Source organism: Puntigrus tetrazona, chromosome 12 (assembly GCF_018831695.1).
Source record: "Puntigrus tetrazona isolate hp1 chromosome 12, ASM1883169v1, whole genome shotgun sequence".
NCBI lineage: Eukaryota > Metazoa > Chordata > Actinopteri > Cypriniformes > Cyprinidae > Puntigrus > Puntigrus tetrazona.
In genome coordinates, this window is record NC_056710.1 from 14,892,261 (window position 1) to 15,141,433 (window position 249,173).

General features: G+C 37.0%; 12 protein-coding genes and 2 long non-coding RNA genes across 18 annotated transcripts; 7 read left to right on the plus strand and 7 right to left on the minus strand.

Annotated features, from left to right (window-relative positions):
• Positions 1 to 156: 156 nt before the first annotated feature.
• On the plus strand, positions 157 to 9,273 carry mfsd13a (major facilitator superfamily domain containing 13A). Its single transcript, XM_043254144.1, has 9 exons — positions 157 to 309; positions 3,069 to 3,323; positions 3,809 to 3,888; positions 3,972 to 4,421; positions 6,150 to 6,270; positions 6,379 to 6,475; positions 6,618 to 6,789; positions 7,455 to 7,648; positions 7,878 to 9,273. The coding sequence occupies exons 2-9, from the start codon at positions 3,159 to 3,161 to the stop codon at positions 8,111 to 8,113; spliced, it is 1,515 nt and encodes a 504-aa protein (XP_043110079.1). The 5' UTR covers positions 157 to 309; positions 3,069 to 3,158; the 3' UTR covers positions 8,114 to 9,273.
• Positions 9,274 to 10,818: 1,545 nt separating this feature from the next.
• On the plus strand, positions 10,819 to 21,095 carry trim8b (tripartite motif containing 8b). Its single transcript, XM_043253790.1, has 6 exons — positions 10,819 to 12,663; positions 16,715 to 16,810; positions 17,144 to 17,377; positions 18,637 to 18,668; positions 18,789 to 18,904; positions 19,036 to 21,095. The coding sequence occupies exons 1-6, from the start codon at positions 12,088 to 12,090 to the stop codon at positions 19,677 to 19,679; spliced, it is 1,698 nt and encodes a 565-aa protein (XP_043109725.1). The 5' UTR covers positions 10,819 to 12,087; the 3' UTR covers positions 19,680 to 21,095.
• Positions 21,096 to 25,501: 4,406 nt separating this feature from the next.
• LOC122355815 lies at positions 25,502 to 26,779 on the plus strand. The gene is made up of 3 exons (XR_006252245.1): positions 25,502 to 25,769; positions 25,906 to 26,107; positions 26,293 to 26,779. It is a non-coding gene; the product is annotated as an uncharacterized LOC122355815 (long non-coding RNA).
• Positions 26,780 to 34,332: 7,553 nt separating this feature from the next.
• On the minus strand, positions 34,333 to 36,796 carry arl3b (ADP ribosylation factor like GTPase 3b). The gene is made up of 6 exons (XM_043253165.1): positions 36,739 to 36,796; positions 36,155 to 36,298; positions 35,643 to 35,759; positions 35,509 to 35,559; positions 35,244 to 35,429; positions 34,333 to 35,166 (listed from the first exon to the last, which is right to left on the minus strand). Exons 1-6 carry the CDS (start codon positions 36,739 to 36,741, stop codon positions 35,119 to 35,121), a joined length of 549 nt encoding a protein of 182 aa, XP_043109100.1. The 5' UTR covers positions 36,742 to 36,796; the 3' UTR covers positions 34,333 to 35,118.
• A 1,022-nt stretch (positions 36,797 to 37,818) lies between these two features.
• Positions 37,819 to 45,308, plus strand: sfxn2 (sideroflexin 2). Of its 2 annotated transcripts, XM_043253894.1 has the most exons (13): positions 37,839 to 37,975; positions 38,363 to 38,386; positions 39,224 to 39,406; positions 39,489 to 39,659; positions 40,170 to 40,268; positions 40,488 to 40,563; positions 41,539 to 41,624; positions 41,730 to 41,790; positions 42,140 to 42,206; positions 42,321 to 42,370; positions 42,757 to 42,806; positions 42,932 to 42,979; positions 43,643 to 45,308. In XM_043253894.1, exons 3-13 carry the CDS (start codon positions 39,249 to 39,251, stop codon positions 43,740 to 43,742), a joined length of 966 nt encoding a protein of 321 aa, XP_043109829.1. In that variant the 5' UTR covers positions 37,839 to 37,975; positions 38,363 to 38,386; positions 39,224 to 39,248; the 3' UTR covers positions 43,743 to 45,308. The 2 variants fall into 2 exon arrangements, with proteins under 2 accessions (XP_043109828.1, XP_043109829.1); XM_043253893.1 differs by lacking the exon at positions 38,363 to 38,386 and having other exon boundaries at positions 37,819 to 37,975.
• On the minus strand, positions 44,773 to 63,530 carry timp2a (TIMP metallopeptidase inhibitor 2a). The gene is made up of 5 exons (XM_043253895.1): positions 63,070 to 63,530; positions 49,033 to 49,133; positions 48,832 to 48,943; positions 47,801 to 47,925; positions 44,773 to 47,126 (listed from the first exon to the last, which is right to left on the minus strand). The coding sequence occupies exons 1-5, from the start codon at positions 63,194 to 63,196 to the stop codon at positions 46,929 to 46,931; spliced, it is 663 nt and encodes a 220-aa protein (XP_043109830.1). The 5' UTR covers positions 63,197 to 63,530; the 3' UTR covers positions 44,773 to 46,928.
• Positions 63,531 to 66,098: 2,568 nt separating this feature from the next.
• Positions 66,099 to 124,251, plus strand: cyth1b (cytohesin 1b). 4 transcript variants are annotated; one of them, XM_043253890.1, is made up of 13 exons: positions 66,099 to 66,228; positions 105,795 to 105,877; positions 112,360 to 112,424; positions 114,415 to 114,481; positions 114,865 to 114,983; positions 116,758 to 116,838; positions 116,955 to 117,067; positions 117,933 to 118,081; positions 118,734 to 118,846; positions 120,638 to 120,716; positions 120,826 to 120,897; positions 121,601 to 121,755; positions 123,082 to 124,251. In XM_043253890.1, exons 1-13 carry the CDS (start codon positions 66,192 to 66,194, stop codon positions 123,158 to 123,160), a joined length of 1,212 nt encoding a protein of 403 aa, XP_043109825.1. In that variant the 5' UTR covers positions 66,099 to 66,191; the 3' UTR covers positions 123,161 to 124,251. The 4 variants fall into 4 exon arrangements, with proteins under 4 accessions (XP_043109825.1, XP_043109824.1, XP_043109826.1 ...); XM_043253889.1 differs by lacking the exon at positions 66,099 to 66,228 and adding an exon at positions 76,684 to 77,138 and having other exon boundaries at positions 118,734 to 118,845; positions 120,640 to 120,716; XM_043253891.1 differs by lacking the exon at positions 66,099 to 66,228 and adding an exon at positions 94,942 to 95,172.
• A 118-nt stretch (positions 124,252 to 124,369) lies between these two features.
• LOC122355486 (CDP-diacylglycerol--glycerol-3-phosphate 3-phosphatidyltransferase, mitochondrial) lies at positions 124,370 to 143,004 on the minus strand. The gene is made up of 11 exons (XM_043253888.1): positions 142,854 to 143,004; positions 140,657 to 140,858; positions 139,937 to 140,014; positions 139,429 to 139,525; positions 137,184 to 137,373; positions 136,797 to 136,975; positions 132,771 to 133,186; positions 131,638 to 131,713; positions 129,331 to 129,479; positions 128,408 to 128,572; positions 124,370 to 125,330 (listed from the first exon to the last, which is right to left on the minus strand). The coding sequence occupies exons 1-10, from the start codon at positions 142,967 to 142,969 to the stop codon at positions 128,453 to 128,455; spliced, it is 1,623 nt and encodes a 540-aa protein (XP_043109823.1). The 5' UTR covers positions 142,970 to 143,004; the 3' UTR covers positions 124,370 to 125,330; positions 128,408 to 128,452.
• A 1,067-nt stretch (positions 143,005 to 144,071) lies between these two features.
• socs3b (suppressor of cytokine signaling 3b) lies at positions 144,072 to 147,692 on the plus strand. Its single transcript, XM_043254102.1, has 2 exons — positions 144,072 to 144,280; positions 145,622 to 147,692. Exon 2 carries the CDS (start codon positions 145,796 to 145,798, stop codon positions 146,453 to 146,455), a length of 660 nt encoding a protein of 219 aa, XP_043110037.1. The 5' UTR covers positions 144,072 to 144,280; positions 145,622 to 145,795; the 3' UTR covers positions 146,456 to 147,692.
• A 31,050-nt stretch (positions 147,693 to 178,742) lies between these two features.
• tha1 (threonine aldolase 1) lies at positions 178,743 to 189,183 on the plus strand. Its single transcript, XM_043254193.1, has 7 exons — positions 178,743 to 179,255; positions 181,457 to 181,540; positions 181,856 to 181,944; positions 182,789 to 182,974; positions 183,263 to 183,400; positions 185,493 to 185,685; positions 187,140 to 189,183. The coding sequence occupies exons 1-7, from the start codon at positions 179,018 to 179,020 to the stop codon at positions 187,445 to 187,447; spliced, it is 1,236 nt and encodes a 411-aa protein (XP_043110128.1). The 5' UTR covers positions 178,743 to 179,017; the 3' UTR covers positions 187,448 to 189,183.
• Positions 189,184 to 191,281: 2,098 nt separating this feature from the next.
• tmem235b (transmembrane protein 235b) lies at positions 191,282 to 197,719 on the minus strand. The gene is made up of 4 exons (XM_043254195.1): positions 197,079 to 197,719; positions 196,444 to 196,500; positions 196,121 to 196,258; positions 191,282 to 192,646 (listed from the first exon to the last, which is right to left on the minus strand). Exons 1-4 carry the CDS (start codon positions 197,248 to 197,250, stop codon positions 192,411 to 192,413), a joined length of 603 nt encoding a protein of 200 aa, XP_043110130.1. The 5' UTR covers positions 197,251 to 197,719; the 3' UTR covers positions 191,282 to 192,410.
• A 153-nt stretch (positions 197,720 to 197,872) lies between these two features.
• Positions 197,873 to 199,888, minus strand: birc5a (baculoviral IAP repeat containing 5a). Its single transcript, XM_043254196.1, has 4 exons — positions 199,706 to 199,888; positions 199,506 to 199,615; positions 199,204 to 199,321; positions 197,873 to 198,260 (listed from the first exon to the last, which is right to left on the minus strand). Exons 1-4 carry the CDS (start codon positions 199,811 to 199,813, stop codon positions 198,168 to 198,170), a joined length of 429 nt encoding a protein of 142 aa, XP_043110131.1. The 5' UTR covers positions 199,814 to 199,888; the 3' UTR covers positions 197,873 to 198,167.
• Positions 199,889 to 200,820: 932 nt separating this feature from the next.
• fscn2b (fascin actin-bundling protein 2b, retinal) lies at positions 200,821 to 211,115 on the minus strand. Its single transcript, XM_043254189.1, has 5 exons — positions 209,757 to 211,115; positions 202,990 to 203,146; positions 202,650 to 202,771; positions 202,370 to 202,537; positions 200,821 to 201,772 (listed from the first exon to the last, which is right to left on the minus strand). The coding sequence occupies exons 1-5, from the start codon at positions 210,574 to 210,576 to the stop codon at positions 201,567 to 201,569; spliced, it is 1,473 nt and encodes a 490-aa protein (XP_043110124.1). The 5' UTR covers positions 210,577 to 211,115; the 3' UTR covers positions 200,821 to 201,566.
• A 10,703-nt stretch (positions 211,116 to 221,818) lies between these two features.
• On the minus strand, positions 221,819 to 225,047 carry LOC122355054. Its single transcript, XR_006252161.1, has 3 exons — positions 224,904 to 225,047; positions 224,672 to 224,812; positions 221,819 to 221,880 (listed from the first exon to the last, which is right to left on the minus strand). It is a non-coding gene; the product is annotated as an uncharacterized LOC122355054 (long non-coding RNA).
• Between the last annotated feature and the right edge of the window lie 24,126 nt (positions 225,048 to 249,173).

The window sequence follows — 249,173 nt, forward strand, 5'->3', positions numbered from 1 at the left end:
CTCTTTAGTACTTCGCAATGCTGCATTCATTCATTTCCTCCTCATTTATTTTACCGCCAAAATGATGTGCAATTTAAACGACGTAGTATACAGTATTATCAGGTTACTAAATAAGCTTGTGCCTGTTTGTACGTGTACAGATGGAGTGATGATGATGATGATGATGGAAGGAGGAGGGAAGACTCGTGACGTCACGGGCTTCCTCGTCCAACACATGACATGTTTCCATACAACTGTGAGTCCTAGAAAACGTTTACAGCGCCCGACCTGATCCTCAGGCGACTGCAGCTTTGACACCGGCTCCCAATGGTAAGCGTCTAACAGACGAACATCTAAAATCTCAGAATCGACCGGTCAGCCGGTGGAGCGGGTCCGTCTGCGGGCTGAGACTCGGTACACGTCGCGTCGCTCGACGTGAAAGCGGGTAGCCTGCTAGCGAGCTCAACTCAGAGCGGAATTAGTAGTTTAAAGGTTATTTTAGGCTTTAAAGCGCCGCGTCGCGGCTCGAAGTCGTAGTTTGGTCAGACGCGAGCGATTTTTTCCCCCTTCGGCTGTGATGCGACTCTGCGGTCGAATTTAAACGCTGTCGGTTAAGCGTGGTGAATTACTACGAGTAAAGTCGCTAACGTCAGCTGCTAGCGCTGATCTGCTAGTCGAGTGTTGTGTCGTTATGGTAGTGAACACGTAACGTAATCAAGGCGGAAACATTCGGTTGTGGAATGTGTTTTTAAACAATTATGTTCAGGAAAATTAAATGAAATATCGAAGTATAATTGTCGAGTTGAAGCAACCATTCCAACGTTTTCAGCTTAAACATCTATGTGTTGTGTTTTGAATCGGTGACATATTTATGTATTATTGAATATTGACTTGGAGCTGTCAGGAGTCTGATCAATGTGATCAATAGCTCTTTATGTATTAAAAAAGAGGAGAAAGCAGAGTACATGCGATATGAGTTGCGTCCATATACGATACATTAATGTTATATTTGTCGCTAATGTAAAGTAATAAAACGCTTAGTTTGGTGAGCAACTTAAAATAGATATTATATAATTTATATTACTGTGGTCTTTAGTGTCTAGTTAGAAATTAGAAAAGGCCTCATTATGGTCAATTATAGATTTTGACAATTAAAAAAATGACTTTATATATTGCAATGTAAAATAATTGTGTTATTCTTGTAAAAATATTATTTAATATAATATAATTTTTTTAAAAAGAAGAGGCATCATTCAATAGCTTATGACAAATAATATGTGTGTTATCTCAAGAAATTGCATGATTCTAAATTAATTGTTCCCTTCAACATTCCGATCACATTTAAAAAAGGCCTCATTATACTCAATTAAGTTTTTGTTTTTTTAATATAAGAACATTAAATTACATTTATATTTTTATTTATATGTAAATGATATATATCCTACGTGGCCCTAATGGTTATTCTATTCTTTTTTTCAGACTGAAAACAGACACAGAAACACAGTTCCGTGAAAGCTGTTTAGCTATTGTTTTTACAGTGTATTTGTTAAAGCACTTGTTTAAAAAGGGTGCGAATGTTTGATGTTTTAGTCAAGAAAAAGACTCTTCCGTCTACGTGAGAATAATTCCCACGCATCCTGTTGCTCTGGAGAATAGACACAGGTGGACAACCTGTCACTGTAACACAGCGCTGCCAAAACGCTGGTCTTTTGCTCCGTGCCACTTGATCTCTTGTTGGATCAAAGATTGCTGAATCGTATCGGCTGGGAAGCAGCCACCTGTCCTTTAGAAACGAGATGAGATGAGAAGAGAATCGCTGCATGCAACGCGATCCAGTGAAGTGTGTTTTGATTCACTGCTTAGATCAGACGGAAATCTGGCCTGGAGTAACAACTTCACTCGTACGTCGAGGGTAGTTTAACTGTTCAGAACTCTGATTCGTTGTTCTCTCAAAGAGCTGGGGGGCAAGGTTATTTTAAAGTTGTTTTAAGTATAAAAAGGGGGTGTTTTCAAAGAATCCCATGACTTGTGTGAGCTTGCGAAGTATGCGAACATCAGGTGTGCTACCCAGAAAACATTGTCATTTGCTTTTTGCCGTGCCATGTGTGCCAGGTTGAGGTTGGTGATATTTGCGAAAGGTTGTCACGGATGTCCAACGCTAAAGAAATAAAGGATTTGCTGTGCGTGAGGAAATTCACATGACTCTGGCACAATACAGCCTGCTCCACCCTAGTATTGGAAAGTGTTCAATATTTGATAGGAATCGCAGGCCTCGGCCTACACTAATTCTGCTCAGGTTACATCTCTCATCAGACCCCAGAGAAATCTCTGGACTGAATAACAGTGTTTGTTATTGTCGCCATTGAAGCTGGGATGAGATCATCCGGCTCATTAAAATCTAAAGTTCATGTGCAATTACACTTCTCTGCGAGATTTATGATGATTTTCTGCTAGAAATGGTTTTACAGGCACAATATGGAGGTGTGACCGGAAAGTACTGAAGAACTGCTCACATGACACTCTATAAAGAAGTCCAGACTGTTTTTGTTATTATGAATATGGAAAATGGGCTGCCTTCTTCCCAAATTCCCCATAACACTCTCAATGGAAATATAAGGAAACCATTTAAAGAGATTTTTCTTTCTGATTCATTTTTGATTTAGAAAAGGATTCATCTTATTTTGAAACAAATGAAATATGTTTTAGAATTTCATACCCAAAAAAATACAATTTACTTGTAAAAGTTGTGATTAAGCATCTTTGGTGACGTTTTTCCCCTAACTTTCCCCGACGTTATTATTATGTAAGCTCAGAAGGTTTCCGTCTTGTCTGGCTTTAGCTTGTTTTTCCAGATTCATATCAAGCAAAGTGCTGAATCATTAAAACATAGCATAAGCTGCTTGATAATGTAATACAGATGCTCGGTTTTCTCATTGGCTTGGCTGTTACGGTCCCTGAATCTAATTCAAGTAGTGGTAATTTTCGGTCTAAAAACGGCCGACAGACATTAAGCAGACTCAGTTTTTACAGAATAAGAGACTGCATGGTTTTGAACTGGTTGGTTTGTGTTGGTGTGTGTCTGTTTGCAGGGGTGGATAAAGCGATGACCCCACCCTGCCCGGCCTGTGGGACGTGTAGAGCGCTGCGTGGGCAGGAAGAGCGGAGAGAAGTAGCAAAGGATGGGAAAGAGGGTATGGGGCCTCTGCCAGGGCGTCTCGACGGCTGTGCTTTATGGCTCCCTGGCTCTGTTCGTCTCCATTCTTCACAATGTCTTCTTACTATATTACGTGGAGACCTTTGTGTCTGTTTACAAGATTGACAAGTTGTCGTTTTGGGTGGGAGAGGTGAGTTCAGTTACTTAAGATTCCGAAATTATTATTTGTAAAGGAAAAAAAGAAGATTCATAATGCATAATTGTGCCTATGATTAAAAATGTTTTAATAAAAAAAAATATATTGAATTTTTCCATTTTTTTTATATAGGCTTCTATTGAGCTATGACTAATTAATTAAATTCATCAAAAGTCAAAAATGGTTTTCAAACGTTTTTAACAATTGCTTTTAACATGAGTAGTAATAAATGTTACTTGAGCACCGTTGGTGTAACAATGCTGAAAGTTCAGCTTTTGCCATCACAGGAATAAGGTACATTTTAAAATGTGTAAAAATTGAAAGATGTTATTTCAAATTGTAAAAAAATAACAGACCCTAAATGTTGGAATTGTACAGTGTTTTGTGATCATTTGAAAATGCTTATTCATTATATTTGGCTAAAATGCTGATGTTTTAACGTTTTCTTTTCTGTTTGTTATGTCGTTTCTTTCTCATAGACTGTGTTTCTTATATGGAATAGCTTGAACGACCCTCTTTTTGGCTGGCTGAGTGACCGCTCATTCCTGAGCTCCCCTCAGTGAGAATATTCACTTTCTTCAAATCGGCAATCCATATTTCAGCAGGTACATGTCTCATGTAAATCTTTGTCTGACTCTTCAGGTCTGGGTCCCAGATCACGTCCCCCGAGGTGGTCCTTAAGCGTCTTCAGGCACTGTCCCGAAGCGGACCTCTCTTTGCCCTCTCATTCCTGGCCTTCTGGGTTGCCTGGACCTGGCCTGGACTGCAGTTCCTCATCTGCCTGTGCCTTTACGATGGTTTCCTCACGGTGGTCGACCTCAACCACAACGCCCTCCTGGCCGACCTGGCCGTGTCAGCACACGATCGCACGCGCCTCAACTTCCACAGTTCCTTGTTCAGTGCGATGGGCTCGCTGTCCGTCTTCCTCTCTTACTCCTTCTGGAACAAGGAAAACTTCTACTCCTTCAGACTCTTTTGCGTGGCTCTAGCCACTCTCTCAATGTTAGGTTTTTTTGTGGTTTCACGTCTCCTGCGGCACCGGTTTCAGAATGAAGTCCAGCTACGCAAGAACGAGAGCCAAGCACTCGCTGAGTAAGAGCGTTATTGTTTTGCAGAGCTAAATGTTACTCATCTTTAGCAGTTACTTTTCATCTGAAGCAATTTACACCATACTAATTGCAGAGCCGGTCCCCATGGAGCAACCTGGGGTTAACTGCCTCGCTCATGGGAGGAATGTTGATAGCGCTGGATGTGAACATTCAGTATTTGTGTTACCAGCACAGGAATGTTTCACCCAAAAATTTTCATTTTGCCATAATTTACTTAACCATGTATTTTTTCAACTTAGATTATTTTCTACTAAGTCGCTTTGATTTAGTGTTTTCTTTTTATCAGTTGGCATTTGATAGAATCCATGACGCCATGTGTCTAAACAAGATTTCCAGCAGAAATATAGGCCCACAACATCAAAAATGCAGCAGTATATTTCATTGTTTATCCTTGTGTTTGCCAAACCTATCTTGAGTGATTGCTTATAAAACTCTCTTTTTTAGTGTCATCTGACCATAGAAGCCAGGATTAAGTATTTATTATATAATTTTTTATAGAAATTCTTAATCATTGATCTGATGGTGGAAATGGGGATTTTTACTGCAATAGCTCTTTTCTTAAAGCCACTTCTTTAATTTGTGGAGCTCAATTATCTTTTGCTGCACATAAATATATTCTTTGGGTTTCCTTATTGTGATGGATGATTAAGGGAAATTGGTCTTTGTTTTTCCTCTTATTTATATTTCTCTGAAACAAGAAGCCATGGCTGGATAATTTCATGTTCATAATCACCCCAGAGTGCTCAAAATTGTGAATATGAATAAGAATGTACTTTAGAGATACTATACTCAGAGAATTTTTAAGGGTGCCAATAATTGTGTCCAACATTTATTTGAGAAAAACATTTGTTTTTCTAAATTCTTATTATCCAATGAAAGGTTAGATTTTTTTTTTTTTAATAAATGTTCAAAAGGATTAACAGTGCAATTGATTTTCACAGCCACCTTTGGTCATATTTACCAAGGGTGCTGATATGTACACATATAAACATATATGTGTAAATATTTTCAAAATATATGCTGTATGTGTGTATATTTACATATGAACAGTTTGTTTGCAAAAACGGGTAACAATTTTCAGAAATTATGTTTTTTTTTTCATTCATTGTGCATTCCAATTAATCTCAATTAAACTGCAGTTGACTAGATAAAAAAAATGCTAAATTAATTAGCTAACTAGCAATAAACAAATAAAACACAGTAAAAACATGATAGCATAATAAAAAACAAAGGGGTTTTGCAAATAAACTTCATATACATACTAAATATGCATAGTACACACGTACATATTATGTAAACAAAAACTTTTATTTTGGAAGTGATTAATCGCAGTCAATCATATGACAGTGCAAGTTGAGATACTTTGGTGCTAAAAAATTTCTAAATATAATAATTGCCTTTTAAAGCTGACAATTGAAGTCCTTAGTAATGCATATTACAAATTAAAAATGACATTTGAATATATTTACAGTAAGAAATATTGACTAAATATCTTTATGGAACATGATTTTTACTTTATAACCTAATGATTTTTGGCATACAAGAAAAGTCAGTAATGACCCATACAATATATTTTTTGGCTATTGCTAGAAATATAACAGTGTTACTTGAGACTGCTTTTGTGGTCCTGGGTCACATGTAAGTTTTCCACTCACCTTTTTTTTTTATCTCTTTTGTTGCCTCCCATTCTTCCTCCTTGACGTCCTCATAGACTGAGCGTCGGCCAGGCTCCTTTTACCTCACCTGAGAAGCCAGTCACTCTTGGGGAATATCTAAAGCAGCTGTCACGCCACAAGAACTTCATGTGGTTTGTTTCTATGAACCTTGTACAGGTAAATATGAGCCAGCATGCACAAAAGACAAAGCTAAAGCGGTGTTTTCTGTAATCATCCGGTTAGAGAACCAATTATGTGTTTTATCCTGTACCCCACCATCTCCAGGTATTCCACTGCCATTTCAACAGCAATTTCTTTCCTCTGTTTTTGGAGCACCTCCTGTCAGACCATATTTCTGCCTCGACCGGATCTTTCCTGTTGGGTAAGATGCAAAGAAATCATTCACATAAACCCAGCACATCAACAACGCAAGCTACGTCATTTTTTTGAGAGTTTCTTGCGCGTACCAAGGTATAAGATGTTTTGTGATTTGTATTTTTTTTTCCCTCCCTGTGACATTACAGGCATTTCTTACATTGCACCTCATCTGAACAATCTCTACTTTTTGACGCTGTGCCGGAGACTGGGTGTCTATCAGGTTGTCCGCTGGCTCTTCCTCCTGAAGTTGAGCCTCAGCGTGGTCATGCTTTTAGCCGGAGCGGACCACGTCTACCTGCTCTGCATCTTTATTGCTAGGTGAGAAATGAACTTTCCCTTCTGCTTTCAGACTACAGGTGTTCTGCCTCTATTTGTGATATGAAATTCAAAACATTATCAATGTTTCAGTTATTAGTTTTTGTTTAAAAGGAGCAGGTGTTCTTTTGTTTGCTGGCAAAACCATGTTGGTTCAAGTGACTTGAAACAAAGAACTTTTATCCATGCTAACAGACCAAGGGCACGTGCGGAGAGAAAACACACGTGTCCTCTCTGTATTGTTACTGTGAACTGTATGACATTGAAAAAACAGGGAGAATAGATCATCTTGAATGTTGCATAATATTGATAAAAAATCTTTATCTTCTTAAATGTACTGCATATATCGTCATGTCATATTCATTCATGTTAAACCATTTTAAACTAATTGTTGTAAAAATGACTTTTGAAGGTTTTGAAGAAATAATTTGTGGTGATAATGTGCAAAATGATTTACAATTTAAGTAAAATGTCTTAATTATTATGATTATGTACATTTCTTCATGTGCTAAACTTCTAACTTTGATGAAAAACACATCATATTTTAATTTATGTTGACGCTAGTTGATTAATAAAAGGATGCTTGTTAGACTGAACAGATTTAGACCATCTTTCCTCAGCATTGTCTTTTATCTGTGTTTATTATTTTGCATTGAATCTTCCCACAGTAATCGCGTCTTCACAGAGGGCACATGTAAACTTCTGAACCTGGTGATCACAGACTTAGTGGATGAGGACTTTGTGTTGAACCACCGTCAACAAGCAGCTTCTGCCCTGCTCTTTGGTATGGTTGCCTTGGTAACCAAGCCTGGCCAGACCTTTGCCCCTCTTATTGGTACCTGGCTGCTGTGTCTCTACACAGGTGTGTGCGCAGTCAATTAATATATTAATTACATTTAATTATTTAGCAGGTGTGTGTGTGTGTGTATTCAGTATTCAGTGTCACATAATCCTTCAGAAATTATTTTAATATGCTGATTTGTCACTCAATAAAACTCTGTTGCGCTGCCTAGTATTTTTCTGTGCAAACCACGATAATATTTGTTTCAGGATTCTAAAAGCGCATTTGTGTCTCATCCCTTATTTTCCAGGATATGACATCTTTGAGAGAAACTCGATGGCAGAAGCACCAATTGCTGCTCCTGTGGTCCCCGTGCCACTTCGTCAGGGTTGTTTTTACCTGCTGGTGTTCGTGCCCATTTCCTGTGCCCTTCTGCAGCTGCTGGCGTGGTCTCGCTTCACTCTACACGGGCGAAGACTACAAAACATCAAGACCCTAAGGCAAGGTGCCCAACACAGCCACCTCATTGATGTCAAGGCTATCTAATGTTCTTGTATTCATAGAAAGAGGAAAGAAAGATGAGTCGTGGACATTCCCCAAGACCAGGCGTGCTGCCAACAGACCCTGAATGGAGAATGGTGACGCCAAATACTGCAAAAGACACTCAAGACAGAATGTATGGTCCCGTATAATCAAAACCTGCCTTAATTTGCTATTTTTGCTAAATGTTAGGTATGTATATTGAGTATATGACCAAAAATGAATGGACCATTTAAACAATCTAGCGGTTTGGGACTACGTTGAACTGTACTGCCCCCAAGCCTCCTGTTCTGAAGTCTCAATGTATAGTTATATGGGTTTATAATCAAGCCAAATCGAATCACATCTCCCTTGCCTGTATGTTTTAACTTTATGTGAAAAAATACACTGTGTTCTGAGAAAGGGCATGTTTACAGTAAGTTCAGCAGCATTCCAGGGATACGTGATGCGGAATTGCATGGATATTCTGTGGTGTTTTCTTTTATACTGTCAGGACTTATACATTGTCTTTGTAATTCGGCCAGATGTTGAAGTTGTTTCGTGGCCAGTAACATCTGTTTTATATAGCTTTTTGAAATTCATTCAGTTACTCATTGCTATCAATGATTTTTATTACAAAATATTATAGTTCACATGAACTTAAATGCAGACTGTGCGTTGTACTAGCATGTATAACTAACTTATTTTTGTACCAATTGTCCAATTTCACTTTATTTTTGTGTTTTTAGAGGCAGAGTTGTCAAGATGGTAATTCATTCCTTGGCCAGTCTGAAATACAAATTGACAAATTACAGAAATAGTTTTATAAAAGAGTTTTCCAAATTAAAATTTGTATTGCCAAATTTATATTATTAACTTTTAGTAAAAAATATTTTCGAGGCATTCGTGAAATTGCATTTCCTGTATGATCATTGCAAAAAAAAATTATAATATTTTAGGCCTTAGATGATTCGTTTTTGTCCATCAGCTACTGGTTGGGGCACAATAAGCACATCTGATATTTTATTATTTCATGGTTATTTATTGTAGGAAACATTGCAGTTATTTTAAATGTTCGCATTTTTACACAAATGTGTCAGAGTATGAGCTGTGGCTTTTAGTTATTTCAGTGCTTTTGCCCATTGTTTCAATAATTTTGCTTGCAAATAAATGTTTTACAATAGTAATGTCGTGTTCTTGTTCTTGTTCTTGCTAAATGCATGCTTTGAAACAGTTTTTAGTGACTGGTTCAGCATCAACCCATTTTAAACTCAAAAATACTTCAATCCATTCATCCAAAACCAATGTGCAAGTACATGCTGGTCATCAGGTTTCACTTGGTACTTAGATTTTGACACTTAAGCACTGATGTTGTGTATGTCACAAATATAAATACGTATAATCCTGGTGTATGCATATAAATACCTGAATGATCCAACAAAATGAGGCACCACATGACTAGGTTAGCTAGGTGCAGGTTTCGAGTTACTTTGTATAATTGGTTCCCATGAGGACAGAGCAAGCAGAAGAAAAAAAAAGCCTCGAGAGCTTTCTGTCCTTTTGTCTAGCAGATTGTGAGATAATTGGGATTGTTTATGATGTGTAATAACATTTACAGTACGAGGACTGCTTGTCAACTTAAAAAACACTTGTTAGAGATCTTGAATGTGACATTTTTTCCTGTACTGTCTATGTCACCTGTCGGATATTTGAGTAGTTTCCTATGTGGGAAGGACTGGATTATGTCAGCGAATTTAACAACTTCATGTCATTACAGCTCGAGGAAGAAATCCCCGTAATCCCCCCATCTCACCCATTCCCTGAACTGATCATGTTTTTGGTAATGACGAAGCTCCTCTTAAAAGGGCAACAACAACTCATTACTCAAAGAAACCTATTCACTCCTTGCAATGGGAAATTAGAGCTGTGTATGTGTTGACATTCTTGATCTTTCGGTGATAAGGATAATGAAACCAGCCAGGTAACAAATTTAAATTAGCAAAATAACACTTTTATTTTTTTTAAAAAAATAAATATGGCCCATAAATAAAAGTGGGTCCATTTGTGTATATAAAAAAACTACTTTCACATCACTGTGATCAGCTCTAGTTTTTTTCATGAACAAGCCATTGTATTTTAACTAATGTTTAGTGAACATTGTCATTCACTTCTAAGCACTGAATCATATTTTTTGCTCACTGTGTGAATCTACCATTTGAAGCCTTTCTTTTTTCCCTACTTTTATAGACTGTAAAACCAGCCAATAATTTGGCAGACACACAAATGTTAATAAAAAAATAATAATAAAACTTGTGAATGATCTGCACAAAATGATATACACAGCTGGCCGAGTTAGATCACTAACACTAGGTACTAACAGTAAAATAAAAAAACTAATAATTATTAATTTTAAAATAAAAGTGAAATGCCAAAAGCACAAAACAGAACGACTAAAAATTCAAATAAAGTTATAAAAAAATATAAAGCTCGATAAAAAGTTCAGTTTTATATAGATAATAATTCAAAAATGATCAATGTACGAGTCATTGAATGGTTAATTCGAACGAACGATTCAAAGGATTCGAGTCATTGGGATGATTCAAAATCCCCACTAATCTTCGCGTTATTCCCCGGCTGTGAATGCCCTTTTAAACAAAGCCCCGCCCCGCTGCGCGAAGCCCCTCCTTTTGGCATGTCAAAACTGTGATGAGTCACGTGATTGGCGGAGTGGTCGCTGGGAGGGGAGGAGCGAGTGTGAAGCTCTGTGTGTATTGAAACTCTCTTTTCTGTCCCTGCATTCCAACCCTCATCAAAGCCCGAACGAGAGAAGAGGAAAAAACCATAAATAATACCATGGTGAGATCGGCCCGGTTTGAGGATCGACCCATGGACGCGCGCTCTCAGGAATCGGCCACGATAGGACTCGGAAGCAGCGAAGAAACACACGCCTGTAATCCACTTTTGATTTCTTTCAAGCACTAAAGCGAGAGAGGCTTGATGGGGGCCAAACAGAGACGTTTTCTTTTTCATTTTTAAAGAGGGACGCAAGATGGCAGATGACAGACTCCAGTAGCGAGAAGCGCTCCGTTTCGCTTTAAAAATCTGAAGGGCTGTGTGTTTATTTTTGGAGGTGTATCGGAATAAGACTTCGTTATTTTTTTCTCGCCCGAAGAGATCAAAGTGAAGGCACTCGGCAGTCCAGTTTTCTCTAGACTTGGTTACATACCAGTGTATGTTCTCTCTATGTTCCTTTGTTATAATGAGGGGAAGTGTCGTATGCGCGTAGTCTACACATATGTATTACAATTGACCGATTGGTCTAGTTACGATCGTTGTTTTCTATGAAATCCGAATTCATAACGCCGCGGGGATGTGCGATGTGAATATTTTAACGTAAAGCGTAACGTACGTCTGTAGAACCATTATAATCCTCTTTGGGAGTAAAATCCATGTCAGTGTGATGCTATGTCAAAATAGCAGCGCTCAAAAACAACAAAAGCCTTGTCGTGAGGATAATAATTTACTTTTAGCAGCTTTTATTAGTCTCTCACTCGAAGCTGCTCTCGAAAAACGGCCTATCAACGTGTCTTTACCTAGTGAACGAGGAGCTGTCAGGCTGGTCGTCGGCAGACTGGATTATTCATAGTCGTCGTACATAACTAGTGGGCGCAGGAACTGGCCATACATGTAGAATATGAACTAGTGTGTTGGCATTTAAAGTCACAAGACAGAAAAGTCCACTTTAGTGCTGTGGCAACAAAATTCTCGCCGACGCCTACAGTTGACACGAACGAATGAAGAAGTGGGTGGTGTAATGATGTTGCCTTGAGCTAAAGTGTGCTCAAAGTATACTCTCCTAGAGTATTCGCACTCTCGTTGGCACAAAAAGTTGAGGTTTGTGGGAAAAAGCAAGGTCCTTGTGGTTCCCACACCACCCCATTTCAGGTACCGACAGAGGAAAACCTATTTTATGCAGTTTTTGCCTTGACTTGTGAGCATTAATGATGGCTGAGAACTGGAAGAACTGTCTGGAAGAGGAGCTCATATGCCCTATTTGCTTGAACGTGTTCTCGGAGCCGGTTCAGCTCCCTTGCAAACACAACTTTTGCCGCATGTGTATAAACGAGGCCTGGTCTAAAGATACAGGAATGGTTCGCTGTCCCGAATGCAACCATGCCTACAGCCAAAAGCCGGCTCTGGAGAAGAACCACAAACTGTCCAACATCGTGGAGAAGTTTAACGCGTTAAACGTTGAGAAGACGCCGGCGGTTTTGCACTGCATTCTGTGCCGACGCGGCCCTCCGCTTCAAGCCCAAAAGGTTTGCCTCAGGTGCAATGCGCCCTGCTGCCATTCACACGTGCAGACCCATCTCCAGCAGCCCTCTTCCAACGCTGGACACTTGCTGGTGGACGCGGAGGACGTGCGGGCCTGGAGCTGTCCACAGCACGACGAGTACAGACTTTATCATTGTGAAACCGAGCATGTGGCCGTCTGCCAGTACTGCTGCTTCTCCAGATGTGCTACCAACCACGGCCACGCGGTGTGCGATATAGAAGTCAGACGTAACGATATCAGAGTAAGTGGTTTCAAGTTCTTGTGTTATGTTCTACATTGTGTTGTTTTACTTCCAGCTAAAGGTCGTCGTTCACTTCTGGGTTTGGCAGAGATGACGACGAGGTTTATCGATGCAGTTGCTAACTATTCTGTCCCCTTCCCCCCCTTTTTTTTTCTTCCATTTGAATGATAAACAATTGGGTAGAGCTGCAAACAATACCGAAGCTCTCCTTTGGGCTTATCTTCCCAGCACAGGTGCATCCTTGCGTGGCGTTTTGGGGAGGGGGAGGACTGCGACTGGAGAATTTAATGATGAGTCTTATTTTCTGTGGCACAGATGAGGGGAAAAGGCCAGATTTGGATTTAATTTACCTTTAACATCCTCTTGCGTTTTCCTGGTTTGCTGCAACAAAACAACCTGAATTGTCTTGTTTTAATTAATCGACATTGCACACTGCTCTAGATGTTTTTATAGCCTTTTCATAAACCTAAAACCAAACAAAATTCACAGACAGAATGGAAACCGCTCAGATATTGTATCTGCATCAAATATCCCTTGGGTTAGTGGTGGATTTTTCCCCTTTGCAGTAGCTTTATATGTGTAAGAAGTAAAGCCTCTGATTTGATTCATGCGTATGCTGTCAGCATAATTTCCATTCATGTTGATTATATAAATCATATGCCATCAGTTATCCCAGACATTTCCGTGACAGGACATGTTGGCAATGACCAATCAATCTACAAAATGAACCTTTGTTGTGTCGTAACCCAAGCTATTTGAAACCATGCCTGTTTGGGATGTTTCGGGATTTTCAGACCTCTATTTCACAGGTAGTCCTTGTTTGTGGATGCTAAGTTTACCGTCTTTTGATGGACACCATTTGTCCTTCCATGTTCATCTGCTACAAGGCAAAATGGCTCTGTCTGGGGCTGTAGCTCAGGGCAAGGTTGCAATTGCCTCTTTCACTCTGACCTTGGCGGAAGAGACGCTGGTTTGAAATGACAGTGATTTTGAGCACCCTACCCCCATTCCCCCTTGAGAGAGGTCCGTCCTGGATGGCAAGCCAGCACCGCTGCCATGAGGTATTAGGTTCCACCCTCCAGGCTTCTGCCGGCAGCCCGAGCTCATCAGTCACTACAATTAGGCCATGGTCTTAGATCCTAAAGCTTCAAAGACATTCTCTGTCTCCATGCGGTTTTCTGCTTCTTGACCTTTCTTCTGTTCCTGATTGTTGATGTAGATAAACACCAATTTAATCTGTAAAGGAGTAGATGGTACAGAACTTGTTTTCAGAAACCAAACGCATACTGTTGGCTATTGTGAAGCACGTCGCAAAATTCACCACAGATTGAAGAGAGAGTTCAACCAGAATTAAAATTGTCATAAATTATTCATCCTCGTCCATGTTATTTTGTTCCTCTGCAGAACCAAAAAAGATGATATTCTAAAAGAACATTTTGCCTCTATAATAAAAGTCAGTGGGGTCCAAAAACAAAACTGGACCCAACTGACTTTGTGTGTGGACAAAAACCCATTAAGATGTTATTCAGGATGCAGGTTTTTACCAGATTTCTATTTTTGGTTAACTATCCCTTTAAATTACCGCAGTAAGTGACTTAATAGGGAGAAAATGGCTCCATATGGCTTTAAATTATGCGCTCTAAAAATGTATGCAAGATAGATCTCCTGCTGTGCTAAGATGAATATTGCACATCATACTGTAAATATGTGTCATTTTTGGTAACGTAGATGTTAGTCTAGCCTGATTCACTGCCAAATCCAATTCCTTGGATGCAAATCTTGGTAATGGATTTACGCCACAAGAAAATCGGTTGATGCACAAGCGCGATACACTAAAACAAGTCCGTTTACCCAGTATCATGTGATTGTGGATCCAATTTGTCATACGCTCAACAAACAAAATCTGTTGAAAGGAAAAGGTTTGGCTGCGCGTATCATCGGCAGTGATTGATGTAGTTCATTTGGCACAGAGGGTACAGTCAGCTGTTATAAGCGTCTGTCAGACGGTGTGATTGAAGATCATTAGTTTGCAGCGCATCCCTCTCTGGGTCTTGCGTTTGTCCTGTACTGCTGCATTCTGAAGACTGACATTGATTCCCTTTGTTTTTTACTCTTTGTAGCCGAGATGAATCAGAATTATATAACAGCATTACTCTTGAGCGTGAAGAAAAATACCAAAATTGACTTCTCCTGCTTGTACGGGAATACCTGTTTTGTTTAATCTTTCATCCCGCATGTGAGGTTATTAAAATTTGACGTCACGCTACTGAATTAGATGTGCCCTCAGTCAACTTTGGCAGCGCAAGCCCTGTTTTTTGCCTGTTAGCTTTTGAGCATAAAGTGGCTTGATGTGGTTGAGGTTTGTCCTCTTTCTACAGGAAGCAGTTTTATCTGTGAGCTAGCCTGCATTCATTACGGAGCCTTGCTCCAAAATACACACTCACAGGGTCAACACGATTTGTCTCTGCCTTGGACGCAGACAAAGACAAAATGGGGAAAGACGGTGTGAAATGAGCCTTCCTTCTATCTCGTTGCTCTCCTCTATGCTGTCTTTCCTTTTCCTCCTCCTTTTTCCTCCCTCATATTCCCCTCTGAATATACAGATATGAAAAAAAGAGCTTTGTTGCCATGACAGCACCCCCACCTTCTTTTTGGTGACTGCCTCTTGCACGAGGCGTTTGTTTAATTAAAACTAATTTGGTTTGTTCCTTAGGTACCACTGAACTTCTGTTAGGCGTCGCAAGTCGTTTGTTGATTGTGTTTTTTTTCCCCCTTTGTTTGCCATTGAATATGAAAGGAAAATAATTGAAATTCCTCTTCAGCCACCAGTCCTTCTCCGAGGGGCCTTGACAATTGCATTCATTGAAAAGAAAGGAACAGGAAGTTAGCAAAGTTACATTTGTGCCATTACAACAGAAGTGACTTTGTATCTTTTTGTCTCAGTGCTGCGTATTCTTTATGTAGTTTTTAAAAGACAAGAATATGCTAGTTAACCAGAATACTAGATTCTTCAATCATTGTCTTGGCAATAAAATAAGACTTGAATTGATTTTCTGGTATCCAGAATTCTTACAGCATTAGACATGTAGAATACTGATTCTTTCATGAGTATTCTCTTTGCTGCTTATTGTTTATATATGATCTTTGAGCTGAACTAAATATTGTAGATTTATTCTTTGTACTGGTGATATATAATTAAGCAACATAGTGAATATTGTGATTTATTAAATGCCCATCAAGTTTCCCCCGGAAACGTCATTACAGTAGTTTTGTGATTCTTCCTTGCATTTTCAGAATGATATTAAGACATGTTTTTAAAAGTAAATGATTAAACGTCTAGAATAGCATAATACGTTTTTTTATTTTTTTTATGTCTGTGACTGAAAACTCTGAAAGATTAATTTGCTTTACCACTTGGTAAATATTGCTGTTTGAAACTGTGTTGTTGATGTGAAGTATGCAAATGAAACCGATTAAATATCATTCTTCTTAGCATTCAGTTCTCATGAAACGCACATTTCATGCACTAATTTGTTATTATACAGTGCCATGCATACAGAGGAAATTCCTTTGTCCTGAAAACCACGAACATTTTTACCAAATTGCCATTTCCATTCTACCTCAGGTCATGTCATTTCATAATATTTTGGAAATGGCAGTGGTGGAAATGGCATTTTTATAGTGAGGAATGAATTTGGCTCGGGTAATTTCATAGCCAGCATTTTGTGTGTCCAAAATACACAAATAATGTTTACACATTTTGCATATTTTTTGCATAATTGCATACAAATTGCATTGCAGATTGGAAAAGACATAGAAAAATGTTCTCATCACAAGCGACGTTTACAAGCATGGTCTTCACGCACAATATTCTTTTAAAGTTTTGGAGCAGTTTGTTGCAAAATGGTTGATTGTGGTGGAAGATGGTTTATGATTGATGTTTGTTTTTTTATGTAATTTTTTATATATGGATAATGGATTACAGTTACCATCCGAACATGGCCAAATATTCTGATTCAGCCAAATCAAATCTTCTCTTCTTGTATTCTAGCAAATGCTGATCAAACAGCAGGATCGTATCGAGGACCGGGTTCAGGACATAGAAGAACAGCTCTACAAATTAGAATCTGACAAATGTCTCATGGAAGTAAGTGCGAAACGTTGTACATTGACGAGCTAAATCACGTTATTATTATTAACAGAACAACTGCATCCTTTGCTTTGCGAGCTTTGGAACGAAACACTTAGCTTTTTAATACCAGACACTCTTCCTATTACTGTGATTAATGACCACATTAGTACATTCGTACAGGTCTGAGATAAAGGTTATGCCTAGTTCTTGTACCATAACGAATCCGGTACCTCAGTGGCTCTTCCTAATCATCCATATCAGATGCAGTCTCTGCTTAGCCCCTATTGTTAAGACAGAACAAGACTTGCATAATAAGTTCTGGTTTTGTGCTGATCTGTGGAACCTCAGGACAAAGTGCAGCACCTGAAGGAGGAGGTGCAGTTGCAGTATCAGAAAATGCAGCAGCTCTTGGAGGAGGATCTGGGGAAGACCCTGGAGGTTCTGGATAAGGCCCATTCCAAGTTCTGCCAGGAGAACTCTGCACAGGCCCTGCAGCTTCACCAGAAACAGCAAGAGGCTAAGAAACTGCTCAGCTCCATCCAGATGGTTTTCGATAAGGCAGAGGACATCGGTTTTATGAAGGTGACCTGACTTTTATTGCTGTTGTCAATACTACACAGCCTGTTTTTGTTATAAATGGTGACATTTAGCCGTGTTTTAAAGTGCCTTTGCCTTTTGTCGTGGTGAGGATGATGAAGAGCATTTTCCTGCCAGGCTGTTATGAGTGGACTCAGATTTATTGTGAACTGTAACAGTGTAATAGATGCTAGAAAATGATTATTTTTGGCTCCGTGTATAATAGGCATCCATTTTTCATGTGCTGGATACACAGTTCACCTCTCTGCAATCTAGGATATATTAAGCATGAATATCATTTTTAGGTTGGGTTTTGCTGTTTAGATTTATGGATATAAAGTCAGAATTGACTATATGTTAGTATTAAGGAAAACTATGCGATTTTAAAAATGTTCATGAAATATAGAGTACATACAAATTTTATAGGGGAGGGAAAGATGCAGTAAACCAAAAGGGATACCAAAACAAAGAGATGCTATAAATTTGGCATTTTAATCTCCAAAGAAACTCCTTTTGTTATTGTAATGAAGCAAAAAAGAACCAGAATAGATTTTTTTTTTCCCCCACCTGTCAACAGTCTGCTGCAGACATGCATGTTCCAGATGCGTTTATTATCATCTTGTCCTCGAATTGCTTGTGTTCACTGCAGTCTTATTTTAGCTTCTCGCATTCAGTTGACTTGCAAAAAAATCAGTTCTGGAATTGTTTCGCTTTATTTGAAGTGCCAAAACCCACACAACAATTTTGTTTTGCAAAAACCCACACACAACACTGGTGGGTGGGGCCTGCTTATTGTCTAAATCTATATTTGTCATTTTTCATTACCACTATAAAGCTTAAAATAAAGTTCTGGTGCTGATACACAGACAATTTCCATATATAGTATTTTATATAGTATATATATAGTCCTTTTTACAAAATGCAAATTATGACATACTATTGGCACATAATATAATATAATGCAATTCAAGAACATAATTTAATCACATACTATACGTATGAAAAAAAAAAGAAACATTATTTGCATTTTGTCTAGTACAATGTACTATTAAAATAGCATACATTTTTTTTACGTTTTACCTTTTACAAATAGAGACTGTGAGAATGGTATACTAAACAATGGGGAGAAAATATCTGTGCAAAAAAATTTCTAAAATACAGGAAATTTTTTTTAATATAGCTGTTGTTTTATCTTGTGTATTATTTTATGTGCCTGAACCGTGTTATTGAAAAAAATACACATAAATGGTTTTTTGTCTCTTTAGAACACAAAATCTGTGAAAATACTAATGGACAGGTGAGTCACTGCAAAGTTTTCATGCATGTATCATTATCATAAGATTCATTAGTCTTAATTCCCATCCTATCATTGTGTTAAGTATAAACATTAACTGGCATGGTTAATTTTTTACTCTAGGTCTCAGTCATACGTGGGCAGCACATTGTCACCGTACAAAGTGGGCAGCCTCAACTCCAAACTCTTTCTGTCTGAAATCTCTAAAAGAGAGAAGAACCTCTGCAAGATGCTGGAAGGTATGCATGAAAAAAAATACATATGTTCAAGTATTAATTATATAAAACCTTCTGAAGTTGTATCCAGCTGCTCTTATTTTTTTAATAATTAACCGTTTCTCTAACTATTTTATCATTCGTCTCATTTCCAGCTCCGTTCAGCGCTCCCGCAAACTTTTTTCAGAGTATTCCGGCGTACCTGTGCGAGAAGCGCAGGCACTCGGTGGCGTTCCCTGAAGGCAGTGGCAGCAGCCGAGCAGGCGCTAGCTTCATGGACTCTTCCTCCTCATCAGGCCCTGCGGCTGCCAAGCAGCCGTGCCTGAGTCTCACTCAGGGCTCTGCTCCAGGCGAAGGTCAGTCCTCCCAGCAAGCTCTAGGGCCGTGTGGCTCCACCCAACACGTAGGAAGCAGCAGCTCAGCCTCGGGCTCTCAACCCTTACCGCACTCTGCCTCTGTGTTCCCGCACTCCCATTACCCGAACGGCAGCTCCTCCCAGCTGCCCCAGTACGGAGCGCGGAAGATCCTGATGTGCACGGTCGATAACTGTTACTGCTCAGGGGTGCCCTCCGTGTCCAACCACCGTGGACATCCGCCCTACCCTCGCTCCAGCTCTTTCCCCTGGCCGGTGAGCTCACAGGAGTACTCCCACGCCCCTCTGCCCTCAGCCCCAGCCATGTCCCAGTCTCTCCAGAGCCTGTCCATGCGCGACTGGATCGACGCCTCTCAGTCGCACAGGCACACTGACTTCTACAGCCTCTACGGCCAGTCTTCCACCAAGCATTACGTCACCAGTTAACCCCTGCTCCAGTGACTGCTGCCAGTCACCAGATGGGGCATCTTTTTCCGCTGAGAGATGTCTTAAAGAGATGCATGTGGGGCATTTTTATACGCAGACCTTATCAATCATTTAGAACGGAGTCGCTGCCGAAGTCCGAGAGCAGTGAAAAAGAAAGTTAATATCACAAAGTCAAGCATAGCTTTGCACATTATTTAGGCACTAATGGTGTTGTGATTATGTACCATGAACGCAAGTTGCTCTTCTAAAAATAACACTCAATGTTTGTAAGAGATGCGGAAATGACGGAGGACACTGTCGTTTGTCGAATCATCAATAATGTTGCACTTTCTTTGTAAGACCCAAATTTCGCAATTACCGTTGACTCATCAGGCGAAACGATGGAAGTCAGCAGTAAAACCATTAAGTCAGCTCTTAATGAAATGGTTTAAGGCGATTTACTGTTGAGAGAATTGTAGCCCACGACGTTTTATTAACCTCACATGGTTGTCGTTTGTTAGAACACCCATGTGCAAAAACTCTGTATAGTTGCCCAGCCTTCCATATTTCAGCTTTGTTTAAATTGGAGTCTGTGGTCTTTTTATTCGTCACAAATAGCACAAGCACATGTTAATTTGAAACGTTTATTAACCAACCCGGAAACTGGAACAGCACAGCATTGTCATCGCCGCCACTGCCGCTTGACCTTCCCTACTGAATGCAGCTTTTTAATGGAAATGCCCTTCACCTTGGTTCGCAGCCCTCCCCTTAGGCTTCCAAAGTAACCGAGAACTCGCCTCCACCCACACCCTTCAATCTGGTCCCCATCCAGACGGTGCTGTGTCTCTCTCTCACGCCCTTCAAAGCCACAGAAACACTCCCCTTTACATCCTGTATGTTAAACGCAGGATGCATTGGTTTCGCATTCTTTCGTTTACCCATGGCCTCTCATTATATCTGACTCAACAGCGGCTTCAGCGCAAACGTGTCAGCCGAAGATGAAATGGCCTGTGTTCAGAGGGTCATGGTGCACTTGATGCCTCTGCATTTACTGTCAATGCTGTAATTGTTCTTCCTTGTGTTTCATGCCGTTTCCGGCTCCAAGCAGCGGAGCCTCTGGCTTCCTGTTTGTTACTGAGTGCATGTGGAAAAGAGTTTATGAGCACTCTTAGAAAAATAATAAAACTGCTAGCAGTTATAAAATGACTTTTGAAACAGGGAATGAAGTTTTTGGTTTCGTTAATTTTTTTTTTTTTTATTTCGTTTTGTTTTTTAGATCTACTTAAGAGAAACATTGACCAATGAACGTTATGAAATTAACTGAATTCTTGGGATAAAATGGAGGGATTTTCTGTTGTAAATATTTTGTGAAATGAAAAAGAAAGACTTGTAATTTGGAAAGATCCTTGTTCAAATAAATGCTAATTTCAACTTTAAGAAGTCCTTTTTTTTCACAGTTTCTTTGTTTTTGTGCTGTATAATCAATCTTAACCCGAAGTTCTTTATGCAGACTTAAAATAGACCATATTGCTATGGTAACACTTACATTTGACACTTAATTTATATCTGTGTAAACCAAATTATTCACATAAATGCTTTCAGCCTAGACCAGATGCGTATGAATGCATGAGAAATGTGCACTGTATTTTATTTTATTTTTCCGATTAAGACTGTGAAGCCATTTTTAAAGTGTTGGAAAAGATCTACTTGTTTAAATCTAAAACCCATCAAACAAAATGAAAGCAAAAACGTGCAAATGATTCAAAGTCAAAATGCCCTTTGCCACAGTTTATTGATTTCTAGACAAGAAATTTAGGTCAGCGTTGGTTAGATTCCCATTGTTTTCATCTCTCAACTGACAGTGACCCACTCACTCTTGATATGACTAACATATGAGAACTACAGCGCTTCCAGTATTAAATGCATGTTTCTCTACAGCTTTGAAAGCTCAGTGTGAGGTTTTGTGCATATAGGCATGCATTTACTAGCTTTAGCATAATGTAGACACAGCCACCTGTCAGTGTGTTTACAATGGCGTGTGAAAAATTGGAGGCAAATAGTGCAAAAAAAAAAACTGGGTGTGATCTGCATATGCTGACATTTGCGGTTTCTGCTAAATCAATGGGAAAAAATGTATGTATATCTTGTAACTGACAAAAATGAAGGCCTGTATAGTTATTTTGTGAGTGTAAACGTGAAGAAAACCAAAAGATTTATTAACAATCTGCGTGACTAAAGCAGAGCGAACTGAATTGGATGCCTGCCCCTCACATGTGGCTACATGTGGAACAAGGTGCTGTGAGTGTGTGTGTGTGTGTCTGCAAGAGTGAGTCTTCGGTGATGTTTGTATAACCTGAGAGTGAGCGGGGTTTCGTCTCCCCCTCCTCAGTTTTTTCTTGAAAGAATGTCAGATGCCTGACTCTAAATAGCAGCTCAGCATTTTTAGTGCATCACAAGGCAAACAGAAAAGAAAGGCAGAGATATTTGTAGGCTGAAGCACAGAATAGACCAACAAAAAAGGAATAAGAAAACATCTGGCTTCTCTGAAGGCTGCACAATTTATCAGTGCACTGCACAAAAACAGCTTCTGTATGGCCAATTTCCCCGTTTGGAAAACTGTATATAACACTGTTTGCCAGTGAGTGCTCCTGCTAGCGAAGAGCGCAGCTGTCATACTGATAAAGAACTTCTGAATATGATGCAAGGTGAAATAAAGGCTAATGCCTGAGTGTTAATATGAGCATATGAATTGCATGACATTTGATTAGTTTAGGGGAGTAACTGGCAAAAAGTAACATCATTATTCTAACTTAGCTGCATGTTTTTTTTTTTATTAGCATGACAGCAGTACAGCTGTTTTCCAATTATTTATCGAGTAAGTTATTTTCTTTCCCCCAACAGAACAATGCAGCTTGAAAAAACTACTACTTGGGGTTTTATATTCTGTAGACAATCAAAATGGGGCTTTATAGCTGTGGTAGCTAAGCTAGCAGGCTAACTCGTAAGCCATATAGTTGGGCTCAAATACATGATACGGCCTATATTGTATATATACTTAAACTACACAGTGATCTACTGTGTAGTGTGTGAATTTTATAAGTTATTTACATATGTCATCCACCATCAGTCTTCTGCTAAGTAATTAAAGCTCAGACTGTTAATTGCATGAAGTGTGCAACATTCTGAAATTGTTAAGTGCAATTTTTTGTTCCGTGTGAATGGGAATATTATTATAGTATTGTAGGTGCACTTTTTTTAATGTGAATGGGAATGTTAAATGTGAACACGGTACTTTCACTATACTACAACGTGGCATAATGTAAGCATGTAACTTGACATCAATGGCAGGATAACAGGCAGGTGGTATGTAAAGCTGGTATAACTGGTTAATGGGTTAGCAAATGAAAAAAGGAAAAAAGAAACTAGCTAATTTATTTAACTGCATTCTTGCTTCTCCAACCATACCTTTATATACAGTGGTGTGAAAAAGTGTCGGCCCCCTTCCTGTGATTTTTTGCATGATTGTCACACTTTAATATTTTAGATCAAATTCATTTAAATATCAATCAAAGATAACACAAGTAAAGACTACATGCAATGAAATGAAGTTTTTATTATGAAGTGAAAAAGTGTTTGCCCCCATCCAGTTAAAACGTAACTGTGGTTTATCACACCTTTTTTCAATTTCTTTAGCCACGCCCATGTCTGATAACTGCCACACCTGTTCGCAATCAAGAAATCACTTAAATAGGACCTGCCAGACAACGTGAAGCAGACCAAAAGATACTCAAAAGCGACACGACAAGTTGCGATCCAAAGAAATTCAGTCTAGAAAAAGGTAATAAAGTAATTTCTAAAGCTTTGGGAATCCATCGATCCACATTTAGAGCCTTTATCCACAAATGGTGAAAACATGGAACAGTGGTAAACCTTCCAGGAGTGGCCGGCTGACCAAAATTACCTCAAGAGCACAGCAACAACTCATCCAAAAGGTCACAAAAGACCCCATAACAACACCCAAAGAACTGCAGGCCTCACTTGCTTCAGTTAAGGTCAGTGTTCATGACTCCACCATAAGAAAGAGACCGGGCAAAAATGAACTGCATGGCAGAGTTCTAAGATGAAAACATCTTGATGATCCCCAAGACTTTTGGGGAAATAGCATTATACCAACAGTAAAATGTGATGGTTTGAGGCTATTTTGCTGCTTCAGGACCTGGAAGACTAGCTGTGATAAATGCAGCCATGAATTCTGCTGTCTACCAAAAAATCCTGAATGACAATGTCTGGCCATCTGTTCATGACCTCAAGCTCAAGAGAACTTCAGTTCTGCAGAAGGACAATGATCCAAAACACACCAGCAGGTCCACCTCTGAATGAAGAAAAACCAAATAAACACTTTGGAGTGGCCTAGTCTGCATGCTGTTTACTTGTCTTATCTTTGATTAATTTTTACATTTTGTTAGATCTGAAACAAGTGACAAACATGCACAAAAAAAAAAAAAAAATAGGAAGGGGATCAATACTTTTTCACATCGCTGTATAAAAGGAAAACCTAGAGTGGTGTGTGATTCCAGTGTCAGCAGTTTGACCATGTATATCATAAGTTATGATTTAAAAGACCGTAATTGCCATATTTACACAATTAAGATGACATTCATCAAACAGCGTTATTTAATTTGGTAGTATTGCATTAAATGGCTTCATGGTGGTTGGCTTTTCTTTAGTAGCTTGTAGCTAACTGCTTTTTCAAATAGTTTGTATCTTCAGACACTAGTTATTTAATTTTCTAAATAAATATGTACACTTTTCTTACACAAATGTTTCTTCACCTCAGAAGGCCTCTATTAAAATCTTTAACTATGTGGAGCATATGACTGATTGTATTCATTTGAAATATAATAATTTTTTCTTTCATTTTAATTTTTGGTAGTATATATTCCACACCAAGAATGATAACTCTAACAATAATTATATTATTTCCTACATCATACTAAATCTGTGTGGATTACGATCAGCTGTAAATGTTTTATTGTATATTTGCAGGAAAAAATAAAAACATTCTGATAGTGTCTCCAACATCGTTCCTTTGTAACTGTAGTATGGGCTTCCTATTCTCAAGCTATTCTCTTAACCGTTTCAGTTATCATTAGGGCCAGTTCACACCAGTTTTGTCATCTTCTGCTTTAAATTTTAAAGTCAGGTAGATTCTGATTGGCTCTGTGTTTTTTATGGTTCCTCAGCTGGAATAAATCACTCTGAAAGTAATCCTAACAATATGGTTCCTCTATATCATGTCGGTATCGTTAAGCTGTGGAATGGACTTCACAAAGAATTAGAATTATTTAAACTTTATCATTATCATCTGTCTTTGAGTGTTTGTAGCAGTGATCTATCATAGGCTACAGTTGTTGGTTTTTTTTTCCACCTGGGTGTGGCACTCTGAAATATTTCACAAACGGTTTTAATGCCACTTACGCTTTTGCCGTTCTCATATGGTTTTTATGGCTTTATATGCAGTAGCTGTTTTTGGGGCTTATTGTAACCAGACCTTCTATTTAGAAGGTCTCAGAGAAAGCTGAATGTCTATTAGATTAATGGAAAGTTTTGCTCTTAGGCAATAATGCCCTCTTTTCTCTCTAAACCGTTTTTCACAGTCCAAAATACCTCAGCAGTCCACTGCCACTGTGATTTGTGTGTGCATGTGTGTGTGTTTGTTGGCTCTCACGGTTATTGTGAGCTCCCTTAGCCGTGCTTACGAGAAAGAAACAATCCGTAGTGAAACTATTTTACAGGAGGAAACTTTGCCCACAAAGCCCAGAATATCTTTGTGCGCTGGGCTATTTTAACTGTGTCTCAGAGTGCAGGCACAGGTTGTTTTCCTGAAAGTCCAGCTGAGCTCAGGTTTACTTGTGGACCCTGGCCTCCAGCGTGCACCTTTTTTTGCTGATGCCTGCCTGAAGACAGTCTTCTTCATCGTGTGCCCTTTTTCAGCCCCTCAACGGCGCTGAAGGAGGGAGTGTGTGTCATATCTTGTTGAAATGCCTTTGGTCATATTTCAGAGGAATCTGTCTCTGCTGGCACCATGAAATTATTCGCCTAGCCCCTGCGGTGAGTTGCTTGCAGTGTGTGTGTGTGTGTGTGTGTGTGTGCAAGGGCATTAGCGAAAGAGATTTTTATGACCTCAGGGCGTTTCTCCATATGAATGAATCTATGTTTATGTCAATGAGGCAATTTTTGTCTCCAGCAAGAAAAAATGCTAGTTAGAGGCCGACCGCTTGCTTCTGAACGATCAGACTTGTCATGCCACTACGTCTGCCATCGGCCCACTTATGCTGGGAATGTGTTGTTGGAGTCTGGAAGAATGACGGGGAAGTTGGTCGTCATGACGGGAGAGGCTGAGAAAGCCGTTCTGATGTCTCACGGACGTGACAGCGGATCTGATGAAAGTGAGTTTGCCAGATGTCTTAACTGGCGATTTGCTAGCTCCAGGACAGATGTCTGAGCCATTGAAGCTAATGATTTAAGACGTGATTTAATAGAAGTGGTAATGACATTAATCAAAGAGATGCTTTTGGTTCAGAAGAAATGTGCAGTGATGATAGTGCAATGTTAAGACCGAACATTTCTGCAGGGAGGGGGCCACCGGCTGCAAGGAATGGAAGACACCATTTTGACTGTTTTGTGAACAAGAAATGTTATTCCCATTTTATTAACTGAATATTATTTAATATAAAAATAAGTTATATAAAAAAAATAACTTGCAACAAAATGTAATGATTATGAAATTGCTTCTATTATGCTGTAAAATTATTTCCGTATTATGAAATTACAATTTTTTTTGTGCTTATGTGCTTGTCATTTTTTTCAATTTAGCTTTATAATCAGTTTTATTTTGAATAATTTTATTACTTCAGCTATTTTTTTACAGTTAGTCACTAAAAAGATTGTTTGCCATCTGATATTTACATTTCATTACATGTAAAAAATGTTTAATGTTTGTTAACATTGACTGAAAAATAATTTTATTAATATTATATTTACACTTTGTAATGTTGTTTTTTCACAACCCATAGGCAAAATTGTTTTTATCACTGTCACTCTAGGTGCAATTAATTTCATGTTTTTTGACCAGAAGGAGAAATGCATAGTTCTATTATTCATTCTGATGAATGCGAAAAACATTAAACATGCTGCATTAAGTGTATACGAAAATGTTCTTTTTCGTTTTTTTTGTGCTTGTATAAGGGCGGCACCACAACAGACTTCTAACCCACAATACATGTGTCAAATAGGCCTCAAAATAGTCCTTTTTTTGTGTGGACTCAAAGGACCACAGGGCTGAGGGCAACATTTGTGACGCAGCCAAGGAAAGTCATTTCTGTGGTGGAGCAAGTTAATAGATTTTGATGAAAGATAACATGCACCAATGAATCGTGCAAAATAAGACTAAGAATGTGCATTGATAAAAAAAATTTTGATTTCAGATTGACTGAAAGGCTCATTTGATGCCACCCTTTTAAAAGAAGAATGCAAGTTGTTTTTTCTCATTTTGCATTTGAGAAGAAGAGATTTGGCAATGCTCAGCCTGTCATTAATACTTAATAGTTTTGTTTTTGTCGTGACCCCAGCTGGATTAATGTCCTGGCTACTGCTCACAGAGGCCGTCTTCCCTCTCAGATGGTAATAAATGTTACTGTTGTTTGATGTGAACGGACAGGGATTAGTCATTTCCAGCACAGGAAGGGGTTACGCTATTTTTACAGATTTCCAGAAGAGAATGGACGTTTGCTTTTTAGCCTATTAGTGACTGTACTGCATCTGTTCCATATAATTTAGCAATTAAATTTATTTATGGCGTTAATATCGTACCTGTGTGCCATCGCTGTTTTGTCTATTTTCTCCTGTATTTCTGTGTGCCGACAGAATGAACAGCAGGATGGTGGTGATGAGCTCCACTCCCTTGTGTGTGTCAGTGGAGATGCTGGGAACCCTGTGACCCAGATCATCCCTCCACACAGGCCCACTGTAATTTAACACCAGCCCCATCTCCCCCCTCCTCTCTTCTGCCAACCCTCACTGGGCCCAATGATCTGACACAGACACCTGTGTGTCTCTCCTGGCGTTGCTTTTATTTCTTTCTCTCTCCCGCCTCTCCTTCCCCCTCATCTCTTTCATCATTCCTCTCCCTCTGTCTGTTTGACAGCCTCAGTGATGCTAAAGGGGGTGAACTAGCCAGAAAACTAAGAGAAAGAAAAAGTGAGCTCAAACACATTCACGTGTTGTGCAAGTCGAAGACACATGGTGTGTATAATACCTAAAGCTGCAGTCTGTAAGTATTGTGTGTTCATAATGTATATGAGTAAGTAAGCCTATGGGCGGTTCATTAGCTGATATAAAGAAAACACTAGAACGGTAGTAAACGGTATGCACTAGAAACCAATATGCTCATGTTTGAGATGATGATAATAATAGATTAAAATAATATAGCAAGACAAACCAATCTGCAATATCAAGCAGCAAAACTAGTATTTTTATACAGATTAACGTACTGGATGCCGATGAGACCGGAAGCCAGACCCATAAAATTTGTACTTAATCTCACCCAGTCTTACGGGAAAAATAAGGTACGTTTGGATTTTTGGAAAAGTCTTAATTACATCATTCTAAGCAGGGGAACACATCAATGGTGCGCAGGTGGGAATGTGTGACCGAAATAAAAAATGCACTGGGTTCAGACCCCTCATCTGAATACCAACGTGGTTGACAGCTATTAATGCACAATTGCCCTTTTAGATAGACTAGCTGAAACACTGTATACCATTCGAACTAAAAGCATAAACCTAGTCTATGTGTTACTGGTTTAAAAGCAAAATGCAAAAATCTGACATTTCATTCATTCGCCTCTCGGCAGTCCATATACTTACTCGCCGGCCACCCACCAAAATAAAAGCATTGTTTCCTGTAAAAAAAAACCCCAAAAACGATAATTAAACTGTAAATGATAGCATTGTTTTTTTTTTTATGTACTAAAATATATATTGTTTTAATTTGAAAATATAATAGTATTATTACACCTTTGTCATAATTTTTTTATTATTACTATTCTAAATTATTTTATTAGTTATATTTAATGGGTTACTTGCACCATGTGTAGTTAGAGCACCAAAATCTCCAGGTTGAAAAACTTACAGTATGTAAACCCCTTAGCTATGAACCAAGCCAAACATTACAAACCTTCATATGAAGCTTTTTTTTTTTTTTTTTTTTTTTTTTTTTTAAAAAAAAAAAATCTCATAAACCATTGCAAGTGACATAGGCCTGAATTAAAGTTGTTTATTATATTTATTGAAGTTATATCATGGTGTTTCTTGGGAGTGAGCAATTCCTCCAAGCTCTTTTGCATGATTTGATCACCACCACTTTCTGATTGGGGGAATTTTCTGTACAGCATCATGGGTAAGGTAGACTTCGTCAAAAGCATGCACAATTTTATTGTCAAAAAGATATATTGTAAATATCCATATGGAGGAAATGACATTTTACTTTTAGCACCTGACTATTGCACTCTATAATCAATGCTAAGGACAAATAAAATATACACAGCTACTTATTGATTTTCAATGCATGAAAGTCAATGTCTACCATCAAGTGTTACCAACTCTCTTAAAAAAAAAATATTTTTTTTTAACACGAAGAAAAAATGAGGACAAATTTAGAACAACTAGAGGGTGAATAAATCTTCAGACCTCTGCGTTCGATCCACTTCTGCTGCATCTAGCTGTTTTTGAATGAGAGAACGTGCTCTGTGTGAACGGCTCCAAAGGCCTCGGGGTGGTTCTATTCATGCAGCAGCTGCAAAACAGCTGCCCGATTCCCATCAAAATGCACAGTAAAAAAAGGAACAAGAAATTTACTGTGCTGACTCCTCCCCCTCACCACACACACACACACACACACACACTCGCACACTTATGTATGGTGGCACGCAGTCAGGAAAAACAGCTATCGACCCTCTTAGACCCCGCATCCAGAACAGCGTGCGGACCCAAAGAACATTCCATGTGTTTCCAGAATGATAACGCTGTCATTAGGTGCACATCTGAATCTGCCGAGATGATCCCGATGATCTACCGTACCACGTCCCGTGTGGAAAAGCTTGACTGCTCTGTGCAGGAAGAGGAGATCTGTGTGGGTGTTGGGCCTTTTGTGTCTGGATGAGGTGCATAATTATGTCTCCTTCACTGCACCCCTCTGACAGCCAGTATTTTAATGGCACTCAATAACAGAGGTGCTACTGCCTGAACTGACGATTAAACCGCTGTGAGTGTTTGAGTCTGCGAGTGTGCTGATAAGGCCATGCAACAAATCTCCGTCCACAAATCCATAATATATTAATATGAATACAGATGGAGATATAAATAGATAGTAATACACTGAAATGTATGCTCATTTTGTACATTTAGAGGTGTAACAGGCAATCTGTTTGTGAAACTACAATGGAATGAACCCAAGTCTTTCACTGACGAGATTATATCTGAGTGTGTTTAAATCTAGCATGGTCAGAATAGACATAAATGAAGCCAAATGAGAAGACTATATCCCATCAAGGAGATGAAAATCAATGTTGCCCTTTTATTTGTGCAACTTTACAGGCACATTCAAGTCCCTCTGAGTTGCTATGGTTACGTAGACTGCAGGATGTTATTGCAAGAAAGCTGGTCTGAGCCTCTTGATCTTAGATAAGGTGTGATCGACCACTAATCCAACCCTGGACTATTGCATTTCTGTCATAGGAATGCAGATGCTGAGGAGCATCAGCTAACCGGGGAGTTTAGAACAGGCATGCGGTCTCGTGTGGTTTAAGTTTTGGGAAATATCAAGGTCAGTCTGTCATTATAACAAAAGGAGTGATCAGGACCAATAATGAGATATTTTGTGACAATGGTACATTATTCCAATAGCTGCATTAAATAACATCACAGTTGGTGAAACATTTCTATGGTTATTTTTTAAATTATTTTCTGAGCTTATTTGTAGAAGCTTTAGAGGTCATTACCATCAAATGCTGTTATTGACAATCATAATCACAATTCCTGAGGTCACATGAAAAAGAATGCTATTGACAAGAATCCAAGAATAATTCAATATTTAAGACAAGGAGAGGCCACACTGTTTAACCCTTCAATATAATTTAATTAAATTTTTAAATAAATTATTTTAGAACAATAGACATTAGACATTATATTCTTAAACTAGACACAACTGTTCATTCTTGAATTACTTTTGAACTTTAACATTTAAATTATTATTATTTTATAATTATTTTAAGTGTAAAATATTGAAAATGTAAAAATACTATCAGAATTAAAATGAAATAAAAAAGAAAGTTAAATAAAGAGAAATAATACCTAAAAATAATCAAGGTCAATTACATAAAAATACATAATTTTGGAGTGAGCATTTATTACATATGTTGCACAGGAAAATCCTCCCACTTTCAGATGGCAAGATCGCTGCAGTTATGCATCACCCTGGTTCTCTCAAAAAATACAAATTTTTTCGTATTAATTTAATGTTGTCATCATGTTTACAACAACTCTTTCAGTATTTATTTTAAAAAGCACAGGGCAGTATTACTGTATTTTATGTTATGCAATAAAATGTTTAAAAAATATATTGCGCTTTGTTAGCCATTTAACACAAAACACATATGAAAAACTCACTGACTTCAGGACACTGGAACTGGAAGTGCTAAAATGCTAACTCATTTGGCCTACAAAAAAACAAAAACCATCTCTGCAAGATTATGGTGTGAGCTGGTGCCAATAAGATTATAATAAAGCATATAAAACTAAACTCTAGCTACTATTCTTAAACTAATTGCAGCTAATTAGTTTTTAAATGTAACAAATTTGAATGTGTTAAAAATTCAAAAACTAACCAATTCCTGCTCAAACCTAAAAATGACACACCTGAACTAAAAGGCTTGAATTTCACGAGCTCTTTGGATTACAGGCGCAACTGCGGTTTCTTTTGAAAGAAGACACTCGGAATGGCTGCGGATTTCATTTCTGCTTCTATCTGGAGTCGAATATAATTAAAAGGAACCAAACAGACCAGCGTAATGCTAATTACGCCCCTTTCCCTGACATTGCGCTTTGCTCCCCGCGATAATCCATTCTCCCAGAACTTTGTTACCCATCACGAAGATATCTGGCTGCCTCCATCAAAAACGCCCACACTTCAAGACTACCAATTTAAATCAGAGAGAAATGGGCCTCTCACTTCAATAAGCAGAATTCAAAAAGGCACTGTCTTTCTACTCTGGCTTGTCTAAGGGCCAGATGGAAGGAAAAGCCTGTGGATAAGAATGCTGGATGAAGGCTGGGTCCTTCACACTAGGATGCAGAGGGAGGTATAGAGGCCTGTCTAATTGCCTGTCTCAAAGAGCTGGCTGGTGGAGGATTTATTCAGGCTTAATAGAGCCTGCCCGTTTCACTGTGGGCGCACGTGTCAGCTTGCGGATGTCACTCAAAGATGCCGAGAGCAGGAACCGGAGGGAGTGGTTGGGTGTGTTCTCATTCAAGCACACAAGCTGTTAGCTATTCAGCTAGCATGCTCGCCACTCACGGCTCTTACTGAAGAAATACGCTCCGAATTAAGCAAAGGACAAAGGAGGAGGAGGGAAAGGGCTGCTACGAATGTTTCGGCTTGTCATTGGCTGCTTTACACAAACATTAGAGACAAAATGAGATTCTTCTTTTTTAAGGCACGGATTCTGTTTTGCTCATTAAAGATCAAACGCACTCAGGCCAGCTCGTTTTGATTTAATTAACTGGAATCGATTCAATTAAGATTAAGGCTTGCTTTTGGGCCATTAAAAATGTAAATGCAAAAGAAAATCTACTGATTGTGGGCAGCTTTGTAATCACGGTTTGTTCGAAGTTTTTAATTAATACATACTTTTGTGTCTGTGGCAGCCAACACAATTAGCATTACATTGATTAATAATGAGAAAAACAGAGTGTAGCGTGTATATTACTAGCGCATTTAAGGGTTAGTTCACCCAAAAAAGAAAATTAGTCTTTTATTTACCCTCGAAGCACCCTAGGTGTATGTGACCTTCTTTTTTTAGACAAATCCAGTTGGAGTGATGTTCAAAATTGTCCTGGCACTTCTAAGCTCTATCATTGCAGTTGGAGAGCAGTTCCCTTTAACAGTCTAAAACATTTTCAATAAATGCAATAATGGCTCTGGGGGTAAATTAAGGCCTCCTGTAGTGAATCCATGAGTTTGTGTAAATATCCATGTTTCTAAAGTGACGATTAGTGACAAGCTTCAACAAAACAAAACGCCAGTCGTAAATTGGAAGCACAAACCGAGCATTTGTAAAGAAAAATGTCAGAGGACTTCGATATAAGCCCAGATGAGACTGGTTTTCCTTTGCTAAAATATGGAAATGTTGTTTCCTTTGCTCCTACATTTCCCAGAGGCATGAGTGTGACGCATATGTCATCAAGCCAGCATGTCTTCTGGTTACTTCAGTCAGTAGAAGTGAGAGAATAGTGTTTATTACATTTGAAATATAGATCTTTGTCTTATAAAAACACATAGATTTGCCACAGGAGGCCTTAATTCATCCCGAGCCATATGAGAGACATTTTATTATGATTATGTGCACTTTATTTAACCTGTTTTAGACTGTTAAAGGGAACCACCTGCCCACTGCAGCTTAGAAGTGCCAGGACAATTTTCAATATAACTCCAACTGGAGTAACATACACATAGGATGCTTCAAAGGTGAGTTCATTTTTGGGTGAACTAACCCTTAAAGCGCATCTTGCTTTTTTCTGTATGGCCGTATGATCCCTTAACCCTACAGTACTGCCTAAATTTAACACCTCACTAAAAATGAAAAAAAAAAAAAAAAAACCCAGCTAATTAGGAGTTTAGTGAGGGGAAACTCTTAGTTACCAGTGAATATGTGAATATATGTTGGCATTGGTTGTTTAAAAGCAACTTGTGTTCATGTGATTTGGAGCTCAGACACATTTGTACTTTCAATGGTGTTGAAGTATATTCTACTTACATATATTTTAAATTGTAATTCTATAGTCAGTATTTTATTTGTTCTGCAAGATAAATTATAGAAATTAAAACTTTTAAGTAGCAAGGATGCTTTAAATGGATCAAGAGTGATGATTAAGACAAAATATTTTTATTTCAGGCTGTTCTGAACACACACACACACACACACAGAGCAGTGCAGTGCAGTGAGATAATAAGAGTATGAAGAACTAGCAAAAAAAATAATGCTGAATTTTAAACATGGACAATAGTGCCACCTATATACACGTATGTATTCTGAAGAAATAATCTCAGTTTTTATTAAAAATGTGTCTTTATATTTAATGGCATACAAAATACACCATGTGGTTTCGGAATGGCATTGGATAATGAGCAACATCACGTGAGTGTAGGTGTATGTGAAGTGTGTCTCACCGAGTCGCTGTGCCTGTCAACACCATATGCCGTGAGAGTGTGCGTCTGACAGATATCCTAACGTAGCGCGAACGCACTGATGTGAAATGAAGTCATTGCACCAAACAAAGAAATGTACGGTTCCTTACTTTAAATGAATTATCGGCCAATAAATCATCACACTTGAACATGTTTTCAGGATGATTTTTACTTCAGCAGTTTCACACACATCACAAAATTTAGAGAAGCTACAGAAATAATCTTGATGTGATGACGGCAGACGTCCTCTTGTACTCTTCAATGTATAGATTACAGCTGTACAGGCCACTTACATTATCGAGCTCTAAGAAATCCTTAAATTATGGATTTGTAAAATTTGACAGTATTTATATATGCAGAAAATAATCTGATATTTGGACATTATTTACATTTAATTATCAAAAACATCATATTGGTGGTGCCCTTTTATTTTGTATATACTGACGTCTGTTGTATGTTGCATTTGGGTACCGTAATTCTTTTCTCTGTTACTCTCAGTAAACCTATAAAAATATGACCTTAGATGGAGTAACGAGAGTGTTATATCAGTGAATGATGCCAGTAAGGAAGGACAACAGTTGAACTGAATGATGAAGGCTGTCACTTTTTAAATGTCCCAGTAACAAAATCCTCTAAATAACTATAACATTCAATATAAAAGCACAAGTCATTCATCTCAAGAAATGAAGGCAGAAATTAATTAAGATTTGAAGTGTACTAAAGGATACAAGTCAAATCTGAAATCACTCGGATGTACATTCTTAATTTTGGGTTTAAAAGACTAGTGATAGGATCGTATGGATACTGGACCGAAGCAGGCCCAAAAGGAGAGGCAAAAGTGAAATTAAATGGTTTTGAAGGGATGCCTCCATTTCTTATACCTACTGACAGTGTTTGTTTAAGTCATGGTTTTATTCCTCCCGCTTGGAAACCAGCTCTATTTCCTCTTAGCGTTCACACTCTTGCAGACCCAGTTCATGCCATCCTGAAACAACATTTGAGTCAGTTAGTCCGAATACTGTTTCTGAGGTCAGATTTGACTAAATGTAATTCCGAACCGACCTGGACTCCTTCTCCTGTGAGGGCAGAACAGGACTGGATCTGCCACACGCGGTCTCTGATAGTGTGCAAATTCAAACCCTCGGCTATCTCGGACGCGGGGGCCGCCGTGAGCAGGTCCTGCTTATTTGCGAACACTAGAACCGGGACACCGCTGAGCTTTTCTTCGTCAAGTAACTCAGCCAGCTCCTGCGTGCAGATCAATTCACTAGTTTAAAAAGCATCAATTGCTTGAAATGGTGAAGAAATAATAGCGCCGAAGCATCACCTGTCCGGTTTCCTCAAATCTTTTGCGGTCTGCGCTATCAATTACGTAAATCTGAAATCAAAAAGACTGTCCGAATTAACATGTTTGGAATCAAAGTGGTTTCAATATTAATTAACATTAACAAATGATCTTACCAGCACGTCTGTGTTCTCAAAGTAGTTCCTCCAGTAAGGTCTAATTTTTCGCTGGCCACCGATATCCCACACATTTAATTTGAATCCTTGCGACTGGACGCTCTTGATATTAAAACCCTACAGAGGAAGGAAAATAGTTACCAAACTTGCTTTGGTAATAAAATGCAGCTGATCCAGTAAATGACTTTGCACATGCATTAACCCTAATTGGCTTTATGTAACCTCAGGGTGACCATACGCCTCTTTTGTCCTGACCAAGGCTTCTAAATTGCCTAAAATGCCTGGGTTTTTCCCGTTGTTTTCCTACTGAGATGCTCTCTACAGTCCTCATACAATTATATATGACAGCAAGCCACGATTTGACATTTATAGACAAGACCTATTGGTCAGTTCACTCATGAAAACAACGGGAAAACAAAGCCAAACTTACAACATTTTAAGCAATTTAGAAATCCAGGCCTGGATATATCCAGAAAAAGAGGACTTATGTTCACCTTAAGTTATTATATCACCTGTGTTGGAGTAATATGAGTAATATCCTCAGATGCCAGCTGTTTTAGTAAAGTGGTCTTGCCACCGTTGTCCAACCCCAGAAGCAATATCCGCACCTCCTGGTCAGGGGTACTTTTGAGTTTCCGCAAAATTGATAACAAACCCTGAAAACCAAGTAAAATCGAAGATTATACAATGCTCCGAGTTTATGCAATTGCATGCAGCATGACGTCATAAGCACGAGCATCAACAAACAAACAGGTTTCAAGAGGAGCCATGAATGTTCAGGGGATGTGTAGTTAAAGAAAAACGGATCTTAAGATAGTTTCCCCATAAAACAGGCACAGGGAGAGACTTAAGATGCTATACCTAAGCGATTGCCGAACAGTCGTGACACCTAAACAGTCCCGCAAGCTAATCTCATTCACTACGGAGAACCGCTGCTCATCTTTAATAACACTTGATTACAACAAATCCACAATTCTCCTCAGGCATCGCAGCTAACAGGATTCAATTTTGCAGTGTGACGGAGATGAGAACGTTGGATCTTAAACAAAAAGCGTCTACAGTTAAGAAAATGTTTATTGTAAGCGCTTTAACTCACCATCTTGTGATTCTGCCTCCGAGACGCCGCTGAGGGTTACTAAGGGGAAGAGGGGATGACGTAGTACGCAAAAAAATACGTGCATTCCAAGAAGGGCTAAAAAGTGACGTAGTACACGAAAAACATTTAGCTCTGATTTTAACCGATTTTAAACTAATGCTATCTAATGTTTAATGCCGCTTTGAATTATACATTTTAACACAGAAATGAATATATTTATTTTTTAAATTAATTATGTTAAACCTACCGATTTCGCGGATGTTTTTATGTTGCTGATAGTCTTCCGTACACACATATCAAATAGTATGTGTGCAACTGAAAGAGAACTTCATGTTAATATATTATAAGTTATTAAATATTAAAATTTAATATAAGTTGCATCAAATGTAAATGTATCCGAACGAATCGGTTCTAACATTTTTATTAATAAAATACAAATACAATTTAGAAATTGAGGAATATAACACAAATATTTGTACAATATGGGGATCTTAATGTCCGCATACAATTATTTAAAAATAAGTTTGCCATTGCCTTATGTTTAATAAAAAAAATCGACATATTCAGTCATGTTTTTAAAGACTACAAAGTAGCATTTTTGCAGGAAAATGTACATTTGTTTACATAAAAATCGCTAGTAAATGAATTTACCATCACTGTAAGACCGATCCCTTCTCGAATCGTACTGAATCGTTCCGAGCAGTTCTCGAGTCAGCATGACTGAACTGAATCACTGAAAATTGTATACAAACAACAAACATACCGTTACAATTTCTGCCATATATAAATATGTCATAAATGATAAGCGTGGTATGCTATTCCGAATTTAGTTTAGGAGTCGTCCCTTTTCGACAACATTTGAAGTGAACTGTGGACGTGCCTTTTTGTTTTTTATGCGCTGAACAGAACTGTGGAGTTATCGGTTATGTTTAGCTGAAAACATTTTTCACAGTTTTGTATTAATTTCACGGCACACAACAATAGCTGAATCGGTTGTTATAGAATCTCTTCTTTGAACTGTTCGAGAGAACCGATTCGCAGAAACGAGTCAGTGTATACTTGGTGTAAAAGGGGAGGGAGGTTGTTCTCTTCGGGGATTGGAAGGTAGAAGGCCACGTGCTTCTCCACAGTCGCAAGCCCACATCATCACAGTGTGTCACCCGCTTCAGTTTTTTTACTACTTTTACTGCAGCAGCGCCACGAGACATAAACAACAGTGTCACGTCATTTCATAAAGGTATTTTCAAGCGACACATTTGAGATTTTGTCTGATTTGTTTTGATCGCGTACATCCGGGTGCTTGTGCGCAGTGAACATGAACTGATGCAAGCTGCTGGACAACTTGGTCGTTCTGATTCAGCCTGCGTTTAAATAAGCTGCTACTTTATATAATGTGATTACAGTGGGTTGTTGGGTTTATTACAATTCAAGTTTAATGTTTGAGAAATCCAGACGTTTTAAAAGCGAATGCATACTTTGTTTGGTCATTGCACGTCGATGTCTGTTTCCTTAAACTTCTTGGTAACATACTAACCTAGTTGGTGTAGTTACCTGTACATATTTGTATTAGTTTCATGATGTTTTACTTTACTCACAGTATATATTTTACACATTTTCTGTTAAGCTTCCAGCAGATCAGGTTGAACCGGTAAGGAAACAAATTAACTAAATAGTCTTGACAAGTTGGAACCCATTGAAAGTCATTCTTTGTTTGCTTGTTTTTTTATTGCCTTTGTGTACATGTGAATTCAGTTCACTGCAGTGACATTTCAAATGTCAAATCTGGTCCACGTTCATGTGCTTTAATCATGTATTGCTTTCATTCTGATGTTGGTAACACATTGCATTAAAATGTGACATATGCATACTGTGAAGTACACTTGATGCTGCAGTGTACTGATATTTATAGCATCCTCTATACGTCATTTCTTTCTAACAATATGGGTTAAAAATGTTTTTTAACCCATATTGTTTCAGAGATATTACTTGTTAAGGATTAGTGGAAAGTTAATTGATTTTTAACTTAGGAAAATGAACTGGCTATATGTAGGTCAGACTCTCAGGACTCCATTTCTCACTTTCACTAGTCAAGGCCCTGGTCTGTGTTTTTCCTGATATCCATACGTGTTTGCATAGCTGGGCTCACTGTAAGAGCCTTGGCTTTGACTTCCTTATCATTGCATTTGGAAATATGCTGCTTTGATAGATGAGAAACCTGTTAGTAGTAAAATTGCAATATAGAGAGCAAATGAGCACCTATTGGACTGACGCTTTAAATAAATTCAATTCACCATTTGTGAATCAGAAATTGCATTTAATTTGTGCCAAAACTTTTAGACTACTTTTAATCTCATCAGAATATGAATTGGTTTGCACATTGGTTTGCTCTGTGTCATAGCATAATCTGTTCTCTGTATAGATTAGATTAAATTATTAGATGATCAATGCATTGAATACGTCTTGTTTTCTCTTGTTTGTCACTCAGGCTCTTTGGAAGCAGAGAAAGAACCATGGAGGCTCCGAAGGGCTTTGATATCGACGCCCCACGCTGGGATCAATCCACATTCATGGGTCGCCTCAAACACTTTTTCAACATCACTGACTGTCGCACCGCTCTGCTGCCTGACTCCAGACTAGATGAAGCCAAAGCTTTAGTGGAGAGCTGCAGGTGAGAAATGAATTGATTTGATGAGGTGAGCTATCTCTCATCTTCCTGTTTCTTACTTTCTGTCACTTCCTCTCTCCCCCAGAGCTGGCTCTATTCCTCCTGGCACTACAGAGGAGCAGTTACACTATGCCAAGAAGCTGTATGACTCTGCATTTCATCCTGACACAGGTGACAGGATGAACCTGATAGGAAGAATGTCATTTCAGGTGCCTGGGGGTATGGCCATCACGGGGTTCATGCTTCAGTTTTACAGGTCAGCTCTATATATATATATATATATATATATATATATATATATATATATATATATATATATATATATATATATATATATATATATACAGAAATAACTTTAATCTGACAAAGTAATAATAAATAAAATTCTATAAATGTTAACCAATGAAAGTCAGACATTGTTTTTCAACCATGCTTCAACAGAATTATTAAAAAAAATAAACTCATATATATATATATATATATATATAGTCCACTTTATCTGACACTGATGTTCCTTGAGCATGAAGTTCACCTTGAATCTCTTTAGAAGTATATCAATTTTCCTCCTGCGTGCCACGTCCAGGAGGTTGGCTATGTATATATATATATGTCTATAATTTTCTTTCTGATCTCTTGAGACAACTCTTTCCTTTGCTTCCTCTGGTCCATGTATTTATATATATATTTTCAGTGTTTTCTATACCATACATTTTTATATTATTGCACTATATGCTTTCACAAAGAACCATTTTTTTATGGCGTGTAGGACAGTTCCTGCTGTAGTGTTCTGGCAGTGGGTTAACCAGTCTTTCAACGCTCTGGTCAACTACACCAATCGCAATGCTGCCTCCCCCATCACGCCAAAGTAAGCTCCTCTGACTTCTTCCTTTGAACTTTACTCACTTGCAAGATACTGTAGGTTTGCAGAGGGTATACCTCTTAAAATGTGACTGTCCCGTGACACCTAGCGATTTATTAACAGATGTCTGGGAAGGAGCTTGAAATAACAGATAAGCTTCAGTAACAGATACTGTTTTTTTTTTTTTTTTTTTTTTGTTGCGTTGTGTGTATCTTCTTTGCTCAGGCAGATCGGAGTAGCTTATGCGACGGCAACAAGCACAGCGCTGGCCACTGCGGTCGGGCTGAACCTTTACACAAAGGTATTACTCAGCCTCTTTTAAATAATTAAGGGAAAAGTATAGTAATGTACTTACAGTGGTATTTCAGGATACATTTTGAAACTACTAGTTGTTTTAAAACTACAGCCACAAGACTTATAAAGTTATACATTATAATAAGCATGACAATCTAAATGTATATGATTATTTACACTGCCATCCAAATGTTTCGGATTCGTAAAAGTTTTAGTATCTTTTAAAGAAGTTTCTTATGCTCTTCTTCTTTGTCTGTATCTATAAAAAAATAAAGCAAAACTTTAATTTTGTGAAATATAATAAAAAAAAAAAAAGCAATTTAAAATAAGGGTTTTCTATTTTAATATACTTCAAAAATATACTTTATCCTGTGAAGCAAAGATGAATTTTCAGCATCATTATTATAACGTCGCATGATCCTTTAGAAATTTACTTACTAAATTCACTTTAATATGATGATTTATAATCTGTCTATATCTGCCTGCCTACCTACCTACAGGGTTTGAACAATGAAACTGGAACACCTGGTTTTAGACCTCAATAATGTATTAGCATGGTGTAGGGTCTTCTTTTGTAGCTAATACAGCGCCAATTTGTCTTAAAAATTAAAGTTCTGCACGGTGACCAGAGAGATTTTAAGCCATTCCTTTTGCAGTTAACGGTTTCTTGACTCACTCCTCCAAAACACCCCAAAGTGTCTCAATAATATTTAAATCTATCTCGTATATTTCACACACATTTACATACAAGTACATACACATGCTGTACATACAAACACATATGAAACTAATTCTATATAACAGACGTTACATTTTATCAATATGTTTACTTCAAAATAAATGTATATATTTACTTGTTGCAGGCATATATAATTATTATAGTAGTTTTTATGAACAGTTAAAGCCATCTTCAGTCCCGTCCGGCCATCGTATCTGCTGTGGTTACACGTCCCTGTGTGATTTGGTGTCTTTGTCTCCTCAGAAAGCTCCTCCGCTGGTGGCTCGCTGGGTGCCGTTCGCTGCTGTGGCTGCGGCTAACTGTGTGAACATTCCAATGATGAGACAACAGTGAGACCTCTCCCGTTTCCTGACATCTTTTATTTTGGTGGGTCTTACTATGTTGGCATGTCTATATATTAGTATATTAATTCCGGTTTATTCTTTCCTATAAAGGGAGATTTTGAACGGCATCGCTGTGACAGATGAAGATGGAAATAAACTGGGCCACTCGAGGGTGAGGAGCATCTCGCCTCACTCTGAAGTTTACGCTCTCCTTTCAAAACTGTAAAATGTGTATCGGTTTAGAAAATGATGTAATTTAAAACATTTATTCTGTATTTAGCACAGCCCTGAAGGTACTGTGTATATTCCACATGACAAATCAATAACAGAAATTAAACGCCTACGTACTGTATATTGTATCTTTATCTTAATTTATTGTAATTTACCCAAGTATGTAAACTTATGAGCACCACCATTAGATTTGAATGTGTTCATTGCTTAAAATAATGTTTAATGATAATACGCCTTTTACATTATAGGCGTTCTCTGTTCTCAAGTAATACTGTCTGTGTTTGTCATAGAAAGCAGCTGTCAAGGGCATCACACAGGTGGTCATCTCTCGAGTTACCATGGCAGCGCCAGGCATGAGTAAGTGCAAAGAGTTTGGCCGGTGTTATCAGATCTCAGTGCTAAAATAAAGCAGCCCTCACCTCGCTCGCCAGTCAATATTGAATCCTGATCTGCTTTCTTTGTTCTTTCCAGTCATACTCCCGATTATTATGCAGAGGCTTGAAAAATACAAATTCATGCAGGTGAGCCCGATTGGTTGTTCTGCATCCAAGGAGCACGCAATGGAAAACAGAAGTGATAAAATAGCCAGTTTATGATCTGCAGGTGTTTCTGTTATAAATTCACTCAGACCTCAGAGCTGACATTTGTTGAGTCATTCTCTTAACAGTCAGTTATTATCAATGCATACAGGTTTCTAATGGTTTAATGTGCTTTGTGTAGCATAATAATGTTTCAAACAGTCAAGTTTTACAAAGATAATCTTAATTATCATTATACAATCTCTAATTGCTCATTATATTAAATTCAGATTCCTGGGTCTGTAAAGGCTATAAACCCTTTGTTGTAATTTTTTTTTTAATATATATTAACATATTTGTATTTGTTTGTTGCTTTCAATCTGTTGCAGAAAATCACATTTCTTCATGGGCCACTGCAGGTCATGATGGTTGGCGGATTGTAAGAGATCACATTTCTTCATTTTGAAAATAGCAAGGATTGATACATCTCATATATTATATATAATATATATATGAGATATTGTTTCAGTAGAAGAAATGACAACATGCCCTTCTGCTTCACAGTCTGATCTTCATGGTGCCTGCAGCATGTTCACTCTTTCCTCAAAGATGGTAAAGTTTGCATATATTGTATATGCCATTCAACATCTTTTTTTTTTTTTAAGTGATAGTATCTCTTCAAAGGAATAGTTCAGTAAACATACTCGCCCTCAGGTCATTCAAGATGTAGATAAGTTGGTTTCTTCATTGAAATGTAGCATTACATCCTCTGCAGTGAATAGATGCCGCTAGAATGAGAGTTAAAACATTTTAAACATTTCATTAAGCCACTAACTTAACATTTTTAACTTGGACTCTATGTGGTCATTAAAAATCCCATGACATTCATTGTAAAGAGTAGGGGTGTAACCCAGTGTCCTGGCCGTTGTCACTTATGGCCTTCCAGTTAACCCCTATCCACCAGATTGGCTCCATTCCTTTCTCTATATAGACTTTAAAGCTCTTTTGGTGTATGGCAATACACAATAAAGCACTATATAAATGCCTCATTCATTCATTAAATTCTTCAAATCTATTTTAATGAAGAAACATACACATCAGTAGTGTCTAGAGCAAATATGGCACATTTTCAATATGGCATTAAACTTATTCATGCAACTTTATGCAGCTGCTTCTTCCATTGACTCTTTAAAATGCTTAATTCAGATGTTTTAACGACAGCTGTTGTCTCGGAGCCATACCAAACTAATCAATCATTTGCACTTTGATTTGCAGTTCTATGGCTGTTTCCAAACTGGAACCTGAGCTCAGGGAATCAATCATTTCTCAGTATGGGGACCATGTCCGCTATGTGTACTTCAACAAGGGACTGTGAGTGCTGACAAATCACAGACTGGATGCACAGGTCATCTGCCAACTAGAGGCTCTTTTTAACAATTTTTGTTAAAGAATTTGCTAAAAAGATGTTTCATAACTTAGAAAGGTTTTTATGCACGAAAGCATAATTTATGAATAGTTTTTTTTACATTTGGCCCTGACTGCTGCAAAGAATTACTTTGATTTGTGAATCAAAATTCTCTGTAAAAATACATTTTACAGAGTATAGGCATTAGATAAACCTGGCACAGTTGCCCTGTCATCTGTTCCTGTTGATCTACCCTGAATAATCTGGAACAGATAGAAAAATCTGAGATCTGTTTCCCTCTGATGCCAAACGCTGTCATTTACCACGTACATCTCTCAGGAAGAGTTTATTTTAAAGGTCTAATGCTTTAAAAGCTTCTGAAGCCATCAGTGAAATCATTTTATCAGGTTTTTCTTAATATGTCAGACACTTAGGAATATACAGTCAGATCATAAATAAATGTTTACATTTGAAATACCAGTTACAAGCATAAGTACAGTCTAATAAACGTCAGTCTAATAAGAGTATTTTACAGTTAGAGTGTGCCTTAAAAACATGAATGGCGCCCGTTGGGTCCACAGCCTGCCCTCACTGTGAACTATCTGAGTTATGTACTTGTTTTCATGATTACAAGATGATGAAATAAACAGACAGCTGTCGAAATAAACCCCTGGTCTGTGATAACTCATGGGAGTTGAACTAAAGTGGACCTTGTGTTTATTTTATCAACAACTGTGCACTAGTTTTTCATTCCTGCCACATGAGGGCAGTATCTGATTATCGAAGTTTTGCGAAGGTAAATACGCAGCACTTCTGTCAAATATTCACACCGATTGGCTATAAAGCCACCAGAAACCACTTTTTAAGGCAATCTGAAATAAATGGATCAATACTTGAAAGTCTATACATACACACAGTATATGATGAAATATACGTGAACATTACTTCATGCAAAAATTTACATATTTATAGACTTAAAAATACTAATTGGACGAGCTGATGTCGTTTAATGTTTTATTTGGTAATACTGTATATTTATCCGTCAAGTGAACGTCCACATGGGAATTACACAAAGCATCAAAGACATGCATAGTCTGGTTCTTCTACCACAACTTTTATCATGTGGTTCAGACATTAGGTCTCACATTCCTGCTCTTTTCAGCAAATCATAAAAGAGAAAGACAAAGACTGGTAAAAATAACACAATGATCATATAAATCAAAGGTAATAACACATTAAAAAAGTAGAAACGTGAAAACAAAATCATTTAACTTACGCCATTAAAGTTCAATAACAATTCATACAAAGCAGTTTAAGTAGTTATAGCTCGATGCATATTAAACATTAACCTTGAAGATTTATATAGACTATTCGTAAAAGTTCAAGCTCGTTTATGACAATGATTCTGGTATGAAGAAAGATGTGAGGATATTGAAACAAAAATCTTAATTTAAATCACACTTAAGCAAAAAAAACAAAAAAAAAAAAACAGCTTCGTACATTTATGCTGGAACACTGATAGCCAAAATAGAAAGGCATGAATCGAACGATTACCCATAAGAATGCTCCCTTTGTCGATAGAAATTATTTTGGTGTTGATTTTATACAATGGTTATGATGCATTCAAATCGATCAACACTGTTATTGTTGCTTTCGTCAGTTCAACCTCAGTCTGTCTTCTCCCTCTTTCTCTCAATCACTATGACCACATCGGGCCACATGGTTCACCCTGATGAAGCGCCTAGCAACTAGTATTCTAACGCCTCACCCTCAGTCAATCACGTGACTTGGCAACGCCCAATCAGGGGACAGCTGCAACAACCCAACTCTCTGTGCCTTCCTCTGAAGCTGCCAATAAACTCCTGAGTTTATTGACATCACAGGAGGAAGGAACCTCGCTCATTGTTTCCTCTTTCTCAGTGCATGCTATAGGCCTGTGTCTTTGCATGCCAATCCAATCAGCCTTGTTTTACTCTAGGGCAAAACGAAGGGTCTTCCCATTACCATGGCAACTAAAGTCTTTCGTACCTCTTCGGGTACATAATCTAATAAGAACAATATGGAAAATAAAACAGCTCACTAGGACCTTAGATAACTGATGCTGTATTTCTTAAAGATGAAGCATTTGCAAATCAATAACAAAAGCACTGAAAATGAGAATTACAAAAAAAGAGGAGACAGTCCTCTTGGTTTTGTCTTTAAAAAGTGCAACAAGTTCAAATAGTATCATCATCAAACTATTAACAGAGGAATAAATGCATAAATCGAACTCATCGTGGGCGTTTGAGACAAGGTTCAGAAAGGTAAACAGACATATTGACAAAACAAATTAGGGATGTTCGATTTGTAAATGTGCATAAAAAATCGAATTAGAGAGGACTTTATAACTAATTATGTACTGTCGTCAGAATAATAGATGCCTGCATTGTTATTCCTTCATTTTTTTCGTATATATGTGAAGGATACGCCATGAAGCAATGAAGAAAAACTGTGGAAGTGAAATGAAGAACAGCTTCATATACAACAGTTCAACATTCTGAAATTTGGTCAGCAGCACAATTTTGTTTCTGTCACAAATTCATGCCTAGCGACATTGACTTTGGTCTTTAATTTTCCTGTTTTTTTTCCCCAAAATCCCAGCTGTCTTTCCAGGTCCCCGCACATCTTTGAACTATCTGGGAAGTCCTGCCTCACCATTTATCTGAGTAGACCAATTGGCATGGCTTTGGGAAATTACACTACCTTCAAAAGTAATACTTTCACTACCACCCCGTGTGGGTTTGGACCAGAATACCAGAAACTGAATAAGCGTAAAGAACTGAGAGACTGCAGTTTTTGGGAGATTGTAGAGATCATTCAGTCTTTATGCAGATATATCTAAGCGCTGTTTTGGGGGGCAGAAAGTGCTCTTGTTTTTAAGATTGTCCCTCACAGGATGGGGAGTGTTTTCTGGGTGCCAGCCTTAGGTGGGGTCGTTACTTTCGCTCCATTCTGTCTCGTTGCGATATCTAATGAAGACTGTACACTAATCTAGCCTTAAGACGTTTCAATTTCAATTTGGTAGAGTTTTGTCTTTATGTCGATATTAACTTACACCTTATCTATGATATTTGTAAGAATCTCAGATTGGGTGATGTGGAGAGGGCGAGAGATACTTTAAGGGTCTTCCACATCCAGAAACTCTTTCTTGGGCGGTGCGACTCCACGGTACCAGGCGCAGGAGCCATCTCCTCTCTTGATGCAGGCGTAGTGGTCAGACTGGCGCCCGTGAATTATCTTCTCCGTCACCCAATCTGTCCACAGACACTCCTCCGGGGCGCTAATCTCACATGGGAAGGTCGCACAGCGTGTAATCTGGGTGCAGCAAAAACAAAATTTGTTAAAAGGTTGTCATGATGTATATTTTTTATTATCAAATATAAGCTAAGTAGATGCTTGCTGACTCAAATTGAAAACAGTATACCCCAAAGTTTCTTAAGTGTGTTTTTGAATACTTCTGCTGTATTAAACATAGTGTAGTACTAGTAATAGTGCAGTAAGTGCATTGACAATTAAAAATGCAGCAAAATGTTCAATTTATAAGCCTGATGGATGGATGCATGGAAAGAAAGAAAGACACCTGTATAGATAGATAGACAGACAGACAGACATGGATGTTTACATAGACAGGATTATGAATGGATGGATGAATAAATGGATGCAAGATAGATAGATAGACATGGACATATGGATAGAACTCTTAATAGACATCATTTGATGGATGAATAAATGGATGCATGATGGATATAGATAGACATGGACGTATGCATAGATAGAATTAAGAATAGAAATAATTTGATGGGTGGATGGATAAATAAATGCATGTATGTATGATAGATAGATAGATAGATAGGTACAGTATGAAATAACAGATTGAAAGAAAGCAAGCAAGAAAGAAAGGAACAGCCCATTCTTCAGTTTCTGAATTGTGCACAGCTCAGGTTGACAACATGTTCTACAATAATGATTATTATGTATCCAGCACTCACCTTGCAGTCACACCCCATCTGGTAGCGCTGACTGAGGCTCTTCTTTTGGGTGGCACTCATGGATTCCCAGGGCATGATGAGATCACACAGAGTCACGTGCATCTTGCCGTTGGCCTCCGCCTTGCCTGGAAACACAATGTGCAGACAAAACAATCTGAAGCATCTGCGAACATCTGATAGTCGCAGGCATAGCGTGGTCCAACAGACAAAATAACAGCACGCAAGAACACGATAACAAGTCGCCACGTTTATAAACCGAACCCTTCTGTTAGTCATCTATTGTTCTGTATTATGACTGAACCACACTGAGGTCACTGCAGAGTCAAAGAGCAGATTTGGGGAAAAACACTACATGTGAAAGCTTGTGAACCCTGATGGTGGAGAGCGGGAGTAGCTAACCACAATTCGGGACTTCACAAAATGTGAGGGAACATACAAATACAATGACATAAACAACCTCAAGATGGTTTCTAATTTTGCCCCGGAGCGAAGGTTTCTGAAGGTCTGCTCTGCTTACGATCTGAAACCTGGGTAGTTTCTACTCGCTGTGGAGAAGGGAATGTGTGCCTTGAAAACACAACCTCAGCAGTTACTCCGCACTACAGGATCAGCTCTCTCATTATTTTACCTCCCCTCCTCCTCTAAAACTTCGGCTTTAAAGGCAATTGCTACCCTCCACAGACCTCTGCCTTGTCAACTCTGTAATTTGGGCTCTGCTGGAATGATCTGAGATGGGGAAACCAGAAGCTGTCTGTGTTCATCTTTTGACGTTCTTTTATATTCTGTGTTTTTTCCCTTCAGAGTTGCCTACTCAGCAAGTTCATTAGAGAGAAGAGAAGAATATTGAAACCCAACAGTAAATTCAGCACATTGTACATCAATAAGTCACGGTTTGTAAACTTCTGTCGTGTCTGAAAACAGATCGCTCTGAGTGAAGTATGTGCCAACTGGCAAGTGCTTTGCTGTGAAGGCAGTAACCAATAGCATTGTGTGGTTAGACTGATCAAAAACAACAGCTGACACTCTTTTACCTGAGATGAGGTACTCCTTCTTTCCGTTAGTGTCCAAATTTGTCACCCCACACACCGCAGACGAGGGTGCGGTGAAGACCACGTCAATGTGGCGATCTGGGCCTTTGAACATCTGAGAGAGGACAACAATATATTGTTTTATTGCAAGACGTTTTCATTGTAGGTTAGATTCAAATAACAGCTGTCAACTTCATCCCTTACCTTGATCTGCTTAATCTCGTATTGGATCCTCTTGATAGGGTTCCCATAAATATCATTCCCAGAGTCCACTTCTTTTTTTCCAACCACCTTGGCCCTGATTACTGCAAAGAAAAGATTAAGAACAGTTTTATTTCATGAACAAAAGAGTTTTGGCAGTGGTATTAATTTAGTATTAGTTTTAATATTAAATAAAATAACTGAATCAAATCTATATATTTATATATATATATATATATATATATATATATATATATATATATATATATATATATATATATATATACACACATTAGTGCTGTCAAATTTTGTTTACATAATATTTAATGTCTGTACTTTGAGCATTTATGTATATATAAATACACATGCATGTATATATTTAAGAAAACGTCATGTTTATATATTAAATAATTCAATATATACAATATAAATTATATTCATATATATACATGTAAATATTTTCAAAACACAGCACACACACATATGTAAACAAAAACTTTTATTTTTGATTGTGATTAACTGTGATTGCTCATTTGACAGCACTAACATACGCACACATTTGTAAAATTTAGAATACATTTTAGATACACTTAAGAGATTAAGTTGTTGAAATTCAGTCTGATGTGTCATTTGATTGTTTAACTCAATTTAGTTATGTTTCCAGTCCAGTTTCAGTTTACAGTTTAATTCAATGTTAAGAAAACCCATTTCCAAAGTTTAAAAACCACTGTCAACAACTAAATGAAGTTCAGCCAAAGAATAATTTTTTGAGTGTGGAATCTTCTCAACGTTTTTCCACCACTACTTGGACTCTGTAAAATATACAAGCTACAGCGCAAGGCCTGCAGAGATTCTGTCACGTCATCATAAAAAGATGAAAAGGCACATGACTTGTACCATACTTTTCTCCATGCCACCTCTCATCTGAGGCCTTGTCTAAACACCAGCGAGAGGTCTCTCTCATATAAAGAGAGTCATGCCCCCAAACCCAAATCCCATTTCCTGCAAGTTGAGCGTTTGCAGCTGTCCAGCATTTCTTTAGCTCTCTTTGTCAGGTCAGCCAACATGCGGCAGAGACGCCTCCTCTAGAGAAGCTGACACATGACAACCTTGCGCTGACTCATTCATTCTCTTGCCTTTTATACTCTCTCTTATTTTCCTAAATCATTTTTAAATGGCTGTTATTTTTTCACTGAAGTACTGCACGGAAACATAGAATGGAACTTAAGGAGACGAAAAGAAACCTATCACACAACAAAACCCCTCAGCCTCCACAACCCTAAACTTCAGCCGTGTCGACCTCATACAGTCAGCTTTACCTTGACAGAAGAGTAAACCTCTGCAAACCTTCAAATATAAACTGTGTATTACATTTATACACACTCTTCTGCTTAAATTAGCAGAGCAGAAGTCAAACAATGATTTCATGCTTTACTGTTCGAGCTCTAATTTCTATTTTACAGTGCAAGTATTTTAAGATCTACAATAATACATTTATGTCCTTCATGAAGTTAAGTGGAATATATTGTATATGTTATTGACTGACAAGGAAAAAAGCTAAATGGGAAGTTGAGAATTCGTCAAAAGTCATATGAGTTGTGTGACAAAATGCTTAGTCAAAGGGTCCAAAACAATACTAAACATTTATCAAAATGTCTTCTGTGTTCCACAAAAGACAGGTTTGAAAGCTATTGACAGAATTCGCATTTGTGGGTGACAGCCCAAAAAAACAGAAGTGTACACATTACGGTATATGGTATGTGTATGGCAACAAAGCCATTATTGTAAAATCAGGGTGATTAGGTAATTCTGAATGGGTGTATTTTGCAATAATGACAAGAGGAACATGCATTTGCCAATTGCTTACCAAACAAGTACACAAACAGACATGCAATATTGATATTAATGAGTATATCAGTAAAATACAAAGGTCACATGGTGGGACAAAGAAAAATATATGACTATGAATGTTGTGATTGATCAATCAGTATCAAGTATTCCAGAAAGTTATGTAATGCATGCAACTATAAAACCAAGTGGCATTAATTTCAATTAATATAGCACATATTTAAAGCAAAACAATTGTTTTTGTTGTTTTTTTACATTGTAGACATATAACATTGTGTTTATGCATTTATACGCTTTATAGCTGTCAAAGGCTAATGGAAATCATTATATGTTCAATATTTGATGCAAATGTCGGGATAATATTCATAATTACGAATTCTTCTAGATCAATGAATATATGAATCATACTTCACCACTGTGCTGTGAAATTTACAGTTCATAAGGCATCAGTGTAAAATGTTGTTGTTTACCTGTTGGTCTTGTCTACATTTGCCTAGTAAACCAACGAGGAAACAATTACAGGCTAATGTTGCCCTCAAGGCTAAACTTGTCTCAGTAAATGGGTGGATCTTGTCGCTGCTTGGCAAACTGTTTGCTGAACTGTCCAGATATATACTGGAAGTCACACTTTTGCAACAAATTCACCTAAAAATAACCAGACCTTCCCATGTCCACTGTGTACTCAGCCATTTGGTGACCTAAAATGATGAGCAGTGTCAATATGCAACATGTATTTGTGTTGGCAGTGCCTCTGGCAAGAACAAGAAAGGGGAACAGATATTTTAAGTTTCTGGGGTATTTCATGGTAATGTCAGATGCGCACTGCACAAAGTGAACCATCTTCACAGCACCAATGACAAAGTTTTGCTGTCCCTTATTAAAGCATCGTTTGCTGTAGTTTATCCCTGCTGGTTTGTACAGTACATTAAGTGACTAAGTGCAGTTCCATAACCATATTTATTCTGCGTTTTGTAATGTCATTTGTATTTTCTTTTGTTTACAGCTTTCTTGGACCAGGGTTTGATTTAAAACCTGTCCATTTTGGCCTTTGCCTAATTCCACTGGCTGATCAGGGATGGTTGCATACTGACACCAATATTAACTGGCTGTTATGCAGGTTAGTGCAGGTTTGGTACTGGTCTGACTGGTGGATGAACATAACCATGATGTTGTTTACCATTGAAACTCAATAACTCAATAACTCTTTAACAACTCAATAACAACTCTTAAGTCAGCATTAATGATTAAGAGAGTTAAGAAGCATGGGGGAATGCAAAATACAAGTGATGTAAGACACTTTTTTAAAAAAGATTTATCCTTTTTAAGTATTCAAACTAAATAAAGTAATTTTTATATGGTGTTCCCTACCGTTCAAAGGTTGGAGGTCATTACGATTTTTTTTCTTTTATCTAGCATGGATGCATTAAATTGATCAAAAGTGAGAAAAACGTCTTGCATGCCAATACATGCTATTATTTCGATATTTATATTAAATTACAGTTTTAACAAAAATATTAATCAGCACAACTGTTTTCAAAACTGATAATAGTAAGAAATATTTCTTGAACAGCAAATCGGTGTATTGGAATGATTTCTGAAGGATCATGTGAAACTAAGACTGGAAAATTCAGCATTTTCATCACAGGAATAAATTACATTTTACAGTATATTTAAAAAGAAAGCATTTATTTGAAAATGTAGTAATATTTCACAATCTTACAGTTTTTGCTGCATTTTTGATTGTTTACAACTAAATAAAGTTTTAATTCCTACAGCAAACTACATTCACTTAATTAAATCCTATTGTAAAGATTTGTAAAAATATAAATTTATGCAAGGAATTGTTTAAAGAGGTTGGTTGGATGTATAACCTCTAGCATCAGCAACAAGATACAGTAGAAAAGTAAGCATTTTTTTTTCACATCTCCTTCAGAAGATTTTTGACCCATTTTTGAGCGAATGACATTCCTACTCCTGATCAGCGATTGGAAATACACCCAAAGAGAGCTTATGAATGTCTGCAAGCTGTCTCGTCGACTGAACCCAGAAAAAACCAAAACCGCTCTAAAAAAGGAGAAGATTTACTGCGCACAGTCTCGTGTTAATCAACTGCAGATGAAAATGAATCAAGACAACTTCTCAAGTAGGCCTTCATCAGCAGAAGCTGTCTTGTAAATCCGGCTTCCAATTACAGCTGCTGAAGTTACGGCCTACCCACACCTCTTATGTTTGAGTCAGAAAAACATATTCAAAAACTGACCTGAGGTCAGTTCGAAGAGCTCATAATATCACCATATTAGCCCGACTGCTCCTCCTTAAACCCACCCTGTCCTTTCATAAACAGACAGTCTTTCCGCAGCATTGATTTGCTCTGCCAGCTGTTTGGATCGGCTGTGTATTTTGTTAGGACAGCTTGTTTTAATCGAGGTATGCTCAGGAACATTTCTGCAAAACTACTTAAGCAAACGCCGCAATGAATCGGAGATACAAATGGAGCACAGTTTATGAGACAAACTGGATTTTACAAGTTGAATTAGACCCGCTACTTAAACTCTCAGCGCTAATTGAGGTTAAAGGGATAGTCAAATTCACGCAAAATTGAAAATTCTGTCATCATTTCCTCACCCTCATGTCATTACCAAACATTATTTACTCTGAGAAACACAAAAGGAAATGTTTTGATTGATGTTACCAATGCTCTCTTCCTACTAATGAAAGTGGATAGGGACCAAAAAAAAAAAAAAACATGATAAAAGCGGCATAAAGTAAAAATATTGTTAGACCACAGTGGTCACCACTCACGGAAAATCAAACGCGTTTGTAAAGACATTAGGGTGAGTAAATGATGACAGAACTATTCCTTCAAATGTGAGAATGAGAAATAGATGAATGATATCACAGGAGAATCGGAGATAGAAATGGAAACACAAAGTGTAACGGTTGCAGTTTTTCAGGCACTTGCTCACCATGGAAAATATGAGCCTGGGGATATAGGATGCAGGGACATAAAATAACTAGAAAAAGGAAAACACACGCACACGTATGCACACTCACAGCCATTATTATACACCCGTGGGCTCACTTTATGGGCTGGAAAAGACGCAAATATGAAGGGTTCGCTGCTCTTAAAGTTAACGATAGCCCCCCTTCTCCTCCTATCCAAGCTGCATGCTTTTCTGTGTATGTCAAGCCTTTCTGGGTTCTGAGCTATAGGGCACGATAACACTGTGGCAGAATGAAAGATCAATATAGTCTTTTCTAAAACCAATTTATTGTGCTTCCAGTGTTAAAAGTAGGTCAAGCTACAACGCAAGTTGTTTTGCACCTAAAATTCCAGATGCCTAATGCTAGGCTAAAATCGTTTTGAGGGCAAGGAGGCCTCGCTTCTCCTGGTGAAGTAATCAAGCAATTCTCTGAAGGATTCTGAGAGCATCACGCAGTGAGCGGCAGAGAGTAGCAGAAACAGTGGCTGCTGCCTGACTCTGTAGACGTCACTCATTAGTTTGAGAGTGTTCTGTTACCAACATCCTCACACCTGTGAGTACATCCCAGGGATGGATTTGTCTGGTCAGATGACCCAGAAGAAAGTCTGTCAAATGTACATTTTAGCTGCTTGGATGATATATTTTCTACCTGGTCTCATGGCATAAAAACTACCATGGTACATATATGTACCAATAAGTAGATATCACCGCAGTTTCTAAAAGAAATTAAAGCAGTTTTATTTCTTTTCACACAAATTTGCAGAGTTTCGATTAATAAAGAATATCATATTATGACTTGAATATGACTTGATGCTTTTCAATGGTAGCCTCCAAGCTTCATATCTATGGGTTTTCATAGACAGTAGGTTCGTTCGGAGTACAGAGATGTACTTGAGAGGCGAAGGGCTCCAGTTCAAATCCCGTGTTAATATGGTTCGACAAAACAGTTCAGATCTGTGTAAAAAGAAGTTGAAATGACACGGTTGCATCAACAAATGCCTTTTTATATCAGTTTTGCATTTGTTAACACTATCAGGTAAATTTAAGGTTGGATTTGGTGTAGGGAATATTTCCAACATGATAGAGCATTAACTTTTAGTGACATTTTAGTGATATTTAAATTCTGAACCCCCACAATACATACCTATATCAATGTAATAAGTGTGCTTTATATGTGCTGTATATTCTATATATTCTATGGTAATTATACAATAATATATTTTGAATCTGTAACTTAAATAGCTTTATTGTAATATAATAATATATAATAATTATAATAATTTTATTAATTACAACAAATATAGCATCAATAAAGATGCTGGATATCTATAGTCTTTGTTTGCTTCCATTGCATCCAGCATGTTTTTCACTGACCTGCCCTCAATCTCAGAAATTCATGGCATATAGAAAATTGCATAAAGAAAGTTTCCTATTTGTAATAACAGTAGTGTGGTGGCATTCATGTGCGTTCAACTCATAAATATGATGTAACGCACCATGAGGCTAGAGAGGAAAGGAAAGGCTATATTGCCGCTGTTCGATAAGCGCCACCTACTGTCAGATATCGAATCTGAGTACTCATTCAGCCTGCCTGTCAATTTTTTATTATATGTAGATGTAGATTTTTTTTTTGTAGCATAATTTCGCACGACTAAAGTAATCATAGCTAAAAATCATTATTTAAAGGACAATATAAACTTAACTTAAAATAAACTTATTTTAGGGCAATAAATATTGGTCAATAGAAACCTAAATCGGTCATGAGAATATTGTGAATCACTACATAGGATGCCACTTTATAAAAAGGTTCTCCAGTATTTTATTTTATTTATTTATTTGCATTAATAGAGAATCAGTAGAGTCCAATGTTTTATCCTCTTTGACTTTCAGTGAATAGACAACCATTTTTAACCTACCTGTGCATTGATCTGAACTTGATCGATTTTGCAATGTGACTATAAGTTTATTCACGTAGAAATATATATTTCGTGTGATTTGTTTCCCGACATCCCCAGCCTCGTCTAAACTTCTAAGTTTGCCCAGATCTTTTATATCGGGTCATTCGATGTTTTCAAGCCAAGAAAATGTTTTGCCAATATTTCTTGAGCAAACTTTACAAATGTAAGAAAGGTTTCTGTGACAGCTTTGGGGTCGCAATATTAATCAAAATGTTATTTTTCTACGAGGACTAATAATTAAAGAATCAGAGGGTAATTATATCTCACGGTTCTGCAGTTCAAATGGAGTGATGTTCTGCAGTGTCTGTCTTCAGCTTCATTCCCACTGCTTCATTTTTCCTGCCTGACCCACATTCCTGTTGCCCGATAATCATGCATATCCCACAACGCCTGCTCCCTCCACGGATGACTTACACACTCTCTTACATATGCACGTATCATAATCAGAATGTCATAGTTTCCATGAAAATATACCCACCACAAATACTAGCCACATCCTGAGTTTCCGTATGCCTGCACAGCTTTTAGCAATCATGACCAGCGCGGAGCCCAAGCAGACTACTGCACCCAAAAGTCCCCAAACTCCTCTTCCACTCCTACCTTCACAGATACACACTCACGGGCCACCACAACCAAAATATATTCCACCTCACAGGTATCAAATACAATATAATGTTTAGTATTTCAAAGGCGTTTGACTAGTCATCTTTAACTAAAATAATTTAATATGAAGAAACCAAATGTTTTAACATAGCATATAACGATCATCGATCGGTATTATTTTTTTCCTTGCATGATAAAGTTCTTCCATGCACATGAAAGAAATGTAAATAATTTGATAGCGATATGTGTGAGATTCTTACCAAGCATTGAATTACTGAACAAAATATCCGTTGAGAAGGAAAATGCATACTTTAAAAATAAACATGAAACAACCACATGGCAAGTAATTGTGTAAAGTGGCTCTCCTACACCACAGGAGTAAAAACTGAACAGGAGAACAGAGCTGTTTTGCTTCCACTCTGGATACTCTGCCTGCGGTTTCTTTGAACTCATTTCTTTCTTTTTGAACTCCTGACACAATTCATCACTGTAATTGAGCACAACAGCCGGATTACGGAAGTAAAAATCCCATTTGTTTTCTCCATAAATTAACTGCTTTTTAATGATATAACGAAGCATAAATGTTCCAAGAGGTTAAGCAACAGCATATGCTTCTCTAGAGGATCTTTTTGCCTTTTTTAAATAGTGTACTTTCAGATTTGTTGTAAATTTTCTTTATATCTAATTTTTTCTCAAGAAATATTGTTTCGCAATAGGTTTATATTTTAGCGTCATTTCTGATTTCTTCTAATCGCATCATTCACAGATGCAACAAGTATTCTGTTCTTTCTAAAATAATTGAAATACATAAAAATGTATTCAAATCATAAAATATCATTGTCGTGTTAATTTGGTGTTGCGATATACTGGTATTGTTGATATTTAAAAATTAATAGTATACACTAACAATAATAGGCACAAGCGCCATTTTGGAGTGATACATTTTCAAGTGTGATTTGTTTCATTCATACTTGACATCGGAGAGGAAGTCCACAAGCTAGACTCATAAAAGCAATGAAACAACTACTTTTCAGGAAGTCCCTTATGTGGACAAAGGCTGCATTTCAGCACATTTTTATGTATTTCACTTGCTAATATCCCTATATTTCATGAGAACCCTAGTATCACTTAGTATGAGCAATGCAGTTAGTGTACTGTTTACATTTTTCCCATTATGAAATTGTTTAGTGCAGCATCCTTTATGTATATAGACATGCTTGGGCTCCTTCAGTTAAAATCGAGGGTCCTGTGTCACTTCAAAATGGCAAGTGAAAATATTGTGACCCCCATAGTTGATATTAATCTTAGTACTGGTTGAAGTACTGATTAATTGAAATGAATGGAAAAATGATAGATAGTTTACCCAAAATAAACATTCTCTGATTATTTAATGACTTTCTAATTTAAACCCATATGGGTGAACTTCACCATTATGGATAATGCCAATGTAGATAGTCTATTTTAGCTATTATTTTGTGTATCTCTCTCTTTTTTCAGTAAACTCTCCTCAGGGGGCTGAGCATCGCTTCAAAGAAAAAAAAAGTGTGAAAATCTTCATTTTGTGTTCAGAGGCACATGAGGGTGAGTTTATAATGCTGCTATTTTTTTTATTTGTTCCATATGAGAGCATAGCACGGTAATGAAATAATATGTGTAATGTTTTTGTTTGATATTTTTTCACATTTCATACTGTTAAAAAGAAAAGATGCACAAAAGACAGAATTTGCTGGATTTATATGCATTATCATCATCATCGTTGCTTGTACAAGAAAGCCGGTGCAAATGTTCTAAGACTTTGAGGTTTACCAACATGGAAAAGGTCAAAGCTGGACAACTGACGGTTGGATGCTGCCCACTGCTTCAAGCCTGGGTATATAAACACCCAGAGCGGACACGGCAGGATGTGGAGAAAGAAAGGTTTGTGTGAGGTTTGCTGACTGCATTTAAATGTCATTTATTTCCCATTTTCATCAAAATACGTGTAGAGAAAGATTTGAAGATCACATTTGGATGTTTGTTTTTCCGAAATGTCTAGCATTTCCTGTGAGGTGGAGATCCAACAAATCGCCCGACATGCAGCGTTCAAAAGTCACTTCCTTACGACAATCTGACGTAAACTGCAGCATGCTGTGTTGTGTGACCCAAAAGATAGGGCAAAACAGACATCCTTGAGAATTAATCATGTGATGCACAAGGTGATTGCAACGAGCATATCATGCATGTGGGAGGTTGAAGATTTCCTGGAACCGACTTACATTTTTAAGTATTTTTAGAAACTTTCCAGCTAACAATCTGTTCTTGATAACTGCTTTTCTCTTTCTTTATAACCAAGAGAAACCAAGTGCTTGGCTTGGACCTGCAAACAATGCTCAAGCGTGGTTTCACCTTCAGCAGACACGAAGAAAAGCAGTGTGAGTTCTTCTTCTGTGTTTATTGGTACTGTCTGGGGCTATTAAATGTGGCAATGAGCTCTGTCATATGTCACTGAGCCAGAGAAAATGACAGATTTCCACAAGATCTTTATACTGTGAAACAGGTGGAACTGATTGAGTTGAAAACGATGTATGTTTGAATAACCAAAATAACACTGTTCTCTTGGGACACATCATTGAATCAGGTCACATTGTATAAAGCAACACATGGTACACTGAAAATAATGCTCGGAATTTTAACATCAAAAGCTTACAAAGGCTTAATCTTAAAAATAAAGGTTGTTAATTGTCATTTGAGGAATATTTACATTGCACAAAAGGTTCTTTATTCTTTACATTATTACAATTTTCTTCGCACTAAGAATAAAGTTGTTTTTCGTGACGTTGTGGAAATCCACAATGTTTTTTCTATGGCATCACTGCAAAAATTTTTTTTAAATAATATATATATATATATATATATATATATATATATATATTTAAAATATTTAAAAGCAAAAATTGTTTACTGTAAAAATGGTTAATTGAAGTTGCCATACAGTGAAAATACAGTTGTATTATTACATTACTGTAAATTATATGGTTTGTGGAAGTATGAATTGTATTTACACTTTTAATTTATTTTCTAAAAAACACAACAAAAACTACTGTGAAAACTGTATTTTTAAATAATAATAAAATGTATTTAGGGTGCTTTATGTTACTATTTATGTTATTTAATTAATGTTACACCACCAAAACCACCCACTGAACCTTTTAATAACAAATATATGTGTGGCCAAACAACTTAGGCTGTCTGAACCGCAGTTTATCAGCATGACTTGACACAACGCAAAGATCTGTCTGCTTCTTTACATTAGTGTTCCCTTGTTAGTCTACATGAATGACCGGCATTGTTTTAGTGCGTCCAAGTACTGCAGTCAAAAACCTCTGGTCCCGCTACAAGGCTTTTGGGTACACTAAACCTTTTCAAAGGGCTACCTGTGAGAAATGTTTGTACATTTGGCATCCTCCACTGGTAATTCCTCCTTTTTCCAGTTTATAACTTCCTCAACCTCCACCAAAGGAATCCTCATCACTTCTGTATGCAGGAATGTTCTTCACCACACCCCAAGCCCGATTTCTGACCTTTGTGACCCTTACTGTCTATAAACCTCTGACATGAAACCTGGCTTGTCACTAGACAGTTTGCCAAAAGGGATCAGGCCAGAATGTGATTAAAGCCCGAGTACATTCGAACAGATAAATATTTTGAGCAAATGACCATTAGGCCTTTACTTGGGCAGTTTATACAGTATAAACAATCCTGGGTACACCAAAGAAAATTAGAAAACGAGGCAGTTTAAATCCTTATGGCCAAACATGAATTATAACCCATTTAATTTGTACAGTTTAATTTGTTCCATCTAACACAGAATATACAATATCTCTGTCCCATTTGGGCTATCAGCTGATTTCTGTGTTTATATTTTTAATAATGCATCCCTAATATTTAGTGTAGGCTTGATGAGACTTGACATCATTGATCAGGAACATGACAACGTTTTATTACATGCACAAGTGAATTATTAACAGTAAGAATGTGTTTTAAGAATGTGATAAGGTTAATAGAATAAAAAATGAAAATATAACTGTGACTTTCCAATTATTGTACAGCTGCAAGAAATAATGTAAGAATTGCAGGATATAAACTCGCAGATGCGATTACGATTTTTTTTTTCTCACAACTATAAAACCTTTTCTATTCAATGGCAGAAAACAAGTTCGCAAGGTTTCCACTGGCTGCTTAAGAAAATAGATTAATTCAAATTTTGATCAACATTTCCCAGCCATCCTCTCTTATTGTATGATGAATGAATGATTTTTTCAGTGGTTTTGCATACAAATAATCATTCTGAGCTTTGGAATGCATTTAGAACAACAGACTTTAAAACTCAAGGGGAAAAAATCCTAGTGGCACAGCTCATGTTACAGTTTTCAATCTTGAGACAATCATGTCACTGTTCAGACTCTCTAAAAGCATGTTGTGCTCGTCTATGACTCAATAACAGTCAACTGCGAGGTAAATAATGGGGCTGTGTCATTCCCATTGGGAACGGAAGACTGGATCCACTTGACTGCGATTTTTAAGTATGACACGTAGAAACCTTATTAATGGCAAGTACAGATTCAAAAAGCTAGCAAAACACTGACAGACAGACCTCAAAGGGCAAATGACCGCATTTTGGGTGGTTACTTTATTAATATGCAGAGATTCCAGTACTGTCGTGAAATACGAGCACTAAATTAATTTCCGGCTAACAGCTTGTTCATTTCCACTGCAAGTCAGGAAAGACGCAAACCTCTCGGAACAGTCACTGAAGTTAACTTTTCACAAATAGGTGGAAAAAACCTTCTCCCTCGATCCAAGAGGACTGGTTCAAAGCCAGTGAGCTGAGGCAAGGGCGGGCGGTGCAGCCAAAGACTGCGCTTTTCTCACTGTTTGAAGAATGCCATGCATATTTCTAAAAGGTCCTTGACTTTCATTGCTTTTTCCTCTCTGGCACATCCAGAGCTGTCGGCCAGATGTCGGATGCTCTCCGATGGTTTCTGCAGGAGCTACGGGGTTCTAAGCTAACTATAAGCCCTCTAAAGCACTTCGAGGGGACGCTGGCCTGTGTGTATTTGTCTTATCTTCTATTAGCAGATCAAGACATGGGTTCTGTTCCAGCGGTGGGCGCACCTAGCCAATCATCTCTGAACGCTGCTTGAATTAACCATGAACTGGGAGGGAAAGCCCCAGTGGGATGCAAAACATTCTTGCAATTTTTTTATGCCTCAGCTCTCTCCATCTGAGACAAATATGAAATAGAGACCAGTTGTGCAGGAAATCAAAGCCTTAGTTAGTAGTCAGTAAAATATATATAAGTGAATGAATACATTATTTTTCTGGCACGTTCTTGTTCTGGTTTTGGCAGATAAGGTGGAAATCTGAAATGTTGGTATGAACAGGTCAGTAGAAAAAAAGACTTATTTTTAAGGCCTTCTAGACAAACTGTGGATGAGTGTAGATGATTTGGAGGCTTGCAGCTAGACAGTGAATCAGTGTGAATCGTCAGCGCAAGCCAATAATAATGGTGTGAATGTATCATCATCCTGTTTCTGTTTCAGTCTTTTACCAGCAGAGAAGAGTGTCACATCAACATTTGTTGTGCATCTCACTGTGGTTTTCCCATGCAACAGGCAAAAACAAATACTAAGCCTAAATGATTTGGTCTAATCTTGGATTATATACCCTTAACGTTCTGTGTATTCAGGGCAGTTTCAGTGGAAACCAGATATAATGAGTTGTTTCTGAGGAGTAAAATAGAGAAGCCAGATATAAATAGATATAAACAGGCCTCAAAATGTCATTCAGCTCAAGCAGGAGGACTGTGTGTGCTGAAGATAACAGACCGACAGACAGAACGCTATCTGCTGTTATCCATGCTGGGCACTAAAACAATAGCACAGATGCATAAGCAGAAAAAAAAAAAAAAAAAAAACACTGGCAAGATAAACAACACATCCAGGTACAACCAATAAAAGGGTAATAAAAGTTTTCAATTTTCACAACCCAAAGCCTCACAGTTCTGGACTGTGACTGACTGATTCAGTGCTGTTCAGTTACTCAGACTGCATTTACACAGTAATTACATTTGTAGAATAAATGTTATGAATGTATAATGATATAAATAAAAATCAAGATAAATAAAGATAAAGAAAGAGTGATTAATTGCAAATTAATTAAAAAAATAATATAATAATAATAACAATAATAATAGAAAAAAAAATAAAAAACACATAAAGAAACAATACTCCAAAATACGCTCTGATGCTGCATTTCATTCACAGAAATAAAGCAGCATTAAAGCAGCCTCTAATAGTAAGGAAGGTCAGAGTTTGCACGTTTTAGCACTGCTTTTATGTGGCATTGTTGTTTGTAAAGGAGTAATAAAACATCCACCTCAGCCCCAGTGGTTGTGATGCTGCATTTCACCCACAAAGCAGCATCAGAGCAGCCTTCAACTTTGTTTTTGTCATGACATATGTGTACTTTCGTTTTTTTTTTTTTTTTTTACTTTACATCTGTGCAGCGTTACACAAAATACGCGCGAATGCATTCGCGATAAACTCGCTGCACTAACAATTTTGCATTGTGACGTAGCATCGTTGAGATTGTTGACACGCACTTACCAACATCAGCATTGCAGAACGCCTGTTGAGGATGGACGGGGGAACAACTGCACGCTTCTGCGATCTCTCCCACCCGAAACAGTACCAGCACCACAAGTGTGCCAATACAGCTCCTGACACTCTTCATTGCTTCACTTTAATATATGACAGCAAAATCAGAAGCAGGTAGACGGTCTTCTGCAATGTCAACAATGATCCAGCCCCTCGCACAGCCGAAAAGTACGATGTCCACCGCCGTTCGAGATGCCCACACGCTGAGTATTAGTACGACTACTGCTGTTAAATCCCTCAGAGACGAACGGGCTTGTTGGTAATAAAGGAAGTGCACCGCTGCTCTATCTTTAATGGTCTTTCCAGGCTTCTTTCTTTTCCACTGCCTTCTATGGGTGTGTTCTCATGGAGAGACCAGGTTCATGCCTTAATACTGCGCGTGGACTCCTCCCTTTAAACCAGATTCAACCAGAGGTGGGCGCTTCATGAAGGTCTTCAAAAGATTTCTTTCACTCTTTCTGTCAGGACGGGCTCTCCGCGAACACACACGCGTTACGTGCGCAAGTGCTAAATAAAACCCGTCCCGAATTATTTCATAGCCTAAAATAAGCTGTTTTTGATTCTTTCGTACGTATTAAAGACACGTGCTTGTGTTTATGCGCCGTGTTATTATGCTAATGTGGCTGACTGTACCTATCACTTAGCGTACAAACTGCACCACAGCAACCGAGGCATTAAAGGGGTAGTTCGCGCAAAAAGAGAGAGTGCGTGATACTTTTCCGAGTCTTCTAAAGTCACGTGATAAGAAAGAAGTTCCCGAACGTTCTTTATTCTCTCTTGGCGTTCGCTCTCGAGCTCCTTGAGAAGTAGCGATTCATTGTGAAATATAGAGTCAAACCCTTTCAATTGTATCGTTGATTCGGTTCGCAAAACCTGTGCAAATGATTCATTCATTCAGTGACTTAAACTGCAGTATATTTCTTCTTAAAATAAAACTATTGTATGAATTGAGTAAACTATAGAGCTGGGTGGGCCACTTTTACGATTTATGCTGATATTTCATCCTTTTGGAAGCTTTGAATTGTTAAAAGGCACAACGATGACTTTAATGCTACTTCCAGTCTGTCTGTATAAAAGAGTATAATATATAAAGCAGAATTAAAGTTTATTTATCTTCCTGCTTCCCTGTTTAATCCAAACTCTTTTTACCCTCATTGAACCATAATCCCACAATAAAAAACCTAATTTCCTTCTCATATTAATGCACAAAAGCACACCAGAGACGCTGAATCGGGAACTTTAGCTGCTATCACATCTATAAGGAATTTGCTCTTGTAGTCATAAACCTACTGAAGTCTCTTTATTGTTTCTCTTCCCACTCAGAACAGCAGTAAAAGGCTCTCTTTGCTCCCGCGTCTGCCATGAGGCTGTGTCTGCAGCTGGCACATTCTCATTGTTTCCACTCTGACTAGAGGGAAAAAAGCAAAAATCCATAATGTGCTGCTCTGAGAGAGAATGAAGTAAAATAAATAAATTAATGCAATGGTTGGAAAATCTCATGGCAAGTTTGTTGGCAACGGCTCCATCATTACGGTGACATCACCTCTCAGGCTGTGGCTGAGAAGCCCCTGTGGATTCATGGATTTAAATGTCACAGTACCTTGTTTGTGTATCATTTTTTGCCTTTTCTTATGAAAAAAAAAAGAGTTAAAAAGAGCACCGAGTCTTGTTTTATCTTGGCCATTAAGGCCCAGTCACAAGACGATTCATCAGGCCTGAGACTAGGCAAATATGCTGTGCTAAATCTGATTGAGTCTTGCCTTTGTGAAGGAAAGAAACTTTGCGTCTCAGGCTGCCGTTGCGTGTTTGACGGCGTGCGGCACAGACAAAAGCAATTTAGTGTCTGTGGTAATACTTAACCAGGAAACTATGTCAAAAATGTGTACGTGGTGCCCAGAAAGAGTGTTTTTGTGTTGTTTTTTTTCCCTTTAAAAAAATGCACCGACAGAGCTATACAATGCAACTAAACTTTCTCGTAATGGTCAATTTGTAAACAGTGGCAACGGTGAACTAATCTGCAGATCTACAGATTTACAGCCTGGCTTTTCCTATCACAAGGGCTGCATTTTTGCTACAGAAGTTTTCCTTTAGGAACGCAGCGAGATTATTGTCTGGGCTTGTGCATTTGCAGAGTTTGGAATAACAATTACTGCTGCTGTCAATCATTGAAACAATTTCCAGTAGTGAATAGAGAGCGAGGGTGCAGACATACTGGATGAGAATGAAAGCAGAAGAGCACAACGTTTATCCAATTATAACGTGGACCCACTCTTTAATTTATATTAAGACTCAATCCTGTATTTAGATGTAGCATACTGAGAATAGAAAATATTTAATGGGCAACAGGTAAATACCCTCTAGGAAGTAAAATTATATGCTAAACAAAATAATGCGTAGGAGAAATGACATGTTTTAAAACTAAACCAGCATAATTTTATGTTTTTAAATGACAGCAAAAAATCTTTTTTGGTGGCTGACAACATCATTTTTTAGCATTCACGTTCCACATGCTTTTTATTTTATTTTATTTCATTTTTGCACCAGTGAGTTATATTTTAACCATTTGTGGCACTTAAAAATCCTCTCAAGAGATTGGGGAGACTCCTGCTGGACGGAATAAAACATAGCGGAAAAAAGACAGGAAAGGACTAACTAGAAAATCTAACTATTAAATAACTATAAAAGTCTATCAAATAAAATATACATTCAAAATCTTATCAGTAATGGTAACATTTTGATTCCCAATCAAATATTAGGTGGACAGATATTTGTTCACAGCGCTTAAAGAGACTGGTTGTGTCTAAAAACCTAGCGAGCGTCCTACATAGGAAGCCTTTTAGGGCGTTTCAGCGCACTCACGATGGCCAGAAATGCTGTATATGTAGGCGGTACAGTAGGTTTTGAGACACGGCCTACGTATATGTACGGTTCACTGTTGAGTGGAACAGATGTAACCTGGAAGAGGAAAAACACACACACACACACACACACACACACACACACACACACACACACACAGAGCGCAACAGACAAGTGATGTTGAGTGTGTAGTGGAGGAAGACTAAAGCTGTATGAAACACCGCTGCAGAATGGAGGCGGACGATTACGGTAAGTTTTGTCTCATAAAGTGTTTTCAGATTGACACCGGCGTGCATTACAGTGAAAAACTGCCAGATTCATAAAAGTTTGGGGTCAGCTTATTATTATAGTCTAAATGGGGTCAGACGTACAGCTCGATACTGAATAATAATCCAAACACATGATGGTAGTGACAATAAAACAACGTATTAGGGCTCGCTCTGACAACTTATTACAAGTTTTTATGGTTTGTGTACACAGGTCTTTTTTTTGAAAGCTAAAGTTAGTCAGAGATTTGTGTAACCTATTTGTTTTGAAAGTCAATGTTTAGTATTGGACATCATAAATCCTGAAATGTTTTAGGTTGTTAAGGAAACACACTTAGATGCTGTATTTATCCCAAATGATTTGGTCCTAGTCAGTTTTGAGGTGTATCTTGACTGTATTTCTACGTGGTGCACATTGCAGCATTTTTCCCCTTTTCATTACTTTTTTTTTTTTTTTTTTTTTGTTGAATGTCAGAGTAGCAGAAATGATGTTACAGGATATCCTGTGTGAAAAAAAAACAGACACCCCGCAGCTTGCGGAGGGCGGTTAAATGTCTGTTTTTGTATCAGAGCGAAACACAATTTAGGTGAAGTGACACCAGAGCAGTGAACATCTAGCTTTTGACGTTTCCTAAAGACAACGAAATGATTTCATGAGCAGCAGGAACTTGCACTATACCTTAAATCCGCACTCTTAAGGTTGTGCTTTGTGTCATTTTGATAACAGCTTGAGTCATATTAGAAATGACTGTTAGTCATTAGTCCTCTAGTCCGTTAGACACCATCATGAGATTCGTGTCTTTGAACCTCTTTTGATTGTAGTGTGTTCTGTGGTCTTTATGGTGGTCGCAGTGAGAATAATTGAGTGTCACTCAAATTTCACTATTCAGATCAGTCAGACAGACCATAATATAGTTCTACACCAATATATAGGCAGGCAAATCAATTGTTTAGTATTTAATCATCTGAGATTAACATCATCACCTCTGAATTGGTTTACTACTGACAGCTTTGTCAAACAAACTCTATTTTAACTGAATTATGTAACACATTTCTAACTGTACGTTTAAAAGATAAAAATAGATTATTTAAAACATTTAAACAAATAGGCACTTCTTTTTTTCTGTGAAACACAAAAATAAATATTAGAAGAAAGTGATTTTTTTTTCATATGGTACTTTTGCATAAATCTATTATGCTTAGCATAGAGACGGAAAGCAGCATTACATTCTACAAATTCTTAAAAAGCAGAAATAAGCTATTTTTAGCTATTAAAATAAGCTAAAAAAAATAATGAAAAGCTATTAAAGGGTACAGAAATGTAGGTTTTGTCACCATTTACATTTACTTATCAACGCAAAATAAAATATTTCATTTTTCATGAAATGAAAGTCAGTGGGGTCCAAAACGACATTAGAGCCCACTGATATTCAGTGATGTGAAGTATATATTTTAGTTGCACATTCGAAAATTGCACAGGTTTTCAACATGAGTGTGAGTGACTGATGACAAAATTGTGACATTTGGGGGGAACTCACTTTAAAATGAGATAAACACAGACCAACCTGTAATAAAAATAGAATGCATAACACTAGTGACCACGGAAAACATGATTTTTGCACATGTTGATAGTATTGGAGGACCAAACAAACAGTGCTAGGCTATTCTACAGCCATGGCACATTAAAAATGAAGCCACGATAAACCCTTGACCTTTAGAGGTGAACCTTAAATTTCTAGCATTTTTGTAAAAGCATGTTTTGAAACTCACCCTTGACCTTCCCAACTTAATTTATCTTCTCTTATATCCCTGATTTCAGCGTATTGATCCTTATATTCGATTGCTAACACTATTGAATAATATTATTATTTTTTTTTTATTTAAAGGTGTGTGTATGATTTATACTGACTGCATGTTAATGCAAGAGGATTTTAACATCAGAGGAGGAGGTTTACAGATTTATAGCAGTATAATTTTTAATTGTGCATCAATTAGTAACCTACCCTGTCAGTGAAGAATCACCAAATGCAAGGTCAGCTTCTGAAATGATCATTTTGACTAGACCTGTATATGTGGACAGGTATGTGGGACTGGGATATGTCTCTCTTTACAACAATTACAGCTGCACACGTGGCAAAGCGTCACATCCAGGAAAGAGCAGAGCTGCACAGGAAACCTCTGAGTCTGTCCTCAACTTACCTCCTTCAGCCGTCGCTCGATGATGTTAACTCCACCCAAGCAGTCTGTTGCTCCAGTTAGATATAGCAAGAGTCTGAAGGGAGGTTTGTTTTTGATGTACTCTCCCTGCCAAACTTTCTGCTGTCTATGCATTTTGGGGTTTACTTGCGAGCTGCAAATCAAGAAGACTGTTTACAGTGATGACCGCACGTATTAAGATCCATTTTGAGCTTCATCTAAAGTTAAAACTACCAGTGTCCTACTTTCCTGACCACCGCTTGAGCTGGCTTACGTTAACAAACAGATTCACTTTGAATTAGTTCCCTACTTAGACATACATGTGAGTATAATTATACGTTTTGTCATTTAAGAAAAAAAACATACTAAACCAATGGATGTAGTACATTTGGTGGATGGGCTTGATTGAGCGCTTACAAAAAATGGCCAATAGATGGCATGTATTTCCACAAAATATCCAGCTCCATCATTTTGATATGTGATGTGGACAAATAGTCACAAAATTCGAGCATGTCACAAGATGATATATATAGCCATGTGGTCCTAAATAAATAAAAAAATAAAAAATGTAATAAAGTTAAATGATATAAAAGAAAAACATCTAACAAAACAATTTAAGAATGAAATGCATAAAATAAATAGAATCAAACTCTGAAAGAATTGGATTTCTTTTATTCTGTATAATTCATTCCAAATTGTAATTGATGAATGAGAACTTGGCACATATTAAAATGTGTGTGTGTATATGTATGTATAAATGTGTATATATATCTGTGTGTGTGACTAATTGAATAATAAAAGCAACAGTAATGATTTATCTTATAAAAACATAAAAGCAGCCAAGTTTGTTGTCTGCATTATCCAAGACTGTTAAACAATACATAGTTTCATATCATTATAATACATTGGTGGATTGATGCAATGCGTGTGTTTTGTGGAACGTTATCCAAAAAAAGCAATTGCTAACTTGTACATAATAGTATTCTTAAATGTACACATTAAACACATTAACACACGTGAGTAGCTGAAGTGCATATATTTGTAGTGTTTTTTTTTCTAAAGATTTTTTTTTAAAGATAGTCGCATAGAAATTCAATAGTATGTAGTTCTTACGTATATGCTTTGAGTTTATTTGTGGTTGGCATAGTGACCGTTCATGATGCTTGGGGTGTATTGGTCATCGAGTGTGCTTTCAACTCCTAAGGACCTCTCATGCTGAAGTGTTACAGCTCTGTGAGCTCCCGGATCTCCTAGAGAGGACGAGGCTGCAGAGCTTGGGCTTCTGGTATGTGTAGGCTGTTTACTGACTATCATCTGGGATTCTAGCCATTAAACTACAGGCCCTGCCGTTCGCTTTATCCACCTCTCGTTGTGTAGGTTTGAAATACGTCACCAAAACAAGGTCCATCCAACCTCATGGCTTTTGTCTCATGCTGTGTGGAAAAACCTGCATGCGTTTTGTGGAATACGAAACTGTGTGTATTTTACACTGTAGGTTTAGGAATGTCTATGTCATCTGTTGTTTTTGTGTATTCTCTGTCTGTTATCATTTCCTGCCGAGAGAATAGATGAGGTTGCTGTTTCACTGAGGAAGCGAGAACTAAACAGATGTTCACCAACGCTGCGTTTGTCCTCGGATGACATGCTTCCGTTTAAAGGGGTAGTTCACGAAAAAAGAAACATTTTGTCATCATACTTCTCTACATGCTGTTTCCAACCCTTAAGACTTCTTTACATCCTCAGAACACAAAAGAAGATTGCTTAAAAAAATGCTTCAGTGATTTTTTTTTTTTTTTTATTTCAAAAGTTAAGTTGGGGTCCAAACAACGCTGGATAAATATCTTTTTGTTCAGCAGGAAAATGCACATACTTAAATGATATTTTTTATATATACTACTATTCAAGTTGGAGTTGATAAGATATTGTAATATTGTAATGTATTTAAAAAGCTAAATAATAATAATAATATATTTATTAATTTAAAATAGCTGCTTCTTTTTTAATATATAGGAAAATAAAATTTATCTCCATGATGGCAAATGTAAATTTTCATTAACCATTACTCTAGTATTTATAGTCACATGATTCTCCAGAAATTATTATTCTTGCTTAACTGGTGCTCAAAAACATTTCTTATTATAATCAGTGTTGAAAACAGTTGTGATGCTTAATTTTAATTGTTGAAACCATTGTATATATATATATATATATATATATTTCTGTGAGGAATGGAAACTTCAAAAGAACCGCTTTTTTTATTAATAAAAATGTAAATTATTTCACTGTTACTTTTAATTGATTTCAGTCCTTTCAGAACAATAGTATTATTTTCTTTCAAAATAAATAAATGAATGAAATAAAAATGCATACGTATGTAAACTACTGACTCCAAGCATTTGAACAGTAGTGTATATTTTGATAGACTTTTACGTATAAAGGTTGAATGTTTGGGTCTGGGACATAAAAGTACCCCTAGCTGAAGAAATCCTACAGTATTAGTGGATAAATACAGAAGTTATGTTATTTTGCAGTGTGTTTGTTACATTTTTTATTTTAAAATATGCCCATGTTTCCCTTTCCATCACTCACCCTTCCTTCTTTGATTTCATCTAAAATATAGGCCCTGGTGCTGTTTTCCCCTTTCAAAGTCTCTCTAGCACTCGCTCATTAATCTTAAGCTCCAGAGAAGGAGAAATCTTCAAAGACTGATCTGTTTTAAGATCAACTGAGATGAAACGGCAGTCTCCGTGCATGGGACGACTGGGACTCAGAGATACGAGTGTTGGGTCAGCAGCAACCAATAGTCATGACCACTTCCCATTTGTCCTTTTATTGAAATGGGTTAGATACAGTCTGCAATGATAAACTACGGAAATAGATCATCCCTTAAAGATAGCCACCTTTAACTGTTACTCACAAGATTTTAATATTGTAGCTTATACTGTTGTTTTGTGAAGATTATTCTTTCATCATTGAGCCTCAAGTATCGATTTCTCCTTTGTCAGTACATTTAAAGATGCTTAGTTCACCCATAAACAAAGTTTATGTCGTTATTTATTCAACTTGGTGTCATTTCAAACCTAGAAGACTTTCTTTGTTCTGCAGAAGAAATATTAAGGAATTATAAGCAATGCACTAATCATATATCTGCGCAATTACAATAAACGGAGACAGGAGGTTTCTGAGTAAACGATTACAGTGATTACAGATGTTCATATTTTGGGTAATGCTTCTTTAAGAGTCGCGTGAGGTTGTGTGTGTGCATGTGTTGATTTATTTTGTGAGCTGGTTCATCCCTATTGGGAAAACAAACCCACAGATATCACAGATGTTAATGAAAGCTTTTACTGCTGGCATATGATGTCGGTTGGCTTGGAAATGGCCCGAATAGCTCTTCTGTACTTATCTTCCTTTGAACCAGATTTTTATTGTCTTTGCTTACATTGTATTGTTTTACCCGATAAATGGTATTGGTAATTGGTCCCCTGATGTACAGCGTATCCATCGGGGAACGGAAATGATCATAATACAGGGATACTCAAAGTCTGGTTCATCACAACAGCCTGGATTTGTGGGGCTATTTATTCGCGTTTTCCATTTCTGCACTTCAGCTCGGCATCACGATACCAGAAAACAGAAAGCCAGCTATTATAATGAACAAATCTGTCTAAAGTGCAAACCAGCGTGTCCATTATAATGCAGCGTAGACAGCCTTGCTGATTATAATTGTCTTCTTGTTTTGTTGCTGGTATGCGGTGTAGACACTGTCAAACTTGTATATAAAGGATATCAAAAAATGTCTAACAATTAACTTCCTTACAAAGCAAACATCAGAATATAAAAATTTGATCATCAATTAGTACCACATATCAGGTTGTTGTGGCATATTGAAAAAGTCATACTGTCTCATATTTATATGCATATATATGTATATGCTAACAAATTTTGCATCATATCTATACGTATCCAAAGTCCAATTTTGCATATCAGTACCAGTTTTTCTTTTTATTTTAATGTACTATTAATACCCATTTTCATGAGACAGGGCTCATATATTCATGTTTGTATATATACACTCACGCATGTATTTTTTTGTGAATTGTGGGGAGATTTTATAGGTGTTATTGTTTTTTTATACTGTACAAACTGTATGTGCCATTGTGCTACACCAGCCCAACACCTAAACCTATCCCTTACAGGAAACTACAGCCATTTTTAGATTAAAAAAAAAACCTCACTGTGATTTATAAGCGTTTTGAAAAGTGGGGACATGAGATAATGTCCTCATAAGTCACCTTTTCGTTGTAATACCTATGTCATACCCATGTCATTATACAAATTTGTGTCCTCATATGCCACAAAAATGCACACACACACACACACACACACACACTGATATAATACCTATATCTGACTTTAAAAAATGTATATTTAAATACAGTATATGTGTGCGTATGTGAATTCTTCAGCAGAAACCCTTTTCTTTTGCACTTTTGTCATGATTTATCCTCATTTTCATTTTCTGTTCTTGTGCATCTGTAGTCTCGGTTAATTAACTGAACAACTGGACGTATTTGGGCCACACATGACTGGAACATATGGTCAAAAAAGTGTTGGTTTCAGAATGATGAAGCAGAAAAGTTCTTGGAATAAATATTGGATGGGAAACCCGGACTTCTGACCATTATGGTTCAGAATCCATCCATTCAGTTCCGCAGTTCTGTAGACCTTCGAAACCGAGAGGCCGAATGAGCAACATCAACGCTTAGTAGGCTCTGCTGACGCTGGGCAGGCATTAATCGGGCCTCTAGCTCATCAGCTGTGCAGACACATGGACTTTGTGGCAAATACCTGAGTCCACACCTACAGTACCATTCCTCAGCACCACTGTGTTTTTCAGCGCTACACATGAGGCAAAGGTAAAAACATAGCTGACAGTATATTTTGATGTGTTTTATAATGCTTGAATCGACTGATTTCGGAGGGCTGAATAAACACTGTTAATTCTGAGGGGCGTCGGTGCAAAGGATCTCGTGTTGTTTAGCACAGCTGCAGATTTTGACAATCATATGTCTTGTTAAAGGGCTTTGGAGCAGATGTGTTGTGAAATGTCTTGAGGTTCTAATGTTTGGGCACTCAACTCACCAGGGAAAGGCTGTGTTTTTAAAAGTCCTGCTGACTAACCTTTCAAATACAACTCGCATGTCATTTTCCTCTGTTCTTTTTTTCCCTCTAGCTGTGGGGAGCGCTCCCAGTCTCAGAGGTTCATTTAGAAAAGACTGAAAAGAGAGAAAGGAACAGGCTTTTTATTTCTCTGTAGTCCTGAGTCACTGCAAAAGCTCAAGACTGTGAACATTAATATTTGTTGTGTATTATAACTTGTGTGTAATACCTAAAACTTGCTCATTTCCTTAATAGTGGTGTAGCCTGTTGGTTAAAGACCAAAGAATGTTTATGAATGATCTTCATTGTAAGCCCGGGTTGTTCTAAAGGGACTTGTACTGAGAACCACTGTGAGTATAGCTTCAGGTAGGGTTGTGCGGTATATATCGTAACTGCGGTTTCAACAATGTGCGTTTTGACATTATCGAGTATTCCGCAAAAAACATTCAAAACACCTCTACAGAGCGCACACGCACATTATGTGAGGTCTTGACTAGTGCTCGTGCGCATTTAGAGTGTGTTTTTCACTGTATTTACAGTTTAATTAAATGCCATTTAAATTTGATCACAAATTCAAGACATTGGGGCAGAAAATGTATGTATTTATACCACTTCATATAGCACGATGAATCAATTTCACACAAAGAGTGCCGTTTTCTCTCCAAAACAAGAAGTTACATTTTAGACACCATATTTCCTGTTTTTTAACAGCAAAAAATAATTCCAAACACAACCACAACATTATTTTGGGTCTCTGAGCAATATAGCATTGTTTTGTTCCTGAACGAATCAACCTTTCTAAATGATTTGTCGTAATGACTCACTTATATAAACTGATCACCAACTGGCAGTTTTATTTTCACATTCAGAGTATCTTTATTTAAATAATTTCAAATATCATTATTCAAAAATCAATAGACACTTTTAGAAAAAAATGAATCTATAAAGGTAAAAATTTCCATAAAATGTAAAAATCTTTTAAAATGTATTGGAAAGGCTAATTTAGTGTGAACTGACAACCAAACAGATTATGAAGACTATTAAAAACTTTAGGAGTCAGGTGTCCATGGCAGTCCTCAAAATACCAGCAGAATAACACACTCAGCAAAATATTGGGTTATTATTATTTGTCAATATCGCACACTCCTAGCTTCCGGTAAATGCCAAATGATTAATTTCAATTAGATTTATTTTCTATATTCTGAGCATGATGAAAGTTTTCGATCATGTTTAGTTAGTGGAAGGTGTCAGGAACCACTAGTTAATCACAGAGAACTGGTTTAGTAAAACACACAACAAAAAAAAAACACTGACAATTTATCTATTATTTTATATTTTTGATAAGTCTGATACAGATTGTGTGATTTTTAAATACATGGGCGTGAATGGAAGGAGAGGAAGGGTGTCAACTCACAAAAGAGGGACATAAGATCAAATGAGGAAAGTAAGCTGGAAAGTACTGGGTGGACTTTCCAGCAGGATCTCCCAAATGGCTCCTCTCTGAAACCACAGATTGGGGATGTTCCCAGGTGGTTTAACGGCTACAAAACATTTTCAGAACTTTTAATTGTAATAGAGAGCAAGACATTGTTATATACAAGCAAAATAGTTCTCCTAAAATTTAAATTTAAAGTTTGTTTTTCAAAGAGAGAAAAAAACTATATAATTTCGGGTGACCTTTTTGTATCCCTTCAAGTTAGAAGTCCTAGTTTGTAAATAACTTGCAACATTCATACAGTAAAGCTAGTCTCCATTGTTTAGAAACGTTTTTTTTTTTTTTTTTTTTTTTTTTTTTGACATGCTGAGATTGTTATTTGAGGCTAGTGTTTTGTTCCTGTTTCATGACACATGACCAGAAACAAGTCAGCCCTATCAGCAGTCTTACGATTCAACAGTATTGCACACACATTCAAAAAAAGTTTCTTCACACATGTTTTTTATAAACGTTGTAGATGCGACCACATTTTTGTTGAGATTGCAAGTTTAGCACTAATATGTACTGTCAACATTTATCTACAGAATATAGTGATTTTCAGCCAAAACTCACATGAAAATGTACATTTTATGAAGTTGTAATTGTGAGGAACATATCTGTCTAAACGGCAATGCAGCGTGTCCGTTATAATGCAGTGTAGACAGCCTTGCTGATTATAACTGTCTTCTTGTTTTGTTTCTGGTGTGCGGTGTAAACACTCTAAAACTTATATTTAAGGGATATCGCAAAATGTCTACCAGTTTATGTTTTTACAAAACAAAGCAAAGCATCAGAGTATGCAAATGTTGTCACCATTTGTAACTAGTTCCAAGAATAGTTGCCACATATTAAAACGGTTAAACCATTCACACAGGTGTGTGAGTGTGTGTGTGTGTGTGTGTGTGTATATATATATATATATATATATATATATATATGAAAGAAAAACTGAAATATCACATTTACATAAGTATTCAAACCCTTTGCAGCAACACATAGAAAAATGCACACCATTTTTCAGTGTTTCCATAAATATTAAAAAGTTCGTCATGGAACCATTGATTATTAAGAACCTTTTATTTTTGAGAATAATGGTCCCCCCATAAATCCCTCAACATAACCATCAGCGTAAGCAGACTATATAAAAGCATCCAAATAAATTGTACAGGTTAGACACAAATTTCCCAGAACATTTTTGCAAATTGCCATGATATTGTGTAGTGATTTTCATCATGAAAGACATTTCCTTGTAATATAAAGTATTTAAAATGCCTCTACGAACAAGCAATTACCATAGAAACAACCACACAAATGCAAAAGCACCAATTTTTGGAGCATGTGGGTTTCAGAGGGTCTCAACCTAGCACAATGCACACGTGTCTGCAGGCGTACATTTATAGATGGGGTGGGTGATCTCGTGATTCTCCGTGAGTAAACATATACATGCCCTTCAAAACCACGCATGGCTCAGATGCCCGAGATGGTTGAGCTCTGACTAAACTGCCCTCTGTGCTTGTGGGAGTGAGTGGGGAGGTGTTCTGGGAGGTGATGATGAGCTTGTGCTTATGTCTATGTAAATCATTCTCCACCAAAGCATTTCAGCGACACAGCAGAGACTTTGGTGTCATAGACACAGAAAGCCCTGGATGGTAAAGTGGCAGTGAGGACGAAGAGAGAGAGAGAGAAGGAGGAGAGACAATACGAGGAGAGAAGTCAGTGAGTGAGATTGCGAGACCGGCGCACACTGGAGCGGAGAGCAGCGTTGTGGATCTGTGCCGGCGTCAGAGGACTTTGCTTTGGAACCTGTCGTACAGCGAAAATTCATGATAAAGACACGTGGTACATTAGGTATCGACATTTCAACAAGTTCTGCTTTCGTACAGAAGGGGAAATAGCTTGCGTTTTCTCCCTCGTCGCTCACAGGGACTTACTCCTCGCAAACGTACTTTCATATTCAAAGTGAAACGGGGATAGTTGAGATATGGGGACGGTGAGCGAACTCTGTGCATCAAGCTTCCAGGCGTTCTTGTGTCCCACAGTTTGCCCGGCTCCTCCAGCAGGTGGGTCTGTCATTGTGTGCATGCGCTTAAGAAAAAAAAATATGTTGGATTTCTTTTAAAACTATTTTTATTCATAAATTGCTAGCGAATTTCAAAGCAAGCAACGTATTGAATAAAATGTGACATTTTGAGGTAGAAGGACTGAAACAGCATTTAGACTCTATGCTTTATTTAAAGAGTCATTTTTACCGTGAAACATGAACTTTTTCTGACTGTTTAAAGGGGTCATGAAATGCATTTTCAGATGTTGGAGGTTAGCTTCTAAAGTTTTTTTCACCCATAAGTTCAAATGAAGAGTTCAGATATAAAAGCCTTTAAGTGCCGTTTGAAATTTCCTTCTAAAATGAACATTTTTTTTATCAGACTCCTGTGTGTAGGTCTAGTAATTTAACTTTAATGGCAATCAGTAGATTATTTTAATTTCCATTAAAGTGAAAAAACTGAACATAAACAAGAGAATGAGGAAAAATGCACGTATAGGCTTTTGTATGTTTGTAAAAATTGTCATTCTCTATTAAACACACCCGCTAATAGTGTTCATACAGCGCAAAGTGTGATAACACAGTGCCGTTGAGCTATGGGTGTCCCAAGTTCGAATCCCGACTCAAGGGCCTTTCCTGATCCTGCCCCTCTACCTCTCTTCCACTTCGCCTCCTGTCAGTTCTGATGTGTCCTATTGTAATAAAATGCCCAAAAAGCTCTGTTTTGAAGGATATATAGTCTACAAAAGTAAATGGCCAGTGCTGAGATTAGTGTACTTTACCACTATGCATTACACACTCTTCACTTAATATATTACCATTCAACTATTTAACTGATACACTTGGTGTCTTGATAGCACTATATTCTGGCTTGATGTTTATTACAAACACAAAGATTCTGAATAAATGCAGCCTATTTTCTGGCATAGATTTCTACGCAAGATAGTTTTCGTAATAAAGCAGCATAATTAAGAAAACAATCCAAAATAAACCCCAAAAAGGCGATCTTTCAAATAAGTATGCACAGTTTTCAGAGGCGAAGTCCAGGGACTGAACAATTCCTAACAGTCCTTCTAGACATTCCCTCACAACAGGATCAGTCTTGTGATTGAACGGTATATATGAGTTTTTAGGAGCACGCCTCCTTTATTCACAATACATATAAGAATGTTAGAGGGTGTGTAGAGGAATATCATCACATTTTCAAATAATTAAAAAAGTCATATTTTAACCAAGGGAATTACCTTTGAGCAAAGAAGCATTTCATGACCCCTTAAGTAATGCTGAAACCATTTGAGATCTGAGTAAAATCACGTGCAGCTGCGTGTTATATCAATCTAGTGTTGTTGCCGTGGTGATGAACGGTGTCCCTGGATCATATAAGTGTTGGATGAGGAACAGAGCTGCCGTCATGGTCATGCAATGTGAGACAAATCATTTGTTTTGTTGATGGAAAGTTGCTGGGCTGTTAGAAAGAATGGTTTTGATATAATTACTGTTGAAATACTAATAATAGTCTCACCATATGATGACCATGACACGTCCACCTGTCGCCAACTGACCTTCATTCATGTCCTCTGTATATATGCTGTATATCTTTAGCAATATGATCAGGTTTCACTGTGAACTTCGCCTGCGCTGTTCTTTATGTGCCGAGTCCTGCACGCTTCTGTTTATTTGTTTGTTTTAACGCTCTCGGCGGGTTTATGCCGGTTTGTTGCTCATCAGTGAGGTTTTGTGTGAATTAAGTGTTAGAGCTGCTGAGACAATCACTAGGTGAGAACGAAGAGGAGAAACTCTGTGTGAAAGAGAGACAGATGAAGGGGTGGGACTAATGAAGAGCCTATTCTTGGTTGATTTTGCTTTTGACATCATAAGAAAAAAATCAGGGAAGGGTGTAGATTTGTGGCTTTTTATGTTGGATGGATTTTCTCAGTTTTCTTCTTGCCATCTGTCAAAATTCAATGACAAAATTCCCTAAAGGCATAGACTTAATGGTTGATGGTTCATTTCCTAAGATGCTTGTAAGATGTAAAATGCTTGAGTTTCCTGCAAGTATCAACTTTGTCTTAGATTTTTCTCCTACAAATTATGAGGTTATTTGTGCTATTAACTCCCAGGCACCCCAACAACGACTAAAAATAACCATTAGTGACCACACCGATGGATAACATGTTTATTTCATTGCATAATGTTGGCGATTTAAATGCTTGTCAGATGGATTCTGATTTGCTCAATGTTTTTATAGTACACTAGCTGAAAAAAGTCTTGTTCCTCTGTGTCAGAATGGTTAGTTGTGCTGTGGACTTCTCTATTCTCATAGAATGTATTTATAGAACAGTACTGAAGAAGATATCGCTGTAAAATAACTTCTGGATAGTATAGTTCAGATTTTTGATCTTTCAGAATCATGGAAAGATCTGATAAATGTTCATATAGAAAATGCTGTGCTTGTATTGTGAAATTGTTTAAATCTTTGTTGAAACTACAGAGAAAAAGTATAGTCAGGGGAAAGAAAAGTAAGCCAAAAGTGTGAGTTTGCTTTCCACTTAATTTCATTGCGATCAAGGAGAAACTAATATATATATATATATATATATATATATATATATATATATGTATATGTATGAATGTATGTATATATATATATGTGTGTGTGTGTACAAAGTACGACCAATTTGTACATATTTTATGAGGTGGCTAATTCATATGAATTCATATGACCTCACTTGTATGATTTTGTACAATTTCTGTCACTGTTAAATATAGGGGAGAAGGTGTGGTCCTTTGTACAGATAACTACGAACTAGCCACTTTGTAAAATACATATGATTACTCCGAAAATTTGTACGTTTTTAACAAGATTGGTAGTGACGTAATGACAGATAACAGATTTCTATTCTTAAGCTATTCTGTTCAGGGAACATTTTGTGCTGTGCACTATTTGACCTGCTAATTCTTTAACCCTGGAAGAGTTTACATCACACTGGCTTGTGTTAGTACCCAACCCATTCCCTCCACCCATACACAACATAGCAAAAACACTTTTCCTGGTTTTATGTCACGCTTATCAGATAATATCAACTGATCATCACTGATAAGGTATTCATTTTACTATTTACACTGTAATGTAACTGCCATAGTGTTCCAAGAGTAATTTAAGCACTGGGATTTTTTTACTCTTTGTATCAGTCCGATTGTCTGTGTTTGCGTGATCCAGACAGTCTGTGCATTAGTAATTTGGATTTTTCAATGACTCTTTCTGCTGATTGCATAGTTATACAAGGAAGTGTTTTAAGTGAACCAATGAATCATTCACTCAGACAAATCATTCAAAAGCACTGATTCATTCAGGAAGATTGTTACTTTGTGCTGTTCTGATGCATTCTTGTGCGAACTGTGCTTATATATGTATATATATATATACATTTAGAATTTTTTTCTTTGTAGAAATATATATGCATGATGTGATTCCATTTTAGCAAGTCATTTGTCATGAATCATTACCTAAACTCTTTTTTTTTTTCTTAAAAAAAATGGACAAAAAATTAAATGCATCCCTTTGCATGCTCTTTCATTTCTCCAGAGTTTGGCAAACTCCAGCGTTTTTCATTCCAGTAAAAAGGGAAGTCATTTACTTTGAGTATATTAAGGGCTGTTCCCATAATGACACTTGAGAATCAAAAAGACAAATATGTGTGTCAAGCGGCTCTCCTGTTCAGCACAGACTGTCATGTTCAGTTCAGTTCGATTTTATGTAGAATTCATAATACGTATTGTTAACTGCTCAGGGAGGAGTGTCAGGGTAATATCCATATGCCAGTAGTATACAGATGAAGCAGACATAATAAATAGCTAGACTATGAGTACAGCCTGTGACCATAATAATTACAAAAGAAGGATCATATTTCATTAGACATTTCACTATTGGCTATTCATTATCTTAAAGAGTAGCTTCACATATTAAAACTGCTGTTGTGTTTTAGTTTAAAAACAATATTGTTTTAAGAAGCTGCAAATGGGAGAGAAGTCAATCTGAAAGAATAAAGTCAAGGTGACCGATTCTTTGAACACATCTGTTATTTTTTTCTTCCACAGGAAGAAGGTGCAATTGAGAGGCCCATTATATGTACCTAAAGCTTTTTACTGTAAAAGTGCTGGTGTGAGAGTCTATCTGTGTGTACTGAGAAATCAGGCTGTACAAAAAAAAACCTTAAGTGAGTGTAACTTCGCTTAAAGGTCACTCCACATCAGAAAGAAGGATGGTAAGAAGGCATAATAAAAAAAATGGGTCAGGAAGCGTGAACATGGGAATGTGAGAATGGAGAGGGATTTGTAAACCACTGTTCAGAGAGGAGGAAGCAGATTGTGTACAAGAGAGTGTAATAATGAGATATACTTTTATTCACACACGCCGTGAGTCAGACATCTCGGCGACTCACTCATTTCAAATTCTAATTATGATGAGTAAGAAAGTCGATCAACCTTTCTCTGAATCAGTAGTGTTTTATCGCCGCCTCCAAATTTGTGTGCAGCTAATTAAGAGGTTTAAAGTCTGTATGTTCGTGCTGTATACTTTTAACGTGTTTCTTAGATATTTTATGTGTTTCTTAATGAAGAGCTGATTTCAAATTGGATTAAAATTTTATTTATTTGGTGATTTCGCTAAAAAATGCAATACCATTTTTTCTTTCAGGTTTGCTGTGCTAGTTTGTATGGCTGCACAGCTTGGCAGAACTGTGTAATTATATATCAGTATGGTTTTAAAATTGGAATTTTAAATAATAAATGCAATAAAATACATCAAAATACATCTGTAAAAAAATTGGTTATATTTACTAAATGAAATATAAAAATTATAAAAACAAAATAAGAATTATCGCTCTTGTAATATTTTCACCCAAAGTAGGAAGAAAAATAATATGCTTTTATTTTACATTGTAACTACAAAATTGCCGAACTAATATTCAAGGCTGCCTTATTGATTCATTCATTCATCAAACATTCAAACTTTTATATTAATGGGAAACCAGAGAGAGGATAATTGCACTAAACCATAACCTAAACATAACACGCACAGAAAAGAGTTGAATTTTTTGATCTAAAGGTTTTTTTTTTTTTACATTTTGCTTCTGATATTCCGATAACTTTTAGTCATGAAGAATAGTCATGAAAAACTTTTTCATTATGTGACTGAAATTGTGTGACTAACACTAAAAAGGGGAAAAAGTATGAAATGACCTCTTAAAATAACCTTCCAGGCACGTCTCTGTTAGTAGAAGGTTGGAATGAGAATATGTATGCTTGAGAACAATAGAAAGAAGAGAGAAAGTGACTATAGCGTAACGAGGTTATGAAGAGGAGAATGAGTATGTGAGCGGAGAGAGGTGTGATATGAGTGAAGTGACTCATTTTTGGACTGTGAGCCCATATTATCATGCTGGAAGCAAGTCAGTGCCTCCCACTCATGGATCTCCCATGATGCCGATGTGGTGGCCCACCAGTTCTTCTGAGGGAGTCACCGTCTGTGATGATAAACAGTGAAGGACAAAACAAATCTTATTTACATCTCTCTTTCTAGCTCTTTTCCAAAACCTAATGAGCTGCCTCGCTGCCCACAGCCTACACAAGCAGCTGCTTTCTGTGACAGCAGGCTGGAATTGGGCTTTTTGAGTGAGTGCTTTTCAACACTTTTCAGGGATTCGTACAAAGAGCAGTTTGTATTAGTAGCTCTTTTTTTCCTTTTTCAATAGCCATCATGTTTGTAATGGCGCAGATCTTTAATGTCATTGAAAGCTCATTGAAAAACGTTCTACATATGTGATACTTGTATGAAGAGCTGTCTTTTATGGTATATCTATGAATCCTTAAGTTCCATTTCTTACTAGTCCTCACGGAGCCTCTTATTGCGCCTTTCTGAAGAAAATGACCAGTCACAAAGTCCATTATACTTGGGCTTTCTCCATATTTCATCTTCTTGACAAGTTAATATCTAACTCCTGCCCCTAAAATCTGTTCCTCATTCTCAAACTTTATAATCTCTGATCTTCATCCGTGATCAGCGGTGAAGAGTATAAACCTACACCCGGCAATTTCATCTAATACAATTTTCCTCTTACCCTTATGACTTTCAATACAATAGATATCTGTTAGGAATACACTTTTAAAGAAATGTATTTAATAATCATCAAATAATCTTGTGCAATAGTGTAGTGTAAATAGTATAGAGGCTATTCAGACTCAGTTAAAAGAGTATATTTTCTTATCGATAGATGATATTTACACTGATAAAATAGTAAGATACACTGATAAAAATAGTATTTTTAGTGGTATGCTATTTATACAAATAGCTATAGATTGTATTTACAGTTAAAATAACAGGATTCTCTGATATTTATACTACTTATTGAAAATAGTGGCAATTCACTGCACCTCAGTGTTATATAATACGTTATAAAACAGTTTATTAAAAAAGTTCATTTTAATTAAAAATTAATCAATGGATGCCATCTTACTGGGAGTATAAAGCCCTCCGCACACCTACCCTAACCCTACCCGATAGTTTATTTTCAACTTTTTGATTATTTTGTTAAAAGGAAAATGACATTGTGATGTGATCTGCAATTTGAAAAGGGAGAAATTTTTTTTGCCAAAAGGCGGATTCGAAGCCCGTCGATTGATCCAAAAAATGATACCATCAAAATATTATTACCATCTGCATAACTGGAGCTGATGATTGACTGCCGTCTTTTATACTGTTGACTAGCCCAATCACACATTGGTGTGCGGAGTTAGTAAAAATAGCCTCTGCCAACAAGACGGGCAAAATTAATAGACAGCAAAATGATTAACTTACGTGTAGTACATTGCAAAAAAAGTCAATGCAAAGATGCAAATTTGCGCCAGTGGACAAGAGTGATGCAAATTGCTAGTACAATGGTTGATATACTTAATTGTGTCGTCCAAGCAAGCATAAAAAATTTGACTTGAGTGGAAAATATGCATGATGCAGTAAACGCCTGGTTGTATCAGAAAAAGTTCTTCTTTTGTTGTCTTTTAATGCTTTCATTCACGCAAGTGACTAATAACCACTCATGTTTAGGTTGTAATACAAAGGCAGGTTTCAGAAAACTTAAATTCATATTCGAATGGTTCATATTGAGCGTCTTTTGGAGCTCGACAGTTCCAATGCTTCGCTTTCACTATATTGAAAATTCTTTCGAAAAGAGCGGTCAGGAAATGATTCAGAACTTCACCTGTTGTGTTCAACAGAATAAAGGAACTCGTGTACTCATTGGTGAGTAAATGCTGACATAATTAACATTTTAGATTAAATAATTCAATTAAGCCAGTTCTCTTTTTGCCCCTTTGGAGCATCCCTGCTATGTAGGCCATATGACCACTGTGCATTTTAATATTAGTTGGTTTCTGGAGCTGCAGCTGTCGAAGCAGTGAGTAATGACATTATAAACACAAAGGCAGCCTCTGGGCTTTCTGCTACTGTCTGACGCTGTGCTCTGCTCTGCTCTGCTCCAGACTTGGACTTTATTGGAACAGGCCGTCAGAGTCCCAAGAGCTGCCATGACTGGTTCTACAGTATGTTTGAAGGGAGAAAGAATGCCTTCTCTCACCTGTAAATATAGTAAAAATGTAGCAAAACGTTGACACAAACTATCGAGAATAACTTTTATTAGATGTCTGAGATCCTCCTGTTAAGGTGTATTGCTCCTGCTTTCACATCAGGCTCCTTCGGAGGATCAGGTGCATTTATTGGCATAGTATCACAAGCAACTTCTTAAATCAAAATCTCAGTTCTTTACACATTGACAGGTTAATGTTCATTTCCACTGTCCGCTTCTATGTGTCCGTATGCGTGCATCTTGTGTGTCACTGTCACTGTCATGACTTTTCTGGCTTTACTCTTGATTTTGCTCTTATGTAGTTTTGTTTAAAATCCCCAGATAGTTTTGCCTTTTTTTTTTTTTTTTTTTTTTGATTAAATGTCATCTCAAACTGTAATGACTCATGCTCTGAACATCTGAAGAAAATGTCACTTTGATCAAAAGTGACATTAAAAACATTTACAAGACATATCCAAAAATTTCTGTTTCAAATGAATGTTGTCTTTTAAACTTTCTATTAAGTAACATGTTAACTGTCACCCCGTCCCCTCGTGGGCCCCCTAAGTTTACTTCACTAAATAGAATTAAATCCCTAATCGTGACCGACTATATGGCTCCCAAATAGATATTTTACCACTTTCTTGTTATAAAATAATGTAGAAAAATGTATAGATTAATTAATGACGAGAGTGCACCTAAAAATCTACATTCAGACGTTTGTCACGGAAAGTTTTCTTAGTTGCCATTTTCCCAATCATGATTTAGAAATCAAAAGAAATGATATAACATTTGAAAATATGAAATCTCGAAATACTTCCTTTGAAACCCATTTTAAAAAAGGACATCAAAACACAAAAATGTAAGTTTGGATAGTGCATTGTTCAAAAATGTATTTTAAAAATGCACAACCGATTTAAACTATTATGAGAAAATAAATAATTCTTGAACACCAAATCAGACTTATTTCTTATTGTTCAGACTGGATGAGCTGCTGAAAAGTCTGCTTTGTTTAACTTACATTTTAAATATATATTTTAAAAGGAATGGGATCTTTTAAATGAATAATAATAATAATATTTTACCTGTTTTTCTGTGATATTATATATATTATTCTCTTTCTTTAGTTTCATACTCTCGGCACGCTCAGCGTGGCTCGGTTTGTTCAGCAACATTTATTCTTCTGTTATTCCTTTACTGTGTCCATGGAAATGGTTTGTGCTCTGATTCGTTCACTATGTCATGGAGAGCATTAGCATAATTCAGCTGCCGCCTCTGAGAGGGCTATTTCAACAGGTTTCTTATTTAATCGTGCAGCTGCTGTGTTTGCTCTGACTTTTAATTCTGTGCTGAAAACAGAACAGCCCACCAGGCCCTTGTGATGCAAATGTCCGCTCTGACCTCAGCCGTCACTGGATTCCTCACATACAGACAGCTTAGACGCTACCAGCGGTTACGTTTGTCATCAGTCGCTTGTGTCGCAGAATGATAGCGTTTAATTGTTTAAGAATGAAAGATTTGATGCTCCTGCTTTCTATGTTGTGAAGACTGAAGGACTTAAACTTGACAATATGTTGTGTGCTCAGATACTATATTTGAATGAATCCAAATGAATGGACGCATATACGTCAATTGATCTGTATTTAATTGCTCATTAAGAAACAAATAATAGAAGTTAGTTAGATAAGAAATGTACTGAAAAGTACTGACAGATACTCAGGATTATGGAAAACCGGAAATTTCTGCAGTGAATATTTTATAAGATATTTTATTTTCACTGCTTTATGTGAGTTCAGTTTCTATGCTAGTATAAAACACTTGTTAAAAATCAATATCCATTAATCATATACACCTGGAAATGCTTTGGTCTGAAGATGCGGGAAAAACAGATAAATAAAGCAATTTTTCGGAATTAAAATTATTTAGAGGTATTAAAATAGAGTTTATTATTTCCGAAATATTATATAAATAATAAGACAAGGTTTGGCGGATGGATGCATTTGTATGCTTGTCTCATTTGCTATCGTTAAGTTGTATTATTTCATGTGTCTGATATCATCTATCTACATCACATCCATCAGCCGCTCTTCTCTAAATATACGCATTGCTGTCAGCCATTAAAAAAAGCCATTATATGCAATCATTATATACAGAGATTAGGATAATGTCTTTCTTCTTAAACACCACATATTATTATGACTATGCAGATTATCATTATCTTTGCCTTGCCCTCTGCCGCACCTCACCTGTTCTCTTTTTCTGACGGCTTTGGAACAGGTGTGCGGCGCTAATGGCCGTCTTTTACATAGCACAGTGTATTCTGGGAAATAAAAGTGAGAGAAGGAATGAGGGCATCAGAGAGACGTGCAGAGAGAGAGAGAAAGAGTGGTGACATGGCATGATAACTGTTTATTTTGGTCCGTCTCCACTTGGTCTTCAAATGCCTTGAACTCAAACCATTGGCGACAACACTGCTAATTCATTCTTAAAATATATATACCAGTCCTTTCAGCCCTGTAATCCGTTCTCGACGGTAGTGAGTTAGGTACAGAAATGTTTATGAAATGTTTGAAACTTTAACCTTCACTTTCTGAGTGCAGGAAAAATCCTGCTGTTCCAAAACCTGTAGGCCGTGTTAAAGGCCTTAGAGGCACGATGTTGTCTTCTTCAGTAGCGTTTAGCTTTCAAGCCGCATATCCTGTGATGCATTGCAACAAGTCGTGCGAAAACCCATCCAATTTGGAAGATGGAGCAAGAGAAATTACATTACTTTCATAGTTAAAGTTGGTGAGAAATAACAATTTCTGTTTTCTAAATACATGCTATCGATATTATTGTGATTGGTTTAGTCCTTTTTGTTAAAAATGTCATACCTACTATAGATCTCCTGGTGAAATGACAGATCCTCTCTGATGATGCATATGAGATTTCTCCAATCATTTAGTCCACTTTTTTTACACTCAATAAACCACCAGTGGATTGAGTCAAGTCTCACCCTACATTTTCTGTTTTCCAGTAATGTACATCAGAATACATACAGAAGAAAAGATCCGTCGCTACTTCTGTTTTAAAATCAGTAGCTAAAAAATGACCAATAAAGTAGTAGAATGTTTATTTGTTATGCTTTATAAAATAACCCACCATGAGATGCGCTTTATTGCAATAGTACTGTGTGAATGAGTTTTAAAATCCACTACTGTATGATTGACACAGACTCTCTTTGTTAATCAGATTACAGTGTGTAGGCAGTCAAAGGTTTATGAATATGTCCTGACCCCTACGCAGTGGATGGAATGACCTTTTTTCAACGACCGCAGCCTTAGCAACTCCTCCTGTGCAGTGACACCTGCAGTGAAGGGCAGATCTGATTTTATGAGTATGGCATCTTGACGCTTTGAGCTGCAGCTTTGTGAACTGACCTCAAAAGTGTTGAACGCTGTGCCGCTTTAATAAGATACTCTGACGGCTGTCTCATTTGGCATTTAAATACAGCCTTTAAAAGATAAAAGCTTAAGTTATTTGCCCGACCCATGGTGCTTAGTAATTTAAAGGCTGCAGTCTGAGAAAGGACGCGGCTTAATGGATGCTGCATCGTTACTTATGTTAAAAAGAAATGTCTCGTAAATATGTTATATAATGTTGTTATATATATATGTATGCTTGCTGCACACACACACACACACGTTGGTATTTGTGGTTTATGAGGACTCTTCATAGGCTTAATGGTTTTTATACTGTAAAAACTGTATGTGCTATTGCCCTACACCAACCCTACACCTAAACCTACCCCATAGATGGAAACTTTGTGCGGTTTTACATTTAAAAAACCAAAAACAAAACACCATTTAGTATGTTTTTTTTTAATCCTTTTGGGGGGGAATTTTTGGGACGTTGGCAGTGTCCTCATAAACCACCTTCAAATTGTAACGTACCCATGTCATTAAACAAATTTGTGAGCCCATAAACCACAAAAACCAGCACACACACAAACACACACACACATACACACAACACACACACACACACACACACACACACACATACACAAACACACACACACAACCTTTGCCAGTAAAATTAGTTCTGAATGAATCCACAGCAGTTTCCAAGTTCCGAAATCAGTGTTTTTGGAATGAATCAGTTCTCTGAATGATTCACCGACTTGTTTTGTTCCTGAATTAATCGTGAACGAATCGCTTCAAAGAAAAAATAAATAAATAAATTGGATCAATGAAGGATTCATTAACTCATTAAAGACAGTCATTTGTCGCTACCTATTGATGAAACTTTGTGACCTGCATAAAATCATAAAAATCCCTCAATAGACATGGTAGAATAGTTATAAATGTTGCTTATTTAGGCAATAATGTAAATATTTTTAATGTCACATCTATTACTGTAGGTATTTTCTCATTACTAGAACGCTGTGATCAATCTATTTTTATAACTTGTTAACATTCAATGGCTGTTCTTCACAATATTGTTTCGGTCCTGCTTTAGTTGAGTATATAGGCCAGTTCTATGTCCGTTTTTCTAACACTGTCCGTAAGGATCATTGTTTCCTTGCAATTTTTACATGTTATGTATTTGGAATTAAGTTGTGAATCTTCAGAGTTGGCAAGGGTGAGTTTAGTGTTAAGATTATAAGGTGGAAATTATATTTAAATGTATTCGGACTGTCTCACTAAGGATTGTGATTAAGTCTCACATCTGCTTTGCGTTAAACAGAAGACTCTGTGTGCTAGAACTGGCTTCTGCTGCACACACACACACACACACACACACAATCAGAATACAGAATCAGCATAGTGAACCGGAGGAGTCTTGGCTGTATTTTAGCTGTGTCTGCTGGGTAAAGCAGCATCAAGTAAAGGCACTGCATCCCACAGAGGAGTCTCACCTCATTTGATTTCTCTCATCAGGTCTCCTGCTCTGAAGATGTGTTTCCTGTAGTTTCAGAGAGCAGGGGTTCTACATCAGCGTTCAGATAACTCATACTTTTTCCTCAAAGGAGAAGCATTTATTTTGCTCATGTACACAGATCAAACAACAGACACATTTTAACTTTCTATATGTGCATCAAAACTTCTTCACTTTTCATCTTTTCAGCGCACCTGTTGTACTGAGCTTTCTCATGTCTCTTCTGAGTTTCTCTGTACTCATTTTTGCAATCATTTATTTAACACCTGAATTTTAAAAGCTTAGTTTTTTTTTGACAACGCTTTCTCCTATCCCAAAATGAATTGAGTTTACTTTAATGTTTAGTATATATTTAAACAATTTTTTTTTTTTTATTAAGCATGCTAAAATGCAATAAACAGTGTTGCTGTTGTTTTTAAAGGAGGTATTCTGCTTTAATTCTTTTTTAAAATATAATTTTTATTATAAGGTCACTGTTTAATCATCATCCACATCCACATTTCTTAAAAATAGTTTTTGAACTCAACATGCAACATACATTTATTCTCTCTTGATGGAATTGCTGTTTGGTACTGATCAGGAAAAGTACAAATTCAATTTGTATTTTCTTTTACTGCTTGACTTGCGATGAAATATGGCCTATTTCCATGCACCTTCTGCAGTGACTTTCAGTAGCAGCCATGTGTCGTTTCTGTGAGACACGAAGGAGCAGCAGAGACCAGAAAAATACAAAAGGTGACAGAAAATTACAGAGAAAAAGAAAATGTACCGAATTTGCTGGAAATGTGAGGCCTTTGAAAAATTACATAGCACGAGAACCAATATTACCTGAGGGTCAGTTATTGTGTTATTTTTGTTTGCTGATGTTTTCTTGCCCTGTTTTCCTGCGGGTCCAGTGCGGAGAGAGAGAGAGGGAACAACATTACCGTTTCTATTCTGGATTAGGTTGTGAATGAACAGCTTTCTCTCTTCCGACTTTCTCACTACCGTTCTTTTCTACCAAAAATAGCTTTAATAAAATATAATGGAGCCTTGATGGAGATTATTATAAAGCCATTAGCCATTACAAAAATCCTGGATTCAATAATATGTTCATTATTTTCTAATCCAGCTGTAGATTTCCTGTGTCTGGGTAAAGTTTATTTCATATTTCAGTGCTTAAATGTGTCAACGGATGCAATTTAGTTCTTGTATACAGACATACTGCTATTCTTTGGGTTAAGAAGCACATTAGATATTTGCTAATAAAATGATGTTAAGTTTAATTACAGCGCCTTCTGGTGGAATGAATGTGCTACTGCTTAACTTACTGCGTTACACACTGTATGTGCGCTGAGAAATGGACAAAAATAATAATAAATGATGCATTACATTAAAATGAAATGAGTTTTTGTTTAGCCAATATGGATCTCATCATTGTGTAAATGTAAAAAACGTCTTTCTAATAAATTCCGGGCAGCTAAAGGTTTCGTTCAATACATTGTCAGATTTTTTATTCACACGTATAGACAGAGTGACAATCAACAAACATCACTCAGTAAAAAGATTACTAACAACAATGAAAGCAACAGCATGAGCATAAAGTCAACAAACAGCAAAGCAATAATCGTGTAACAGTAAACACATAATTTATTCATGCTGCGTTGCATGCTGGGAGCTTGCGAAGCCTTAACAAATCAGAATAAATGATTCAATATGAAACTGTTGTAGCCGTTTTAGTTTGGTTAGGGCAGGATTTTAGAGGAGCGTTCTTCCTAATGTAGATTTAAAACCTTGTTTGTGACTCGTGGTAGACGATACAGATTATAATAATTTTGGGATCTTGCGTCTCGAATCATTTTGAGAACCATAATCATTTGGTTTGTTTTCTGCTTGGTTTTGCTTTCATTTGAGGTCAAACTGAGTGTAATGGACTTTTGTGCCCTATGATCATGTGACCCATGTGACTGTGTGTGTCAGTTTTGTGGCACAGTGCTTGTGTGTGTGTGTGTTGTATCGGCTCAATAGGAGTAGAGGACGCGATTTTGCTTTTGACAACTTCCTGTCCTCTGCAGCAGTGCATGTGAAGGCGACGGTACAGGAGTCGCTTCAGAGAAACAGTGCATTAACATTCAGAGTCACTTTATTGCTGTGGAAAGGTAGGTGAGAGGATGCTGAGGGACAGATCTTGTGAAGCTGTTAGTGCTTGAATACATTGCTGACAAATGCCATTTCAATGTCACGTTCAATAAATATTGAGACAAATTATGGCACATTACTAATACTAATGCACTTCAATTATTAATTAAGAACAGTTTCCCAGGTTTAATTAGAAAAGCTTATGCTGCCGCAAGTGTAATGACAATGTGAGAGTTAAGAGATTTAAATCCATTTAAGTGTTTTGTTGTGAAACATATTATTAGGAAATACAACATGAGAAAATGCTTGAAAACTCGCAATTATCTTCTTCTCACTTCCCAGTGAGTGTCATGGAAACAGAGTTAAATTTAAACTGTAAACACTTTGTTTGACTTCTATTGAATATGCTTGTGGGTAATTCGCGTCTATTGCAATTTTAGTTTATGGTCTTTGTATTGTGTGTGTGTGTGTGTGTGTGTGTGTGTGTGTGTGTGTAAATGATCACGGTATTGTTATGAGTCTACCCACACATCTAAATTATTTTGCATAGAATTAGAAACTTAGTAAGCGCCCATTGCCATGACAACTGAAAGTTAACAAGAAGTATCCAAGCATCTCAGTACTGTCATTACTGATCTCTCATTTTCACTAAGGCAGCATTTTTTGGAGTATTATCACATTTTCTTGCCATTTAAAACAACTGCTTTTTGTTTTAACATACTTTAATATTCCTCTAATGAAAAACTGACTTTTCCGCATGATCCCTCAGAAATGATTCTAATATGCAGATTTTCTGTTCAAGAAACATTGATTTAATTTAACTGTTCTGCTGCTTAATATTTTTATGGAAACTAATACATTTTTTAAGAAACTTTGATGAATACAAAATGAAAAAGAACTTTATTTATTATTTTAATATATTTTTTTATTTTCTGACCACAAAATATTTACACTGTAGACTTTATGTTTTTATATATTTAATTGCATTCATTTTTTATCCTTTTTTTTTTTCAAATCCTAAACTTAACAGTACCAAGAAAAATAAGTCAAATCTTTTTTTATTTAAACGTAGAAGAATGATCAGACTAAAGTGGCCCAGACGTGGTGCATTTAATCATCAGTAGGCTGGCATGTAAGTAATAACGTGCTGAATTACGTGTCTGGGTGAAGCAAACGCAAACACAAGAGTGTGCCATTATGGCAGTCTGCTACTGCTCAGAACAGCAAGATTTTTCCTCAAGTGCAAGCTTGTGAATATGTCTTGATTTGTCACAGACTGTGTCAGGTACATATTTAAAAAAAAAAAAAAAAAAGGCAGAAACCGTTTTTTCACGGTATGCTTTGACATACAAACTTTATTTTCTTTAGAACCAAGTCAGCAAGTCATTCCCTTTTAAACATGGAAATAATGATGAAATGTCCTGATGACAAATAGTGTGACTGCAACGTCAGTGTTTTTCCCATAAAGACACCACATGTTTCATTACCAAATGACGATTAGGTTTTTATTATTATCTTTGGGGAAGATTGCTTGATTTGTAGTTTTTAATCTGTTTTGTGTCGTTTCTCAGCCCACATGTTAATAACTCATCATTCGTTTTACTAGTAACCCCCTCAGTAGACGGCAGCTGGCGGTTGACTTTCACACCCTCTTCTCTGAGGTAACGCTTATGAACAATGTTTCATGAGAATGATGAATTCCTTGTGCATCTAATACTGTAGACGCAAGCCATAGTTGCATCAGATTTATGAGTAAAGAGATGCTCTCTTTGTTCAATAGCACCGTGTAAATGAATCTGTTTCACAACTCCAGGTGCTGCGGGGCGCCTGTGTCTGATGTTCAACTTGAATTCACTCTTATTAAAAACTTTGATGAATTTTTGATGGCTCTTTATTGTCTTAAATTAGCTTCACATTTGTTCTTCGGCGGCCTTAAAGGGTCAGTAAACAGCCAAACAAAGAGCTTGTTCACGCGGTGCTCGGTCATCTTGTATTGAGGATAATCAGCCATTGGTCACGGTTAAGATGTGACAAATATCTTCCCGGGGGCGAGAAGAGAAAACAAGCCTCTGTGTGTGAAAGTGTAGCTGGAAGGCTTGAATAGCCCTCAGAACATCTTAAGTCTCTTACGTCTGCTCTCTTTCTGTCTTTTAGATCACGTTAAGTAGCAAGAATCGAGATCAGGATGAAGATTTGGTTTTCATGCAGTTTGTATGGGTGTTCTTGGAAAAAGGTTGAGGTTGTAAGATTTTTGTTTTTAAAAGATGTCTGTTATGGCAAGGCATTTATTTAAAAAATTATACAGTAAGTTGGACATATTGTGAAATATTACAATTTACTGTTTTAATATTTACGGTTTTATATTACAACTGTTTTCTGTTTTAATAGATTATAAAATGTAACTTATTTCTGTTATTCAAAGCCTAATTTATTAAAAGCCTAGTCGTTACTCAACTCCTCAGTGCCACATAATCCCTCAAAAATTGTTTTAATATGTTGATTTGCTTCTCAAGAAACATTAAAAACAAATTTTTGATTTTTGTGGACACTGTGATGCACAAGATGCTTCTATGAATAAAAAGTTCAAAAAAATTTATTTAATTTATATATATATATATATATATATATATATATATATATATATATATATATATATATATATATATATATATATATATATATTGTAGCTAGCTAAATCTTTACTGTCTCTTTTAATCATTTTAATGTGTCCTTACTAAATTTGAATGGTGGTGTATTTCGATTTTTTTTTTTTTAACAAAGCACCATCAAAGAGCTGTACAAAGTACAGAGCTGAAACCAAGCAATAAAAAGTCATACCATTATGTTTTGCTATAATATGTTTTACTGTCACTTACAAAGGACAGATTTAAGGAGTTTGTGCAGTTCTTTTTTCCAGTGCATAAAACTTTCCTCCCACAAATGTCAGAATAGAGCAATCAAAAAAGCCACATGTGTGGGTTGTTATACTGACACTACCATACTCCCTAAAAGTTCAGACTCATAATTTTTTTAAGCTTCTTTTTAGATTGCTTTTCGTAAAACGTTTAGGGGTGTATGTGTGTGTCTGCACGCACACAAAAAAAAAAAAAAAAAAAACAACAACCCTAAATTCAAACTCGACGCTGATTGGTTGTTCGTCATCGCTAGGACACGCCCCGTCTCGGAGCATGAGGTTTTTACTGACATCCGGTCTCTGCTGTTATTGTGAATACTTTCAAACACGCGTTGAGCCTTTTGCTTTCGGTGCAGTTCAGACGTTAAGTTAGCAGGTTAAAGTGTGAGATCTGTTAAACCGCCAGCAGGTAATAGCTCCGGACTCAAGTGCAGCGCATGAGCTCGCTGTGATCATGGTGCTGAAATCAGAAGATGGAATCGGTGAGTGGATCATATTTTTCATATTTGCAGTGGCCAGTGGTTTTTACGTAACACTGTGGCTTGTTATTTTTGTCTTTGGGCTGTTGTATGTTAATGGAAATGGAGTAGATCGATATGCAACAGGTCCATTCTTTCTGAAGGGAAACGTGTAACGATGTTTGTGAATGATTCATTTGATTCGGATCTTCGTGAATCGATTCAACCGGCTTCTGTTTCCAACAGCAACGTTCTGTCGTGACCAGCAGTGTTCAGTGGAACTTGCGACGACAGTTGCTTTTGGGAAACACGCCCCTGAAAGATTATTATTTATTTGTTTTTCGAGTCAACATTTCAATGAATCTCATAACTGATATGTCTTTCGGACATGATTCGTGAACCGAGGATTGATGCTTGAGCTGATAGCGAGAGAGAATTCAACCAGTTTGGTAAAAAGTTCTTGTATAGCATAAATAAATTGCTCACAAATAAAAGTTACAGGATTTTTTTTTGTTTTAACTTGGAACAATTGCTGAATCGGTTATAACTGCGCTTTGAAATGAACTATTGGAAAGAATTGAGTAAATGGTAGTCAGACTCAGCAGTCTGTAGATCACATTTCTGTAGTATTACAGTAAAGAGCATGTTAAAACAGCATGAACTTTAATGATCCAGTGGATGGAGTCACTCTTACTTGCCAATACATAATTGTGTAGTGAATTTGTGCTTATCTATCTATCTATAAGTCTGTTATAATTATTTTAGCCCATTCTATGGTTGTTGCAACCATGCTTTTTCTCAGTCAGTTGATACAATTTCCCAGCCCTCCATGAAAGGGTTAGTATGACACTCTCTAAAACTGCTCAAAATGCATAAGAGGATGATGCAGTCGTAGAAAAAGTTGCTCAGTTTTGTTTCAGAAACAAAAAGTAGCCTAGTAGATTCGATTTTTAATGTTTGATTGGAAAGCGTCTGTATTGCTCTTTGCTTCTCTCCCTTTTGTCCATGCAGATGTGAGTTATGCATGCTGACACAGAGCCCCGCAGTCTCATATGAGACAAACAGGATGCTCCGTTCAGAAATAGCACGGTCGCACTACTGACAGACGCGATAAACAGATGACAGATAAATGATTACTGCCCTGATATGCTGCCCATCCGTTTGTTAAATAATGTTTATTTTCAGCATTGGTATTTTGATTTAACAATATTTCTGGATAAGACAGGTCGTAAAGGAGGCTTAATTTTGCTTCATTGTGACTGTATTGGGAAGTGGATGGCAATCCTCTTTCCATCCGTACCCTCCTTACCCTGGATATCCAGGTCAGCAGTGGCTTTACTTGGTGTAACCCCAAATCAAGTCCTCTAGATTAAGCAAGGCTTGTCTCTTGGGTCAGTTCTTCTTAAGGAGTGGCTTTTCTACTTCTCACTGCAAACCATGTCCTTAGAGGTTTTTGCCGTGTGTGTCCGGTGCAAGCAATTCTGACTGATTTCAGACTTTTTTGCTAAGGGAATCAAAGCTCGTCTTTCCGAGCTTTTGAGTTATAAAAACAGGTTGCTGGTGATCGAAAACTGGCCGGACGGGACCATGATTGTGCTCTGTTTGCATTTATATTGTGAGCCACAACTGTGTAGAGAAAACTGGCTGAATGTAAACACGTCCATGAAGGAGAGGCATGTTTGCTCTCTGGCTTTTTTTTATTGTGGATGAAATAAGAATGAAACAAAAAGTTGCTTTAGCGTACATAGTCTTCATAGTATTTTTTTTTTCTTTAAACTAATATTTCCTATGTTTTAATTGTAGTTTTTTTTTGTGTAGTAAAACTTTTCATTGACCTGTCAGTTACTTGTTGAAAGTTTTGTCAAAACATAATGCACCTGTTCTGTTTAAAAAAAAAAAAAAAAAAAAAAAAAAAAAAGATTTAATAGATTTTTTGAACATATCGGTTAAATATTGATTAAAACACGTTTATTTCAAAGTAATCATAATTTGTCATGAATTTTATTTTATACACATTTATGTTATATTGGCCCTCAACCACAGTAACCAATGCAAGTCTCATATATTCACAAGTGTAAAAATGTTATTGTTTTACATGCATATTTTTTCTAGATGTTTTACTTAGCTTGGTCCATTAAAAAAAAGAAAAGAAAAGTGAATGAATATTTTAATTGCTTTTAATTTGATCATAATTTTGAATAGTAATATTTTGAATTAACATTGTATTTATTCCTGTTGGGCAAAGCTAAATTTTCAAAAGCTGATTTGTATTGTGTATTTGTGTAATGAAAAATAATATAATAATGTAATATTAATAAAAATTATGATGAATTAAATAGCCTATAGAAACCTTTTGTCACACTAAATGCCTTTACTGTCAGGTTTACAAATATAAAGCATCCTTCCTGCATAGAAATGTGTAATTAATTTTTTTTTTTTTTTTTTTAAATGCGTTGAAATAACACATGGGGCAAAATTCTGTACAGCCACAGAGTGGAGCTCTTGCGTGTGCTGAAACGAGTATGTGCGCCGGGGGAGGAGACAAGAGGAGAGGGTTACAGAGAGCGATAAAGAGAAAGAACGTGAGGAAGAGAGGAGGGGGTCATTTTCAGATACAGCAGAGTTTGTGCCGAGAGCAGACTAGTCGAGATCTCAAACTGGCCACCTCATCTTCCTGTAGCATCCCTTCCACTCACGCATGGAGCGCTGGAGATTACTGGAAGATCTTGGGAGTTAGGCTCCTGCTAGTGTTTCTGGGTGACAATAACACACGAAGGTGCATTTTATTCTGCTAAATGGATTAAAAAAAAGAACCGGGAAGCTGGAAGTGTGAACTGTCATTCAGCACCACAGGATTATTTCTCACAGGTACATTCATATTTTTTTTATTTTTGTGTTTTTTCATTCATAATTTGACTTGTTTCTTAAATGTAGCAGCGCTTTTGCCACATCTTAAAAATCGAGCGCACACTTTGACAAACTCAATGCCAGTTTCTGTTGCAGGCCTGTAGATGGCTTTTTCCCCTCGCTAGTATTGAATAGTGATCGTGGAATGAGAGTCAGTATGACATCAGGAAACTCGTGGCAGCCACAGGACTTGTAGACCGTTTAGATGAAGGCTTTGTATGAGCTTCTGGGATGAGTTGATTACGCTGTTCTTCTGATCTGTGGCCTGTGTTCTGCGGCTGCCTTTCTTATCAGTGTGTTTGCAGAGACAATGCTTAGACAGAACAAGTGGTGGGTGTTCTTGGATCAACCACTGTTTTAACCAACTTAAAGATAGCTGCGGTTTTGTGGTATAGTATATTGTCTCTGTGTAAAAAACCTAGTGACCTGCTTTCTAAGGACTTACACTGGCTACTTTATGTAAATGCATAAACGATGCTTGGACAGTGTGTTTTAAACATGGTCCCATTTAATGTAATTGTTATTAATAAACCTCTATGCTCAAGGGGGTGATAGAGTTGCCTTCAAAAGCATCCTTGAAGTTTTTTTCAGATGTGAAACTTTGTCTCATATTGTTCCAAGACAAATTAAGATGATATATATAATATATAATATAGCCTGGAAATCTTCATTTAGAATTCGATTCATATATAAAGCTACACTTTGAGCAACAGGGTAGTCACCAAATATGGCAAACATACTTGGCTGTCAAACAATATCCAGTGAGATTTAATTAGATTGAGGTTTGATGAGCGCAATCTTTTGTGTTGGTCAGTGTTCATACATGTAAATAATGAGAGAACGCTTTAACTTTACTTGCAAGATTATCTTTTAAAGGATGGTTCACCCTAAACTGAAAGTTCTGTCATAAGGTACTCACCCTCATGTCCTACCAAACCTATAAGACCTACTTTGATTTCAGATTTCATAAAAAAAAATTCTGAAAAGGAATAAAGGTCTGATGGGTTTGGAACGACACAAAGGTAAATCATTAATGATAAATTAATGACAAATTGTGCTGTGCAATGGCAGGAGATGACCTGGAAGAAAAAATGACCCTAGCAGAAGAGTTATGCTATTACTTTTACTGCACAGCAAATAATATAGCGTGTCTATAAATTGCTAAATATTAGTACATTTCAGAATGAAAGACCATCAAAACTAGATTGTAGCATTTGAGATTAGGTAATTTCATATAAGTATATACATGCTTGAATATGTTGTGGGCCTAAAACCCAGGGACACACCAAGTTGACAACAATGTTGGGTGATTTTTGAGAATCCATTCGCTCTAGTTGGATGCTGTCATCTGTTTTTTGACCAGTTCTGCATATTGAATTGGCACCAGATTTCTGCTTGCTTTTTATATCCAAAGTTATATCTCTTATTATGTTATTTTAAGTTAATATATGATGTTACTTTATTTGATCCAGGTACTGGAAGGCAGCCAAAGCTTGCTACCAACGTCTGCTTTGGGAATGTGATTTCTTGACATGCTTTCTGCTCACGAAGTTAGAAAACAAAAATCGGGTTCTCCAGGGTTAAGCATCAGTTGGAGCAGTGTGGCTAGTGTTTTCCCTGGAAAGCAATCTCCACGTGTTTTCTTAGGTCCTTTACAATGTCCGAATGACAGCACGCAGCCAGTGACTTGATTAATGACGGCACATTCCTCTGCCCCTGCCGTGTGTGTTTGCAGGGGTGACACGTCTGGTATTCAGTGAGTGTGTTGAATCGTCCAGGTCAACGGAGACGGTATGTTAGGCATGGTGTCTTGGCTCACGCCGTGGCTCAGTGTGGCAGAATTCTTAGAATAAATTGAGATTACCGGTTTGTTTGAATGTAGAAAGTGTCATTTACGTCATTCACGTTTACTTTTCTTTCTGTTTTCGCATACAAGAAGGTATTAAAAAGTGGTATTTAGTTTGCACTGTAGTCGTTCGGTGGGGACGAGCACTCGAGCAGCGGTTCGCGTGATTATAGCCTGCTCTGACAGTCACATGGCTACACTGTGAGAAATCTATAGGGTGATGCTGTGAATGTGCCAAGAGGTGCCGCGGCTGGTGACATCGAGCCAGAGCTGGATCACATTACCCAGGAGTGCTCGTCCTAGTTTGATATCTCATTTTAGAAATGTATCTGGCACTTAGAGGCTGTGATGATACAGCGATTCCACTAAGAATCCATCTTTTAACGCCATAGACCTAATTACTTTGACTTCTATTTATTATAAGTGTTGATTAATGCACCTTTTAATGTGAGAGGATCAGTTACAATAACTGTATATAATAAAACCGTATAATGTAATTATTATTGTGTTTTTTTTATGTGCTGTTGTATTATTATTTGAGTTTGAAAACATAATTTTACATATTTTAAATTTTTGTTTTTAGTATTTCTGCAGTGATTGTGATTGTCTTTTAACATTTCTGCAAATCTTTAATGGGTTTTTAATTTTATATTTTATATATGTACTGTATGTTATGTATGCATGTATTTTTTTGTGTGTGTTTTCTCTCTTATGTCTGTTCACAACCTTCTCTTTATCCATTAGTCATATGTTGCTATACAACATCATAAGGCATAACAAACCAAGACTTAAATGCCATAAATGGAGCAGAAACCATTTCATAGCACCCTTCTATTAAGCTGTAATGCTGTACAGAGGTCTGTGGCCACACACAAAACATGAAAGCTCAAAAGAGACACCCCACCTCACATAAAACTGCAGCCACATGGCTTACAGACTCTTGAACATCAATTTAGAGCGGCTTCTCCCTGAAGATTGATATGCTCATATCGATGTCAAAGGCAGACGTGTTTCTCTGACGCAGTGGCACCTGCCTGTAAGTTCGAACCAGCATTTGACTTGGAAATGAATGGTCCCTCACGTGTTTGAGGGCATTCCAGGTTGGATAAAAACCTTGTTGCCCGGCCCACTCTGGAGCAAGGGACGTCCAGCTTCGGCTTCTGAATTTCGATAACTCAAGCCAGGCTAGAAGCTGCAGTATTGAGTTCATGAATAAACATGCTTGTGACAAACCAGCTACTGGCAACTGGTGTGATGTTTGACTGGCTTTCTTTTATTCTCACTCTTAATTTACATTCATCAAATGATTTTGCTCTTTTTGACAGTTTGTTATTCATCTTGAGGTTGAGGCTAAAGACCCTATGAAATCTGAATTTAGTTTGTTTAGCCAGCTGAGTGTACTAAAATTTGGCATAAAACTGCATATATATGTCTTTTTGTTCTTGGTAAGTTGATTGAAGTATTAATGACTTATCCTGCATTATAGAGCTGCAATTAGACACTTCCTATGACAATTTCCCACCCCCAAATACAAACGGCAACAGATTAATAACTAGTAAATTATCAGCTGTGAGTCTAACTAAAGCCTTTTTTTATATATATATATATATATATATATATATATATATATATATATATATATATATATATATATATATATATATATATATATATATATATATATATATATATATATATATACAAGAATTTAATATTTGTCTTTTAAAGGGATTGGTAAACTATTCCCTTGAGTCTTGTCAATCTTCTAACAATTTTTATTTTTTTGCAATCTTTGTCTTCAAAAGCATTACCGTGCCATAAATCTTTAATTGACTCCATCTTAGTTCGTTCTCTCAGCGCACATGAATATTAAACCACGTCTTTGGCTTCTAATGATTCATTAGGAATGTGCTAATGAAATGCTAATGCAGCTTTAGCATAAACGTTTTGTGTTTTTCAATGGCAAGCACACTAGGAAGCATTAGACTGCCTGGATGTGTGCAGATGCATAATGGGCCTCCAATGGGTACCGTTTGTATTGTCGCTTACGTATGTATGAAGATACTCCAACTTCAACCTGCTGTTTATTGATGGTCCGCTGGCCACACTTTATTTGACAATATAGGCAACTGTGGTGACTGATTTCAAAGCTTCCATTAATAATACAAGCAGCTGTGTTGATTTATAATGCAGTATAAACAGATTTGTTGCTTTATAATGGGCGCTTTACAGATTTGTCACAGCAATAATCATAATGCGATGCATCAGAATTTCCAAATACTAAGCAATACATTGCGCACCTTCTATTTAGCATAAATGGTTTATGTTAAAACACAGTTTAACTAAGGTTTGACCGTTGAATTTGTCTTTTATATGCTGTAAAGTTTGCAAACTAAAAACATTTCTGAAAGAACTTGCGTAAAATATATTAACGCTAGCTATATTCTAGAAAATGTTAAAAAGTTCCTTAAAGATGACTAGCATTTTTTACATGTTTTAATGAAATAAAGTGATTGAAAATATGAGGTACAGTTGGTCTTAAAGCAGATGTTGTCATTGGTTACTGTGCATTTAAACTACTGTGTCATTAACTAGGTCATTTTATTCACCCCGCATTTTCTAAAAGTGACGCAATTTCAGCATCTATGATTTAGAAATTGTATTTTTATTTTTTTTTTGATTGGTGCTGTTGAGTGTTGTCTGTTCAGTTTGCTCCAGTTTGGATGCCTTAAATACCAAGAATCCTCCGCTAAATTCTTTTCTCGACTCATATGATTCAACATGTTGAATTCCAGCTAGAAAATCAGTTAACCTTTTCCCGTTCAGATGGGAGTTGATTGTAGTCCTGGGAACCAAATGTAATATGATTATAGTGCATAATATACATGCAATACAATATATGTAATGTAAATGTCAATTCAGAAAGAATGCATCAAATTTGTCTAAATAGCACTAAAGGCATTTCAGTGATGCTACAAAAGATTTTTCACACCAGTATAAACATTTCCTCACTCTTATACTGTTCAACAGATTTTTGAGTGAGCTGTCTCTTTAAGACTGTAAAATATCCTCCAGTTGTGCTCTAAGCTGCTTTTTCCATAGATGTAAATCTATATCCAAACAAGTGATGCCTGTATATTTGTGGAAAAATGCTTGTAATGCAAATTAACTTATAGTGCAGACGGCTTTGTGGTAACTCCACAGTGTTTGTGATTATGGCATTTTACCCCACTTCTTATGAAATTGTCCTCTGCGATGGATGTCCAGTATAGCCGCCTGAACTCACTCGTATCTGAGTGACCTTCACTTCCTATTCGATATCGGCTCCAGGAACATGTGTCCTGCTTGTACACTCCACCTCACCTGAGGCGAGACTAATGGATTTCCGCTGCAGGTTGAAATACCAATTTCTGCAAAATGAGGGGGATGGGCTGCTTTTTGGACGGGATTTTTGTTCACAGACTGCCTGTCAAACATCCCAGCTGGAGTTCAGCAGGGAAACGCACGCAGAGCGTTGCCACAGCGACAACCAGTCGCTCAGAAACATGGTTACCATGTGATTGGTAGAGACGATCATGTGGGCAGGCCCACAGGTTTTGTCTTTATCACGATGGTGACGTTCTCGTCCGGCTGATGGTTTGTGATCTGTTTGTGAAGGTGGGAAGGAATCAATTAGTCTATGGGCCTTTTGGAGGGTCTCTGTGGGTCCTCTGCAGGGTCAGGATGCCATACGGGCCACCAGGAAGGGATTTAATGAGGTCACATAAAAGGTGAGGGTCGTCATATCATATGACCGAGTGTCTTTGTTTTTAATGGGAGGTCAGCTGATCATGTGAATAGGTTAGGTCAGGGTTGAGTTTAAATGCCTTTATCTTGTTATACTTTTTATGTTTTTCAATACTAAAGGAATGTGCCATTTTCTTTCTTTTTTTTTTTTTTTTTTTTTTTTTTTTTTTTAAAGGTCCTCAAATGCCCTGTGTTGTTTTTAGACCCCAAATCCATTAAAGAGTTGGCTGGATCAAAACAAATGACCTCTGTCTCCAAATGACATGAAGCTATTAATCTCCACTACCAATAGTTTTTCAAACATAACTCATAATAGAAATCTGTCATTTTTGAGACGGTAGTAATAATAATGATGATTTGTATCTTCTGTAATAAAAAAATTAACAATTGTTTGGAAAATTATTATAAAGGCTTTCTACAAAAAAGTGTGTAACTATATGTTAAATTAAACATCTACTCTACATTTCCAGTTTGCCCACCATAAATATTATGGTTATCTTTTGTTGTTGTTTTTTTTCCACAAATATCAAAGCTAGTCTTGACTTTTGAGAAATACCCCATTTAAACAAGCTCAGGTTCATATATTCTGTATTAAAGGGTTAATTCACCCAAAAATGAAAATTCTGTCATTAATTTCTAATGCTCATGTCGTTCCAAACCATTAAGACCTGATCGACCTTAAAATGATCCGTATGACATCAGTGGTTCAACTGCAATTTTATGAACCTACGAGAATGCATTTTGCGTGCAAAGAAAAAAAAACGTATTTAACAATTCTTCATTTTTGTTTTCTTTGTGGACAAATTTGTCTTCCCGAAGATGAACAAAGGTTGTTAAAGGTGCAGAACGACACAATTTAATGAATGACAGAGTCTTAGTTTTTGGTGGAAATATCTTAATTTAACGCACAAAGATTAAAAAGAAGAGTTTTTCTCTGACTGGCATCAGCCAAGCCATGCGGAACGGTGGGGATGTTGGCCCTCAGCCCGGTATCGAACTGACTTTAGTGCTCTTGAACAAAGCACTTAAACTGAATTACTTCAGAGAAACCTTTGGGTTTATGGATGCAAGGTTCATATAAATTATTTGTGTTCTGAAAATTCCAACATCAGGGCTTTGCAGAGCACATCAGAAATGCTGAGCGGAGTGCTTTTCTCTGATAGACTCTGGCTGGTTTGTCAAGGTTGAGGATCAGCATGGACCTTGTAATATATTATATTGATATCTGGGTCATGTTATGAAAAGTGTCGCGTTATTAAAAATGCTTAGTGTTTATTTATTGAAAACAAATTTATTGCTGTCTTGTACAGACATGTTTCTATTTGTTAGATTAAGCATAGTTTTTGAAAGAAGGCTCTGTTTACTTGATTAAACATACAGTAATATTGTAAAATTTATTACAATTTTAAACACTTAATTTAAAAATAATTAATGCTAACTATTTCTGTGATGGACGTTTGAGAGCAAAAATATGAAAGAATATTTTGACTTGTAGTGCATGTAATATATCATATAAGAGATATGAAATAATTTATTGATGTATAAAAATGTAAATACAAATATTAATGGTTTGAGAGTATCGCTTATAATAATGATAATACTTTCAGATAGCTATTTCGTTGTTCTCCTGATGCATTTGGCAAATAACAACTGAAAAGCTTTAAGCTAGTTTGCGTGATGTTGTCCTGACTGGGCCCTACAAATTCTTCGAAATGGCTTTTAGCTTAAAGGAAAAGCATTTAATGAAATGAAGAACTATCTGCTTTGCTCTGAGAACTTCCTGATGCCCTGGCCCATATAAACAACATTGCTGTGTTTTTTTAAGCTATTGATTGCTGAGTTGGTGTCTCGAAGGCAGTTCTTTGCCTCAAGCAGATTTTCCTTTTTGCAATCGTCCTTCGTTCTGTTGCACATCCCTTTGTTCTACATCAGTTCTGTTTCCTCTGAAAATATTTTGATTGTCCATCCAACCTCTTAGAAATGTACAATAATGTTTGGCTCAGGAGACTAAGGCTTGACCGTTTGCATATTTGTGTGTTTTGTTTAGTTTTTTTTTTTTTTTACATCTGAATGCTCATTGTTTGCTTTTGTTTGTTTCCAAACAAAGTACCGGAAGACCTGACGCCAGAGGAGAAGCAGGAACTGGAGAACATTAGGAGACGAAAACAGGAGCTGCTGGAGGACATACAGGTAAAATCTTTAAATCATTTCTCTGAAATAACCACTTTTCTGCCCCCCAAAAATGTAGAATTAACATCCAGTGTTGCTTGTTGTAGTGTGTTTGCTCTTTTGCACCGATGGATGTCTCGTAATGCTAATTAATATCCCCAAATCAACCTTATGCCCTTCTATCCCCCTTCTCTTGGCCCTGGGTAGAGCAGCTGAAGTGAGGTGGACCTGTAGAGAATAGGAACTGGATCAGGGGAAGGTTTTCGTGACCCTGGCTGTACAGTTTTAGTGTACAGGATTGATGGGATGTCCCACCCTGGGGTATAGACTATAACAGCTGGCTCTTCAAGTAGGGGGGGTATCCTTCGGAGCAGATGGTGCAAGCCAAGTCCAACAAATTCAATTATGCTGATTCTATTACGCAACTGGAATGTCAACCATTAATGCCCCTCCTGCCAAACACTGTCCCCGTCGTCTCTTAAATGACTTAATCAATCATGTAAACCTCCAAATGAAGTTTGGTGGTATATCTTTGGCATTCATCTGCCAGTTTCATTCCGGTCTCCATCTATTTCTTGTTTGCCCTTGAACAGCATGACTGCTGTCAGCATAGGAATCCCTCTCTATTATGAATTCTCTTTTATAACCATATGTTAATTGTATACCTTGTAGAATTTATTTAGAGATAAGTGTGAAAACAGCCTTGGTGCTGGCATAGTGTTAAAAGTAAATAAATAAATACATTTATTTTATTGACAGTTATAATTTTTATAAATATTTTCAATGTTATGTTCTCTTATGCTCATATATATATATATATATATATATATATATATATATATATATATATATATATATATATATATATATATATATATATATATATATATATATATATATATATATGTATATGTATGTGTATATATATATATATATATATATATATATATATATATATATGTATATGTATATGTATATATATATATATATATATTTATATATGTATATATATATATATATATATATATATATATATATATATATATATATATATATATATATATATATATATATATATATATATATATATATGTATATGTATATATATATATATTTAGTCATTTCTTATTATCTTCAATGTTGAAAACAGTTGTGCTGCTTAATATCTTTGTAAATATATTTGTATTATTTTTTTGATGAATAGGAAATTCAAAACAACAGTTTATTTGAAAGATTTCTTTTTAGAACAAAACAAATGTTCTTTTTTTTTAGTTCATGTCAAAATATTTGTCAAAAGTACTGTTTAAAACTTTTATTTATATTATTCTTTAAACCATTCTGTCTATAACATTGTTATGGCACCTTAAATGATTTGCACAGATTGCAGAGTCGGTAAAAGCTCAGCTTTATGAATTTTTTATTTCATTGTCTGGCTGAGTAAGATTCCTGGGAGTGTCATGATGAGCCTGCAGCAGAGGATTTCTTTTTGTCTTACTCTCTATATATGTGGCGACAGACAGTAGAAGCATTTCTGCCTGGCGACAAACAGCAGAAGCTGGGTTAACTGGAGCATTAGGAGACCCCGGTCTCTCCTTCACATGAGTGGAGCTTGTGATGGGTCATGATCAGAGAAAACTGATCCAATCAGCTTAATGTAGCAGACTACCTCCTCTCCAGACCCTCTTACACTCATAATGAGGAGCCGTGTGATCCTGCTCCTTCTGACCTAAAGACACAAGACTGGCTTTGGGCAGTGGGGCAGGACAGCATTCACGATGGGTTACATACCAAGCTTTCTATGGTGAATACAAGTCAAAGTTTACAGTTTTCGATACAAAAACAAGCATGCTGTTGCACGCAAAATTTTTTCGAATGTCCTTGCTTTTTTGATCAGTGTACATACTTTCTCTCGCAAGTCACGGTCTGATCTGAATCAGGTCAGCTCTACTGTATTATTAGTCCTCTCAAGTGAAAGAGACTAGACAGAACTTAAGCTCTCATGTATAAGTAAACATCTGTCGTTTCCCAGAGTGCTTCTGATTTTCACTACAATAACCAGTGACTTTGAAAATCGATGCTCGGCTGTCTGAACTAAATGCTTTTTGTTCGTGCTCACTGAACTGGCAGAATTCAGACCCTTCGCCAGATCCAATCTGGCTCTGTCTTTTGTATCCGGCGCTACACGACGCAGCCCCTGAAGGCCTTGCGTGGTTATCGGTGATACCGTCGCCTCTGTCAGTCCAATTAGAGTTAGTTCAAGCTGATCGATGCGCTGTGTGTGTGTGATGGCACGTCTTTGCATTTTTAGGTGATCTGACATTTGAAGTTTGGAGAAATGTAGACTGTGTAGGGTAAGGGTAAAAGTAGTGGTTAGAAATATTTTGTGCATTTCCGTTCATATGTCCATGATATTTACATTTACTTGAAGATTTTTTTTGTATTTATTATTTTTCTTCATACAGGGCCCTTTTTGTTTCCCCAAATTCTGTCTTTTCCGTTTAATTTTTTTCTGGGTTCAGATTTTTTTCTCCAGTTTACACTGTTTTAATTACATTACATTTTTAATAATCACAAAACATGTCTTGTTAATTTAAACAATGAAACATACAATTTTATCCTGTCATTTACTAAGCTTTTAACAAGAATTATATTTTAAGGCTCTGTAAAATCTTGTTTTCCCCCCTGGTATTTAGATACATTTTTGTCCAATTTCTCTTTTCCTTTAATTTTCTGTATTCCATTTCAACGCTTATTAATATTAATAATCATAAACATATATTTATAATGTTTATATAATGTTTTTAATATTTATTCAAATGTATTAATACAAACCGGATTCCAAAAAAGTTGGGACACTATACAAATCGTGAATAAAAACTGAATGCAATGATGTGTAGGTGCCAACTTCTAATATTTTATTCAGAATAGAACATAAATCACGAAACAAAAGTTTAAACTGAGAAAATTTACCATTTTAAGGGAAAAATATATTGATTCAGAATTTCATGGTGTCAACAAATCCCAAAAAGTTGGGACAAGTAGCAATAAGAGGCTGGAAAAAGTAAATTTAAGCATAACGAGGAGCTGGAAGACCAATTAACACTAATTAGGTCAATTGGCAACATGATTGGGTATAAAAACAGCTTCTCAGAGTGGCAGTGTCTCTCAGAAGCCAAGATGGGTAGAGGATCACCAATTCCCACAATGTTGCGCAGAAAGATAGTGGAGCAATATCAGAAAGGTGTTACCCAGCGAAAAATTGCAAAGACTTTGCATCTATCATCATCAACTGTGCATAACATCATCCAAAGATTCAGAGAATCTGGAACAATCTCTGTGAGAAAGGGTCAAGGCCAGAAACCATACTGGATGCCTGTGATCTCCGGGCCCTTAAACGACACTGCACCACAAACAGGAATGCTACTGTAAAGGAAATCACAGAATGGGCTCAGGAATACTTCCAGAAACCATTGTCAGTGAACACAATCCACCGTGCCATCCGCCGTTGCCAGCTGAAACTCTACAGTGCAAAGAAGAAGCCATTTCTAAGCAAGATCCACAAGCTCAGGCGTTTACACTGGGCCAGGGATCATGTAAAATGGAGTGTGGCGAAATGGAAGACTGTTCTGTGGTCAGACGAGTCACGATTCAAAGTTCTTTTTGGAAATCTGGGACGCCATGTCATCCGGACCAAAGAGGACAAGGACAACCCAAGTTGTTATCAACGCTCGGTTCAGAAGCCTGCATCTCTGATGGTATGGGGTTGCATGAGTGCATGTGGCATGGGCAGCTTGCATGTCTGGAAAGGCACCATCAATGCAGAAAAATATATTCAGGTTCTAGAACAACATATGCTCCCATCCAGACGTCATCTTTTTCAGGGAAGACCCTGCATTTTTCAACAAGATAATGCCAGACCACATTCTCTATCAATCACAGCATCATGGCTGCGTAGGAGAAGGATCCGGGTACTGAAATGGCCAGTCTGCAGTCCAGATCTTTCACCTATAGAGAACATTTGGCGCATCATAAAGAGGAAGGTGCGACGACAAAGAAGGCCCAAGACGATTGAACAGTTAGAGGCCTGTATTAGACAAGAATGGGAGAGCATTCCTATTTCTAAACTTGAGAAACTGGTCTCCTCTGTCCCCAGACGTCTGTTGAGTGTTGTAAAAAGAAGGGGAGATGCCACACAGTGGTGAAAATGTCCTTGTCCCAACTTTTTTGGGATTTGTTGACACCATGAAATTCTGAATCAACATATTTTTCCCTTAAAATGGTACATTTTCTCAGTTTAAAGTTTTGTTCCGTGAATTATGTTCTATTCTGAATAAAATATGAGAAGTTGGCACCTACACATCATTGCATTCAGTTTTTATTCACGATTTGTATAGTGTCCCAACTTTTTTGGAATCCGGTTTGTATATATCTGAGCCATTCATTTGCACAGATGCACAAAAATATACAAGCATAAGCACATTGACCAAAATATTTAGCAAACGAATGAGTGTGTATAACTTTGCTGTAAAAAACGGAAAGTGATGGTGGGTATAAATGTCAGGTACTAAATAAAATGTAATAATTAACCAAATGGTTCCAGGTGACCTCCTTGATGCCAGCAGGACGATTAGTAAATTGCTCATGTAATATTTGCCTAATGGAGATGAAGTGCCTGATTAAAGTTACTGAACTGCCGAGCTCAATCTCTCTGTCTCCATAGAGAGACGGAGACAGAGATGCTGGGCAGTCCTGGTTCCTTCCTGGTCAAGCTGGAACATTCTGGCTGTTGCCAAGAGACAAAAAAAAAGACATTAAATGCATTGCACCAGGATAAAACGAATGGAAAAGTGTGGGCTGGCAACTTGTAGTGTTTGTTTACATGTTACCTTTATATGGCAGCTGTTGCCTAGCAACCGTCAGATAGAACATCATTATCATGACCACTTTATTCCATCTCTGTGCCCGCAGCAGTCTGCCCTGCTCTGAGTGAGGAGTTCAGAAAAACTTTCAGTCTGATTCACTGGACTATTTCTAGTGGATTTCCATGCCTTCCAGAGATGATTTTTAGACCAAAACGGGACATATGTAAGGGTGTACCATATTAATAATCTGGTTGCTTTTTTCATCCCCAGATTCTTGGTCTCTACAGACCTCTGGGATTGCCCCGTCTATAACTCATAGATTTTTTTTAACACATTTCTTTATAGAGCACGAAAAGCACTTGTCTGGGTCAGTTATTCCAGCTCGTGAGGTTTTGAGGTCATTCACACACTATGAAAATGTATAGCAGAGCAAGGTCAGATGTTAAAAGGCTACTTGCTTGACCTTTCCAGGTGCTATAGCTTGAGAGGGATGTCGTGTTAATGCAGAATGCATCAAAAGTGCATAGATGTGTGTCTGTGTGTGTGTGTGTGTGTGTGTGTGTGTATCCTTGGTGGATTGGTAATATGAGTCTTATTGATCTGTGCCTGGGCTGCTTCAGGAAGATGGATTGCTGAAAGTGTTGTTAGGGCACACACCCTGACTACATGCATACTGTACACACTCGCATGTGGATCGTACAGTATAATTCACTTGATATACACCAAATAAAAGTGCACTTACAGTGCTACACCAGCAACATGCAGCTTCTCAGCCGCATTTAAAACACTGATGTTGTAATTGTCTCTGAATGTGGATGTGTGTATTATTCAGTACTCACTTACATACTCTTTCTGTGACAAGATATCAAATGTCTTTGGTTCTCAGAAAAATATCACTATATTAGAACAAATTTTACTATCGCAAAAAAATTAACATTTCATTGAACACACCTTTTTAAGTAGATACTTATTCATTTCAATATTAACAAGCTAAATTAAAACACCAACAGGTGTCCGTATATTTGTTAAATGACAATTTTATTATTAATTAAACTAATGAAGTAAACCGTTGTAAAAATTACAAGCAATAGAACGTCTATAGACGTTATTGTAGAATTTCTATTTTATAATCTATTTCTATTATTTCTATAACTAGTATTAGTTATAGTAGAATTTCTGGTCCTCAAATTTGATTGGTTGAGAGATTTATTTATTTATTTATTTATTTTTCCAGCCGTGTAATATTCTAGTGATAACAGAACTCCAATCATTAAACACACACACACACACACATACACACACTTAGCATGCTCTTTCTCATATACCCTCTTGATCTTTTTATTACAGCTTCCCATTTTTCACCTGCCCCCCCTTTCCCTTCCCCCTTACAAATGCTGCTTTATCTTGATATCTAATGCAGCTGCCACACTACGCTATGATTGAATGTTTCATACTCTTGATAATCATATTAGATATTTATGATCCTCTGTGTGTTCATTTTATTAGATTCGCAGCTTTCCATCACTTCCTGTGGCAGGTTGACTTTGAAAGGGACATCAAAGGGCAGCTCCACCTTCATTTCTCCTTTCGCTTTAACTTGCCTTGTTTTCATTTTCTCTCTCTTTTTTTGTGTTTTTAAAGCGGCTCAAGGATGAGATAGCAAAGGTGACGAATGAGATCGAAAGTCTTGGCTCCACTCAAGAAAGGTAAGATGTTTGAGTTTATTTTTCATTATTTACCACGATCTAATCCAGTTCGTCTGCCTTCAGCAGGTGTTTGCTATCTGATTCTACCATATTCACACACAAATGCACATTCTCCATTTACTCAAAAGCTAGCACAGAGGACGCACACACACACACACACACACACACACTCAGTCTTTCCCATCTCCTGTTTGAATATTTAATGACAGTGCCCCCTGTGGGAGGGGAGGCCGGTGAATTATGTACGGCTGTTTTGGTAAGAGTGGGTGTAATTTGTGTGAATTAGCTGAGATGTGTTGAGGCCTTTATAGGAATGTGTATTTTCATTTTACAGTGTGTATCATCACAGTTTAGTCTATTTACTTTACATTTTATAAAGGAATAATTTCTATGGAAGCATAATTAAAAGGAATCAGTTCAAACAGGATGTTTAACACTGTTTTAAAGGTGACATTTTATGCCCCTTTTCACAGAGTGTTATACAAGTCTCTGGTGTACCCAGAATGTATCTGTGAATGTGTTTCTTTTAGCACAAAATACCCTGCAGATCATTTATTATAAGTGGAAGTTACTATTTTGAGTGGAAGCAGAAACACTTTGGTGCCTGTTTCTTTAAATGCAAATGAGCTGCTGCTCCATGCCCCTTTTCCAGAATAGAGCTGCGACATTACAGCCAGTACCTGCTAAAAACATCTGTTTTAGTTCTGATTATCTTGATCATTGTGTTAACCATAAACCATATTTGTTTAAACTTCTGATATTTGGTTTTCTGAGTGGATACATCTGAAGGATACAGACAGAAAGCGACTGTCACAGCATGCAAGTATTAAACTAAATTCCAAAAGTTTACGTTAAAAATGCAAGTTACAGTCGGTTATGTCTGTGAAGGTAAACAGCTAGGAAGGAAATCGCATGTTTATTTTAGATCTGTGGGGCAGCAGCAATGTACAGCATATTCCTGTCACTTCTAAGGCTCTGTTAGTATGTTTTGCGTAAACATTCACCATGGCATTTGAACTGCAACACTGTTGATGCTTGCAGAATCAAAATGTGCTAATCAACCTGCTACGCCGTTCGAAATTTACAGATTAAGGGGTGGTAAAATTATGAGATCCTTTTGTAATGTCACTAGGGGAGCGAGATCAGACGCGCACATTTTTTTAAGAAACTTGTAGAAAAAGACTTACTAAAAAAAAGCTACTGGGTTTTTATTACATTTCGTTGGTTGGTAAATGCATCAGGGACCTGAATATAGCACTTAAAACCTGGAAAAGCCAGATTCTCATGATATATCACCTTTAAAGCAGTCGTTCACGCAGAACATGTTTTTGTAATCCACTGCACTGCTTTTCCATTGTTTTCCTCCAAGTGGTCAAACACATTTGTCTAGCATATGTTTGCAAGGTTAAAAGAAGTGCTAAAACGCTCTTCATACCACTGCCCGTGTCTTGCGTTTTTCAGTGCAAAAGCTTCTTCTGTGTGAATGGCCCCCGATCCTGCCTGACTGCCGTGACCCATATCCCCAGACCAAACAGAATCACATCAAAGAATATACATCAAACTGAATCAGGCCCATTCATTATACATGATGCACGATCCCACTGGGACCACCGAACACTTCACAGGAATGCCCACTTTAATTCACACGAGGGCCATTTGGATGGAAGAAATCCACTTTCAGAAAGTGTTCCTTGTCGTTAACCTTCCTTCTATGAAATTCTTTTGTCATTCTTTATTCCTCCTCCACCTTTAGAGATGTCATGTGGCCACAATGGAAGGTACAGTAGTGTGCGGCCCCTTTTACAGGGTGTGGCTTTTAACATTACATGTCACACCACCATCCATAAGTGCATTTGGCTGAGTGGTTATTAATGATGTCATTATGGGCCCCTGACAGGCGTAGGTGTCTATTCCATTCCCTGAGTTTTAGCTTGAGCTAGTCAAAAACCTAGCCAACATTAATGAAGCCCTCATCTCTCTGTGTTCACAGAATAAACATGCAGCGGAGTAAACAGATGGCTATGGGACGCAAGAAATTTAACATGGATCCCAAAAAGGTATACTAGCACTGAAATGTAATACAAGAAGTATCTATTTTTTTGCATTTGAAGTTTTCTCTATATTAGAGATTCCTTGATATGCGTTGGTAAAGAAAATTGTCCTCCATTACATAAAATGCATTGCCATTTTGCATTTTTAAACCTTTGAACTTGTGTGGGTGCGCATATTATCATAAGCACATGCTGAGCATTGTGCAACCACACAATTTTCAGTTCATTTCCATAGATTTACCAGAATCCAAACTCATAGGTTAGAGTTGAGAGATCAGGATAAGAGGCTGATTTAGTTATGTACATTGCCAACGGGAAACTTCGAAATGACAATGAATGCATTGGCTGCTTTGGAAGTTCTTTTGTGCTGAGTGATGTGTTTTTCTCAGGGCATTCAGTTCCTCATAGAAAATGAGTTGCTGAAGAACACTTGTGAAGATATTGCTCAATTCCTCTACAAGGGTGAGGGCCTCAACAAGACAGCCATCGGAGATTATCTGGGTGAAAGGTAAGAACGAGTCTTTCTGCTGATGGTCGAGAAAGACAGCTCTCCTGAGGTGTTATTAAAAATATTCAATGCATGGAAGAAATATTAAACAGAACAGAAAGACAGCAGTACGAAAGGTTTCCAGATCTGCATACTAGAATGGTTTTTGAAGGATCATGTGACATTGAAGACTGGAACAATGGCTGCTGAAAATATAGCTGTGTGTCACAGAAATAAATTAGTTATTTTAAATCATAATAACATTTCGCATTATATAACTATTTTGATGTATTATTGATCAAATAAATGCAGATTTGGAGAGCATAGAACTATTGTTTCAGAAACATTACTATTTCAAGTTTTCTGATAGAATGAGATGCATTGCGGACCAGACATTTAATCCACGTTTTGGCCATGCAAGGCTACTTGTAACCTTCACGGCCCGCAGACACAGTCATGCTCTTTCAAACATAATTTATCGAGCATTACTAGGTTAACGGAAGTTAAACAGATTTAGGCTTTTTTTAAAGATCCGAATTTGCTATATCTAGAATCAGAGCTCAGGGGAGGATGACCTCAGCGATCATAAGCTGGTCCAGTACTACAGTCTGTCAAAAGCCATTATCTGCTGCGTCGAGATGGCCCGTGCCCGTATGAAAAGCACTGTGTTTTGCATTAGGGGTCAGCTTACACATTTATTGATGAACTGAAATTCAATGTCAGCGCCAGGTCATCAGGGACCTGTCAGAGCAGGAAGGGAAAGGTATACGGTATGTGTGGAGGATTTATTTTCCTCACTCTGTGTAATTAAAGACACGCACGATTGCACTAAAATGGATAGTCTACCCTAAAGTGAACAACGTTTTTCCTTTTGATTTGAGGTAAAAGTTGATTTATTTTTCAGTTCGTTTTATTTTTATTTGATTATATTTTCATTTCAATTTCGCAAAAAATTATAAAAAAATATATATATATATATATATATATATATATATATATATATAATATTTTTTTTTTTGCGACAGTTGAAATGAAAAATATAATCAAATAAAAATAAAATGAACTGAACTGAAAAATAAATAAACAATTTATATATATATATATATATATATATATATATATATATATATATATATATATATATATATATATATATATATATATATATAACATTTTATTCATATATAAGGAATCATCTCTTTTGTAAGTTTCTTTAGCTCGCAATCCAATAACCTTTAATCAGTCAATAATGCTAAATGAACACGCACAAATGCAAACGCGTTATTTTCTGAGACACCTGAGGAAAATCAATAGTGAATCCCAGGATCATTGCTGAAGCGAGGTTACGGCGGTGGCGAACTGGATGAAGGAGTGCAGAGCTTAATGGACGTCCCCTGAAGTGGGTTAATGCATTCGGAGCTCATTGATATTATCGACATGCCCCATTTCCTCACTGAAGAAAGAGCTAGTTACACACGGACAGTAATCCCAGACGTAATCCTCCCGTGAGATTTAATGCTCATTGGAGACGTCTGAGAGGAGGATCACAGCCGTAATTCCATTCACAGTGAACGCTGCAAATTTTACAGTAGACCAGGTTTTTAGTGGCGTCCACTTTGGGGGGTTTTTCTTTACAGAATTCTGATTTAATTTAGTTCAAGCTTATCATAAAACTGCTTTGAAAGCCCTGAAGGAAAAACAAATCGAGCTGTACCATTTTTCACCAGATGTCACTGCAACATCATCGCTGTTGATCTAAGATTGAATCTCCTACTCAATTTGATCTCATTTCCAGGGATGAGTTCAATATTCAGGTTCTTCATGCCTTCGTGGAGCTTCATGAATTTACAGACCTCAACCTGGTTCAGGCACTCAGGTGACAAAATACAGATGTATAGATCACGATTTTCTTTGACAAATTTAGCTAATTGATTTGATGGTTCTCGTTACGATCTCATTAATATAGTTAATTTGTCCCCTTGCTCCACGCAGACAGTTTTTATGGAGTTTTCGGTTACCGGGTGAAGCTCAGAAGATCGATCGAATGATGGAGGCTTTCGCCCAGCGTTACTGTCAGTGCAATCCCGGCGTCTTTCAGTCCACAGGTATGTATGCACGTGTATAATAATTGATCTTCCAATAGCTTGTAACAATATCGAAACTTCGGTAGACAATAATAGTGGAATTTCAGGATTTTTAAGCAGGGGAAAAATGTGACCCTGGACCACAAAACCTTGGTAGCAAAAGACAAAAATACATTGTATGGGTCAGAATTATAGTTTTTTTCTTTTGTGCCAAAAATCATTAGGATATTAAGTAAATATCATGTTCCATTAAGACGGGAAATATATCGAAACTTCATTTTTGATTAGTGATTGGAAAATGTGAAAAATGTACACTTTATTTAATTTTAATTTCATCACCAAAGTGCATAAAATGACACAAAAAAAAATTCCTCTGCAATTTCCCTACACCTACACTCACTCATACATGTCTTGGGCTCTCTTCATAAATTTTCCATGCTCTTAGCCATGCTAATACGCACGTAAAGAGTGCCGCTGATGTAGAGCACTTCCATGCCGCCCACGTGTTGCTCTGCAAAGTGGCTACACATTGCCTGTCATGAGCACTTAACTGCTTTTCATCAAGAGAACATTCTAAATTGGATGTAAATATTCTCCTTGGTTGCTAAGAAGTTCCAGCAACAATAGATTCTTTAATCATTTCATGTAATGAATATAAATTTGAGAGGTGTTGTGGGTGTTATGAATGTATTCATAAAATTATGAATACAAATAGGATTTAGAAATGCACTATTGGATGTTAATTTCTTTTTCTCAGCGTGACATCTTTACAAGAAAACGAGCATGATTCCTTAGTGTTTAAGGTGTTTGACGTAATTGAATTTGTTATATTTGGGCCAGTTCCAGAAGCGTAATCTCCTGTAAATGCTAAAATATCTCTTCGCAGATACATGTTACGTGCTTTCATTCGCAATCATCATGTTGAACACGAGTCTGCACAACCCTAATGTGAAGGACAAGCCGTCTGCAGAGCGGTTCATAGGCATGAACAGAGGCATCAATGATGGAGGAGATCTGCCAGAAGACCTGCTTAGGGTCAGTGCCCCACAGAGATTTATATATTTATATATTTATTGTTTTGTCATACTTTTGACAAAGTTTTTCTTCTCTCAATATTTTGTATTACTTTTTAAAAAGCCATTTTATTTAGCTTTTTGTTTTGACTGTCAGACTATTATCCAACCATTGACAATTTTAGGCATCTATTTTTGCAATATTTGTATTACTTTTTTTTTATTATTTTGCGCACAATTTTAAGGTCTGAATATAATTTTTAATATTGAAGTGCAGCTCTATTGTTGCAATATTTTTATTTTTTTTTATTTTGACTATTGGATGACCATTGACAAATTTAATGCATTTATTATTGCAATTTAAAAAAATATATATATATATATATATATGTATATGTTACGCTAGTAGTGCGGAAAAAAGTTTTTCACACACAATTTTAACCTCTAAATCCAGTTTTTAATTTTGAACTACAACTCTATTTTGATAATATTTGATTTTATTTTAGGTCATTTCATTTTGAAAACTGTCAGACTATTGGCTGGTCTTTGCCAAAAAAAAAATAATAATTTCTTTGGCAAGAAAAAATAAAAGAAATGCCTTAAATTGAACTTGCACTAGCACAATTTTAAGCTCTAAATTAATTTTGAAGTACGACTCAATTTCGTTCCTGCAGAACCTTTATGAGAGCATTAAGAATGAGCCCTTCAAGATACCTGAAGACGACGGGAACGACCTCACGCACACGTTCTTTAACCCCGACCGTGAGGGCTGGCTGCTCAAACTGGGTGAGAGACTGTTTCTCTGTTCAGAAAATAAAGAGATGGGACGGGGTGACACCTGTCCATTAACAAGCCTTAAACGTAAAGCGTCTCATTAATGTCAAAAGGAAATGTGTTATATTATATAATTGAAAGTCCTACATTGTGTAAAGTAATAGCCAAGAAACATGAGGCCAAATGTTTTATAGTCCAAAGCTAATTTAAAAAAGCTGATACAACCTCCTTATTTATCCGCATGCTGATCATATTTCAGCTCGGCCTGGATTTTACACCCGGCTGACACACACAAGTGTTTTATTACAGTCTTTTGTTACAATATTTTGCATATTTTCGCAGTTAATTTTATTGTTTTCTTTCTTCCACATTGGTTTTTGGTTTGATGTTCTTTCTTCAGGAGGTATGTACACTGGTTTTCTTTTAGCTAGCTCATTAAGCTACGCTTCCAAGTGCTTTGCGCTTTCATTTTACTCCATTTGTTTGTCTTTTTTTTTTTTTCCAGTTTAATTTAACAGCTATTTCATTTGATCAAAATGAAAGTGACTGAGCCTGTTTGCCTCGTTTGAGTTTGATCTGTTGTGATGTTGCTGCTCTGTTGTGCTGCGCTCACGATGAGCTTGTGATGTTTGCCAGACTCTCAGCCAGCTTTCTCCGTCTTCTTGGAGATCGTCTGGTCTGTTAAACATTTCTGTTGGTCTTTACTGCATTCATGTGGTCAGATGAAGTACTGTCTGCTCTGTGACTTTATTTTGGATGCAATTAATTGTGATTTAATAATTTTATGTGCAATATTCATGCAGTTTGTAATAAAATGTTCATTTGGTTGATTTTTTTTAATTACTTTTTTTTTTTCGTTAACATTTTATTATTATTATTTTTTATTTTATTTTTTTACTAAAGTGTTTGTCGTTTATTACCTCTCTGAATTTTTATATTTTTAGATATTTTTGTTAATTTAAAGCAATATTTATCTCACTTCTTATTTTTTGTCATTGTATCAAACATTTATTACATTTTTAAAATATATTTTTAGCAACTGTATTTTGATTTGCATCCTGTGCTAGATATAAAAATTATATAGATATAAAGTTGTGGCTATTAATAATATTATTATTATTTTAGCAACAGTGGTTTAGCATTTTGTAATTTATTTTTATTTTTCTATTTATACTTTTTATTTTTTTACTTTTTAGTTTTTGGGTGGGTTTATCTTCACTTTAAAAAAAAAAAAAAAAAAAAATATATATATATATATATATATATATATATATATATATATATATATATATATATATATATATATATTTATTTATTTTTTATTTTATTTTTTTTTTTTTTTTTTTTATAGTGCTTTAGCTGCTAGAAATATTGTTTTATACAAAACACTATAATAAAACCTCAATTTCGCTTAATTAATATTCTGTTTTTCCGACCATAATTCCATGCTAATGGTACTAAAATCATATAGCATAGTATTATTTATTTATCATAATTTACAGTGTTTTGCGGTGTTCCTTCTCTTTGATGACTATATTGTAAATATGGTCTCATTTAGATACTTCACCGAGGAGAGAGCTTTGCATTCATTCCTGCGTTCTGAGATACATCATGTCTATCAGGCTCATTTAATAACTCATTCTTTTTCTAATTGGGTCACTAACATCTTAAACTAGTGTTTTTGGGGTCATACATGCGTCTGTCTGTGTGCTGCTGTGCCTCATGTCTCCGCTGCTCACCACACTTACTCTCCAGCAAATACTCACACAGACACCCTGAATAGACTCCCCTCTGTCTGATCCACAGGGGGACGGGTTAAGACTTGGAAGAGGAGATGGTTCATACTGACGGACAACTGTCTTTACTATTTTGAATACACCACTGTAAGTGAATCCATAGCTGTTCAGTGATTAAATAATCCAATATAAATATAAGCCATCCGTTGTGTTTTACTGCAGTCGCATGCGTTTCCTCTTCTGCATCTGTTTCCAGGATAAAGAGCCAAGAGGGATCATTCCTCTGGAAAATCTCAGTATTAGGGAAGTAGATGACTCCAAGAAGCCAGTAAGCTTTCTCTCACTTTTCCATCTTTTTATTCTCACTTTAAGTTACTTGTGAGTTATTGTGGTTGATTTATTTACATTTGTTTTTTTGTTTTTTTTATGTTAATATATTATTATTTAATAATGTAATATTTTAGCAACAGTTTGATATAGCATGCTGTTTTTTTATTTTGTTTTATATTATATTTTATATTTGTATAATTAATAAAAAAATGCATTTGTATTTTTCTAGATTTTTAGCAACTAAAAATTGCTAATTAAATGTTAGGTAAAATGTTCTATTATATTTGATTAATTCAGTTTCAATATCAATTAAGTTTTATTGTTTTATAATTAATTTATTTTGTAACTAAAAGTTACTTTGATTGCCATTGTGCTTTTAATTTTTATTTACTTTTTAGATAAAAAAAAAAAATATATATTCTTTTATAAAAGTTGTATAATAATAATAATCATATTTGAATAATATTTAATATTAATAATAATATTAGTTTCTTCTTCCTCAGTCTAGCAACCCCTTGAAAATGTAGAAGAAATATACTAGATGAATTTGAAAATGTTTGTCTGAAAACACAAAATGCTAAAATCTGGCTCGTACACTGCCCTCCTTGTTGTGGTAACCTCAGTTTGCTCCGGTGAAGTATCCTTGAGATTAATGTACCGAAGAATAAAAAGCTTGTTCTAAAGTAGCTCTCTTTACACAGAACTGCTTTGAACTCTTCATCCCAGACAACAAGGATCAGGTCATCAAAGCCTGTAAGACTGAAGCAGATGGACGGGTTGTGGAAGGAAACCACACGTTCTACCGCATCTCAGCACCGACAACAGAGGAGAAAGAAGAGTGGATGAAGAGCATCAAGTGAGTCATCATCTTTTAATATGCATTTTTGACACAGATTGGACTTAAACCCAGAATCGCTGCTAAATTTCACAGGGATTTCACCGAAATGAACCTTTTTGCTCACTAAAAGTCTGTAGTGACATGCTTGTGATTATATTGTAGTATTTTTCTTTTTCTTAAATTCTCCAGTTGGGTCTATTGATTATTAACGTTGATTATTGTTAAATCAAACATGAAATACAGAAGATGCACCGATAAACCTAAATTAATAACTCAAATTAAAACGTAAAATGGTTTAATTGAAATAAAATAGAAACATAAGATAAAAATATACAATCAAACCAAAATAAAAATAGATAAAAAAAGCCAATTCAAAATATGAATAATATGTATATATTAAAATAACACTGGAATTTTGGTAGTAACACATTTGAAACCAGATATTTACATACAAACATTTTTTTCTTTACTTTCAAACATTAAATTAAAAGTTTTCTATTTTAGATAAATATTAACTGTTTTGTATTTGTTAGATGTCAGAATTGAGCGAAGGAGAATTTTGGATGGATTTTATCACTTTCATGCAAAAACAGTTTTTTGTGTCTTTTTAAACAAAAATAATTCAATTCTGAGCTTTAAAAGCTTCTGATAGGTTAATTGATTTCATTTGAGTGAACTGGTGAACTCTGGGAACATCGAGAAATCAATCAAGACATCAGGAAAAGAACTGTGGACCTCCACAAGTGTGTCTCATTCTTAGGTGCAATTTCCAGAGGCCTGAAAGTCCCATGTTCATCTTTAAAGCCCTGATATCAATCCCATAGAAAGTTTGTGGGTGGCACTGAAAAGGCCCACAAACCTGACCCAGTTACCCCAGCTCTAGTAGTTGTCACCTATCGTAGAAAGCTTGTGAAAGGATACCTGCAAAGGTTTGGCCCAAGTGAAACCGTTTCGGCCAATTGTACCAAATACTAAAGAAGTGTATATACATTTTTTGACTGATGAAAGTATATAAAATTCATAAATATGTTATACATATATTAAAAAGGTTTGATTTCATGTTTGACAGTAAGTGAATGTAAGAAAGTGAATTGTTGAAAGTGAATGTAAATATCTGGTTTCAACTGTAATTAGATTTTTTTTTTTTAATTGAAAAATGCTATATTATCACTTAATATATTTTTTTTTTAATTTGCACTGCTGCTTCTCTGTCCTGGCAACATTTTACATTTTATAATTAAAAATATGTTTGCCATTATACGAGTGTGAGGAAACGTTAGTTTGTGAATAGTGGAAATTTCCCAAAAATGAAATCTAATATTCTCCCTTTCTCATTCTCTCCAGGGCTGCCATAAGCAGAGATCCTTTCTATGAGATGCTTGCTGCCAGGAAGAAGAAAGCCTCATCTCTGAAGAGACAGTAGGGCTTCATGGAGACCCGCAAAAAGGATGTTTGTACATGGACCTGGAAAAAGAGGCGAATGATAAACGGAAGCCATAACGCTGGATCGGAGCGATTTTAATCTCAGGAACGACCTGGAGTTTTGAAGGTTATCGTGCAGTTGGTTTTCTGAGAAGTTGTCTGACTTTTTTTTGGTTTAATTCTCATGAATGGACATTGAGTGCATCATCATCATCATCATCATCATCATCATCATCATCATCATCTCAAATCAGCAGGTCTGACTGAATGTGGATCTCATTGAGCTTTTGTAAGCTTGCTGCAGACACGACCGTTCCTCTCTGTGCTTTGATACATATTAAATGCTAATTGTGCACCTATTTTTACACTGCTATGTACTGTAAATATCTGGGAGAGTTTTGGCCTTGTTTTGTTTGAGACTATCTAGCTTTTCAATTGGTTTCTGATCTGCTGTCATATTTGTGTTTTGTTGTCATCGGCTAGACATTTTTCACATTTTGCCAAAGTTTGTCTTTCCATACCATACTGTCCTAAAAACTGAAGGCGAGTGCATTCTGATTCATGAAATGAATACTTTTTTTTTTTTTTTTTGGATGCTGTTTATTTAGCTTAAACAGTGTTTTATTTAAAATATCAGGACATTATTCGCTGATCTCATGGGTGGCCTTGAAAGACTGTGAAATTAAAAACATTTCAGTAAGTTTGGTTCATATTTATGGAAAAATGTCAAATTAAACTACTGATTTAAGAGTTTATTTTTACTATGTTTTGTATTTTACCGCCTTAAACGGTTAAATTAACAGCCCAACAATCACCACCACAAAAAAAGCCACTTTTTTTTTTCCTTTATATGCACTGATAGTTGAGAGATGACCCTTAAATACTAATTTATCAATGCTGTACATATTTAAACATACAGGTTGTTTTATTTTTTGTCAAAATATACTTTGTGCAAAAGTAATGGGGTGAAAAAAAAAAAAAAAAAAAAAAAAAGGTTTTGACTAAGTTTTTCACCATGATGTAAGCTTTCGCTTAAAATAAATCTGAAATGATTGCGCTTATGAACACAAATACATTCCCAACTTCTCAGTGCCTTTTGTTAACTTCTGGTTTTTTTAATGAACCTGAAAGTTTCTCATTATATCGACATTTACTGGAAACAAACAGGAAAAAAGGTTTCCAGTGGATGTGGAAATAACTCACTAAACCATGAATGTATAAGCCTTTATTATTAAAAACCACTTCAACACTGACCAAAAAGAAAAATCTTTATATAATACATTTTTGGCCATTTTTTGAATTCTTGTGCGTTAGACAACGTGGCTTTAAGGCCAATCTTATCTCAAAGAGCAGGAAACGGTCTCTTCTCTTCCAAACACTGTCATTCGTTGCATTTAAATCCACTTAAATGTAAGTCATCTGGTCTCAATATGTTAATAAAGCTTATAAATAAAGCGAAAGCTCTTGCTCCATGCACATTGGCACCAAAATTAAAACACGAGGGTAGTACCGCAGTTTTTATTGGAAAACCAACTTCGTTTTTACTTAAATTGGAGTCCCTTTAAGTTGCTACTCAAACCTTTTGATTCGAGCATCATGTCTGAGTCAGGATTTGAAGCTGTAATTAAAGTCACGTGCTCATTTTGTTTCTGCCATGGATTAAACATTTCTTTTAGAAAACAACTATGGCAGAAACAAGGATCCATAGGTTTCAGGAAATGGCTGAGGAAGCTAAAGGTTGACCGTGTTGACGACGCGAACATTAAAGCTGACTCAATCTGCTGCTGACATTTTCAACCGAAAATAACTAATACGATAGAAAAGATGTAAAAATGGATTTTGTTGAACAGCATCTTATTAATCTGACAAAAACGTTTACAGAAAAAAAAAAGCAACTTTCAAATATGTACACGTTAGATGCACTGCATGTCAAACTGATGGTCAAAGGTTTATATCTGCCACACTTTTACAAATACACGTCTATCACACCGCCAGCGAATGCCGTTTAGATTTACATGCATTCTCTTCTAACAATGAGGTTGTGTGAAGCGGAATGAATGTTACTGAATCCAACGTCGCTGGAGCTCATCTCACAGCCATCTGCATCCAGCAAACCATCAATATTTGCAAATGCCTCTTATAATTCACACACGTGTAGTCCCATTTGCCATCTGGAAAAGAGAGAGAACGTGATTTTAAAGGTGATGATCTATAATGCTACTACAGCAGCAAAGAGTCTACCGATGCTTACCTTGAAAAAACAGCTAAAAAAAAAAAAAAGGGTGTAATTGTAATGCATTTGAACAATCACTAGAGGGCAGAATGAGTACTAAAAAAAAGTAAATGATTGTAAAGTGAAACTTTTCTTGACTACAGAAAACCCTGCTCAAGCCATAATGAGCTATTTTATAGCATTACTACATAGCATCCTTTATATTTTGATAACTTTCCAAATACAATACGCTCTTAATCAGTGACAAAGATTTGTAAAAGCCGATTTCTTCTAAATGTGATTCACCGACAAAGAGATAGGAACAACTCTTCTTAGTAAGTGACCCCTCCACCGGTCTGCACTGATTTTGGGAAAACATCCTTAGGATTCTGTGAAATGGATTTCGGCATGGCCAGGAAAACATCGATGATGATGTTTCGTAATCTTTTGCCTTGAATGGGTGGAGTGTGCTTGGCTGTTAAAAAAAAAAAAAAAGTCCTCAAAAATAATATAAACTACTTTGTTATTGTTATAATTATAGCTTCCCTATTCCCATAAAATGGTTATTAAAACATTGTGTCTATCATAACGCTTGCTGGCTAGTAAGTCCAGCTTTAAAATAGAAGGAAAGCAAGCTAGATCGGAGAACCTTTTTTATTTTTTATTTTTTTAAGAAGCCACTTACTGCTTTGTCTAATCGTACACTGGCCCAATATGCTTAAGAAAAAAATTGTAAAACAACAAAATATTTAAAATGAATGGAAATGGGTTTTAAATTTGTGGATGGCAGCTACACTCCACCTCCACTGTGCTTTCAGCTGATTTTAGTGTGTACCGCTCATGCAAAACGCTAGAAAAAGAGGCAGAGACCTTTCAAATTAGCTCGGTTTTTCATACTATACATGCAAACCGCCTCATTTTGATATTACCAATGGCTTTGGCTCAGAGTTAAAGGAATAGTTCTGTCAAAAATAATAATTATATCAAATTAAAATAAGCATGTACGAGTTTCTTTGTTCTGTCTTGGGTCACCATTGACTTCCACAGTTTTTTTTTTTTTTTTTTTCCTACTACGGAAGTCAAAGCTGAGCAAACTTTCTTCAAAATCTATTTGTGTTCAGCAGAACAAAGAAATTCGCACAGGTTTGGATCTACTCTAGGGCGAGTAAAATGTTCATTTTTGGGTGAACTATTCCTTTAAAATATGATCTTAAATCCTGACATTCAGCAAGCGAGTCAGAGAATGTTAATAACCAGGAATCGCGCAGCACGCAGAAAGAGCAGCTGTAACAGACTCCAGATGTGAGCGACGGAGGGCTCCCGGAGGTCACTGCCAGTGCAGCTGAAGTCTGGGCCTGACAGCGCTGGAATGGCCAGATTCATGCTGTGGTCTGACCATGCTAGCTCTACGCCGGGCTCCGTGACGGGGATTTGGGTTGAAGGAACCACTGGAGTGACAATGTAAATTCTTCAGAAGCCGCCGTCTGGCAAGCTGAGGGTTTTGAATATCCATCTTCGGGGAAAGTCTGACTATACTGAGCGTAAGAGGTCCAAGTCATTCGTTTGGAAGCGGAATAAAATGCTGAATGCTGTTTTTGTTTGCTTTAGGCTAGTACCTTCTGAGCATTTCATGAGAATGCCTCGTTTGTGCTTCAACATAATGAAATGCACATAATACCAGATACCGCCGAACCATCCCTGCTGGAAAATCCGGCTTAAGATGGTAGCGGGTTACTAGCCGCTAGTCGCAGTAGCTTAAAGTCAACATGAATTTGCCATTTGTAAGCCATTTCATTTCAATAATTAGCATACGAAACAAAAAGGGGAAATGGCTGGATTTTGAAATATCACTCTTACATAGCAAAATATTTTGTTTAAACTGTAATATTTTCTAAAAGGTTTTATTGGTTTGCCCAAGTTAACTACATTAACGTTGATATCTATCATTAATTAACACAGAATAATAAATGAACAAGACTTAAAGTCTTGTATAGTGCCCCAATTATGGATTTTTTTTTTTTTTTAAATGACCTTTCATGCAGTAAGTGAATGAAAACATCCTGCAAAGTTTTAAACCTGAAGGTGCACCGTGTGTAAAATGACTGTCTCTCAAAAGAATCAGCCGACTTAGAACCATCGAAACGGGTCGTTTTTAAAACCCCAAGACTTTTAAAAAGTCCCAAGCCGTTTCATGTTGACGTCAAAATTAAAACATTAGCATTTTACTCGCTCACTTGTTGATCTTTTTGCGCTTTTCTGATTAAAAAAGCCACTTGGTGCTACTTTTGTAGTGTTAAAATCTCACAAATGCTGCTTTAAAAGAATTGAAATCGACCAATCGCTTGGGAGTCGTGGCTAAAAATAAACTCATATTATAAAGAAATGGAAGTGTTTTTGACCTTGCATGCATGCCATCATAAAACCAAAATACGAATCTCTATGGCACTTTATTTTTTATCATACCGCAAAATATAAAGAAGAAAAATGCTATGGATTTTTATCCATAGGTCCGTTCTGTTATTTTGAAGAAACATTAAGACATGCACAAACAAATTGTTCACACCAAGATCTATAATTTAGGAGATAAGTTCAAATTTCATTTCCTGTTGACGAATGCAACATTATTATAGTGTTACCACTAAAACAGAACCTGAACGGCTTGTTGGGCTGTTGGTTTACACTCTCAGCCTAAGGAAGAGGGAAAAAGGAAGAGGAAGTGCAAGCATCTTGTTTTCTTTGGAACAGCAGCCATCGTCTTTCATTACCAATAAGACCAAGAACAAGTATTAAGATGCTAAATAAGGTTCATGTTGACTTTAGGTGGTCAAGATGGTTTTTGGAACAAGGTCGACCGGTTAATAACCAGCCTGGCTCAGCTAATAACTAGCTTGGAATCAATAATAAGTAGTTTGGCCTGACTAATAACGGACTTCTGTATTCCAAAAGCAGCTCCCATATTAAGATGGATTTTCCTGCAGGAATAGCTCATGTCTGAAGCTACCGCTAACGCTTATACGAGGAACGTCAGCAACCAACCTGTCACAGATAGTGAGATATCCATCACCTCAGGCCTGTCGAACTTTAGAAGAAGTTCTTGATGAGTGGAGTAACCAGTTTCACCCACAGCTTTACATGTCGGTCTGGCTGATTAAACGTGGAGTTTGACACTTGCGTTGAACTCTGGTATAACACCTCCTGTTCCTGGATAAGACCGAAAACAAGATTTCACTTAAACTTTCACTCAATCTTTTTTTTTTTAGGCCTCGCTATCTCAAGTGTTATGTCATCTCAGATCGTTTCTCGTAAAGATTGCTACAGAACTGATTTTGATTGCTCTTTCATCACTTTACAGGACTGCACAGATTACAGGTACCTCACATTTAACACACTATAAAAACTGATGACAATCACAATTAGACTTTACAGGAGCCTATGTTACCTGAAAAACTAGTGAAGATTACCATTTACGGCACATCCTTTATATGTAAGGCTGTTTGAGATAAGAACCATAAACTGACCCCCGTTGATTTATAGTATAAGAAAATGTAAGGAAGATCACATTATTTAAATCTGTTTTTCCTTTATCGTAACATTAAAGCCATAGTGTGCCCAAAAATCTCTGGTACACAAATAAGATATTTTTAATATCTTGTATGTATCATAGAGAGCAACGTAACTAGAAATGTAGTAAGGACAAAAAGTGTCACAGGTTTGGAATGAAATGAAGTTATTAATGACAGAATTTTCATTTTTGGGTGAACTCTCAAATATTTATAGAGAAGGGTGATAACATAAATAGGTGTACATTCATTTAAGATGAAAAAAAACCTGATGTGTTGAGCACAGCTGTGTTTCCTCTAAAATGAGTCATTTATATCATAGTTAATACTAACATATTAAAACACGTCACATAGATTGATGGGGTACTGTAAGAAACATTCATGCAGAGGAAGTCCAACCTGTTGCAGCTGCATCTGGAGTTCCTCATTCTCTGTTACTATGGCAATCTGAGCCTCCAGATCCCTGTGCACGGAGCGATAGCCGAAATTTGGGGAGCCAATGAGAGTGAGGCAGGGGTGGTCTTTTCCTCCCACGTAGTACCACAGACCTGTGAAGAGTGGAAAAATGTAATGGAATGTAACTTTCTAGTAATGATGATCAGTGCTTCATATTAATTGCTTATTGTTTATTATGACTCAACCTATTATAAAAATAATTAGTGCATTCACATTCAAACTAAGATGTGGTAGAGTTTCAAAAGCAGCTGATTCTATCAGTATCAGTTTCCTGTTCGCATAGGTTTGAAAGGTGTGTCTATGCAATAGAAAACATATTTCTTTTTCAGAGTCAACCGTGCATGACTATTCATTAGAGGAAAAAACAATAAAAACAAAGTGTCAGTCAAATCATGTACACAAACCAAACACATGTTCTATTATTAGGCAGCAGGAATTGCTTGCCACTTCAAACACTTGCCAAACAACCACCCAGGCCTGAGGTTGTGTTCTTGATGAAAGCTGAGTGTCAGGTAACAACTGACGGGAATACTCTAAAATTAATTACTGAGGACTTCCTTATGCACACAAATTCAAATGAGCCTTTATGCACGATTATAAATGTGTGTGTGCTTAATCAGATTAAATTGAACTTCAAAACAATAAGAAAACGAAATTTATGAACTGTTTTTTTCAGTCAGTGCACTTTGTAGACCGCTTTTGAATTTGCTACTTCAATAAATTTACACTTTTATTTAAAAAATTAATGCCTTGAATCGAATCGCATTTTTACAAAAAATAAAATAAAAATATGTACATATAAAAAGGTATTCTTTTCAACTTTCCATTAATCAAAAATAAAAATGTATCGTGGTTTAACAAAAAATATAAAGCGGAACCACTGCTTTCAACACTGATATCAAATCATTACTGTAGAAGGACCAATCTGGAGCAATGACTGCTGAAAATTCTAAAATGTATAAAAGCACACAATAGTTACTTTAAATCGCAACACATTTTCATAACATTTTTGTTTTTAAATTCAGTCAAATAAAAGCATAATGCTTGAGCATAAAAAACTTTTTCAACAGCGTTTTTTTTTTTTTTTTTTTTTTTTTTAAAGCAATCATTCCAAACTAGTTCGATTTGGAACAGACATTATTCTGCTTCCTGGCAACTGACATTTGTGCAACCAATTTTTTTGCCCCAATACTATCCTTACAATACTAAATTGGATATGTACTTAATTTACTTGAAAAATGTTACCCAACAAATGCGTTCATGTGCTTTTTCTTAACATATGAAGTTCCTAACAAAATAATAAACAATTACCAAAAAGTTCTTGGATCTGTAAACTTGAACATTCATCTCGACGGTTTTGGCATGTCACTCCGCTTGAAGTAAACAGCTTATTTGCTGCCAAATCTAAATGGCTGCCAATAGAAAAACACACTTCTCGGTGACAGAAAGGTGTAGTTACGGCATGACAAAGTCTTAATTGAGTCCACCTCACGGTCTCTCTCCTGAGGTGCCACGTGGGCCTCGTGTAGGTTGAAGGCCAGCATCAGAGCAGCAGCTAATGTTCATTGATTCTCTCTGTAGCTCAGCTGCGGGGACCTCTGCACCCTGTCTGTTCCCACTTCAGCTCCACTGTTTACAAGAAATGACGGCATGACAAAGCTTTATCTAATAAGCCAGACTTCTCAACAGGAGCCTGAAATTGAATTCCACCGACGCTGCTCAGGTTTGTAAAGCCTCTCTTTTTCTCCAGACCTCACTATTTTATTCTGTCCCTTCAGGTCAGGGGGCTTTTATTAAAGCGCGTGAGGACACTCAGTCGAAGCCGTATGAACAACCAAATGAAATTCATTATGAATTCATGCATTTTTAAAGCAAACTAAAAATCGCTCACAGTTACAAATACTGACAGCAGCTTGAGAAATAACACCGTGTCGATCGAGCGGCTTTCGGCTCGGCGGTGCATTTGATTTGTCTTAAATACCATACTGAAACAGTAAAGCTGAAATAGCTTAACATTTAACAACAGCCAGAAAACGTGGCCAAAGCATACCTCTGGTTTACAGGGAAAACATCACATGTGTCTGGCAGCCTCTGTGTCCTGAAGCTGTCCAGGAAGAGCTCTGAGGCTATTCAATCAGAGGTGCTGGGAAAACCGCTCTGCGCATTAAATTATGAGCTTTCCTGTTACACCCAATTTTTGGGAACTGGGCTGATCTACTTCAGTGCTTTAAAAAACAAACAAACACGTACCTTTAGCATGAAATGTCCAATCTGGGCGATGGTATTCATGCAAGTGGACACGACTCTGTTGACCCAGCTGACACACCTGAGACGAACACGATGAACAACAACACAAGAACAAACATTACAAGAATACATATATTCCGAGGTTATAAAACAGCAGAAATCAAACCATAATTCAACGCAATTGTAGATAATGGAGGTTTTTTAACTTGCATGCAGGTCAACCTGTTGTTTGACTTCCAAAACCAAAATATGTATAACCACTTTAATTTTATCATACCACAAGACAAGAAGTCTGTCATTTTTACCAATAACAGGGGCGGTTTAATTTGGCTATAGAACATTATGATGGACAGGTTGACATTAATTACTAACTAAAACACTGGTAAAATTCTGTATTTTCAAAAAAAACCCCAAGTTTTCATACCAGATGTCAAGAGTTGAAATCCCTCTATAAGTGCTTCTCTCTTAAGACATTTAAAAAGTGTTGAGATGTAAAGTGCCATTTGAAATGTTCTTCTAAAACGGGCATTCACATCAGACTCCTATATGTGGGTTCAGTAATTTTTAATTTTTCACTTTAATGGCAATAAATAGGTCATTTTCACTGGCATTAATGTGGAAAAAACATAAATATAGGAGCCTGAGAAAAATGCTAACTTTAGAAGAAATGTTTGCAATTAAGGCAGCTTCCAAAAATATTATAAGCCAAATATTGTAAATATCACAATATACTGCAATATTCTTAAATGAATAACATAAAATTAAATATTTGGCACAAAAGATTATTTTTTTACAAAAGAAAAAATATTGCCATGAGTACAAAAACAAATGTAAAATTGTAATGGATTTTTAAATATTTTTGGTTGTTATAAAATAGCCAATATACTATGTGCAACAGCAAGTTCAAAAATCAGTTGAATTATATGTTAAAGCAGCTATTTGTAATGATGCCTGGAAACTGTTAAAAACCTACAGTTACATAATGTCTATACTAGACGTGGGTGGCATGACTTGACAAAACTAAATTGCTCTTTTTATAAATAACACTGTCTACACTTAGGTGTTTATCTCTGTCAACGCAGGTATACACACACCATACTGCCCAGCCCTGTGCTAAACTGTAGAAAAGTGCACACCTTATTGTAGAACTGTCGGGCGAGGTGAACATAGGCTTCAGGAATTGCTCCTGCTACTCCTTTGGCTCCAAAAAAACCATTAACCTCTGGGGAGGCCATGAGGATACGGTAGTCTGCTGCTGCGCCCAGCACCAGCTGCATGTAGGTGCGCGTAAGGTTGAAGTAACCCGATGTCAGGTAGACGACCGAGTCTCCACCTGCCTCTGTGAGCAGCCGTTTGGTTACTTGTTCATCCAGATGAATGCCAAGTGGCTTCATTTGCACAAGTGGAAAGATCCAAGTGTCGTTTGCCACTGTTTCGTCCGAGTCTGGCACCTCCGAACTTTCTTCTTCCAGCATGCTCTGCCGGATACGGGCCGTGTTCACCACCTCCATAATACGTCTCTGTGCCGATTCAGAAAAGTCCGCTCTGTTACCTGTTAGACCACAAGACAGACCACATCTTGAAACACTTAAATATTGTGTTCTGAAAACTACTCGGCTGCCAAAAGTCAATCAGTATTTTTTTTTTGAAGATGCAGTGTGGAGATCAGTGAAAAATACAAAAAAAAGCATACAAATAGCATTAAAAGACAATTCTAACTGTACTTCTTTCACTAATGAAAAGTACAGATGAAAACATACTGCTAAAGTTATATTTAACACTTTAACTGACATTTGTGTACATATTTTAGATAGTCATTGGGATGGGTAAGATCTTTGTTTTTTATGCTCACCGTGGCTGCATTTATTTGATCAAAAATACAGTAAAACAGCAATATTGTGAAAAATGTGTATAAAAATAAAATTTCTATTTCTTTATTTTAGGATATAATTTAATGAAATTATGCCAATGCTGAATTATCAGCAGTCATTACTTCTGTCATAAGTAGCACAGGTATATTTTTATCAATAGCCAACAATACAATTGTATGAGTTAAAATTGTATTTTTTTTTTTTATGCCAAAAATCATTAAGGTTTAAGTAAAGATCATGTTTGATGTAAAACTTGTACAGTAAATATATCAAAACCTAATGTTTGATTAATAATATGCATTACTAAGAAATTATTTTTAACAATTATACTGGCAATTTCTCAATATTTTGATTTTTTTAATATAGTTGTATCTCAGCCAAATATTGTCCTGCTCTAACAAACCTAATGTAAAACTTATTTATTCAGCTGTCAGATTATGTATAAAATCGTAATTTCAAAAAATGTCTGGTTTATGTCTGCTTATGATTGGTTATGTGGTCCAGAGTCACAAATGTCTTTACCATCACTTGTGATTTTATGCATTCTTTCTGAATGGAAGAATTTATTTATTTTTTTATCCCAAACTTTGGAACAGTTTAAACTTTGGAATAGTTAAAAATACTAGCTTATCAACTATTGTAAAACCAATTACGCGTCTCCCATACTCTTTACATCAGAAAATTCTGCCTACGCAGAACATTCAAAATAAGTGACTTTAAAGGCATAGTTCACTCAAAAATGAACATTTTATTTACTCAACCTCATGTCATCCTAAACCTGTATGGGTTTCTTTCTTATGCCGGAAAAAAATATTTTGAAGAACGCTTAAATAACTTCCACGGTATTTCTTTCCCTACAATGGAAGTCAATGGGAACCAACAACAGTTTGGTTCTCCGAAATACCTTCTTTTGTGTTCAACGTGATGACAATTAAAATTTTTGGGTGAACTATTTCTTTAAGAGGTTCTATTTAAGTTGGCATAGCAGCATAACTTATGAGGTTTGGAAAAGTGCCTTGTGTCAATCAACTTAAAATACCTGATAGTAAAGAGAAGTACGATTCTAAGAAGCTGATCTAAACAGGTTGTTTACACTTATTTGAACAGGTATGCAAGCGAAACAACGCGCAATCCGTTCCCCTCCGATCCAATCCATTCAATCAGTTATTTGCTCATGCGAGATCCTGCAAATGCATGATCAAAACCTCAGAGACACGGGTCAATAACTGCTGACCGTCTGGAAAGGCGCTCTGTCAAACCCTGGCGCCTCTGCTAGACATAATGTGCCACGGTGAGTCATAGCAAGAGAGATAATCTGTAAATAATGAATTAGCTTCAGGGCAGAACACTGCATGTTGGTAATGTATGGCAAAAGCCTGCTGCTCCATGGTGTCTGAGCTTATTTGGTTAACACGGAAAATGTGCAGCAAGGGCCGCTCTGAAGATTCTGTTTGTTAAACGCAGAGAACAAGAAAAAGCGAAAGCCTCCGCAAATATGTGTGGACGGTGGAGAACAAATAAACGGCTCTTTGAAGCAGGACACAGGGGCTTTCCCCACAGACGCAAAGCCAGCCACCCCAAGCCTCCAGGCCTCAGAGGTCCAAACACATCCAGTTAACAGGGCCACGAAGTTCAGCGGCTCTTACCGACAGACTGTGGGATTCAATTACTGAGATACAGGGGCAGGACCGACCTGCCGACTCAGCGGATAAGCTTCTCAATGGACCAGCGCTCTAGTAACTCTTACTGGAAGATGAGGCTTTTTCTTTGAACATACATTCGCCGACGTGCTGCATAAACAAATGTCACCCTGACTGCTTTTCAGTCTGATATTGTCCTCCTTTTACCGTCATACATCACTATTCTCGCTGTTGGCTATCAGTCCATCGTTTCCCGTTGACCTCATTGTCTTGACAGACTGTATCGAGGTCCAAATAGCTCCTTCCCGAACCTATCATCCTCCTGCATCTCTCCTTTCCTACCCTCCCAGCACAGATCACTTACCACCAGCAAGGTGACATCATTGCACTATTTCTGGGATCTGTGACAAACTATGGCCCCGCTCCACCACGATTATGTCATCGAACGGCGCTGGGTTACGGATATGGAGCGAAGCTGAATGAGCATAATCACTCATTCACTGGTTTTGCGCTCCTCGCTGAGCCTGGGGACCGTAAGACACACCGAGTCATGGCTGAAGCTCAGCATCACAGAGACCTGAGGCTAGCAAGCAGGCTCTGAGCTTCCTGTTACTCAACGTGTTACCACAATGCTGGTGTTACAAGGAAATGAGTGACTTACCATCACTACCTCTGATTCATGTACGTCAAAGTGGGTGGAAACCGCATGTGTCAGTCATTTCTCTTATCAGGAATACTTTCATGCCAAAAATTGCTGATGATGTTGTCACTTGCACTTAGACAGTCTAGCTGCACCTAAACAAGGATGCTCCTAAATAAATAATAGATATTCATTCCACACGGTCCATTTTAACCAACCAACATGACGGAGCAACACTGAGCTGCCTTGCACGATTACATTGAGCTGATTTTATTTTCAGCACACGCATATGCAAACAAGCAACATTCTTAAGAAAATTAGACAGGCAAGAAACTGAATATTATCCTATGAATCATGAACTACCAAAACTATTGTCTTCAGTTAGCATGGCCATGGCATTCAATTTGAAAAACCTCTTTAAAATTCATTTATTTATTATGATTTCCTTTTATTTCCTTTGGTTAACAGGGTCAGGGCCATTTTTGCATTTAACATGCTTTTTTAATAAATATCGAATATTTGTAATAAATATAGAGTAAAGATTTGCTCAAAAATGTATCTCTTAAAAAATGTTACACACACACACACACACACACACACACACACACACACACACACACACACACAAACAAACGAACACATACAGAAACTTTGTAGCATAGCAAATTAGGTTCTTGAAGTGTAGTGGTGAAACAATGCTATAAGGTTTCACTAAAGTAGGCCAGATTATTTTAGTTAGCTGCATCCTCCGCAATCTATCACTCACAATCAGCCTCCAAGCTAGAGAAGTTGCGGTTAGCATTTTGTAAATGTATTTGGGCTTTTACCTCACATAATGTGGTTACTAACTTGAGTAATTCCTCATTTCAGAAGCTTTAGAAAGCAATATGCAAATGAACGCTGTAAGGAATTCTCATTAAATTCCCCTCCCATTGTCTTATGACACATGGCATTTTACATTTAAGGAAGTGGCATCTGTCTCAACAGATCCCTGCCTTAAAACTCACTGACCTTTGTAGGGATGCACCATTCCCTCCATCATGTGCACACTGTTGTCAGGCTGCAGCTGCAGCGAAACGTCGCCCACGGCTCCCACGAGTTCAGCAAAGAAATCAGCCACCTCTCCGCAGTCCTCCAGAAGTACATAACGATCCTGACGATTGGTGAAGTAGGAGTCGCTCAGATTGGCCCTGCATGAGACATCATATCACACTCAAGAGTGGGCAAACAAATATTCACCTCCTCCAACGAGGCGGTTTGCAGGAGCTCCATATGGTCTAAAAACAAACCTAGAACAACGAAGAGTAATAGCTATGGGAATATTTTGTATGAGAGAATTGACGGTAACATATTTTTTCGAACACGTGTCGTATCCGTGACGTATGCATGCTTACACACCCACTAATGATGAGACTGTTGTCAAAAAGGTACGCCTTGATGTGCTGCACACCGATGGTTTCATTGAAGCGTTCGGGAACCAGCAGACGCAGCAGCCCCCGCAGGTCAGGTGTGTGGTACAGTGACACTCTCATCTGCTCGGGAAAACGCTGGAGCAGTGGCAGTAACATTGTGCGGGAATTGTGCTTACCTTTAGATTCAAAAACAAATACGGAAATGAGAAGCAATAAGTCAGTGATTCAATTCACTAAACTAAGCGTTAAAGGGGAATTCACGTTAAAAGCTGGTGTGCTGTCATGACAAAGGCTTATAGCACCCAAGAATATAGCATAATGTATTATATTTAGTGCTGTCAAAAGATTAATCACATTCAAAATAAAAGTTTTCATGTTTACATGATATGTGTGTGTATATATATATATATATATATATATATATATATATATATATATATATATATATGTGTGTGTGTGTGTGTGTGTGTGTGTGTGTGTGTCATTATGTAAGCAAAACCTTTTATTTTGAATGTGATTACTCTTTTGACAGCACTAATTGTAATATTATATTTAGTGCTGTCAAACGACAGTAAATCCATCCAAACTAAAAGTTTTTGTTTATGTATGTGCTGTGTTTATTTATTACTCACACACACACACACACACACACATACATATATATATATATATATATATATATATATATATATATATATATATATATATATATACACACATATATACACATATATATATACACATATATATACATATATATATATATATATATATATATATATATATATATACACACATATATACATACACACATATACATATATATATATATATATACAAAGAAAGCATTTCAGAAAAAATATGTTTATATAATAAAATATTTTCAAAATATACACTGTTTATACACAAAATAAATATACACAGTACGCATACATATATTATGGATGCGATTAATCGCTTGACAGCCCTAATGATATAATATGATATATGATATTATGTTCTGTATTTACTTATACTATAAAGATGTGAAACAAATTTCCCTTTGGGAACAAATACAAGTAAAAATTTGTTCACTAGCAAGAAGCAATTATTGCAAGCTACAGTTTAGTAGCAAAGACAAATATTCCTTTTCACCTTTTTAAAGGAAATTTATTCTATTGATCAGTAAGGATACTTTAAAATTATTACAAGTGATGGTAAAGACATTTATAATATTACAAATGATAATGACGCATTATTTTTTAACTTTCTTTTAATCAAAGAAGCCCAACTGTTTTCAACATTGTCAAAATGTTTCCTGAGCAGACACATTAGGAATGGAATACTGCTAACTAACCAAACATTGACCCCGTGGTACACTCATATTAGTAGGCATCACATCACTGCTCATTTGCATAGAAGATGATATTGTGTGCATTGCTGACGGTTACAGTAGTTCACGCTAGAAGTCGCCAACACAAACCCATCTCTCTCTGAATGCCTTCTCATAATCTTCTCATAATGAGAGTCATTTTCAGGAGATCAAAGAGAACCTGAACCACTAAAATGAAGCTCTATGCTGCAATATGATGCTTCAGTTACCATGAAATATTAGATTATGAATTCTTACAACATCATTGGATAAGTTGTATTGCACACTGAAAGCAGTCAATGGAATGACTAACAGTTCCTGTGAAGTAGTTTGCGAGGTAAAAGAAATGGGGAAAAAGCAGGGAGGAGGTCTGAACTCCAACCTACAATTACTAAAACTGTAAATCCTCCAAAATTACACCCATGCAGTTGCACATGTTAGTCAGAGTTCGCAAGGGGAAACGAACACTGGCAGGGGATTTCCTGCAGGCATTATTTCCTTCTGATGGTTTCATAGGAAAGTGATCAAAAAGATCGAGATCGCTAAGAATGTGCAAAATGCAGTTCAAAAGGAAGTAAAGAATAATAGAGAGGGAGGTTTAAGAATATGTGATAAAGCGAGGCCTTACACAGCACACGTTCTAATCTGGATCAAAATCTGATCTGATTGTGCACATTGTCATTTAATTAATGAAATCAGATCCACGTGTTCGGTGTTTTCAATATCTGATACATACAGTAAGGGTTATTTTATACAAACATGCAAATAATGTGCCTGAACTTGCCCACTTTCATGGAATTCTTTTCAATGTGACCAATAAATGAATGAATTAGTGAAAACCACTTATTGTGATTTAGACTGGATTAGATTAAAGTCTTACCTCTCGAGCCTCTGGTATAATCCAGCAGAAATGACACCTTGAGATCAGCTGCATGATCTTCCTGTGAGCGCTCTAATGCTTCTTCCATGCAATCCACCTTCATAAGAGATTAAAAAGTCAGTGAATACTACGGTTACCCGAGTCTCCACACTATTTTTTTTAATTTTGATTTTATTTCTACTGCAGGAATCTTATGGCTTGTCTGGCTGGTTTTGCATGTTGATTTGAACAAGGAAACGCACTTTAGTGTACACTCAAATGGTGATTAAAGCAACACCGCCAGATTAAATTCTGTTAGTTAAATTAAATTCAGATGAGGTGATTTTAAAGAATATGCTTGCAGACCTGTCATGAGCTACTGTACTGTAGAAGATGAGATATGCTGTACTTCCTCGTGTAAAATTCTTAATCGGGCCATAGCTAACTGCACAAAAACAGCCTTTTCCTTCTTGAGCTATGCTGTATTTACTGGTCAGTGACAGTAAACATGTGCAGACAGGTTACATACGAGGTCTTGCTCTAGTGGTCCTGTGCCCAGATACAGTGATGCCATTACCACACGACTCCTGGCTGTCTTGATGCGAGCCTTGGCAAACAGAAAGAACAACAAACTGAATGATAAACACAGGGTGCAGCTTTTTTACAAGCTATATTATGACAAAACAAACCGATAAGAAAGTGATTCAAGACAATAAACTATTATCTGCATAAACACAGCTAGACAATCTGAAAATTTTAAATCGTGTTTATGGCAAGATCAATATCAGTTTAAATAAAAAGAAAAGAAAAACATTTGCAAATAAGCCTATGTTTTACAATATTACAATTAAACCCATTAAATATTTAGCTAAAGAAATGTTTAATGTGAAAAATCATAAAACTAATAAACAACAGATACATTTTTATCTTTAGAATGGACATTTGGCACAGATCCACCTTATTAAACAAAACATCATCTTCTCGTAAGTATTACCCAACGTAATATATTTTTACAATGCACATTATTAACATGCCCATAAATAGAAAGGCACCAGTTGGAGTGAGATAATATCTGTTGGTAATAAGATATCAGAGATTTCATTTTTATTACCTTATAGTCATATTTACTGGCAATTCAGTTCTCTGAAGGTGCAATTACTTCTATCTACCAGTAAGTTACCCAGTAAAAGCATGCACGTGCACACACACACACACACACACACACACACACACACACACACACACACACCTTCATAGCCTGATAAAACTCATCAGGTGAGTGAAGGATGCGTATACGGCCCCCAGGGACCCTAAAAGCAGGTACATGATCAGCCATCCAGTGGAAGCGAGAGTGGAGACCCTCAACACCAGTGAAGCCTGGAGGTCTGGAGGAGGCCAGGGGGGCTGAGTCCGCCTCTGCCAAGAGAGGGGCCAAGAGCAGCACAGCGGACCTACAGGATAACAGGAAGTAGAAGAGAATTAATGGGCGGAGAAAACCTTTAATCAGAATCCAAGACTGGCAAACCTCTTCCACTGTACACAATGCACTGTAGTGTTTCCGTTTACTGTATTATTAAATATTGCAAAATCTGCTGGCTGAAGAGTGATACTTAACTGATGCCTGTTTTTTGCTTCTTGTTGGTTCGCAAACAACATAACAAAATAAACATAATATATACACTACTGCCAAAAGGTTTGGGTCGTTTCGATTTTTTTATGCCTTTCTTGTGCAAGGTTACATTTATTGGAACAAAAATAAAGTAGAAGCAGTAATATTGGGAAATAGTATTACAATTTAAAATGACTTTTCTACTTAAAGCATTTTTTTATAGCAATTTATTCATGCATTGGCAAAACTGATTTTTCAGCAATCATTAGTCAACTCTGATCAGATGTCATTCTAGTATTTTGATTTGGCATTGAAGAAATCTTTCTTGCTATTAAAAATGTAAGATTTAAATAATGCAAGCTTTTCTTTATTTTTAGATAAGTAGAATGCACAGAAGAACGGCACTGTATTTAAAATAGGCAGGGTTTTTTTGCAATAATTGCAATAATTTTTACTGTCACTTTGATGAATGCAAGTATAACTTCTAAATCTTAGTGAACTGATTAGACTGCGATAAATAAATAAGTACATTTGATATTTGATTCTGGGTGGGAACATGATTTATTAACTTTTTTTCCTCAAAACTTGATGTCCAACTACTCAGAACAAGCCCCAAGTCCAGCTCCAAATGCAACAGCGTTCAGAAGACAAAGGCAGTAATACGGTCTGTATGACACAGCATGAAGTCTCAAACTGCAACCCTTCACTCAGATCTACTGCCAAACACCAAGGTCACGGCGAGTTCTCTACAACCCAGACAGTGCTTTTCTTCAGAGAACCCAGAGTCTCACCGCACACTACAGTAGATCTCACATAACTCCTGAGAAAACAAAATGAAAAGAGGCGCCTCTGAGAGCGCCATGACCCTGAGGAGACGGAGCATAAAACAATGCGAAGGTCAGTTGTGGGTGAGTTTACGATCTATACAAACTATCTATCGGTGTCTCTTACGTGTATCAACAAAACCCATGTTTCAAAGCCTTTTTTTAGATGTCACAACCGGCCAAAAAAAAGTATAATGAAGAAAATTTAAGTAAAGGCCTCCACTTATATCAGGCTGAAAACAGATTTGATTAAAGCCACCTTTTCGGAAGAATGCAAGCAGTGAATAGCTGCTTTGTAAACCAGCGCTTTAAAGTATTCTTGAATGAACCTCTTTCTTTGCAATGCACATCAGATACCGGCAGTTTACAAAGAACATCTGATCAACCAAAAGTTAACTTGAGCCACATTTTCTGTAAGAAAAAACGCAAGCATTTGGTGGTTAACATGAAGAAATGTCCAAGAATTTATTGACCAGCTGAGCTGTCAGATCATACAGGCCTGAATCAGATAGCATTCTTTTAATAAAAGCAGGTGCTGAGAAACTATATCCGATCCGAGTTATTTCGTTGATCTACTATCCAGATAACTAGTGTGCAGTTTAACAGCTCAACAAAAGGCCAGATAACCCCAAAATGAAGGTTATTTCAATACCAATATAATATTTAAATCACCCTTAAACCCGCAGGACTTAGATTTCCCTGTGGAACACAAATGAATACGCTAAGAAGTCACCATTTACTTTCAAAACACATTTTGTGTTTAACATGTTATGATGTATACTGGAAATAAGCCAATGAACATTAGAAAATCAAAAGCAGCAACCATAGTTATTGGTCTAATGTTAAAGGTTCATATTACTAAGCTCACTTTGACAATTCTAACACTACAAATGAATTTAAGATCTCTCCTTTACACAATCACAAGCTAACATTAGCCAAACACGCTAGATCCTCATATTGAGCGAGTTCTACAGACTGTCTTTAAGTACTGCAAACGACCGATATCAGTTTACCCTCTCCTCCGTTCATGTGTCCTGAAAAAGCGATCTGTTATCCTCGCAAAAACCCAGGAAAAAGCAGGAGTATATCCAGAGAACACAAGTCTTTTCCATGTCATGGGCGCCGCCATGTTTTCACTGCATTTTGAACGTCAAAACTTTATCTAAACGCGTTTACTAGCGCAAACAAATTGTCTGGGGGCCTGCAGCGTTCACAAGGCATAATTGTGCGTTTGCTCGTCTCTTATCCTTCTATACGTTTTTATATACAAATGCCACATTGCCTTTATAAATTATAAATTATATATATATATATATATATATATATATATATATATATATATATATATATATATATATATATATATATATATATATATAATTAAATAATGCGCAATATATTAAATTCCCTTTAGAATGCACTCTAATAGTTGCACCCATTTGAAATCATAATGCATTAATCTATTTAATAATACCGAAATAAATAATAAACATTTATAGTTATATGCTAAATATATTTTAATTGTATGTACTCTGCACAATGACCGTGTGAATGTAATGTCACGTTTTACATCATTAAACGATTTATATGCAATAAACTCCACTCCATGCATAAAAGCTGCTGGTCGGTGAATTTATAATTCAAGAATATCCTAATTATTAGTGGTCTTTTGGTGGTCTACTGCTGTTATCCTATAGATGGCGTATGGAACAAATCCAACCAGTAACCCAGCCAGGGTTACTTAGAGTCGAGTCAGCCTCTAAACTATACTATCCTATCCTATACTATACTTATACGTAGTAATGTGTCGCGTAAGTTTAGCGTATAGACTGGCATTCTATTTCGATTAGCCTTGTGTAACACAAGTCCCAATCATATGACATTCGTTTCATTTTATTCTTGGCAAAACGTTCCATCACGCATCTGACCGTAAACGACACTATAATACGGGACTCTGCAAAACCAATAAATGAACAGATAGACCAAGAAAAGAGAATAATATGCAACATGTGTGTGTGGTCAGATATCATCAGTCATAACACACCGACCGCATTTATATCCGCAAGGGCAATGCAACGTTTCACCTTGTGTGAACAGGGAAGGGAGGGGGGAGAAATCCCGTCAAAAAGGGTCACGCTGATTATTTATTGGCAATCCGCCACGTGCGTGTGTGTGAGTGTGTGTGGTTGCTTTACTGGAACACAAGGGGTGGAGCCTTTAGAAATATCAGTCGGTACTTCAACTCGATGGCACGAACCTCCACTACCTCTGATAGACTTTCACACAGCTGATCTCTGATCAACTGTTAAAAAACTGACATGAAACCGATCTTTATCCTTTTGAAAGAAGGTCTATTTTGCATAAGCGCTCACATGGAAATCACAAAAGGAGCTATGTTTTGAGAAAACTCCCCAAGATTGAGTCGGATAACGCTTTGAAGGTAAAACGACGTCTTGCGCTTTCTCCGGAGTTCTTAATAATCTATTAGAAATGTATGCATGTGCTATGAAATAGGACTGTTATGCATGCCTCGGTGTGTGCCGTGCTACATGGTGTCCACGTCTAGTTAAATAAACTGTTGTTGAGCTTAGCCTTGCATTCTATTTCGAATTCTTTTGCGTTCTATTGTAATGGGAGCTAACGCATAGCTTCATAATTTGCTGTAGTTATCCAAAAATACGAGCGAGTTCGGATTAAACGACCTCAGTGTAACCCGAATAAATCGGTGAATTTCTATTCCAGTTAGGATAAGAGAGTGAAAGGGTATTTACAGTGTAATACGAGACAGAGACCGTGTGTCATGAATGAGAAATTGGGTTATTCACAACGAACTGGAGGACCTCATTCATAACCTGTTTTCTAATAGCCCAAGAGAGCGATCGAAGTCAATATCGGGTTTACACGGGCGAGCTTGGACTAAAAATAAAGCTTCGATTAGCAACTAGTTAATTCATCCACTGCAAGCGGTTTTAACATTTGCCTTCCAAAATGATCTTGTATCTGTCTTCATTATACAAGTAGCCTACCCATTTTTCATCTAATAGTGTTAATTGTTAAAAGTGATAATCGTTTTTGGATTACATGCTTAACTAGTATGATTAGTATTAGAATAACTAGAATATGGGACAGTACTAGTAGATACTAGTAGGACGTTTATATTTAAATCACAGACTCAGAATTATAGAATGCACAAACTTGAAGTATCTGTTACTGTAGTATTGGGATAGTAACTAGTTGCATTAGTATTAGTTAAAATGCAACAACATGCCAAGCAATTGATCTGAACTGCAGATTCCCTTGTAAATATATATATAGTTGACCAGTAACAATAGTACTAGTAAAAGTGGAAAAGGTACCATCAGCAGTGGCATAAACCAGATGTGTTGGGATAGTGACTAGTAGACAAAAGTAAGATGTAATGATGGAATATATATTAGTCACTATTAATAAGCATCTAAGTGTTTAGTTTATGCATTAAAGAACAATGACTAGACAATACTAGTCACTACTACTGAATAGCTTGAAAAATAAGTAAAACACACTAATTAAAGAAGTAAAAGTTAGTTTAATGGAGTGATTACATGATTAAAATGTTTCTATGGAGAAGGAGGGTTGGGCTTATGATAAGGAACACATGTGGGAAACAACCAATCCAGTTATTAGAACTATGAATGGCCCTAATAAAAGTGATGTCATAGCAGATGTACGTCTGCTGGCACTGGCTTCTGTTGCTCTCACTGTTTGGTCGATGCTGACATTTTCCATTTGGCTTTTCCTTCAGCTGCCTTCCATACCCACCGAGACGTCATTTCTTCTGGATGTGGAAGAGGAGCCAGAGCTCTGGGCGTTGTGTTGGTGCTCTCCGGTGCATGAGCACCCTGGTTGGGACGGCCCTTCGGCCCTGGACCCCGAGCACCAGTGGTTGCCGGGCGGTACAGGGGGCGGGCAGAGAGCCATGGTAACGCACAGTAGGTTTGACAGCGCCATGAGCAGCAGCCCCTTTGAAGGCGGCGTGTGCCTGCCCCCCCACCGGTACAAGACCTTCAGTTCTCGGGCGCAGTATCAAATGGTGATTGCGGCTGTGCGCAAACTGCAAGAGAGCGGCTTCTACTGGAGCACCGTGAGCGGGAAAGAAGCCAGCGCGCTGCTGAGTGCCGAACCCCCGGGCACCTTCCTGGTGCGCGACAGCTCAGACCACCACCACTTCTTCACGCTCAGCGTCAAAACGAGCACGGGCACCAAAAATCTGCGCATCCAGTGCGACTCCGTCTCCTTCTTCCTGCAGACCGACCCTCGCAGCGAGCAGGCCGTGCCGCGCTTCGATTGCGTCCTCAAACTTATCCATCATTACATGCCGTCAGCTGGGACGGGGACCTCGTCGAAGGTCCCGGCCGTCGGAGAAAGTGGAAGCGCGGCCGACGGAAGCGCCTACTACATTTACTCTGGTGGCGAGAAGATCCCTTTGGAGCTACTGCATCCGCTGGCATCTAGCATGTCCAGTCTGCAGCACCTATGTCGAAAGACTTTAAACGGTCATATAGACGTGTCCACCAAACGGGACCAGCTGCCTCATTCACTCCAAGAGTTCCTCCAGGAGTACGATGCTCCTATCTAGCTATTCTTGATGGGTTTCGGATGGGAAGAGAAGAATGAGACGTGCGAGTGGAGCTTATCGCTCCCGTCCTCTGTGTCTGTTAGTATTGCGGGCCAGCTGTGCCTTCGACCTCTGGATTGTGAACTTTTGACGGACAGCACGAGATGCACGTTCTCCCACTCGAGTGGATCTGGCATCTCGGCAGCTGTCGACGCGAACGGACTTCCGCGTTCCCGCGGCCAGTCGGACTGCTGAAGAAAAAACGCGAGCGATGGTTGATCAGTACAGGAGTTAAGTGTGCTGCTATGGCTGTGGTCCAGGCCTTCATCATCGATCAGGAGACGCTCTCTCATGTCTGTTTTCTGCAGCTCGACAATTTTTTTGACTTTCTCCTGGAAGGAAGGAGCGAAAGCTGGGTGTTTCGCGATGACGTACACATTTCCACTGCTTCTTGCCAAGTGTAATTGCCTCATAAGTGGGCGTGGGGGCGCAAACGGGGTGGCTACTTACCGCTCACGACCAACACTGTCTGCTATGGTGACCGTGTGCGGGGTCAAGAAAAAGGACTAGAACGAACGTATCGACCGGACAAGAGGCCTGCCCTCCCTTAGCCCTCTCTGGAGAAGACGGCCCCTCAGTGGACTGTTGTTACTTTATTTGTGACAGGAGCCAAAGCAAACAGTAGTTTCATTTGTGCTAGGAAAAGGCAGGCTGAACATTGATATGAGCATATATATGAATTGTCATTCATATACTGTGACGCAAATACAAGCACAGTATGAAAAATCTTTAGTATCTGATTTACTGTGGTGTTGGACATGAAGGACCGTGCTTCTCCGGTCACAAGGAGAAGCATTCGTACTTTGTGTGCTTCGAAATCCTCATTCAATATAACAACGACACAGTGTTTGTTTCACTAGCAGGACACGACGTCTGCTATTCACTGAATGTATTATGAGTCTATGGAAGGGCTTATGGTTCCACTTGTAGATTGTTTTTCTTTTTTTTTCTTTTTTGTTCATATTTTGTCAAATCAAGGTGTTTACATGTGTGGCCACCAACAGGACAGCATGTTTTTTACTCTGTCTTTTATAAAGATGTCTCATCTTAAGGTCTGGTCTAATGACCGCAGTGCAAGCTTGAAGATCAGAAAACAAAGGCATTAACATAGAAAATGCGGCAAGAAACTTTGCACATATTTATATTTATAAGATATTTCCATAATTTATATTAAAGAGCACTATTTTTACAAAATGGACCCAGCCATGTGCCTCGCATTCTTTTGTGTATAAAGCATTTGGTATTCTCTCTGGCCTCAGACTGCATGTCATTTCAATATGCGTGATTTTTTTTAATGTGGCATTCGCTGCAGACAACATTCTCCTTCAGCCATACACACAAACAGATGAAGAAACCACAACTGCTCTTGTTTTCAGAAAAACCGTCCGAGGCTTACCTTGAGGTGTGTGTACAGGATGTCACTCTGTGCTTTCTCTTTTGATCAAAGTTAAAATCGGCCTCTTTTTCTTTTTAATAGTCTATATGGATTAATCCTGGTTATTCATCATTGGAAAAATCAGGGACTAAAATGGATACAACACAGCTTTTTAACTCTCATATATATATATATATATATATATATATATATATATATATATTTTTTTTAATCTAGTTTTTTTTTAGTCTTTTTAATTAGTATTGCAACTCTATTTAAGGTTACAATTATTTTGCAGATTGTGCATTTCTTGTTTGCCTCAGCTTATTTAATTGATTAGCCACTCTCTTAATTAATTTTCTCTCTATTTAACTAAGGGCTTTTATCAGATCTTCGTCCTCATATTAGAGGGTAATTAACACGTAGTATAAGTTGTAACTCACAAACCATTAAATGCCTAAGTGGAGAAAAAATCAATAGGCCTTGATAAACTTCCTGAGCGAACCCAATAGAGCTAGACACGATAAGATTTCTGACTTACGATGCATACTTTTAATCATAGAAGTACAAAAGCGCTTGTGCAGTTTAAAGATAACCTAGTTTTTATATGACATGGTTTTTTGTTTTTTTGTTTTAAACAAAAGTGGTGCTGATGTGAAAAGGTGTGGTTATATCAGTGAACTACTATGTCATTTTTTGATGAACTATTATAATAAAAGCTAATTAAGCTATAAAATAAATCCACACTGTCTATACTAGTATTAAAGCAGATCCTGTTAAGTTTTCATTGATCAGCATCTTTGGCTTCCTTAATTTTAGATTTGCATAGTTACGCATGAAAATTCAAATGGAGCATCATTTCCTAGCAGAATGAAAAATAAATGCATATTTATATCCGCATTTAGATTACTTATTAAAGCAAATACAAAAAAAAAAGACATTATTCATTCTCAAGTTGTTCCAAAACCTGTGACTTTCTTTTGCAGAACACAAAAGATACAGTCAGTGGCATCCAAACGTTTGTGAATGTAATAGTAATCTATGGACCAAAAAAGCATTTTAAAAATGTATTATGTGAAAAATGTCACACAGGTTTGGAACAACATCAGTAAACGATAGAGAATTTGAGTGTACTATGTATTACTATGCATAAACACTACCCTTCCTATCAGTTTCCTAATGATATATGCGCCTGTTTGTTTATACAAGTTCCTGCTTCGGCATTATGGGTAAATTCCACTCACATTCATACCAGACAGCCAAGCATAAGCAATAATGTATGTGTTTTTGCAGAAGGGCCAGAGAAAGGTATACCCCAGAGAGACTCGCTCCACAGGCTGTTTAGATTCCGAGAAATATGTTAATATTTATAATACATGTACATACATGCATGAGGAACCTCTGAACAGTCTCTCCTCACAGCTCCACTCCGAGTGGTATCTCCCGCTATGTTCTTTTTACGGTCGGCATTTGGGAAGTCTCCGCCTTTTCTTCACACTCGTTCGGGCCTTCCTCCTTCTTTTCCTCCCTCCCTCGTGTTTTCAAAACAAAGCAGCAGTCAGTGAGCCCATGCCCCATTTGGTAAAAGCCAACGCCCGTGAAAAACACAAAGCCCCCGGGTTCGCAAAGTTCCTGACCACCCTCTTCCCAAAACAAGCGTTTTGAATATTTTTATGCGCATTAAGCGTTTAACACGCACGGCCTCAGCGAATACGTGGACGCGTCTGCACGTAAGAAACAGTTGCAGCGTGTCTCTACAGGATGTTTACGTTTTACTCCTGTCACAACCGGCTTCATTTGAGGTTTTACAGTAAATCACCTCCGTAATCTTTTATCTGATTTGTTTACTGTAACCCTGGGGAAGCAATACTGCGCTGAGCCGCCTGCCGTGTGTCTAGATATGCTTATATTTCGACTTCCCTGAATTTTGCAAACTTACGGTAAGCCCGGCTATGTTGATACTCCTGTTAAGGACGCTGATGACTGCGATTAATGTATAAGTTATGAGCCGCCCAGCGAACCAGGCAACGCGGACATAATATGCGTGTGTTTGTGTGTGCGTCTGACTGAATGACTGAAAGTAATGGGACTCCGGAGGGGTTGTGTGTGCTGGGAAACAGTCCAGTCCTCTCGTGTGTCAGTCCCATATTGTGGTTGACTTAACAGGAAAGGAATGTGAGGCCATTTTTTATACATCCTGGCCCGCTGCAGGGGCCCAGGGAAGACTCTGCAAATGTGTCCGCGCGTTCATAGGCCTATGTGAGTGTGAGGGTGTTGTGAAACGCACTTCGGCACAGCATCTTTGCGAAGTCTGTAATCAAGTCCGCGTATAATCACGCAGAATGAATGCATAATGTTAACAGCATGTCACTGAAATTGTCCTATTGAAAGCAAAATGGCTAGCTAACACGCTCTGGCTGTCATCAAAACACTGCTGCTGGTAATAGCAGCTTTTCTAAAAGCAAGGAAGTTGGATCTTTTTTCTTGATATGTTGCTTGGTTTTACTCTTTTCATTAGTGCACACGTGCAGTGTCAGGTTTTAGCGCTTGCATATTTAGGCCTGGATCCATAATAATTGTACATTGCATTTAGTATTATATTCTTAATAAAGCCTATGCCTTGTTAAAAGCAAAAGTTCTGTTTACAGATTAGTATATCAAGCCAGTGACTAAATGGTGTTATTTATGCAAAAAACACCTTTTCTGTATTATTTATAGAGAGAAAGCAATGAAATTATTCTTTTTATATTTGCTGGAGCAGTCAATTCAAGATCAGTGCAAGTCTATTAGTGATTTGATTTCTGTATTTTCCACAAAACTCCGGGTTAGGGTGACTGTACATCCACTTTTCCCAGTTGTGTCCTGTCTGGGATTTCTAAATTTGTCTAAAACGTCTGGATATTGGCTATTTTTTCATATTGGCATTATTTCTAGTTATGATGCATCCTAGACAAAAACACCCCAAACTTCAATGCAAGTCTATGTGATGAAAAACAAAAACTGGAAAAACTGCACACTCATATTAAATACACTTTCAGAGACCATTATTGTAGATTGTATGTGATTTCTCAGGTGAATTCATGGTAATTGAAATGTCAAGTGTGTCATTTCCGTGCCACTAGAATCAGTGGAATGCAATATTTCTGAGTGGCCTGAATTATCCAGATATACAAAAAATATATTCACTCTCCCAGTCTGCTTGTTAAGTCTAATGCCATAACTCACCCTTTTGGAGTCCAAGCACTTTATTACATCCCAAAAGTACAAAAAAACAACATCATATGTCCCTAATGTACAGTAATATATCAAAAAAATCATCTCCATACCAAAATCTAATTTGTCCAGACAGTGATTGAACTTTTAAGAATCATTAAAACAATGTTGTCTGCCATGACCCTGCAGACTGTAGTGTGCACAGTGAGCTTTTAAAAGCTTAGCTTAAAGGTGTGCTATAAAAAAATAGTGCCCATAAACGACTACCAAGATTTTTCTCTTGAAATGGAGTGAAGCTGGAGGCTAGGAGTAGCTGGAGGAGTTGGAAACAGTACAAGATGTCACTGCCTGTTTGTATTTATTACAATTATTAATATTATTTTATATTATTATAAAAACTTTTATATTGTTTTTATTTATTTAAAATTATATATTACATATATCCTATATTTATAGTATAAATTTTGTAGTATATATTTTAGTATTATAGTACAAGTCATCCATAAAAATTATCACCAGCTTTTAAAATATATTTATTATATATTAGTTCTGTCAAACAATCAATCTCAATTATTCGCATTCCAAAATAACAGTTTTTGTTTACGTAATATATGTGTGTCACACATATGTGTATACACACACAAACAGCATATATTTAGAACATTTTTCTTAAATATATACATATATGTGTGAGTATTTATTCATAATACACAATAAATATATCAACTAAACAAACACAAACATATATTATGTAAACATAAACTTTTATTCGATTCAATTTATTGTGATTAATCATTTGACAAAAAGAAAAGAAAAAAACAAAAAATATATAGAAATACAATTAATTGCAATTACATCACATCCAAAATAAATGTTTTTGTTTCTATTATATATGTATGTGTACTGTGTCTATTCACATTCCTATATTTTATATGTAAATATATTTAATATATAAACATAACACAATTTTCTTGGATTCTAACCTTTCGTCATGGCTTTGCAAAACTTTGTGAAAGCACTTTTTTTCCTTTATTTTTTGCAATTTCTCCTTTTGCGCTGCAAGTGGTGCAGAAATTACATATTTAATCTTCAAGGACACAAGACAATATATAATATGAACATATACATTTTTTGCATTGTGGTGCCACTGTGTGCCATACAAAGACGATGAAGAACAACAATAACCTATCTTGTCCAAACATGCAGTATATTAAAGGCAGATGCTGCATGATTCCAAAATTACTTTCTCTCCTGCTTGAGAGAAGACACTGAACCAGATTAGGTGCCTTTAACACGAACAGTCCACTATGTGCGAGTGCTGCTGGTTGGACCTGTGTGCTCTGCATGCTTGGGTAAGTGGGTTGTTGGTTGGACCTGTGTTCCCCGTGGGAGAGGGGTCACAGAATGCAGGCTAAGATGAAAAGAGGCCTCGTGGGACAGATTTACAACAGGGACTTTGTGGTCAAACAGCTAATGGTTTGAAGAATTGCTTGAGTGTGTCTGAGAGAAAGAGAGCGAGGAAGAGGAGGGGCTGTTGTGCAGCGAGCAGAGATTCCCTCTGACAGTAGGGCTGTAAGGTTGTGTAAGGTTTGTTTTGTCATTCCGGCTCCTTCCCTGTCCTCATTTCCATCCGTTCTTCTGCTGCTCTTCATGCTGCTTTCGTCTTCCTGTGTACGCACGCACGCACGCACGCACTTGCAAAGAAACAAAGTCCAACTATCCCCCTCCCCATCTAACACACATGGTTCCCATTCCCTTCATACCTCCCTGTGCCATCAGAGCCCAGTTTCCAGGAAAGAGGCTCTTTAATTGAGTTGACTCTTTACTGCTCTTGCAATGTGAGTGAGAGAGAGAGGACACATTTAGACAGGAAGGGGAGGTGCAGAGCGGGAGCTCATGCACAAACTCACACGTTCCTTTACTGTAAGAACTCATTTCCCCCTCCTAACTGCTTGCTTTCTTTCTGCACCCTCTCCTTCTCCATCCCCTCAATTCTCGCTTTGTTTGGGTCAGCGTCTGCACAATTTAACTTGCTGCATTGTAGACATACACATGAAATGTGCACATTTAAAATGCATTATCTTATTGTCATGCAATATCAGTGCATGTTTGATCGACGACCAGTGTAGTTTATAAAGACTACATATTCATCATTCCTACCACAATACTGATCTCTCGATCAAACATCCCTGATTCCCACACCATGCTCAGATTACAGCTGGCTGTTACAAAACACAATAGCTTTTGGGAATCATGTATGTCCATGGATTTTACTATTGCACAACACATGCAAAATACATTTTTCAAGGCTCGTAATAATGTACAGTATGTGCATTTTAAAAATATAACGTGTAAGAACAGAAGTATAAAATTAACACTATATCATTTTTCATTTTTTTAATGGCCACTTTTATATAAAAAATAAGATTTATGACAATGAGTTTCTTTTTATTTTCTTACTACCCTTGAAAAATGACATTTTATTTAATTCGCATTTTTAACTCTATTTTTTCCACATAATTCTATTATACACATTTTTATAACCTATAAATACAATTATACGATTTTAAATAGCATTCTAAAAATGTAAAATAAAAATGTAATAAATAATAAATTTTTAAAATATTTAAAAATATTTGTAAATATTTTTATTTTAATATATATTAAAATGATGAAAAAATACATTCTTAGGTCTGAGCAATATTTATGGCTGAGTTTATATAGATATATAAAAATTGAGATATAAGATTTATATAAAAATATAATTCAAAATGAATAAATTAAAACTAAAATAATAAAATAATTTGAAGGTTTGCAAGAAATATGTCAACAATAAATAAATAAATAAATACTTTTTCAAGGCTGATAAGAAATGTCTAATTGGCTAAGCTTCAGATGCCAGCATCATCTTTAAATATGATGTTTAACTGGCAACGTCCCAATGATAAGCTACTCTACCTCTGAAATATTGCAGTTTGCATAATAAATATATATTTTTAAACTGTCTGCCTTCAGGTTGAGTTATGTTGTGAATCACAAATTTTCAAACTGGCCACAGACATTTGGACATCGTATCCCGTAACTTTAGAAGAATCTTGGCAAGAGAGAATAAACCTAAAACCAGTACTACCTGGAACAATGAGTTCTCATTTGATGGTTTTCAACCGTTTGAGGTTTTAGTGTCAGAAACAAGAGCTGAATAAGTCAGCAAAACATGCAGGAACACGTGAACACGTGTTGGATACCTGCGAAAATGCATCAGGTGTTTATTAATCATAACCCATTCTCCAGAAGCAGCTTATACTGTATGACCCTGCGTGCAGCTTCATGAAAGACACAATGACTTTGTGCCAGTCGATGTCAAGACAGGAAGCACATCTCCCCCTAAACAATAGAACAGAGAGACTTTCTCACGTTCAGAATCTCTTCATCAGACATCCCTGATTCCCACACCGTGCTCAGATTACAGCTGGCTCTTATAAAACACAATAGCTATTGGGAAGCTTTTTTCCTACTTTTCTCCACTGATGCTTAAATGTTTAACCTAAGTGGAAAACGCAGATGCAGAGGATGCGATCAACTAGCCGTGCTAATTTTGGATCGTAATCGCGAACAATTAAAAAGATCCAGCCATGAAGTTCAAACAAAGCCAAGTTACCAAAATGACAAATACAGCGAAAAAAACCGAGATAGAGACTGCAGAGCGTTCGAAAGATCTAAGCGCAGGAAACCAGAGAGATGAGACGTTTCCTGTCTGCTGTGTCGGACAGAGAGAAGGCAACACCTGAAGGTTTGCTATGCATTCCCCAGACTTAAATAAACCGCTCTGCAGACCCACACGCAAGTGCACGGAGCGCAGTGTTTTCTTTCAGAGAACAGGTTACACGTAGGCGTATTTTGACTGGAAGAAATCTCACCCATGCACCGAGATTCGCTCAGAGGACTACTGAACAGGGGGGGAAGTGTAAGAAACAAATGTAGAAGAAATAAAGCATTCGTTCGGAGCCAGTCAGATCACTTGGCTGTTTGCCCTGCTGTGTTTTCACTTCCGTCTCACCTTCTGACCTGCGGTGATGGACCGTCAGCTTACTGGAACACACGCAGTGCCTTTCCAAGGGCGGTGTAGCTCTTTTCGATTTGAACTGATATCTGATATGGTGTTTCTCTTCTCTTTTTACCAAAGACATTCCTATAACAGTGACCACAGCCCACATTTAGAGTTTTAAAGAAAAACTTGGTTTCAACCCTGTTTGAATCCTCATATTTCCTGAAAATGAGATCGCTAAGTGTTTGAGAGCTAGTAGCTGATAGTGTTTAAAAATGTTCTCACTCAAGATAATAAAACGGTCATTTGAATCACTGAATTTCAGGACTGTGGAATGAATGAATAATATTGATTCCCTATAGTTAAAGGTAAGTAGTGGTTAGTATGGGCTAATACAAAAACAATAATGTTTTTTTTTTTATCATGTGTTTTACAAAAGGTGGTATTAACCATGGGCTGTCAGGTCAAAGCCAAAAAAACTATAATAATTCTATAATAATACTATAATTCATGCACTATTTCAAGTCATTTGAATGTTTTGTTTTGAAATGCGTTCTTAATCCTGAGAAATATTTATGGCTTATACCTTAAAAATGACTAAAAATAAAATGTTTATGGTTTGTAAGAAATATGTGTAGTTTGCAATGAATAAATAAATACTTCTTCAAGCCTGGTAAGAAACATTTATAGTTGGCTAGACGTCTGCTACCAGCTTCATCTTTAAAAATAATCATGTGTTTTTATGAAAGCTGTACCGGTCCCTGACTAACCTGTTCTTAAAGGGACAGTTTACCCATTATTTACTCATACTCATGTAATTCCAAACCCATACAATGTTTTTCCGTGAAAACACAAAAGGTGACATTAACAGTGGACTGTTAGGTCAAAGCAAAACATAGAGATTGTGTGTTTCATGCACTATATTCCAAGACATCTGAATGTTTTATAGTCATATGGACTTTTGATAGGATGTTTTGGCAAGCATGGTCACTATGACTTGTTAAAAAAAAATTCTACAAATAGTTTACTTGAGTTCCATAGAAAACAGATAAGGGAGATTTACCTGACACCCATTGCCTTATGTTTGGAAAAATCATTGTCATTAAACTACCTTATATTTTATAAAGCATAGAAAATCAGAGTGAAGTCTCCAGTGAGTCTCCAATTTTGCAGCATTGATGTGTTTTATGATATTAAGGGGATTTCATAAGATTGTTTGAATAAGCACTTGTTAGCATCAATTATTTTTTAATAAGAGTTCATCTATCATTTTGTTTACAGTGTAACTGAAACTATTCATTTATACATAGCTTCTTTATTTCACAGATTTTGTCATGATAAACAACATATAAAGTTACTTTTTTAATTATTGGGCAATATCTTCCTATTAAATGCTGTTCAGTTCAATCAACTAAATTAATTCTCAGTCTGATCAATTATGGGTTAAATAAATTGTAAACGTTTTATTTAGTCACTAAAGACATTTTAAGTAATTGTCATTGAAACAACACATCACTTCAGTGCTTGTAGAATTGTGGGACACATAAGGCAAGTATATTAACTTAAATTAAGAAAAATGGACATGTCTGTGTTTTACAGTAAAATAACTGATCTGTTTCAGCCATCATAAAAACAGATACACTGACCCATTAATGGTGGGAGAGTCTTTGTGCCTCGTTCGATGAAGTCAAATCAATACATTCCTTTGCCAGATTACTAACGGTGCAAGCATAAAGCTGACCTCTCACATACATGTGTAAGTGAACATAAAAGAACATACAAATCCCCTGTAACATATAATACTGAACATTAAAAATTGTTTTAAAAAACAAATAACCTGTACGGTACTGGAAACATTTAAAATTTACAGTAATTGTACAGTAAAATACAGTTAAATGTAAATGTTTTTAAAAGAAATAAACGTCCAGTGTAGCAACTCACATTTGATAGTATTCAGAGGCGATAGGATTAAGAAAAAGACAGTTCTTTAAAGAACCTTTGACTGAATGGTTCTTTGAGGAACCAAAAATGGTTCTACTAATGGCATCCCCGTAAAGAACCTTTTAAGCGCCTTTATTTTTTGAGAGTGTAACCACAAATTATCAAATCAAATGGTAATCAATCTGCAAAAAAAAAAAAAAAAAACAAAAGAACTATAATTTTACCATAGGCCCAATAGGGTTCAGTGTAAAAAATTTTGTTTAAAAATATATTCAAGATTATTGAACTAATTTTGACATAATTTTGGCAAGATAAAACAATAATATATGGTTCTAATACTTTTCTAAAATAAATGTATACTATGTGCAAGTAAGGTGGTTGTTTTGCAGCATGGGGATGTATAAGTGACAGGACAGAGAGGAGTTCAAGAGATAACATTTAATTTCGTGTGACCCCAGTTTAGGGATTTCAACAAAAAAAATTGTGGATGTATGGAATGACCTGGATGAGTGTGAGATTTCTCTGCCTGTGTATATATATATATATATATATATATATATATATATATATATATATATATATATATATATATATATATAGGCAGCAGAGAAATCTCATTTTACCATGTATTTTTGTCTTTATTATAGAAAATATTTATATGTTAACCTTCCATGCTGTCAGCATAAATTATATTCTGTCACATGTTCTTCATTACTGGTTACACACATGCACACTCTGTTCCTATTTTGATGACTGGAAAAGCAGTGTGCTCATTTAAATAATTTCACATTCATTCCACAGAAAATAACATTTCATTATTTATGAGTTACTGCTCTGTTTTCAGTTTCGATTGATTTATCTGGAAAAATAACATAGTGGTTTGGTCATTAAGTCACGTGTGAGGACTCTTGAAGACCAAGAACCTCATCCAGACTTTTCTATGGAAGCTTTCAGCCTGATTAGAGCTGGACACTGAGAAATACTACAAACTTCATTATTCTAAAACCTGACTCACACAAGAAGGGGCATCGCATTTAGAAACGAATGGAAATTAATCTACTTGAAACAGAACTAGCTATGGACTCTTAAAATCATTTGGATTTTCTGAATAGAATGTGTTTGTATGCAGCTTGCATCCAGCCCGACAAATGTTATTCTTTTTCAAACAACGGAAGAAAAATCCACTCCATTATTTTATGTTGGTTCACAAAAGCCTATTAAAGCCAAATATAGTTTTGATAAATTGGCTTACAGACAATTTCTACTAAGTTTAGTACACTGTGTAAAGCAGACATAGGCTGAAAATGTAACGTACAGCTACAGCATGCAGTATAAAACCACCCTTTAGCCTCAATGATCTTTCAAAAATGCATTAGGAGTCTTCTGAAATGCATTAATGAACAGTCACAGCATGTTTGTGATGCATCAGGCTAATTACAGGACATGCAAGCATGTTATTTCACTCAAACTTGAATGGCTTACTTACCAGAAACTAACCTGGGTGTGACAGAGTCTTTGAGCAACATTGAATAGTGACTACCGGTATATTCATCAAATAATACATTACACAAATACATGCCAAAGAGAAGGCACTCCTGTTGAAACTTTTCAGGAAATCAACATCACAGCAAATGGACCAAGGAACTGTGTGTCTTCTCAGCAGTTTCCCAATTTCTGTTCCTCTTGTATGGCACCCCATGGAAAGGCGATTGCTGGTGCGCCGTCTGCAACACTGACGCAAACGGAACAGCCATTATACAATGTATCTTCCTTCCTGAAAATATTCCAAAATACCGCTGCCGTAAAAATAGAAATCCTCCAAGAACCCATTACTGTCAATGTGCACTCTTGAACATAAACATGCTTCACAATGCCACGAAAGAACCTTTTTTTCCAAATGGTTTCATACAAAACCTTTAATGTAAGAAGAACCTTTCTGTTTCTCAAAAGGTTCTCTGAGGAGAAAGAAGGTTCTTCAGATTATAAAAAGGTAAAAATGGTTCTTAAAAGAACCTTTGACTGAGTGGTTCTCTTTTGGAAAAAAAAAAAAGTGTCCTCACTGTGAAGAACTTTTAAAGCACATTTACTTTTAAGAATGCACTCGAAAGATACAGAAAACACCAAACTCAACAGAAAAACTATTTAAAGCAGTAGCACAAAGATATCACAAAGAATATGGCAAAAAATTAGTTTTACCTGTCTAAATCACATAATCATTATTTGCATCATTATTTATTACAAAAGGGTTTACAAAAGCACAATTATTTTCAACATTCATTCTGGGGGGGGGGGGTTGATAGCAGCAGCGATTAAAGTCAGAGTGAAATCAAAATTTATTATATTTATTTTGTTAGCTCACACTGCTATTTGTATGGCGTACAATTGATCAGTGAGTAAATCCACAAAATTATTTTGGAATTTGTAATCTTTAATTCAATTCTGAAAATGCTCCTCCCCTCTGAAATGACGGGCCTTCTCTGATGATGTCAGTTTGACAGCTTGGGCATGATCTGTCAGTGTTCATTTCTGAATAAACATCCTACTTTACTACACCCAATCATTTTGCAGCAGAAACCCTCTAGTTTCCTCATTCAATATACTGTTTCCCTCAGTTACAAACTTCTGGTTCACGTTGACTTTAAGCGACTGAATGGCAGGGGCCTAAGCCTATGTGTTGCTCTGGAGGCAGTGTTTATTCAAATGACTGCACCCATGCCACCTTGCACCTCGAATCCAAACGAGCCGTTTACTGATAACCAGAGCATTTTAAGTTATGAAACTCGCAGGATGTATTAAGCATACAAAGTTGAAAGGATATTAGATTTCTAATGTCATGTCCCCTTTATCAAAGAAACACAGTCAATCATCACCAGTAGAGGTAACGTTTTAATTACCCTACATTTAAAGCTGAATTTTGAAATATTTTTTGCATGTTGCTTCCTTTTTTTAAATCAACATACATATTTTCCGGTAAAGTGAGAACAACACTACTCTGATTTGCTTTGAAACATAATTTGTTAAAGCATCCAGAGGGCAGCAACATTTGCAAAACAAATAGCATGAGATTGGGGCGGCACTGTTTTCCTGACCAATGGCAGACAGGGTCTAAGAAATTCTTGCAATGTATACTCCAATTTTAAAATTAAGAAACTTGTATGTCATCTGTAACACCCCCTGTTTTCAACATAAAACGTTTTATGAAATTATATCATAAAAAAATCTAGAACACTTCTTCTTTTTATTATTAGCTCTCATTTAAATGTTTACCATCATTGTCGTCATCCCTACTTGGCTGTCATCATGATATCTATTTGCTTTACATCCTTCCTCTCTTTTTATTCTACTAAATCACACACACACAAAAAAACAAGACCAAAATAAAACTCTTGCCAATTCTTGGAAACACTGATCTCTAACTTTACCTGGTATTCTGCATCTGGTCTTTTTCCCAAATATTTTAGTGCTGATTGGACGAAGTAACAACTGTTTTTGATCGTTCCCTGTGGGGTGGGAGGTCAGGATGAGATCAGGGACTTGATTCATTGTGAATGACTTGATCTGGTAAACTGGGCCAGTTTTCCAAAGCATTGGAAAGCACTGCGTGAACCTCATGCTGATGTGTCACGTTAGGACAAACAGAATCCCGCAAATCTAGCAATTGTGTGCTTTTGTGAGCGAGTGTGCACTGGCAACGAGAACCATCTGACGGGTCTGAATTACCAGAAATATGTTGAAATCCTGGCCCCAGGGAGATCCGTGGCACACTTACTCGAACACTCCTTTTTCTCCTGTAGTGACAACATGACGGTCAGTTAAACAGCTATGTTGCACAAATCATTCAGTGACTGCCCTGTGGTGTGCTTTCTCCAAGTCCATTGCCCAAAACATTCTCCAGTGTTTAATAAATCATTTAGAGAAAATGCATAACAATGTATGGAAGTTGTTTTGATGATACAGTATATATATATATATACATATATATATACATACATACATACACTGTATCAGTATATACAGTTACTTTGGTTTGCCAATGTAAGCCAATCAATAAATCATTTCTTTCTGGACTTTCTTTCTGTGCATGAGACAGTGTCACACTGGAACAAAAAGGGCTCCATTCTATTACAAATGTTTGTCTAAGGAGACTGCATGGCTGCATGCCTGAATTTATGCACCTGTTAGTAAAGGGTGTAGCTGCAATAGTCAAAAATAGTCACCAACACATCACCACAATTACGCCATTTTAATGAGACTTTGTAGGTCAAACATCTCGGCACCATCACAGAAAGCACAGCATTCTCGATACTTTCCTCACACATACGTTCTGAGATACTAAACTGTGCAAATTAAAGCATAATGCTTTTAGCATAAAAACACAGGCCAAATTCCAGAAGGAGCAGTGATGACTGTAACAGGCCAGTACGTCTGAAGAGCTGCATTTTCTCTGTGACGCCACGGCGGGGGCAGCCAATAACAGCTGCTCCATTCTTTTAAAAACATTGATCTTACAGCACTGAGTCCATTTATCCGGGAACATATGCAAACGCTCCAAAACAACACAGCTGTTTCTATGGCAACGGCAGGGCTGGGGCAACAGGGACAAATGAGTTCTATTTCATGTAGGCTGAGATTTCTTAATACAGTGAAAAAAAAAAAAAAATGAGCAAGCAAATCACTTTGTTTACTTAACATTTTCTTTCAAAAGCACACATGGCACAACTTTTCCCCGAAAAGTGAGTTGCTGGAAAATTACTGTGTTACAGCATGTTGAGATGCTTGTTGCAACATTTATGACTTCTAAGCTGCTCGTATCAGATTTTTGAGAGCGAAACTCTAAATTCCTTTTTAGGTTGTTAGAATTAATAGACATGAAGTTTAAAAAACACAAATGGCCGCAAAAATAATCTGTTAGATCAAAGTGCTTGGCACAAGTGTTTCATTTATATCAAAGCACATATTACAGTCTAACGGTCTTAGATTACTGATAGTTTTTATTTTATTTTGGAATAAAGCTAAATGCAATCATTTCCATTTTAATGCAAAGTTGTAAGTAAACGTAATGCATTTTCAATGAGATGTCCGACTTTTGGACTCCACTTGTTTTTCAGCAATTTATGTTGAGATACAATAGATACATTTAAGTACATTAAGAAATAATACAGCAATTATAGAATTTTAAGTCATAGATGATAAAACTGGGGCAGCCCATTGTTACTAAGCAGTAAGTCAGGAGAGAACATGATATGTAATTTCTTTGACGACTGGCTTCAAGTGAACTGAGGACAACAAGGTCAGGAAAGGAGATATGTTGAATGATTAACTGAAGAGAAAAATACAGAAAAAAAGTGAACGGCACAGGTTTTAATAGCGATGATGTTAACAATGGCAAACACGAAGGTTTTTTCTGACTCATTCTCACACATGTGGTCCAGAAGTCCCAGACGGAGCTCTGGACTCCACTGAAGTTTCATTGAGAGACACTGGTTTGTGGAGATTATATCTAAACCACCAGAAAGAAAGAAACCTCAAAAACTTACTGTAAATGTGGGAGGGTTTAGCAGACCACCCACTGAGACTCACGTAACAGATGATAAACCTTTGACAGTTACAGTAAGTATAAATACGCACACAAGGGCAAACAAAAGAAAGAAAGGAACCCAGAATGGACGAAATCCTCTGTGGATGCCGGCGTCTTCCTTTAGTTCTCATGGATTTAGGAACTTTTGATTTCCAGGACAGCTCACACAGGCCATGAAACAGACGAGCGAGAGATGTGAGTCACCCTCAGGAACAGATGTGCCCTCTCACGCCACCCGTTTCCATCATCAGCGCTTATCCTGACTCAAGCTTTAACCTTTAAAAGCCTATTTCCATCATGGAATTAAAAAAAAAACCAAGTTCAGTTATCTCACAATACTGCCTTTTTTTTAATTGTGAGATGCAAACTTAGAATTCTAAAGAAAAATTTAATTATGTGAGACAACATTTTTAATCCTTTACAACCTGCAACTGAGATATAAACTAACAAAAAACCATAACTATAAAAAGTAAACTAAGAATTCAGAGGAAAAAGTCCAAAGTGACATGTAAACAAAGGGGTCTACTTGCAATCGTGAGATATTGGTGGCCAAAATTATTGGAACACTAGTTTTTGTGTTGTGTGTCAGTAGGAGATATCAGATTACATTTCCAAACACTCATTTTGCCATTAATTGTAATAATCCAGTGAGATTTTTGTTTGCATAGCCTGGGCTTCATTCAGAGATGAGGGGCCTCATTTATAAAGCGTGCATATGCACAGATTTGATCTTAGGGTGTGCGTACGCTTAAATCCAGGCTAGTGCTCATATTTATAAAAACTTTTACGTGGAAAAGTGCATAGCATCACAACAAAGTCTGAGCAGACTTACACATCTTTTATTGTTCAAGTATTGCATTAGCCATTAGGTTTCGTCTTCCACAGTAGGAAAAAAAAAATACTATGGGAGTCAATGGTGACCCAAAACAACCTGGTTACAAATTTTCTCCAGCATATCTTCCTTTGTGCTCGCATCACCCACTTTCTACACAGCAGAACATTCTTGTCTGATATAGTTGGGAGCTTGTACAGGTTTAGAACTACTTAAATAATGACTTATATATATAATATATAATAACTTTTCTTTTCGGTGACCATTGGTGTGACGCTCCAACACAGTCTCACAGCCTTTTCTCTATAGGTCCACTTGTGCATGGTTTTTAAGGTTGTTTTGTTAGGTTTCTAAGGTTGTTTCTTTTGTTATAGTTGCAAACTATAGAAAAAAATCCTAATTTTAAAAAATCCTCAATGATTGCAAAAAGTCTTTTCCACCATACTTTACAGTTGGGAATTACCATTAATTATTAGCTTCTAACATTATGGCATCTAACATGTTTGCATGGATAAATGGGTAAACTAGTCAAAAAGTACATTCACATCTTCATGCTATTTAAATCTGCATCAGCAAACAGGAAGACTAATTATATGTCATTTGTACTACACAGGAAGTATTTTCAAAAAGATAAAGCAAAGCAAGTGAAAATACAATACGGCTATGGGACAAAGGTCTGTAAACAGGCACAACCCATTCAAGTTACGAGACACTGCCATTGTACATAAAACCTAATGTCTAATTGCACTGCACGAGTCTGCAAATAAGTCGTATGCTGTTTTTATTTAATTCTCGGAATAAAGTTATTGCTTATAAAACAAATTAGAACTAAGAAATAAAGGCAAAATGCGTTTTTGAGTCAAATTACCCTTTAGAGATGCCATTACCGCGTAATAATTAGTCGATATCATAAATATAAATTTGAAACGTCTGCGCTTTATTAGTTCAATCAGATTGTGTTTGTCTGCAATTTTAGACCAGGCCACATTTTATGAGTAATAAGTGAAGAAATGCAACTACACAGGGCTAACTCACTTCTTCTCGCAACTGTTAATGTGCGATCATGTGAAATCTTTCAGATGCTCAGATGTTGTTGGTATCGCCACTTTCAGGTGATGTTAAAGAGAAAGACATTTCGAATTTGTGCTTTCAGGACTGTTCATTCACACATTTTCCAGTTTAGTGATCTACACAATTCTTGGTGCATTGTTCCTGTGGTCATTTGTATTACTGGCCATCAGTCATGTGTGCTGATTGCTTCATCTGCAATCTGTTGAAATAGAGTCTGGGGTCAAGGCTACCCGCAGGATTGGCTCACTGCTGTCCGGAATGAGACTCCATGTTTACTCAAGGGGTGAAGGGTTGGTTCAGCTGGTAAAATATGCTTTGTTTTTAATCACACAGCAGTTTACATCCAGGAAAGCCTTTGAAAACACACACACACACACACACACACACACATACACACTATTTTCTGTCAATGTGCCACAAAAACAGATGACAGCAACTGAATCTAACTCTGACCGATATTGACTATTACAACCAGTTCAGTGACTATGCATTTCCGGTGGACTCTTGAAATATTGGAAATAAATTACTTAGTGTTTCTTTTTTAAGGAAATGAGGCAGCTGAAAATGTTACATTTCTTGTAATGAAGACAGCTACATTGTTTTGTATCAATATATTAGAACAAAATGAGAGGAAATGCACTTTCAAAATGTCGTTTCCTCAGTGGTTTAGTTTTGGCAAATAACCCTCTATTCTGTTTTATTCTATTCTATTCTGTTGTAAAGGGGTCTGGAGTTGGCCATATTGTTCTGTGGATATAATGTTAATGAATCAAGAAAAATATAATGCAACTAATGCACAATTAGGATTGTTTTTTAAAGTCAAAAGTTGCACTTTTTTAAGTAAAGCTCTACAGTATTTTGGTCACTTAGTGGACAGCTAGTTAAAGTAGACAAATGTCAACATAGACAGGTGACCATGTTTATACACCCTCATCTTGAAAAACCACAAACACTCTAAACAATACATCGGAAAATATGACCCTGACTAAATGAAATATGTATTCACTTTCTCTGAGGATAAACATGGTTTGTGTCAACCACAATGTGTTTTATACAGTGTATTATTGGCTGCCAAGAGCATAAAACCTTTGAAATTCAAGAGACGTTTAGGAAAAACAGTCAATTTTCTATTTGGCCCATGTCTTATTAATAAGTTTTATGTACTGCTGGGCCTATGCAATTACTGGTCATTTTAATACATTTAAAGGAAAAACCAGTTTAAAACCACTGCTTTAAATTACCAGTACATAATCGGTTTTCCAAAATACTAGAGAATTAAAAATCTTCATAGGACTTCAAAAGGTTCTCCATAATGGCATAGGTCTATAAAGCCCTTTTTGGTTTCAAACTAGAAACTTTATTTAAACCCTGATTATGAAAACTTACTTTCTCCACTCATAGGCCGCAAATTGAACCAGATGAGAATTTAAGAAAGTTAACAAAGTCAGTCTCCAAACGTTCTACTGTTTAGTCTAAAGACAAGGCTTTAACGTAGTGAGATCAAGGAGCTGTTTAACTGAGGTATTCTGTGGCTGTTCTTAACCATCAGCCATTGTTTGATGGTTGGCGGTCTCTGGGGTGTGAATTTTCTCAGTGTACGTGGTTATATCGAGTAGTTGTGTGTGCGTAAGTGGACGTTACCACACAGGGGTGATGTTAGGAGATGTCCAAACAAGTTTAGCTCATTGAAGAAGTCAGTGAGAGAAATGATGCATACAGTCCATTAGTAAGATCTCCTTCCTCCAACCACAAAATGTGTCTGAAACAAGACATGTTCTGATACAAATCACCAATTCATCATCACAAAAGAGGAATCTTTAAAGCCTCTCTCAGTCCTCCACATATCTTCCGTATCTCTCATAATTCATGTTAATGGAAGCATGACTAAGAACGTTTTTTATAATATTTCCTCATTTTTGGTGTCAGATGGTCTAAGAAGTTACACCGGCTACTGAGCTTATAAACACAAGCTGGAACAAAGCTCTAAAGAGGAAATGAAAGATGTTGCCATCATTACAATATGTGAGTTGTTGAGTGGGTGAATTAAGTCTGCTTTCACAAGATCTGTAACACTAGACAGACACAATGTTTGATTAATATGGAAATGTATTCTCTTTTATTCGCTTTGTTTGCTACTAAAGAGGACATGGCAACATATTGGTAAATAAAGTGTTCAGCGTGATGCGCTGTGAGCAGCACCAGAAGTGTTTTAGTGTATGAAAGAGTCTCTTTTTTTATTGTCTGATGACTAACAGTGGAATCTGGGCTCGAGCTCTTGTGTGAGCAATGGCAATATTTCCCCACTTCCCCCTGCGTTTACTATGACGCATTCTTGATAGTCAGTGTTTATTCGGTCATTTTTCAGACTTAAACAAAGATGTTCATAGTTTGAAATAGAGGCAATCAATATAAATACAATTCTCATTGCTCTCACATTGACTGAGGTGTGTGAAGATCTTTTCCGAGAGAGAAATGTTCGAGGGAAAGCCTCCATTCTGGATGATGCCAAATAACTGACCAAGAATCATGACTCATGACTTCCCTGCACTGCAAAGTTTGGCAAACTCTTTTCTCATTACAAATACCTCAGTGGATAAGAGCACATCTTTCTTTACTCTGTTTTAGAACAGCCAAATATTTTGTTCCCTGAAAGCATTACATTTTAAAGTTAGAACACATTTGTGAACGATAGGCTGCAGCGTATTGCTTGAAAAATGCTTTACAGGGTTTGTGACAACCTGAGTTGAAATAAGCAAGCTAATTTGATTGAATTAAGTTACTGTAGTTCAAACTGTACAACATTGCAGTATTGACACCAAAGGTCATGGGTTTGACTCTAAGGGACAGAATTCACCCTGAATAAAGAAAAAAAAAAAAAAATAAATAAAATAAAATAAAATAATATATATATATATATATATATATATATATATATATATATATATATATATATAATAAAATAAAAAAATGTAATATGAAATCAATAAAGCTGGCGTGTCTGATTTTTACAACAGCACACATACTTTAATTGCAAAAATAATGATAGTTTTATACAACTTTCCCAAAAATGTTCCTTGTCTGCTAATGGTCAAAAATCAAATAGCCCATCCAGAATATGAATTATGCATCACAACTATTTTTATTAAATGCTCCCAGTTTAAAGGAATTATTAATATCTAATTAATTAATGTAAATTTAAAGGCAATATGTAGCTGAAACAAATTTAATATGTCAAATTGCTGTTTGCCAACACAGCTATTGAAACATTTTTTGATAAACAAGAAACTAAAGATTTTGTATATTGTAATTCATAATAACAGACTGCATAAAAATGCATGTGAGCAGCACTGTCATTATGGTTACCTCTTTTGGCGAACATGAATTATTCATTAGTGCCCATTTGATGTCAGGTAAAAATACACAGAAACCTATACATACCTGAAAGTATCATCAATAAAATATTACCAATAGCATATGTAATCATAAAAAGCAATATATAAGATCATCCCAACCTTTTGTTACAAGTTTCTCAGGGCCCCCCTACCATCTCAAACTCACGCTATTGGTCGAGCCGATGTTGCTGTGTGGGGCCACTCAAACAAACAGAGCAATGTTTTAATAGCACCACAGAGCCACAGTGTTTACAGTTTTCAGGGAAATCAGCCTACAAATGGCGTATTTATAGTTGTCTCTGCATATTCAACTGGAATAGGAGAGAAAAAGTATTTTAACACTGGAAAAAAAAATACACTCATCACCTTTAACTGGGTCACTGTGACATTTCCAGTAAGCGAGCATTTGCACACAAATGACAGTTCCATCTCAAAGCTCTTCGCATCCTCTCGCTAATGATCATTCCTAGGTTGCACGCATTGTTTTTGCAAATAGTTTTGGCATTAACAGGCTGTGAATTACGAACTAGAAATCTGCTTCTCCAGGTTAAAAAGAAGTACACTTCCATAATGTTGTTATTTTCGCACACTAATTTTGTACTTAATGTACTACAAATGATTCTTTAGTACTTCTTAAGCTAAACATTTTTAAAAACAAAGACGTTTTGGTGTCCTCTCTCATCCTTTCTAATCCTTTCAAACTACCAAATAATGCATCTAATTTTGAAGAAAAAGATATGTAAACGGCTCCATTCATCTTTAAAAAGGCAACAGATGCTCACAGCAAAGCAATGTGCTATTGACGTGCAAAATATGGGAAAAAAAAACAAAACAATATGCACTGTGTATACACATGTCGAACCACCACAAGCATGAATACCATAATCGTGTGAGTGCTGTCAAAACAAAGGGCCCTCGGCAGTTCCAGTAACCCCTCTTTGTGGGCCCGATCTGAGGTAATTCCATTATGGCCTGATAAAGCCAGGGGCATTCCAGGAACCAGAGGCTTTTCAGCCACATTCCTCCTCTGAGCATCTGCGTCTCACTGACTGCCTCTACTTTGCAACACGCTTCAAATCAGAAGAACTGGAGATCTCCAAAACAACAAGTCCTTTCAGATATCCTGTGATTTTCGTAAAAGAGCATTAGATATTGTACGGCTTTTGTATGGATGTTGCCTCTTGTCGCAACTTGAATGATGGGTTAGCTGACTGGCTTATGCAACTGTGAGCTGGAGAAAGTGTTTGAAGGAATCTTGGGTAGTGGAAATGGGGTGAACGTAGTGAAACGGCATAATAAAGTGCAATTTGTGCAAGAATTCAATTACCTTAGACTATGAAGAACTTGAAAAGAAGCACAATGTCTGCCAGTTCAAGTATTTTATCTAACCTACAGCTTTAGGGCATACATTTTTGTCAAACAATCAAATATGTAAGGGTTGTATGAAACAAATAGTCCAGCCAAAAAAAAAAACAAAAAAAAAAAAAAAAACAGTCATCATTTGCTGTAGTTACCACTTCATGCTTCATGTAACTGCAAACCTGCATGACTAACTTTCTTCTGTGCCACCCCAATGCAATATGTTATGAAGAATGTTTATGCTGCAAAGTAGATATAGGGAACTTTCTTTAATCATTGAAAAACTATTTCTTTAAATCTTTAAATGCCATAAAAATAGTCAGGAACAGACTGATATTTAGGTTTACATTTAAAATATAAAAAATCTTGTTTGACACTCCTGGTCAGCAATTACCTTCACTGTTTGAAAAAGTGCAGCTTGATAAATAGTAAATGACAGCTTTTGACTTTGTTTTTCCTCATATTATATATACAGTTGCATTGCATTTGTCTGTACTGTTCTCTCACACCACGACTGGATGATAACTACTTTATTATCAATCAAAATTTGCAATTATATGTCAGTCTAATGCTGGGCTATACCATTATAGCACGTATCAAAGATCTTGGCTCTAGAAATAGTAAAACCTGTTAGTGAATCATTGGACTTCAACTAGTTAATGGTTTCACTCAACAAACAACCGTTTTAAGCAAACCTGTTAAAATGTGACCTGCGGCAATCAACTTCCCAGCATCAGTTGCCTCGAAAGTTGTCTGACTCGTTTTTAACATTTGTTTTTAACAAATTCTTCTTGGTCCATCATCTATTGAAACAGTTTTTGCAGAACTGGATTAGACGGATATTTTATATCTGTCTTTTCAGGAATCCCCTGGCCTAGGGCTTGAATCCCTTAGGAGAATAACAGGAATTTAAGAGCTTGAAGGATTTAGTTGTACTTGTACACATGCCAGACAATCACCTTTGACTTATCATAATATCTGTTTACACAACTGCGGGGGCTGTGAAATAATGCTTAATATGTCTGGTATTTTCTAAATGATAAAGATAAAGCCATTAGCGACATAAAGAAATAAATATGGAATAACAGCTTAATCCAACACAGAATATTTACGGATTCCTAGAAGAACATCAGAGTACCACTAAGTGACCATGCCAGATTGAGAAGAAGGGAGGAATACAAATATAAGCGCTGAAAAAAAGACACCCGAGCATGTTGGTTTGCTGGTTGCAGTGCAGTTCCATCGGAGGAGCGTATGGCCGGAAGATTCGTAAACGGCTGAGCCAAAACCCGACTTCCATGTTTGTAAAATGATACCACATCACAAAACCACAGCCTATGGCCTGTCAATACTTATCAGCAGGATATACTGAGGGCCACAGAAACCTGCCTTTGCAATCTCCCTTTGCAGAATTTTTCCAGTTCACAAACACTCCCTTTAAATTACATCTCTAAGTGTTCAAAGAAAAGCTAATTATTTTAACGGCACAGTTCTTTCATTCCATTGTAATAGCATGAAAAGCTAACTAGTTTTCTCAGAAGCAATGAGCAGGAGTGAGTCAAGCTCAGTGGCACAAATAGCATTATGACAGTCTGTACAGGCTGAACAATAGACAAACTGGTTTTAATCTCTATTCTATGGCAGAATTGTTGCAGATTCCTGGAATGTCCCATTTATTTGCCTGTGCAAAGCATATTTTGAGTCCTAGGATACAGGCTGCTAGCTTTTGTGGATATATTTTGCAATTGCTGTCTTTTGAGGGCACTAAAACTGCATGCTATTTGAATACTAATACCCATATGTGACTTCCTTATCAGCATATAACAGATGCAAAAGTTACCTGCCACACACATCTCAGAAAATGCTGTACCCTCCATTTAATGCCAAATAATCTGCAGTGCGATACAGAACGTACCCTGAAAGTTTTGGTACGTGCTGCATAAATGCACCTGGCAACTTTACCTCAGGCAGACACAATATGTCACATGATACTGTCTCAACCAATGAGGGGACTGTTCAAGCAGAGCATGAAAATAAATGAGGGCAGTGAGCCCCCTGCGCTCCACGCTTTATGGTGCTCCACTTCAGGGAAACCATGTGACTTTCCAGAGAGGGGGAGAGAGAAAGAAAAGGGGAGGGAGAGCGAGAAAGACAGTGGGGAGGGTCAAGAGGAATAGGGTCAGAAAGGGATATTTGAAGATGGATTTCTTGGCAAAAGAACACGAGCGGAGAAAGGTAAGAATAAAGGAGAGTACATATAAGTCTGAGAACAAAACAATTCAGAGAACCTCTGAATATGATATCTGCATTCTTAGATATCACACTGCACAAAGAGTTTATGAAGAATGCATATATATATATATATATATATATATATATATATATATATATATATATATATATATATATATGCGTGTGTGTGTATAACTTGATTTTGAGATCCCAAACTCACTAAATAAAACAATCGGGCACATATATGAAGACCCACAAAAATCAGTTATCATATCATTTGTGATTTCTGTGCAATTAAATATCAATCACATATTAGCTGATTCTCAGAAATGCAGTACCCGAGCTGACAGAATATAATGGTGCAATAGTGGTTGAACCATAAACACTTCACACGCAACTTTCTTATACTTTGATATTAATAAAACAACAATATACTGTACACCACTTTATTATTCAACCTGTACAAACTGACCCAACCTACCAAGTTTGCATGTTTGCGCTCACTTGTTTTTCCATTTCGTTTGTTTGGATTTTGCAAGTTTGAGGTTTGGTAGAGTGGAAGGCATTGAGAAAAGAATTTGGACAGACCGATACAAGGATTCACAGAAGCGTGCTTCATCCACTTCCCAATTCATAAGAAAGAGCCCGATTATGAAATGTATAGCAAATTATTGCTAATTTTTTTTTTTTTTTTACAAAGGAGAAGTATAGAGCATCTTTATTCCTTCTATGGAAGCTATTTTGCAGGGGGGAAAAAACAGAACATACAATTGGGAAAATCTATGTGGCTCACTTAGCAGATTGTAGTCTGCAAACTTTATATGGCAATAAAAATTATGCCAAGTCAGAGTTACTTTTGCAAATTTTACTGGATTGTCAATGTTTATGTAATCCATCCATACATAAAGCCTGTTTTAGCAGTGCTATTCAGACTCTAGAGAGTTTCAAAGGCGCCAAGCACTGTATTGCCAGCCCTAAATTTCAGACCAGCTCAGGGGAAGTAAAACGTATTTTGTGGCACTGCCTTGAGAAAAGAAAAAAAATAGCATAATCCTATCACATTGTCACTTTGTGTTGAAATTTAGTACACGCTAAAAAGCCTTTTTGACAGTAATCGAAACGCCAAGTCAGCTATGTAGATTATTCGTAAGCAGTTTTGTTTGGACCTCAAAATATTACATTCACTTTTGGGATGTGAAGCAGCTTTACACCACAATCTCTGGTCTGTTGCAAAAAACTGGACTTGTGTGCAACAAACATTCATTAGACAAGAAGTCACATGACTGTAGGCGGGCCATAATCGTAGTTTCTCGACAGAATGTCCTAACCGTAAAAGAGTGAGCAAAACAAAGGCATTTTTGAGCATTACCAAAATCCTTGAGATTTGACTTCCTCTACGGAATTGAAAACAAAGGTACTACGAGCATCAGGTTGCCTGTGATTGATGTTAGGTCACAAAGTTGATCCTGGGTAGCCTAAAGGGAAGGTGGTACATGTTTATGAGTAATGCAGCTGTTTTGTTTTAATGAATGCAAACATACAAAAACAGTGGAGCCTTTCATATGTAAAATTAGCAAAAGAATTCCTATAGACACATACACTAACAAGGACACTTTTAAAGTTAATATTAAAAGATTACTATACATACACAATTTTTATGGTAACTTCCTAAAATACACAGCCATTATTAGTGCAAGAAATGGCACACTTTAATTTTAATGTGAAAAACAGTGAATAATGTAACAAATTCTTATTAACCACTTGACCTTCAGGAATGAAATTAAATAAAGAACAATATATAATTAAGTTTTTGGGATTATAATTTAAAAGTTTTTTCAAGAAAATAACAGTTCTATTTTAAAACGTAATTTACTCCTGTGATGGCAAAGCTGAATTTTCAGCATCCTTTGTTTCAGTTTCCATTGATTCATTCTAACATGTTGATTTGCCACTCAAAAAAATTATTATTAACGTTAGAAACAGTACTGTTTAATCTTTTAGTAAAAAGTTTTTTTTTCACTCCAAGATTCGATGAATATAAATTTCAAATAAACAGCATTTATCTCAAAATACAAATCTTTGTAACATTATATATGTCTTTACTGTCACTTTTGATTAATATGTGTCCTAGCTGAATAAAAGTATTTATTCCATCCGAAAAAAAAAATAAAGTAATAGTGTATATTACATTATAATATAATTGTGCTTGATTGATTTTAACAAGAAGGCCTGACCTCTGGCCACATCTTCTGACTAATTAGGAAATCTATAATGCCATCCACAGATCACAACAGGCATCAGGCCACATGGCAATTCCAAAGATAAGAGCAAACTTTATTGGAGGTGCATGCTGCAAACACTGCTCTGGTGCCAAGCAATGAGAGTAACACCTCATTTACCGCATTCTCTTCTGATTGAGGTCATTACTAAGAGTGTGTTGACTTAAGAGAGACTGACTGCACCCTTGAAAGAGAAAGTGGAAGAACACCACCCACCGTCCGCAAACAACAGCAGCTCATTCGTGATATACACATTTGTATAGTCTATTTTCAGCCCCAGGGTTTATGGTTATTGGAAAGGCGTTGCCCTCTCTCTCCTTTCCGAGAAGGAGTCAATATTTCTCTGTCTCTCCCTCCATTCACAGCTAATCCAATTTAATGTCAGAAAAACAGCCCAGCTGAGAGCGGAATGGCATATTTCTAAGACATATAGGGCACTGCATATATACACACGTTCACACACACACAGCAGCTGTGTCTCCTCAGCTGAAAGCAAATACAGGTTGACAGGCAATTCTTCTTGAATGTCGCTTCTATTGTCTGTCGCTGCAGTTTTGTGATCCTGAGTTCCTGCGCTCAGAAGCAGGATGCAGCAGCTGTGTTTGTTACAGTCGCATCACGTCGCTGTATCAGTATTATGCAGATGAGCCCGACAGATCTGCGAGGAAATGGAAAACTCATGTCCAACGGTAACGCCGGGCTTCCTTATCACATACGGTACCGCACCAGATCAAATGACAGGCTCGCTTTCACTCTTTATCTCTCTCTCAGCCTGTACAAACAAACACACCTGCACACAAACACACATACACAAATGGCGATTCCAGTAAAATTACAAAGAACAGCATTTCCCTTCTGATTGTTCTGCCAATAAAAGCGAGATTAACAATAATGGACTAAAGCATGTCTCTGAATTGCAGTCACCTGTACTCATGAGACTTTGAATGCAGTTTCATCACAAAAGCCTGTGACATGTGATCCTTCCAGCTTTTACTGGAATACTTGCTGTAGGATTCCGCGTTCTACCAGGAAGAAAGCAATGGTATTAAAAGAAAAAAAACTAAAAAACATGAGTAAACAATAAAAGCACAGTTTGAAGGAGCAGAAGTGGTCAAAGTTATAAAATCAGCATGTGAGTGCATTGCTTTCACTGGTAGTATGATATAGAGTGAACACAAGTATAACTGGTAATGTGAGAAGCTTAAGCCTAATCACCCGTCATTATGTATAGTATATAGACTTGTGTGTATTGTTAATCCTAAACTGGTATTCAATAATATTCATTTAGTCATTAGGATTATATATAAAAAGCATTTGACAAATTATGAGAATGTGTACTACTTTGGTTGTTATTACTTCCAGGCAAAAATGCTACAATTAAAACCTGTTAATAATATCCTTTACGCTAAGCATGGTGAATAAATACTTGAACTAAAGTTCCCAGTAATTTTACAGTAAAATACTGTTAAATGTCCAATTTTTGGAAATTCCAGTTAGACCACTTAAACAACATTATAATGGGCCTTTTTTTATTTACAGAGAGTGAACAAAAAACACCTTATGGATATTATAAATATAAATACTTGAATAAATAAAAGCACTACGCAAAGTAAAGTTGCATGGCAATGTAAAAAAATGTGTATATGTAGACAATAGGAGGAACAATGGTCAAATCTGAATTAGATCTTCTGGTTTTGGTGTTCCTTGACCATCACGTCCAGCTTGTGTTCCGTCTGTACTGTTGCTGTAAACACCACAAAAATAGAGCTACAGAACCCAAGGCCTATGATGTCACAGTACTGTGATGATTGTGCTAAATCTTGCACTCTATGTTTAGCTAGTGCCTTCATTTAAGACTCAAACCGGGAAATGATGAGCCCAGACAGTATCTGGCTTTGTCCTTTTTAGGTTTAGTGATGTGTCTGATGACAGCTGCATATCAACCTGTCAAGACGAACACTATTACAAACAACCCTAATATTAGCCGCATTTAAAAATGAAAAGGTGTAAATCAGAAGAGGGTTATTATTGTAAACTAAAAAAATAAGATGGAAACTACTGATTTAAAAACATTTTTGTAAATTGAAAAAAAAGAAACATTGGACAAGTAAACAAAAGGCTAAGCAAAACTACAATGAAACAATTCACATGAAAGGATTTAATTTAAACTGAAAGAAGAAATTATTCATATTTTCGTAACGAGAAAAAGAAAAGATCTAAAGTAAACAAAACAAAAAACGACACATAAAAAAACTGATTCATAAAAACGCATTAAATCATAAAATGTGCAAAGTAAACAAAACTGAATAAAACAAACTACATTAAAAAATAAACAAAAAATATGCAAAATAAACAAAAAAATACTTTTAAATTTTTTTTGAAATGTTTCATTTGAAAATAACCTGAAAGAAAAGATCAAAAGAAGCAAAAAACCTTAAATACACAGAAAAAAAATCAGAAATTAAATGTTTAAAAAAAATGAAACAAAACTAGCTGAAAGAATAATCACATGCCAAAATCTTTTAGAAATGTATAAATACTTTTGTAAAAAGGAAACCCCAATGATATTTTAAAACCGTGTTAAAACTTATTTGATAACACATTTTGTTCCTGATAGACAATGTTATGAAGGAACCCAGATAAGCTGCCTCTACTCCTAAAAGGAAACCATTTCAATATTTACACGAGGCTAAAGACAGCATGCACAGGGCTTATCAACACTGAACAGAAAAAAGGCCACAAAAACCCCAGAACATGCACAGTATATAACAAGCACAAAATACACAAATTGCTGATCTAAACACTTGCTCGAGGTTTCCTGAGAAACATCTTCCCAACCCACTCCACTAGAGTAAATATGCAGCATTTACAATAACATACAGTCTGTGCGTGCATAGTTTTGGTTGGGGAAATATGCAATGCAATCAGCAGGAGAATCTTAGCGTGGTAAAAAAAAAAAAAAAAAAAAATAGAAGAATGAAGGGAACTCTTTCAAACTGACTTCCAGTAAACCCTCCTCTTACTGCAACGGTTTCTCTCGCAACAGGGAGCTGTTTCTTCAGACACACAAGAAAAAAAAAATCATATGCAGCTCATTTACGGGCACTAATCCAGCAGCTGCAGTAAAAGACAAATATAAAGACACACAGATACGTTAAGGTACACCGTGCTGTGCCTAAAAACAATCCCACTCGCCGTGTTTATTTAGCACTTTTAAGTGGACACCGTGATACATAAGCCCACAGGAGAACAACAGGGTTTGAAATCTTTAAACGATTTCCTCCAAAAATCCTTTCGCTAACCTCAAAGATTAAGTTAAGTCAAACTGCAGCGTAATTCAAACACAGGGCATGCACAAGAAATCATGATGGGAGCTTTCTCTCCGCTGCACCACGAGTCATGACTTACAGCCAGAGCAATCTGGCATGGGTTGGACGACAAACGCTTTCATTTGAATATAATGTAAGAATCGGGTGCCATCTGGCACACCCCAGCCCTCACCTGCCCCCACCCTCCTGCCTCTTACTGGAAACTCAGACAGCTGCTCGACTCACTTTCACAACCTCTCCTGACACCTCCCGCAGGGTTTTATTAGAGTCGGCCTGGCAGAGCTCAGCTGCTGGAAACACAGCCAGTAAAGGCCAGGAAACCTCCGCTGCTGACCGTATGACATCACTGCAGCGGGTGGACGGGCCTTTCAGGTCTGAGTGCAGCGAGTGTAAATAAGATCGTGTTACTCACGGCACTGAGCATGTGAGCTTGACACTCGAGCACCGGGCAGAATTAGGAGCCTTGCTGGCATACCGGTTGTGATTTGCAATTAAGCGCTATTAATGAGATATGGATATTTTAAAGGCCGCTTATTACAGTCGAACGGGGAGCATCTTCAGTAAGTCATGCAGGCACTTAGCAAACATGCATGTCGTGACTAAAGGACACTGCTACACATCCGTAGGTGGATCTGATAGAATGATATGCAGTCAAGATGTCTGATTTGTTAAACACCGCACAAGTGTATTACGTGGTAGTATGTTATGTGTAACGTTCAAATTTATCCAGTGCACTTTTTCTTTTACAATAAACAATAAAAATCTCGTTCAAAGCATAGCTTTTCAAAAAATTTAATTGTGGAGCGTGTGTCTGTGTGTGCGCATATACGTGTCTCTTCATTGTTAATCTCGATCAAACTGCAGCTGGGCCTGAAAATAACTATTAAAAAAAAAAACAGCTAACACAATAAAAAACATGATAACATAAAAAAAAACATAAATAAAATAAATAAAAAACTGGAATTATCCGTTTTTACACATAAATGAATAAATAATAAAAAATAATGCAGCCTTGGTGAAAAAATAATAAATATACAGCCTATTATTCCAAAAATCACATCTCAGTGTAGTTGAAGGATATCATTGCGATAGATCCCACAAAATATCATAATATGGCATCTGTAAACAAATGACGCCTTGGTTTTTCCTAGAACTAAGTTAGTTTCCTCAAAGTCCTTAAATTCACACAGAGGTCAAAAAGTAAACACAGATGTGGATTAACACTTTAACTTTATTACAATTTTGTGGAAAATAAGTTAAAGTGTTAACAGACTAGAAGTGCTTGCGCTGACCGCCACTTTCTTGTTATTTAATTGAATGCAGTGCCAATCTGAGTGCAGCCAAATTATTTTTGAGGTCGCTGTATGATAAATTATATAGGAAAGTAAAAATAAAAATCAATATACTACTACAAAATGCAGCTGAGAGATTCAAATCCCCAAGCTAAAGTTTAGTCCTTGCTAACTATTGACGGCGCTAAGCCTCTGCAAATGTTATACTTGTGCGCCCACAAGTGGACAAAGTGAGTATAACATATTCAACCTATTAAGTGCTAATATTTTTTCCTCGTCCATCACTGACTGAGGGTCAGGCTGCAGATTTTTTTCACCTGTATCAATATCACAGACTGTACGTCGCAAGCGGCGTCTTTCTGTTGATTCAACAGCTTCAAGCACTTTTGTAGTTTTGAAAGGATCGCTGTAAACCGATCGATGTCGTCGGCTTTCAATTATTTACGTCTATAAACCTAAGGCAGCTTACAATGATCACCGAATAAAGTGAAACAAAGTTCAGTAAAGTGCCGAGAAGTGTGAACTGATTGACTAGCTGTCGCGGAAAACACCAGTACGTTACACTGCGAAACTAGCGGAGAAGACATGAGCTCCAAAACGCTGACGATCCCAGCTCGTTTGCTCCGCGACCGTTTCCACAAACCTCGTCGCGCGGGTCCGGTGCGGCTGTACCATCGGTCCCCGCAGGTGATCGCGGGAAGGACCGTGCGCACCGTTGACCTCCGCAGCGACACGGTCACCAAACCCGGAGCAGTCATGCGCCGAGCCATGGCCGAGGCGGAGGTCGGAGACAACGTGTTCGGAGAAGACCCTACGGTTAAAGGTTAGAGACTGCGTGCTTCTGTTACGTGAAAAACAAACGAACAAAAAAAAATCCAGGTGTGGCGGACGCAAGCCTTCTCCACTACGGTCTGCTGTTTTATCTGTTGTTTATATAATTGGCCACGGGAGGGCGTTGCGCGTTCGTTACGCCGGCGTTTCTTACCTGGTGGGAACGGACAAAAAACGTAACTTTTAGGTTTTTGCCCATGCCGGACTTTCATTTTAAAAGACGCGCGTGAAGGCTGTTTCATACGGGGCTTGTGTCAGCGTCTTCATTCTGTTGTTATTTCCGTAACTTGTTGTGCAATAAAATGCCTCTCACCTCAAAAAAGCGAACTATCCGGTTCTGGTATACGTTATATCATGTTCCACTTCAGCAAAGCGAAGTAAAAGTGCAATACAAATAACGTTAAGTTACATAACAGGTACTGCGTTTGTTAGTTGGAAAGGATTTGCCTGAACGTGATGATATTCATTCTCTTCAAAAGCAGTTTACATGTTTCATTAACAGTTCGTGTTAGTATTGAATCCTAACTGTTGTTTCCACAAACCAAAAAATAGCATTTTATTTATTATTTTAACTGTGTCTTTTTTGCATGTTTCAATGAATGGTGGCTCAGCCCAGTTTAATAACAAAAACTAGTTTGGGACTGATATTTAATTCATAGCTTTAATTACCTCATAGGTTGTTTTGTTTTGTCTTAACTTACATTTTTGTAAAATCATTAGAGAGTGTGTGTGTGTGTGTGTGTGTGTGTGTGTATATATATATATATATATATATATATATATATATATATATATATATATATATATATATATATATATATATATATCTCAATAGTTCCAGCATTGAAGTCCATTCATTTTAGTGCTTCTCGAGCACACTTGACAGAAAGTGGGGGAAATTACAACAGTTTTGGGAATTTTAATGCACTAGTTTACCTCAGTAGTAGTACCAGTAGTTCAGTTTTATGAACCTGGTTGTTATATGTTTATTATTAGATAATAAACATATAACATAAAAAGTTTTGCTATATTTGGAGTTAGTGAAGTTTTTAGCCTTTCTGTGATCTTTCTCTCCTTGTTGGAAGTTGAATGAGTCTCAGTGAAGACTGCCCGTTAAAAGAATACAAGAAAGAGTTTCCCTGAATGCAGATGGTGTCCTTGTGTTTTTATAAACGCTATTTAAATTTATTTATTGTGTTAAAATCTGTATTTGCTTTTTAACATTCACTTATGCACGAATGTCATAAAACAATACTGTGAGTATAGTTACAAAATGAAAACTTATAAACATTGAGTGTTTGATAATGTTTTAAAACAAAACATTAAACAAATAAGCAAGCTATTATGACTGGTAAAACTTACAGCAACTCGAGAAATACATGTAGGTTATATTTATTAAACAGCACCAGCATGTATGGTTAAATTATGGCACTACATAGGAGTATTACTTCACTGGCCACCAGTCGCCTCTAATTTGCCTCTTTTCACTAGAATTAAAAAAAAAATATTTTCTCTATTTTAACCCTAAATACTTTGCTAATTGTAATTCATATTTAAATATATGAATGCTGTCTCTTCATCGCTCCCCAGAATAAAACGTAATTATCAATACACAAACAACTCGCATTATTTGTTATTAATCACTAAATGTTGCTGCAAATTGCTGCCAGCTATGCGGTGCGTTGTGATTGGCCGAATACTTCAAGCGTCAAGCGGACTACGTTTTACAATCGCGTTTTATTCTCGGGAGTGATTAAGAGACAGCATTAATATACAGTATATTTTAAATATGCTTATTATTTATAGAACAATTGGTGAAGTATTTAGGGTTAAAATAGAGAAAATGTTTTTAAATGTATTTAGCTCTACTCTAGTTGCGTTGAGTTTTACCATTGATAGTAGATTTTTTTATGTAATTATTTTAGATTTTGCTTCAAGACATTATCAAGCACTTTATGTTTATAAAAATATATTAAAATGTTAAACATCCTTGGGACTTGGTCCCACCTCTGATATATATATGTGTGTGTGTGTGTGTGTGTGTATTTGTACTACGAAATACATTTTAAGAAATAAGTATGCAAGTACATACTTTTGACTAGCAGTGTTTATATATGCAACGCAAAACTGTGCTTCACATATGTTCTCGCTTTACTGCATTTCTATGAGATATTTTTTCCATTCTTTCTGTAGACCTACAGAAAATAGCTGCTGATATGTTCGGCATGGAAGCGGCTTTGTATGTCCCCTCAGGAACAATGAGTAACCTGATTGCAGGTGAGATTGAGGGATGGTGCCCGGGGCTATTAATAAAACTTGTTGTCACTTGGTAAAAGCTCTAAGGTAAAATGGACATTTATAATGCTTTTTTTTTGTGCGTGTCGCTTTGGTCTCTGTCACTGTCTGAGAGCCGCTTCTGGATATTAAAATCTGATATTTCAAAAATGATATTGATTCGCGCTCACAGAAATAGCTCACTCTTCTTGGAATTTAGTTTTTGTTAGTGACCAGATGTTACACTAATGTATAGCAGAGCTATTTTTTCCACCTCATATGTTACCCTCATATGTCTATCCTTATTCTTTGTCTCAGTTATGGTGCACTGCAGAGAAAGAGGTGATGAGATGATAGTAGGTGATCTCTCTCATATTCACGTTTATGAGCAAGGAGGAAGTGCACAGGTATGAACCAATTTAATAGGTTTATGTTTTCTCTCATGCAATTCCAATTAATCCTGTATCGATTTAATTTAAAATGAAATACTGCATGACAACTACTTTATTCACATAGCATATAAAGGACCCTGCCAATTTATTCCAAAATATTAAAATGCCATTTTCACCACAGAATGATATTCAACACAATTATAATTTTAAGATGTGGTGGAAATTATCACAATATTATCAAATATAATTTGTTGAGTGATAAAACTGCTATTTCAAAGGTTGAGGTTAGTAAGCTTTTTTTTTTTATATATTTTTCAAAGAAATGCGAAACAAAGGCTGGCTTCATTTGATGAATAATAATAATAAATAGTAATATTTAAACGTATTATTAAAATGTTAAATAATTATGTATTTTTTAATGTAGTTTAAAATTTTATTCACTATCCATCATCAGAAATGAGTCTAATACGCTGCTTTAGTGCTCAAAAAAAAGGTTCTCATTATCAGTATTGAAAAGAATTATGCTGATTATTTTGCAGAAACTGTGATGTTTTTTTAGAAATAGAGAAACATTTTTGTAACACATTTTGTAAAAGTCTTTAATGTCACTTTTGACATTCAATTCAAAGGGTGCTTGCTTGACTAAAAGTATTAATTTCTTGAAAAAAAAAGGAAAAAATGACTGACCTCAAACTTTTCAATAGTGGAGTATTTGTTGAACTTTGTTGGCAGACGAACTAAGTTAACTATTAGGGTTATGAAATGTGTGTTTATTTTCCAAAAAGTGTCCACAGTTGAAGAAACATAGTTGATAGTTCTGTAGGCTGAAATACAATGCTCTTTTGTTATTTGTTCATAGATTGCAGGCGTCCATTCTGCAACAGTCACTACTCTTGGTGATGGGACCTTTGACCTCAACCAGCTGACTTCCAAGATCCGTCACGATTACCCTAACCCACACTACCCACGCTCTCGCCTGATTTGTGTGGAAAACACGCACAACATTCAGGGAGGCCGCGTCCTCCCACTCTCCTTCCTGCAGGAGGTTAGATATTGGTTAAACATTAGTTCAGTAAATGTGTGAGAGTGAGAATACGTTAAGGCAGCCAGACACTTGGGGCTAAACTAAGCAATGGGATACAATCCCTCCATTTACACCTCCTGGTGATGTTCATGTAGTAAATGAGTAATTTAACATACACTGATTTATTCAGAGCTGCGGCGCAAATCATTTCATCCATTACCTCAAAACATTCACGTGTTACACGTTTATGTTATACGTTTAAAAATAAAGCAGAAGACTTAGATAACCGTTTGTGGTTTTCACTCCAAGCTTCGGTCTGTGGCTGATGAGTTCGGTTTGGCTGTGCATATGGATGGAGCGAGAGTTATGAATGCAGCCGTGGCTCTGGGAATCCAACCCTCTGTTATACTGCAGCACTGCCACTCTGTCAGTGTGTGTCTGTCTAAGGTGAGCACTCACACTCTGACCGTGCTTGTTTATGGTCCACTGTGTGTGTGTGTGTATGTGTGTGTGTATGTATGTATCTATGTATGTATATATACACACATACATACATATATATATACATACATATATATATATATATATATATATATATATATATATATATATATATATATATACACACACACACACACATATATGTTTTAAATTATTCACTTTTACTATGCATTGCATGTCTGATATAAAGTTAATGCTAAATGTCGATTTTGTACAATTAATTATTTACAAATGTATTCATTCAAATGGTTAGACTCTGTACTATTTTTTAGTATTGCATTTTTTTATTGAGGATGCATTGAACTGATCGAGTTTGACAGTTGAATGTTACAAAAACATCATTAAGTTACAAAAAAATCTATATTTTAAATAAATGAACCTTGGGGGGGAAACGTTTTCTCAAAAATGGTAAGCAGCACAACTGTTTTCAACATTGATAATTATATGAAATGTTTCTTAATCACCAAAACACCATGTTAGAATGATTTCTGAAAGTTCACGTAAAAATGAAGACTGAAGTAATGGCTGCATAAAAATTCAGCTTTGCCATTAATGAAACAAATGAAATATATATTAGTTACAGTTATATAGTAATAACAGTTCTATTAAGTAATACTACTGTTTTGAAAGAAAAAAAGTTTCTTTTAAAATCTTACTGACCCTAAACACAAACGGAAATGTGTGTGTATTTATTTTGATTAATTTTGGGGAATGACTAGCCTTTATTTCAGCACACATTGTTTTATTATCAAGGTTGTTTTATTATGACTGCCAGCAGGCCAATAAAATTTTTATGTGAGAGAAAGGAGAACATAATTTGAAAATTGAAACTGTACAGTAAATGCAGCAACAAGTTCACCTTGAACAGTGGTGAGACTTTCATAATAGAAAAAATGTACTTATTATAAACCAGCAGTAGTTTGCACGCTTTAGGAAGTGTTTCTTTCAGAGACGTTATTTCAGTAATTTTGAACAAAACAACCCCGGGCAGTGAAAAACAGAATCTTTAGTTCGCACCAAAAGCAGGAGAAATCAGTTTAGGTGAGAGGCACTGAAAATGACCTTGTTAAAGTCAATGCTCGTATGCTTTATAACCTGCACCCTGAAGGAGTCTCACACATCCAGATTATCAAGCCTTAGTTCATTCATATCATCAAAGTGTGATGGTACTTTCCTCTGATAACACACCTGTAATCACATCTTATCATCTAGGATTTTGAAACGTCCTTCTCATTACTCCCTGCAGAATGAACTCAACATCACAACTCAGATCATCACATACACACAAAGTCAATTGAAGAAACCCTGAAGTAAAACCTAATCACTCTCAACTCAACAAAATCCTTGGAGTAGATGTCAACAAGCATATTTGCATTTTAATTAGAGAACTTGTTTGCATCTAGCCGAAAATAGGCTACTCTCCATCATCGAACTTTCCTCTTTCCCCTCTTACTGAAAGATATTAAACATAATTGGGGCTTATAGACAAAGACCAGCAATATGAATATCAAATCACTTATCTGTTCTGGAGAGAAATAGCAGCCATCTGTATTCCAGACACAACGTGCGTCTACTCATATATTGTAACAGCAGTTTGATTGTACTTGATGCATTTATTAAGTGCATTTGTAATTTGCAATTTATGTTGTACAATGTACGTCATATACTTTATTTATAAATGCAAATATTATTGTAGACATATTGTTTGAACAGTACAGGGTTGATATTACATGGAACAGGTTGCCTTATGAGCCAACATGTTAAGATGATAAAATGTAAGTGTAATGTAAATATATAAGTTTTAACATTAACCTTTTAGGAAAATGCTTTTTTTAAAAAAAGGAAAAAAACATGAAAGCCCTCTAGCGTATTTAGTGCATTACGGTGGATGGTGTGTAAACATGCATCCATTTAATACAATAATTATATATGAAAAAATCTGTTCCGAATATTTTAGATCCTGTTTTGTTTTCTCTATCCCTGTCGATTATATTTCATGTGAAGAGCTGGAAATCTGATCTGATTTGCTCTTTGGCAGGGACTCGGGGCGCCTGTGGGCACCATGCTAGGTGGGTCAAAAGATTTCATACAGAGAGCAGTACGTGCTTGCAAGGCACTTGGCGGCGGAATGCGCCAGTCGGGTATCTTGGCAGCAGCTGGAAAGATTGCCCTGTCAGACATGATTGGCAGACTGGAGGAGGACCACAGGAAAGCCAGAAGCTTTGCTCAAGGTGACAGAACCTTGCACTGTAGGTGCTTAGTTAGATCTCTTCTGAGAACATAATGATTCTAAAAAACATATAGGAAAATATTAAGCACATAAAATACTCTTATTCATAGTAGCTGGAATTAAGGCCGTTGTTTTGTTAGTCATCTAATTACATAATGCTTAGTAAACCTCTACAACTGAATGTAGCTTATTTGAAGTCTCCATGCAGTTCCTACTTTCATCCCTTAAAACTCGTCTTTCATAATTAAAATGACATTTAAAGGTTTTTATCTTGCAAAAATGATTTAAATGCCTTAAAATGGCTTTAACGTAACTCTCTTTTTGTTTACAAGTAATCATGAATAGGCAACCACCTCCACTCGACAAAACCAGATCAGAATACCCGCTCCACTTTTTACTCGGTTAACTGAAGTTGCAGAATTGGATCGATTCAGCCATGTATGATTGAAACCGATTCTGAACAGGAAGAACGAATTATACATTCGAATTATATATGCACAAAAAGTGTTGTGTATAAACGGTTTGAGTACAGAGCTCACACTGAACATTTTGGGAAAAGATAACCGGATAATGCACTTAAATAACTGGAAAAAAAAAAACTAAATGAAAACAAATGTTGAACACTTCATGAACATGTCACAATGTTCCCATTTGCCACCTCAGACAGCTACATCCTTCAACATTCTTAGGTAGATACAGTTGGCTAATTATATGAAACGGGACTGGTTATATGTTTGTGATGGTAGGAAACAGGGGCTTATTCAAAACATATTTTTAAAATGGTCTTAGGTACCACTACAGTTCGCTCAGCAGTGGCACTGACTGATAAAATGACACGTAAACAATATTACAAACTTGATTTTCACAACAGTAGGTCTTTCATTTACTTTCTAATTTCTGAAAGCATAAAAAAAAACTAGTTGGTCATAACTGAAGCTGTTAAAATAAATAAATTCAATGAAACAATTCAGTCAAAAAATAAAAGCCATTATTTAGTTGCCTTGATGTTCTTAGAAACCCATTTAACATTCATTCTTCCCGGGATGACAAAAGGTGATTTTTTTTATTTTTATTTCTCCTTTTCAATTCAGATACAGGGCTTTCAAGCTTCAAATGGCATAAAAGGACATTTTAATGATTCTATTGACAATCAAATAGATTTGGTCCTTGAGTTCAACTCAATGACTGTGAATGCAGCAGGTATTGTATGTCAGTGAATAATGACTTGAATAGATTGTTTTTCACACAAGCAATTGTATGACTCCAGAAGACTTGGAATATAATGCACATATAAATTATATGGACATAGTGCCCTTTTAAAGCTTGAAAGTTTTAGTCCCCATTCAGTGCATTTCAATTTTGCTTATGTAAAAGGAAATTAAATGCCAAATTTAAATATCGAAGTTCCATTTTTAAGATTCTGATGGAATGTCTTTCACCTTGTTCTTTTTCTAGCATTGTTACAGTGTGACCCTCCTCTGTATGAGTTGGATCTAAACAATGTGGAAACCAACATTTTGAGGTTTCGTCTTCAGGACACCCAGATGAGCTCAGTGGAGTTCTGCGAGAGGATGGCAGGGGTCGATGAAGAAGAGGTGAAGGCTTTGGGTCAGGGGGTCCAGGTTCTGATGTTCCCCCATGTCGGGGGATCAGTCAGGGCTGTGTGGCATCTGGGTATCAGCGAGGAAGACACTCAGCTGGCTATACTGAAAGCTCAGTTTGTAGCCCAACAGCACAAACTCAAATCTAACAGGATATCATGAGAAGAGCCTTCACATTCATTCTATTGGTCCCACACTGTAAAAAACAATCTGTAAAAAAAAAAAAAAAAAAAAAAACGGCGGCGACTGCAAGATATTTGGTAACAGCATTTTAGGTTTTAAATTTACAGTTAAATACCGTAATTTACTTAACTGATACGATGTTAATTTACCAAAGAATTAAAAGTACCGAAATCAGTTTTGTATTTTTGAAATACACTGATAACCACCAAATGCAGGTGGTGAATGTCACGTGATAGACCAAAGCCCATCACAAGCAGCTTTTAAAAATAGACATATATAGAAGGTACTCGGTGTCATTCGTGTGAACACTAAACACCGTCATGGTGAGACTCAAACTGAAATATGCAATAAACATTCATTTAACAACATGTAAAACAAAAAACCCTAATAAATGCAATGCAGGGCATTCTGGGAATGTCAGTTTATTTACCATTAAATTACCATTAAAAAATTAACCGTAACATTTCCAGTTTTTCTACCATTAAAATAATGCTAATATTTTTTACAATGCAGAGACCTTTTTTAAAAAAAAGAAACCTGTAAAAACTTCAAAATGAATTATTATATTCTGAAAATGAATTATTATATTCTGAAGAATATATATCCTCAAATGCATATTTTGCTTCAAGACAGGAATCTTATGTAATGTATGTTCATTTATAACAATTTATTTTATTATTCCATTAAGTCATAATCATTTATAAGAATCATTACAGTGCTTGTATATTCATTCATTGATTAGTTTGTTAATTAGTCGTTGATGCTTGTTATATTTTTCAACTGTTGATTGGTGTTATAACTATATTGTAGAGGCTGTTTGTCTCCATGAATAAGAGGGAATGTTTGTGGAAATGTAATGTTTATGGGACGTTGTGAAGCGGTTTGGTATAACATTAATTGTTGAGGTTTGTAAATATTGAAAACAGACTATTCAAGAAACTGCTCGTTTTTAATAATTTTATCACTTTATCACTCATCACTTCTTGGCTGAAAGAAGGCTGCTAATATAGTTTATTTTGGGTACCAGACAAGACTTGCTGTTAATGAGTTTTGGTATTAGACTACTTTGTTGACTAGTTGTTTTGTTACAGATAAAACTAGTATTTTCTGACACAATCAGGGGTCTCATTTATAAAGCGTGCAAACGCACAGATTTGATCTTAGAGTGTGGAAACACTTTTAAATGCACGCCAGTGTTCACTTGTCAAAAATGTCTTTCACATAGAAAAATGCTTAGTGTCACGTCAGGGTCTGAGCAGACGCACAAACGTTTTATTGTTGGAGTATTGGTTTTTGAAAATGTTAGCTGTTGCAGTTTGCTGTTCTAAATTACTATGATCTGTGATATTTGATATGCTAATGACATTAATTAGGAGTCTTTTACAAGGCAGACAGCTAAAACCATTCAGTTGCTTTCAAGTTCATGACAATTTGAGATTCATAGATTTCGCATTTGAAAGAGGGGCTTATGTGCATTTTCTGTTTGTATGTTTATTCTATGAATCAAAATGTACAATGTACGCATATTTGAGAAATGATCATAAGGTTTCTGCACAACATTTTATATATACAAGGATAATGGTTTTTAATATATATTTGTCATACACAATTTAAATTAAGCAAGTTAATTGGGCAGCTTTTAATTATGCTGGAAGACATGGTCAAATATGATCTAACACTACTTTGAATAAAGTGGGTAAGTCCTTGCTGTTCAACTTGAGTGCAGTGGTGAGAGGTATAGAACACCCACATGGTGTGTATATACACTGCACACACACACACACACACACACACACACACACACACACACACACACACACACACACACACACACACACACACACACTTAATGGTTTCTCACAATAAACTATTGTGACTGACATTTGAATCTTGTTTAAATGCGTTCTTTGAACAGCCAAAGTAGTTGGAGGGCTTTTATAAAGACACATTATGGCTCATTTTATTGTTTATATCACGATTTGTTAAGTAAGCATTCCCCATAAGGATAAGATGTAGTCATGTGAAGGATCAGCATGACAACATGAATATCAGAAGGGGCTCAGGACCACTGTTTTGGCTGATAATCTCTTTTTTGCTTTAGAATGTATAAGGAATGAATTTACTGGATCTACATATTTTTTGAACGGCAAATCCCTAAACTTGTTTTGGGCATTTGAATTTATTCTGTTGCTTATTTGTGAAATTTAGTCAAGACATTGTAAACCGTGTCATGGCTGAGGTGCCAATATCTGGTTTTGCCTTACAAAAATTGCATAACTTATGCAGAATCATGTATACAACATCAAGTGTGGGTGATTCTCACAAAACCTGTCAGGAAAATGTCAGGTTATATGCCAATTTTAAAATAAAAGGGAAAAAAAGTATGTTTTGCTTAAAAGATTTATTTATTTTAAATTTTCATGCCAGCACATTTCATTTCATAGGGGTTTTTTTGTATTCAGATTCTAAATTTCATATTCTCATTAACATATAAATGATTTATTTATACATAACGGCAGTATTTGTTTTAGTGATTTAAATTTGTAAAAAAAAAAAACAATGCACAAAATTGTCTGCTTATTAAATGTATGATTAATTTTATGGTGAAATGTGGACAGTTTTAATGGCTTTGTGTGATTGGCCTGTTTACACTGATTTGTATTTTCTGCCAACAAAGCCATTCTGAAGAGTGAAGTCTTATAATAATAATACTAATGTACACTAAATTAAATTACACTACAAAATGAAAAAATAGAGAAATATTTAAAACTTCATAGTAAAACTGCTGCCTGCTCATAATCTCATTGGGATTAATTAATGGTTGTATTTCTGCATGATGCATGTAGTTGCATAAATAGCAGAGAATCAATAGGCACATTGATAGACTGCATATAAGGGTGCAGCATCTCATGATGGAAAAACACTGGCATGTGCCATTATGGAGTGAGCCACAAGGCCAGCCCAAAGGAACATTAATTTTAGCCTTGTGTGGCCCACTAACGCTCTGATGGGGCTATGTATGCTTGATGGGGTGGACTAATCATCTACTTATGGAGAAGGCCACAAAAGCAGATTGTCTCCAACAGAAATTCAAAATTATTCAGTGAGGGCTTGAGTGCTATTACTGGACTCAATGTATTCATCTAAAAGATGTCAAAAATAGGGATGGCAACAAAGCGCAATTTATAGTTTGTGAATAATTCAACAAAAAACATTTACATCTGTTTTGGATGCAGCATCTGGTAATCTATGCTTTCAGACCAGCCTGGTCTTTAAAGAAATGGCTGTAATTTACACAGCCATTTATTACATTTGTAATAAGACAAATTAACAATTTCGGTTTGGAAAGAAGCATTAAGATTTTTTTTTTTTTAATTAAAAAGGTAGCCTCGTCACTCACTTGTTTAGTTTTCTTTCCACACCTGAAATGAAAAAATTCATGATTCTGATTTCTTGCCTCTCTGCCTCCTGAAAGTGTTAAAGCAGACCTCTGACGTCTGTGGCTACTGTTATATTGCATAGAAAAAACATTAAACCCACGAGGGTGCTCATTTAAGACAATACATTCTTTATGATTCAGAAATTCATCCAAGTGTGCCAAAAGCACCTTTTGAGTCATTATTGTGAGTCACATTTCTTCTGTTGTTGTTGACCAGTTAGAGCTTTGTTTTCATATATGAAATATTATATTTTTCCCTTATGACTATTTGCCTGTAAGTCACATTTGCCCAGCCTTTTGGTGCTCAAATATGTTATTCCTAATACATTTTTATAAAACAAGTCCAAAAAAAATCAAATATAAAAACCATTACATACAGACAATTCAGTTAAGCTTTAATCTTAGCGAATATTTAAAAACAATATGTTCCGCACTATTGCATAAAACAAAACCAGAATAATAAAAAATGACAATATAACAACTAGAGTTAACAAACAACAGCAGCTACTAATCAAGCTAAAGTGCAAAGCACTAAATGTTTATACATTTTAACGAGAAGACAGTAATTTAACAGTAATTTAAGAACAACAGCATTCACAAGATACAGCTTCTCAGGGACTGTGAGATGTCTCTTGGCATTGCAAATGAAATCTGCTTGTTTTGGTGTGATGGATAGAAATGTAAGATCCATCTTAGCAAATATTTTCTAAGAGCTACAGCATGACTAAATGAAAAGATCAAAGTTTTAAAAATTCAAAGCACGCAATCATGAAATGTTAAGTTTCGGAAGTCTAAGTACACAACATCAAAGAAGATATCAAATATAAAACAAATTAAATTGCAAAATTCAAATTAATTTAGCTCAAAAAAGCCTTTTCATAAACTACATATATTTAACGAACAATGACTGTAAAACATATACAATTAGATCACGCTTCCTGTTACATGCTCATAATGTAAAACCAAGCATAATAACAAGCACAAGAAAAACAAAGGCCCAGCATAAAAGACAATAAATTACGGAGGCACAAAAACACATGAAATTTACTAGCAATACAACAAAACATATGAAAATGAGCCAGACAGTTGGCCTTTGACTTGGTCTATATGCTATAAAACAGAATGACCCCTAACAGTAACAAATAATTAAATGAAATGTACTTAATAGTTCTAATATCCTTATCTGATATATTTTTTGCATATTACAAAGGGCAATTTGGTTGTCCATATCTACATTACTTGTCAAAAGAAATGTTTTTCATGGTCTTTGGTGTGTGCAACTAATTTAGAATTTTTTTCTTACCATTGTAATTTATTTCCATTTGTGTTATTTTATGTATTTGACTTGAAACAATCATCGTGTATATGAATAGATGCTTCCAGACTTTGAATCACTAAATGTACATTTGCTAATGATATAAGACAGAAAGAAGGCCTTACCTTGACAAGTTCTGACTGCCTTGCCTGAAATGTACATGTATGGTTCAGGGAGGTGGTGAGTCTCTATATGGGGGCGACGGACTCTTCATACTGGGTTGAGGACACCAGCCTGGCAGCCAGCAGTAGGAGAAGACCAGTGATCACCTCCAGAAGAAAGGAGATCCAGGCCATGCCCATAGACCAGCCGAATGATGTGTGCACTTGAGCCATTTGCTCACGACCCATCTGCCTTTCAGTTTCTTCCAGAGCCTTCTGAGAGTACCTGATGTACAGACTCACCCCAGAGAGAGTGAGAAGACCTGAGAAAACACATGCACAGGCACGCATGAATGCACACACACACAAACAAAACCAATTAAGCATCATTTAGATCTTGTTGTTCTGTCAGAGGATACAAGACATTCTTCACCTTGTGGTGTGCTGTAGATAGATGGACAGTTACATATTAAGGTGTGGGCTAAAAATGGCAAGCAGGTTTAATTCAACAGATGTAACTTGGCTTAAAATCTGAGTATACTTCGGTACCTGAGTCTCAAAATATTGCTTCGCTTTACTGATACAGGTCTTTAACAGTAAGCTTCTGCTAACATTTTTTGCAATTGTCTTACATTGTCTTGATCCAGTGATCTTATTCCCAGCTCATATTTTATTAATAAAGCTCCCAACTTAATGTTTGCCTTATCTAAATGATTTACTTGAACAAAACTGCATTTTGAGCTGCCAAAAACTCACCTTTTTCTGTAATCAACTGAACCAGAGCTGAAAAAAAAAAAACATTCCAGAGTTTTTCCCCCTAAACGCTTATCTCTCTGTAAGCGCAGAGAGCCATAAATGCACGACTAGTCTACGACATCCGTGCTCAGAAAAACCAGCAATGTAACCAGAAAGGAAGTCAGACTAGCTTCCTGTGGCACCCTGTGGTGCCTGATGATTCCAAGATGTGAGCCATTATTACCAAATCTTCATTAAAACAGAATGTGTTGATGTGGATAAACAGCAGCAGAAATCACATCTAATTAAACACTGACAAAATGACAATGGATTTCCACATCAGCCATAATATGCACATAAAATTAAGAGCCAATAAACAGAGTGTAGCACAGTTTCTAATTAGCATGGGCAAGAGTCTAGACAGGAACAAACTGACTCGTTTCTGGTCTTACATTTGTCGGCTCATTTAGAAGAAACAGCCTTTACTTTCCAGGAACTACTGATTATTTTGTGCAGCACTGTGTGTATGTCACACATCACAGCCTGGTGAATGGATACACTGATGAAGGAGTTCATTCAAAAATGAACATTTCCTGAAAATTTACTCACCCTGAAGGATCCAACATGCAGATGAGTTCTTTTATTCATTGAAACAGATTTAGAGAAATTTTGCATACATCACTTGCTCACCAATGGATCCTCTGCAGTGAATGGGCGCCGTCATGAATGAAGGTTCAAGAAACTGATAAAAACATCACAATAATTCACAGGCCATAGTAATATCCTCTGAAGTTAATTTTATACCACCACTTCTGGCCAATATACAAGTACATAATTCATAATAACACTTCCTGATCTTTCTTAGCTGTTTGGACTCGTTCTGACGGCACCCATTCACTGCAGAGGATCCACTGGTGAGCAAGTGATGTAATGAAAATTTCTCCAAATGAAGAAACCGACTCATCCACCATAAGTAAATTTTCAGAAAATGTACATTTTTGGGTAAACGATGACTTTCAAATCATCTGATGAGAAGAATGACATAGAGAGAAATTCTCTCATTAAAATTGCATCTGTATTTTCTTTTACATTACCAATCCAAAAAAATATAGGACATTCCAAAAAATAAAAGACAATATAAGTAACATGGCCGATGCCAAAGTTTTCCCCTTGCATTTACATTCCAAGCTTCACTGTGTTAAACACTTGCCATGCGCTCCTTATTACCACAGTGATAAATGCTGGGGTTCATTGGCCAACTCCTTTAAGGAAACCTTTATTCAAGTCATATGTCTTCAGGCTACATAGTGAAAGAACACTCTGAGACACAGGCATTGAGATGCTTTTTAGAGTCAGGGTAAAGAGCAAGCCAGCTACGTCACAATGACTGTGTGTGTATTTTTGAAGATCAAAGCAAAATTCTCATGCCTGTGATACTTAAGTTGCTCTGGGATGTCTTGCAGGGGTCTCAGGAAATGAGCTCTGGTTGTACTCAGCATGCATTTTTTCTTCTGCTCATGCATGCGTTCATGGGAGAACAAAAGCAATAAAATCACATTTAAATGAGGGACTGATGCACGGTCAGAATTACAGAGGGCTGCATTATTTCTTACATAAATCTACTCAGATATTTTTTGGTTTCACCTTTCCCTTTCACCTTAAGATTGCCTCTTTCAATCACAGAAATAGCTGGTGGGGATGTTCACTATTATCCTATCAATTTCATGAGAGGAAAACAATGAACCGCAATAACTTCAGTCCCATAAGACTCTGACATTACGATTATTCCAGATGAGTAATGCCTTCAGTCTTCCGGTTTTTGACTGTCATTCAGAGAACTGCAGTGCCAGCTGTTTGAACTTGAACTGTATTTAGTGCTGTACCCCATCAGTCTGCAGACAATAGTTGAATTTGCCTGAGATTAGGAACACGCTAAAAATTATGCAAATGTAAAATATTTTCTTTTATTTAACAAAAATAACTTGCAGAAGTCGACTTCTCTTTGCTTACTTTATTCTTCTCTTTATGTAGCACTAGCCAATGGGATTAGAGCTTGTGCATAAGCAAACCAGCATGTGAAGGCATTATTGTGTGGTAATTAACTGTGTTGTAAATATTGTGTTGTATGGGCATAGTCACTTTTATATAAATTTCTGCAATTCCTTTTTCTACAGAGAATTTTACTTCATAGCCATTAGTAGTGACGAAAAAAAATCTATATTCTATTCCAGTAGGTGGCGACAAGTGAATCTATCTATCTATCTATCTATATATCTATATATATCTATATATCTATATATCTATATATATATATATATATATATATATATATATATATATCTATATATATATCTATATATATATATATATATATATATATATATATATATATATATATATATATATATATATATATATATTTAAATAGGATTGTATGGGAAAAAACCCTCTCTCAAGCTGTTTTAACAGAACAATAGCTTTCAAACAGTATTGGAGACAATGGAAAAGGAATTATAAATAGTACTATTTTCCAATAGAAAACCATTGCAAAGAAAACATTTATTTTAGTGCATCATATTATGGGCTCATCTGCTTGCGTATATAACATTAGCATAATTAATAAGGTGTGTACTGAATTTGTTTTTTAATATGACCATTTCGAATACATTAAAACACTAAGTATTTTTCACAGCATTTTGTTACGCTGACTAGTGATTGAAATAATGAGATGGGTGCATGTACTGTGATAAGGATTGAAAATGGCCAAAACTTTTGCATTTCGTTCACATCTTCATTTAATTCTTTTGAAGCATGATTTAAATATTTGCAGCTTGGAAACAGATGGAAAATTGACAATTTTTTGCCGCTGTTCTGATGTTTTGCCCTCTGGGTCTTCGTGATTGAAAGCTATGCATTGCATCGTGTTTACTCACGAATGCATGTCAGAAAAGTTTTCCGCTGACAAACTTTTTTGCTGCAGTCAATATATAAACCGGTATATTTGATTTTATAACAGTGGTGGTTTTCTGAGTTAACCGTGGCATTCAATAATTCAAACTTACTGCAGAAGAGGAAATACGAGGCGGATCCAATCAGGAGCGTCCGGCTTCTGGCCAGGGAACTGACGAGTCCACAGATACCTCCAAACACCAGCATCACCAGACTCAAGGGCAGCAAGATTGCAATCACGCTATGCATGACTGAATGGAGTAAATCACTGCTGTTAAGCTACACAGAAATTACAGAATTGTATATCCATTCTAATGCAAAAAATGACGGCTTAGTGATACAACCAGATTTGGATTGATGGAACGCTGCAGCGCAATAAGCAGTTTTATAGGGAGTTAAGGTTGTTGTGTTTATGAAAAGGGTTTACAACACTCACTTTCCATCTGCCTTTCAGAGTCTGAAAATCCAGTGTCTTCTGCATGACTTTGTACATCTACAAAAACAAAGTAAATTAGCAGGGTGGAAATTATGACCGTGCTTCTCGCTCGAACCATTCAGAATATTATTTTTGTAGGCTATAGTTCCTATTCAACAACGTTTTCAGTGACCAAATAAGGCATAAAATTCAATTTTGCTTGAGAAGGTAACCATAGCAACAGCTGCTCGATCAGTGACTATAAGATTGTCCATCGATAAAATTACAGGTCACAAATATAACTGAAAAGTAGTGTGTCGTTTAAAAAGTGTTTCAAATAAGCGCCAAAAGACAATTTGAATTATACTTGCATAAGAATACGCACCCTGCGTCAAGAAAGTTATACAGATTTAGCTATTTTAACTATGATTTAAATGGTCAATTATTGTGCTAGATGTTGCATTGTTGATGCAATCTCTATTAAACAATTTTTTAATAGTCATCCTACGTCAGGAAAACTGATTGGAATCCATTGGTCAGTATGAACAGTACGCGCACCCAAGATGTGAAAGCTGAATAAAATAATCGCACTATGATCACAGGCAACTCGCAGATCCTGACGGCTAAAGACCCGAGGATGAAAACGAGCGTCATACCATCTGTAACTCCCCAAAGTCCAGAGTTAGTGCGCTCCGGGTCGGTGTGGTTCGCGCGCTTGTCCTCGATGATGTACCAGTATTCGGTTCCGATGGCAAGCGCCAAAGAGATGAAACTGAGGACACCCGTTAAGCCCCCGCCGACTACCACGAAACCGAATGTAATTTTCATATCGCTCACAACACACGCGATTCCGTTTCAGGACAACGCAAAAACTAAGCTGAAAACCATACCACTTGTCCGCGCGACGCGATCAGATACCGAACAGAAGCGTCCCAGGAGCTCATGGAATAAATCACACGCGCTGCCCAACAGCTGGAGCAAGTGATGCTGGCCGTCCATCCGAGATGCGGACAACGATAGATGCCATGAAAGACTTAATAACTACAAAAGTTTGCGGTCTTATGGAAAAAAGGCGGGTTGCTTTGACATTTATTCCTCACCGGTGTGTGCGGTCCGTGTTTAACCAACACTGAGCACAAGATTACGCATGACTGGTACAGAGGACACATGACGTACAGTTCATAACCAACACCCTTCACGATACTATTCAACCATCCATCCTTTTTTACTGATAACATCCAAATGCAACAAAATAAATATCATAGCATGCATCTGTATCTCTTCACACTGGTTTCCTCTAACATATTAGTCTCACTGCAAGAGCAATTCAGAAAATGCAATATTTTAAAAGCTGAGCTTCGGTTACCATAATAATTTCTACTGATCTTCCCTGACTTAAAAATGTGGATGCTTCCAGGTTTTCCCCATTCCCAAGAAAACTCATTACAGGTGCAAGATTTTCTTTTATTTCAGTTTTTATAGTTAGAAAAAAACTAAAAAGGTCTCAAAGAACAAGATAGAAGATGTGCCTTAAACATTGGGGCCATGAGAGTCTTTAAGATCATTTTAAAATAAATACTATAAAGAGGAGGAAGAATGTGTGTACGGACAGTTTCAACAGGTGACGTGACGTACAGATTTATGACATTTATAAAACAAAGCGCTGCATGACGTACAAAAGAAAGAAAAGAGGAAAGTAAGGTCCACAAAAAAAATTAAAATAGACCACAACAAAATGAAACCCTTTACTCCTCTCCCATCGCAGTCTGGATGATCTGAGCCCTCTTGACCTTCACCACCTCTTCAAATTTTTCAATCGCCTGTTTACACGATTTTTTCTGAAAGATTACATTCATACTCTTAGCATGTAAATGAAGACAGAAATCAAGCAAATATAGTAATATTTAATTATCGTATCATGGAAGATTGCACTTTTGCAAAAAATAGACTCGAGACGCCATTTTGTCAAAGAAAATATAACTAGGTTACTCATTCATTTATTATAGGGGAAAATTAAGAGAGATGTTGAGTTGCTTGAGTTACTTTTATTTATCAAAAATTCATTTAACTGCACTGACTTAACCTGATAACAAAATGTAACATGAATTTAGCTGGATAATTACACTAACTTTGCGATACTGAACTGAATCAACACTGGACACTGAGATGAATGATAATTACTGCCTTACAAAACCAGGCTGTTCTGGGTCACTACTGACTTCTATAGTATTTTTTTTCTACTATGGAAGTCAACGGTGACCCAAAAACGCCTGGTTACAAACTTTCTTCAGAACAAATAAATTTGGAAATACTAGAGTGAGTGAATGACGGTGTTTATTTTTGGGTGAACAATTAATTAAAAAGGTGCTTATAGCTGAAGTCTGCAAATTGAACACAGTTATTCTAATATGATTAGACACTAGATATTATACATCTACGTTAATTAGACTTATTTTTATTGATATCTTGAATACGTTTTTATTTTATTTTGTTGTGCAATTGTCATTTTCTTAGTTTATGGTCTAGGATATCTAAAGTTATTTTAGTTAAGTACATCAAGATAAACTAAGCGAAAATGAAATAAGTGCCTTGACAACTTTTATTTTAGTATATTTTAAATTTTATGTTTATAGTTTTTTTTATAAAATGTAAACTGAAACATAATGGGAAAAGGACACTATTATTGGTGAATTTAAGTATAGCTTTTGTTTCTATTTACTAATATGAAGCGGCTTTGAGTGTTAACGTGACAACATAACCTGCCAGTAAGCTCATACTTACGATGATAAACTTCTGTCTCTCTTTCTGAAGCTTCAGAAACTCCTCCACAGACAGACTGTCCACAGTCTTCTTCAGCAAGATAAAATCACAGCCAGGAGAATGTGTCTTATGCTCTTTCCTGATAATGCAAGAAAGCCACAGCGCATCAGGGACAAAATACATAACAACAAGAGAACTGATGACATTTAATAAATTAAATAACCCTGACTTTAAATCCGAGTCTTATTCCATTAAGTTACATAGACAAAGCCTCTCTCAGCTCTCTAATGCAATAGCAGAAAGTTTAACAGACACGGACTCACTCAGGGTCATCCTCGGGTTCCCATCCCTCCAGCTCTTTCAGACAGAAGAAACACTGCGCTGTATCTGGACTATTCTCAGACGGGGTGTGAATAAACCCAGCTTTGGCCATCTGTCGAACAAAACACGCAGTGTAAAAGATTTCATGTCAGCACCTACAAAGCCACGTTTTCCATTTCGACGGATCAAATAGTTTACTCACGTTTTCTGGAGTGCAAATGCAGCCCTCTTCAAACGGCCAGCCAACGAATGTTTGAAGTCTGCTTTCATAAAAGTACATTTTAGTCTGGTCATCACTGCTAAGATCCATTTTCTTGAATAAGAACAGTAAAATAATAAAGCAGGGGACCGAGACACACGCTAGGTTTGCTTGTTGTTGTCTGTTCTTCCGGTCGTTTAAAATTTCGAGCGCGCGTTTTGATTGGCTACAGCGTATCGCTTCCGCGCATGCGCAGATCGAGAATATTCTACATGCACTTATGGACCCTTTTTACAAGACTGTGATGCGGGTTTAACGGCCTTGAAAACATTATCGCAGAGTTTCTTTTGCTATTTGAGCAAATGGGAATGCAAAAAATACATTTGTGGTACTCTCCCATTCGCTGCACTTCAGATTAACTCAACTATGATGAGAAACCCAGAAATGTGTCCATACATTAGCACTATTAAATGTAGCATTATAATGTTATTAGTTATATAATAATACTAAATACAAAATTAACACGCAAATTAACTGTAACACGCAATTTACTTTCTCATTTTCTTTAACAGAAATTGAATTTGAATGGTTTATTAAAGCTCTTTGGTGAATTGGCCAATGTTTTTGTGTCTCCCTCATAAGTGTTAAACGTTTATAACGCACAGGTGACCTTTTCATGTTTTTTTAAGCAGCTGTTCACAATACTGCATGGACTTTCTGTGGGAATCCTAAACGATCTGTATGCAGGACATGTCAGTTACATTATTTCAATGAAAACTGGTTACCATGTTCTGTGTACGTCTGCTGTTGTAAAACTGGTTAACAATAGCATGCAATACTTATTGGGGTTTAAACTAGTTGTAGCTAGCAGCAGTTTATTTCTATAGCAAGGAACGAGAATCTTTACTATGTTGGGTTCTGTCTGTCTGTACTAATGCGAACAGTGTAAGGCACACAGCAACAGCAAATGCTGCTTGGACTCCGTTTTGACGCCTCGGCAGCCAATTATATTCAGAACAGAACCAATCCATTTGTTTCACCTAAAACCAGGTTACAGTAAATGAGATTTATTCCTCCAGAATTAAGAGACAAGATTTTATTGTAGTAACTGTAAAACCTTTCCAGGTGGTCTTAAGAAAGAGAAAGCAAATAAATCACAATAGGGAATAAAATGAATTTAATCCTGGTACCTTTCATTTCGGTGAGACAGAGTAATTACTGTGTATTCTGTTCTATTCTTGGTAGCTTGGCTTCCCTGTCAGTTGCAGTTAGCTTAAGGAAACAACAAGAAGACTTAATTTACCAGGTCTAAATAAATTTAAATGCCACATATGTCCATATATTACAAACATAGCCGTCTGTAACCCCAGAGAATAAAACAAGCTTCACTGGAAATGACAAACATTGACATGATAATAAATAATAATAGCAAGAATGACAAGACAATAATGGGTCATTAAAGTTAAAAAAAGAAGTGATAAACAAAAACAACAGTAAATGAATTATGTGTCAATTCGAAAACGAACAGAGATGTTTGCCACAGTAATAGCATGCTTTGCAAGTTTTATGTAAGATCATTACCTCACACATTTTTCCTAACAGTGTTCAATAGGGAGCAGGTACGATAATGTTTCTTGTCATGTTTTTATTCTGTTTATACAGGCTCATTTTGTATAAGACTATAAACCAGAAATGGTAAATAATACATGCGTAATGCTGAATGCTGTCTCTACATCAAATGCTGACTGATGGGGAAACAGATGTCCAAATATTAAACCTTAATCATACCGATTTATTTTCTCACGTCTGTAAATCCAAGAGTTTACCACAGGTGAGTGACAGTTCCTTAAATGTCCACATGGTGTCAGTATTCCCAGAGGGAAGAGCTGTCTGCGTTCTCTCCGTCGCCTTTCAGATTGCCCCCTTGGTCTCCACGCAGATATTTGCCGTTTTTGCCCCTTATAGCTATCCGTCCATGCTCTAAGAACTCAAAGCAGAAGTCTTCAGGTGTGTCTCCATCAGTGCACACCAAGCCACTGTTGGACACATACCAGAATTTTCCACCAGCACCTATAGGAAATTAATACTGGTCATCATTTTGCTGGAAAGTAAAGCAAAATCTTACGCTTGTGTGGATGTGTATAGGTATATATTATATAATATATATATATATATATATATGTGTGTGTGTGTGTGTGTGTGTGTGTATATATATATATTTAAATATATATTTTTTAATATAATATAGCTGTAATCTCGCCTGAAAAGCTTTTTATATATACACACATATACATACATAAAATTTTTCGATCATCTAACCTTTACTATAGAAATATAGTACATATAATAGTTTATATAATAAAGGGGCATTTAATAATTACTTAATGGAGTCAGATTCTAGAAGTTCATGAAGGGGGAAAACTGTAAAACTTTCTCTCTCTGTGATCTATTTTCTATTAAATACTGTATGCCCTTTACAGCTAAACTAGTTCCCTTGAAAATCTATTTCAGCTGATTAATGTTTTTTACACTTCTGACAAATGATTACAACATAAATCAATTCCAAGAAAATAAAAGCTGTTATTTGGTTTCCAGTAGCCTGCTTTAGGATTTATTACAGGACATGCAGTGCGAAATGATTGACAACGTGGTCGGATTAAAACTCACCTTTAATGTGGTATGAGCCGTCATTGAACTGCAGTGTAAATATGTCATAGACTGAACGATTGGCGTCCAGCGTATTAGAGTTCTTGTGGTGGCAAACATAACCATTCTCTCCCCTCAGGATCAAAATGGGCCTATTGATCAGCTTCAAAATCAACTGCTCGTCCTCACCTGGAGGGAAAAACCACGGTGACATATTGTATTCTTGCACGTTTCTCCGGCACTATTAGATTTGATTTAGATGTTTTGATTTCGTTTGTGGGTAGTATCAGTATGAACTCACCCACAGAGTCACCGACTGCAGCAAGCTGGCCATTTTTCTTAGTGCATACGTATTTTCCATTGCTGGCTCGCAGTGCCACCCGTCGACCGAGCCACACTATGTCAAACATGGTGTTGGCACCGCTGCACACAGTGGGAGATTGTACGTACAAATGTTAATAAAACAAGTACACCCACAGAGAACAGGCGAAAATTAAATGGCTTTACAATTTGTGGAAGTTATATTTCAGCTGTGGATACATCTAATCGTAGTTACGTAATAGTCATGTTGCTTGCCCTCATGTCGTATCGCATATTACTGGAAAATAATTCTTTGTTTTGAAAGTAAAGCTAAATCTTACGCTTCTGTGGCTGTTGACTGGATGCCTCCATGAGAGACAAGCGTCCAGTAATTCCCTTCATTAGTTCGGAATTTGCACTTCCTTGTGTCTTTGTCAATTTCCATTTGAAATGTCTCCATGTCTGTCTCATCGTCCTGATTGGCTGAGACACTCACTCCTGTTGAAACACAGAGAGAAAATTAGACAAAATTATTATTCATTGTTTTTAATTTAAAACAGGCACGTATGGGAGCAGGGCGATTTTTGTGTATTCATTTAAATAAATAACGTTCAGAATAAAGCTTTGCAGTTGTACCTCACACGTGATCTTATTTGATATGTTATAAGCTAAAACATTTCTTAATTATAAAAACAAGTCAGATTCAATTTAACTATAATTTCATCAGCTGTATAATGATAATAAACACTAAAAGACCTTTGACATATATATTTTATGTGAACATACAATACTGCTTGAAAGTTTGGTGTCAGTAAGACTTGTTAATGATTTTTAAAAGACATTCATACATTCATAGTAAAAACAGTAATATTATGACATTCCATAACAACAAAAACAAAAATGTAATATATTTTAATATATTTTATAATGTATTATTCCTGTGATGGCAAAGCTGGATTTGTATCAGTCATTACTCCAGCCAACAGTGTCACATTCAAAGATCATTCTAATATGCTGTTAAAAAAATAATAATAATAATAATTTTAATACGCTTTGATATATATACAATGTTCAAAACAATAGTATATGATTCTGAAACCCAGCCTTTCTTAAAATATTAAAACACACAAGACAATTATTACTGTGCACCAATACAATCACACCCACTGACTTTAACTGCTGGCAGTACGTAACATGCTTTTGCGTTTCAAATGCATCTGCCTGAACAAGATAGCGTGTGTGTTTTTTTTTTCTTGAACTTTCCCCTAGTTTGGAATCCTGAAGGAAGACAAAGCACCAGCATGATTAACTTCACTGCCACGCACAACAGGCATCAACCTGACTCTGAGCCCTATTCTGGCGCAACGTCTACAACAGACCATGTTTATTTAAGACTCACATCTATAGTTAATGAAACCCAGACATGTTACTCGGCTGTCAATAAACATCCTTTATTTCAATGCGCGATCACTGATGTTTTGAAATGAGGAGGTTTACTCAATCAGTCATGATGACAGATTCATTCTGAATCACTGTACTATTTGTAACATTGCCATTTACACAGACCACTTTTCTTGGTTATTTCCAAGCCATTCGTCTTGATTAAGCAATTGGGTTGTTTAAAAGATGCAGATTTTGTGTGTTTCTATATAAAAATAAAAACCTTGTGTATTTTTCACTATGTATCTAAAGTACATGCATTCTTATTGGCAAACATTTCCTGTATGCATCTACATTACCATTCAGTGCAGTAGGGCAAAACCACTTGTGATTGTATCTTTCCCACTGCACTGATAAAACCTTGGCATGGAAACCGCGACCTTGGCAGGGTCAGAGGCCTCGCTGCACCCCGCTGGGTTTCTATGCCAATTAGTTTTGGGACTTTGTCATGACATTCATTAGTCCAGAATTTAAGACTTAGCTGTGTTCAAGAAGCATCTTATAAACAGGACACAAATGAACCAGTGCTTTACTTGCATGTGGCAAAAGTACGGTCAATGAATTAAACATTTTGTTTATGTTAGGAATTAAGTTTAATTGGGTTGTTTAGGTTTAAATGTTATTTGCTCTTATTGTTAAAAATAATTCTGTATGTACGCTACTACGAAAGAGGTCTCCTAAAAAAACGTAAAAAAAAAAAAATAATAATAATATATATATATTTTTGACAATAATAATAATATATATATATATAAATTTGATAATATATATATATATATATATATATATATTATTGTCAAATTTTTATTTTCAGCTGCCATTGCTCCAGGCTTCAGTGAATCCTCAGAAATCATTTTTATTTACTGATTTGGTTGTCAGGAAACATCTTGTACTTTTTATTATCAATGTTTACACAACTTTAGCTTAATGTTTGTTTTGTGATATGCAATCATTAAAACGTTTAAGACAAGTTAGAGTCTAAAAAAATTAAAAATCTTTCCCACCAAAGATGCATTAAATTGATTAAAAAATATGTATTTTTAAATAAATTCTTTTATTTGAAAAAATTCTGTTTATCAATTAATCCTGAAATTGTTTTAATGATTTCCACAAACATATTAAGCAGCAAAAATATACTGTTATAACCAATATAATATATTGGTTTAATTTGGTACAATTTAATATTCTGGTTTAATTTCAAAATATTACTTTTCAACTGTATTTTTGGATCAAATAAATGTAGCCTTGGTAAGCATAAGAGACTTCAAAAACATTTAAAAACCTTAAATTATGTAAAACTTTTGGTAGTGCAAGTACTTTAAAGTCACAACGCATATTTAAAAATGTCTAAATTAGTTATCATAATATTGGTAAATAAATCACTAAAACTATTGCTTATTTGAGCTTCTTCACACATGACAACGTTATGAGGTTTTTAAATGCTTTTGAAGATAAGAAATAACACAATTTCAGTTAAGCACGTTAAAACTTTTGTCTGGTAGGGGAAATAAATGAGTGAACCGCATAATCAAATAAAACTGACAGAATTGTGTAAGATGCGTCAAACAGATTGTTGTGGCTAAGGCTCAAAGTGGATGTATCCGAAAATATCCCTTGATCATTTTCTTAAGCCCTTAACAGGCCAGATCCTGCACCTTACCCCCTTCTCCCTCCACCCTGTCATCCTTCCTGCCCCTCCCCTTCTAATGCTGTAATGTAACCTCTCCTAATTCTCAGCATGCAAAGAGACACAAAGCTGCACCGTAGGGCCCAGTAAGCAGCTTTTTGGAGAAGCGTACGAACAATCCACCAGCTTTGAGGAAAACCAGTCGGGAGGCTGAAGTAATGCTATTGTTTCTACGGGACTCCGCAGGGTGCCTGGGACATGCTGGGAAAGAAACCAGGCCTATCAGCAGAATCTGCTGCCATCGATCACTCCACCGTGGAATTTTTATTTTTTATTTTTTTGCTATGATTTACGTTATTATCTGTGTGCTTGCGTTTCTGTGCCTGTCATTTTCTCTCACACTGCGTGGACTATTTTTCCAAGTCATCTTTGCCTATCAACAGACGCTAAATTGTCTTAATTTGGAACTGGGCTTCTATATGGAACCACACTACAACCACCAGGCAAAGTCGCCAAAAACAAAAGTCTCGTTTCTAATCAAGACAAAATCAGGGATAACGAAAAAGAAACAGCTTCAGATGTTTCTGTTTCTCAGATCAGACATCACTCTGCTGCAGCGGTTCTCATTTCTGCGGCCCGTTACACTTTATTTTCCAATTTCACGTCTGACTCTGCTTTAGTTTTGCACCAAAGATAGAAGAAGAGAGGCCAGCTGGGGCAGGACACTCTATCTCCTCTGTTGATCATTCCTCATCCACGGCATTGTGATTACTGAGCTCAATCCTGAACTCCTGCGAATGACCTCACTCCCATCACAGAATGCTCCCTCTCAATTTACCAACCCATTTCTGTGGTATGGTAACAGTACCCAGAGACAGAGACAGTGAGAGGGCCTTCTCAAAACTGGGGCAAGTAGATCGCTGCATACGTACCAGGTCAAATACCTATCAGAGAACACGAGAGGTATATAGGATGAACAATATTACGGTATGCTTAGGTTTTAGGTTAACATGCATGAATACACTGGGGTTCAAAAGTCTGGGGCTACATTGAAAATCTGGAAAAATAAACATATTACAAGCATCTGGAGTGCATGCTGCTTGAGTGCTGCAGTCACCAAAGCAGAAAGGGGACAATGAAATTCATTTAAATTTTTCAGTCCAACTTTCGCTCATGCTGATATTACAATCTGTCATGAAAAATTCATTACATTATAAAAATGATAAATATAAGCATTTCCACTAGCGGCCCAGGAAGTTTGGATCCTATTTTATGTGAAGGTGTTTACTTAAAAATGTTTGGCCCAAAACTAAAGCTGTGATCTCCAAATGTGCCAAGACAGTCTGAGATTAATTTTTAATGGTAAAGTGATGCCACAATCAACTGTCTCTCATTTTGTTAGCTTTCTTTCTTTTCTTTTTTTTTGTCTCTCTTTTCTTTTTTGTCTCTCATTCTCTATATCTCTTTCTTTGTGCTCATCTCTTTTTCACCTTCCGGGCCGGATTAGAATGCTCCAGGGAACACTGTGGAGGTGATGAAGAACATGGTAACAGATCCCGTCTGAGCGCATGCCATCTTTCCGACTCAAGTATGTGTGCCACACAACATGCGGCATAGCTGCTGCAAAAAAGTGCACCACAACAAAAGCAAGCAAATAACCATCATATCTCAGCCAATAATAGTGATATTTTTGAAAAACGAACATGCAATGTCACTACTCATTATTGATTAGAAGATCATCTGTGAGTTTGTGTTGCATCCCAGGGCGAGAGGCCTGGGGCTTAATGAACGTCAGACCTGCAGAGCTGATTGGCAGTCCTGTCTGAAGGCATCTCTGGTTCCCTTCATCATGTAGAGACTCTCTAAAAGAAATGAACTGCTTCATCCATTAGCAAAATTACTTTACCTAATTGCTTTTTGCACAGAATGAATTTGCAATGGATGGGGAGAGATGCTTCTCGTTCATTAAGAACAAATGTTCCATCTGGCCTGTGTCATTTTCCCTGTCTTTTTTCACCCATAATGAAATGCCTAGATTTTTCTTTTTTTTTGGTAATATGTTGATACTTGATATTTCCTAATGTTGAATCGACGCTGAACCATTTGCAGCAAGAGAAACACACCATGTAGGCGTCATAATGTGCGACTCAAACATCTCACATCTTAATTTTAATTACAATCCAGAGCTTTTGACTATGGCTTTAGCTGCTAACATTGAAGGCCTCACAATTTATTGGATGATTTGTATAATAGCTGTCTTGCAATCTACTTAGCTGGTAAAATGAATTCAAATACTGCTTTTCTACTAGAAACCAACCTTCTGAATGGCATTAAATGCCTCTATCCCATGAGTAAACTAAACTGACAATACAACATCATGTCCTCCTCAGGGAACTGCTGCTAAAGCCTTTGATTTATGATCTTTTAACAGTGACAGTGACAAAAAAAGCCATGCCGTCCACCTGTCCACACCCATAATGCATTATGTCTCTATTCATTGTGATTTTTTGCCTGATCTTTCTTCTTTCTCCTGCCTCTCTTGTTCTCTTTTTTGCTGGATACTTTCACACTTTCCATTGTCTCTTTTCCCCCTATTGGGTTTTTTTGCCTGTTGGGCCAAAATCCAACTGCTCCCGAAGGACTCTCTGATTTGCGTCCCCATTGTAGCCCAGCTCATTGCATGGTCCCCAGATAAAGAAATGCGGGCTAAAGAAGGCTTGTGTTTCTGAAAGCAGACTCCACCATCATTGAAATGCCCCTGTCCACTCAATTATTTATCACACCTTGCCACTAGTGTGTGCATGCATGTGGACATGTGATTGTGAGTATATCACAGCATATTCGTTCCATTTTGTTATATAAAAATACTAACCAAAGTGCATCACTCTTTGAAAAATTCTGCGCAAATACACGCACACATCTGTGAGAATGAAAAACAACGTAAGACTGCGAGAGAGAGATGGATGAGTGTACTGGAGAGGACAGGATCTGTTACTGACCCAGCTTCCTATGGTAGATATTCAAAGCCATTCAGTTTCTCCAGTAATTTATCTATTGCAGGTGGCTCAAAATGCTTACCAAGAGCTCTGCACTGGAGATAATGGATAATGTTACAGCATGCAAGATTTACATTATAGAACTTAGTAGCTCAGTCAAGACAGGAAGCTACAATTATGCAGCGTGTTTGTTAGCAGAGCACACGGCCAGCGAATAAAAATCGTCCATGTCTGGCAGATTAATATTGGCCTACTCAGCTGAAAAGACAGCTGCCGTATATTATTTCTGTGAGGTCATGCTCATGGGCGTGACTCAGTGTTCACCTGCTCTCCAGGCTAGTTTTCATAGATTTGACTATGTATGCATAGTTTGCAATGCAGCTGCAATTTTGCATGAAGGTTATTTTCATGCACTGGTGTGCTTGCATATAAAAACACTAATGAGGTCCGAAACAGATAGCACAACAGTGCAAATTATTCTCAGACTACTAAAATCATATTGTTTAGCATATTATTTGGTCCGAAAATTATATCTGTCACTGAATATTTACATCATAATCGACATTTACATGCTTTAACTCCATACTGAATTCTATATCTGGTTACTCAACAGGTATTAGAGGTACTTAATAGATGTAATGAGGACTTACATCTGTTACACAAGGCACCACAGGAGTACTAAGGGACAGGCACAAACCTTATTTTCCCTTGAATCTTCTTTGAATTGATAGTCAAAAATGTTTTTTTAATTCTGCCATCTGCCATCTTACTCACTCTCATTAGTATGACTTACTTTCTTCTGTGGAACATAGAAGACAATATTTTGATGAACATTTCAACAGTTTTTGTCCATAAAACTAAATTCAATATTTGACCCTACCTGTACATTGTACAGACAAAAAACACAGGTTTGGAAACAGGTGTGTAAATACAGAGAGAAGTTCATTTTAAAGATTGTATTCTACTGCAAAAATTAAACTAGTCGCTGAAGCATGTGGACCTCCTGAAGGGGAACGTCAAAAGAAATTCAAGTAGCACCACTTACCTTGTCGGATGGAAACAAATCTGTTGTTGGCGGCCTGAAACACCACTTGAGGATGGCTTTCCTCGAGATCAAACAGCTCGTCTTTGCCGGGTTTGGAGCAGCGTCCAGAGCGCAGAGTTCCAGTGGGCCCCATGGGGGTCAAGTACTTCCCCTCACAGTCCTTGAAGGCCAACTTGCCTGATTTCAGTTCCAAAGTGTAGCCTGTCCCACGGCCATTTTCAGAGGACAGTTTCCCATCATTGCTTAGAAAACGGCTGTCACTAGTCTTGAGACAATATTTTCCATCCATGTACACAAGAGTTAAAAGAGCATCCACACCCCAAGGGATGTTACTGTCCACAGCAATCTCTCCCTCTGGAGTTGCTAGATGGGCATAGCGTTTGAGGGCCACGCTTAGCAGATTGGCCTGTGGGTGCAGGGCCAGGTGCATGGCCCATAGTTCTGCCTCGCCAATGGTCTGAGCAAAGCAGGACAAGTAGTCCTCTGAACCTCCGAAGAAGCGCAGATATGGCTCGGACTGCAGGGCCCAGCGCCCATCTGACTGTGCCACGATCAGAAAGCGGCAGTCGTTCTCTTTGGTTTCAGCTTCACAGCTTACCTTGCCATCTTTGTCGGAAGCCAGGTAGCGCCCCAGGTGACTACGCAGGTAAACCACCTGACCGTCATGCTCATCCTGCTCCAGAGTCCAGATCTGCTTCTTCTTTAGACTCGGAGCAGAAGCATTCAACTTGAAGCCAAAGGCCTCCGCTGTTAGATAGCGATTCTCATAATTAATAAGCCCGAATTGTAGTTTGAGGGCTTTACTGCCATTGGAGGGCATCCTGGCTTATAACCCAGATGGAAGTCCAGCGAGAAGCTGAAGAGCCTGCAGACTTTCAATGTTAGCTCCCCTACTCGTCCTGATTAATTTGCTATTAGAGAAGAGTAAAGTGAAGTCCACTTAGTGTAGCAGACTCTTTTCAGATACAGGCCTTAACTTTCTTTAGTAGGCTGCTCCAAAGATCCTCTTTTGGTTTTATTCTCAGTCCTTGGCCTCTCCGCTCGGTAAAAACTGCGTCTTGCTCCCCGGAGAGCTTGCAGAAGCTCTGGAGATTTTTTTTTCCCTGTGTTTCCTAATCAGATCAGATTATAATCAGGAGGACTCAACACCTCAATCCAGAGAGCCGCTGACGTCACCCTGATCCCAACGGTTCCTTTTCCTCTGTGCCTCTTTCACTCGCTTCCCCTGTCTCATTCCCTTTCCTTCTCAATTTACCTGTGTTTTTCTGTCCTCTCCAGTGGCTGCCTTTGGGACCGTGGGACTTCTGATCTCTTAAAGAGATGCTCAAGACCGAGTCGCACTGTTATACTTATCGATGCTTCACTCGTCTCAGTCCTTCAGGTTTACATCTCATGAGTTTGTCACCTCCTTGTCCTCTTCTAAGTCATTTTATTTGAGTCACATCCTCAGAACTTGTGCATCCCTTAAACAGACAAATCGTTCTCCTCCGAGACCTCGAGAAATAGCAGCATTTCACTGTGCAAGGTGCCCACTATTTGCCAGGCCAGCTTGTGCCATGTCAACAATCGCCACCTGAAGTACACTGCAGCTTTTCAGGCGTACTTCAACACCTTTTCGAGCTCCTATTCACCTGTTGTCCTATCCTCTTATCTTTCTTTTTCTACGTTCTTTCTCCTGTCTCACTATATTGGACGTATTCTTACACTAGAGACCCTTTCTGGAGGCCCAGTAATCCACCCGTTCTATAGTGCTCCTGCTTTTGTCCTCCTCCCCAGTCTCTAACTCTTTGCTGATGGCGCTTTGACACAAAGCTGGGTAACCAGAGCCCTCCCCCAGCACCCGTGGTAGTGGCCTGAGAGGGAGATCGGCTTTCTAGTGTACACTCAGGATACAGTTACATGACTTCTCTGATTCCGAGCTCGGTGGGTCATCTTTATTACGCCGATGTGTGCATGGGTGTGAGAGTGTACTTGGAGGTAACAAACAGATGCTTATTCAAAGATGCCTGACATGTAGCCATTGAAGAGCAATTTACTGTGACTGAACACATCTCTCTAGCTCATTTCCAGTCACATAAGTTGTTTGCTTAGCATTTCACTGGCCGTGTTGCCTCATGTTTGCATAATACTACACATATTGTCGATCCATTTCAAATCCCAAGCATGTTTGTTCGAAAAACAGTCTCCTCCACAGGCCCCTAATCTGCCTTTCAATGATCCAACTCTTTTATTAGACCAATCTAATCCACAGCAGCCCCAAACCCCTCCTCCTCTCCTTGGGCGCGTCTTGGACATAGAACCTTCCATCTGTCAGGGACTGACCGCGTATGGGACGGGTAAGCCTGAACCACACACACACACACACACACACACACACAGACACACAGACAGAAACACACACACACACATATACACATCTTCTAAGCACAGGAACAATAAGACGTCCATTAACCATTATTGGCTTTGGCAAATCTATCCTTTGTTTACATTTGTTCGAGATTCTCTAAGCGGAGATGTTAACCTTAGACATGCACTATGACCCTTACATTTAAATGTACACTTTTTCATTGTTGTCACATGCTTTTATGTGATAAAACAAAAAGTATAAGAAATTGCATTCATTATGTTACAGTGAGTAGCTAAGGATTTTACTACAAAATCCAGTCAAGCAGAACACAGTACCTCAATGCAACCGATATGCCTTCAGTGGACTACTACAAAGACTGTGACAAAAATAACATCCCATTTGGTTTAGAATAAAGGCTGAATTATCACAAACAAAAACTAGAGTTTATATAGAATCAAAATTCAGTAATGGTGGGAAGCATCTTTAACCTTGTCACTATAATCAAATCTCTCTTCACTTAGGATTTCTTCAATGGGCTGAGAGATTGTCAATAGCAAGCAATCCCCTTAACAGCCTGACTGACATTTGGGAGCTTTGCACTTTCAAAGAGAAAAGCTATCATGACCTGTGAGCCAGGTTAATTCTCCTGACTGCAAATACAGTGACGCAGAACCTCCCATTACATCACTGACCATATCTTTTTCCACATGTCTGAATGAATGTATGAATTATGACCGAAGAAACAGGAGATTTCCAGATATGTTAACTTGAATCAAATAAAAATTAATGGTTGACAATATGCCTTATATGGAAAGCATGTATCCATCCAAAGAGTATCCATACAAAATTTTCTGAATGAAAGGAAAGCACTAGAGTGTGCCACCAGAGGGAGGCAGAGTAGCACAAATTTTCAAGAGACATGAGGAAAGTTTAGCATTATACGGTTTTGTACAGTAATCCTTTTTTTTCAACATGGAAATGTCTGGTTTTCTTTCTTACAGTGTCCCCGGGGTCCATTAGGAAGCTTATAATACTGCAAGAATTAACCACAATATATTCAACAGGGACAAAAAAATGCAGTCTAGTTTGCATGTTGGGAGGTCATCACTGCAATAGAGAACCATCCAAACAATATGAACAGGAAATAATATTAAAAATGAATTATACATCAAACTGTCTCGTTACTAATACCCTGAAGTAATTTCTTGGGCCCCTTAGTGTCATTTTCACATTTAATTACTACAAGATTCGTCTGACAGTATTATTTCAGCCCCCAGTCCCTATTCAAAACATCTACTAAGCACAACAACGCCATTACCACTTCTTTTATTTTTGTTGGTATTCAGTGTATTCCCGTGGTCCATTACCTAAGTCAGGCATGACTCTACGCAACACAGTATTGTGTGTGTCCACGCATGAGTGTGTGCACGAGTGTGCTTACGTGTGTGTAGTGTGTCTGTGCAGTGGTACCTCTTGATAGGCAAGCAGATGTTTTTGGGAGGCCAGCGCTGCCAGGTTGAGTCTGAAATGGTTCTTTAGAGACCATTACCCAGCTCCTCTGATGGCAGTCAAATAGCTATCATTACTACGCAGCCTGGGGAGGGAGCTCGATTGTCAGGAAGAGAGAGAGAGAGAGAAAGAGAGAGAAAGGAGGGGAGGGGGTGGAAGGAGAAAAAAAAGCTTGAGTTTAAAAATGAACATTTCAGAGTTAACAGCCCCCCAGCTTTTTCTACCCTATTAACTGCAATGCTGCTATTCCCCTGCTCTGTCGGGAGCAACCCTGCCATCCCCAATACCACCAATATACGTAACACCCCTTCTTTCTTGCTCTCCTTCTTCTCTCTCACTCTACCCGGCCTCTTCATCCCTTTCATTTTTATCCCGTCTCCCGCACTCCCCTTAACCTGTGATCTTCTCTTCCCCTTCTTCTCTCCTCCATGTCACCCTTTCCACACCCCACGCTCAATTTTTTCCCACCCTCATCTGCTCAATTCTGAATTCTGCGTCTTTGGCTCTGTAACCTTGTTTCATCCCGTCATCAGAGCAACAATACCACGTTTCAGTTAAAATGTGACTGAGATAGTTTGTTCCCTTTTTTTTTTTTTTTTTACCTACACTTGCACTTCATTGAAATGAGATATTTCAGGATAATTTGCATTTGTTTTTCCTCAGTTGAATTAATTGCTTCTGCTTGTATTACAGTTATGCTTCTCATTTTAAAAAAATCTCTGAAATGAATAAATGTAATTTTTCTTTGTTCATCTACACTAGTGTAGAGTTTTTTTTTTTTATTGTATCTACTAGCATTTGTCTTCTCTCTTGTGTTAAGCTCTTCTGCTTTGTTATTCTCTATTATAGTTCGCTTTGGATAAAATGTGTGCTAAATGAATAAATGTAAATTTAATGTATTCCATTTCTTCTTTTAGCGAGAGTCATCTGAACAAAGATGGAGAAATCCAGACCAGATCAGCAAAGCGTTGATGGCTGAAGATGCCACCAGAGCTTTAGCGTACAGCTGCAGTAGCCATGCGTCTGTGGGTGACCTCCTTGTCCACCACGGGAGCAGCTAAATTGTATGTCTGCTGCATAATTCATAAGGGGTAAACGGGAAAGAGCGCCTTCCATCAAATGCGGTTCTTGCGCTGACCTCTAGGTGGCACTATTGCTTTACGCCTCGACTTCAAGGGTCCGCCAGAGTCCTTTCTTAAGAAAATAAGAGATTAATGCTCGGTTTGTCAAACTTGGTGCCTCTATGACTGTGAGCATGATGGGATTATACTCACTTGACTATTTTTAATCTTTGTTTTATAGCCCCCCTCTACAAACGGGGCCTTCCAGTCAAAGAAAGGTGAGATGCCGGAGTCAAGCAGTTTATATACATCTTAACAGCAATTTAAGGTGCAGTAAGTTTTAGATATGGTATATAAAGAAACACCATTCAAATGAAGGACATCAACACGGGAAGACTTAATTCATGTCAATCATCTAGAGAAAAAAAAGTTTTATTCCGCATAGAGAGGATTGCTTCTTCATGGGTGCTACCATACTGTGTCATGCAACTGACCAGATTACTAGATTACTACTAACAATAATATTAGTGTGATGATTCCATACAGACAACTAATCAAATAAAACTACAAGCAAAAGTATGAAGCCGCGTTTAGCAAACAAACTTCATGCATCCAGGCCAGTAGGTGTCAGTATAAAGTCCTGAAGCGCCCAACGTTTTTTTTTTTTTTTGGGTGTGACGCTTAAAGTAAATGTAAACTTACTGAATGCACCTTTAAAAGTCATCAGTGTAGGCTACTACACGATATCGGACGCTTTTATAATCAGCGGTCATTTTCCCACGACTCTGTTGAATTTATAGTCTAAACGCTAGGGAGGCTTGGCGCTAAATATTGCCCGTAACAATTTGGTCTGTTGCCTTATTATTACAACCTAGAATAGACCTATGCTTCCCCCTCAATAGTGAGGTATTTTTAGATTTTACATCCGTCTATTCAATCAGACAGTTTATTTAAGAACATTTCATTTTGTGCGTGGGCTAATTGACACATCCGTATCAACAGGACCCATGTAAATTTCATCCTAATGTAATCAAGCTAATGGTTTATGGCCTAATGGATGCAGATTATAAAAAGAGGATGGATGTTTTATATACAATTTGCACCTAAACTTCGGGCCATTTATTTTGCTGACAAGAAAATGCTTCCCAAAAAGGGACTTGGATGAGAAATGCTTCATGAGGCAGTCACAGCAAAAAAAAAAAAAAAAAAAAAAAAAAAAAAAAACGTGTGGCAGGAATGAGTTAACAACGGAGATGAATAAAGAACTGTATGAAACTGCCAGCCAATCCGTGTTGAGATTAACACTTCGGACTCAGATGATTGGCTAGAGCGGATTCAATGCATGTTCGTTGATAAGTACAAGATTCCGGGCCCACGTGGGCCGAGTTACCGTTGCGGAACCGCCATTGGCCGAGAGGACTTCGCGAAGCCCCTCCCCCGGCGCGTGATTGGCTTCACACTTCTCTCCCTCTCTTGTTCTCCGTCTGCGGAAATACCCCTGCGCGAGTTGGGAGTCAGCGCGAGCGCCTTCGGCTCGTCGCTTCGCATCTATCAGAGAGCGCGTGAAACTAACACGGTTCTGACATTTGGTGCCGCACCTCTTAACAACCTTAATATGATTTCCTTTAAAAACATGATTATTAGATATGATATTTAACTCTATATTTTCCGCCTTTGCCTGTCTGGAAACACCATACGTGTAGCCCGGGGTGTTTTATTTCATCCTGCTTGTGCTGCAAGGAATTACTGGAGTCAGATTCTCTCTCTCGGTGTTGCTCACATGCATCCCGTTCATTCTCGGCCAGTTACAGGTTATATTTTGTTGGCAACATACAAATTAGATGGGACATTATAGAATGCATCAAACAGACGTGCGCCTGCAATTACACGTTAGCCATATAAAGCAGCTTGATCGGACCAGAAGCAGAAAAGCGCATAACTGTTATGTAGTAGTTCTCACATGGATCCTGAATGCGTTTCTATAAGATGTATTTGAGACTGACATCAATCTGATCACTGATCGATCTAAGCCACAAATCAGCAAGTGTATACGCATATAGTTCAGGCCATATAATGCATCGCAGTGGCTCGATGGGTGCATGCCTCTGTATGGAATTCTTATAATAAAAATCTTTTTTAAATTTTTTTTTAGATATACATCATTTGAGTAACAAATATAGAGCGAAAACACTGGATGCTGTCCAAAAGCAACAAACAAGAAAAATGTAATTTCACATTTTGAGGAATCATCAAAAACTAATAAAATTGAAATATGTACTATTAATGTACAATAAAAAAAATTAACATACGTGAATATACTTTTCCAAATTGTTTTAGTTGGATGATTACCTTTAAAGCAGCTGCCCTCTGTGGTATTAGGATGGTCTTCAGTAACACACATAAATACAATAATGTCATGTGCATTTTCAAGTGGTACAAGAGGATGAACCTCAAAAGGTTTTAAACTTGTTCACACCTGTATTTACTGTTGTTCTATTGCTAATGCAAACAGGGCCTTAGTTTTTCATTACATGCCTTTCCATTATAGTGTCCACACCAGCTTCCAATAAAATGACAATATTATACTTACTTTGCTGGTGGGATGTATGGCCTAAGGTCGACAGTGCATGGCGATGTTTCCTGTGATGGTTGCCGTGGAGATCGTGTTCTTTTCTTACCAGTGTCCACCGGGTACCAGGCTTTACATCACGTCCGCCCGGTGGAAATGGACCTTGCTGCATCCAAATACAGAACACATTATTATATCAAAGCATTCATGCGTTCTCTTTCTCAGTTTGCCCACTGTCCTAAGCAAGTACGCATGCAATAAGGGATGGTTTTGCGATTCATCATAGTCAAATATCCTGAATTGTATTATTTTATTTTTTTTCACTCACATGCACGATCCTGTGACTTGCGCAGTGTAACGCTGATGAGAATGCATGCACACTGGTGTAATTTACATTTAAACACATCCATTAAGAGATACACATGACTTAAGATGCTTGGTCTGCCTCATTCTGAGTCAGACTAGTGCGCGCGCACACACATAAACACATACACAGTCTTTGCCCATGCATTATCCATATCCTGGCTCAGACACTCTCATCACACACACACTCTCGCGCACACACACACACACTCCCAGATGCTGCCCTGCTGTGATGCCTGAAGCTAAGCAAGCCAGCAAGATTAATAACGACCCCTGCCTCCCGAAAGGCAGGGCAAAAAATACACTGTTTGCAGAGGGTCGTGAAGGAGAGGGAGAGAGAACGAGAGAGAGAGACTCTTTTTGTTGGCAGGTTAGTGCCATTCACTACCTCTAACACTCACAGACCCTCCCCCTGGGGCCGCCGACATGGATTAATGTGTTTAGTACAATTATTTCATTTATTACTGTCTGGGGCTTTTTTCAGATAAGAACATTTTTCAGGTTGCTAACCATTATTACCTCTAGGACTTGCCAAGCGCGGGGGCTCGCGGTCAGAAGCTCCGCTCTTTTGTTAATGCTTCTGCTAGCATCTGTTTCACAGCTTCGCTACGAGATTGAGAGGAAGCGAGCTCCATCTTTCTCCTCTCGTACCATTTCTTCCTCTTACATTTGCTTTACGCCAAATCTGTGCAATTTTGGTGTTTGTTAAACGTTGCACCTAATTCTCTGGACGTTCCGTTTTGTCTGACAAACTCTTTTTGCTGTTCTCGATGCTTTTTATTCTTTTCTTTGGCTGTTTTAGCAGTGTAGTGCAGATTATGATTATGTGGAGCAGCTGTATTACTGCAGGATCCTCAGCAGGTAGTCCTATAGTGCTCACCGAACGGCTGCCACTCTGAATGATGATACCTGCTTCAGAGGGTGGCACAGTGCTTAATCTATCACCCTATCTAGTCAGCGCTAGCCCACAAATGTTCTCCTCCTCCTGCGCCTGTTTGTGTGCATTTTCTGCCTCAAACCATTTCCACCATTTGGCCCTTGTTTCACTTATTGTGCATTGCTAATATAAGCTCTCTTAATTTATATTAAGCCAAGTTTCTCTAGAGAAATTTGACTATGAATCAACTTTATCAACTTTAATGTGTCCGATTGAGGATGGTGATCACATCTGAGAAGGTTTCTGGCCTGCTACCCTTCCCCCTTTATCAACATTTATCTCTTTATTTCTCATCTTCGTTTATTAACTTTTGGTTTTCAAACTTTTGGTGCCAGGGCATATCTGTGTATACACACATAGACACACACACACACACACACACACACACACATATATATATATATATATATATATATATATATATATATATATATATTACACACACATAGAGACACAGAGAAAGATAGTGATTATAGATCTATTTATCTTGTCTCTGAGGAAAATGTTAAGCATGATATAAGGAGCCTTATTAAATAGTTGGCTTTTATGTTGTCACTGTTCTGAAGCCAAAGCAAACATTGTATCCATATTAACATATTATCTGGAGAAAGAAATCTTGTATAAAGCTCACAGTGTAATTTTTCTACCCACTGTAAGAGTAATGTTACACATATTCACCTTAATTTGTATTTTTGTCAGTAGAATCATTTTGATGATAATAATGAAAAGTTCTTCTGAAAGCACAGTCTAATTACTATATTTCTTAAATTATATATATATATATATATATATATATATATATATATATATATATATATATATATATATATAAACATTTGAAAACCACTGTTTTATAACACATTTTAAGATCAATTTCATGAAAGCATAAGGTTGCCTATTACTTTAACTCCATAAATTAATTCAACTTCATTTTCTGAAATTGATATGAAAATTCACCTTATATTTTAATTCAGTTTAAAATAATTTAAGTTGAAATTATTTGCGAAGCCAATTTGATTAAACTTTTTTTCTTTTTTACTATTTTTTCCACAGTGCAAATTTAAAGCACAGCGCAGTGAAATATTGCTACAAAAATGTCAAACTTGATGAGGTTTCATTCTTAGATGAAAGCAGAGGAGGAAAGTAAGGACACGGTATGAATTAAAGCAATAGGAATCACATGCTCATGCTAATGGAAAGAGGCAGCTGGTGATTATGCGAAAAGTGGTGGGATGCTCCTCCCACCGGGTCGATGACATCACCAGCATCATCGTTCATGAGACTCGACCTGCCACAACAGCGTTACCATGGCACCTGCATGGATGGCGCCCTTTCTTTGGGTCCTGAGGGGTAAGAGGGCATATCCAGTCTGGGGTCAGAACCCTCACATCTCATCAATGTGTGTGGGGTCGTTTGAGGGGTAGAGGCGAGTGTTTGAGAAGATATGTGTGTGCGTACGTGTTAAGAGAAGGGGGACTTGAGTGATGATGGGATGATACTTTGTCCTGTAGCCCTGTTCTCTGGACTGTGGCAGTCTTTCTCTGGCGTTGATTGAACAGGGGGTCACTGATAATGAAAGACACACACTGCCACCATCTATCTCCCAGTGTTGTTTTGAAGAACCCCCAAACGATTTGTCACGATCACCCTTCCCCCCCATTCCCTCGTTTTCTATCTCTCCATCTCTTGTCCTCCCCATCCTTTTCATTAATCACCCTGAAAAAGCCCCATCATATAACATTAGCCACTAAAGGGTCATTCAGGGCCTGTAGAAACAGTTCCACTCCTGTGCCAGGGGTATCATGGTCATTGGCATACTGTAGCATAATCCCAACGCTATAATTAGAGTTCTTGTTTTCATGCTCGAACAATAAAAACTGCTTACCCAGATGGCAGGAAGTCATGGCTTTTGCTCTGAATGAGGAAAACGGATTGCAGAACATGAAAAACAGGTATTTCCCAACAATGGAAACAATGACATGACACTCTTTCACCATCCTCCCTGCATGATTAATATTCTTTTGCAACACACATTGCAAGAGCTGACTTGCTCAGAATGTAGCAGGACTTCCAACGCTGTCCTGTTGACAAAAAAAAACAAAAAAAAAAAAAACTCAAGTTTCTGTGTATAGTTCAATTTACAAGTGACAACCATCGTGGCATGATGTTGATTACCACACAATTTATTTCCCTTTCTTTAAACATTTGCTCTTTCAAAAGTATATCCACAAGATATGAACAATCTGCATGGCTATTTTAGTACATAAAATAGCTTAATAACCTTTTCTTTGCAAAGTTACAGTATATACAATTGTAGTTGTAACATCATTGCCAAGACAGGGTAATGCCTCAAAATCACAGTAAAAATTATGATCTAAATAGTTTTGCAGTTCAAATAAAACTCAAGTTTTAACAAAAGTATAAGTGCTTTCATAAAATTGCAATGCTTCACATTCCTGCTTTTAAGTCCTCTAAATTACTGGTGCCATTTACTTCTATTATAAGTACCTCAATGTAGCCTTGATTTTTGCTTGATTTTGCTCTCACTACTGTGTGTGCACACTTGGATGGGTTAAATGCAGAGCACAAATTTCAAGAACGAGACACCATACCTGGCCACATGTCACATACTTTCCTTCCTTTTCCTTTCCTTTTTCAATCTATTTTTTTGTGATAACCAACATTATACCATGTATGCTGCCGACTGAACTTAACAACTGAAATTCTTAATTAAGAAAATTATTTACAAGTCGAAACAAACTTTATACCACAAATGCTCTTGATTGAACTTGTATTAAATCTGAAATCTTCCTTTAGGCATGTTTGTGTTGCAAAATCACATCAGTGCTCCCTGATTTTTATTTTCCCGGAATGTTTAAGTGTTCACTAATCCATATAACAGGATTTCGAATCCAGCTCAAGTACAGTTTCAAAACAAGGAAAAGGCTAAGATTACATGGCAATGCAAAAAAAAAGCTCATTCCTATTGTCACTAGCCCGTTTGCGTACTCCCACATGTACATCTGGCTCGCTGTGCAACAGCAGCTTGAGATAATGACAAGAAAACAAGCGTGCCTTCAGCAGGACAGCACATTTGCTTGGACCTACTAGGGTTTTTCTGCTTTCTCCCTCCTCCGTTTTCATCCTTTCCGACTTGCTTCCTTTTTTCTTTTCCTCTCTCTCCAGGCCCAACGTCTGTCACTGTGAGGTAGATAGACTGCACTCGTATCTTCTCGGGGGTCTAAATGCCACCTGGCACCATCCACGGATGGGCCAATCTATTCTCATTTTCCCGGCATATGCAGGGGGGCAGGTGGGTACAGCAGGAGGGACGCTCCCTAAGAATTCAACAGATAATAATGAGGGAAAAGGGTGATAAAAAGAAATAATACACAGAAATGAACACCCATTTTTTTTTTCATGTGCACACACAAGTTTTTCACCTAACTGAAAAGATTTTATTTGGTTAAAGAAGCTTGTAATTATATAAGTAAAATGCAATTGCAACTCTATTTCTTTTGACTGTGACTTTATATCTCTTAATTGTAATTTAATGTCTAAATTTAAACTCACAGTTATCTTTTTTCATTTACACTCTGAGATAGCTTCCATAGTATATTACTTTACACGATATACAGTTTTTTTATAAATATAAATTTGAGATTTTCTTATATAATCAGGACTCACAATCTCAAAACTTTCTATGTTTTGCAAAAACATCTGCACTTTGTATACGCATCTCATGTGCGGAAAATCATACATACAATACCTTATTTAAAAAAAAAACGGAACTATTAAGAATTTATAAATCACAGCATGCATGCATGTACTTTACGTGTTTATACTTTTTCCATCTGTTGTTCCGTACAAGATACGCAAATGTGGAGAAGCTTGAATGAATTCCAGCACTTGCCACAGCTGACATGCTCGTGCCATTCAAGACCACAAGCATATGGGTGATGATAGCCTATGAACACGCTTAAAATGTTCTCCATGCTTTTGGCCCTGGCACAAAAAACAGTGGAGGCGAGATCCACTCCGCTTCCATTGAAAACAGAAATGCAGTGCCGAAAAGCAGCATCTACAGAAAGTCTACTGACAGCGAATAGCCGCCAGCTACAGTCCCTCAATAGGTAACACCACCATGCAAAAACAAACGCTCTTACACACACTCAGCATTCATGCACCTTTCAAGGGGCTCCCTGCTCCTTACCCAAATATTTGTCTTTCTTTCTTCCTATACATGTATTTATTTTGCTGATCAATGCCTATATACATTCATCAGTGTACAGCACCACCCGACCCGACCCAACACACACACACACACACTCACACTCACTTCCAGCTATAAAAGATTTATCACATGGTGTAATGGGGTACCTGGCGAACAGCGTGAGCTGGTAATTAAATACAGGTCTGTAAATGTCACCGTTTTTAATACCATGGCAGCAGTGACGCTATTTTTATTTTTGTTTGGTCTTAATTGTCACCCTCGGTCCGCTCGTTACGGCCGTCCCTGCATTACGCCGCCTTGTCCTCGCTGGCTTTGTATGACGGAGTGTTTCACATTTAAAAACCTCGTTCAAAGGCCTTTGTCACTCCGACACACGAGAGGGTGGGAAAGCGAGAGAGAGAAAGAGCAGAAATTAGGAGTCAGAAGACTGATTGAATTAGAGTGTTGGATGGCCATTAAAAGCAGGACGTTTTGACAGGGCTGGAGGACACTAGACTACCTGGTGGGGAAGGCGAACAGGTTGTGGCGGCGGCTGCTTGTAGTTGTGTATGGCACACTGAGGTTTGTTTGTTTTTAGCTGTGGACCTAGGAGAGAGCTGGCCATGTGCCCGGGATCAAATAGAGATGGAAACCTGCAGCATGTGCTGTGTGCTTGAGGATCAGAGTGTGTAAAACACACATACACGCACAGATTAAATAAATAATGCTAAAAAAAATAACCAAAGATTAACGTGCGTTTAAGGGTGTTTTGGTTTACTTACCATTTTGAACATAAACATTCAGGAGGACAGGTACTTCCATCTTAATGCATTCAATTACAATACATTTTTAGTCAAATAAACAAACGTGAGTTTAATGTTCAAGCAAGTTGGAAAGAAAGACAGGAGGCAAATTGATATAATGAATATTGGGAACAATTAAATGGATACAATTTAGAAAGTTAGTTCATTAATTGAAATAGAATTTGAGTCCTGGCAATTTAACATTTCAATCTGATCAATAATTTTACCCAGATCATTTAAAAGTAATTAATTAAAGCAACAATTCTTTAACAAAATATAAGATACTTTTTTTTTGCCCTTCTCTGATATGTACGAAGTGAACGTACATTTTTAGAAGCATTTCATTTCACAAATGTGAGAGCTTTCGAACAAAACGTAGCTAAACACTTTGAAAGGATTCTTAAAATATGTAACTAATTAGATCATACAAATTATTTTTTTTAAACCAGAATTGCATTTTTCTGGCTCCAAAACAGCAAGGGCTTTTAAAATAAATTATTTCAAATATTAACAACAGATTAATTGCTGCAAACGCAGTAATATTTTAGAAGCACAGTTATGATATTTCCTAATATTTTTAATGGAAACCTAAATATATAAAATTGTAGAAAATAATTTAAAATAAAACATCATTTAAAAAATGCTGTGCAGGGACTTTTTAATTCTTATTTAGGTTTTATTTGATCTATTGATGCAAGTACAAAAAGAGCATAATGATCTGCTGGAACACATTTCTAACATCATCCCACCAGCTGTTTATATTATTGTCCTGTGTGTCTTTGTCTGTTGTCTAATGACAATACGAAGCATTGCAAGAGCATTGCTGTGCTCCACCATCTCAAACCGGTAAAAAGACAAGATTGCTTTTGTCCGCTGCACCGCTTCCCCCCTGACTCAAGCCTGAGCCCCCACCCTCTGCCAATTAACTGTGTGACCATAATGGATGTTGTTTGGCATGTTTTGCTGTGGGCAGATTGAATTAGCAGCCGGGTGGGGTTCGACTCTGAGCGATTTGAATGATTATCTTAACGTCTCTTACAGCGGTAATGAAACACAGTTATACGTTCCCTCAGTTCTGTTAAGAAACGCGCGCACGCACACACACACACATACCTGAGAGCCAATTCTTGATAAATCAGGCCTACGTGGTGCAAATGGGAGGTGAGGGAGGAAAAGAGGAGGAGGAGGGTGCTGGGAGGGGGAAATCAGACGATACACCGAACAGATGGATCCTGCGTTCAAGCACTTGAGTTCCTGATGAAGTGATTCTATTATGAGACACCCCCTTTCTTCAAGCTTTGTGAAATCTTGAATTGAATAAATGTATCATTTGGGGTGGATTTACCTCTCTCTCCCTTTGTATCCATCCAGCCTTTCCCCTTCTCCTTCCACTCTGTCCCTTGTCCAGAATCTTGAACGTTTTTTTCTCTTTCTCTCTCTCTTTCTCTCTCTCTCTCTCTCTCTCTCTCTGGAAAAGCGAGAACGTGAAGGCTCAGAATCGAGGGTAACAGAGCACCAGACACAGCCCGACAGCTTTTAACTTAATTCTGTTTGCATATGAGATCAATTAGCTTTTCAACAGAGTTGTTTCACTGATTATTCACCCCTGTTTTCAATTACGCCATGCTGCCGCGGGATTTGCGGAAAACGAGGCAAATCCGCCCGTGCTAAGTATGACTTTTTTCCTCCTGCTTTGATTGGAGGCAGTGTCAGGGTTTCTTTGCATTGACGACTGTCTGCTCCTGATACTACTTCCTTCTGTTTGTCATCTACAGCGCTGCTGAAGGAGAATAGTCGCCTTGAGCAAGAGCCCAGTGCCGCGTGCTAATTTCAATTCACTGTACCCGGCATAGTACGCCGGTGTCCCGCGGGACAACCTTGACACTTGTTATTTGATTCCATCCGGTTGCCAATATTAAATAAACATTATTTGTTGTTGTTTTATTACTTTGAATATCAATTTATCAGTTGTCCGTGGCTAAATTTTTTTTAATTTGTGAGATCTTCCAAGATGCTCATAAATCATCACCTCTAATGGATCTATAAAGAAATCAATCAGCCAAGTTGGCACATTTCCATATGAAATTCGGAGTTTCATCAATTTTTCGTAATACAGTAAGTGCCTCGGTTCAGAGTAGTCTCACAGCTCATTCCCTGGGTTATAAAACACACCATGTTGCAGATTTAGAAACCCCAAACATACTGCAAATCAATCGTTATGAGCACTGCGCCCCACATAAACGGAGCACATAGAGACCTTTCACGGCCTCCTGTGCATATCATCTCTCACATTAAGCTGCAGGCCAAAACGGCATTGTGAAAGAATTCACGTAGCCGTTTGCAATAGTCATTTTCTTCTGATATCTAACTCGCGCATAGATCGGCTAAGTTAGTGCTTTTTACATGCCTATTTGCATAAGTTCAGGGTTCAGGCTGCTTATTTTACGAAAACGTATCACTTCCATGAAAATTTGTGTGAGGTGGGTGTATATGTACATATTCAACAAACCATGGCAAAAGTCAATAACTGAAAGTTTTGATTCTCGCCAGCATGGTTTTGGCTGAAACTCAAGGGGGAGTTGTGTGTGTGTGTGTGTGGGGGGATCGTATGAGTTTTTGAATGCGCAAGACGGCTGCTCGGGGCTTTGCTGCCAGCCTCCTTCGGCATGCCCGCTGTTCCTGACTGATTGTCTGATGAGGGGGGAGCGCACCGGGTTAGCATTTCTTCAGAACTTCAGAACAGTTTACAACCCTCTGGGCAGCGCTGTCGTCAGACATTTTTCAAAAACAGCTGTAAATCAAAGCGTTGTTTACTCAAGAATTCAGATCATCAATTAAAGGAGCCAAAATTAAGTAGATTGCATCTTTCCAAAGGTGTCCTCGCTAGGTCCTTCAAAAGGCTGCCTTTTTCACTAGAGCTTCACGCCAACCCTCCACCCCCAACACCACAATGTGTGTGTTTATCCCGAGGGGTTTGTTCTCAGTTGATAACGTAAGGTGTGTGTGGTCAGTGCATACCTGTTGATGTCTTCTACTACAAAACCGACCACCTAGAGGGGCTATCAAGATGTAATTCTCCATTGAAGTCACCTGCCCAATGCTGGATCTCTGTGCAAAGCAAAGACGAGAAAAGAAAATACCCACCACCCTCATTGCGATAACGTTACTTTTGAAAGAAAGAGTTGGAGAAATAGACTGGATCAGGTCACCCAGCCCACATCGCACGTTTGTTCTAAACAGGTGTAATGAACCAGCGCTTTCCACACTGGTGGTGAACAGAACAGGATTAGAATTGCTCAATCCAGAGTGGGAAAGAACAGATCAAGCAGTAACTGGCTGGGACACGGAGGCTCGGAATGACAGTAACAAGTGGTGGCGTGGACAGTTGGTGTTATAATTACATCACGAACGGGTCGTTAGTGGAAGGTCAGCACGTTTTGACACCACACCTGGCGACGGACCCGTCGAAAATGGCTCGGGATGATTAGCGCGAGCCAAACACACCTTGTTCAAATCCATTATGACTGTCAGCACGCTAAAATTGGAAAAAGGTTCTAGAAAATCATTAAGAGCAAAATTAAAATAGTGAAGAAAATAATGGACCAGGCAATGTGACGAAGGCTTCTAAAGGTGCGCTTATTATGGACCGAAGCAACCCACGCAGTCCCCTCCGTCGTTTCTAAATTAACAGATGCCCATTTTAGAGGATGCCACATGCCATTAAAGCCACGGCAGTCCTGACTGCACTCATAAAGGTTTATTGCCACCAGTAAATGAAGAAATAGAGGCAAAGCTCACATGCAAAGACGTTCACCGGGGAGCCCACATCTGGATCTTAAATTGTTCCTCATTTGAATCGAATTTGCCATTCGATTCATGCCAAGAGATAACGGTCATTGATTTAGACTTACAGCGTAACAGGGTTTTTACTGTGACTTGGCTTGGAGCAAACAAAACTGATACTGACAGCCTGAAAGAGGAAAAGCGTAAAAGCAAGTTAACTAATTTATTTGTGTGCACTGAAGATACCAAAGTACATTTAAGAAAAGCACAGCCATATTATTTTATATATATATTATTTTATATATATTATTTTATATACTGTATATATATATATATATATATATATATATATATATATATATATATATATATATATATATATATTAATATATACTTGGTCTTCAAACTGTGAAAATAGATCAAATCGTGACTTTTTCAAATGGGGGTTAAAATATATTTAAAATATGAAAATGGGGGTTAAAATATATTTACATCAACAAAGCCCTTTAACCTGAACAGTGCCTTCAGCTTTTGAGCAAAGTGTTTCCATGGAGACACACTGAAGCCACAGGAGATTCCTCAATCGTGATAGTGCTATTAAAACAGTAACATTCCCAAATGGTTACATTTCCATTTCGCAAAGGTTATGATTGTTTAATATGAATCTCCTTTGATAGACTGCAGTATGATCTGCTGTATTCTGTGAAAGTGTTGTGATCACTGTGTTTTAAAACTGTTTGCACAAGTTTCACTGAAACTTATGTTATGTATGTGTGAAGTGACTGGTAAACGATGAAATAAGTAGGATTATTAAAAAATAAAAAAATTGCATAAACGTTCAGGTAACACTTTAGAATACTGTTCTGTCATTAATGAAAAACTACACAGGAAGAAATGACAAATTCACTATTAATATTGTAGTAACTACTGTTACCTAACAAGAAGATTAAAGGAGTAGTTCACCCAAAAATGAAAATTCCAGCATATTTTACTCAACCCAAGCCATCCTAGGTGTATATGATTTTTTTTCTTTCAGACAAAAAATAATAATTAATTCCCTCTGAAGAACTTGGTAATACTTGAGTCATTACTAGTAGGTTACTATGACTTCACCTTAGAATTAATTATACATTATGTATTATTCATATTAATTATAGACCTGCATACAGTAGTTCCTAGTATTTCTTATGAAGGGATGAAAAAAAGTTACTAATTAGCTAATAGTGAACTACCACATTCACTAAGCACTATCAATTACTAAATGTATTAATTAGAGTTTCTTGCCAGTTAGTAGTAGTTACTAGAGAGCTAATGTTGCGTTACTGTTCTTGTGTAGTTATTCATTAATGATGGAGCAGTATTCTAAAGTGTTACCATTGTTCATTTAAGCAGCGAGTCAATCTTTGGGTGTGGGCTTGCAGTATTTTATATACTTAATATAAAAAATTATATTAAAAAAAATGATGTATGAATCTAGTTTCCTATATACTAGTAGCACTAAGCAAATTATATACTCAATTACTTCAGGATACTCCTTCTGTGCATTTCTGCCACTGATCTCCTGAAGCAGACAAGCTGAAGGCCTCTGTAAACTCCTACAGAAGTCAGACGGTGGGGCGCACTGTGTTGGTTATACAGGGGATAATGACAACACAGCGGCAAACTGGTTTAGTATGTCTGTCAGTCAGACAATGCTGCCTCAGGCCCCCTGACACACCTGTGTTATGGTTAAACGTAAAGCCTGTTTTTGCAGTGTGTGTGTGTGTGTGTGTGTGTGTGTGTGTGTGTATGCAGGGATTTGCTTAAGGGGGTTGGTGGGTCGGTTGAGCGGGAACTGCTGAAGTGGCAGGTGGAAGCTTTCAGTGACAAAACAAACTCAGTCAACATTTCTCTTCTCAGCAGTCCACTCAATCTTTTTGCACTCTTTCTCCACCTTTTACTATCTGTCTTTATTTCTTTAAGCCCCCACTCCTTTATTTGCTTTTCTTTATCTTTGTCTAAGTGAGTAAACAACTAAAAGCAACACTGCTAACTTATCTGGGTGTTTCTTCAAACTTTGGCCACTTTTATGACCGGGAGCTGATTTTTATGAACAAACTTATTTCGACTTTCCTCTTTTTGTTAAATTAAAAGACCTATGAATGTATGATTATTTTAATGCTGTTTATTAGTTATTAAAATGATTAAATATTATTTATTAGCAAAAAGTGTGAAATTTGCAATAGTGTCAATTAGAATTAAAAAGACTTTTACAACATGCCATACAGTTCATAAGCCAAAATACTCAATTTTCAAAAATCACGTTTTTTCATTTTGCATTAATCTCAAAATACAGTTGGGCTATTTTGTTTAGGTAAAAAAATAAATAAATAAATACAGCTATCTAAAACAATAAAAACATGATAACTTAATTAAAAACAAGATTTTTAACAATGAAAAAAAACTTGTTTTTGCAAATAAACTGGTCATAAATATATGCATATACGTATACATCTAAAGAAATCTTTCATCAGCAAGAATCTAATATAAAATATTATAACCAACATTTAAAAATACATTACAATCGAAAACATTTTAATAAATTGACTGCTTTATTGTACTTTTGATAAATGCATTTGAAAAACATTTAAAATGTCACTCAACATTTTAACAATTTTCGATGTGGCAGAAATGAGTGTGGTAGCAATTAAATAAAACAGCTGTACATGTCAGTTGACAAATTAATAAAAATTAAAAGAGCCAAATTTAGTTTGCCAAAGGGCAAAAACTACTTATAAATTCAGAAACACCTTTCTCATCACAGAGTCTCCAATAACAATTTTTTTTTTAACATCACATATAGCGCGCACATCTTCGCAACTAAGTGAGCTGTAATCAAAATAAAATAGCAGCAACAAAGATACTTTTCCTAAAGGATAGCGACTTTAAATTCAGAGTATCCTGGCAAGCTAGAGTTTCAAAGCAGCTTCCCCAACACCGATTCTGTCTTTGACTCGCTCAGCCTCTGTTTTCTCCCCAGTGACTGTCCGTATCTTTCGCCCTTCTTACGTTTGTCACTTAATCTTTGGCTCCATCGGTTTTAACTGTTTTGTCTCCATTTATCTCTCTCTCCCTCTTTATCTCTTTCATTCCATCCTTTCTCTCTCTCTCCCTCTCTCTGAGAGTGCTTATTGTAGTGCCTGAGGAGGACATAGACAAAGAGCGTTTACGCTTCCCTACCACCTCCTCTCTGTCTGTGCTTCCCTGAGGCGGTCTCCTCCACTATCACCCCCTCCCCTTCTCTCTCCATTTTCCACCACTCCCCCTGCCACTCTCACCGGGGTCCTGTCTCGCTCCTTCCCCTTTTTCTCTTGTTCATTGAACTCCGCTCTCTCCATGTGCCCCCTCCCTCCCGCAGGTCTGTTGTTCTCACCATCTAGCTCCCTTCGTATCTATCGTCTCTCTCTCCGTTTTTCTCCGTTCCTCTCCCTGTGTCACTGACACCTCTGCTCCCTCGGCTCCCACAGTCACACAGACACAACACACTGTAGGGAGGGTGAAGCATATATGTTGCTTTAATGACAGCTCTTTATACATAAAATCAACAGGAAAGCAAAACTGAATCTAATTACTTGAATAGATGTTCTTATCTTATTGTGCAAAATTAATCAGTGCATATTAAACAATAAAATCTGTCTTCATTTGTACACTATCATAAATCAGGTTCTGGGTTGCATGCAAGCCGATAATGAATTTAATCTTTTGTCTGGTAACCAATAAATAGCCATTATTAAAATTACAAAAAAAAATTAAATAAAATAATAATTATATGATATATATATATATATATATATATATATATATATATATATATATATATATATATATATATATATATATATAATACAGAATACTAATATTAATTAAGTAATTGCAATAGAAAATTGTAAAAAAGGAAAAAAGAAACAGGTGAAACCAATCATGAAAAAAAGATATTTAAAGGTAGCTGATTGGTAGTTGTGTGTATGATTCCGTAATGAAAGGCAAAGTCGAAATATGGTTAGAATGGTCAGTCAAACCACAAACTCTCCAAGAACATCTTGCTGCTGACAATGTCATTGTACATTGTTCTTGGTCACAACCAGAGGCGCTATGCATGGTGGAAAACGAGCACAGCACACTAGAAGAAGAACTTGCTCCTGTGAAATTTGGTGGATGGTCCATCATGCTGTGGGGCTGTGTGGCATAGTCATAGTTGAGGGTCACATGATTCCACCCAGTATGAGCAGATTCTCAGGAACAATGTTCAAGGATCAGCCAAGAAGTTGAAGCTACGCCGTGGGTTGATTGTTTCGCAGGGCAATGACCCAAAGAATGGCCATCCCGGGCCCAGACTTGCACATCATTGAAAATCTATGGATTGATTGGAAAAGGGCTGTTCACGCTCACCAGCCATCAAACCTGACTGAACTGGAGAAATTATGCAAAGAAGAATGGTCCAAAATACCTGTTGGCAGAATTCAAGGACTTATCACTGGCTATAAGAAGCGTCTACAGGCTGTCATTTCAACAAAAGGTTATACTAAATATTGATGTCATTATTTATCATTCATCATATATTATTAATGCAGCGTAAACGCAATGCAATTAAATCAATGTTATTTCAGAAATTAAATGTTGCCGTTTTCATAAACTATAAATTATATCCAAATTAAGTCGCTACTTCGAAAACCCAGCAGATTATAAAGTGAAATAATCATTCTGAGGGGTGCCCAAACTTTTGCATAAAACTGTATGTGTGTGTGTGCGCGTGTGCGCATTATACACAATATTGTCAAATATAAAATGTAAAATTTTGTAGAAATGATCATGCACAATAAAAAACGTAATATCAACCAATCATGACATATCAAATCTTTAATATTAGCCAATAGCCAAAATTGTACTGATACATTGTGCATCTCTAACTGACATAAATACAATTTCACAAAATACTATTCAAGGCACAATGGGTTAACACTGATACTTCTCAATGTGTCATTTCACACCAGGTGTGTCATTAGGCTTATTGCACTGATTTACAGATCGTTGAGTGGAGTGGCATATACTACACGTGATGTTGTGCATCAGACTTATGGCCCTGTATCCGAGCAGAAGTGATATTTTAAAATCTGCCATATAAAGTTTAATTTAGACATGTCTCAAGCAGAGGGATGTGCTGAGATGGACTGCACTAGGCCCGGACAGCACCGAGACGGGACGGGAGATCAGCAGGTGGTGAGGGGAGGGGGCCTTGGTTACACCCCCTTGGGAGCGAGTGACTGACAGCTTAACGTACTCCCATTAAAAAAAAACTGTATGACACGTTCCACATGCTTGCTGTGGAGGGGATGGGGGCCTGTGTTTGTAAGCGACGGGAAATCTGAACCCTAGGGAAGGCCGTATGGTTTCAAAAAAGACGAGATGGAGTGACTGAAACCAGCAGCAGTCGTCACAATGAACCCTATTACCCATTCCCAAATACAAGACAAAAACAGACAACTGACTGCTGTGTTCAGAAAAAAAAAATTTTAAATATATATATATATATATATATATATATATATATATATATATATATATATATATATATATATATATATATATATATATATATAAAAACACAGACAAAAAGACCATTTAAAACCCACACAGACAAGAGTTTCTATTGTTTACAATGTGCAACCACTGGCATGTTCTTAACTTTAGATTGTACAATCACGTATAAAGTTAAAAATATGAAATATGATCATTACACCCACATTGATTTTCAGATCTTTGCAAAAATGTACAATTTATTTGAAACTTAAGCCCTTAACGGGAGTATTTTTTTTTTTTTGTTACACATTGTTGCAGACTCCTGTTTTGCAACTCTCTGGAGAGAAATGCTGATCTTTATAAGTGTAACAATTACTTGCAGTGCCCCCTGTTTTGACATTTTATTTTTGTCTCCTAGTTGTGCAAATTATATGTTCTTGTCATTCTTTTTATAGATAAAAATTATTTTAAGTACAGAATGAGAGGTCTATTCTCAGGAAATGGTGCCCTTTAAGACACCCATGGATTATTAATTATATAATTTATAACTAAAAGGTAAAGCATTTAAAAGTTTACATTTTTTTTGCATTAGTGTGTAATGTCAAAAATATTTTAAAAATAGTTTTTTATTACAACAGGGTAGCACTTTATTGTACAGTCCTGTTCCTTGTGTTCATACTATGTATTTATTGTAGTAATTGCAATAACTAGGTAATAACTAGGTACTAACCCTGAACCTACCTCTAAAGCTAACCCTAGCCCTTGTGTAAGTACACTGTAAGTACATTGTAAGAACATGTACGCATACTGTAAAAAAAAACTGCAACCAATTATAGCCTGTTTTAATACATTTTATAAGTAAAATGTTTTTACCATGATATTTTTATAATTTCGCTTATTTTTTACACCTGAGAAAATCTAGAATTTGAACTTCTGTTGAACTTAACACTTTAAATTTCTTTTTTTAAAAAACTGTTTAAACATCATATCAGAAGGAGCGTCAAATCACTAATCTTCAATATTACATACCTTTGTTATAGCTGAATCGTTTATTATTCATTTTATAATTGCATTCAACCATAAAACTGATACTACCAAAACATACGCATAATTATAACATAATTATTTATTACCAGGACATCTATTATCTGTTTACATTCAAACTGTGATTGAGTTTAAGTTCCACTTTACGGTTAGAAGTGACAGTGGTACTTTACAAGGCTGCAACCACAAATTTGTACATTTAAGGCTATAGCTACACATTTGATGATAATAGATTAAGTGTCAGTCATTAAAAAACTATATCGGTTGACCACTAATCTGAATACTGAGGGGAAATGTTCCCCTCAGTGAGCTGGTTACAACCATAGTACTTTAGGACCGAGGTAAGAAAAAATGAATACATAAAATTTAAGTATTTATTTCCTGAAGCCTTCAGGCACAGTTTCCTAAGAATGGTCTGGGAACATTGTCAGACTAATAAAAAAGCAACTTTTCAAAGTCTGAGATGTGACTGCAGACTTCCGAAGCACTATTGCATTGGTTCTTCATGGTTTTGGACTGACACGGGTCTGAAATCCACGGCCTGGCAAACTGCAAGCTTGAAGTTCACCCTACGATATCTCTGGAATCCAAAAACTGAGCCCAACCTGCAGAAAGGAAATGACTCAGTTCATGGTAAACTATTTGCGTGAGAGATATGACACTCCAGCCTTCCATCTAGAACGGCCTCACACTCTCTCATCATGAAAGAACTAGCCGTGATATACGAGAAGGTTACGCAGATTACGATGATGACAGAGATGCTGTTTGTTTAAAGGGCGACAACGGCTCAAATCAACCTCACAGAGTTTAGTTTTACTCAAGAGTGGAGCTCTTACTGAAATCTAACTGCGGATGCTTGTAACTCAAGCTTAGTGGGACAGATGTCGTCGAGGTGTAGTCTCAGCACTAAAGCAATTGTGCAGACAGTATGGCATTAGTCTTACTTGCTACTTGAGAGTCAGTTAACAGATTCTTTGTGATATGAATCAATCAGATTTACTCATATAAAACCAAGGTTGACGTAACTTCACAATATAACACAACTGCCTCAGAAAGGACCCGTAAAAGGCACAGTTTACCCCAAAATTAAAATTCTGTCATCATTTACTCAAATAATTTATCTTTTCTGCAAAATACAAAAGTAGATATTCTAAAAAAAAAAAAAAATACTTTCACTTAGGTAATGAATATCAGGGAGGTCAAAATAAATCCCACTGATTTTTATTGTGGTAAAAAAAAAAAAAAAAAAGGCATTTTTTTAATCTATTTTGGCACTGATATGTTTATAATGCATTCTTTCTGAATAGAAGTAGTTTCGCAAAAATATTTAAAAAAATGAGCCGTCACACGATTAACCGCATGCAAAAAAAAATTTTGTTTACATCATTGTTTGTGCTTTGTATATTCATTATATATAAAATGCGAACAAATGCATGTATATATTTAAGATTTTTGTTTCAAATATACACTATAAAATAAGATTACAAATATATGAATGCATACGCATGTAAATCTTTTCAAAATATACGCTGTATGTGAGTGTAATAAATAAGCTAAGTACACATAATTTGTTAAATGAAAACTTTTATATTTTCGCGATTAATCATTTGACAGCACTTTTTAAATGTATTTAAAATATAACATTAACACAGAAGGTTCGGACACTTTCTGGTTGTCATTACAAGAAGACAGACAAAGATACATTGCTGAAATATTTTAAAAAATCTCATTTGCTTGCACATGACACTTCCTAATGCAATGACATTCAGAGAGTTTAAGTAAGGCTCAAGCATCCAAACACTCTTTGAGGCCAGTATATAATACAACAGATTTATATTGGCCTCAAAAAGGAATGGTTGCAAAACTGTATCATATAATTTTCTGCGGGGAGGTTAAAAAGTTTAGATGCCAGTTCTGGTCACACCTGCAGTAGAAAGAGAAGGTCTTCCTCTGTTCCTCCAGAAAGTAAATGGCCAAAGCCCCGTGAGGGATCTTTTTTGTCTGCCATCAGTGTTTGCTGGTATGTTGCCATGGAAACTGCTCATGGTGATGGCCACTGCTGAGTGGGAGTTTAATGAAGGGGGTGGGGGGAGATGGTTTCTCCCATACATTAGAATGCAGGCATCATAACAACCGCAGAACATGAAGTCTCGCACCATCAAGGGCTTGTAGGTGTGTGTCCGTGCTTGTATGTGCGTGCATGGTGGCAGCGCGCTTGTTCTTTGTGTGTGTCATGATAGAGGCTCATGTGTGTGTGGACAGATCTTATCATTCAAAGCTGGACCCTTTGTTGATGAGTAGACGTCAGAGGGAGTGATTGATGGAGCTGTGAGTGATTCAGTGAGATGAAAGGATGGAGAGTCCTCGCTCACCCCACACACACACACACACACACACACACACGTTATGACTGATACATTCAAACCTGTGACCTGCTACAGCTCATAGTATGGCTAATTGCAATCAAAAGTTTGGAATACTTACTTATTTATTTTTATGTTTTCATGTAAGTCTCATGCTCACGAGGATGCATTTTATTTCATCAGCAGACAGTAAAAACAATCATTTACAATATTACTATTACTAATTTAAAGAACTGTTTTATATCGGAATATACAGATTTTTTTTCAGCAGAATTTGATTCTTCAGAAATTACTTTATTATGCTGATTTGCTGCTCAGTTACCAAATCAATACATTATGATTTCTGAAGGATCATCTGAAGACTGAAGTAATGGCAGCTAAAAATTCTGCTTTGCCATCACAGGAATACATTACATATATATAAAAAAATTTAGAATTAGAATGTGTCAAAATATTACTATTTTTATTGCATTTTTAAACGCATAAATGCAGCCTTGTTGTGCAAAAAGAGACCGTCTTTAAAAAAAAAAACAATTATTTAATTCTGACTGGAGTATATTGATCAATCATTTTTTCCACACACAAAAAAAATGGCAAAAAAGCAGCTTGAATATCATGCTAAATACCTACGGCGTGGGAGTGAACAAATGATGACAGAATTTACAATTTTGGGTGAACCATCCCTTTAATGGTCTCTAATCATGTCACACTGCACACACATAAACGCATATATGCACACCACGTGACAACCATGCACACACACTCGTACACACCTGTCATGCTGATATTGATTGATTGTATGGCCCCGAGAGTGAGTCTGCCCGACACCAAAGAATGAAAATGGAGTAGAATGGCTGAGGGCTTTACGCTCTCTGTACTGACTCAGCATGCAGACAGATTCTCTCACACACACACACACACACACACGGCCAACCCCCCGTCAGCTGAGAGCACAGCAGACCGCCGAGGGCTTGGAGGCTTTTCTTGCCACGCTGATGCTGCTGCCACATTCTTCATTGGCTCAGTGTCAGCACACACACACACACACACACACACACACACACACACACACACACACACACACAGACAATGTGCTGTCTTTCTCTCAATATACTCTCTCAGTGTCACTGTCACACTCACATGGACTGTGTATTTGCATCTGTGTATTTTGCATCTGTGAAAGCATGTGTTATATAAGCTATATTCTGCATGTGTACTGTATGTGTCGAGGAGGACTGTAGTACTTCTCTTAGCATTCACAATCATCTCAAAGGCAATTGCTCCACAGGCACATGCAGCCAATAAAGTATGCGACCTGGATGCTATTTTCTGTGTTTCATGGGTACAAAAGAGTTTTAAATGTCAAGTACTTAAAAAGTAACAAAAATCCCTCTAAAATTACAAAGGCATGTACACTACTGTTCAGAGGTTTGGGGTCAGGAAGATTTATTTAAAAGAAATGAATACTTTGATGCAGCAAGGACACATAAATTGAGCAAAAGTAGCAAATAAAAAGACATTTATAAATGTTACAAAAGATTTCTATTTCTCATAAATGACATAAATAAACTTCTTTGACCTGTAAAAAAAAGAAAATATTTCATGGTTTCTGCAAAAATATGCAGCTCACACACACACACACATGAACAGTTCCGTTTTTAATGTCTGTATATCTTTTTGCACACACAACACGGGCCAAAGTGTGTCGATTGACTTTTTTTTTCTTTGTTTGGATGGGGATGTTGGATTTTTTTGGGCTGGGTCTCATGCTTTTGAAGACATTGAGGGTTAGTTGCATATACCATTTAACTTTGTGTCCTTTTAATCTATACACACACACACACACACACACACACACGTGTGTATATTAAGATGAAGCTGCAACACTCTACAATATTTATATTCAAAAAATGATTGTACATAATTTAATTATATTACTACATAATATTATATGTACATAAATATAATGTACATAATATTAATTATATTATATCTACTTTTACATAATGTTAATTTGTTGCATGCAAAATTTCAGTAAGAATACACAGCACCTCCTAACTTGTCACCAAAAAAACTATTTATTTTACTTCAGCCAAGTTGTTTTTTTTTTTTGACTGCATAGTGATGTAGTTATGGCATATACCAACACTGCCTAACTGCTGAAGCTAACCAGCCAAACCTTGACCGTCCTTGTGTGTGTGTGTGTGTGTGTGTGTGTGTGTGTGCCTGGCATAATTTGGTGGAGCACTCATGATACACTCATGCTGATAAAAGCCTTTTTGAAGTGCCAGAGAGCGTGCTTCCTTTCCTTTTCGAGCTACACTTTTAAAAGAAGCCAATGTGACCCTGCACACATCTCTTCCCAAATGTCCAATATTGCCATGGTTTCTCATTGATCCTGGCCACACCTCTCCTGAATAATGACAGACTTCTGAGACAAGACGACTGTTGCAGCAAACGATCGCTGGTATGCTGAATTATATTAAAACCATAAGTGTCTTTAGTAAAAAAAAAAAAAAAGAAAAGAAACGAGATCTGTACGTCACTGTTGAATCGCTTTGAAGAGATGCCTATTACTTTCAATCAACACTCTTTTAACACCTACTCATTAGTCTGGTCCAGATGTTCTACGTATTTGTTCTCTGTTTGCATACATTTCTCTCTCTTTCTTTTCTACATGTGCATCACCACCAGCCATCTGTCTCTCATAAGGGGGCTTGCAGGTCCATCTCTCTTCTTCATCACACACACACACACACACACACACACACACACACACACACACACACCCCGTCCTGAAGAATGCGGTGAGTGGAACGGGATAGCAACAGCTGGATACACAGGAGAGAGACAGCGAGACAGATAAACATGTGGAACAGTAAACAGAATATACAAATCCTTTTATGGCTTACAAACATAGGGACAGTAAACAAAGCCGAGACGACTGTGGTTCATTAGCCTCAGCTGCAATGTGGAAATCTTTAGTATGACCAGACTCTGATCATCATTATAATTATTTACCAAAAAAATGATTGTTAGTGTGGTTTTGGTCCGCTGTTGTGACAGATGATCTGTCCACTCTGTTTTCTTAACTTAATTACACAGGCTTGACAGAGCAGTCCATCTACAGTAGATACAATTTCTGACTGCTACACCAACACCCTAGAGATTTTAAGCAGCATAAACCAAACTTTGCATAGTCCTGCAGCCTGTAAAAATACTGGACAAGCAAAACACATTTAGTGCTTTGAATAATTTTTAGTAAATTTTAATGAAGTGTCATGAAGAGTGTTTTAAATCAGGTATGAGACATCGCATTTATGGACATTACTGGCTAATTCAGAATACACAGTACTCAAATTAAAACAAATTAAATGTGCCATGACAAAAAAAGCTTTTAGAATAGTTAAAAAGGTGATTTTGTATATGTGATTTTTATACGTCTGAAAGTTCAGTAAAGCCTGACAGAATTCAAAACTTGATGAGCAAATTGGTAAAAGGCAACAAGGCTTCTCAGTATTGTTATCTGATTGGCTGTTTGGGCTGTCACTCATTCATTTAAAATTATAATTGACTTCAGTCATTTTTAAATCGGCAGTCCTAGTCTTCTGCATGCACAGTCCAAAAATGTAAATAGATAAATGAATAAATATACAATATTGTCACAGACAGGGAAAATGAATCAATGGCTGTCAAATCGGTAGAATGGATTACTGTGGACTGTAGGTAAATTAATACAGAAATAAAAAAATATAATTAAAAAAAAAAAAAAAGCCCGTTTTAATGTCTATTGGATGCTTAACTCATCACCCATAATAAATGTAATTTTCTTCATTTTGGGGCTCAGCCAATATTGACGTATGCAGTTAATTGTAATTAATTTGATTAATTAACTGGAATATAATGCACTAATTCAATTAAAATTTTAATGGTTTCAGCCCTAGTTTTTTTTTTAACTTTCAAACAAGGTTTTATTAAGCCAACATCAAAGTTTTTCCATGACGAACTTTCCTTTTCTAGTTTGATTTTGAAGCTCTCTTCTGATGTGAAGTGGGGCATCGGCAGACAGGAGAGGCCTTGCTTGCTTTGGAGAAGCAGATGTCTGGTAAAGCTTATCTGGGCCAGTTTGCGAGATACTGCAGTTGTGAGATGCTTCTACCCCCATGGAGCATCAGCATGGCACTGCAGGGGTAGCATCAGGCGTGTACGACTACACTGTACCAACATGTGTAAGTGGTTACAAATATCAGCTACCACCAGATGAGCTTAGCATGGGCAATATCGATGCCAGAGGCAAAAGCTTATGTACACACAAACACAGATCCCTCGTCACAAGTGCTAACAGATTTGTACTCATCATACACTTCTTTTTTTCCTCCAAACCTCAAACAAACAAATTCACTTGGACTTGTCTCAGAAAAAACATTGTGCGCACGAGAACATTTGTGTATCGGTTGCACATAAATGACACATTTAAATCAAACAAGAGAAAATATACTGAAATACAGCTTTAGAATTTATTGCATAGATTCAGGCTATGTTTCTCCTCTAAGCCCCGCCTTCTGAAACGGGTCAATTTGTAGAAAGCTCATCATTCTGGAAAAGCAATGTGTGCTCTTATTGGCTAGCTATCCAGAGTGATGAAATTGGCTGAATACTTCAAGCGTGTATCAGAAATGTTACATCCCTTACTATAACGTGATGCAGCATGCTGGGTCTATGACAGAAAAACAATAAAAGTCATAAAGTATTTGATGCAACCAGTGAGAACATATTTACTGATTGTAATTAGTACCTTCTTTTTATGGATCTTGTTGAATGTCGCTGCTTAAACATTTCCATGTCTGCATTCTTGAATGGTTTGAATGGTTAGTGGCTGGTTGTTTTAATAAGAAAATGCGACTTAAAAGGTTGTTGAGTCAGAAGCAGAGGACTGTCCTTGCAAAGTTGGAATTGCCTCACTATATAGCCTCCTGTCAGGTTCAGGAATCAGTCCTCTGTAAATGCGCTGAACACACCTTAATATTTGGGTTAAACTGTTCTGGGACACGATTGTAAAACACTGATTTCTAGTTGAGTTCTTTTTTTTAGAAACACTTTCACAATGAAACGCAGCATCTCCAGAACATGGCGCCTGCAGCAACACTCACAGCGAGAATGAAAATAACCCCACACCGTGACGTAGAGAAGTTTGGACAGGTCATATCTTTTATGAAGAATATCTCTTTGGTTTTGAAACTTTAGTCTGCCACTTATCTATTGTACACCTTAACAGCTTGTAACATTCCAAAGAGAAATGAGGCTTTAAATAACATCATCCGAAAAAAAAACAAAAACAAAAAAAACCCCAACAACAACAACAAGTACCAGTATATTGGATCTGTTCAACTCTTAAAGTGACAGCAGTCATTCAGTCCAACAACACAAAGGTCTCTTAGTGTTCCACAGATCAAGAAAGTTATATGGGTTTGGAACTAAACTCCCTTTATATGTAATCACAAAAATAAGCAGCTGGATATGTAAAAAATTATCACTTCAGTGATGTCACATGCATTGTTTGTGGCTTCCTGTAGGGAGTGGATTTCCAGGCTAAGTTTACGATAAATGTATTTTTAGTTTTGCAGATCAGGGAAGAGGGAGAGGAAAGGAGCACAGAGCCAAGGTGTGTTGATGGAGCTGCAATCCTGACCATCCCCTGGGCAGCACGCGGAGTTACAGTTACATGGACGAGGAGTGTGTGCGAGATCAAATATTCACTTGTGAAAAGTCCGCAGAGGCTGCAGCCTCCTCCCATTAATATCAGCTTCCGTCTGGATTTTGTCAGCCAAACCCAGTGGGAGGAAATCGTCTGTCATCAGAAGCGTACACGTGTGCGCTCGCATATACAATCGCACGCACACACACACACACACAAGCACGCTGTTGCAATGCAATGCAAGGAGAGGCATGCAGTGCACAATGTCGATTTCAGAATTTAGTGCTGTCGGAATTTTATACTTGTGATATCATTCAGCCGACAAGTGTAGGAGACCGTGAGAAAAATCTGAGTGATGAGAAAGAAGACTGGCCCTACCCTCTCCTGTCTCTTGAACAGTAGATAAACAGCCATTAATGTAGCCATTTCTTCAAAATTGTAGTGTTTATTATAAATAATTTGTCATGTGCTCTCATAATCTTTAATCACAAAACAGAAGTTCCCATTGTCCTGACTATAGCAGCTCTTCTCTGAGGACGTGTGCACTGGCATAAGAGTGAGACAATAATTCTTCCTCTCCAGCAAACTTTGAAAAATTGGTTTCCAATTGCCAACTTATTCTTTCTAAACAGTACAGAAAATACATGCCTGCACGTAAAGATAGCAGTATATAGGTTGTGCACTTCTGAGGGTCTACGCACCAACTGAGCAACTACCATTAAGATGAATAGGAATGCTAAAATATATCTGAAAAATGCTATGCTCATGGCATGAAATAGTAAAAATAAAAATCATTGAATTAGTGAACCTCCCAGTCAAAATTCTAGGCATGAAGTCCAGGACATCATCTTCAACATGGAGAGGTGGGAAAACAATAAAAACGGAAAAAAACAAAACAGAGAAAACTATTAACTAACAGCCCTGTTGTATTTGTAATTCTCCCCTTCCTTTCTTCCTTTCATCCACAATGCTTTTACCAGCACAGTCCAATACACACACACACATGTACAAGAACTGTGGAGGGCTGGCAAAGGGGTGTATTGAGTTTCACCTGTCTGATAAATAGCCTGTTTACTTATAGAATACATCAGACAAAGACTATGATGGATGACATAGACAGTAGCCTCCCCTAACACATACCGTACTATCCATAAGACACACACCTGCCAGACACAGAGAGCACACAAACTATTTCATAGCGCTTACACTCCAATCTGCAGATCTTTGACTAAACAGCATGGTTTCTGGACCACACTGAAGCTTACACTGCCCAAGAACCGCCCACTTAGACAGGAAGAGACTGTCTGACCAAAATGTAAAGCGACCAACCACAGTTCAGTTTTTACATGCTATTAATGGGAATGGGTTCACTTGAAATAGATAATACCACAATAATAGACAGGCACTGAAAAATGTATTTAAACAATACTAAAATATAAATATAGCATGAATGAAATAAAATCTGTGCATGCCTTTTTATACTGTAGGTTTTATAGGAAACTGTATGAACATCAAATTGAACATGAATATTCAAAAGTCCATCCACCACTGCTGCGGATCATATCCTCTGCTCACATGCACGAAAGCACACCTGCACATATATACATAGGAAATCCCCCCGCCAAGTAGGAAACTCAGACTTCTCCTTTTCCCTTTCTGTCCCTCTCGTGTTCATCCACAATCCGAGAACACACACAAAGACAAAAGAGAAATAGAGAAAGATTTATCGCTTTGTTTGTGCATCTCACCCAAATGGAGGCTTTTAAAAAACGCAGAGCGTTGAGTAAGCGGAGTGAGGTTTCATGGTCACACTCATATTATCACAGAGACAAAATACAGCCAGTGCATGCTGGTCCGTCTGACGCCCCCAGTTACTGCTTGAGCGAGCGAACACATCAGCGGAGAGACTAAAAGATGAGACATGATTAGACAAGATGAAGAGATTGCGCTGGACTGTTCCTGGCTGCATTTTCATAATTTCAAGAGGAAAAAACTAACTCAACTGCACTGTAGGAACAGGGAGACATATGCATATATATAAAAATAAATAAGTTTTTATATATATAGAATTTTTTTAATATTTTATTATTTTATTCTTTAAATGGAAGACAAAAATAGAAGCAATTCAGAATATTCATGCTGCTCTTTTCCATCAAATGAAATGGGGGTGAACATTGTTAATTACAAAAAAGGAACCATAATCACTAAAATTGTTTAAATGACAAATGCGCTATATTTCATGCTTTTACAAAATATTAACTTTAAGAGTATAAAGCACTTATAAGTTAAACAGCAACACCTACAGAAGTTAATAAAAATTGCTTATATTGTTTGAAAATCAGCAACATGACATTTCTTTAACATTTTGAAAAAAAATTTTTTGTGGATTTCTATAATTTATTGTCAAATCATTTACTCATAATGTGCCAATTTTACATTACTTTCACAAAAAAGGATGTCTTGAATGCATTTTTTTTTTTGTCAAATGTCAATGGACTGTCAAATTTCCTTTAATTGCATTCCACAGAGGAATGAAAGTCATACAGGTCTGTAATGACATAACTAAATAAAAACCAAATGTTCATATGTAGATGACCTATCGCTTTAAGAATATTAAGCTGATGCATTCTGCATATGTAGATGCTTCTCCAAAGCAGAGCTCCCAGTGTCTCTCCAGGCATCTGCCCCAGTTCCCATAGTGAGAGCCCCTTCCCCCTTGTCTCCCCTATGCTGTCTCTGTGGGCCTTGGACCGCCTGCCCGAGGGACACGGCTAAATCTGCATAGCTGGCTTGTCTGACAGACGGGGATGTGTGTCGTTTGGCCGAAAGAGGTATGCGCTACAGTGAGCGTTCTGTGCCATGGCTGCGCTATTGCTGCCCAACTCTGCCAGTTCTTCCCTTCCTGCGTGACGTCCGCCTGATTTACAGCACCCTGCGGGGGTCCCCAGCTGCCTGACGCCCACCCTGATACCAACACGCCTGCCCAGGCTCCATATGTAGGGGCAACGCACCTGCTTACATAAAGTCAACGTAAAGATGCAGTAGGCATGATGTTTACAGCAGGTGGATATATATATTTATATATGCTTTTTATTATCAGAGTTGTTGGCAGCAGGAGTTATGATGGAAAACATGCTGGGTGCGGGGCGTTTAGAGGGGGACAGTCTCATGTTCCTGATGGATACTGTGCAGGTGAAAAACCAGTGTGGTTTGAGCACAAGCATACTGATAAATTAGAGTTTGTGGGGGGTTACAGAAGTGCTCTTGCCAAGAGCCTTACTCTGCCTTGGAGACAGCAGGTGAACATATATTTATAAACACAGATCGCAAAAACTGTCTGCCTCACATTGACGCATTCATCTGCTACATCTTAAACAGGATTTACAGGGTGTGGATTCAAATATACCCCCATAAAATGTCCACAGTAAAACTGGTTCACCTGGAGTCAGGTGGCTATCAGGGGGTCTATCAGATCACTTCAGAGAGCTGAACCCAGGAGTCCTGTTACTGTTTTAAATGACACCCTTCTCTTTTTATTTCAGCTTTACGTACAAGAAACAAATTCACCCCAGCACTTCTCAACTGATAAGTCAGAATGGGCAAAAAAACTAAACAAAAATGCAATTAAAAAGATAAGATTAATCTTGACTTGTGCAACTTAAGTCATATACTGTACTGATGTATTTTTTTTATTCTGGAAAAAATGTTAGTATTGTGAAATACTATTACAAATTATTACAATATTTTTTTTTATTATGACATTTTTAATTTGTTGTTTTTTCCATATTTTGCTAAAATCCGTCAATTTTGCCTTTTGCCAGGTATTTGCAAATTTAGAAGTCAGAACAGCTTCAGTGTGGATGAATCTAATGTTGTGATGTATGACTGTCAGTCACCACACTATTATGAATATTATCATTCAGAATCACAGATTCAATGTCTTGGAAATACGACCCAAATATGACCTTTCACCAGATATTGTGAAGCAATAGTAGCAAGTCTGCCACTTTTGTTCTGACCAACATTACAATAAATCACCTTACAAATTAAAATTTCTGTCCAGTCTAATCTTTAATTGTCATATCATTTGAATTTCATATAAATAAATTCTTTTAACCCAAAAAACGAAATTATTCCTCTTTAAAATACAAAACTTGTGTAATCCCAGTCTATCTATAATAAATTTAAAACTGGAATGTAATTTAATTTCAGTCACTTGTGTTTCACAAACATGCCTTCATTATGTTTACAGATGTAAAGTAATTCTAACCAGTACACTCAAATTAGAAAACATTATTATAAGGCTTACCATTGTGAATCAGGCCAAGGTTTTGAACATTGTAAAAAAAAAAAAAAATGAATTAGTTAAAAAAGTAACAAAAAAAATTACAGACTGTAACTTGAAAAAGTACTAGTTTTAGTTTTTTTCCCCCAGTTTTAGTAACTTCAACTTTATTTTTATTTATCTCTACCATGACATTTCTTTTATTAAAAAAAAAAATCTAATATTTATATTTCATTTCATTTAATCTGTAATTGTTTAAGTTAGCAATAACAACAATGTTCATTACTCTGATTTAAATCTTAATCCTAAAAAAACCTGAGAGGGTCTCACAATGGCATAGCAAGCATTAACCTAAGGGGGAAAAGATAGACACGGAAAAAACATCAACAAATGCAGTGTTGCGCAAGGGCAGAGTGCAATATAATCGCTGGCACGTCGTTCCGCGCATTGACCTGAAAGCGCACACTGAATGTGCTGTGGATGGATATGTTATGTGCACAGGGGCCCCGGCTGTAAGAGGGATAGATGGGGTGAGCTGGACGGGTTCCATGCCCTTAATCCCCCTCCTCAACCTCCACGGCATTGGTCTGGATCACCATATCCAGCACTTTTATGCAGCTGACAACCATTCATTTACACACGTGGCTCATAGAGAGGTGCATCGAATTTAGAATGGAAAGGGTGTTAAAAAAAAGATGTTGTGTTGGGAAACATTACTTTCAATAACACTCAAAATACTTGTTCTTTAGAAAAAAACTGCAAAAATAGACAAAACCTGGTCAGGTTTGTCTGTTAGCCATTTTAGAGTACTTGTGTGTACTTTTCATCTGGAAACATGCTGGTTGACCAACTAAACCAAGCCCTGGCAACCAATTAGACCGGCTTCCCATGGCTGTGAGACCATCCAAAACCAGTAAAGACCAGCAAACAAGCTTAGGCCAGTTTAATAAGTATTTGGCTTCAATTTAAAACAAAACTTATTCCTCACTTATTGATAGACAGCTGAAGACATCATCCTTCACAAGCATTTCTGTTGGGTCAACAAAAGGATCAGTAGATAACGCCAAAAATTCACATATCGATGTCTGTCACTGCCAACATAAACTAAAAGACAGTAAAAGTGATTTACAGCAGAAGCCCTTCTGCAACCGTGTTAATATTTAATGATAGGAAATACAGCTGAATCTCCACACACACACACACACACAAAACTTAATGTCAAATATGAGCAAATAACTCCAGATCACGTATGTATTACACCACAGAAATGATGTCTATTCCAGCATTAGAGAAGATTTTGCCAGTATATCTGTTCAGGAAACAGCCTAATCCTGTGTAATTCCAGGTTAAAGGCGTCCTCAAATCCAGTGCATCAGAAATTCAGTAAATGTCAGAAGTGATAAGTGGCAGGTGGATAGTGGATTTAGGGAGTTAGCAGTTTAGGGATACGCAGTGTACGGATATGCACATGAGGTATTCTGGGAGCACATAAAGACACCGAAAGTCACTTTTGCAAATGTTGTTAAGCTATACAGTGTGTTGACAGACAACATAAAGACAAGAGGATTTTTCCTCTAGCCATCTAACATATGTTCCATGTTTTTCTCCCTGTGCGATTGCTATGTTCAATTCCTAAATCCGTAAATATTCTGGAAACTCTGATTACAGGAGCCTGATGGTATAATTTGTACATAAATCTCATTTACTGTCTCAGAGTCAGCTTTTTTGTATGTTAGCTTGACTACTGTTATTTATCTGCCTAGTATCTGCACTTATCTGAATTGCAACAAAATTAAGCAGTATATTTTATCAAAGCAAAGCAAACAAGCCATTCTTGTTAACGTGGCAGCTTTCAAACATGACTACTCAAAATTATCAGTCTGATTTACACAACGTCTTCTTTCTTCGCTCAAAAATAAAAGTAACACCTGTAATATTGTGAAATACCGTAACAATTTAAACTAACTGTTTTGCATTTAATACAGGCCTACTTTAAACAGCACCATATTCTTATGACAGTAAGGCAGACTTCCAGTGTTCAGTGTCATATGATCCTTCAGAAAATATTGTAATACAATGATTTGTAGAGAAACATTTTTTTTACTATTTTCAATGTTTCAATATTTTTCATGGAAACCGTGATCCACTATTTCAGAATTCTTTAACAAACCATTTAAATTAGCTTTTTAAAAAAAAAAAAAAAAAAAAAAATCATTATAATGTCTTTGCTGTAACTTCTGATTTAATTTAATGCGTCCTTACCAAGCAAAAATATTAATGCAAAAAAATCTACTGACTCCGAACTTGAGAACGGTATGTTCCGATACACAAATTCAGATATTCAAGGCCACAACACAAATGTGACGGTGTCAATGCTTTTATACAAGAATCCTTTAACCAAGAAACTGATATGTTGTAACTTACGTCCCTGAAGAGGCCAGTTAGTTTGTGTACTTTCCTCTTGAACATTAAAAGTCCCATATTGGGCCAAAGTTACACACTCTGATAGTCGCCAAACAACGCACAGATTAAATTTCGGCTTGGAATTTATGCTTGGAGCGGATTTATCACCTGCTCAGAGAGAGATTGAGGTCTCTGCAGAGCAAAAGTGGGCGTTTCTTAACCATACAATCAAAATGATCCCCCTTGACCTGACCCTACCCCTAAACCTACCCTCGCTATGATATCCGCCAATCAGGTAGCATGGTGTAAAAACGCCCTAATTTGGTACCTATACTTGCTCAGAGGCGATTTTTTTTTTCCTGCTGAAGAACGATATAAACATCGACAGCCAATCAAAATCCGTCCTGTTCTCACGCGCTCGATCATTTAAAGCTGCAGATGCGTGAGCGTCTATCTTTATAGTTGTCTTTATTGCGCATCCTTTTT

Bases quoted from the DNA above. Each gene is read 5' to 3' on its own strand.
- mfsd13a (XM_043254144.1), top strand. From the start codon at position 3,159: ATGGGAAAGAGGGTATGGGGCCTCTGCCAGGGCGTCTCGACGGCTGTG. The intron at 4,422-6,149 runs GTAAGAGCGTTA...ACGTCCTCATAG, and splicing joins GAGAGCCAAGCACTCGCTGA to ACTGAGCGTCGGCCAGGCTC. The intron at 7,649-7,877 runs GTGTGTGCGCAG...CTTATTTTCCAG, and splicing joins GCTGCTGTGTCTCTACACAG to GATATGACATCTTTGAGAGA.
- trim8b (XM_043253790.1), top strand. From the start codon at position 12,088: ATGATGGCTGAGAACTGGAAGAACTGTCTGGAAGAGGAGCTCATATGC. The intron at 16,811-17,143 runs GTAAGTGCGAAA...GTGGAACCTCAG, and splicing joins CTGACAAATGTCTCATGGAA to GACAAAGTGCAGCACCTGAA. The intron at 17,378-18,636 runs GTGACCTGACTT...TTGTCTCTTTAG, and splicing joins AGGACATCGGTTTTATGAAG to AACACAAAATCTGTGAAAAT.
- arl3b (XM_043253165.1), bottom strand. The intron at 35,560-35,642 runs GTAAGATCATTT...TTTTGATTTCAG, and splicing joins TTGAGAACACAGACGTGCTG to ATTTACGTAATTGATAGCGC. The intron at 35,430-35,508 runs GTGATGCTTCGG...ATCTGCACGCAG, and splicing joins GATTTGAGGAAACCGGACAG to GAGCTGGCTGAGTTACTTGA.
- sfxn2 (XM_043253893.1), top strand. From the start codon at position 39,249: ATGGAGGCTCCGAAGGGCTTTGATATCGACGCCCCACGCTGGGATCAA. The intron at 39,407-39,488 runs GTGAGAAATGAA...TCTCTCCCCCAG, and splicing joins GCTTTAGTGGAGAGCTGCAG to AGCTGGCTCTATTCCTCCTG. The intron at 42,807-42,931 runs GTAAGAGATCAC...TCTGCTTCACAG, and splicing joins GTCATGATGGTTGGCGGATT to TCTGATCTTCATGGTGCCTG.
- timp2a (XM_043253895.1), bottom strand. From the start codon at position 63,196: ATGAAGAGTGTCAGGAGCTGTATTGGCACACTTGTGGTGCTGGTACTG. The intron at 48,944-49,032 runs GTAAGGGATGAA...GTCCTCTCTCAG, and splicing joins ACGAGATTAAGCAGATCAAG to ATGTTCAAAGGCCCAGATCG. The intron at 47,127-47,800 runs GTGAGTGCTGGA...TGCTGCACCCAG, and splicing joins AGATGGGGTGTGACTGCAAG to ATTACACGCTGTGCGACCTT.
- cyth1b (XM_043253889.1), top strand. From the start codon at position 77,060: ATGGGGACGGTGAGCGAACTCTGTGCATCAAGCTTCCAGGCGTTCTTG. The intron at 77,139-105,794 runs GTGGGTCTGTCA...TTCCAAACAAAG, and splicing joins TTGCCCGGCTCCTCCAGCAG to TACCGGAAGACCTGACGCCA. The intron at 114,482-114,864 runs GTATACTAGCAC...TGTTTTTCTCAG, and splicing joins TTAACATGGATCCCAAAAAG to GGCATTCAGTTCCTCATAGA.
- LOC122355486 (XM_043253888.1), bottom strand. From the start codon at position 142,969: ATGGCGGCGCCCATGACATGGAAAAGACTTGTGTTCTCTGGATATACT. The intron at 133,187-136,796 runs GTCAGTGAGTTT...GTGGTCTAACAG, and splicing joins AATGGTGCATCCCTACAAAG to GTAACAGAGCGGACTTTTCT. The intron at 128,573-129,330 runs GTTGGACTTCCT...GGTCTTATCCAG, and splicing joins TCCAGATGCAGCTGCAACAG to GAACAGGAGGTGTTATACCA.
- socs3b (XM_043254102.1), top strand. From the start codon at position 145,796: ATGGTAACGCACAGTAGGTTTGACAGCGCCATGAGCAGCAGCCCCTTT.
- tha1 (XM_043254193.1), top strand. From the start codon at position 179,018: ATGAGCTCCAAAACGCTGACGATCCCAGCTCGTTTGCTCCGCGACCGT. The intron at 181,945-182,788 runs GTATGAACCAAT...ATTTGTTCATAG, and splicing joins AGCAAGGAGGAAGTGCACAG to ATTGCAGGCGTCCATTCTGC. The intron at 183,401-185,492 runs GTGAGCACTCAC...GCTCTTTGGCAG, and splicing joins TCAGTGTGTGTCTGTCTAAG to GGACTCGGGGCGCCTGTGGG.
- tmem235b (XM_043254195.1), bottom strand. From the start codon at position 197,250: ATGAAAATTACATTCGGTTTCGTGGTAGTCGGCGGGGGCTTAACGGGT. The intron at 196,501-197,078 runs GTATGACGCTCG...TTGTTTTTGTAG, and splicing joins ACTTTGGGGAGTTACAGATG to ATGTACAAAGTCATGCAGAA. The intron at 192,647-196,120 runs GTAAGTTTGAAT...GTGTTTTCTCAG, and splicing joins CTCGTATTTCCTCTTCTGCA to GTCTTCTCACTCTCTCTGGG.
- birc5a (XM_043254196.1), bottom strand. From the start codon at position 199,813: ATGGATCTTAGCAGTGATGACCAGACTAAAATGTACTTTTATGAAAGC. The intron at 199,322-199,505 runs GTGAGTCCGTGT...TTGCATTATCAG, and splicing joins GAACCCGAGGATGACCCTGA to GAAAGAGCATAAGACACATT. The intron at 198,261-199,203 runs GTAAGTATGAGC...GTAATCTTTCAG, and splicing joins AGAGACAGAAGTTTATCATC to AAAAAATCGTGTAAACAGGC.
- fscn2b (XM_043254189.1), bottom strand. From the start codon at position 210,576: ATGCCCTCCAATGGCAGTAAAGCCCTCAAACTACAATTCGGGCTTATT. The intron at 202,538-202,649 runs GTGAGTTCATAC...TTTTCCCTCCAG, and splicing joins TGCAGTCGGTGACTCTGTGG to GTGAGGACGAGCAGTTGATT. The intron at 201,773-202,369 runs GTGAGTTTTAAT...AATTTCCTATAG, and splicing joins CGGCTCATACCACATTAAAG to GTGCTGGTGGAAAATTCTGG.